We start from the raw sequence: 207,997 nt of genomic DNA, 5'->3' as shown, positions 1-207,997 counted from the left end.
CTCGGCTCCTTGTGGGTTAAAGCTCACCAGCAGCAGAAATGTGAACTCGAGCGTTCAGAGGGCCGTTAATAAAGAGCAGCAGCGAGGCTGGCCCAAGCCTGGAATGACATAATCTTTGAGCTGGAAAAGACCTATAAGGCAATGCAGTCGGCATCCTAGCCAGCAGAAGATTGCTTCTTAAAGGGCATTGGGAAATTTCTTGTACAGCCCAGTCATAACAGACTCAAGGAATTGGGTTTCCCCCGCTGTCCCCAGGATATTCGGCCCCCCACTGGAGCTGGCAGCGGCGGCGCAGCCAAAGCAGAGAACAAAAAGCCTTCAATCACATTTTCAGGCCACTGGCTGTCTTCTGGGCTAGCAAAACCCCTTCGTTCTCCATTCTGAGCTCCCTCGGCGGGCTGTCTGCACGCCGAGGGGCCGCTCTCGGAGGTGAGCAGTTACTGATGCAGCAGCGCGGTGACACATGAGCTGCCAATCGCCTCCAGCGCGTGCGTGCCCCATTTCGGCACGAGGCGTGTGTGGGGTCAGGCCCCAGCCCCTGCCTTGGCAGCGGAGCGGCTCCTGCCCCCCCCACGAGCATTAGCCCCAGTCGTGAGCGGTTCTGTCTTAGTATTATCTGGCCTTTGGCTGTTCCCTCTGGTGGCACGGGACTGCTCTCACCTGTCACTCCAATGGCTAAGCTGGCCTTGGAGACTCAACTCTTCCTTTCTCGCCCCTCACTGCCCCGAAATTGAGCGTTTGGTGCTGTTGTAGGGGCTGGGGGGTGAATACTGACCCAGCCTGCAGTGCCCTGGGTTGGGACCGGCGCCACCAGGAGCTCCCGTCACCTGAACTCATTAACCCTCAAAGAATTTTTAAAAGAGATTTTGGATCTGGCATGAGCCTGGTTTGGGTGCAGGTGTCCTTCTGCTTCTGAGGGTTCCTTGTAGCCGTTAGAAATCGAGTTGCTGGTGACTCAAATGGGTCAGCAGAAGGTTTTAGCACGGATAGCTTTGTGTTTACTGAAAAATCGGGATTCAGCTTTCCTGTGCAAAATGCTTTAAGCACCGTGTAGTGCTGGGTGCGTTTACTACCCTCAAGGTGCTCAGTAGCATGACTTAGCAAGAGGGAGCCTGGGGGGTGGCGTGGTCTCTGCGACCTGTTCGCAAAGCTGCGACAAGCGTTTTCCAAAACGTGTCACCCTTCAGCCTCACCCGTGTCAGCTCAGCACCTCTGGAGTGGCCAGCTCAGCCTGCACAGGTCCTGCCGCTTCACCTGACGCTGGAGTCACCTCCGCTGCAGGCGCATGGTGCTTGGCAAACCCTCAGTGGCTGGGAGCGCTGCTGCTCCCCTTCCCCTGGAGCGTGCGGTCTCTGATCAGCGCGCCGGAGTGCCATTTGGGCTGACAGCGTTGTGTAAGCCGTGCGGAGCCGAGGCAGCTCAGAGACACTCGCTGCTTTTCCCCGAACTGCCTCTTTTCCGTGCACTGATTTGTTTCTTGTTTCCAGCTGGGGCCTAAATAACGAAATTCCCACAGCAGGTGAGACAGAGCCAGGATCTGCTTTCACTTGACGTGCGCGTTCTCCTTTGTACCTTTTATCAGATGTTTGCCTGCAGAATTTCTCTGTGGTCACATTGAATTTTCCTGCGACAAAAAGGTAATTGTCCTAAAATGTCCCTGTGCCAAATGAGAGCCTCAGCTCAGAGAGGCAGCCTTGCATAGCTGAACGGGGCAAGAGTGACGGGGCAGGACCGCACCAAGTCCTTGCCACCCCGGTATGGGCACCGTGCACCAGTGCTCCTGGGGGAGAGCCAGAGCAGGTGCTGCCCTCGCCAACCCCTCTCTCTCCAGACCCCGGTCTCCCAACAGGGAAAGGCGCTGGCGCAGCCAAGCGGCGTCTTCCTGGGCATGAAGTGAGTGGAGCAGAAAGTGCCCGCTGCTCGGGGCGTGGGTGCAGGTAGGGCTGCAGCTCGTGGTGGGCGGTGGGGCATGGCCAGAGGGCTTCTGGCAGGGAAGGGGCAGATGGGCAGAAGACGTGGCTTCAGTGTGAGCGTGCTTCTCAGCCGTCAGAGGGCTTCCTGGCTGGAAAACGCATGTCCTGGTTTATGGTCAGAGTTCAGCTCTGTGCCTCCAGTTATTTGCTGTATCTGCATGGAAACGAGGACATGGATTTTGAGCTGTGTTGCAGTGTGTGAAGCCAATATTTGGCGTATTGCTTGCTTTCGCCTTTTGATTTATCCCCCAACAAAAACTCCCTTCAGGGTGACATTTCTCTGTTTCGTTTCACACAGCAGCATTGGCTCCTGACCCTCTGACATCTCCCTCTGCTCTCTGAAGCTGACCAAAACATCTCAACTTTCTTACGGGTACAAAAGCTGAAAAATCATAGCCTCCTGCTTGTGCAAGCTGCTGCTCACATGGCTCCATGCCATGCTGTGGCCTCTGCTGCAACCATCTTCCCGAGGAGTCCATGAGGATTTTCTTCCTTGTGTGTACCCTAAAAGCAAGGTCTGCCTCATTAGATTATAGCTGAAAAGTCACAGCCAGATGGTCAACCATCAGTGTCTGCAACCAAGGAGCAGAGAGATTGATTTTTAGGTTCAAGGGTTCCCCATTATGTAATGGCACAGACACAGAGGAGGCTGCAGAAGACTTGGTTTCTTATTTCTTTGGTTTTACTAATTATAAGAGGATTTTATTTATTATTTTTTTTGCCCCCAGCATGGACTTCGTGATTGGCAGGATCCACCCTTAAGAGGCTCATTGCTGTTTTCAGTGAAAAGACAGGGAAATAACTTTGATTTTAGCCCTGTAAGCAACAGCTGCTGTGACAAACACACCCTCCGTGCATACCCAAGCTGTTACTCCCTGCAGGCTGTCAGGTGTGCTGTGTTACAGGACGCATCGCACCGGGATCAGGGAGAGGGCTCTGCAAGTGACCTCCGAGGGACTGGAAAGCCAGCTCTGGCCGCACAGCAAGGACTGCCTTTGTCGGAGGACTGTTGTGTTGGACATGGTGCCAGTGAGCCCAGAGCTTGGTGACAGCATCTCGGCACACGGCACAGGCGTGGAAGTCTGTGGCTTCTCCCCGGCATACGCTTAACTTTTAGTAAGTGTTGCTGAAGTGTCCTCTGGCTGGGGATGCTGAGAAGTCTGGCTCAGAGCTGCCTGTGAGGCCTGGGCTTTAGCCTAAAGCCGGTGAGTTAAAAGTAGGAGAAAGCGCTTGAGAAGGACAGGCAGCAATGGGGCAGCGTGCAGCTGGTCTGTGCACTGCGACGGCACGCTCTGGGGCAGTCCCTGTTCAAGGCAAAGGAAGGGGGGTGCTGTGGTGGAGGAAGCTAAAACAGAGCTGGAGAAGCTCATGGGGCAGAGGATCTGCAGCCTGGTGCATTGAGTACACCTGGGCGCTGGACCCTGCTGGCTCTCACAGATTTTATTGTGCTGGGGAGCAACTCCCTTGCGCCACACACATCCTGCAGCATCCTCCCCGTGAGCCCCGGCTAGGAGCCTGCTCTAAGCACGCTGCCGAAGCTGGGGTGACTTTAAGCCATTTTTTTTGGTCATCCTGACCCTGAGGGCCCTCTGTAACTCAACATTCAAAAAAAACCCCGTGGGTTATTTCTGATGCACGTGTCACAGTGGTATCCAGACACCAGCCCGACATTGCAGGGGGACACCGAGGAAGATTCTCCCACCACTGTCAGGGCCAAGGGGACTGTGGCTGCCTCCCCCTGCTGTCACCTCGAGCCTGTCTTTGTGCCCACATTGGAGGGGGTGTTACTGCTGTGCTGTTGCGAAGGAGGAGCTGGGGTCTGGGCACTTTGGCCTCCCAGCAGAGGGCTGCTGGGGCTGGCCATGCTTCTCTCAGCCGTCCAGTGTGGGGCTGGCTGGCAGCAGTGATAAACATGTCCCCTGTCCTAGCCATATGGCTGAAGGACACCAAATGGCAGTAGCATGCTGCAGCCCTAGCCCTGCTCTGTGCCTTCGTCCTCTGCCTCCATCCTCCCAGGGCTGAGGCCCACAGAGCGCGCGTGGCCCAGCAGCGTGTCGGGGACGCCAGCGCATCCCTTGTGCCGTCCAGTCCAGGCGTGCAGATGCTCATGGACTGGACTGGGGGAGCCCTCTCGTGGCCAAAGTGCCGAGGAATATGGCTGGAATGAGGAGTCCGGCTGGAATGAAGAGTCCAGCTGGGCCGAGGAGTCCGGCAGGGCCGAGCTTTGCATGGCGGCACCAGAAGCCACGTCCAGGCCTCGCCACGACCCCGGGCCCAGCAGCTCTCCCTGCTCCCAGGGCTGGGCAGGATGCTGCTGCCTCCTTGGTGCTGCTCTGCCGGGGGCTACCCCAGCCCCTTCCCCAGGGTGCAGGTTGCAGCTTCCCCGGGAGGCCAGCTGGGGATGGGGACTCAGACAGTGCCTCCCACTGCCCGGTGAGCGTCCCCGAGCCTGGGCCCATACCCTGGGCTGGTCCCGTGGAGGCTGCTCCAGCCCCATGAGTCCCCTGGGAGCACTGGCAGGACCCCGCACGGAACTGACCCAGCCCTGGGGTGTCCCCGGGGGGGACAGGGACCTGCCCGTGTGTCCTTGCAGTGGGATGGGGGACAAGGTGTGGTGTCCCCTCAAGGGGACAGGGACCTGCCCATGCGTCCCCGTGATGGGATGGCTGCTCTTGCATCCCAGAGGTGGGCAAGGCTCTGGGCCCCATGGGAGGCAGTTGCTAGTGCACAAGTCCCCGTCATGGCACGGGGACTGAGCCACGTCCTTGTCACAGGGCAGGCACTGGGCTGCGCAGCGCTGTGCCGGGACAGGGAGCAGCCACGTCCCCACTGTGGGGCAGGGTCCCCAGACAGTCAAGGGGACAGAGCGTTGTGGCTCTTACCGCCGGCTGTTGTCTCCGTGCAGTGGGACCAGCTGCTCTGCTGCCCCTCAGTCAGACCTGATGGTTGGGGTGTCCCCAACCCACAAAGCCCACCTGGGGTGGGCACATGGGGTGCAGAGAAGGAGGGCGGGGGGGAACATGTGGGACCAGAACATCACCATGGCCATGACATCTCAGAAGAGGTGCAATGTGGGGGCAGTGCATGTTGCACCACCCTGCACAGCCGTTCCCACGCCACCATTCCCCAGAGGAAGGAAGAGACCCCGCTGATTTTCCAAGTCTTTATTGTAAATAAAGTCTGCGACATTGCAGGAGGCGTCCCGGGGGCCGGGTGACGCGCACCCAGCGGGTCCCACCAGCTCCCTGGCGCGTGCGAAGCGGGAGCGCGGGCACGAGGCGAGGTGCGGCCGGCGGGGGGGGGCCAGGCCGAGCGCAGGGAGGGCCGGGTAGCGCGAGCGAGGCGGTGCGGGGTGGCTGGCGGGCAGCAGCGGGCCGGGGGCTTGCTGCCGGCCCCAGGGCTTCTCCTGGCATCAGCTGGGCCGGGGCTGTTCGACTGGGCCTGCTGGGGGTCGGGGGGGGGGGGGGGCTCGGGAAGCACCGGGTGCCACCCCCCCCACTTTTTCTCCCCTAGTCTGGCCCTCCCCGGCGCATGAGCGGCACTGCTTGACTGTACGGCATTAAAATCATTGAGAAAAAAAATATTTATATATATTTATATATTAATGTCCCCCAAACCAGTGACGAATGTGGCTTCTTGCTGTGAAAGTGGCAGCAGAGGAGGGCCATGGCCCCCCCCCCCCCACCCCCCAGGGCCTGGGGAGGGGGTGTCCCCTCACAGCGGGGATCACCCCACCACTGCAGCCATGACAGCTTTGGGGACAGTGTGGTGACAGAGATGGTGATGGGGGAGGACGGAGGGGACAGGGAGGGGTCCAGATCCAAATACCCCTGCCCTTCACCCCCATGCCCCTCAGCCCCAGCCCCAGGGCACCCACCTGCGCTCACACCCGGAGGCTAAGGCACGTGAGGGGCCACCACCGCAGCTGAGGCCATGGAAGTCTGGTCACCCCCCGTCATGTCCTGCGGTACCCCCACACTGGCCCACCCCATAGGGCTGGGGACGTGGGGACAGCAGGCACGCTGCTGGCCCTGGGTGGGGGACCACAGCCGGCGATGCTTGAGCCAGCACAGCTGAGGCACCCTTGCGTGCTGTGGGCTCTCACAGCACACCAGGGGACTCCAGCCCTAGGTCACCCCCCCAGGCACCCACCCTCCCCTGCCTCCAGGGGATGACAGCGGGGACCTCCCCCTAGTACCGAGTGTCACCAGTGCTCTGAGGGGCCCGTGGAGGCCCCGAGTGCTCTGTGGGGTTGTGGTTTGGGGGGGACACCTCATGCAGGGCACCTTGGGGACAGGAGGTGGGTGACACGTCCCCCCCCCGCCAGCCACGACAGTGACATGTGGCACATGCGCTGTGCCTGACATGGGGACCGCTGACAGGGGTGGGGTGACACTGCCCTGGGCTCACCCTGTACCTCAGCACCTGAGTGTGGCCCCTTGCCCTCCCCCGTGCCCCCATTTTGGGGTTCACCTGTCAGGGCTGGCGAGGTGGGGGGAGGGCACATGACACAGGGAGAGCCTGGCACCCATGGGTGCTGGACCCCAGTGCTGGGGACAGGAGGCAGGAGGGTGCAGCCATGAAATGGGGTAAGAAGCGGACGAAACTGGGGGGGGGGGGGGGGGGACAGAGGGGGGGTTGCACACCTACTGCACATCCAGGGGGCTGCTTTTTGGGTCCCACAGCTGGGGGTGCAGACCCAGCCCCTGGGTTGCAGGGGTGGTGGGGGACAGGCCCTGCTCTGGGGCGGGGAAGGGGGGGGAAAGACAAACGGGCCTGATAGTGGGAGATACTGGCCTGGAACTGGGGGATTCGGCCCCCAAAGCTGGAAGATGCTGATGTGGGTTTGGGGGGGAGGAGTCCCAGCCCCACCCCCCCAGAGCCATGCGGGTTTGGGGGCTCCTGGCACGGCCCCCCCCAGGTACATTCATCGCGGTGCCATGAGTGAGTCCAGCCCCGGGGGGCCTGGACATTCGTGGTGGTGCGGCAGAGGTCGAGGAGAGGGGTTCCCGCAATCAGGCCCCCCCCTGTGCTCTCCTCCCTCCTCAGGCGGACTCCTGGCAGCTGCGCCCCCTTTAATTGCTGTTAATTAGGCGCTGGAGGGGGGGCGCGAGGCACGGAGGCCCCGCTCAGGTCCCCCCGGACCTGCAACACAGAAGTGAGGAGCGCTTTAGTGTGGGGGTGCGACACAGGGGGCGGCGGGGGGTGGGGGACACAAGGGACACTGAGCCCAAAAGAGCCAGCACCGGGGGGGGGCCGCTGCCAGGGCCCCGCTCGCCTGCTGCGGGCACCCGGCGAGTTTATTCCCAGGGCTGGTCCCCCCCCCCCTTGGCTGGCTCTTTGAAGCTATGGGGGGGGCCACAGAGATGGAGACAGCACAGGGGCAGCCGGACACACAGCGACACGGACAGACGGGCCCATGGCAGCAGTCCCGGCCCGGGGACGGAGGTCCCGTGCCGCTGGGCCGCCGGTGCCTGACGGTGACGAGGAGACGACGGGGGGACAGGCGGCGGGGGCTACACTCCCTGCTGTGCTGGGTCGTACCTTCCTCGACGGATGTTCCTGGGGGCGGCGGGGGGAGAGGACAGGAGCGTCAGTGTCCCCCCCATGTCTCCCCTCCTTCATTTTGTGTCCCCTCCTCCGCCACTGCCCCCTGACCCATGACACCCCCTGGTTCCATGGGCAGCAGCCATAGCCCCGAGCACGTAGGGGTGCTGGTGCCCGAGCACACAGCGGGACAGGGCTGGGGGGAGCCCCCCCGGGACCCCGCACCTGGGGACAGACGGGCAGGACACAGCTGGGGTCGGGGTGACAGCGAGGTCCTGGTGCCGCATGCAGGCAGGGCCAGGGGGCAAAGGGGACACAGGGACAGGGGCACCAGGCATCCTCGCATCCCCAAGGGATGGCACCAGGGCCACCTTTCCCACTGCCATGCTGGGAGATGAGGAGGAGCATGCGGCATCTGCTTACTTAAATCCCCAGCCAGTCCCTCCTAGGACAATGGCAGCCACCAGCACGGCCCCAGCGATGGAGCCAATAATGATATTGGTGCCACTGGGACCTGGGTCAGGGAGAAGAGGACAGGGACACAGGTCAGCGGGGACAGGGCCACGGGGCACCCTGGGGACCCAGCTGTGCCCAGCTGAGGCGCAGTCCTGGGATGGAGGGGGGAGGGAGCTGGGGACACGGTGGGAGCCCCCGTGCAGCGCGCACTGACCCTTGTATCGCTCCGTCTCGCCTGTGGGCTTTGGCTCGGGGATGGGGTCATAGACACTGCAGTCCTTCCCCGTCCACTCGGGCTGGCAGATGCACTTGCCCTCATTGCTGCAGACCTGTGAGGGGACAGCGTCAGCACCCTGCAAAGACCCCGCGCACCCCTGGGAGCCCCCCCTCCTCACCCCATGGTCAAAACAGATCTTCCCGTCCCAGCTGCCGGGACAGGAGCTGAAGTTAAAGGCTGTCACTGGAAGGCATTTATGGTCAAGACACAGCATGCTGGGCCCGCAGGGCGTCCCGTCCTCCACGTAGCTCAGGTCCGAGCCGTCCACCAGCTGCACGTGGCCGCCCCTGTGGGAGGGCAGTGAGTGGGTGACGCAGGGACCCCCAGGCCCCACGGTGGCCCCAGCCCCGTGCCCGCAGTGGCACCCACCTGCAGTCCACGTAGCGGTTTTGATGGAAGAAGGTCATGGTGGCAATCTCGCCGCTGAGCTCGCCCAGCCGGGGAGCACCCGAGATGTTGGCGCAGAGGAGGAAGCCGCAGAGCACATCCCTGCAAGGCACGGGGGGCGATGGCACCAAGGGGGACGCGTGGCAGGTGGGGGGGCATGGGTGGGGGGCTCGCTCACTGCTTGTTGCACTGCATCCAGCCCGAGTCCTCGCGCCCGCAGTTGCCCCTCTCGGTCCCCTCCACGTTGAGCTTCTCATAGCAGAAACGCTCTGCTGAGCCTGGAAGAAAGCAGGCGTCACCCATTTGCCCCCGGTTTCTCACCCCCAGCAACTCCCCCGCTGCAGGGGATGGGGCACGGGGCGCTCCTCTGAGCACCCTGGTGCTTTCTGCAAAGACATCGCCACCCCGCGCTCCCTGATGGGCACAGGGTATGGTGCGGGCAGGGCACTTACTGCGACCCCACAGCGCGTTGCACTGCCGGTCTCGGGTTTTGCAGCGCCCACCGTAGCATCGGCCCTGGGGAGCAGGGAGCGGTGTCATGGCATGACTGGCACCCACGGGTGAGCACCCAAGGAGGTGGCTTGGGCAGTGCAGGGTGACAACCCTGGGTGCATGTGCTTGGGGCACACGGCCCCGGAAACACAGCCTCAATTGCACGAGCACAGGGATGGCTTGCACGGCACAAGGACCCGTGCACACAGAAGGTTTGCAGCGCACGGGGACCATGCCTGCAGGCACACATGCACAAGGAAGACTTGCGCGACATAAGGGCCATCTCTGCTGATGCACACACATGGGAAAACCTGCGGGGTACGGGGACCACGACTGCATGCACAGGGAAGGTGCGCGGCACAGGGACCATGGCTGCAGGTGCGCACACACAGCTGTACAGGCACGGATGACCCCATGCACTGGGGGGGCTCGCACAGCCCAGGGACCAGAGCTGCAGTGGGGTCCTGCTCTCCCCAGTGCATGCACCCCATGCACTGCAGCTGCCAGCACCGATGCCGGAGCCCACGGGATGTGCCCGAGCCCCCGGCCACGTCCCACGGGGCAGACTCACCTGCTCGTTTTCGCAGAAGTAGCCATCCAGCTTGTGGAGGTTAGGGGGACACTGGGGGTGGGCAAAGAAGAGGGGTAAGGCCGTGAGCCCCCTTGAGGCCCCACAGCCCCGCTCCGTCCACGCCAGCCTGAGTCCTCACCTGGCTCGAGTCCCCAGTGCAGGTCTCGGGGATGTCGCACTCGTTCACGGCCTCCCGGCAGGACACGCCACGCGGCTCATACTGTGCAGGGGAAGGCACACGCGTCGGCACAGAAACCCCCGCGGCCCCCAGCGACTTCGTGCGCCGCAGGACACAGCCCCCGCCGCCTGCCCCGCACCTTGCAGCCCTTGCAGCACAGCCCGTCGCTGCACATGGCGTCGTGGGTCAGCGTGCACTTCTTGCAGCAGTTGCCTCCGCTCTTGGCGCATTCCTGCCGGGGCCGGTGGCGAGCGTGTGAGCCCGCTGCCGGCCCTGCTGCTCGCCGCCGGCCCCCGGCCCCGCTCACCGCCAGCGAGCCGCAGTCGCACTCCTCGCCCGCCTCCACGAAGCCGTTGCCGCACTCCGGAGGGTCCAGGAGCTGCCAGGGAGAGTGACTGCTGCAGCCGGGGGCATGCGGCGGGTGCTGGGCACAGCACTCCCACCCCCAGCGTCCCCAGGGGGGTGTGAGCCCCCCGGCACCCCAAAAGGGCTCTGCATCCCCAGGAACGGCAGGACCTGCCGACCTCTCACATTTTGCAGGCAATTTTGCAGCTCAATCGGTCAATTAAGAACCAGAGCTGGAGCCAGCACCATTACCTCGCGCGTCACAGGGCTGGGGCAGCCCACAAGCCCCAGGGGACCCCCTGACCCTCCCCAGCATTGCTCACCCCCATTTTGCACCCACCCCCGTGCCAGGCCCGCTACCTTCAGGGGCTTGTTGAAGAGGCAGCTGCCGCCGCCGTCCTGCAGGAACTGGTTGTACTCGTCGATGCTGCAGCGGGAAAACTTCCGTGGGAGGTAGTACCTGCGGCAGGGGGAGGCGGTGAGCCCGGGGGACGCCAACCCCAGGCAGCATCTCCCCGCAGGGTGCCGTGGAGCGGGCTGCCCAAAGCCAACGGGTCCATGCAGGGACGCAGCCCCCTGACGGGCACTCACCCTGTGTCCTCCATGATACAGCCCAGCCACGCGTCGGGACACCGGCAGTCCCCTGTGAGGAGAGAGGAGAGGAGCTGCATCCCCTGGCAGCCCCCGGGGCTGGCACCCCGTGCCTCCCGCCCGGCGGGTACCTGCCGAGGTGCGGTGCTTGTTCCACATCATGCCCACGTTCTGCCCCAGCGTCTGTGCCAGCGTCACAGCCATGGCCGCCACGTTGCCGTACTGCGCGGGAGGGACAGCGGGGTCACGGGGGGGGGACCCCTCGACCAGCCTACCCGCCTGCTTTCCTCACCCACCTCATTGACCCCCCCGCCGCGGCCGGGAGAGCAGATGCCCCCCACGAAGGCGGTGCCGCTGCGGCTGCTCTGAAACGTCCGTCCCCTGCAAGGGTGAGGGAGGAGGTGATGGGCAAAGCGGCCGCCGGCTCCCGGCCCCAGGGGAGGCGGTGTGGCTGCAGTGCTCACGAGAAGAGGTGGACGGTGTCGCTCTGCTCCGGCATCGCCTCGCGCCGGTACTTCATGAACTCGTTCAGTGTCTCCAGCGAGTCCTCCTCCATGCGGATCCGGTCCTCGGAGGCCCACGTCTCCATGGCCACCAGCACGATGCGGGTGTTGAGCTGCTCCTTGTAGATCTGCGCGGGCGAGAGGACGGCGCTGGGGACAAACCCATGGGGGGCCAGGGACGAACCCACCAGGGACAACCCCGCTCTCACCATGTCGGCCAGGTTGACCACGGACTTGGCGAAGTTGCTGGTGAGGACCACAGACTTGCGGAGCTGCAGGAACTGGGGGGAGTGGAGGTGAGGAGGGCTGGGGCCGGCCCACGCTGCCCGCTCTGCTCGGCTCCTCTCGGCCCGGTGCTTACCAGCTGATGGTCGTTCACCACCGCCAGCTCGATGTACTTGGTCTCGCTGTGAACCGTGTGCTGCGCTCGTCGCACCTGCAAGCAGGAGCCAGGAGCTGAGCCACTCCCCACACCCCGTGGGGATGCATGGGGCAGGACTGGCCCCGTGGAGCCTCTCGCTTTCAGGGAGAGTGCAGTGAATGGGATTTTTGAGCCCTGTTTTGCGGCTCAAGGTACATTTGGGAAGCACTGGCATCATCCTACTGACAGCTGGCAGGATGGACCTGGGGACTGACACCCCATCGCGCCCCAGCTGCAGCCTCTCTGGTGGCTCCCAAGGGGGCTCCTGTGCAGGAGCAGCATCCCACAAACACGTCTCCAGCACCCACAAACCAGCTCTGGCTGTGCCACGAGCGAGCAGCCACCTCAGAGATGCTGAGCGGGCAGCCGGAGCCTGGCTGGGGCTGAGCATCCCCATCCCCTGCCCGGTGTCCTCCACCCTGTGCCCACAGCCCTGCCACCCTCGCTTGCCTGCCGCCGCCGCCGCAGCTTGGGTAAACTGTCGGAGATGTAGTGGTCCAGTGCAGCGAAGAGGCAGCCTGGAGGGAAGGCAGAGAGCTGGCGGTGTGCGGGATGAGGGCACTGCCCTGCGTGCTCGGGAACAGCAGGGGGCACAGGCGCAGTGGCACGGATGCCAGCCCTCAGGAGCGAGCGTGGTGCTCACCTGGCTGGGCGCAGCTCGGAGTGCGCTGGATGACGTGTGGCCGAAGGCCCTGCGGTGGGGAGAGGAGTGTCACCAACACCCAACGGCCCCCGCTCTCCAGCTCCCTGTGTCCCCTGACACCCCTGACCCACAGCCGGACCCTACAATGGGGAAACTGAGGCAGGGGCGAGCTCACCTGCCCGTGCTCAGCGCCCGCCTGGGGTTCGATCAGGTACGTGTCCCTGCCATCCGAGAAGACACCGCTGCAAAGGAAGCCCAGAGGTGTAAGAGGGTGCTGGCGGGGTGTAGCAACCCCTCGAAACATCCGTTTTGACCCAAATCACGGACGCGGGATACTCACTGCAGGCCCTGGCAGCTGGAGAGCGCCGCGAAGGAACGGGGCCGGCCGCGCACCCGGCCCTGGTAATAACAGTGCTCCCCGGCACCCTGCGAGAGCCAGGAGAGGCCGCTGAGCCCATGGGGCCTGTGCTGCCTCTGCGGCACGGGGAGCTCCGTGCGACGGGCAGGGCCAGCACCAGTCGCCCGAGGAGCTATTTCTGGAAATCCCATTTGTCTTTTTCACACCGCCTCTGCTGGAGCCGTGCTGCTCCCTGCAGCCACCGGCCCCGCTCGGACCCCCCCACGGCAGCGATGGCACTGCTGGGCCCCATCCTGCCCATCGCAGGTGGTTGCACCCATCGCTGGTGTCCCCTGGGGTTCGCTGCCTTCCCGGCCCAACGCCCGAGCAGGCACCACCACGGTCCCAGAGCAGGGCTGTGAGCGTGGCAATGCGCTGAACCGTGCCAGGGGCAAGCGGGGAGCCCATTGCGGCAGTGCCCACAGGATGCGTGTCCCTGCGTCATCTGCTGGGGCAGTGCCCGGACACCCGGTGCTGGGCACAGAGGCACCATGAGGCTGCCCAGGTGGAGCCACCCATGGCCATCATCCATGAACCGAGGGCTGCATCGGGCAGATCGGCGCTCACAGCCCGGCATGGAACCGTGGGCGCTGTGGTGCTGCTTGGCACGGCGCGGCACGGTGCTTACTGTGCTGTGGCTGCTGTTCTTGCCCGTGCCAACGTGCCGCTCCACGTAGTGTGAGGCAAGGAGGTGGCTGCGGGGAAAAGCAGAGGGGTGAGAGGCCGCAGGGCAGCAGGCAGGAGGAGGACGGGGATGGCTGTGCCCCTGCCCCATGCACCCTCATCCTCTGGCACGCACCCACGTGCCACCCCGTGCACCCGGCATCGCCTTGGTGCAGGAACCCCGCAGTTTGGGAAACCCAAGGCCTGCGGCCCCCTAGCTATGGCGCTGGCTCCTCTTACATCCCCTCTCCCTCTGGAGCGCAGCTCTGCCCATGGCCAAGCAGGCTCAGGGCTCCGTTACTGGAGCTGGGACAGCTCCGAGCGACTCCATCAAATATTAAGGACGCCTGTGCCAGCACGCCGAGCGGCACACGCTGTGCCAGGCACACGCTCCCAGCAGACACGGTGAGGACATTCACCTGTCCCCTTTCCCCGAGTGCCAGGGGGCACCAAGATGCCACTGCTTCTGCACCCCGTCCCTCTCGTGGGGGCAGTGGCGGCCCCACAGCGGTCCGTTCCCCCCCCCCAGGACACTTACTGGTTGAGCTCGAGGTCGAGGGTGAAGGCTGAGCCGAAGGCACGCACCACGAAGCTCACCTGTGCCAGGTGCACCCCCTGCAAGAGAGTGGCAGCAGTGAGGCATGGATGGCCCCGTGTGCCCGGTGCCGGGAGAAATCCCATTGGAATCGTGAAAAATCACAGCCGGGTCTGAGCAGAGCAGAGAGTGTTTGCATGGCAGTGTGGGAATGAGGAGCAGCTGATGTGCCTGCTGCCACCCCAAGCCAGGATCTGGCCTTAAACCCGTCACAGATCTGGTGTCACACCAAGGAGCGCAGCGGCCGTTTTGGCGCCTTGGTCCCACGGCAGCTGGGCTGGCACAGGGACGCCTCCGGCCGACGTCGCCGTCACGTGTTGCGCACCGCAAGCCCCGCCGTGAGATCACCAGCAGCCCCCGGCCCCCCCATGCCAGGCAAGGACCACACGCCACAACGCAGCACGGCATCGCTCCGACAGCCCCGCTCGCGGTGCCCCAAGAGCCTGCGCCCACGAGTGCCCGGCACCGAGCCCTGCCCTGATGAAGGGTGCAGGCACCAAAAGCAGCCGAGGCTCCCACCTGGAGCTGATGAAGACTTTTCTGATTTTTACCTAAAGAAAAAAATAATAATCCCTAGACCTCAATCATGTGGTCTCTGAAGGTGTTCTTTCAATTAAAAAAAAAAAAAAGTAAAGGAAATCATCATTTTTTCACCCAAAACTTCACTAGCTGTGACCCAAGCTGCCCATGGTCTGAGTGCTGGGAGCGCAGCATCTCGGAGCAGCAGCGCTGGGGACCAGCGTGTCACCGAGCAGCATTTTGGCGGAAGCCACTGCTGCTCCCGCAGCCCGGCCGGACATCGCCAAACCCACCCCAGGATGCCAAGGTGCCAAACTCCTCCGAGCTGGTAACTGGACACCGGTGGCTGGGGGGGAGCCGCCTTCGCCCTGCCCGGGGCTGCCAGAGCTCAGCCCCCAGCCCTGCCTGGGCTGCAGCAGCCCGGGCTCAGCGTGCGGAGCTGGTGCTTCACCCGCCCTGCGGCGCCCGCCGCTCGTGACCTAATTCCTGCGAGCGGCAGCGTGCCGGAGGCGGGAGCCGCGCTCTGCAGCGCCCGGCTGAGACCTGGCAAACTCCTCGCGTGGGTGAGGGGCCGCCCGGTGGCTCCTCACCTCCGGCCCCCACCATGCCCCAAAGCACCCTCGCCTCCGACACGCGGCTGTCACTCGCTGTCCCCGTGTGTCCCACGGGAGCCAACGCTCGCCCCCGCTGCCATGGCCCTGAGCCACCTGCCAGCCCCTGGGCTTTGCCCCCCAGGGGAAGCTACAGCAAGGAGAAGCCGAATCGTCAGGATGTGCTTCTCCCGTGGTTTTTGGGGTGAAAGCCCCCGTTATCTGCTTTGCTGAACCAAAAAGCTGTGACTGCAGCATGGGTCAGGGGCACAGTGCCAAAACCAGCAGGGACAGCTGCTCCTTGGCCACCAGTGGGTGTCCCTGCACCGCCGGGCGCATGGGCAGCAGCATTGGCACCGTGTCCTGCCCAGGGTGCGGGAGAGAAGCAGCCGGAGGTTAAGCTGGAAGCCAAAATCGAAGTGCTGGGTGATGGCCCCGGCACCTCCAGCTCCGCAGAGGGAAGGTGATGCCCCCTTTGGGGCTGGCAGACCCGGTGCGGGGTCCCCCTGTTGTCTCCCACCCCTTCCCCACCGAGGGGGTCTCTGGGCTGCAGGGGCCGTGCCCAGGGCGCCCCAACCCCAGGCTGCCAGCAGAGCTGCTGCCCTGCCAGGTGCTGCACCAAGGGCACCCGGAGCAGGAGCCACCAGGTGCCAGCCATCCATGGGCACAGCTCGGCACGGGGTGACAGGGACATGGGATGGCCCCACTGGCCCCTTTGCCACCACAGAGCAGCCACGCAGCGTCCCCAGAGCTGATCCCGGGAGGGGACGTCCCGGCCACGGATGACATTGAACCGAGACCGTGTCCTTCAGCGGGCCAAGCAGTGCAGATGGAAGCAGCGTGCAGGGGCTCTGCCGGTGCTGGGACCCATGGCAGCACCCAACCCTGTCTCCTGGGGCCTGTGGCCACGCTGCCCGCCCCACGGCCGCGCTTCCTCACGCCTCTGCTTAATGCCTCCCAAAAAACCACCAGCGCCGGCGGTGCTGCAGCCGTCCCCTGGTGATTCTTCCCCCCCTCCGTGACATCCTCACCGTTAGGAGGTTTTACTTAATGCCAAGCTTAAATCACCTTCGCTGCAATTTAAGCCCATTATTTCTCCTTTTATCCAGCAAGGATGTGGGGAATCGATTATTGCTGGTCTCTGCGGCGGCCGCCTCTTTGAAAGCTTCCCCCTGTGCAATGGGCTCTCACCGGCTCCCCGAAATGCAGCTGCCCCCTGGCTCCAGGCAAAGCGGCCGTGTCCGAGCGTGACCGCCTGCCTGGCATGGTTTGGGGCTGGCAGGATGAGGGTCGATGGCCGGCATGGTCATGCCGTGGGGCCACGGCTCCAATTTGGGGCCACGGCTCCTGTTTGGGGCCACGGCTCCGGCTCCGAGCAGCGAGCCCATCCATTATGCATGAGCCCTGCCAGCGTGCTGCCCTTCAATCTCTCCTAACGCCCGCACGCGCACCTCCGGTACCGAGGTTTAATGGAAGCCATCAGGGCCTCGCCAGCCGGGGGGAAGGCGGCGGTGGCACGGCCACGGGGCCGCTCGTGGCCGCGTGCGGCTGTGCCTGACCGCGAGGGCAGCGGGAGCCGCCACGGGCGCCGGTACCACGGGAGCAGCCCTCGTGCCCGCGGGGCCCCCAGCCCCAGCCTGAAAGAGAGCGGAGGGGGGATGCGGTTCACTTACAGGGCCTCCTCCTCCTCCTCTAGGCTCATTCCTGACCCTGGTGTCCAGCTGATGCTTCTGGACTTCTCCTCCTGAGCTCTGCCCCACTAACCTGCTGGGGTGGGTGATTTCGGAAACAACCCGCCCGTCCTGCCATCCGGCCCGCGGGAGCCTCCGCTGCGGAGCGCCGGCGTGCGCGGCGGGACCTGCGGGCGAGGAGAGGGTCGGTGGCGGGGGGACGCGGGTGGGCTGCCGTGGGGACACGTCCTGGGGGGGGACCCGAGGCCGGGCTGCGTCCCAGCGGGGACATGTCCCCAAGGGGGGGACACGGAGGGCTGGCGTGGGGACGTGTCCCGGGGTGGGGGGCACAGGGGGGACCCGAGCATGGCGCTGTGCCCGGGAGGGGACACCCGGGGCGCCAGGTACACGGCGGGGGACGCGGAGGGGACGCTCCGGAGGCCCTGGGGAGGACGGTCCGTGCTGGCGGGGACACCCAGGGGACACGGGGCTGGGAGAGCGACGGGTCCCGGAGGGGACAGGGAGGGGGACACCGGGAACGGCTCCGCAGCCGGAGCAACGCGGCCGGGGGCCACCTCCTGGGGGGTCACCGGGGGAATAGGGGGGGGGACACGAGCGGGGCCGGTCCCGGGGCCCCCCCGCGAGCAACCGGGCCCGGGGGGGGGTCGGGGCCCGCCGGGGGCAGCGGGGGCCGGGGGGGGGTCGGGGCCCGCCGGGGGCAGCGGGGGCCGGGGGCGGCGGGCCCGGGGCCCCTCCCGCGCGGCTGCGGGGCGGCGCTGCGGAGAAATGTGTCGATGCAGCAAAAAAGCCCGCAGCGGCGGCGGGGCCGGGACCGGGAGCGGGGCCGGGAGCGGGAGCGGGGCCGGCACCTACCTGCCCGCGGCGTGAGCGAGAGGAGCGCGGCCAGCAGCCAGCTCCGCAGCGGGCTCATGGCTCCCTCATAATCCGCCCGCGGCGCTCCGGGCTCTGCCGCGCCGGGCGGCCCCGCGGCACCGGGCTCCCTCCGGCCCCTCCTCCGCCCGGGCCGGGCATGGGCGGCGGCGGCGGCGGGGCCGAGCGGGGCCGAGCGGGGCCGAGGGAGCGGCCGCGGCCCCGTGCGCGCCGCCCCCGCCACCTGCACGCGCACTGCACCGGGCCCCGCCGCTCCCGCCCCCGCCGGCACCGGCGCCGGCACCGGCACCGGCAGGGCCCGCCCCGGGCCCGCCCCGCCGCGCCCCGCCCCCGCCCCCCGCCTGCCGCAGCGCCGCGGCCCCCCCCCGGCATTGCAGCGCGGGACCGGGCGGCACCGGAGCCCCCCCGGCAGCACCGGGCCCCGAGCCCCCGCCGGTAGCAAATGGGAGCCGCGACCGGAGCCACGGCAGCGCTTACGGCCCCCCCGCAGCCCGTACCGAAGCCCCCAATCGGTACCAACCCCCCCCCCCCGTCGGTACCGGAGCCTCCAGCCAGTAAGGGAGCCCCCAGCCGGTACCAGGTGCCCCCCAGCCACTACCGGAGCCCCCACCGGTATCAAATCAGAGCTGGTACCAGAGCCCCGCCAGCCCTTACGCACCCCCCCGAAGCCTGTACCAAAGCCCCCAGTCGGTATCACCCCCCCCAGCCTGTATCAGTCCCCCCCCTCCAGCCGGTACAGGAGTCCCCAGCCAGTACCGGAGTCCCCAGCGGGTACCAGAGTCCCCAGCCAGTACCGTAGCCCCCCACCAGTATCAAAACCAAGCTGGTACCAGAGCCCTGCCAGCCCTTACACCCCCCCAAAACCAGTACTGAAGCCCCCAGTCGGTACTGGCCCCCCGTTGGTACCGGAGCCCCCACCAGTATCAAATCCCAGCCCTGAGCCAGAGGACCCGGGGCAGGATGGAGGTGCCTGGGCAACTGGGTCAACCCCGGGCTGCCGCTGGTGGGTGCTGACACCCGGGGGGGCCGTGGGGTCCCCACCCACACCCCGGCTGGCCCCGATCCCCCCGCACCAGCTGGGGACACCCGGGGGAAAGTAACAGCACAGCCGGGGTGCTCCCGTGCTGCCCTGGTTCTGGGGGGTGCTGCAAGGCTGCATTTGCAACCTGGAGAAAAAAAAAACAATTGTTTTTGGGGAAAAACGATGAATTCCCTTTCATTCCACAGCAGGACAGAGCCGTGGGATTGAGGGTGCAGAAGAGCACGGGAAGGTGACACAGCCTGGGGGGGGGCAGCAGAGCCACAGGAGGGACACGGCACAGACACCGGCGGCGCGGGGGTCCCGGGAGGAGCAGGAGGGATGGAGAGCTGCACAAGTGGGTCAGCGCGAAGCTTCCCGGGGAGCAGCCGCCTCCTCCTCTCCCTGGAGCATAGCAGAAAGCTCGGCTGCGGCTGGACCGAGGCAGAGGCTCATTTATAATAGAGCTGCTGCCTCCCCCCGCTCTGGCTGGCGGGGAAGGCCCTGGGGACCCCCACGGCAGCGCCAAACCCAGGGAAACGTTTCCCTGCACGTGCTGGTGCTCAGCGCGTCCACGGGGCTGGCGGAGGTTGAAGTTTGTCAAGGATTTTGAGCAGGGACTCGCGTTAATGCACCCAACACCCTCCCCACAAAGATGGGGTGACAGCGCTGTGAAGAGCAGCTGCTTTGGAGCTCCAGCTACCGTGCAAAAAGGGGACAGGAGCTTTTAGCAGGGGAAGTGAAGGCAGGGACATGCCAAAGGTCATGGAGCAGGGTTGGGAGAGGTGAATTAGCCCCGGCCCTCCCCATTTCCTCTCCCTGATGCTTCACAGGGCCTTAACAAAGCGGGAAGGGTTGCCCACGAGGCTGGGAGCAGGCTCTGGGGACTTCCCATCACCTCTGATGCCACCAGGCCGAGTGCACTGCCACATCCCACAAAGCCTTCCCTGTGCCCAAAGAGCAGGGTGGCAGTGGTGTAGGTGCAGTGACAAGGGGTACCAGAGCTTCACAGGAGGGGTCCAGGCCAGCTGATGCCAGCCAAGCACCTGCTGGACGGCTCAGACGGTCCTCGAGGGTGCACAGAGCAGCTCGGCTGCCCTCAAGAAGTGCCAGAATTTGGCTGTTACACAGGGGAGGGTTTGGCTTCAGAAGGACAGCTGAAGTCCCCAGCTGTCCCACCCTCCTGAGCAGGGAGCTTTTCCTTTCCCAACCTGCTCCCAACCTCAGAAGCCCCACTGGGCCACCTGGCACACTGAAAGAAGAGAGTGGCTCCGTTACACCCGTAACTGCCCTTCCCCAAGTCACAGCTTTTCGACACCCCTCAGCAACACCAGCCCACCCCAGGCCCGTTCCCTGGCCAGCTCAGCAGCCTCCAGCGCCAGCTCTCCAGTTTCTCCACATCCCTCTCCACCTGGGGCCATCCCACACGTGGCTGTCCCTGTGCTAAGCAGAGGCACAACGCCTTCCCCCAACCTGCTGGCCACAACGTTCCTAAGGCAAGCCCCGTCCCGGGGGTCGTTCTGGGACTGCTGGCTCCTACTCAACCTGGTGCCCCCCTGCAGCTCCTTCTCAGCTCAGTCACCGCCCAGCCCAAAGCCAGGGAAGATTCACACTCCCTGGAAGCAGCTGTGAGAAACAAGGCAGACAAATTTTACCCAGCATACAGCAGAATAGTATCTCTTCCACTTTATTTCAAAGTTTAAAAATTCACAAAAAAAAAATCAACTTATTACCAGCTATAAACATCCGTAAACACTCAAGACATCCGACGCAGCCCCAAACCACAAGAACACAGATCTCACCACCACAGCCCTCCTCCTCCCCATCACTGCAACCCCAAAGACAGGGTGGAAGGGGGAACAGGCCATGCCCTGAATCTTGCTGGGCAACGAGCCTATTCCCACTGAAGATTTACCACCAGAGACAGACCACCTTGTCAGCAGCCTGGTGAGGAGTTAAGGAAGGAAGCTACCAGCTACAAGTAAGAGGAGGGAAGATCCCAGCCCCTGAGGACAGTGAAATCACTGCAGCACCCAGCAGATCCCAACAGTTTCAGATCCCGAATGCCTGCACAAGGAGGACGCATGTGTCACCCAACCCTACCCAGGCCGGGATGAGGAGCTGCCTGTGGTGCTTCCTCACACATCCAGTGAAACGCAGCCATGAGGAGCTGGGCTGTGACTCGCAGCCGCTGGCGTCTTTCCTCCAGGGAATCAGGCAAGATGTCAGAGCCTAGGGAAGGCAGTGCTGGACAGAGATGCATCGCACCAGAGAGGTGTCGGCACATCTCAATCCCTCAGGCTGTCTGGAAGAGGCTGTGCAGGCACCGTCCTCACTCCAGCTCCCAGCTGGCCCTAACAGCGAGGGTGCCTTGTTAAATCCCTCTCCAGCCACTCTGCAGCTCCCATTAAGGGATCAGAGAACTGCCAGGAGGTGGTTTTAACTTGTCCAGCTGCCAAAACAGGTCTCAAATATAGGGAGGGAGGCTTCTTTGGTCTCCGTGCAGCAGTTCCGGCAGCTCTTGTCACCTTTGGCTGCCCACTCAAACTCCGAGTTCTGCTTCAGGACTGAGCAGAGCTGAGACTCGTACCCACTGTCCCTCACATTGACGTGCGTCCTTTGGAGCAAGTCCCTGTCCACAGCCCGAATCCTGCTGTCTTGGACACCCGTTAGTGTGGAGAGCAGCTGGACATCCCAGTCTGACTCAGAAGAACTCTTCCTGAAGTCATCATCAGCCTGTGTGTTACACGGAAGACGCTGAAGGAGCCCAGGGCACGGAGTCTGCTCCTTGCTGTGGCTGGGGAGGCTGGGTAGTTCAGGGGCTATTTTTTCTCCTGTTTTGACACAGAGGGAGCAACAACATCTGGCTTCAGCCACAGGCAGTTTTGGAGAGGGCGACTGGCCAGCAGGACAGCTGCTCTTGCTCATTGTGGACTCCAGAGCAGGACTGTGCACATTCCTGGGTGTATTTCCATTCTCCCCTCCAAGCTTCCCATGGGAACTCATGTTCCCTCTGCTCCAGCCATGCTTGCTGACAGTGCTCGCTGCAGCAGTCTCTGTGGGATCAAACCCCACAGACAGAGCTTCCAGGGAACCCGGCTGTGACGCAGGGTCCCCCCCAGGGTTCCCACGAAGGCACAGGTCCAACACAGGAGGGCGATGAGGCCTGGTGGAGAGCTTTGTGCTTAGGGGCCAGCTGCCAGCCTCCACACCAGGCAAGCCTGGCTCAGGCGTCCATCCTGCACCCTGCACACCCATCCCGCCACCCACTGGGCTTGCCTGCTTACACAGGGAGCGGCCACCACCCAGCTCCAGCCTGGGCTTCTTTCCCACCTGGGTGCTCTGACTGGAGGAGAGCTGGCGTTTCCTGGAGACAGGCAGCGCCTGTGGAAGATGGCTGACAGACCCGAGCACCTGCTGTTTATGAGGTTCAGAGGAAGAAGCGACTGCCCCTCCGACATGACTGGCTGCTACACAAGAGCCCCAGCCCAGCTCAGGAGCCGAGTCTGAATCCGTATCCTCCACCACAGCAAAGTCCTCGGCTGTGCCACGTGCAGCGCAGACCCCTGCGGTGAGTCCTGCTCCGACAGACAGCCCCAAGGAGCAGTTCTCAGACAATCCCCCTGCTTCTCCGGGGTTACTGACCCTGTCGTCCCTGGGCAGGCCAGAGGAGCATTCCTTGGTCTTCAGGCCAGGATCAGGCTCTGCATCAACAAACAGACCCACAGCACCCTGCTCAGGCTGCTGGCTTTCCTTTCCCAGCTCTGCTGTCAGCTTCTCAATTCCTCCAGTAACCTGTGCTCGAGGCATTAAGTGTTCATCTGTCAGGCAGGACGGCGGCACCCTGAAAAGAACCATCCGTTAATGCTCGTTCTCCCTAGGCCTGGCGACACCCTCCCCCCAGCAAGATGAAGCATTTTCTGCAGAGGCAGTAAGAAATTTTAGACAGGTAAGGCTCAGCAAACAGCGATGCTGCTGCTGGCAGAGGAGACGGGCAGCACCAAGGATCTCAGCCTGCTCAACAGCCCACAGTCTGGGCACAGGAGTGTAACAGAGCAGCAGGGTTGTGCCAGATGTGGAACAGAGGAGACAGGTCTGTTCTTTCGAGTTTAAGCTGTTCTTTCCAATTTAAGAGGCACTAGAAGCCCACAGGGAGTTCCTTGAAGCAAAGAACCCACAGAAACTGAAAAAAGATCGTTTCCCACAGCTTGCCTAAGCCTTGTTGGCCAGGCCAGCAACACCGGGTTGGTTGTGCAGTCAATCCCAGCCCTCAGCTCCGTGCTGGCAGATTCTCTGGCACAGGGCATGAACTAGGATCTAGTACCACAGTGGCACGGTGATTCAGGCCTGTTCCCGTGAGCACACCACACAGCATGGTGCTGCTGTTCTGCTCCAGGAGTTACCACACACACAGAGACTTACTTGGCTGGCTGCTCCACAAAGTCATTGGTGAGCTGCGAAATGACATGATCCACAGGGGCGTACCGCGAGTCGTCCAGCGCAAACCGCTTGTGCTGGGGGCTCTGGAGATGCTGGAAGGTGGCAAAAGCCCTTTTAGCAACACTCATCCTTTCACAGAATTTGTAGTAACAGCCGCTTCCCAGAGCCTAGAGTGCACACAGTCTTTTCACCAGATAGAGCCATTGTTCGGAAGCAGATTTGGGAAACGTAGGTGATGCTGTTACCCCCAGTTGCTTACAGTGAGTATGCTGTTCCCATAGACACCTGATGATGAGGAGGCTGTGTCTATATCTAACAGCAGCCTACAGCTTTCCCCAGCAGCTACTAAAAAGGCAGATTCCAAGTATGTACTGTCTATCACTAGAGGCTGGGCTCTGAAAGCCACATTGTTCAGCATCTTGCAGGAGATAAAAACCTCTTCTCACCTTTTTCCATCAGCCTATCCCTCCCAGCTGCCACGGAATCGGGTTCTCATCTTACACTTCAGGTAACAGGACGATCCCTGAGGCTCTCCTAGCCCCAGAAATGAGCATGCCATGCTCTGATCTTCATAACCAGTTTACGCAGACCAAGAAGTCTGGGTAGACATTCCATGGCTTTTGCCTACAATGCAGATCCTACTACGTACCACAAAGGCTGTACAAACCTGCCTTCCTTCCAGAAGGGGTTTGTATTGATAACAGGCACATCGTGATCAGCTAAGCCACTGAGTGGTCTCCGTAACTTCTGCAAGGACCCAGGTCCCAGGGGAGCCTTTACCTTTTGCAGCTCTTCAAATGTCTCTCGGCAGCACTCACAAAATCCCCTCTTCTTCTTTTGCACAGTGACAGGCGTGGACCGGGGGCTCTTCTCCCCATTGCTGTGCATCAGACAGCCCTCCGCACCCCTGCAAGGTAACAGCAAACATCTTCCCTGCCCTCACATCACAGCAGCAGCAGGCACCCAGCTGCCTGCACAAGGCCAGGGACGTGGTGCTGCCTTTGAGCTACAGCTGTTTAACCCAGAGCAGTGCTCCTTTCACCCATGCTCAAAAGTGCTTCTCCAAGCCCTGGTAGCCAGCAGGTCAGCAGGATTAAAAACTTGCACAGAAGTACCTACAACCTACCTGGCTCTGCAAGAATTCGAGAGGCTTTTCAGAGGCTCGAACGGGCTGGAACTTTTGGGTGCCAGGAAGTTCAGGTCAGGAAAGCTTTTAAACTGGTGGTGGAAGGGCCGGAATTGCCTGAAAGAAGCACATCAGGACATCTGGCAGTGATAGCAAGGTTAGAGAGCTGTCCTTCCCTCAGAGGGGCTCAAGGCACTGTCTCGCTTATGACGGGATACTGGCCATTGTTTGTCCTTATGTTTGGCTGTTCCAGAGACCCCTGCTCCAATGAGAAGTGGGAGAAGTACTAAACTGGATCCCCAGTAAGCAGCACTGAGGGGGGATGTTTTAGACAGCAGCAGCTAGCGTAGTACTTTCAGCTACGCTGCAGCGTAGGAAGGTTTCAATTCCCAGACCACATTTCTCTTCTTCACACTTTATTGCAGGCAGCATGTAAAACCTAATATTTGACCCTGTAGCTGCCTTAAATGTTGTCTTCAGAATAATTAGTTGGTGCTGTGGATACTGTTAGAGTTACAGAGTTGTTAGAAACACCATAGAGATCAGATCCCCTTGTGCTGGATGCTGTAATCAAATTACAGGCCTTGACCTTATGTGCTTCAATCTCTTTCCCCATTTCAGAGGGCTCAAACATATTAAGTGACCTGCAAGGATCACATATAGAATCTGAGCAAGGAAGTAAACTCTGTTGTCAAGTCTCATTTAGCACCCTATTTTCACCCTGACACACAAGCCGCCTAGATTATTTCTCTAAACTCCATTTGCCTCCTCTAGGAGAGTGTCACCTTTCTGGTGCATAACAGGGTCTTCAAAGAAGCCTTGGGAACAGGATATTCATTGCCACACAAGTAAGGAAAAGCAGAAAAGGATTCCCTCCCTGAGAGCCCTGAAGTTTTAATACAGTTTGGCTGTGATATTTGGAAAGGCCTGATTTACCTGCTCTGGTCTTCAACCTTCAGAAAAGGGGGCTTCAGTTTTCCTGCTAGAAAGACAGCTGGTTAGAAGTTACCCTGGCCAAATTCCCTACTTATTCATTCATTCCTCAACAGAAATGGGCTACAGAGCCAAGCTCATCAGTACTTCTGACACCCATGTGTGCCAAGTGCTGGCTAAGTGCAGCTAAGACAGGATCCAGCAAACAGCTCTTTGGGAAATCTGCAACAGCCCCCACCTCCAGAGCATTCACTAGGGTGAACAAACCCTACAGGCAGTCCACTAGTGGACTCTTTCCTCCTTTGAAAGAACATCCAGCCCCAGAGGTTTGCATCTCAAACATCTCCTCAGCCTTAGCAGTCAGTGGCCTAACTCCAAGCCTCCAGTTTGGACTTGAATCTTAAGAACTGTCACGCATCCTCAGTGCAACATGCCACCAAGCATGAGAAACAAGTCTGGAAGAAACAAAGCGCAGCTACAGTCACATAAACACAGTGCTCTGCCTCAGCCTTTCCAGTGCTGGTTTCTCCCCTGACTTTTATACAACAGCCCAGAGTTCAGAATGGCTCAGGCCAGGAGAGTTGAGTCTAATAGCTAAGAGCTGCTGGAGACACACCAACGCGATGCAGAGCCAAGCCTGCCACGAGAACTCTGCTAGAGAGCAGTGCCTGGCCTTAGCTTGGTCCCTTAGGAGGTCAAACAGCAGCTATGTTTTGTACAGAGGCATATATTAAGGAAGCAGAAAAAAGCCTCACCAGTGCATTCAGAGAAAAGGTTTTCAGAGGCAGGCAAATGACCAAGATAGGAAAAAACTACTTGGTCCCTCCTGCCTTGCAGGTCTGTTCAACTCACGAGTGATAACACTATGCTTAGCACACATATCTGAGTACAGACCTGGTTAAGAAACAGAAGGACACCAGGGTATTCCCGCTGAGCATCTGCCTGAACCTGAACCCAACCCTCTCCTCTCTCTCTCCTTGCCTCTGAAGGGCGAGGTGTTTTGTTGCCTTGTGATCCTGGAGCTCAGTGCCATTTTCTCTGAAGAAATTTTAACCTCATTCTCCAGAAAGGCAGAGTCCACCTGTTAGTTTCTCAAGTCTCATCCGGAGCTTGTACCAAATGTGCCGTTATGTCGCTAAAGTAGCTATTTAAGTACAGGATCAATGTTTCCACATAAATGCTGCCAAATGCTTAGCACTTCTGAGAGCAAGGCCACATTTAGGGGCCTAGATAAAACCAAGGCTGGTGGGCAGACCCTAAGCTCTTGCGGCAGAGTGCTGAATGGTGACAAACCGTTCAGCTGTCACCACAAGTCCCCAGGCAGAGTTCGAAGTGTGCCACAACTATGAGCTCTGAGCTTGCAGCAGACAATCTGGCTTACTCAACAGCTTTTCATGCTGTTTTTCACAACCTTTCCCCCAAAACTGGAAAATAGTCTAAGCAGCACACGAAGAATCCAGGTTGGAGTCTGCTTTAAGATGTTCTCTAACGAGCAAAATCTAAAAGTCACAAATAGACTTTTATCACTGGTGCCAATCCCAGTGGCATAAGTGGCTCTTGTCTAATTGCAGATGAGAACCTGGGCTTCCCCCCCTCCTTTGGAAGCGTTAGCCCTAGATTGTGTCTCAGCAGCGCATTTCAGCCTAACAGCAGTGAGTGGGTTGTGAGGAACACGCTCTCCTCCGTAGGATGCATTATTCTTCAAAACTTAGTTTGAGCCAGCGGATTCAACACAGTGCCAGCAGCACAGTTCTTAAGTGCCTTGGGATTCTGGGAGTTGAGCTGCAAACTGTTCATGGGATTTTAAAAACGCTGCCTGAAATCAAAGGCATAACATTCTCATCTGCATTAGGAGGCTGCAGCTAGACTCAGACAAGGAGTTACAAAAACTGTTCAAGAGAAACTGCCTTAAACAGTTGCGGTATCTTGCTTTGCTGAAGTTTCAGATAGATGTTCGATTTCTAAATGAGGCTTCTTCAAGCAGCTCCACATTTGAATGTGAAGGGGAACACAACTTCCAGGCCTACCTTTGCGAATTTTTGATCCAGACGCAAGGCATTTTGCCTAAAGGAAAAAGTGACATATTTAATATGGGAGCCAGTGCAAGCAGAACCGTAATTACTGATCCTCAACAAACTGAGATTACAGCAGTCTCACCCACCACTTCAGGGCTCTTGCATTGCAGACTATATCACCTCCCCCTGATTATTTTGTCTCCCAAGTTACCTAAAGGTACTTTAAATATGATATGCAGGCTGCCATTCTCTAATCTTCTGCCTTACCTTCTCACTGACCTCTCCAATACATTAAAGGATAGTTCAGAAAGCCAGTACCCTAGCCACATACAATTTTATTTTTTTAACCCTTAGTCTCCTACAAATCAAAATCAGCACTAGCTGTGCTACAGATGAGGTTGATAACTACCAGCTGTCTTGTTCTCATCTGCTTTTATCCCCACTTTAAAAATTCTTTGACTGTTGCGATCCCCATCAATGAACAGAAGCACCAATGCTGAATGAAAACCTAGGTCACCCTGCTTACTAACCCACTGGCATTAGATGAGCTAGGAGGAATGCTCAAGAGCTACCAAGGGATCCCAAGCACTTCCAACTGGGCTGGAGTTAGGTCAGTTACCTCTGTCTTCTGGCTCTGCTTCCTCGATCCTGAGATGGCACGCAGCAGCTGTTGTGCATACAACAACATTTCTGTAGAGGAGGGCTGTCAAAGAGCCATAGCTCAGCAAGAGAAGGTGGGCTGTTCCCCCTGCACCGAGTGCAGGGCAAGTACAACTGCCTGCATGCACTGAGGAGAGCATGCAGTGCCTGAGCCTGCCATCACCTAGCACAGTATCACTACTACACAGGTAATTCACCCAAGAGCAAGACAAGAGTATTTTGAGGGAAGACACCCAACGTTGCTCTTTGGCAGAGCTGGAGGCTGGCTTTGAGTCTCCACAGAAATGAGACACTGTCAGGGATTGTTCAGCACACAGACCAGACCCTGGAATTTGAAAGCCTTGACAGACTTGTAACTCTGCTGCAGTTCAGCAGCGCTGGCTGCTCGGGAAGGGGTACTAGCAGTAGCAGCCTCCATCACGCATCCAGACAAGTGCAGCCAAGGCTGTATGTCACTGTCATTGGACACTCAGGAACCTTTTACTCCAGACGTATTCTTAGAATCAGTTTCACCATCTGTCTTTCCTATCACCCCCTCCCCATTCATCACCAAGGCAGGAAGCGCCTTCCAGCACAGGTCCTCAAACAGCAGCACTTGCTAATTAAAAACAACCAAGTCCTGCCATTATTGTGATCTGTACTTCCAGGTCAATTAGTAAAAATGGTCTCCTTGGAAGAAATTCAGGCACCGACTGAGCTATTAACATTTCCTAATGTCACAGTCTCAGTATTTTACAACATACTCTGTGTTTGCTATCATAAATGTGACGCTAGCATGTTCTATGCATACAAAGTTAATCTCATTTTTGAAGCGCAAACCTAACCAGTGCAGCATAGCTCAAGAACCAGGTATTCCTCACAATTTTTTCCTTCTCTCATACCACACTCACTGTATCACTTCTGCCCATCCTCCTTCAAAACCACTGATTACCAGAAGCTAAATTCCAGCATACAGAGAAGGATACCATCCACGTGCAAGATCTGGACTCCCCACAATCGAGCATTGGCGAGGATACTGCTGCCACTGCAGGTGTCCTGTTCAAACAGAGAGGTTTGGCAAGGTACAGCTCAAAGCAGACAGCACATGCAGCAATAGATCTAGTTTATTGTTAACCCTGCTGTCTGATTAACAGACCAATACATAGGTATTATTAAAACGTGAGCTTCGGGGCACAGAAGGAAAGGCTCATACTCATGGCTTTACCTACCCCAAATCAACACTAGCATCTAGTTCAGATTTTTATCCCTGCTATAGTTTGAGCTTCTTAAGTGGGCACTGAGATTCTTTTGGCCACTGTGATAGTGAACAGACTCCAGAGGAGCCCTTTGCCCCAGCCATATGGCTTTAGTTCTTTCTAGGCTAAGAATTCATCTGTTAAGAATTCATCTGTTGGTTTTACGTTAATAATTCTCTTATGCGGAGCAACCAAATCACTAGGACAGGCCTTCGAAGCAGCTAACATGGAAGGATGACGTGGCTCCTTGAAGAACAGTGTCCAGGAGCACTGCATAGCTTTCCGCAGAGCCACAAGCAATAGCTTCATACCTTTATTAGCCCCAGAGTCTGCTCCCGTCAGCAGGGAGGGGCTCTGGAGAAGTGGCTGGCACTGTTTCTGCACGGCTCAGCAGTACTGTGAACATACCCAGCTACAGGAAAGCCCATCCACATGCTGCTCACCTGATTCTTCATGGCCTTCTGCAGCAGCTCCTTTCCCCTGGTGATCAGGGCCTGCAGAGAAAGAAGCCAAGTACTGTGCTAAAGCAGAGAGCTGCCAGGCAGCACCAAGCTGAGAACAACGTGGCTACCCAGTAACAACGATTTCTAGTGATACCTGCTCTCTGCTGGGGAGAGGAATCCAGCCAAGACTTCATCTCAAAGACAGCAGGACTTAGCTTTTCCAGGGAATACAAACCGCAGACACCCTTTATATCCACAGTAAGCAGCAATTCAGCCAAGGCTTGGCTTTTATTGAACAGCAGAGAATGCTCCAGAGGGAGCCAAGACGAAGCAGAGACTTAGTTCTGAAACTCCACGTGCCAACAGGCTGGCAGGGGTTAGAACCGTCCTTGCTAGCCCTTCCTGGGAAGCAAGTCTCATTTGATAGCCTATGATTTCGGCAAACAGGTTAAGCTTATTGTAAGACAAGTGGATAGGGCTGCAAGCAAGGGTGGGGAACAAACACACCATGAGTGAACCTCCTGACACCAGCCCAGGCTTCTCCAAGAGATGCTATGCTGCAAGTGGTCCAGATCCAGCTGGCAGAGATGCCTATGGCCTGGACTCGGGTAGCAGGCTCTGCCAGCATTGCTGCTGCCCACGGCCACAGCTTCCAGCAGGCCCCAGCACTCAAGGACACTGGAGCTTTGGCCACAAGCACTGCTGATCAGAAAGCCCAGCTCCAGCAGAGTGAATAGGACCTAGAGAAAACCCTTTTTGCAAGCTGCCCTTGCAGATCTCCTCCCACACGGCAACTGCTGTGCCCAACCCGTGTCTGTCCGCATGCAACCACAGCCTGCCATACTTCTGATGCAGATTTATCTCGCCTACGTTTCTGCACTTTCTAAATACACCTCTGTGTCCAGATGGACTACCTGCTCTGTTGGGAAGCCAAACAAGCCCTCTATTTCCTCTGCCATTTGAGTAGGTATCCTTTGCTTACTAGCTCAGTCGAAGCTGTGACATGCACATTAGAGGGGACAATGATGCAAAAGCACAAAGAACATTGGTATAAATATGAATGATTAGACTGATGGGGAAAAAAACACAACACGGTTGCTCAGAGCAGAAACAACTACCTTGAACACTGGTCTCAGGTTCTACTCTATAGATCCCTTGGGACAAACTTTGGGGTGGCCTAAACCTCGGTAGCTCTTACCGTGTCTGGTGGCTTCTGCTGAAGTTTGGTATGATTCCCCTTGGAGGTAGAAGGCGTTGGGCTCCTGGCTTTTGCATCCTCTGACGTTGTGTTGCTCCTCTTTTCAGTCCGAGACCTGGCTTTGTCTCGTTTGGCTTCTTTGTTACTGGACACCACGTAGTTGACTTCTTTGCTTAGGAAGCTTTCGGTGACCTGCAGCAAAAGCGAGAACAGAGCAGCTCTAAAATTGTCCAGCATCTGAGTCAGAAGAATCCTGCTAAGCAAGAACTATTGCCTTTAGCTTAACCTCTCTGCAGCTAAGGGGCTACTGAACATACTCATCTTCCCAAGTACATCTTCCTTCTATTGCTTGCTGCGGTCTCCCAGAGGGAGGAAAACCCATGATATGGGGACAGTGTGTGTCCTAGAGATAAACCGCAAATAGCCACCAGAATTTTCAAACTGAGATTTATCTGGCACGATGCTATCATCTACTCCTCTAGCAGTGGTTTCAGAAGAAAGCAATGGCAAGTTTTCAAGGCAGCGAAAGCCAACAGGTGAAAAAAAAACAGACCTGGACATCATGCAACACTGGAAGACCTCAGTTCTGAGGAGAATAGAGCACATTTTGGCAACAGAAAGCAGAAAGAAAACAGCTGGGACAAGTAGCTTAGTGCAGAACAGAATGCCAGGGAACCAGAAAGCTGAAACACAAACACCTTTGTGCAGAAGGTAGAAGACTAAGAGGTGGAAAACAACATGCTTCGTTTGGGGTACTAACTGTAGGCTTATCAGAAACTCAGCAGAAGGCAGAGTCACGGGGCACTAGCACACAGGTATGGGGCACACAGGAAGACACACAACCGAACAAGGTGAAGTCACGGCTGCTGAACAAGCCAGGCCTGCTGCCCTACAGAATCCCTGTGGACCAGGATCCCAGACTCACACACGTGAAGTGCCACAAACGACATTACAGGCTGCCCTACGGCAGCGACCTACGCTGCAGGACATCGAGAAAGCTGAAGGTATTAAAGACAAACTCAAAATATCCCAGTCCAAATAACGCTTCAGTGTGTAATCACCCCTATATCGAGGTGAAATTTAAGGCCCCACATTCAAGTCAGAGTTAATTGCTCTTAACCTGGTCCTCGAAGGACACACAGGTTTCAGATGCTACCACTGAAGGGACACCATGTACTTGAATTCACCACGTACTTGAATTCAGTATCTCCACAGCAGCAGAGGAATGAGAACTCCACCATGGGTGGGCTGCCCTCCAGAGAGAGAAGTGACATGAGACAATGCCTGATAAGAAGCCAGAGGGACAGCCAAAAGGCTAAAATCAGATCCAGCTACTGTGGCAGCTACGTAGAGCACTAACCACTGGGAGCAAGCATTTCTCAGGCTTGAAAACACGCAGCTAAGTAAGGGGGAGGCTTTGAGGAGAGCCCTTGGAAGTTGATGGCAGAAAGAAACCAGCAAGTTAAACATGAACAGATGATTAAAAAAAAAGAGGGGAAAAAAATCACACATCAGCCTCCCCAGGACCTGATCCTGAGGCAAGCACTAAGCAGGGATTTTACACCCGGGTGTAGCACTGAGGGACTTAGGAAGCTTTGGGGCGCGCGTGAGAAGATCTGCCTCAAGCAGAGAGAGGAGACAGCCTGAACGCAAGCAGCAACACCTCAGGACCGCTGCATGGTTGGGAGGGGAAGGCAGCACCGGGTCCCCCTGCTCCAGGCCCTGCTCCAGCCCAGAGAGGGGTGCCCAGGGCCAGGTCCTGGCGGCTTCTGGAGGTCTCCCAGGAGGAGCCCCCACAGCCTCTCCTGTGCCAGCTCCGCCACCGCCAGGGCACAGAAGCGCTTCCCGGCGGTCAGAGGGCACCTCCCGGGCCCCGCTTCGTGCCCGGTGCCCCTGGGCCCGGCTCCGTCCTCCCCGCGGGGATTTACGGGCACGGCCGGGCCCCCCCAGCTCCCCCCTCACCAGGGGGCTCCGGGCCCGCCACCGCCTCGGTGCCCCCGCCGGGCCCCCCCCAACCCCCCTCCTACCGAGGAGGACCCCGCACGGAGGCACCGGCAGCCCCCGGGGGGGGGATCCCAGCGAGCACCGGCAGCAAGAGGGGGTGCGCCGGGGCAGGTCCCGGTGCCGCTCACCCCGCCCAGGTGCCGGATGGCCGCCGCCAGGTCCCGCGCCGCCCGCCCGCTCGGCACGTCCAGGTAGAAGGACTTCCCGCGGAGCGGCCGGCCGGCGGCGGGGCCCGCCATGGCGGGGGAGGCTCCGCTCGGTCCCGAGGCCCCAGCACGGCCCCGCTTCCCCCGCCGCCGCCGTTTAAATTTCCGCCCGCCCCGCCCCTAACGGCGCCGCGGAGGGCCGCGGGCTGCCCGGGGAGCCGGGAGCGGCGGCGGCAGCGGCGGCGGCGGGGCTCGGTGCTGGGAAAGGGGGCGCGGGCCGGGATCCCGTGCTGCAAGGCTCAGCCCAGCCCGGTGCCGGTCCCGGTGCGGTCCCGGTGCGGTCCCGGTGCCGGTCCCGGTGCAGCCCCGCGTGGCCCCTCGCGCACGCGCAGCCGGTAGCGGCGGCGCTGCGAAATGGCGGCGCCCAGCGCGGCGGCGGCGGCGGGGGGCGGCGGCGGCGGGTTCGAGCCGTGGCTGGCGGCGCGGCTGGAGGCGCTGGGGCTCGACCGCGCCGTGTACGGCGCCTACATCGCGGGGCTGCTCCGCGAGGAGGAGGGCGACGAGGAGCGGCTGGAGGCGCTGCGCGGGGTGCTGGCCGCCTGCCTGGTGAGGGCCGGGGACCGAGGGGAGGGCCCGGGGCACCCCCCCACCAGGTTGGGGAGCCCGGGCCGGGCTCCGTGGGCGGCGGGCGGCCGGGGCGGGCCGAGCGCGGGGCCGAGCGCGGCTCCGGTGCCGCAGCGGGAGGCCGGCGGTCTGCGGCGCGGGGAAGGGTCCCGAGGGCGAAACGTGAGGGGAGGGTTGGGGGGGTTCCGGGCTTGGGGAGGCCTCGTGGCGGCTTTCAGCCTCCTCACGCGGGGAGCGGAGGGGCAGGCGCTGAGCTCTGCCGGGGGACAGCGACGGGACCCGAGGGGACGGCACGGAGCTGGGACAGGGGAAGGTCGGGGTGGTGCTAGGGAAAGGTTCTGCACCCAGAGGTGGTCGGGCGCTGGGACAGGCTCCCATGGGACGTGGTCACGGCACCGAGCCTGCCGGAGGTCAGGTGTTTGGACAAGGGTCTCAGATGTGCAGTCTGATTTTTAGGTAGCGCTGTGCGGAGCCAGGAGTTGGGCTTCATGATCCTGGTGGCACCTGGCAGATAGCTAGCGATGGGACTAGAGGGAGCAGCCTCAAGTTGCACCAGGGGAGGTTTAGGTTGGAAATGAGAAGACATTTCTTCTCAGAGCAATCAGGCACTGGGACGGGTTGCCCATGGAGGTGGTGGAGTCACCGTCCCGTGGGGTGTTCAAGGAAATGTTGGACGTGGTGCTTGGGGACATGGGTTAGTGGGTGACATTGGTGGTAGGGGCATGGTTGGACCAGATGGTCTTGGAGGCATTTTCCAACCTAATGCTTTTGTGATTCTATGGCCCTTCCAACTCAGATATTCCGTACCTCCTTCACACCGTGGTGCCAGCTCCAAGGCTGGCCAGGAGCTGCAGCTCCTGCGGGGCCCGGCAGCTTGCCGGGGAGCAGAGGGTGCGAGGCTCGGGCTGCGAGCTGGCGGCTCCCAGGGGCGCAGGGCATGGCTTTGGAGGTGGTGTTCAACAGCAGACCCTCTCGGCAGCTATGCAACAGCTGTGCTAAGCGGTTATCGTTCCTTAAACAGGTCTCGTTTCTCCCAGTACAGCACGGTCGTACAGGAATCAGTCCCTGGGATCCAACTGGAGCTGGAGTTAGTGACTGGGAGAGACTGAAGGTGCTGCCAGCCTCACCTGGCCGGAGCCTGGAGCCTCCAGTGATGGGCAGTGCCTGCCTGCTCTGCCAGGAAAGCGTTAGGAGAGTTCACAAGAGTTTCTTCCCAATGGTCAGCTCTTTTGGGGGCTGCAAGACTTTTATATCAGCTGTGTTTCAGGACTTTGCATAAATGGATATTCAGTAGTATAAAGTGTTCAGTAGTAAGTGCATGCTTGTATTAAGTACCGGTCTGCTCAGGTGCTGTCACTGGTTTCCTCCCAGACTGTCTGTGTAAGAGCATAAAACCCAAAGGGGTTAGCTCTTTTTGTTAACATGGGTAACCTTAATTCCCGCTGTTAGCTGGCTGCATGCTATTTTAAATCAGTTTTCCTAAAATCCAGTGTGGCTCTTTACTATGTTCTGTTATCACTTCCCCACCCTGGTGGGGCACCAGCCATGAGTTTCTAAAAGAAGTTTAACAATGTCAGCGTAGCCATGTGCCTAGACTAATAGGAGGAGCAAACACTAACTCCTCTGGAGCTAGGGGCAGAGTGAAATGTCTTTGGAAATGCTGTTCTAAAGCCTTGTCTGTAGCTGAGGTTAATTGCCTTGCCTGTAATCACCAGACTGCTTCTTCTCATCGCCAAAGGCAGAGCCTGTGTCTGAAGCCTGACCGTGCTGGTTGCAGACTTGCAGCTGGGGTGGGCCTTGTGTTTCGGTCTGCGTGCTCTTTCTGAACCTCGGAGGTACATAGTTCGTTGCCCTTCCTTTGCCCTGCAGCTGGCTGCAGTATGCTCTGATATTTCCTGTTTTCTCTTTATTGCTGAGGTACCCTTCTCTTGCACCGTCACCAGTGCGGTTTTTGAAGACTAGTGTGCGGTTTTCATGTGCATCTAGTTCTAGGCTGCCTTTCATTCATGACAATCCCATTTCTTCTGTTTTCTCTGTTGAGTCAGGGTTGACTCTCTTGCAATTGACTTATGCTTCATGTGCAAGTTCCAGGTCAGTTTGATTATCTACTTCTCTTGTAAAATGTATTTTTGCCTCTTGAACCCTGTGACATTCTTTTTATTTCTTCTAGTCAGTGCGTCTTTTCTTTATTTGTTAGAATCCATGCTTATTTCTTTATTGATTTTTGAGACACTCTTTCATTTGGTTAATTTGGGGCCTTTCTTTACAATTGTTTTCTCTCTGTTCTGTGTACAAATTCCAGGTTGTCTCTTCATTTGTTTTTGACAGTCATCACTAAAATACATCTCGAGCAGCCTCTGCACCTCATGTTCGGGTTCCTCGGTCTCTCATACATTAGTTCTCTGAGTTTATTCAAACTTGCTCGTTTCAGATCAATTTCTGTTTCTGTTCTGTTCTCCTCCTTATGCCAAACAGACTCTGGATCACTCAGTCCATGTATATCTTCCATAGTTATTTTTTCCTCTGTATTTACTGACCTCTAAGATAACATAATTTCTTGTTTAGAGAATATTAGATGAAATATGTTATGTCCACAGCTATCTGAGCTCCACCAGTACCAGTAGCATTTGTTCTTCAGCTGTATACATGGGAGGTGAGTCTCCCACAGACCCAGAAATCGGTGCTGGTAGAGGTCTTTATCCAGACTGCAGTAAGACAGAAGGGTTATAATAGCAAACGCCCTGCACTATGTGGCAGAACTTCTCTCTGCTTCCTTCTGTAAAGGTTTCAGCTGGGCTGTCCCATCATGTTTCTTTTCTGTTGCTCCATTCATGTCCATTTGCACGCTGTCATCTTGGTCTTTCATTTCTTCCTTTTGGAATATGAAGATGCTCCAGCTCTGAGGCTGAGTTATTTCTTCATCATGTTTCAGGGATATCTGAAATGGCTCATCTTTGTGTTCTTCTCCCCATGTAGGCTATGCTGGTATACAAATAGTTGGGTTGCTCTTATTGCTCAAATCCTCTTTAGAAGGCACAGGTATCTGCCATCATTATTAGTCTTCTGCACTTCGTTTTCCTTCCTACTTACTGCTATTCCTTTGTCATCACTTACCTGATTTTCATCTTCCTGCACACTGAAAGCAGGCAGATGGGGAATATATCTTTCCCATCCTTCTTTCCTGCTTTAATATAAAGCTGCTGTCCATTTTGCCAGCCTTGATTTCAGTGGACTCGTGTTCCCAGTGCTTGGGGTAGCCCATCCATCACGGAGGATCCTCTTACTGTGAATGTTTCTAGCGCTTCAAATCCTTCATGTCTTTGAACCTTGTTGATGCTTGTTATCTTTTCACGACTCTGTTTTTTTCTCTGAGGACTGGAGACTGTCACATTGTGTTTCTACGCACATCATCCTTGGTGCGGTCTGCTCATCTGGCATGTGTGCCTGTGAGGATCTCAGAGCAGAATCTCCCAATGTGAATGGGGTCTGTAGGTTCTTACGCTTGATCTTAGCAGATTGGGCATCATCCCATCCTCTGGATTTACTCAAGGCAAGTTGTCTACTTAAAATGTTGGTGTGAATCACAAACCCTTCATCCTTCTGCTATTTCTGTGTTTGCACATCACCTCAGCCTCACAGCCCCAAGTATCCTGCATACTTCTTGTAGCATCTCCTCCCTAAGCCAGGGTCTTTGTTCCTTGTTCCTGTGCTGTGCTCGTGATCTCGGTGCTCAGCAGATTTGTGTAACGGTATTACTGCGTGGTGCTCTCCTGCCATCTCTGTTACGTGCAGAATTTTTTGCTTAGCTGTTGTAGACCAAGGGTGGGAGGACTTCACTCTGAGTTACTCTTTATTAGTATTGCAGCAAAAGGTAAAGAGATTTATGTGTTTCTGTAGATTGTCTGTCCCATGGCTGTGGAAAACTCAGCTTCTTTGCTGTCCCCCACGCAGGTGAGCTTTGCTCTGCTGGATGAGTAATGTTTTCAGCGACTGTCCTGGAACTTGGAGGTGTTTTTTAGGTACCTGTTGCCCAAGTTTTCGAGATGAGAACTGTGAACTTGTTACCTGTTTGGCGGGAAGCCTGTGTGCAGGGGTTTCGTGTGTTGGCTTTCAAATGCCAGTTACTGCATGCCAAGCTGGGGAAGATGGGGAAAGGGACAGCTGAGGCCAGGTTATTATGCACCTTTATAAGATATTCTTTTCTAGGCAGAGGTTATCAAGCTTTCTGCAAGTATTTAGAACTAGCTTTTGGCATAGGCAGGGTAAGCAGTGGTCATGGGTGGTAGAAGTAGTCTAGGAAGAAGCCACCACTGCTTTGGTGCCTAATTTGACCCTGTCTAAATGTAGCGCTGCTTCCGAAGGAGGGTAGGAAGACTGCAAGAAGCTGCAGGCCTGGACTTAGCTGGACGTTAACGCCTGCGATGTGCTCAGCAGCCCTGCCAAGGTACCAGGGAGGGAATGGCTCAGTCCCAGCTGCCTGTGTCCTGGCCAGCTAGTTTCCGTTTGGTATTAACCCTTCTCAAGCCCCTCAAACCCTCAGCAGCTGTTTTTTCCTAAGCTGTGGGCAGATTTGCTGTTGGGTGATTTAGTGTTAATTAGCAAAAGAAAAAAAAAAAAAAAAAAACCAAAACCTTGAAACCTTCCGCCTGCTGTACAGGTACATGTTCCCAGTCAAGCTCTCCTGGCTGGAGCTGGAGCGGTGTGTCTGCTGCTGGTGCTTGTGTTACGCTGCTGGCGAGACCCCTGAGAAGCCACAGGTGGACAGTGGGGAGAGCGTCAGTGGTGGCGGAGCAGCGTGTGAAGGACCTGGTGGTGGGAATAGCTCCCTGCTGCTGCTCGGGCGTGCTTCCTTTCTCCCCACGGCTTCAGGTTTTCCTTTGCAATGACCAAGTGCATTCCACTGTCGCCTCTCTGTCATGTTTAATGCTCCAGGCAGGTCAAGGGACTGCCAATATCAGTCCTTTAGTTGCTGGTGGGAGGATATTGTCTATCAATACCACCAGAGTGGGTTCCGTTCCAACCCATCTTGTCTCCAGTCTCGTTCATTAGTGTCGGTGAGGAGGTGGTCTTTGACTAGCTTCTCTGCAGCCTGGCTCAGGAGGAGATACGATGCTGCTCAGTAGCTGGCTAGAGTTACGGCAGCCTGCTCGCCTTTCTTCGGTGATGGTAGGGCTGTTGTGCCTAGTGAGCCTGCAGCTGTGAGACCAGCGTTTGTGAGGGCCGTACCTGGTGGAAAAGCAACGCGCGGTGATGGTGCGGCATCTCCCGGCGTGGTGCTTGTGCTTGGGTAGCCGTGCGTAGCTCTCGCCCTGAGCTGTGTCAACAAGTGAGTGCATCTCGTGACTTGCCTTGTCCTGCTGCCCTGGGTTAACAGAAGTCCTACGCGTGCGTTTATTGAGTAGGGTCCATGTGAAAAGCTGTATCACTTGAGCTTATTGCCGGGTGTTCAGGTTCTTTGCAGCTGGTACTACTTATATCTGATTCGTGCTTGTTTAAAGCAGACCAACTTTGCTCCAAGACTGAGTCTCTTTTCCCCTCACTAGGAAGAAGATCTCTTAAACGATGTATGCAGGGAAGTAGTCGAGAAGTGGTCTGAATCTCAGATTGTTGACGCCAAAGAGAAAAAAGAAGGTAGTGTCGCTGCTCCGTGTGTCTTTCCACGTGGTATGAGTACTTTGCAGGGCTTTACTAAGATGAGAACTGTGTGTCTGTCCTGTTAGGAGCTAAAACCAGTGCTGCTAATATGTGTGCAGATCTGGCTCACTTCTCATTGCCATGGCTGCTTATTTACTGTTTTGTCTTGAAACACAAAATGAGGTTGAGCAGTTTCACTTCTGGCTGTCACTAGCATTCTGCTGCTCTTTGGGCTCAGAATCCTGCAGAGGAAAAAGTTGTTTGTTTTTCTGCAGGATTTTTTAAATTTCCTTTTGCAAAAAAAACAAGGGCTTAATCTCCGTTAAATGCGAATGATGTAGTGATGGCAGCTAGGGCTCTGACGGTAGGTGCAGTTATGGTATAAAATGCATATGCTGCTTCAGTTTGTGCTCATTTGGGAAGTGAGTAGTTTTACACTACTACAGCTGCACCTGTGGAGAGCTGTGCAGCCCCTTGTGCTGCTGCTCACCCCAGCAGGCATCAGGAAAGCATCCTTATTTTCCTCTTTCAAAATCTTCTCTTAAAACTGTCCTTTTTTTTTTTCCCTGAACGCTTGCAGGGGGGAAGCTCTGTCGGGCTGCTGCTGTACTAATGCTGCTACTTTCCCAATAATGCGTATAGTCCCGCTGCTCCTTTCTGCCCTCTCTGAGTCCATCCCTTGTCTTCAGCTGCTGGCTCTGGAGTGAAGACCTCTTGTTCTTGTTGGCTGGGGGAGGCATATTCTGGTCACTGAGCAGAGCTCTGGAGCACAAGGAAGTCACACTGAAAGGTTTTGCAGGTTTAAGCACACTGCATGGTTCAGTTAGGGGTCTTCCAACTGCACGGACCTACCTGCCGGCCTGCGTAGGTGACAGTGTAACATCCCTTTGGGCTAAATCTGTTTTTTTGGTTGCTTTGCATTTTTTTTTTGTCAGTTCTGGTGCAGACGGAACATTATCTCTGATGTTGTTCTAGAAATAGCTCTCCCCAGTGAGCCCTTGTCATGAGGGCTGCGTTTAAGCAGCGCTTCTCTCCTCTAAATCTTGGGGTTTCACTTAACTGCTGAAGCACACCGCAGTCAAGTGTCTTTCCCTGAAAATTCATGGAAGTACTCTGTCCTTGGCCTATCCTTTGCAGAGGACAGGAAAATATTCTGTTATTTTTTGTATTAGAAAAACAAATCCCTCTTTTGTGGACAAGTGAGTGGAATTACTGAAGTTGCTGCTGGACTCCTGCAGCTCGTACCATTGGTTCCTCACAGTAAACCAGGGATTTTCTTACCTGTCACAAAAAGAAGGTAGCAAAATACATATGAGGTGTTAGCTCTTGTGGAAGAATGAAGTGTGTGAAATTAAAAACCTGGAGTGTATCTTCCAGCTTTTAAATTGAGCACAAAAGCTAACCCGTATGGAAGCCTGGCCTTGTGAAGCTGGCAGTGTGTAGCAGCCTTTCTACATCGGAAATAAAATTGTAAGTTATTAACAAACAAACAAATGCCAAAAATAAATACCATTTTAAATAATGGACACCGTGATATTAAAAAGTTAATCAACCGTTCATTTTCCTAGGTGAAAAAAGAGTATTGAACTGATTAGTAACTTTTTTTTTCAGAATTTCTATATAACATGATTTTAACTACATAGCTAAATAAACATACTTAGCCTCTTTTCACCAGAAGAGAATGCAGTTTGGGGTGAAATGGATTTTCACCAGCTAATGGTTTTATTGATTTAAGAGTTGAATCGTGAAGCTTCCCTTACTCCGGGGAGAACAGCGCCTGGGCAGTGCTGCGTGCTCAGGTGAGCTCCTCCTTGCCACGAGGAGCCGCTGCTCCCATCGCCTCGGCCAGGTGGCTTTGCCTTTAGGTCAGCAGCAGGAGGGCGGCGTGCTTGGCCCCGGTGGCAGGACGAGGCCTTTGGGGGCCTGCGGAGGCACAGGCGGGAGGTGCAGGAGGGAGCAGCTGGGTCTTGGTGGCCTGCATCTGCAGGGACTGACTGATGCTCTGACTCTTCTTGCCAGATGAGATCCAAGCCATTGCCAGCATGATGGAGAAGCAGGCCAAGATTGTCGTGAAGCCAAAGGAGATCTCCCAGGAAGAGAAGCAAAGGAAAGCTGCCCTCCTGGCCCAGTATGCCAACGTGACGGATGAGGAGGAATATCCTTTTCCTGACCCAGTCAAGATGAAGTGCCTGGAAGGATGATGCTTATTTAAAAAAAAAAAAAAAAATCTCCTGAAATGCCTTTCTAGCTTTGCAGTGTCTAGTGGAAGAATTGGAGGAACTTGTCAGTCTTCTTTTTTCCTAGTGAAGTAGCTTCCAAGGGGAAAAGCATGGAATCTCTTAGTTTGTGGAGTGCCATGTGTACAGACACTTTGAGTGTGGTTCTCCACCATTTTCACACTCCCACCAACACGGCTTGGCTGGGTAAGGTTTGTCCACTCTAGGTGCGTTGCAGAAGATGGGTGAAGCTGCTCCCAGCATGTGCATGGTAGGTAATGTATTGAATTTCTCTCTGGCTTTCTGGCAAGAAATCTGCTGAAAAGATCCTCTTCAGAGAGAGTATAGGTAGAGTGGGAGAGCTTCAAGTTAGCTCTTTGTAGTGCTGAAGAACAAGTTCTTCCTTGAAGAGAAAGTTAAATAAGAGCGGATCTTACCTGGCATTTGAGCAGTGGAGGGGAGTTAAACGTCGGGCTTTATGCTTGTCTTGTCCTTGATCATCAACATTAGTTTTTAGCTTCTTCCTCCTGGCTTGGTAAAATTGCTATTTGATGTATTTTGACCTGAGTGTGACTGTATAGAGGCACAAGTTTGTTACTGATGTCCGTATTTCCTTAACTCTCTCACTGGCGACGATGAACAGGATGGATCTGTTGGGACAGCAGTAAATATTGGATCAGAGAAATGTATCCTTTGATTCTCAATGACTTGGGCTTTTTGGAAGGAAGGCAGCATCTGTGTGAGTTTCTTGTCCTTTTTTAATCAATGTTGATGCTCACTGTTTCTTTAGGCCACCATTTAAGCTGGTGATTATTTTTTTTCATGTGACCTCACCTCGCTCGTAATGAAGTTAAAGGTTATCTGCTTTTCTGCTCTCCCCCCACTGCCTTGTGTGCACAGCTAAGACTGATCCTGTCATTTTCTTTTCTCTCCTTTATCCCTTCCTTTTCTCTCCTGTCCTCTCTGAAGCTTCACAGAACGTGCTACTGATAAAGATAATTCTCCCAACATTAGTTTAATGCTAAGTGGTGTCCAGATAGGCAGATCATATCAGGAACTAATAAAAGTGAAATAGAAACAAGACTACTGAGAAATGCCTAAGGGCATGGTGCAGTTGAACTTCCTTGGTGAACAAGGGCCAAACTATCTCATATTTTTCTCAACGCAGTAATTTGGGACATTCCTTGAACTCACCAGCTGGTAAGTTTAAGGTGGAAGCAGGTTTTATCACAGCACAGAATTAAAATGTGAAATATTTAAATTATTCTTGTCCCTAAATTGCTGATAGTTAGGAGGAAGAGACAGAAAAGGAGACGCCCGCTTGCTCTTTCAAATGCTGTTCCCAAAGGGCTTACCATTAGTTCCTGCAGGAGAGAGGACCTGAGGCTGTGGCAGTCCTCGGCGTCTCATCTGTGCCCGTGTCTGCAGCCTTCCTCCATGGCGAGCAGGACGGGTAGAGCTGCGCTGCATGGGTCTGTCCGTGCGGTGCCATTTCCTTTGGCTTGACGGTTACAGAGCTAGCGGGATGTGTTGCACCTGCTGGCTGACAGCTCTGTGCCTGGGATGTCAGCTGTAATCACAGTGGACACAGCTATATGTGCACACATACATGTATAAACATACACATAAATACAGCTGTAGCGAAGCCACTCAAGGAAGCTTTATGAAATGCATTATTTTTCTACTTCTGGTTTGTAGAGGTTTCACTTTTTTTTTTTTTTTTTTCCAAATCAGTCTAAAGAACCTGCAGGCTTGGTTTTGAACTTGAATTTTCTAGGAAAGAACTTGATTTTTCCATTTTCTAGGAAGCACAGATTTAAGCTACGTGACTTTTCTGTTTGGAAAAACAAGCAGAGTTTCCTTTTCGTTTTTCCATTCCTCACTTTGCATTCCCAGATTCCTTACCTGCTTGGTGAGAAAGCAGAACTGGGAGTCAGAAATGTTCCTTTTCTTTGCACAGCACTTTCTGTAGAGTTGCTGGCTGCTGGCGTGCAGGGTTTCTTTTCTCTGCAGAGCCCTTGGGTGAGAAATGAGCAGCTGAGATCTGCCTTAGGTGAATCAAGGCTGAGCTTACCAAGGCAGAACTCTGCCCTGCTCCCAACAAGGCAGGGATTCTGCAAGGTGCAGCCATCAGCAAGAAGCAGGAGAGCACAGGAACTGGGGGCGAAGCAGAACAGAGCTGATGCAGCCGCTGCCTTTTCCTGTGCCGCGGGGCTGCGCTGTGACAGCAGGCACCCCTCGGCCCTGACCGCCGTCCCTCGGGATGGGAGGTGCGGCTCTAGGTGAAGGGGGAGGTAAAACAAAGCAACCCATGTGCTAAAAACGGTGTCTGGTTTACAGCCCCAAAATACCGCTGAAAAGACGAACTGTGCATGTTCAGACAGAGCATGTTGTTTGCCCTTAACTCGCTACCAGCGCTGTTCCGAAACACCAACGTGGAGGATGTCTTGAATGCCCGCAAGCTGGAACGGGAGCTGCTGCGAGATGAGTTCCAGAAGAAAAAAGAGCAAGATAAACTCCAGCGAGAGAAGGATAAGCTAGCCAAGCAGGAGCGGAAGGAAAAGGAGAAGAAAAGGACACAAAAAGGAGAGCGGAAGCGATAGCTGGGGTTTTCTAGTTGGACTCTCAAGGGATAAAATCAATTAAGAATATGGTGTGTGTTTAAAAAGCTGCAGAAATTCTGGGCACGTGGCTGGTGACTGGTTCTCTGGAAGCATTTCCTCTTTTTTTTTTTTTTTTAACCTAGCAAAAAAGAAATTTCAAGCACCTCTTAAACTCAAATTGTGCCATGTGCTTGTGGTGTCAAGTGTCCCAGTCGGTTATTGTGGCCAATGTCTGTACCAAAGAACGGTGAAGTGATTGTCTGTGTTTCAAATTGATCAATTTTACTTCTAACTACTTAAAGCAAAGCAAAATGAGATGTAGGAAAGGGCTTCCAAACTGGCTGCATCCTCGTGCTGGCCTAGGATTTGCAGCATCAGCATTGTATGACTTGAGAACAGAGCAAAGCCCCTTTCTGACATGTAATTAAGGACATGCTGCTACAGGGTGAATGTGAATTTACACTAGCCTGAAAAATGTATTTGCAAATACGTTTATTTATGCTGCCAAGAACAATGCTATGTCTTCATTCTGGCTGAGGGAGCAGGGTTTGGATCTGACCTCAGCAAGGGCAAGTGCTGTTCTGCAGCAAGAGAAAGGAAATCGTATGAAATATATATGAGTTCCAGCTATGAGACTGCTTCACCCACAGGCTCTTGGTAAGGGAAATGCCACAGTGATCTGAGTATCAGCTAGAGCAGTAGCTAATGGGTCAAGTCCTTGTGCTGTTCTGAGATTTAATGCTGGTAGCTGGAAAATGGTGCTCCCCGATGTTTCATGTGGGTGAACATCGACTGTTATTTCTACAATAGCTGCCAGGGCAAATGCTTTAATGCAGGCACAGCGCTGAGCAGCTGCGGCTGTAAGCGATTTGGATGCGCTGGCTTTACCAGCAGGTCACACTCCCCGGGTCCAGCTTCGCTCAGGAGCTGTGTGTAGGGGTTGAAGGCTTCTCTTGCCCCATAAGGGCTCGTTACCTGCCATTTCCAGCCGCCTTCGTGACAGGGTCACCTGCCTCTGGTAAGGAGGACACCACCTCCTGTACACTCATTGGTGTGTGCAGGAAGACCTGCAGTGCTTCCAGGGGCGCGGAAGCGGCGTGCCTCACCCCTGTGCTGCTTCGTGTTCTGGCCACTGCGTTCACTTGCAAGGTTTGCTTTTGGCAACAGGCAGCTCCTGACCTGTCGGTGGTAACTGTCCCTATCTCCTGCTTTCAGCACCAGTCTGATTAAAGGGTAATGCATCCTATTTAACTATTTTGCAAGTGTGAGTATCTAACTGCTTTATCTTTGGACTTGAATAATAAAGCCGGCTGGCCAAGAAGCTGAGCTCGTCTCTGCGTCTTTGTGAGCGCCGGGGTCAGCGACTGGGGCGACCAGGGGTGCGGTGCAGTGGCGTGGGGCCTGCTCTCTGGCGGGTTTATGCCAGGTCCTGCAACCTCTCTTCCTCTTGCCCAACAGCAGTGTTTCAGAGGGCTGATCTGTTGCTGTCACGGTGCTGTTCTTCTCATTCGCAGCTCTCTGCCCACGGCTGTAGTGCCTCCCTTCTCCTCTCCTGCAGCCTGGCTGGGTTGTACAGGAGCAGCGCTGCCTCAGGGCCGGGTTCTCCCAGCCTCAAGCGCTGCAGTGGAGCCCCGCTGCAGGGTCATCGTTTTCCTGCAGCTGCCACCAGTGTGCAGCGCTGCAGTGGGATGGGGGGGGGGTTAGTGGGGGAATGGGGTGCTCTGACCCCAGCATTGCTGGCTGGTTCTCGCTTTTTCCTTGGTCCTGGAGCTCTTCCCACAGGAAGGTTTTGGGCAGCTGTCGGTTCAGTGTGTGTGTTAATGCTTCCACTTGCACCTCAGCTGGTCTGGCAGCAGCCTGCAGGTGGTACAAGTCCCTTTTCTCATGTTCCAAAACCGGGCAAGACAAACTCTGCAACTTGCTACTGAACCTTTACTTAGATGTGGACAGAAAGCTGAGGCCTGGAGCTGCCCATCTGTATAGCTGCTGGTACACCAGAGCCTGCTACGTCTTTTTTTTTTTTTTTTTTGGAGACCTTTGCTTAGAAAGGTCAAGCGAAAACAGCCCATGTTACCCTACTTGTCACTGGCTTAGTCCGGCCTTTCAAAGAACAAAAAACTGAGCGGCACGTCACCCATCAAAACACATGCACATGAAATCATACGCATGAAATAGCCGGTTGTATGGCTTTCGGAGGAGACTGCTCCCAAGCACACCACAGCAGCAACCTCTCGCAGATGGGTGGCTCACCTCTGCTGGCATCGTTTGCACTGCAGCCACAGGGTATTGGTGTAAACGTGCGATGTCTGGCTGGGGGGTCAGGACAGTACTCCTGGCAGCACGCCCAGGAGCACCTACAGTTAAAGCCCCTCCTGTGCCCACAGCGAAGGGCCTAGATTTAAGCAAGGCACCTTTTGCTGTCAGGGAAGCAGCACCAAGGGAGGCGCCCAGCCTCACACACCCAGCAGGAACTCCAGGGCCACAGCGCCAGAGCCCCCCGCCAGCCAGCGGCACCTCACCACGGCAGCTGACCAGCATTCGGAGCTGGAAAACCAAGAGCACGGTGAAGTCGTGTGCGCACACAGACGTGTCAGCCGACGGGACGTGAGGAACTGAAGTTCTGCCTTGGCCATTAGCCCATTTCAGCAGTTAATGCTTCCCAGCTTGTGATGTTACAGGTCATCCTTTAAGCCGCAAAGCTATTACCAAATGTCAATAAATTTTGGTGTTGATTCAGACAGCTGATCACTGATGTTAGGCTAATATTCAGAAGTGCATTACTGCAGACCCATGGGTCCCTGTTTAGGAAGTTCCTAATCTAAAAAATTGTTACTTTACTTTCCTTGTCCTGGCATCGAAACCCAGAAATTTAGAATAGGAGAACTCCAGACACACTCCTGAGATTTCTATTGCGGATACTGAAATTATTGCACAAGCTTTGTCTGACAGTACAGAGCTTGCAACTAAGAAAATACAGGAAAAAAATATATATACACCACTTTGGATTCACTGCACTAATTTTGCCTTAGTTTGTCTGAAGTTGCAGTCATTTCCTCTATTAGCATCAAGAGAGTAATTTCAGTATTACCACTGCTTGGTAACTCTTATTTCAATAACTAACTGAAAATTACAATCGCCATTAATGGAGAATGTTTTAGGAACTGACGCTATGAAGAAAAACATAGCACAAATGCTCTTCAACAAAAGCTAATTTATTTCCTACCAGACAGACTACATTCAGTACAGTACTGTTTTTAACATCAACATGTCCTATGTTAAACTTAACAAATCTTAACGCAGTGACTTGTGGTATCAAGATGTACTTTGTCCTCCTGCCCAATAAAATCACTCTGGCAGTGCTTTTGGTCATATCAGTGATCAAAACGGTTACTCTACTTTCTCCTGCATTCTCATTCAGTTTCTTTCTCACATCATCTAATGACAATTTATGTGGTGTCATTACACCTGTTACGTATCAGGATTTCTGGAAGTAGGAAGAGCACAGACATTTCAAATATCTGGGTATCTAGGCAAGCATAGCTGAATAAATTTAATCCAGACATTATAAACGCGATGCTATAAGTGTTAAAACCCCTTATCTCCTGAGCCACATAATAACAACACTTTGTATCAATGAATAAGTTATTTATATTCCATACAAAGAGATTGAGATAAGATGCATAAACACCAAGTATTAATAGCTGTCAAAAATACAGATGTAAACTAAGATACCTAAAATATGACAATCAAATCACAAACCAAACTAGTGAAAGAGTAACTTTAAAAAAAAAACAGATTTCAGAACATTGTGATACCCTCTTTTCAAAGTTTAAAGCGAAGGTATTAAAAACAACACTCATTATTTCAGCTGTCGGACAGCTTTCTAGAGGTTAATACTGTGTGCATGTCATATTTTGATTATGTTTAAATACTTTAAAACAGAGGTTCTTTTTTTTTTTTTCCCCAAGAGCATGCCCAAATGATTTGAACACATTCACTAAATTGCATGGTTTCACAACAGCAATTTTATCATCATTAATTTAGTAGAACCTGGTGCATTTCCATTCACAAACTTAGATTCTAAAATCTCAAATTCATAAATATTAATATTTTAAATATTTAATTTTACATGAATATTGGGTACTTTTAGCGTTTTTCCTCCTGTTTCCAGGTATTAGTTTGATAAGGAAAACATTTTTACATCACAATCTTATCTGATACTGGCTGGACACCACAGTAGACTACAGTCTTTAAGACTCATTATTTTAAAACCTACTTACTAAAGCAAAACTAAATGAACTTAATGGAAGAGTTTCACACCAGGACTCACCTGTAAAAGTTAAATAATATCTTAGCTGTTAGTTGTTTAGTGAATCTGATTATTTTAAATTAACACTCATCAGTTTTTACATTCATCAGGCTTTACAACATCCTGACGCTGCCTGTAATGTTGACAGTTTAAGTAGAACTTGAGAGCCCTTAAGAAAATTCAACTTCTCATCAAGGTAGAGATTTAAATATGAATATTAGTTATTTGAACTTTAGAAATAATTAGGAAGATTTAATGTATCATCTCTTCATACATACACACTGCAAAGTTTACTTTTGTATGCAACTGATACTTCATTAGTGCTTGCTTATTTCAGCCCTCTGATTTAGGATGCCACAGCCGTTCAGATTTTCATGCACTTTTTCTTCAGGTTGTACCATCTCCCGCAGAGCTTTCTCCGTAACTAGTTGTCCAGCTGAAGGTTTCGGTAGGGTCATCTGGAGCGCGCACCAGAGAGTTGTACGTGCTTTACGTGTTGCTACACTCATCTCTTTAATTGCCAGAGCAAGAGCAAAAACATCTGTGAGGGTGAAAGGTATTTTAATCTTTATTACAGAGTTAATCAGCAAGCATTATTGGAATTAATTCACCCTGGTGCTGATAAAAAGAGCAATACCTTTTAGGCCCTTTTTTAGTCTCATTTTGTGTCTTTTCCTTTAGGCCCCAATAGAAGGTATATGGAATTTAGGTACTTATTTTGTCGAAATTCCTACTTAGCTCTCATCTATTATTAAGAGCACCTAAAGCCTTGCAGTCACCTCAGTGTTTGAAAGTATTCCATGTACACACGCATACTGAAGGCTTCCTCCCCGAGCTCATTGCTGATTACTCACAGTGACCTCTTCAGATTAACGCACTGGATCCTTTGCCCATCTTGCCTAATAAATCAGGCAAGACAACTGAAGGGATAGCTCATTTACAGCATTTTATTAGAGCATACAGATCATGTTCGGCAAAAATGTGACAAAACCCACCACTTTAAGATAAAACGAAGCAGAGGTGGTGCAGTGGTCCGTCTATTTAACAGCTCATCGCTTACAACCATCACTTAATGTGTAGATAATGCTTTGATTTCAATTCCAGCCTCTGTGAGGAAACAAATTTAATACCCTCTTCTAGGCACCGTAATTTTCAGTCAGAACTTGCATGTTATTTTGAGATAGGGGCACGCTCCTGTCAGAGCTGGTTAACACCCCACTGCAGATTGGACTGCACAGAAAGCACGTGAGTACTTGCCCTCCCTTGTCGAACACTTCCATGGGGTTTGGAAGAAGTGGAAGACTAAGATTTAAGATCTGCTCCTCCAAGCGCTGATGCTCAGTAAGCGTGACTGCAGTTTCATGCTACTGCAAAAAGCTGGCACCTACCTTCAACTAATATTCTTGGATTCACTGTTCTAGCTGAAAGCATCTCTCTCCTGGAGGTATTAAGGGTACCTCAGAAAAGGACAGAATAAAAAGGCCTAACTTCATCTCCTCACCAGCTCATCTGGCTCTCACTCAATGGGCTGATTTCTGTGAAACCCATTCTGAGACATCTTCTGCACAGTGACCACTGATTCCTATATAGTTAACACTGTAAGTAGCTGGAAGGAGTGATACAAGAAAGTTGATGTAGGTAACTATGAAGAATCACAGATGAAATACACTTGTCCAACACAAATGTCAGCCACCCAAAGAACTCTGAAAGGCAATATTGGAAGGATAGCTCTGGAGAAATTAAGGACAGAATACAGAGTGGGAGGATTTTATTATTGACTCTTGAATTTTCAAAATTCCAACTTTTCACACCAAACTTCGTGAAATCAGGAACAGACCACAGCAATGGTATCATCTGGACTGCCTAGAAGAAGCTAAGAAACAAGTGACACTCAGATAAACGTGTATCTCAAAGCAGTAAGATAGGGTTGGTATTTGGTCACTACCAGGTAAGAAGGGAAAATCCCAGAGGAATACGGAAGAGTTGTTTTAAAGTCTTTGGCTGAATGCAGTGTCAGAGTTACAGATATTAAAAGGTCTTTTTCCCCCCAAACAAACAAACAAACAAAAACAAAACAACCCCCCAAAAACCTGTAACATCTAGATTCTTCTGAGAAATCTTTAACATTGCATCTAGGGCAATCTCAAAACAGAGGTATGGTCACAGACGGCTCTGAATGCTGCACTGAAACGTTTGATGGCTGTTCTGGGTGACAGATGGCACTCAGTATAAACCCTTTTCTCATCACCACTTCTTCCAGAACTTCATTTGTTAAGTGGTCACGAACATTTACAAACAACTGCCAGATACCTTGTACAGTTCTGCAACTCTAGTGTGTAAAAGCATTATTTTTCAGACTCATGTTGTGCATGAAGGGGCAGATAAGAAGCAGCTCAGCTCCACCTGCTTCCCACTGAAGTAAATCTGTGTTGCAACAAAAGCGAAGTAGCTGGGAGAAGAAAATATTATTGTTTGTCCTAGAATACTGGACACAATAGATAGGATATGAAGTATCTTACAAGGCAGAACCTATCAGATGGAATAGAAAGGCGCACTGGAAACAAGGCTGAGCTGGGGGAGACCTTTTCTCAAGCAAAACAAACCTCATATAACAAGAAAGCTCTGCCAAAGAGAGGAGAAACACAGCTTCAAGTGTTTTCCTCAAGGCTTTCCCAGACACGCAACAAACGCAGTTACTAGATTGAATATTCTACTGTCTGAAAGTCTCCCCAGTTGCCATAACATGCTAACATGTTAGAGACAGCCAGCAGGGAGGAGAGGCAGGCACAGAAATTGTGACCCATCTAGTTCAGTCATCAGATCCCGTTGTACAAACCCCACTTCTTCCTCTGCCGGGGAACTGATCCTGAGGACATCTTGTCTTTGCCAGTCTACCCGGTTCCAAAGAGGTCACTGATCTGCTTAAGGAGCCAACACCAACAATTTGAATGGGCTTAAAGAAAAAAGTGACATGACCTTCAAGGTAAAGAGAGACGAGAATGATTGTGAAGAGGTGGAAAGGAAAACTGCTGTAGCGTGTCTTCTGAAGTAATCCTGAGAATTGCAGAACTGCATGATGGGACACACAAAAGGCATAAAGTAATCCAGATAATTCAGTTTGGAAAGCGAGGCAGGAAATGAACAGAGCAGTCACAGAAATGTAGCAAAGCTCCAATACAAGGCCATAAAGCAGAGCATCACAGGTGGCAGGACTTTAATCTGACACACCTCAGGAACGAGAGAAGAGAACCTGCCATTCTGCCTGTGTACTCGTGGAAGATTAAGCTGAATATTCTGCGTATTTTGGATGCCATTAAGAATAAGAACATTCTGACCAATGTGTCATTGTATATTCATCCAAAATATTACTTGCATTTTATGTCAATCTACGACAGAAATATTTAAAGAGGGAATCCATTCATAACTCAAGGCCATCTTCGTCTCTTTTCACAGATTCAACATTCAGATACCAAGGAAGTTGTACGCAGAAACACAGACAGGACTAGAAGGAGGGTGATGGTAACGGGGCTATGAGGGACTGGAAGAAGAAAGAGGCAACAGCTTAGTATCGTCTCCAATGCCAAGCTGCATTACATAAAAAACCCACTGCCTTTTATTAGTTGCTAGTTTATTAATTGAATAAATGCAATCAAAACTGATTTAAACCATTTGCCTCTAAACCGCAATGTTTTACCGTGTCCTCTCTAAACCATCATTTAGAAACCATAGTCTGCCTCTCTCAAAGCTGAAAAATAATTTAAGATTGTAATTTATTTTAAAATGAAATAAAACTGTAATATAAAAACCTTTACAAATTTTAATACAGACTTGCAATACTTGTGGAATGTTTCAGTTGCCTTATCGATGTAAGCATAGTTATACCTCTGTCATCTTGGCATCTGGGAGCTCCTTGCCTCTGTCGATTCGAAGCATTTACAATTTCATCTTTTCTACGTGACTGCACTACATGAATTACCTCCAGATGTTTATCAAGAGCAGTAGAAATGTTAGCATGAAGAGGAGAACTGCGAAGGCGCTCCATTTTTCCCAGCAAAGTCACAACCTAATGAACATTTCACACGTTACAAGAGTTCATGCTGTACTCACCAAGACTTACATGAAAATTAACCAGAGTAGGAAGAAAAGGTTAACAATAACCATTATTTTCCTTTGAGAACAGTTCATAAAGTTATAATTGAAGTAGTTAAACTCTTACCTGGGATTTTTTCTTCTCCAAAAACAAACCTGTAACATACATGGGTGTGCACACTGTAACAGCAAAACCTACAATAACCAAGTGTTAGGACACCTGCTTACTTGTTAATAATGGATATATCCAACTTTGAGACAACTCTGTAATGGGAGGTGGTTCCATGACAACATGCCCTCTTCTAAAACAAGATCACCATGGCCCTACTTTCTCTCAGCAATGCTGCAGCTACCTGGGTGAACAGCAGCCCCACCAAGACTGGCCAGTTTTCACCCAGATGATCTCCTTGTGCCAGTGCAAAGCAAACGGCAACAAGGCAGAGCAGCAGTCCCAATTCCGACCGGCTAAAGCCAGTTGTGGAACCACTGACTGAGGATGGGTCCTCAACACTAAAGGAGTTCTCTCAGAGAATACCAAGCACAAGCATCAAAAAATCATTGTTTTTTCAGTCAGTTGAAAACCTGCGTCTTTGCTGTCTTGTTTACCTTACAACAGTCACATTACTATGAATTTCCCCTGGGTGAGTGGTTCACAGACCTCTGGAGAACCTGGTTTGCAGAAACAGAACACAGAATTCCAAAACTGTAATGCTTACAGGACAATGGCTACACCTGATGATCTATAGAGATCTGATGACTAATGGTCATCCACAGATTAAAAAATACCAGGGGCAAAACCAAGTTCTTGATGTTTCCTTGCAACAGGACTGTAGGCTTTCCTAAGAAAAGGACAAGCCCTGAGTTTGTAAGATGTAACAGTGGGAAACAAAAGCATTTGAACCAGGACAATTCGTCCAATTTGCCCCAAGTACCGTCAGAACAGACTGCTGGCAAGACAATTATTTTGACAACAGCATCCACAATAGCAGCACAGGGCAGCCTCTTCTTTGCCACCAGGCTCAGGAGTGAGCATTTGGGAAGTAGCAAGGTCCCACTGCCAGAACAGTCCTGCTCTCTCTTAGGTCATGTGAAAGCCTTGAAAAAATGTAGGCAGGAATAAATTTTGTGAGTTACTGTGACAGCAGCAGCAGCAACCAGTAAACTCCAAAAGTGACAATCTACGTTTAAAAAAAAAAGAAAAAGCGAAGGAAGCAGGGAGAACTTCACATAAACAGCCGAGGAATCAGCCACTATGAAAGGAAACAAAAGTCAGTAAGATTGTTTGAAAATCACTAGAATTGTTTCTGAAGAAAAAGACAAATTTTAAGGAGTGGCGTAGCAGGAAAGCAAGTAAGCAAGTGAAACGACGTAAGATGACGCTGACAGTCATTTCCCAGTCTCACTTAGGTATCTGATGGTTGGATTTGATGATCTTGAAGGTCTTCCAACCTAAATGATTCCATGTGCTACTCTTAAGTCCAGATCCACGGGAGGAGTTAGGTTCTGCAAGACCCATTTTTCAGGTACCACAACCTAGTCTAATGGATCACAGTGGTGAGTGAAATGTCTCCATTCTTTACACTGTGCCTGTGTGCCAGGTGTCTAAAATCAAAGTCCGTGAAGTCATCAAAACTGGGCTTCCCCAGCAACCCAAGGGGAACCACTGAAGGCTCAAATGCTCTAATTCCCACCCCCTCACGATTTTCAGAAGTTCCTTCTGAACTCCAAAGAGAAATTTGCTCCCACTTGCGACTCAGAGGCATTACTTAAGCCTGCCCTCCCTTGTAAAGCACAACCCTTTGACTGTCACAGGGCTTGCTGAGTAATTCAATCAAATCCTCCAGTGGGAACAGCAGAAAGCCAGCAGCAATGTTGAGGCTGACCACTGGAGTGGCACACTCATAGGGAAACAGCCAGCACCGTACTGTCCCTCCATTTCAGAGGTGAGAACATACCACGGAGTAAGGACTGAAGTTTCAGGCCCAGCTTTGATGCCTGTTTGTCACAAAACGTCTGTGGATCAGGGACCATGATGCTTTACCAAGCCCATACAGATAACCTCACGACTAGAAATAAGCTCATATTTACTGCCTCTGGCAAAAATCATTGTTAGTCCAGAACAGAGAGGCTTCACCAGGACAGACTGAAGGTCCAGGCTCCAGGTATCCCCCAGCGGGATGGCTATGGCATTCTACAGTTACAAAAGAGCTGCAGATTCACATTTCCCCAGGCACAAAGGAGATGAGAGTCTGCAGAGAGTTGATTCTGGTTTGAAGTGTTTTTAATAGCTACTGATGGCACAGTGAATGAAGCTATTGTCACTTCTCCTACCGCTATTTTTCTGAAACTGAGCACAACTGCAAGTGGAAATCTCAAATGAGAAATGCAAAGTCTGTGACCACCAAGAGGATTTAACTGGATGCTCCACACTCTGAAGAGCTAATCCCAGATCCAGCCAACTCAGCTTCCACTTGAACCTTTGTGCCAATGTTTCTCTTTGGCTGTCACTCAGCTTTTTGATGTTAGAATCCAGGTTAAACAGCCCTACTGTGCTTTCGAGCATCCTTGAAACTACTTTTCAGCTGCCATCTACCAAGCATTTGCTTGGTAGATTTGCTTCACCATGAAGTTCGGTTCCTCAAATGGCTGAACAAGATTAAGTCCTATTTTAGACAAAGTCTTAAAGTAGTAGGACAGGGACAGACAAGCCTTCTCAAATTAAGGAGGTAACTTCCTAACACTGCTCTTTTGGGGTTCACAAAACACTAGTTTAAAAAGTGTCCACTACGACTTCAGCCTATCAACATATCTTGTACTATTCTCTCTACTCAGACGTATGAACAAAACCAGGCGGTTGCAGAAGACTGATTTCAGCAGGCTGTGAGCAAACACAGCTCCGTGGCTCATTTTTACCAGTGCAAGACTGGTGAGACTGCGCCTTAGCACCGCTGCCTCGGCAGCAGCTGAGCTCAGTCGCACTGCTTCCTCCAAAAAACAGCATTTTTCAGAACAACAGCCACCGCCTTTAATCTCATGTCCCTTAGCAGGGACAAGCTGCAGTGTCTCTGCTTTCAGCCCACATTTCTCTTCCTTCTGCAGCACCGGCAGCCTGGCTCCGGCCTCTCTGCCTCAGACCAGCCGGATCAGGCCGTCGCTGTTCTGTTGGCAGCGTGCAGATAGGCGCTGTGTGTGTTTGTCTCCTCCCTCTGGTCTCCCTGGCAGAATTCTGTACAGGCTGCAGCCTCTCAAAGCAGCACGACGCTGCACACTGGCACCATCGTTTGGCCACAGAGCCACACGCAGCCCAAACACCAGCCTCGTTTACAGGTCTTGGCTGTTTGGCTTAAAAAGTAAATTAATGGTGTAGAAATTCAGTCTAAAGCCGCATCAGATAAACATTCTGCACTAACACATATACAAGACTCTTAAGCAAATATGTCAATGTCTTATAAACGTTAATAAACACCTGCTTTTTCACAAGTGCTTCCTCTTAATAGAGTGTGTACAAATCCACAACAAACATTTTTCTGCTGAGCAGGGGCAAAAGAGGTGTTCAAAACAGAAAAGCTCAAAATGCAGGCACATCTCAGAGCCGTGCAAGCAGTTTGGCTAGATTAGATTGATTTCTGGCATGGCATGCACGCTTTTGAACTAGAAAACATACCTCACATGTACATAGGTAAACGTGAGCCTCAGCTACTCAGTGGGTTCTCTGCTAACAGAGCATTGAACCTGGAGCTGTAAAAATTCTAGCTGTACCTGCTGAAGTATTATTCCCTGCACAGCCTTTAAGAACAAAGCTATTTGGAGAAAAGCTGCTCTGATAAATTTACATATCTTACTCTGTAGTCTAAGATCCACGTGATAAGTACAACAGGTTTTTTTAATCTTTCTACAACTCACTCTGGCTTGTTCACGTAGCTGATCCACAATTAAGCGATCAACTCTTGATGGGTTTGATGTCAGCCTTGGAATTGGGGTGTTGTTAGTACTGGAAACTTTTTTCCCTGGGTAATTCTTAGCAAGAGCTGATTCAGTCTGCAGGAAAACAAAAGATAACTTCCTAAGAATGTAAGTTGCGAGGTGTGCTTTATTATAGAAGCAAGAAGTGTAAGAAGCACAATATTTTTTCCCTGGGGTTTTGGATTTTCTGAAGTAGATAATGCAGATTCAGACACTTGGGATTTAACCATTTGGTATGACAATCACCTGCGTTAAATGAACACCCAGCTAACTCAAAGCAGTTCAAATAGAGTAATTATGGCAAGATAACGTGTGGTGTATATGTGGCACGCAGAAGTGCCACACCTCACTCCGATCACAGACTGTATAATTTTTTTTTCTATAAATAATATGGAGGCAAGCTAGAACTACAAGGCAAAAAAGAATGGGCAAACGGGTATACCCCTCATCCAAAAAAATTGCCTAAGTCAGCAATTAACCTAGATTTTGTACAGTTTTGCCAAATCGCACAAAGTGTAGGCTTTTTTGTTGTTGTTGCTTTATGCCAAATCAAGTTTTATTTACCTGTAAGAAAATTACTTTGAAAACTGACTGCAAAATTTCAAATTTCCATCTCGTTCAGTCCAGTACTATGTCACTCTGGGACACCTGTAACAACAGAGACCTAACTAAATCTGTTTTAAAGTTGCCTTTCTTAAGATAGTTTGGTGGTGGTCCAGGCAAGGTTGCAGCCTCATTTTCTCCAGTCCCCATGTACTTCTCAGCATGCACCTTTCAACTCTTTCTCTTTTGCATTTTCCATGCAGACACCAACCGCATTTCCCTCTAACCACTCTATTCGAAGCAACAACTGGCTTTTGCCATGAACTGCTTTGCAAAAATCTACATTACATCCCCATTAAATTTATTCTGTTGGACTGGGACAACAGTCCCGGTAGTTCCACAGAGAAGCTAACAACCAAATGGCCAGCCCCCACTACTCCCTGGTTACATTTGGTCACAATTCCCTCAGAGAAAATGATGGTTCCAGATTGATTCTGAATTTCCGTATCACCTAAGCTGGAGAAATTAAGACAGCTTTTACATTTAACAATGGGAGCCTGAGACACTTAAGCTGATCACCAAAAAGGGTAACTGCTGTAAGTAAGGAAACTGCTTCCTACAGAATTGTCTGAAGCTTTTAAGTGTTTTAATGTTACTGTTTCTTCAGTTTCTGGAGAAAAACAAAAAACACTTCCCACAATATATGTTAGGTTTTAAACATCAGGGAAGCAGGAAGTGAGAAGAACCCCTTGAAAGAACTACAGTTCTTGAAAGGATTGATGTTTAGTCCTAATTCAAAATATAATTAATGTATCTGCCTTGCAAGTTTCCAAATGCATTATTTCTTGTGCTAGAGTGTATTTCTTTTTTCCGTCATACAACAAACCTTTCCCTGATCCCCAAAGAGAAACTGAAAACGCCACCAAATTCCTGCTCTAGGTGTAACATGCAGTACAACATTGGGTATGCTCCAAAGCAGGCTATAAAACTTCAAAAATTCTGTATTCAATCTCAAATATATATGGAAGCAAAATCTTTAAGTGTTTTAACTCATAACAGTGAGAACTATCCATGTTCTCTAATGGGTCTGACCTTTGAGTATGATGAGATCTAAATTAAATCTGTGCTATGGCATATTAATATACATACTTTTTTTTCCTTTACCTTTTTTCTTTCTTTTTCCAAAGCTCTCCACTGTTCATAACACTCTTCTAGTCTAAGATGGAGCTCGCTGGCAGGCCCACAACGGGTTTTAACTTGCCTTTGAAATCCAAATGCTGGTACAAAACCCGAAAAAGAGCTGTCACCATACGTCATATCATTAAAGTAAGGATAGAAGCGATTTAAATCATCACCGGAGAACAAGTCGTAAGACTCCATCAGAGGGACAACTGAATGGCCAAATGGACGAGCTGATCTCAAGGGGAATGCGCTTGAACCAAGCTGCGGATTACGTCTCAAGTCACCCATCATGCAGTTGTTGGGAAAGCTGGAGGCCTGCAGGCGAGTCAGATGGTTGATAGCATTACTGTCTCCGCTTCCCTGCCTGAGACTAAACTGCCCCTGAGACTCCACTGAACCTTGGTACATGTTCTGCAACAAACTGCCTGCATGTTTTTGTCCTTCCAGATCGTAATGTCCACTCTGTGGCTTCAACTGAAAACAGTGTTTGTTCAGATTTTCAATGATCCCAAACTGCTGAGCTGAGTAATTTTCACAGAATCCATTTGGCTGCTTTAATTTCTTGTCACTCAGATAGTCAATGAGATTCTCTTCTCCAGACTTTACCAGTGCTTCCACATAAGAAGCAGACTGAGCTCGTTCTGAAGCGTTATAACCAAAATCAAGACTTGAAAAAAAGGAAGGATTATCTTGACAGTACTTATGAAATAAATTACTATTTAAAGGGAAGTTTGAAGATGACAACGGAAAAGAATCATGAGGATGACTGAATTTTTTTGGAAAAGCAGATAAATGATTATTCAGTTTCACCGAAGGACTTGGGCTCTGAAATGGGACAGAAGCAGTGGTTCTACTTCGAACATTCATCCAAGTTGGCCTTATATTAGTACCTGCTGAAGTGTTTGCTGAGTTTGGTAGTAAAGGAATTGATTTACAGTATTCAGAATTCTGAAGATCAGACCTGGAAAACTGCTGCTTATCTACACCATTTGCACAGTCACTATTTCCTGGACAAGCTGCAAGAGATTTTAGTCCATAGTCAAATTTTTGTCCCAGATCAGTGCAGAATGAAGGCTCATTGGAAAATTGTTTTTCTGATAGAAGTCCTGCAGCCTTGGGAAATGTAAAGTTCTGCTGATCTGGAATTGTATCTTCTATTTTTTTCTGAGTACCTGATTTAACTTGAAATAATTTGGTATAGGGTTCTGTGTCCAGAAATGATGCCTCAGTTGTTCCATTTACTAACTTCTTATTTTCTTGGAGGCTACAATTGGTGCTCTTGTTAGGCTTTGCTTTACTAGAATGACAATACTCAGTGTATCTACTATAATCCATACTTTCGTTGTATCTGTGAAACTGTGGAAGAAATGTTTCTGCCCGCTTTTGGTGCAACTGCATATCTGCTCCTTTGGGACAGACCTTCTCTCTTCCGTATGAGTAAGCATCAGCTCCTGAGTCTTTAATTACTTCTAAGTACCCAACCTGAGGTGTAAAGGTGTTCTTTATATATGGATAGTTCTGATATATGGGTGTTGTCTTAATATTCTCGTTAGTCTGCATGTTGCAACAGTTGACATGCTCATTTTTAGGAGAGTATAACCATTGCTCTTCAAGGTCTATACCAGTAAACCCGTCATAACATTCATCTACTTTTTGTTGTGATGCAAGATTACCACTTTGCAAGTACTGTTTTTCAGCAGCAGATGTGGATTCACTACTATAAAAACCCTGTTGCGAGACAGCTGCAACAACTGGTCTTTTAGTTTCTGACAAGTCATGGTGGTCTGCGATTCTGGTTGCATTCATGGGCCATACTGACTTTAAGCTGGAAGAGCAACTCCTTGAAAAACAAATACATGGTTAGATTCTGTCCGTGGTGCTCCTCTTCCATTCCCAAATGCAGGAAAAGGTTTAAGCATCCAATTCTCCCCCAACCATTTCTCTTAATTGATTAAAGGATCTCTTTCTCCAACTTCTATCTACTACTGTAACCTGCTCAGCTTCCCGTACCTGGACTAGACAGCTAATTCTGGCTTGCCTAAACCAACCCATACAGCTTGGGAGCCATGTACAATGCCTGCAAGCCTCAAGTGATGCATGCACACCAAATACGTTCAACCAATTCTTTCCAAGTATTTACTATGCATTATCGCCAACATATTCCTGGTGGAGAAACAGGTTAAGATTATCATACTGCTCAAACTACCCACAAGCCTTCAAAGCCATGACTGAGTTCTCCAGACAAAATGCTTCTGTGTATCATCTTGCTTCCTGCTTCTGAATCGCCTGTGTTTCACACTGGCTTACATTGCTTCCTACAGGTAAATCAACTCACTAAAAATAGGTTTCTCAGCAAATTTCCTTTCATTCCACTAATCACCATGGATTAACACAGGAACAAACACTATGTGTCAAGGAAAGCTGTAAACCGGCTAAGTGAAAAATGGAACCGTAGCTGGTTCCAGCCAAATTTGGCAGTACTGAGAACAGAAATCCAGTCAAAACTGGCTAAAGCAAAGGAATTACTAGGTACATATTTTGATCGAGACTGACTCTCTCTAAAGTCTTCCTTCACTTCAGCCACATAACTCAGCAAACAGAGAGAAACCAGTAGAGCTGTTTGGGGAAGACGGGAAGGAAGAATGGTGCCTGACTTGGGAACCTTGAGAAATGGGTTTCCTTTCTTATCCTTTAAATCTAGAATGCTCAGATTCAGAAAAAAAATGGGATCTGAATTGCTCTGTGTCAAGTTATTGCAACTATCTAATGGTTTCTTACAGCATTAGAACATCGGCATAATCAATATAACATTTAGATATATAAATATTGCTTAAGGGGCACATACATAAAGAAATACTCTTCCCTCCTGCCAATTCAAGAGTGTGAAAGAGTACTATTTCTATTTTTGTGTATTCTTTCTGTGACTTGAAATTTATTAATAAAGAACCTAAAGCCTGAACCCAATCTTGATCTAAAAAAATAACCCAAGGCATACACTCAAGGAGATTTGCTTTAATACAGCATTTCCAGAAGGCTCATTAAGAACTTATTTAAAAACGTCTATTAAAAGAGTTCCATAAATACCAGAAAGCCAAAAGGTACTAAGCTACTCTCACAAGTAAAATACTTAGAAGATTAGGGTGAAAGAAGGGTGAAGAATATGAGGAATATGAGGGCTTGCTTGCTAACAGCTGACATGAAGATGACAAATAGAAAGCAGACGCAGATCAGTGAGGGTAGTTTTTGTCAGAGAAAGAGAATGACAATAGCGCTCGCACGGCAACCTACTCACCCCTCAGCACAATATGGCTGCGATTTATCTTGTTCTTCCAAGATGTTAGACACTAGACCATATAAATCTGTTTCACTGCCATAATCATTCCTTTCAGTCTGAATTCTGCGAACAAATTGCATATCAAATAAAATAATTACTTTGTTTTAAATACTTCATTAGATTTAAATCACACAAAACAACAACAACAAAAAAATCTATTCCTTCAACACAGATGATCTCTGTTAAAACTGACTACCTGGACTTCATATTAATCTGGGAAGTGGCAGACTGCTTATTGTCATCTCCATACACAGACCACGGTGCATATAAAAGGGAAGGGTCCGCAGGTGCAGAGTACTCTGATGTTGAAAGGGAAGAACTGTAGGTCTGAGGTAGGTCTACATTTTCTTCATTCTGCATTTTATATACAATAAAAGCATTGATTTTAATATGAAACACTTATTATAAATTGTAATATTAAATCAAATTGTCATCTCATCATCCTACCAGGTTGTAAATGAGTTTACCCCTGGAGTACCCGGATCACGAGAAAAAAGCAAACCACATGGTTGTAGCATTATGTCAAAAAGTAACTCCTGCTACTGGCTACTGCCCGGTGCAGATAAGCATAGAAGTACAAATTCCAGGCCATGTCAGCCATAAACTTTACGGCTATGAAATGCAAAATGAAAAGAAATCTAGTATACGTAACTATCACGGCGCTTCCTACTGGCCAGACTAATCCTCCTGCTCAACAGGCTGGTTTATGTGAACGCTTGGACTCTATGGCATGCCACTCAAATACCTGTTGCAAGATCTAAGCTGCTGCTTCTTCCCAGTTTTCTTTAGAATAGTCATTTGTTCCTCACTTTGTTACAAATGTTTATGCTAACAGCAGAACAAAGCATATATTGAAACATTATCTTCCTCAACACTATTCCTTCATCTCTCACACTGAGATAATATACTTCATAATATCTCAATCTTTTTTTTAATGCTTCATTAGACACCCTCTAACCAAGTCCTAATCCCCTCCCTTCATCCTTACATTTTGTTGTTTTTGACTTTAACTCTCCTTTCAGTCACAATTTCTTGATTTTGCTCCCGTGACTTTTAATTTTTTTAATCCAGGTGAGCTCAATACAAGCAACTTCAACAACTACTTTTTAGCTCCAGATGTCCCTTTACTCTAAACCCATTTCCCTCTGCTGGCCCTAAACACTCCACATTTCAGCATGCCAGTGGTTAACTCTTCCATGACTTATTCAGCTACATTTAGCACATCTGCAGCTGAAGTCCTAATTTCTCCTCCCACACTGCTTTTTGCTCCACAGTCTCTCTTGTTGGTTAATGCTGCCTCTCACATATTTATCAGCTTTCTACATAAATGCCTGTGTCTTCTGCCACTCTGCCTCTAAAACCATGAAATGTTCAAACGGAACCCATCTGTTGTCCTTTCCCTCTCTTTCCAGTACTGTCAGCCCCATTTCTGAGATGTTTGGGATGAAACAGAGGGACAAAGTGCAAAATAAACAAAGCAGGTTTATGGGAAGTTCATGAACTATGAGAGGGAGAGAAGGGGTAGAACGCCCTGTGCTATTCTGCAGTTATTCTGTTATTCTCAAATTGAAGTCTCTCTTAGGGGGAGTTTTCTTGGAATTCTGGGTGCAGCGGGGATGACAGGGAAGCTTTCAAAATCTATCCCAGCACAGCAGGTGGTATCGGGCAAAAGCTGACAACAGAAGTGAGGCAGGAAAAGATGGGATACACAAGCGAACAGCCTTTATCGTGACTGTACTAAAAAAGTCACTGTCCTTTCTGGTGGGCATCACTACCGCAGACACTTAGTATGAACAAACCAAACACTGTAATTGGTGTTCTCCAGTATAAGAAACTATATTAGAAGTATTTTTGACTGTTTTGCTTACAAACAACCAAAACTCTTACAAAGATATAAAAAAAATGATTTATAATCAACTGAACCTGTGATTTGTAGCAACCATACAGTGAGCCAGAGCCCGTCATTACGCTACTGAATGCATCAGTCAGCCTCCCGCCAGCTTCCGTGCTACTCCAGCAGCAACTGCCACCTCTGCACGCAACTTTAGACTATGCAAGACAAGGGGGAAAAAACAAAGAGGACATAATTACACATAGACCTGAGAGTTGTAGATCTTATACCAACTTTAACTTCTCTTAACATTTTCACTTACCTGTGGATTCTGCTCATCTGAGCCCTCGAGTTAGCTCTACATAACGTCATTTTAACACTTTCAGATTTACTCTCAGATCCAAGTTTGATCCAACAACCACAAGAAATTCACAAGGTGCTTAAAGACAGAGGAGGTGCAGGTAAAGAGGAAACCTGTGTTCTCCGCTAGGCTTCTGAACAGCAAGAGCAGACAGGTTGTTTGGCTATCTATGCACCACATGACACCTCTTGTCTTTAGTGATCCTTTCATTGCTGCTCTTATTGGATATGCTGTGCTACATAACCGCACATACATGCATTTTCAGATTTCAGGAGCTATAATTTCACTGTAATGCACACACAGTGAGATACTGGGGAAATGTGCCCCGTTCTCTAACTCGGGGAAACAACCTCCACCTAGGAAACCCCTGCCCCACCGCCAAACTGGATGTGCTCAGAAAGAGGCAGCCAGTGGGAAAAGGCAATGAAAACAGAATGAAAACTTCAGCTTTTCTTCCCTTTTTCAGAACACTGAGGTACACAACAAAATTAAAATTAAAATCCAACTGGCTTGCTAAAAAAACACCCTTAGTTCAGAAATACAGAAATGAAGTTATTTGCATAATGTTTAAAATATTACTGGAGCACCTAGAATCATAGGCTCGTTTAGGTTGGAAAAGACCTTCATGATCACCCAGCCCAACCCCCAGCCTGCCCTGCTGAGCCCCATCACTACAATGTGTCCGTAAGCGCCACATCCACACATTTAAGAGATGTGTGAGACACATTTAAGAGATGGGTTTAAATACCCCCAGGAACAGGGACCCCACCAATCCCTAGGCAGCCTGCTCAATGCCTCACCACCACTTCTGTGAAGAAATTTGTCCTGACATCCAATTTAATCCTCCTCTGGCACAACTTGAGGCTGCTGCCTCACATCCTAGCACTTGTCACCCGAGAAAAGAGATCGGCAGCCACCTCACTGCCACCTCCTGTGAGGAGCTACAGACTGCGAGGAGGCCTCCCCCCAGCCTCCTGTTCCAGACCAAGCAGCCCCAGCTCCCTCAGCTGCTCCTCACAACTCATTTTCCAGTCCCTTCACCAGCTTCGTTGCTCTTCCCTCCATTTGTAATGCTTACTACATTCAGAAAACGTACAAGTTTGACAGTGCTAACATTCCGAAATTACTTGGAATTAGCCCTCCTCTCTAAAATGTTTTATCTATAGGTCCATGACAGAAAAACGCGGTCTGCAGCACGAGCTTCCTTCTAGTTTACATAGCAATTACACTGACGTATTTTAACACATTGGTTTCTTCAGACTTTACAACTGTGTGAACACACAAAGCCAGAACCAGTGTGAAAAACTGTGACTTTTTAATCCAAATTACGCCATGTTTTCTCCTCAGTAATCTCCTCGTCCAGGAGGGTCACCTAGCACTTACTGTGTACTTGCATGGTGTGTGATCTCAGAGAACAAGGGGGCACAGGGACACACAGGGGCAAGGGAAGCTCCTGCAGACGGGTTACACCTCCCCACCCCCAACCCCCAATTTTCCCAAATAAATTTTTACATGGCTGTTTGGAGCTCAGCTCTGCAGCGCCTCCTGCCAGTACCGGCAGCCCGCACCCCTCACAGGCAGTGCCCGCGGCCAAGCCCCAGCACTGAGGGGGCTGAGGGAAGCGGGTTGGTGACAGGAGCCCCACCGGGGCACAGAGTAGCGCCTCGCCCGCCCCCGGCCCCGCTCCGTTACCGGCACCCCAATTCCCTCGCTGCCTGCTGGGGTTCTGACAGGAGAAGTGCGGCGGCCCGGCCTCCCGGGCCCCGCGGCCGGGTCCTCGGGCTCTCCTGGCCACCCTGCCGCCCGCCTCACCTCCATGGGTGCCCAGGACGGCGCCTCCCGGCCCCCAGCACTACCGACCCCCGGCGCGGCCGCCCCTGCCCCGCACCGCCATGGCGGCTCCTGAGTCCTGAGGCGGCCGTTAGCCTCCGCCGGGGCAACCGCCGGCCCCGCCCCGCGCGCCCGACGCGATTGGCCGGCTCCTGAGGGAGCGGGCCAATGAGGAGCCGTTCTGGCTCCTCGCGCCTCCCCGCGCCGCGTGACCGCCCCTCTTCTCCACGCGGCTGCTCGGGCGTCGAGAGCAGGCGGCGAGCTGCGGGGAAACGGGGCTGTATTTCGATTGGCTCCTGCCTGACGAGGAATAGCCAGTGAGAAATGAGCTCGCTCCGTCCTCCCGCCCGTATCGGCTGCCGGCCGGCCTATGAGGGCCCGCGAAGGAAATTTTTACCCGGAGACAGCGGCAGCGGTGTTTGGGCGGCCTCGCGCTGCCCCCCCCCTCAGGCGCTGCCCCCCCTCAGGCGCTGCCCCCCCCCCCCAGGCGCTGCCCCCCCCCCTCAGGCGCTGCCCCCCCCCCCCCTCAGGCGCTGCCCCCGGTGGCTGCTGTGTTACGGGCACTGGCAGCAGAGCATTCCCGGGGCCCCCTGCCCACCCTTGGGGGCCCTGCCCCGGGTGGTCGGGTCGGTGGGCACCCCCCCAGCGCCCGCTGCACCGTGCCTAAAAAAAAGCAACCACACACCTAAAAGCCCTGAAACCAAACCCAGCTTGGTTTTCACTGCTCCAGCTATTTCTGTGCAATCTAGGGATGCCGTTTTTGCTGCCATAACCGCACGATGACTCTTTTTGGATAGAGGCCCGAATGTTTTCTTATGACTTGCGAGCGCTTGTTTGGATGCATCTCTCTCGTTCCCTGCCCAGCTCGCCTCCAGCACTCCAGCTCCCCTCAGCGCACCGCAGCCTGGCCCTGTGCAGGTTCACGGGCAGGTCACTGGGACGAGCCCGGCTGCTGCAAAACGCTCTGTGGTGGGCCTGATCCTGCCCCTTGTGCCTCCCCAAGCTCACCAGGGCCAGGAGCCATCCTGCCTGCCCTGGGATTCAGGACGCAGGTGTGTTTGCCTGACCGAGAGGTTTCGCCTGGGGAGACCGCAGGGTGAGTGGGGAAGGTCTTGGTTCTGTCACATTCACGGCTCTCCAGCATCAGCCCTCACTCCCTGCCCCACGGAAAGGCCGGCTGTGGGGCAGAGCTCTGGGGCATGCCTTGGCGAAGGCTCTTGAGTGATTTCCACTACCCTGCTCCGAGCAGGCTCAGCTCTATGTTCAGAGCTCCCCAGGGTGCAGTCCTGGTAACTTGGGAGGCAACTTGTGGCTGGAGCACTGGGCCAAACGGGGGGCCGGGAACATCTTTGGTCTTGGACCTGAAGAGAAACTTGTGCAGCCATAGTGTTTGGTTTGGGAAGATTTGCCTTTTTTTTTTTTCCTTAAAAAAAAAAAAGGCGAAATATGGGGAAACAGAGGCCAAGTGACAAACCTGGCACCCTACCCTTGCCATTCCCTTATGTGCCCTCTTGTTCCCCAGATCCCATCCTAAAGCCCAAGCAGCCACTGCCCTCCAGCAGCCTCCAGGCCTCCTTCCCAGGCCTCTGCATGGAGATTGGAGCTCGAACTGGAGAAGGATCCTTCCTCCCTTGCCACAGGACTACACAGACAGAGGCCAGGTAGAGCCCCAGGAGCTGCAGGCCCTGCTGGGGAGGAGCAGGAGGGTGATGGAGGGAAGGGCTCCTGGTGCTGTCCCTAATGCACCAAGAACGATCATGGTGATTCCTGCCTCCCTGTGCACTCATCCACCTCCAGCCCTCTCTCCCTTTCTCCTCAGTTCAACCCCTCCACCTATTCCCCTCCCTCTACCCTTCTCTCCTCATCTCCATCTACCTCCACCTTCCATTCACCCATTGCTCCATCCCCTCTTCTATCCATCCAGAGCAGTAACAATCAGTGAACCAGGCTGGCATTGGCTTTCCAAGGCTTAACCCACAGGTCCCAGTGCCATGAGCACTCTTCTACCATTTGCTGGAGCTGGGGGCACTGTAGTAGTGCCCAGGCCTGATTCTGGAGGAGCTGGGCCAGAAAGGCTGCCCTGGTGGATTAGTTAGTGGCTGTGTAAGGGCAGAGCAGGGACTCAACAGGTATTACCTGCCAGCAGCCAGATTTTACATGACTTAACCAGCGTTTTCTGTCTTGGAGACTCCAAATTCCCTACTAAGTTAGTGCAATAGTGCATTAAAATGGGCTGCACACACTGCAAAATCATTTATCAGGAGCCATAAGCACATTCAGTTTAGGTAGGAAGAGTTGCTGCAAATTGAAGTCTGCCCAGCAGCCTGGACTTCAGCTGGGGTCTTACATGTTACGAGACCGTGCTATAGGCTGGCTGTGAGGTGTTGAGCGGTCCATAGCAGGACTATCTCCCTGCAGATGCAGAGGTCATATTTCCTGTGCTTTTTTCTGTAAAAGACTTTTCAAGGCCATAGGGCAGAGAGCTTTGGGAAGCTCAGAGTGCTGAGCAAATCCCCCCCGTTACGCTGTTTAGCCAGAGTTCATGGCTGGGGGTGCAGCAGCATGGTACCTGACTCCTGCAAGGATGACTCTTCAGACCAGGCAGCTTTGCCAACTGCAGAGGAAAATGCTGTTTCATCTGACTGGTGTTTTTTACATGTCGGCCTCACAGCTGGTTTCACATTTAACTGAGGCCACGAAGCAAACCCCCACCAACAAGAACTGCCCAGCAGATACCTCCCCTAAGCTGACAGGCTATTTGCACTACTGCAGGTGTTTGCAATACAGCTACTGCAAAATGTTTTTAGTTGCTGCTTTTATCTCCATAGTCTTGATGTTCCTTGTAAAGCATCTAACTCGGCAGAGCTCATGTCCACCGACAATACACAGCAAATTGCAGCCATACCTGTCAGTTCTTAGTTGGAGATTCTTAGAGCACCAGCTTGCAGTTGCCTGCTGAAGGGACCCCCGCTCTCCCCATGCATGAAGTCTGCATTCCCCACTCTGTTACCACTGACATTACTACCTGTTCAAGGCAGCTAACTGGCAGTTAAATCAATATTAATATTTTATTATGTTGTCGAAGCCCTCCACAGGAAGTTGATGTAACAGGTTGCTAATGCACTAGAACTCGTGCCCAGAATTGATTTCCGGGCCATTGAGGTCAGCTTTGGAGACAGTATTGAACCTTGCTTTGGAGTCCAACTGTTTGCTGCCTTCCTACTTCAAAGCAAAGTCAAGACAAAAGACCATAATTGGAATTTCATTCTCCCGCGGAACATTACACTGGGGGATGCAGCTCTCTTCATCTCTCAGTGTGAGACAGTTTACCCGATATGATTTGTTCTTAAGAGTGAAGCACTGTTTCAGCCAAATCCCAGGATGGGGGGCCCCCATGCAGATCCATATCCAGAAGTCTGGTTGCCAAGATTCAGCGAGTACTCAAATTGGACCAGACTACGCCAGCTGCCTGTAGAAGCAAGACTTGCACGGGCAGAAGACAGCCATGTCAGGAGTGAAGGCCAAGCAACTGGCTTTACAAGCCCCTGGCGCTCCCTACCAAAGAATGGGCTTGACTCCAGGCTCCAGCACACGGTACGAGACTGGAGTAGCAGCGCTAAACTCCTCTTATCTGGCTTTCTGATTGCACCCACCTGTAATTTTTAGCACAAACTAAAGCATGGCAAGATGCCATTAGTATAAGCCATATGCAGTTGAATGGAAAGGCAGTTCAAGAAAAGGTAAGTAATTGGATTTACCAATTATTGGAGAATGCCACAGCATCCCGTTTAAAGTACTATCTGCTGCTAAATGATGCACTGCCTACTAGCAGCAATTTGAAAGATTAAAGTCCCTCTTATTCCACAAAGAACTGTGAAACTGCTCATTGAAAGCTCTTTAAAACTCCTTGTCCAGGGGCCTGGAGATGTGAAAGGTCTCTGAGCCCTGCGTGTCCCCTGCTACAGCCAGCTGACCTCCTGCTGCACCCTGCCAGCCCCCAGTGCTGCTCTCTCACTCCCCCTCCTCAAAGGAAGAGAGGGGGAAAATATGATGTAAAGGGCTCACGGGTTGAGATAAGGTCTGGGAGATTCCTTACCAATTATTGTCACAGGCAAAACAGACTCAGCTGAGGGAGATTAATATGATTTATTGCTTAGTACTAGCAGTAGAGCAGTGAGAAACAAAAAGCAAACTTAAAAATCACCTTTGTCCCCCATCCACCTTCCTCTCTACCTCTTTCCCCTGGGCAGCCCAGGGAATGGGGGCTGCAGTCAGCCCAGCACACTTCCTCATCCGCTGTTCCTTCATGGTCACTCCCTTCCCCTGCTCAAGCGTGGGGTCTCTCCCACGGGGCTGGAACTCCATACTGATCCTATGTGGGCTTCTCACAGGCTGCAGCTCTTCAAGAACTCCTCCAATACATGTCTGTACCACGGAGTCACAGAATGACTTGGGTTGGAAGGGACCTCAAAGATCATCTAGTTCCACCCCGCCTGCCATAGGCAGGGATGCCACACAGTAGATGAGGTTGTTCATGGCCTCATCCAACCTGCTCGAACACCTCCAGGGATGGGGCATCCAAAACCTCTCTGGGCAACCTGTTCCAGTGCCTCACCACCCTCTGAGTGAAGAATTTCCTCCTAACCTCTAATCTAAATCTCCCCTCTTTTAGTTTAAAACCATTCCCCCTTGTCCTGTCATTATCTGATTGAGCAAAGAGTCGCTCTCCATCTTTTTTATAAGTCCCCTTTAAGTATTGAAAGGCCGCAGTGAGGTCACCCCGGAGCCTTCTCTTCTTTAGGCTGAACATCCCCAGCTCTCTCAGCCTTTCTTCATAGGAGAGCTGCTCCAGTCCTTTGAGCATCTTTGTGGCCTCCTCTGCACCCGTTCTAACAGATCCAAACCCTTCTTGTGCTGGTGGCCGCAGACCTGGACACAGTGCTCCAAGTGGGGCCTCACAAAGGCAGAGTGGAGGGGTCCAGCTGCGTCAACACGGGTCCCCCACGGGCAGCGGCTCCCCCCAAGCCCCCTGCTCCTTTGTGGGCTCCTCTCCACGGGCTGCATCTCCCGTGGGAGCTCTCCATGGACCACAGCGCCCTCCAGACCACATCCACCTGCTCCGCCGGGGACCCACGGGCTGCAGGGGGACAGCCTGCTCCACCAGGGGCCTCTCCAGAGGCCGCAGGGAAACTTGTGCGGCGTGCCTGGAGCACCTCCTGCCCTCCTGCTGCACCGCCCTGTGTGTCTGTGGGCTTGTTTCTCTCTACATTTCCTCACTTCCCTGCTGTTGCCTAGTGGTTTTTACCCTACTTCGGAGCCGTGGGCCGATTCTCTAGCCCATGGGGACGGAAAACGCATGGGCCCGGCGGTGGGCCAGGGGCTGCGGGCACCCTCCGGGTGCCCGCAGCCCCTGGCCCACCGCCGGGCCCCGGCTCCTTGCCCGGCGCCTGCGCTGCGCCGCCCCATGGCGGCTCCGGGGCGGGCCCGGCGCTGCGGAGCGGCTGAGAGGCGGCGCTGCGGGCTGAGCGCAGCGACAAGATGGCGGGGCGGGTGAGTGAGGGGAGGAGAAGGCGGGGGGGGGGACGCGGCTCCTTCCCGCCTTCGGTGCGGCCCCTTCGGGTCGCTTTTCTCCTCTACGAGCGGCTTTTGAGGGGGTGCTTTCTCGCAGGGCAGTCGCTGAGCGGGGTGGGGGTGCTGTGAGGACGTGGTGATCCCTCTCCTCGTATATTGGGGTTTTGGGGCGCCCTGAGGGTGCGGTGTGGCTGTGGGGGGGCTCTCTGGCTGTGGGGTAGGGCCGTGGGGTCCTCCAGGGGTGCTTTGAGGTCCTCCAGGGGTGCTGTGAGGCCGTGGCGACCCCTTGACGAGGGGGTTCCCTCAGGGGTGCTGTGAAGTCTGGTGACCCCTCTCCCTTTGGGATGTGGGATAGGATTTAGGATCCCTCAGGGGTGCCGTGGGGTTCCTGTGGGGGAGCAGGGGGGCGTCTTAGGGTCTCCTGAGGGTGCTGTGAAGCTCTGGTGATCCCTCGGTGCTGTGGGTGAGGTTCTAGGGCTCCTTTAGGAGCACTGTGAGGCTGGGATGTGCCCGCACCATATGGGGTGTGGGGCAGGATCATTGGGTCCCCTAAGAGTTCTGGGAAGCCACAGTGGTACTTTGGTGTTTGGAAGGGGCTTTAGGGTTCCCTAAGGATGCTGTGAGGTTATAATGGCCCTCTAGCACTGTGGGGAGCAGGGAAAGGTTTTTGGGGTGCCCCAGGTGATCCTTTTCCTGGTTGTGGGGTGGGATTGTTGGGTCCCCCCAGAGTGCTCTGAGGCCCTGGTGGGATATGGGGCGGGTTTTCTGTGACCCTACTGACTCCTCTGGCCTGTGGACACTGGCCAAGCACCATCCCGTGACGTGGGTCCAAGCTGTGTTGTGTTAAAACACCCCTTAAGGTTTGTGCAGGGTTTTACTGCGCGCTTGTTAAAAATAATAATAATAAAAAATTGTTGGTGACTGCTTAGGTAAAATTAGCAAGCGGTCAAAAAGGCCTTAAAACGTAAAAGGACAGTCGTGTCTGTTAAATCACTCTCGTATTGCCTGGTATATCCCCTCTGTTTTCAGGTCCAAGCTCCAAGAGCTGCAAGCCGCAGTTAAGGTTGCTCAGCTCTGTGCCGTGAGCTCAGTCATCCTCTGCTGGACGCCAGCTCGTGAAAGTCACATTTCTCGTTACTGCCTGCTTCAGGCTGAAATCTTCTGTCTTGACCCAACAATCTCATTGATTGAGATCTTGGGGAATAGGTTTTCTGGTAGTTTTTTTTCTATGGTGTTTTTGTCTGGTGGAAGCAACAGCAGATGGTGCAGTGGTGTGGTGTAGAGCAGTGGGGAAAAATTTGGCCCAGTGATAAGCTATGCGTCACAGGTGAGCAGATTTGCTGGAGTGCCACCTCAAAAATGCTGCTGTTAATTGAGAAAAAAAAAATCGTGTTATGCAGTCTTTCTATTATGAAGAGCTTTTCTTCTGTCCTTGCTCCAGATCTGTGGTCGCACTTTCTTCCTTCCATCTTTCTTCGTCACCCCAATATTTGCTGCAGTGATCCCACCAGCTAATCCAGGAGGAATCTGTGTTTTGTTTGACTAGCGTTTTTCAGTTTTCTTGTCTTGCCAAAATCAGGAGCCCAGTGCTTTCATCTGTTGTAAGATCATTTTAGCCATAACAAACGATACTGTTGTGATACTCCTTGTAGCCTAAACTAATCTGCCTGCTGCCGTCTTGTCTTGTCCCTGCTCGCTGGGTACCCTGGCATGCTGAGTTCACAGAGAACCATTCACATAGTTCACTGAGTTAGTTTTCAGTTGCCCTGGTGTGCTGGAAAGGCTTCATGAATGGTCTGAGTGCTGGTGACTGAGGTTGTGGGGAGTAAGGAGAGGGATCGGCCCCAATTTTTCCTGCTGCTGTGAGCTATTTCTGTGCTTTTGTGCCCGCAAGAACCTGAAAAAATCTACCTTTATTAGGCTAACTTGGATGCCTTGTGGAGAAAAGGGGGGATTTATGCAAATTTAGGAGAAAGGTTGGAGCTTCATTGTCATGTAATCTGGCAGTTCAAGAGGGTGATACTTCCTTTGGGTTACCAGGAAGCCTCTTGCTATTCCGTATTTTCATGAATTATCTATAAATATAATTGTTGCCGAATTATCAGATTATTTAATGCCGTGAAGAGTGTTCTTAAGCAAAGTGTTTCATAGCATTTTCTGAGCCTGGTCCAATCATGCACTATGGTGAATGCTGTTAATGTAAATTAATAAACAAGCTGTCTGCTCCCTCCAGCTTGCATGTGGGATAGCAGCAGCTCGGAAAATGATGCAGAGGTCAGATGAGCAAGCAACAGCATACGTTTCGGATGTGACATTGGACCTGTTGTGATCCTTGTCTATGTAAGTAAGGAACAGTGGGTAGGAGGATGGAGGTGTGTGATATCTCTAGATACAGCAGGTGAGTCTGATGCTGGAACACTGATGCTGTTCTGTTGTCAACATTTTTAAAAAGTGCTTAAACCTGGAGAACGCATAAAGAAAGCTTCAGTGAGTACTTGTGGCCTGAAAAAATGTCCTGCAACGCAACCTAGAGCTTAGTCTATTTTATTAGACTCACGTGATTTGACTTGTGTATGCATACTTTTATAGAGAGAAATGAATGGCTTTCCGGAGGTAGAAGAGAGACAAAATCGTCTGTTAACATTTTAAATAATGGATACAAATGATAGGCCAAATATTATTAATGCCCAGTGCTGTTTCAGGTATATTCCTCTACTCCCTTAATTGCACTGCCTTTCCTCAGTTGCAAGGCGGATACAGTGGTTAATGGTGATGGAAGCTTACAGGAAAAATAGTTTATGCTGATTAGAAATAATGGCTGCTTCTGTTCCAATTTGTCCTCTATCTCTGCATGCAGTCACGAGGTACGCAGGCAGCCCCTTGAGCTTGCGAGGACGTCGGTCAGTGTCTGTGAGAGAGGAGGGAACGCATAAAGCTGTCTGGCTCCATCCGTGGTCAGTTCCGCTTCCCTTGCACTGAGACTGGGCCTCTGGAAGATGGCTGGTGCTGTAGGTCGTTGACGTGCACCTCGTTAGGAATTACTTCTCAAAGGAAAGTAGAAAGGCCAGATGATTTCTTAGCATGTGGCGCGTTTAGAGACTTCTCAGCCTTATTCCAGCCAGTGTCAAGCTGCTGATCCAGAACGAGCTGTGTTTCTGCTCGTATCTGCACCACATTGAGGAGCTACGTAGACGAGTGGTGTAGGGGATGAAGCAGGGTTACATGGCTGCAGTTCTACCCTTACAAGCTGGCAAGAGGTCTTCCTTCAGAGTCATGCATGCTGAATGTCGACTTGGTAGAGTGGAAGTTGGTGATGATCCCCACCAGAGACTGGTGTGTGTTTTGTGAAGGATTATTACAGTTCTGTGATAGCTGCAACTTGTGTAACCCAATCTTCGTTTTTTTTTATTTGCTGTTTGGGACTCATATATGTGAATTAAGCATCACATGGTATTCCCGTTGGCACAGTGGTAGGAGACGCTAGCCTGTTTGCCTCTCAGAAGAAATTTCTATCTGTATTTAGTTGGAGATGATTTTGGTTTCATTCAGTTAATCGTAGCCTTTAGTTTATCTTGCAGAACTGTATCATAACCTCTCTAGACGAGCGTGTGATTTGAGCAGAAGATGCATTGCAGATATCTGTTGAAATCGACTGTCAAATTGAGAAAATACAGCAGTTGTGGGAATGGCAGCGAGGGACAGGCTGTACCCCTCAGTGTAACGTGACGCTGGAGACATTGCTGGACTAACGCGTGCTCTCTTGTACTCCTTGCACTCAAAGGACAGTTTTAGGTTGGGTAGTTTCGTAGAAGCTTTGAAATAATGAAGGTAGGTTTCATGTTTATTAAAGCTATAAATTCTGATTTCTTACCTCTTCTGCTAACATATGGAACCTCACTTCATAGGTGCAGGTGTCATTAGGCAACATAAGAAACATTTGTGAATCAGCTTGGTTCTTTCTTAGTGTGGTACTCGTTCTTCTGTCATCACTTACACTTTTGGAAATACTAAAAAGCATAATGTAAAGAACTTTTTTTTTTTAGCAGTGTTTTAGGGGAATGGAAGAAAACTAAATCTGAATGGTTTAGACCTCTTCTGCAGCTATGTACTTGTCTTGTGAACTCATCGCAAATACACTTGTGTGCTTCTTACAGGACTGCTGGTTTATGAAAACCCATGCTAGATTATTTGGAATAAAAATCTGCCAGCTGTGAGACCACACAAATGATTGCGGCCATGGGATATCTGACCTTGTCATCTCTGATTACCTTTAATCTGTTGCGTGGCTTAGTGTTGTAGAAACTGTGTCCCCAAGCTTATACTGAGTAAGACAATGCAACAGGGAGATGTCAGTGTGGCCTCTCATCCTCAGCTTTTGGAGATGTTGTTATGCTACTTCTTTTCTTGCTAAGGCAGGCCAGAACTTGCCATCTGTAGCCAAGGAGTTGAAAAAAATCTGGAAAAAATCAAAAAATCGTTTTGTGGTTCCCTTTAAGCGTGAATTTCTTAAATGTTGCTCTCTTCCATAACAAGATCTTCTCTCTGCCTATCCTTGGTTCTTAGTGCACAGGGGTTGTTCAGGAGAGGACCCTGTGGTCTGGGAGATGCCCTAGCTGTAAATTTGGAGAAAGCTCGTAACTGTCATAACATCGGCTCTGCTTAAGTCCCCAGAAAAGCATTCCTTGGAAAACAGTCGTGGTTACATTCTGCTAAATCGCCTGCCAGGCAGGACATGGTTTTCAGTGGAATAAATTTTTTGTTGATTCATTTTTTATGTGAAAATGTACTAGAAGTCTGAAAACTAAAATATAGCTTTTTATGGTAGGTCTTCGTCTTTTTCTGATGGGAGTTGGTGGCTACTGGCCAAAGGCACTCTGAGGGGACAAGCTTTAGGAAGAGCTGATGCAGTGACTGTTAGCTGACCCCTGAACGCTGTGACAGATAGTGACAAGGTAGTAACTGAAATATTTTGGAGAGACCGGGGCCAGAGCGTGGTCTCTATGTGATGCAGCCATTTGCCAGGCATAGCCGTCAGGACGTTGTCTCAAATCCAGGCTGTTCTCTGGCAGAGACCTGATTTTGTGACTAGTTTTCCTTACTGGCCGTTTCCACAAGTTTCTTGACTTTCAGGAGTTGGAGAGTTGTGTTGGAGGAGATCTGTGAACAGAGAAATTCAAGCAAGGAACACTGCCGCTACGGTTAATAGAAAAGCCTTCAGCACAGGATCCTGTTACTGGGGGTTGGAGCCAACTGGTACGACTGCTTGTTAAATCAAGGCTGAATAAATCGCTCTTCTTGCACTCTCGTGCCCTGTTCCAGTGCTGGCGTGCTCTTCCGTATGTATGTAGGGCAGGTAGTTCAGAAGGGTTAAGTATTTGCAGCAGAAAAAGATAGAACCCGTTTCTGGCGTCTCCTGGGCCGCAATAAGGCAGAGACCTTCTGTCAGAAAAAATCTGGAGTAAGTTATGCCCTGAAGTTGTGTGAAGTTGCTTGCTTTTTCTGTAGAAATGAGCTGCCTGTAATTGGGGAGCACTTGGTACAGTTGTCAGTGCCGGATACAGCCCGTCACTGATGGGCTGAGTTGGAAATAAGCAAGGGATGGCAGCATCTCAGGCTGTCACAGGGCAAATTCCAAGTTCAAGAGAATATTTTTAGTCTTGTCTTTGTTGCCATTGAGTAATTTTTCTAAATAAATGGAAGGAATTTGCATCCAGTAGGTGTCTTCCCAGCTAGCCTATCAGAGTCCTCTGACTTGCATCCCAGGCTAATATCTTGTGGGTGCGCAAAGTTTCATTCTTTTAAGGATTTTTCAAAGAGGTTTAGATGAAACACGACAAGTAGCAATTCCCTGTAATTAAATAGTTGATTGCTTGGCTCTTGGAAGAAATGTGAGGCAACATCAACTCCAAAAATGGAGGTGTTAATTACAAATGCAGGTATTCTGGGTCATTATTTCTTAATTGGAAAGTGGAGCTGGTGTTTTCACGCTCAGGGAACAGCTTTCTGATTATATGGCAGAGCAGCAGGGGTACAGATACATTTTCTGATAACACTTTTCTGATAATACTGTGAAGAACTGATACGGAGAAGGACATCTTTGCTGGGCGAACAACCTATTTAATTAGATTATAGACACTATACTGGTAGCTTGTAGTTCTCCTTTAGCACACTTGTTTCTCATGTGCCTTTTGACCAGGCAAGCCTTTTAGTCCTGGAAGTATAATTTCTGTTTTTGATAACGTTGCAAAGTACTGGCAGTAGTACAGCCAGATCCCCAAAGCTACATGCAGGTTCTTAACTGCACCCAATGAAATAGCACCGAAGTAACGAAACTCCCTGCAGAACTGACCTCACCTGGCTGTAAACTTTGCAAACAAAAAGTAAGCAGAAGTCACCACCCTAGGAAAAAAAAAATCCCCGAATTGCTAAGATAGGTGCCTCTGTGCTAATAAAGTGGCTTTCGCGTGTTAAGATGGAAGTAATTTCTGTATTGCCGCTCAGGCCTGTGAGGGAAGCAGGTGTCTGCTGTTAGATGAAGCAAATGGAAATGTGTGTGTCATGTATACAGCGGAGGCTTGTTGGCGTCTGTATTGCTGCCCCCCTAATGCAATCATTCCTCTTTTAATAGGAGAAGATCGGTGTTTATGAGCTTGTCGCAGAGAGAGAATACAGCTCCTTCCAGATCAGAACAAAAGCTTCCAGCCAACTAACCTAGCGGTCACAAGGAGCAGATGGGAAGGACGGTGCTGAGCAGCCTCAGGGCTGCTTGTCCTGGGGGACCCCATGCGTAACCTGCCGGGCGCTGCAGGGCTCTTTGTGCGGCTGTAGATCAGAAAAGGAAACTGGCTTGCCAGGGTGACTCTTTCCAAACGGTCATTTGTAGGTGTTTGATCTCTCCTTGTGCAAGCAGGGCTGCAGAACTCTGGGAGCTTTGTCAGAGGATTTTTTCAGATGTCCAGAAAAAACCTTCAACTTGTTATTAGCTCCTTCAGATTTTTTTTTTTATTTTTAATTTTAGAAACGCAGCATTTACGGCATCCGTTGCTGAGTGTATTCCCTGTTGTAGGCATCGCATTGCCATCCCTTTCATAATTTTCACATAATTTTAGTTTCGTCTGTACTGCTTCCCACTATAGGCTATTACAGTGCTGCCTTCCTCTGCTGGTTAGGAACCCTTTCTTAACTGCTAGTTGTTAGCAGTGATAGCGTTGGTATCAGCTTATACCTATTTCTTCTGTCCTTTAGGGTAGAGTCATTTTTCCTCTGTTATTTAGCTCTATGATACGTGTGTGTTTAGAGAGAAAGTAGTTATAATCCTCTTCAGGCCTTCTGTGCTGGAAGAGCTTAATTTGGCTCCTTCTCCCAGGCTGTTGCTGACCCAGCTCTGCCTCAGCTCATCTTTCTGCGTGCTAGTGCTGGTGCTCGTCATCTGCGTGCAGCAGGCTCCTGCTGTTTGCAATTTTAATGTTCATTGCTTTGTTGTTTTCTTTCCTTGGATTCCATTGCCACTTGATGCGTTGGATCTTTTGATACAAACTGCACTGGGTGATGCTTCATGCACACCTGCTTTCCCTCAGGAACGGAGTCTTGAATATTGCTGTAGGTTTTTACGTTGCAGCATCTCGGTTCTCTTGTTTTTCTTCAGAGCTCCTTTAGTATCATAAGTCTCCCTTTCGATATTCAACAAAGAGATTTTATTTGCAGTGGTGAGTGAGCGTTTCGCTTCCAGCCCCTCTGCCTGAGTCAGCTGTGGTCCCACGCAGCCAGCAGGCAGGAGTGCACCTGCTTCTGCCCTGGTAAGCGGGCGCTCGGCTTTCTTCGTCCATGCCTCTGCTCTAGACTGGAGGCCTGAAGGTACTTTGGCACCTAAGAGCTGGCACAGGAGAGCTTTTTGGAACGGGCAACCCCCATTGGTACACAGATGAAGAGGAAACTTCAGTTTCTATTACTCAGAGCCGTTTGACATTGCCTAGCACTTGTTTGCCAACATCTGCGTGGCGGATACGATGTGTATGTACACAGATATACGTGCAGACCTCGCCGTGCATACATTTTCCACAAAAGATTTTAAACATACAGTGCTTTAACGATATTTGTTGTATAAACAAATAGTGCAGAAGCAGTGCAGAGAGCAGAACCTGCCTCAGCTTCAGAAGCTGTTTCATAATCCCCTGGTTAGGATTAGAACATTAAATGAGTTAAGCTGTTTCAAGTGAAGAGCATCCTTGCCTTAGCATTTAACGTTTTCGCTCTTTTATTCGGTAGCAACTGACAGGTAGTGGTGAGCTGCCATTATGTACCGCCCACTTACCTCCTGTGGGGTCTGAGTAATGGGACACATGTTTTTCTTTAGCTTCCTCTATCAGCCTTAACAATTCACAAATATTAACCGTATTTTTTGTACTCTGTGCTCACCCATGCTACTCTTCTGTAATATTCCAGAGATCTTATTCATTCTCTTTCCCAGTGAGTGCAGTGCTTTGTTTTTGCTTAGGATGCTAGTCTTGCAATTCAGGATGAGAAGAGGCATTTTTATCTGTGTATGAAAATACCCAAATAACTTCGCGTTGCTTTCTGGGCTGAGCTCTCCCAAAACACAAGGACAGCTCAGTGTCATGTTTTACTTGAGGAACACTGCAATCCGTGCAGCTTTGAAGACTAGTCTCTGAAAGATCAGACATTGTGATATTTGCTTCGGTTAGGAAGCTATTTGTTCTTTGGGAGTAAGTTTTACTCTGTAAAAGTAAAATGTGTCAGGTCATTGAGCCTCCTGGTGCTGTATCTTTGTGGTTAGCATCAGCTCAGTGGCAGAGGAATAGAGGCAACATTGCTGCTGTGTCATAAATCCAAGGGTGAGGTCCTTCGTGTCTGTCTTTCAGCATAAGATTTATCAACACATCTTGCAGTCACATTTTTCTCTTGGCAAACAAGAGGGTTATTGGAGTAGAGCTCTGCGTAGGCACGGTTTGGTGACCGGTACCGCAGTACTGTAGGGGGTGATGGATGCCTCCTGCTGAGGATGCTTCAGGAAGGAGGCACCGCCTCGAGCTGGAGTCACCTCCACAGAGCTTCCCTGTCCTTGGAGTCCTCTCCCGGGATAAATCAGAGCAGCAGCTGGAGGCGGAGAAGACTTCTCTTGCTCCTTTAAGCCTGATAAGTGTCTGTTGTGGGCACGGGACCTGGGAAGATGTATGTGGGTCACCTTCAAGCCAGAGGTGACAGCCACGGAGTGCAGCAGGTGCCATTTGCTGTCAGCTGCAAGATCAGCTCTGGTGCCTTGCTGCAACTGGGATTCGTGTTGTCTTGACTAGTTCCTAGCAGTAACCTACTAACTAGCTTACAAAGAGCTTGTGTAAATATACCTGATGGTTTTTTAAATATACTTGCAGGGATTTTGCTCCCTGTGTTTGCTGCTGGGCGGTGCTGGGGAAAGGCACGGTCTTCAGTTTGTGCTGGGGGCACCCAAACTGCGAGAGCTCCAAGTGTTCCCTGACAGCACTGTCACTGTAGCACAGGGCAGCCCGCTGGGCTCCAGCAGCTCCTGTAACGCCCTGGACTTGTGCCTTGATGCCTTAAAACATATGCAGGAGCTGCCTGTGCCTGCATCTTTGCTCAATTGCCGGACAGACAGACAAGAGCCCCTGTAACAGTGGTGCTGGGGATGTGAGTGGGGAGATAAGAGGAGGCCTCTGGAACTGTTTGTTCCTCCGTCCTCTCTAGGTGTTTTTCGGTTTAGTTGTCTTCTATGTGGCCGGATTTCCTCAAATTGTCTCTTGGACATTCAGGAAAACCTGCTTCGGTTGAGCGACATCCTTTTCTTGCGCGAGCTGCGTGGTGCTGAAAACGCTTGCGTGTCGATAACATATTGAAGTTTTCTGAAATCGTTTTGTAGCTTGTGGAGGGTACGGACTGCGGAGCTGGGGGCACAGCGAAGCTGCTAGGTACAGCGGGAGGTGTTGGTCAGTGTTAAGGGAGAAACGGGCTTGTGCCGAGCGCAGGAGGAGGCGCTGAACGGGGCAGGCGCTGGGATGGCTGGCATGGGCTGTGCTGGTACTGCTGCAGAAGAAAGTAGGGTTTGCCACACATCTATCATGTTGTAGAGCCGGGGAAAGGAACGCTTGGTGCTGAATTTGAAATGCATTCCTTTATATTTATGCAGGTCCTTAAAGCAAAGCTTGCACGTTCCCAGAGGCGGACAGAAATAACGCAGAGGAGTGGCAGCTCTGCCAGGCGCTCGCGGTTCGTGTAGGAAGCAGTTTGTCAGCGAGGATTAAAAACGCGTTTGAGGACTAGTGCTGTAAAAAGGCTTAATCCAGGAGCTCTCTGGATGGTTTTCGCCAGAAATATCCTACCTAATGCATTTATCAGGGCATGCTCTTCAGAAAATAGTCCCCTCACAAATGAAAGGTGAACTGATAAAGCGGTGAATGCTTTTTCAGGTGACGAGCCTTAACAGGCAGGGTGTCTATTTCAGAAGTCCGCCGATATCCACGATTTTTTATTACAAGAGTATTTAATTAAAATGTCTTACTACACTTCACATTCTGGTAGATAAAATGATTTCAAGGCTGGAAACAGATTTATTTTCTGTTGTCACATATGTCAAGGGCAACTAGGCATTACTCAGTAAAATAATGAATTAATTCATATCTAAATAGCAAATACTCTAGAAGAGTTGCATTGTTACATAAAAAGCTGATCTGTTACAGGGTACGCTTGCTCCAATACACGTGGAGAAGAATTTTCTGTGATTTGGTTCTCAAATGGCTCAGAGGGCTGCGGGGGTGAAGGCTGAGCAGGATGGCAATGCGTGGGGAATCATCGAGGCACGTGTGTGTGGATTTAAGGGTGTCTCGAGAGAAAACCCGTTTCAGATTGCCCTTAGCAGTAAACTGTCACAGGCAAATGGTTTCTGTTGCCCTGGCTGCAAATTTCTGTTTGACAAATAGTTGGGCTTTGACTCTAATTAAAAAAAAAAAAAAAAAAGACATCCTGGGCAGTCAAATTTAGATTTGCTCTGAATTAAAAATTTCAGTCTGTAGCTAGCAATAGAGACCTCACCCTTTCCATTGTTTCCTCTATTTCTAGAAGCATTTTGAGCCCAATTTTGATCTTTCAGCTATTGTTCTCTGGGATAATTCTGTGGAAGCAAATGGGGCTGGGGATGTAGGAAGGGAGTGATGTTTCTCTTTGGTGCTCCTCAGCCACCCTGCCGAGGTGCTTTCTTGGGATGGGGCAGCAAAGTATTGGCATCAGGTTATTTTAGCTGCCGATCCCCTTGTAAAAGTAGAGGAAAAAGCTGAACATAGTCTCTTGAAATAGGATTGCTCCTTTGACTTAAACAAAAAAGGCTGGGGGGAAGACACCCCCACAAAATTGGTTGCAATGATATTTAAGTAGCGATAGGCTGGAGCTGGCAGCCTAACTTAATTTTCTTCTATTTATTACTGATCTGTAATGTTTCTTATAGAGTAGGAAATATCATTTGCATCTTCATGCATTTGTAGAGGAGTTTTATGGAGATTCAGTGGAGCTGGGGAGCAGCTGGCTGAGAACGAAACCTTCCTGCAGTCTTTTGGCGATGCCCTGTGCTGCACTGAGTGCGTATATCCAGCGTGGAGGTCTCAGATTTTAGTTTCCTGAGTAACGTGAGGGAAGCAGAAAAGTAGCATCTTCATTCTGCCCTCTTTTCCCCACGTCGTGCACCTCTAACCCAGCACAGCAGCGTGAGATGGGGTTACCCAGGCTTGTAGGGCTCTGCCAGCAGCTGCTGTGCCGTACCAGCTTTCAGAAAGCCCCAGGGTGGTGGTACCTGGCAAGAAACATCTGCCAGGGAGCACTTTGCTACCTTCTGGCAGGCTGCAGGGTTCAGGGAAGCTCCATGAACACCAGGGTTCATTAGCAAGTTAACATCATTTGCCTTGCAGGCTTTCTCCTAGGTATTTCTTAGGTATTTTTCCTGAAATATTGGGTATACTAGACTGTAATGCAGAGGTCTTGGTTACAACCCTCTTTGTTGATCAGAAGAATTTGGAGAAATCATGAAGAGAAAGAGGAACTTGTCAGTGCCCTCACAGTACGTTAGTACTCGTGAGACGAGTTTGTGTTTTATGGGTTTACAGAAGCTTTGACGCTTGCCTTAGTAAAGGAGAAAAGTACAGTGTTGATATTTACTTTTTTTTTTTTTTTTCCCCCTTCCCTCTCTTTCTCGTAGTCTATGCAAGCAGCGAGGTGTCCCACCGATGAGCTGTCATTAACAAACTGTGCTGTGGTGAATGAGAAGGACTTCCCATCCGGACAGTAAGTGTGCAGTGTTGCTCTTTCAACTTTTAATCAAAAAGGGATCGTTTTCATAATTTGGGTGGAGGTGGAATGGAATTTCACATTTGGGAACGTAAATACAGTGGGTTAGTTAACAAAAGTTCTGTACCTTTAGAAAACAAAACTTTGGATGTGCCTCATCAGCAACGGAGATATTCAAAAACGTTATTTTCTGTGAAGTGTTCCCAGCTTGGGAACTGGAGCTGCTTAAGTAACTATAAACACTTCTTAGTGAAGGAATTCAGACCTTTTTTGAACTTTTTTTCTTTTTTTTTTTTCCTGTTGTTGCTGTTACATAGAATATTTGAGCTAATGGGTAATTTTCAAATAGATTTTTATCGTTTAATTGTGTTACTAGGGGCATCTTCCCACTCCTCATCATACTGGGGTACTGAAGAGTAGCGTCAGCAGAAACCATCTCTTATTCTAGGGGTTTGCATGCACAAGAACAACAGGGCAAGGCAACCAGAGCGTGAGCACAGCAATTTGGATACTTTAATTACAAGTCTCTGTGAGTGATAGAAGCTGAGTCTGGGCTTTACTTTTCTGAGAAAGACAGAAAACACATTAATTTTTCAGCATGGAATGTACAGAAGGGCTTTGCATTGAAGGAAGCCAATTCAAATACTCAGTTCCCTTGCTTTGCTGCAGCAGCGAGGTGGCTCTCTAAAGGACTTCCGTATGCAGATTGCAGACAAGTAATTAGTATCAGCTGAAAGAGAGAGCATCACACATAGCAGGAGGCTAAAGGGCTTGGATTTTTAAAATGGGAAACAATGTTTAACAAATGGTAATGATATACTTTGGGCTTTAGCGTAAAATACCTGGCCCAGATAAATTCTGCTAAGGGTGGAAAATGAGCGGCTGTGAACTGCAGGGAGCACGGGGGCCCTGCGTTTGCAGCCGTGCTCTTTCTGTGCTGTCGGTCGGCTGTGCTGCTACCCTGGAGAGCTCCTGCATTGCACCGAGCTGGCCTGGCCTCCTGCTGCTCAGCAGAACTGTGGTTGCACAACCCTGCCTGTAGTGTCAAATGAACAAACACCAAAACCCAAACCACCTCGCTCCCAAAACAGCAAAACTTTTAGTCGGAAGCAGGCAAAAGTGTCTGGTTGAAGGTAGGGGTGTCCTGCTCTCTTCAAATGATGTTTTTCCCCAAGTAGATTTTTTTTTTTTCCCAAAGTAATGGACTTACAAAAATACTCGAACTGAGCATTGTACCTCATACATTATAAAAAAGTTAATTTCCTGAAATGTGGATGTCCTAGAAGGACCCAGCTTCCAGACCTACAGCAGCCAGCTGTTTTCTTTTCAGTCTGAGAATCCTCCCTCATTATCCAAGTGTGCAGGCAGCGGTATCCTGAGACTTGCTTGGTAAGCAGGCTGGCCGTGGTTCCGGCTGAGCTGATTCTCCCCAGGAGAGCTGCCTATTTCTAGAAATTGGGGCTTATGAAGAAAGCAGCATATGTTTGGTTGTGAACAGATGCTATAAATTGTTTGGAAAAGTATAAGACTAGAGTACAGAGAAACATCCCAGCATTCAGCTACTACCGAAAGATGTAGTCATTCTGCTGCATTGCAGATATACTGGGCAAGACCATCCTTACGATCTGCTGCAGTACTGTGCGTGCTGTCAGCAGTTTGGGTTTGTATTGCCCTAACCATGACTGGCTGCAGAGATTTTTTTTTTTTTTTTTTTGTGCTAACAGCTACACGAAGGGCTTTGTTTTAACACTTAGGTTTGGTGCTCATGGTGTAGAGATCTTGACCTTAGATCAGTGAGACGGTTTATCCCCGAGATGCCACTGTAGATCTTTTCACGCTTCATTTTCCACACCCTGTGTGTTGGGGCAGTATGAATCATAATTTTGTGACGCAGGAGTTCATGGGATGCAATGCTTTGCTGTGGTTGCATTGCTGGTTTGGTAAGTGGCGCTGTCTGACGTTCCTGTGACATACTCCTCTCCTGAGGGCTCCAGAAGTATTTTGGAGAGAGAAGCAGACATTGAAAGCAACCGGACGGTGAATGGGGCAGCAGTCTGGGAGGAAGCCAGGGCATTTTATATGAATGTCATTTTTTTTCCATTGACAACTGACTAATTATTCTTACCTCTATTCCTGTCTTTTATATGGGGAAACCATCCCTATTATCTCATGCCAGTTTAGTTATCTGGGTTGAAAAACCTTGCTGGATAATGTGCATGGGTTTCCAGCATCCACCAGAGGAGGATTCCTGTAACAACATGGGCAGATACTTACCGAATTCTTAAGATGCTCATTGGGTTCTTTACAAAGATGTGCAAGGTATCCTCTCCTGTACAAGAGACACGTTCTTTCTTCACCAACGTAATATTAACCCGCATGTCCATTAGTTGTTACCTGTTACGGTTTCTGTTGGCTTGCTCAGCCTGGCCAGCAGGCTTACTGACTGGTGGTATTCCCTGGGAGCCCTTAAGAACCTGCATTACAGTCGTACTTTGGTGCTGATGGTTTCAGGCAAGGCTTTGCCCGTGAATTAGAGCAGCAATTTCATCCATTAGAGCTCTTGGGAAATAGCTGGCCCTGGTGACTCATTACTCCTTTTATTAGGTTATAAGCAGAAGCTGTTAAAGAGGTGGAGATTTTCCCCATGAGTCTCCATAAGCTCTCCAAGCTTCTTCCTGGTGAACATGAATGTTGGAAAGTGCATTTTCATTTTCCTGCTGTTGCCATATTTTGAATGTTCTTAATACTTCGGTTTCTTGCAGTCTGTGGGAAACTCTCTGCTTCTGCTGTCACTGAGATGTGGCTGTTCTTGAAGAGTCTGTCAGGATTTGACCTTTTCTAATCTTATTATTTGGCTGTAGTGTTTTTTTTTTTTTTCAGAAAGCTGATTTATTTCTTCTTTTCTCTCTCTTTTTTTCCCCTTTTCTGGACATTTATTTGACCTCTGTCAGGCTGCGCTGTCCGGTGTGCTGGGAGAGGTTTTTGTGAGGGCCAGGGCCTCACCGCCCTCATAGGAAATAAGTTCTTCCTTATATCTAATCTAAATCTCCTCTCTTTCAGTTTAAAGCCGTTCCCCCTTGTTCTATCACCACACTCCCTGACGAAGGGTCCCTCCCCAGCCCCCTTTAGGTACAGGAAGGCTGCCATAAGCTCTGCCTGGAGCCTTCCCTTCTGCAGGCTGCACACCCCCAATGCCCTCAGCCTGTCTCTGCAGCAAAGGTGCTCAGCCCTTTGCTCATCTTCATGGCCCTCCTCTGGACTCGTTCTAGTAGGTCCATGTCCTCCTTGTGCTGGAGGCCCCAGGGCTGAACATAGTATCTATTCCCTATTACAGATTTAAAACAAAACAGCCCTTGGAGCAACGTACAGTCTGGAAGGACGGTCGCCCTTGGCTCTTCCTACAGCATCCCAACCTGATGTCGGTCATCGGTGCTGCAAGGGCACGGTGCTGGCTTGTGCTCAGCCCGTCTGCCAGGATCCCAGCCCCTTGCCCGCAAAGCTGCTTCCTGGCCAGTTGGCCCCAACCCGTGCTGCTGCAGGACTTTGCGTTTCCTTTGGTTGAACTCCGTGCTGTTTGTGTCAGCCCACGTCTCCAGACCAAGCCCTGCTGAATGGGAGCGCAGCCATCAGACGGGTCAGCCTGTCCTCCTGGTTTTGTGCCATCTGCAGACCTGCCAGGGGGATGCTCTGTGCTGTCACCCAGGTTTAAGGTAGTGTTGAGATGGTGTTGGCCCTGCTATGGGCACCTAGGGTACTCGGCCGGTGCCTGGTCTGAAGCTGGGCTTGGTGAGGACAGATTTCCTCTTTGTGAATTCATGGTGACTGCTCCCAGTTGCTTTCTTGCCCTTCAGTGTGTTTGGTTTCCAGTGTGTTTTGGTTCCCAGGTGTAAGGTGAGGCTGACCAGCCTTGTAGTGCCTTGAATCCTCCTCCTTGCCCTTCTTGAGGATAGGAGTAACATCTGCTTTCTTCCAGTCCTCAGAAGGCTTCCATGATCACCACGAAGCCACCTTAAATGCCTTTTTCTCCCTTGCTAAGACTTGAAAGGAACCAAACTACCTAACAGGTTTCTGGGTTTAAGCTTGGGGCAGGAGGAAATGGGGAAGGAAGGGCGCACATCCCTGCCGCTGGGGTTGGGGCACCAGTGGGTGACTTAGGGCCAGAACCAGTAAAGAACCAAATCACTTGTCCGCCTGATGGAGCAGGCACATACGTACCGCTCCGCTGCATTTCAAATGCTTTCTTGACCTGCTGTGCCACCAGTGCAGAAATTCCCGCAAGGTTTTGCGAGCTGCCCTGTGTGCGCACTGAAGCTAGTGATGGCTGTTCATCTTGGTCTGCAGGCCACACGTTTCCTCTAGTCTCAGAGGACCGCGTGCTCTCTCCACGTGGCTGAAGCTGTCGTGCATGTGCAGCGTAGCCAACGTATGTATGTGCAGATCTGCTTTTGGATGGTGCTGGAGTCACTGTGTGTGAGCAAACGAAGATATGTGTGTGTGTAGCACGTTCACTGGCTGGGGGGAGGATGGCTGGGAATGCAGGCTTTGGCTGTTAGCGTGACTTGTCTAGCCCTCAATTTCTAACCATGGATAAGAGGCTCAGGAAGAGGGGACACCACAGGTCGCAGCAGTCGGTGGCCTTGTGCCTCCTGCGGGTCATGGAACTGCACGTGGCTGCAAGGAACAAACCTGATTCGGCCATCGCCCCTGCTGCCAGCGCGCACAAATCCCATCTGCCTTTTGTTTTGCTTTCGTATGCCAAAAAGAAGTCTGCCTATCGTATGGTATGAGCTGTCAGGCATAGGTTTTGGGTATTTCCCTTCCTGATGGCTTCGCTTTTGAGGGTGACAGACAGGCACGTGCAGTTGCTGCCTCTGTCTGCTTCTGGTGGTTTGTATTGTTTTGTTTTAATAGTAGTGTTTCTGGTCTTCAGGTCCCGTGCAAGGAGCTGTAGGTCCTAGCAAATGGGAGGGACAGCCTCAGTGCCTATTGGATTTTACTTTTGTACAGGACTTGCTTCTATTTTTTCAGTAATCAAACCTCTAACCAATGTACTAAGATCCTTTTATAGGCTTTGCATCTATTTCATATGAAAATCTCAGTTGGGATATATATTACTTGTGTTGGGGTAAAATCTTACCATTTTGGTGTTATATGCTTGAGAGGTGAACCTGGTGTTGGTTTTAAATATAGCAGCCTTTGTCTTTGTGGTTATAGTCTGATTCTATCACGTTTGTACAGAGCAATTCCTGAAGTAAAAGGCTATTGGGGGGGGGGAACTTAAATAGTAATTATTAGCCTTTATTTTTTTTCCTGTTACAGGACCAGGTATAAGCTGGCTCATCTCTTTTGAATTCTCCTAGCACTGGGAGCAATGCACAGGGATATATATTGGAGTAAAATACTGTTCTCTCTTCTAGACATGTTATTGTGAAGACTTCTCCCAACCACAAATACATTTTCACGCTGAGAACCCATTCCTCTGTTGTTCCTGGCAGCATCGCGTTCAGCTTGCCCCAGGTACTGCCTGGTTTGACTTACTGTTTTCCTGTAGAATAAGCAAAATGTCTTTTGAGATTTGGATTGAAGATAGCTAGACTAATTGGAGGGAGACGCCTCCATGAACGTGAGCTGCAAATTTGATTTCTGAAAGCAAAAGTTCAAAGAGGCATTTACTGTAGCTGAAGCGAGCTTGATTATATTCCTTTGTACGTTTAGCATATTCTGGAAAATACTAGGAAAGGTATAATTTAATCTTTTTAAAACCCGCCAGAAACACACTTTCAAAAAGAAAAGCATAAGCAATGTCTGCTATTGGTTTTGAATTTGTATTGTTCTCTGGTTTTCCTTTGTTTTAGAGGGTTTTCTTTGCTGTGTTTCTCTTTCAAAGACCTGCAGGAAGTTTTCTTGACTATATTGAGTGTTAGGATTTCTAGAGGAGATGTGCAATTAAATGCATAAAATAGATTTAACTAGTCACCTCTTTCTTAATTAAGTCAAGTTACTGCATGCTAAATGATGCTTAGAATAAATAATTGATACAATTAACTTCTAAGTAGAAAAATTAATCTTGTAGCCATCAACTGACTTACACAGTGAGTTGCATAATACACAACAGCAACAAACATGGTCACTGGCTTAATGCTTCTGTATTTGTCTGCTAGTAACTAGTCTAGAAGCTGAGTCTCTGCTGAGTGTCTGTGCTGCAAACAGATTTTTTTCCTCAACAGATGACTTGGCATAGGCCCCAAAACCACTTTTTGCTTTTTGACGTGTTGTTCAAATTCAAATTTGTCCGGATGAGTGGGTGCAGAGAATGTTAAGTTACCATATGTCCAGTTAAGATTTATGGTGCCAAAACTGAAAACCAGCTATCAGTAGAAGTTATTTGTATCACAGAGTTGAAATAAATGTATTTGTGGTCTAGAATTGATTTTTCTTTTCTTAGATTCCGGTAGTTATTGTTGATCTGAGAAAGTTCTGCTAAGGTATGAGGTAGTTTGCTTGCCCCTAAAAAGCGCATCTGGTAGTAGGCGTTACAGCTGCTGGTAAATGAATGTTCTGTTTGAGTGTTCCTAGTGCTGGGGTTTAACTTCCAGTATTTGTTAAAGCTTTGGATAACTGCAGCCAGTGTTACACAAAATACAAATTCACCTCAAGTCCCATCTCATGTATTTGTGGAGGGTCACGTAATGGACGCTGAGGCTCTGAGAACTCCAAGGAAGTCTGGTCTGCATTTGTTACGTACATCAAGTTCTTGACCACCTTCAGATTGTAATAATCTGAACTCTCAAGCTTAAATAGTAAGAACCATGGAAAGTTTTGTATACTGGAGAGAAGAGCAAAAGACGAAGGGCAGTGTGATGATGACAAACTTCCTAGCAGAAAGTACCCAGATGAACACGGGGATTGAGCTGTACCTCTTGCCACAGAGGACGTCCAAAACAGTCATTCTAGCTGAACTTAGCTTTCCTTCCTGTTCCAAAAGCTGGTGGTAGCCTTAACTTGGAGGGTTCAAGCGAAGCCCAAGAATCCTGGGAGTACTCGTATGCTGACCCACCGTTCTTGCACTGGTGGTCCCTGGTGCTTGATATTTCAGGCGGAGGTGAGTTTAGGATATCTTTTGCTGAAGAACTGGAGTGTCAAGAGGAAGGGAGGAATTCTTACTGGCCATGCAGTTAAACAGCTGTAAAGAATGAGATTAAGTATGGAAAAATAGTTTGTTTTTACTTTCTCAGGAATACCAGTAAGTGCACATAAGACTTCCTGTTCTGGGCTTTGATTCTAACAGGTGGATCCCTGTTAGCCAAGGGAATTCTTTCCTTAAGCCTAACTCCAGTTTTGAACTGTGAACATATTGGAGAGGAAGCATGGGGGAAATTTTCATTTTTTTTTTTTAAAAGGTCATTGTATGCCTTCTACCAGACTTGTTCCTTCTAGGATAAGAAGCCAAACATAAATAACCATGAAGAACAACATTTCAAATGCAATTTTAGCGGAGCCTTGTGTAATGATACTTACATACTTTTGTGATTCGTGCCTCTCAAAGGTTGTGATATTTAAGAGATGGTGAATACTGCATCACTTGGAATGTGGACTGTAAATACACACTAGCCAGTCTGTATCACAAGAACCATTGGAAAAATACCATTTTTGCAATTATTGAACAATAACTTCCGGCATTGTAAAGGTCATGGATTTTCACGTCACATAGTTATTGAACCATTTCCTACTTCTCATGTGGTTCTGTGCTGCACAAATTTTTTTAAAGGAGTTTGAAGGAAGCTAATGGTTTTGAAAAGCTCCATTCTTACTAGTTCTCTGAACAAATTTTATTTTTTTAAGTTATAACTTCACATTGTAACAATTTCCTGCAACTACTCTTTACACGTAAGCCTTTAAAATAATTCACAAGTAGACTTTCTTGCCTGTTGTGCTACCTCTTCTGTGATTGATCATCAACGGAGCTCTAGTAGGAAAGAAGCAGAATGTCAAAAAAAAAAAAAAAAAGAAAGAAAGAAAAAAAGAACACCAATCAACCAAACAAAAAAGCCCCCAACAACAACAAAAACAACCCACAAAAAACTCTAAAACGTCCTGTATGATAACTTTAACATCCAAGACAGTGGGGTGAGTAATAATATGAAGGAAATGGGGCAGGATCACCTCCGAAGGTCAGAAAATAGGATTATTAATAGAAATGATTCCTTTATTTTGACTTGTTTCCTGTTAATTTGAGGGTCTTTATAAGATCTGGTTCTGTCCTTTTTTCTTCTTAGGGTTCTCATGGTGGGGAGGTGGGAGCTGTTTTGCTAAGTAAGGATGCTGGCTTTGAGTAGATGTGTTCTATTGAAAGATGAGATTTCTGAAGTTTCTGCCTTGTTCTTACAGAGAAAATGGGCTGGACTTTCCATTGGACAAGAGATAGACGGTAAGTCAGACCGCGGCGTGATCATGATGGATTCCGTGCTTCCATACTGAAGTGAAACTGAGTTGGAAAATCCCAGACTTTCAACCCTTCTTCAAGTAATGTGGGGCCCTCCTTGGTTAGAGGGAGTTGCCCCTGTGTCTGCAGGCTTCTTGTCTCTTAAAATTTGCAAAACCTAGACAAGTATTTTGACTTATCTTCAGACATCTGCCAGTTTACCTCTGTATGGAACGTCAGTGTCCCCACAGATGTGAACGTTGAACATGGATGCTGGGTGGTCTGTCCTTGTAGCTTTGGAGAACACTTACCAGCTAGCAGAAAGACGATGTTGTAGTTGAGGATATTCTTTGCACCTAAACTTTGAGAATGGGGAAGTTTTAAGAGCTGTCAAAGGCCGGCAGCCTGCTCTGGATTTGCTGGCATGGTGAGATTTGTGAATAGCACTGATGTTTTCACTGATACTGACAGGAATATTGCTTAAGGGAGAGCCTCCAGATCATCAACATATGAATATAATCTCAAAAGATAATGCTGGTTTTCTTAATGTCAATGTCAAGCATGCTGGAGTGCAGGAAATCATGACCCTGTGCAGGAAAACACCACGGTGTGCCTCTCAGGTGACTCTGGCAAGAGCAGTGTATTTCTCATGCAAAGAGTCATTTGAATGTTGGTGTTTGTACATACTCATTTATAGAGTTTCTTGCCCTCCTGTTTAACCTGAGCTCTTGCAGGAACGTGGGAGGCATGAGTGTTTTCTGCCAGTCAGTGATGAGGCTGGCATTTACACTTCTGTGTTCTCTTCAGTGTTTCTTGATTGGGAGGCTGCAAAATTGAGACCAGTGTGCATAGTTCCTGTATGTTTAGGCGCTTTATTAAACAAATGCCTTTCGGGTCAAAGGTACTTCACTGTACCAGAAACATAAACGACTCTGTGAGAATACATATGCAAATTCAGCTGCAGAGTGTAGTTTCTTTTTTAAAAATAAAATAAAAAGAGGATGTCTCGTCATGCAAGTTACGCTTAAGGTATGCCACCCACAGGCCAGTGCTGCAGAACAGTGCTTTTGAGAGCCCCGAGTCTTTTTATTGATGTTTTGTGTTTGCTTGGTGCCTGATTGGTATTGTTTGTGTGTCTCACTGTGTTTGGTGCTCAGCTCGTGGACAGACCGTCCACAGGAAGGCTGAAATCTATAGCTTCTTGCTGTCACTCCCCTTTTTAACATGTTAAGCAGTAAATGCCTTTCTGCTCAAGGGCACTATGATGCCAATTTTGACAAGTGAAGGATTCTGCATTGTGATGAAGGGAAAGGGCTGCATCTTGAGTTCATGCAAACTGAAGATTTGTATTCCACTGCTCAAATTCAATGGAGCCTGATGAATCTTTGCTAATGTTCAAAGAGGCTGATTTGCATCTCTCAGCTTGCATGCTCTGTCCTTCACTTGCACACAGTTACCTCTGCTAAAGCTGTGGATGTGAAGCAGTTAGGGAGGCTCACCCTTGTCTGGTGATTTTCCCAGCTCCTTTGGTCTCAACGGGGTCATGGGGATGGATCATTACTTGGGTGAGCAGTATGAACTCTGTCGATCCCTTTCTGTAGTGACAAGCTGGAGTGGGTCTGTTTGCCTCTGTGCACAAGATGCCTCATAGGTATTGCTTTGAAGCTGTGTCTTTTTGGTAGCTGAGTTATTTTTTTTTTTAAACTGAAGAATCACCCCCCCCCTTTTATTTTCCCGAGGTTGGGGGCAAATGAACACTAATATTTAGCACGATCAGTTGTTAGAACAGATTTGTGATTGTACTTCTACAAGACCCTGCTAGAAACTTACAAACTCTGTGGGAATGTGTTTTGTTTTTTTAAAAAAGTGAAGTAATTTCAAGCAGGGTGACTAAATGTCATACGACTGCCTGCTGAGTATAAAGGATCTGTAAAGCTATTCTATGGGTAGGGAGACATGTTCAGAAAATGAGTGACTCACCAGGGCTCCCTTTCTGTCTTGTTCCCCCGATAATGTGAGAGCTGTGGTTTAAGGGCAGTTTAAAGGTGCAGTCCTGTGCTTAGCGGGACAGTGCTGCTGAGCCCCTGGGCTTCCCAGGTGAGCGGATCTCGAAACCGCACCTCTGGGGAAAGGGGACTTGGTGCTGAGCCCCTGAGGTGGGTGCTGGCGTCTGGCTTTAGTGCAGCTCGGCTTTGCCGGCTCCTGTGTTGTGCTGGAGGTGCTGGCTCTGTCTCAGCATGGTGGTGTCTCTCTTCTCAGCCTGCCTCTCTGGTGTGAGGACTTGGCAGGGTTTCGAAGCTGCTGCTGCATGTTGCTGACAGGGCCGCAGTGGGGTTCTCTGTCCCAGGCCTCCCCAGTGCTCAGTCCTCGCTGTGAGGACTGCCCCTGGCCTGCTGACACCTCGGTTCTGGGGTGTTCTGTCCAGAAGCTTTTGTCTGACAAGGCTGTGAGGTGAGGCCGGCAAAGGGAAGTCACCGCCCTGCAGCAACCCGAAGGTAATGCTCCCGGTGCTCCTTCACAGGACCCGTGTCTCTCCCTCATTAGCAGCGGCTTATGTGATTGCCCTGCTGCCATATCCCTTACCAAGCTATTAAAGATACCTCAGTTCAGGAGGGGGTTTAGTGTTTCTTCTTCACCCTATTTCCCAGAAGGTCTTTCTTTGGTAGCTCATTTCGAGGTGGCCTTGTGTGCCAGGGAAGGCTGTTAAACGTGCGTGCTGTGATGACCTACGTGTCTTCTGGTTTCATCTTAAGCAAGAGGCAGGTTCTTTTCCTTCCCTATATGTGAGCGTGTCCTGTCTCATAGCATGCTGGATACGGGTATTAACCTGACGTCTTCCTAGAAGTCTGCGGGATTTGACTGGAACCATTCTGTTGCTGAGAGGCGTGATGGGATACAGCGAGCCGTGCGAGAGGTGCATTTCCCTTATTCGCCTCCTACTGCTTTACTTTAGCTGTGACTTCTGTATCAGACAGGACTTTCTTCTCCAGATTCAAAGCAAGCCTGTAATGTACTTCAGTGTTCTGGAGAAACTGCTTCCGTCCTTTGTGAGTTATTAGGAGTGCCTGCTTTGTGAGATCCTACCTTTCTAATCGCCTCTGTTGAGGCAGTAGCCCTGATGTGAGCCGTGCTCTTCTTTCCTTTTTATCCTCCTTCCTCCAGCAGCAACGGTCCCAAGCGTCCTCCTGGTTTTGACCTGATGTAACTTGAGAGCTGCAGGGACTGGAGGCAGTTGGCAATGGCAGCGAAGTAACTTTGTCACTTTGCTTTCTGCCCACTTCCAAGGGCCGTTCAGTTGGTTCTGGGTTGCTGGAGGTGTCCTGGGGAAGGCTGGAATGGGCCCAAATGTGCCTCCGGGGCAGGGGCTGTTCCCTGTGTCAGAGAGGAAGGGTGGATGGTGCCTCACTCTGGGCTGTAGAAGCCTGGTAGTATATCTGCATCTTCAAGTGCAGTAATGTAATTTAACTTTCTGCCACCTAGTCTACAGACAAGCTAGTCAATCTCTTGCTACTGGAAAACAATTATGACCTCTGGTTGTTGCTTTTTTTAGGTAAGACATGCTTCCTTTGGGCTTTCTGAAGATATCTTCCGAAGTCTTAGATGCTGAGGGAAGCTATTGAGGTTCTACAGTGTGTGTGAACTTGCTTTCACAGTCCTTATCCCCAAGGCTTGTGTTTGAGCTGCTTTAAAGGACATTATTAGAGACTTTAAAGAAATGCAGGGATTCTCAATAGAGATAAAGTTGCTGTGGTTTTTCTCTTGTAGTAGAAGGATGCAAGAGAAATGAGGTTTTCTATCTGAAACGGGATATTCAATTTTATAAAATAATCATTCAGAATGGAAGAACATGCACTGCTAAATGTACAGCATGTTTAATAGATTGTGAGGGACCTTTATGAAATGTGTTGTTTTTTAAATATTTTTATATATTTTGATTTTTACAGTTTCCTTATATACTTTCGACAAGGCTAAGCAGTGTATTGGCACAATGACGATTGAGATAGATTTTCTGCAGAAGAAGAACATTGACTCCAACCCCTATGACACAGACAAGATGGCTGCAGAATTCATCCAGCAGTTCAACAGCCAAGCCTTCTCAATAGGCCAGCAGGTGTGATTTTGTTTTGGTTTTGTTCTTTCTTTTAAAGGCTAAAAAGATCTTAAGTAACACGTAAGTGCTTGTATAAGCAATGATACTTAGATACTCTTCAGTATTTTATAATTAGACTTTAGCTGCAGAGGTCAGCTAAGAAGCAGAAATTGTTTATTGTGTGATTGGTATTTTCATAAATTTTGAACCAATGTGACTTTCACTGAAAGCAGAAGCAGATTGGTTTAAAATCTGCCTTTTCCTTAGCCGAGGAAATGTATCTTTGTGAGGAAAATTGGGAGGCTTGAGAAACCTGTGTTCTCTCTGCACCTTGGCCTGGTTGGCTATAAACATGGCAGCTCCTGGAATCTTTTCAGAAGTGACTTTTGTCTTCCTTATATACAAAATCAGAAATGAATGCCAGCTTTAATTAATTCTCCATAGCATCTTTGGTGTGCAGTGTATTTCGTTGTAACATTCATTACTGCTCTACAGCTTCCAGTGGTAAGACAGGTGTGAAACATTTGACTTAGGGATTTCTGAAAACTGATGTTCCTATAATAGAGCCTCTCAGCTCTGTAACAGATGGGTTTCTGCCCCTAAGAACTTCTGCGGTAGCCTCTGGTTTGTCACATTCTCAGGACAGATTGAGGGCTTTCTGTGAGGGTAGTTTGCAACATGCAGGGCCTGAATCTTAAATCAGTTGCAAATGTAATCTTGGAGGAAAGGAGACAGCCTGCTCTTTTCTGTGCGATGGGACCCCACTTCTCTTAATGTTCATTCTGTTACTTGTCTTAAAGTTCATTCTGTCTAGTGCCACTCTAGCACTGTTTTTGAGGTATCCATGTCAAACTGAAAAATGAAACATCAAAAAGATTTGAGCTGATTTGTTCTTGCAACAAAGAAAGGAAGTTTTTTCTTGGAGGAACGCAGTTCTTTGTATTTTTCCACTTGACTTCATGGTGTGCTTTTTTTGTTCTGTAATCCTTAATTATGGGACATGAAAAGGACATGTTCAGTATGCACAACCTTTACAGAATAGAAAGAAGTAGAATTTGTGGGGTGGTAAGCTTTGTCCTCAGGCCTCTTTCTCTTCAAATCTTAGCAGCTTTGTCAAAATCTTATTAGCATTTTAATGACTTAAAATCAACTTCTGTTTCTTCTTTCCACAGCTTGTGTTCAGTTTTAATGACAAACTTTTTGGCCTGTTGGTAAAGGACATGGAAGGTATGGATCCCAGCATCCTCAAAGGAGAGTCTGGAGCAAGTAAAAAACAGAAGGTAGGGACACAGGAATTCGTGTTCATTCCCTAGGGTTTGCAGAGGCTCAAGTACGGAGCAGGTGTTGGTACAAAGAGGAACTGAGGTTACTCGCATTTGGAGAAGTTAATTTGGTTCCATCTGGCTGCTTCTTTTTCCTTGGAGAAGATAAGTGTCTTCAGTTTCATGCAGTCGCCTGTGCTTGTGTAGTTGGGAGCTTAGAGCTGCACCCACTAAAGTGCAGAGCTGGATGAGATACAAGGAGTATCTTTTGGACTTTATATGATAATTCATGGAAACCTTCTCTCTTGAGCCTTTTTGTCGAGTTTTGATTTTTCTTTTGTACACTGCATGTATTTTTTTTCTCTTGCTAGACCTTGCTGAAATAAAACAGTTGGTTATGAACTAAACAAACAACTTAAAAAAGCCAGCTTATTATACCCAATGAACTACTGCATTCAGAGTTAAATAGTTGTTAATAAAATTGGTTTCAGAGGGTGTGTTGGTATTTCACATTCCTTCCAAAAACTTCTGTACTAGAGCTCTTTCAGCTGTTTCTTTCCTGCTGAGATCTGCTTGGAGATACTGAAGAAGAATCTGAAGTTGAGTCTAATAGCTTAAATGTAACTATTTGGTTCTTTCCCTTTTTCAGATTGAGGTTGGTTTGGTTCTTGGAAACAGTCAAGTGGCCTTTGAAAAAGCTGAGAACTCCTCTCTCAATTTGATCGGTAAGTGCATCTTTATCCAAAGAGACAAATACTGCTTGTACTGCTTGAAGTTTGCTGCTTTTCAGGCCTCAAGGACTTGTATACCAAAAGTTTGTTTCTTCCTATTATATAAATTGACATAATGTATGGAAAAGTACATCTTAAAATGTCTCCTGGGTATCAGTTCAAACTAGCAGACGATTGTACTTGATCCCCTAGGAACCTTTCACAGATCCTTTAGAATGCAGTTAGTACGTGGCCAGGTGTCTGTGGGAACCCACTGCGCTGAGAAGGTGCTATCCCTCCTACAGACCCCTGCTTCTAGCAGGGGCTGGATGGAAGCCGCTGTCAGCCCGCTGTGTAGCTCCACAGCTGGCTGAGGGGCTAGGGCAGTTCTGTGGGCCTCTTGCCATGCTTATTGCCATGGCGTATCTGAAATACACAGTGATGCAAGGAGAAGGGTGTCCATTGTTGAGAGACAGACGATAACAAATTGTGTCAGAAGAGGGAGGGTTAGTCTGACTGCTCTGGACTCATAGGGCTGGATTAGAGAGGCACCATGGACCAGGAGTTCCAGTGAAATACAGCAGCTAGTTGAAATGTTTTAACTCTTTAAACATCAGAGAATTACATTTTTAGGAACACTAACAAGCCAACACCTGTTTAACTTTAAACAGTAGAGAAAAGGGAAAGTGAGAACTTTTTTGAACGAGAAGCAAACATTTCAGAATGAGTGCAAACCTTCTGACAGTCCCATCTCTAATGAGATCTCTTCTCCAAGGAGAACCTTAAAAAGATGCTAGAAGGTAGCTTCAGAAGAGCACTTCATTTTTCTTGACTTCTGAAAATCTTGCTCTTCAGAAATCGATGACAGCTGCAAAATAAAGCACAGCGTTTTTATTATGTGAGATTTATATTAACTGCTTACACGTTAACAAAGCATAGATTAATGTAAGTATATTAACCAAAACTATGAACTTTTTGCTTTAAGAAGCATGTTCTAAAGTCTCAGGAAAACAAATCTTTATGTACAATTCCAGATTTTACTGGCAAACAAATAGGGAATAATTGATGCATCCTCCTTACATTCATTTAGAATTAAACTCATGTAGAGCTAGAGAGGAGTCTGGTGTTTTCCTACAGACCCACCAGCTTGAATGTTAGGGGACCTGGACCACAGAGTGGGCAGTGAGGGCATCTTCCCTGCAGGTGGCTGTGTGCGCTCCCTGGGGTCATGTTGGCTGCCCTGCGGAACAGGTAGACACTATCAGTCTGGCTGTTCCTTTTCCTGTCTGTATTATGAAGTGGACAATACTTAGTAAGCCTGTAGTTACAAATGCCTCCCTTGGTGGTAAGATGGCTCTAGGCATTCCTTGCTGAGTATGATAAGTATGCCTGCTCAGTACAGGAATTTAATTTTTCTTTTTTATTTTCTTTTCCTCTTTATTTCCTTTTACTGGAGCCCGTGAACTAAGAAATCTATTGTTTTTGCTGCTGCTCTTCCACAGATAAGTGGCAGGGCCCTTGCAGCAGATGAAGGGTGCTGTGAGTGAAGACTCGGTGAGCCTGGGCAGCTCAGCTCAGCGACTTGTCCAACAGTTAGGGTTTTTGTAGTAGGTTTGTGTTCAAAGAACAGCTCTGCTTGACTGTGAGTACTCAGTATTTTGAGTATTTGGTACAGAAATAAAACGTGAGGCTAATAGCCACTTAGGACAAGAGAATTTAACTCATTCAGCATTGCAGGAGCCGTGGCAGAGGCAGTTTTGACCCTGCACTGAAGTATTAACTTTTCTCAAGTGCGAGGCTGTGACTTCGTGCTCTGTAGTTGTCTGCTTAACAAGCTACAGTTGTTGCAGAAGGGGGGAGACATGGAGCTGTTCTGTAACCTCACATCTTGCGTCTTACGTGGACGTTTTTATCTGAAAGTACAGCCAGTTATCTGTACTGGGGAAAATAAAACAAGCACCGGAGACCTGTGGGATGGGGTTGTAAATGACTAATTAAGCATAGTAACAAGGATACAAGTTCTAAGAGCACTGAATGAAGTTTGCGTGAACACCTATTTCATGCCTGCAATTACATGGTTACAGCCCATTTAGTTTTTACCATGTTTTGATTGGACAGCTGGAGGTGAATATTAACATAATCCAATTTATTACATCAGAGCAAGCAATGGTATTTTATTTGGTCAATATTCCAAGCCATAAAATGACCTGCGATCTTCTTTCTAGCCTGGATAGGTGTGAAGAGCGCTCCCGTGGGAGCGTTAATTGATTGGAAATAGGAATCCTTCACTGCGATTTTATTTCATTGCCTGCAGACAAGACAAAAGAGTTGCTTATGCCTCAATTTACTTCCTTCTGATTGCTACTTTATGTAATCTCCTCATTGATCTGAGGCAGAGCTACTTAATGTGCTTTGTTAGTCTCTGGAGAATTGTAAAGTTGTGAATAATTAAATTCTGGGAGAGGAGATAAAAATAAAATAAGTGTCATTGAGGACTGCTTTCATTAATGGCCTTTATTTTCTTCAGCAGAAAAGAATTGTGATTGTTTAAAAAAAAAAAAGCTAATTCAGTTTCCTGTATGTAGTATGAAATTGTGCTGTAAAGCCAACAGATGATGATGTTTTAGTTCAATCTATGAGAACTTTATTGTGATCAGATGCAGCCAGAAGGGGGGAGTGTAGGCCAAGTTCTGGAGGAAAAGTAACATGCCTGGCTGAGGGGTCTGCTCTGAAGACTGCAGTGGAGCAGTGAGATGGTAAATATATAGCCATCAGTGAACCAAACGATCGCTGCTGTCCTGCGTGGTTCTGTGTGTTACTGCTGGATGTTAGAGCTGGTCAAATGTTGTCCCTACTGTGTTAGAGGCATGCTCTTCTTTATTTTGTTGAACTAAGAATTAAAGTGTTTCTTCTGGGTGTATTTAAACCAAGATTATTAGTGGTCTAGTTCAGCTAACATGGAACTTCTGTTTAGTGTGCTTACTGCACTTCTAGATGTGTAAAATTAGGGGGTGTTTGTTCCCAGGGCCAATCCTGTAAAGGATTGACACTGTGCATGTCCCAGAAAATACATGACATTCAATTTCAGCAAGAATTAAGATTATTTTGAGAATCTTTGATTCTTCCCTGGGCTTTTAATATTGCTGTTAGTTTCTCTGGTAGCTAAACAAAGTGATGTTGCTAAAAGCCATTCAGACATGTTGATCTAACTCATGTGAGTATCAGTGCTTGCTTATAAATTCCCCTCACACAAATTTAAGGCAAGTCTATGTGGATCTGTCTGTTAGCATCTCAGCTGTACTCTTATTGTAGTATTTGTGCTTATTGTCTACATCCTAAATGTACTAATTACTTTTAAGCTTCTGTGAAAAGGGAGCAGGGAGCTCTGTAAGACTAAAACTTATGCGGATTTTGTCAGCAAAAGGGAAAGGAAGGCTGTTAGAATATTGCACAGAGACTGCTAAACCTCTGCTTAGGGAATCTGGCTCAACTTGAAGCATCTCTAGCAGAGGTAATCAAACAAATGGGGTAAATGAGTAGTGGTAGTTTGCCAGGACTGGCTTTTATTCTCCTGAGTTGTAAAGGAACTCAAAGGTGAAATAGCTGAACTTGTAATGGTTTTGTGTAACCTTGCTTAAAATTGCTCTGGTGTCTGAGGACTGGAAGATGGCAAGTGTGCTGTCAGTCACAGAATCCTAGAAAGGTTTGGGTTGGAAGGAGCCTTAAAGACCATCTAATTCCAACCCCTGCCATGGGCAGGACCCCTCCCGCCAGCCCAGGCTGCCCCCAGCCCCATCCAGCCCGGCCTTGGGCATCTCCAGGGATGGGGCACCCACAGCTCCTCTGGGCAGCCTGGGCCAGGGCCTCACCACCCTCATAGTAAAGAATTTCTTCCTAATAGCTAGCCTAAATCTGCCCTCTTTTAGCTTGAAACCATTCCCGCTTGTCCTGTCACCCCACAGAAAGCAGAAAGTCCCTCTTCCACAGCTTTCCTGTAAACCCTCTTCAGGCACTGGAGGGCCCCTGTAAGCTTTCCCCAGAGCCTTTTCCTCTCCAGGGTGAACAACCCCAACGCCCTCAGCCTGGCTCCACCGTGGAGCTGCTCCAGCCACTGAGCGTCCTCATGGTGTCCTCTGCACCCACTCGAACAGCTCCACGTCTTTCTGGGGGCCCCAGAGCTGAACACTCTGCTCCTGGTGGGGTCTCCTGGGAGCGGAGCAGAGGAGAATTCAGAAGGATTCCACAAAAGGTCTGGAAAGCTACAGATCTTTGAACCTGAAACCCGCACAGGAAAAAAAAAATCAACCCAAACTGTAATAAAGAATTAAATTCACTGATATCTATGTAAAGGTGATAACGCTGGGAACGGTCAGCGTGTCTTCCTGTAAGGGAAGTCCTACCTCATGATCCCACCGGAATTTGTTACAGGAATCAAAAGACACGGGGATAAGGGCTGACATAGGTTGCTTATTTTTCAAAAGTCTTTCAGCGATTCCTCATTGAAGTTTCTTTAAAAAGAAACTAAACAGAAATGGATGAACAATGAAAGGCTAGAGGTAAATAGCCAGTGCCGGTGGAGTTCAGCATGAATCTCTGCTGGGGCCTTTGCTTTTCATTATAATTATTAAATAAGCTGGAATAAAGGCTGAGTAATGAGGTGACAAAGCTTGGTCCTGTGGGGATGAGTGACTAAGAAATAAAATGGCAGAGGAAATTCAATATAAATAAACATAAAGTGTTGCGTGGGAGGAAAAACATTCCTAACTTCAGTCAAATATAATTGCTACTTAAGGCCAAGATCCCAGGTATGAGAGACTTAAGGAAATGCTGGGCCCGTGCTCGGAAGCTGCCTGGCTCTTGTTAAGAATTATTAAGCATAGACGTTAAGAAGTATTACCTCTTAATAAAGAAATATGAACAAAGCGTAGCAAAATTTTGCACCTGTATTTAAAATGCAGACAAACCTCGGTGTGCACAGTTTGGGTCTGCCTGTTTCTCAAAGGGTGTAGCAGAAATAGAGAAGACTGGGAGGAGAGCAACACGGATGCTCAAGTGTGGAGCAGCAACTGTGTAAGGACTGAAGAGCGAGTCAGGACTGTTGTGTCTGGAAAAGGTACAACCGAGGAGAACGCAGGCCAAGTCTGATGCTACCTGAGGTGGCCTGAAAGAGGGTGAACCAAATGCTGCAGGGTGTTCTAAGTTTACATAAGTTCAAGGGGGCCTAGATAAACTTGTGGCAGAGAAATCCATTGAGAATTATTAAATGAGTAAGAGCAATTTCTGGCTTGAAGTCCCTGAACAGGAACAGGTAAAGGCTGGGGAAATAGTGCACGAAGCAAGCTGAGGAGCTGGTTCGGCATCCTTGTTACAATGAGTCCTCCAAACTAATGTCTGCAAGTGAACATTGATTTACCTGGACATGGGTCTGACCTGGTGGAGCCTTTCTGGTGTTTGTACTTTTATTTACTGTAATTCTGCTGTGCCACATGTTTAAAATGGTTTCTTTTTTCTTTTTTCTTTTTTTTTTTTTTACAGGTAAATCAAAGACCAAGGAGAACCGCCAGTCGATCATCAACCCAGACTGGAATTTTGAGAAAATGGGCATTGGTGGCCTTGACAAAGAATTCTCAGATATTTTCCGACGAGCTTTTGCTTCACGAGTGTTTCCACCTGAAATTGTAGAGCAAATGGGTAAGTATGATAGGGAGAAATATGTCTGGGGTACAGGATGCAGACCCATTTCTGGCTTGGAAAGACGAAATCAACTAACAACCTTATGCTATAACATGGCAGTTACTTAGAGATCTAAAAGGCTAACAAAGCCTTTTCTTCCACTGTTGCTCCCGAATGTCTTTCATACTCCTGTTACTTGGCTAGAGAAGGGGGACAAAGAAGCAACTTGAATGCTCAACACTGTACACGAAATGTCTGAGCAAATGAAATATATGGTTTAACTGAATACTTTTCTGTTGGAACCCAAACACTGCCTATTCTTCTGCATGCTTCATTTATTCATAGCAATGAGATTGAATGCTCCCATTTCTGACTTACTGGCAATGGGCTTTCTGTACAAATCAAAGGAAATTCTGTCCTTAATGATCCTGCCTTATGTGTAGTATCTATTGTCCTGGCAATTGCACTATGAACTTATGTCCTTCTCACAGTGTTAGCCCAATAAACAGAGTGTCTTGTGTGATCTTGGGTTGGTCTGATTTGAAATTCTGCAGAGGATGCACAGGCCATGGCACGTCTTGGATTTTGTGAAATAAAAGCACAGATTCTTAAATATAGCCGTTTTGGGTCTAGGGTAGGAAAGGCAGTCCCATTACTTTGTAAACATGTGCTGGCAGGCAGATAAATGGTACTGATTTTAAAAGTAATTTTATTAAGCAATATGCAGCTGCAAGTATCTTATTTTGTCCCATAAAGCGGCTAGGGATGTTATAGCTAGTCTTCATTCTCTGAAAATAATCTCTGTGGGATCATATTTAAACTTGGAATTTGGAGCTACATAATTTCTAACTGTGTTTATATTTCTTGATCCACCTTCTCTCTCCCCACAAATGAAGCAATCAAGATTTTGATTACAAAACAGATTTTGATCAGAAGATATGTCCTGTTTGTGTGTGGCTGTATGAAGTGTGTCCGTTTCCAGTGTTTGTGGAATTAATGTTAAAGTAAACTTCTCTGTGAGGTGTGTTAGGTCTTTTTGTAGTGATTGAAACACTTAAGGAGAAACATCGAAGAACCCCTGTAGGCTAAATCCAGTTAGTGCATGATTCTCTCTACTGCTTTTTTTACTTCATATTGATCTGTTAGTTAAGGCCTTCTGGGGGCTGATCGTGCTTCTCTTTTTTTTTTTTTTGTGGCTGTGATCAAATCATGATGTCTCTGCCTCAGCTTGAAGACAGGAACAGCTTGAATTTGTTGGTATTTAGCCATTCTGCAGAGGGAAGTGATGTTAGCTATAGAAAGAAAAGCCCTTTTACTGGGACACTCTGTGTCCTGTTCAGAAATGTTGCTGCCAGCTGGCCTTTGGATGGACCAGCATCCCCCACTTGAAATATTTTGACCTTCTGAAGCAGCTACATGTATGTTCCTAGCAGCAGTGCAGGATCTTTGACTCTACGTGGAGGTAAAAGACTTGGAGTTCTCATTGGTGTCATTTGACTGTAATGAGAAATGCACTAGTGGATTAGAGATAATGAGAGCTTGTTTTCGTTTCGTTATAACGTCCATTATTCAACTTCCACAGCTGCGTGCAATCTGGCAGCATGCTAAGCAGGGATATGTCAGGGTTTGATCGCATTTTCTTGGTATTATTGATGGCTGAATCGACCTGACAGCTGGGCACTGTTCGGTAATAGCACGCAGCAGCTAGCTTTGCCATGGAGGACCTGCATCTCTAACAGGTACCTCTTGCAAAGGTCAGAAACCTTGCTGGCTGCATGAGGTTGTGGAGCAGCTTTGCAGGATATGCTGCTCAGATGGTTCCTCTCGTTAATTGGGGTTGCTTAATACAGGAAGAAGAAGGCTCTCTGACGGACAACTAGTATTTTGATTACCCTGGGCAATGAATTAAAGGTGTGCCATATTATTTATATAAATACATATACCCTTACTTGTGCGTGTTTACACACATACTATGCAAAGAAACATTTTTCTGGTAAGAAGTTAGACTCCAAACAGAGCTCTCTAGCTCTCCGATTAACCCTAGGGCTAAAGAGCTTATCTGAAATTTGAAATAACAGAACTTTCTGACATTCATTTTCTTTGCCTTAGTTATAACTTGCTCTTAACTATATTTCAGATCTGAAATGTCAGTGTGACAGCTGTTCACCTTTGTATATAATTTATTGGGAAAGGAAAAGAAAGAATTTGCCTGCTCTCTGGTGCTCTGGTGCTCACCCACTTCTGTTTTTTGCCCAGTGCTTACAGACTGCAACTTCCATGCCAAACGCAATAAATATTTCTGTCCTGTAACTACATAGAGGCAGTATAGACCCTTCAAAAATTGCTTGCAATTTGTGTGTGGTTTATCTAACTTCCAAGGAATGTTCTGGGTTTGGAGCATATAAATCAATGTTAGTTAACCATATCATCCGAGGGTGTAAATGCTACTCTGATGCTACAATCTCTGGTTTATCCAAGCAAAGGAATCCAAGATCAACCTCAGCTGGTCATTAAACATTTCCATAGCTCCCTGCTGCCCTGGAAAGGGGCAATTTCCTTTTCACTACCCACGCCTTTCCCATGTTCATATCCATCACCTCTGCTGTGGCGGGCTTGTATGCCTCTGTAAAGAGCTAATACATTTGAAAGCAAGAAAAAAAGCGTGTGTGTGTGAGCAGTTAGCAGTCGGTTCCCTGGTTGGCTTGCTGGGACACAGCCACACGGGTGGCAGCAGGAGGGGTAAGGCCTCTCATCAGCACAGTGGGACTTCCATCAGTTTAAGCTGAGTGCTTTTTTAAGGCTACAGTCGTTTTGCTGGAGATTCTTTAGTATTACGAACATAGTTGGTGTAGTTATCTTTATACCTAGTACTAGGCTCTTAATAATCTTGTGACTGCCAAATGGAAATAAATTCTTACCTGGATGAGAACTGAGAAAGTACCTTCAAACAAAAGGGATGCTCCTTTTCAGTGCTATCCTCGAGGCTTCACTATTGTAGGGGTGATGCTTTTAAGGCAGGAAACTAATATTTGCAGGGGGCTGATAGAGGTAAGATAGAAGTCTTTGCAACAAAGGTAACAATGTATGAATTACTTGTGTGCTCACTTCACCCATCTTGAAGGGCTTTCTGTTGTGCTTATGTGTAACTGCACAAAGGATAACAAAGTTATTCAAGTCAAAACAGTATACTGGTAGGAGAGGGGAAAAGGACAGCCCTAAAAAGCAGTATCTGTGGGGAACTGCCCCTGTTTCTCAAGCCCTTTCTGGTTCTCTATGATGTTTAACTCAAAGTAAAGCCACGCAACTGCGTTGTGAACAGCAGCCTTACAATTGATTGATCCCCATTTAGTTGCCTTAAGACTGATTTTGGTTTTTCTTTTATTGCTATTAAAAGCATCCTCTCATTCAAACTAGAGCTCCTCCTTTTTATTTGATAACTATTATATTGCTGAATACATGTTGTAATCATTCTTGTCTTTTTTAAACTGGAACAGACTTTTTTTTTCCTTCCTTCAACTTCAGCCATTTAGATAAAATTTTTGAAATGTATATCTCCAGGCACTGAATATCAAAGTTTTCTCAGACCTGAAAGAAAATGCCAGTGCTGAACTCTGTTTTCCTTTCTAAAGAACGCTCCAGTGTCTCCGTGTATTTGAAACATAGTCTTGAGTTTTAGCAGGGGAGTGGTTTTTATGACTTACATGGCACATTAGTTGTTCCAGTGGCCATTGAAAAAGTAGATTTCAGCTGCGCAGGTTGTTACAGTTTAGTAACAGGTACAGAAATGTTTGGTGTTACAGATCGCATTCTTGATGAGAAATTGAAATGGAACCCAAATTCTCTGTGCTCTCCTGTTACCACCAATAAGTAGGTTCAATCAGACTTTTCAGAGGTGATTTCTATTTCCTGGTAACCAGCTTGTGCTCTGACTCCTTAGGATCGGTCAGTCTCAGTGCTCCGTGTGAAGTACAGCTCGCTATGGTAAAGTAAGGTATTAATGAAGCACTGTGACTTGGAGATGTGTCTTTTAAGGTATCTTTAAAATTAGTGCACTAACGTTCTTGAAGTACTCAGATGCTATAAGAGAAAAATAGCATTGGGAAGGATCTCATCCAGTCTATTTTTAAAATAGGATATTTGTTACGAAAAATCACAGTCAGACATGTCTAACCTGTCACTGTGGTGGTAAAAATACCCGAACTTCCTAATGTAGCCTATTCCACTACTTAGAGTATCCTCACTGTCAAAACTTTCCAATTGCTTATACTCAGCCTTGCAGCTGTTTATTATATATGGTAGATATGAAATGTTTTTGTTAGGTTTTTGGAGGGGACTTTTACATACTTGCCTGTGTTTCTCTTCAGTATTCTGAAGGCTAGCACCTAGATTTTGAAACCCTTTCTCATAGTCACAATCTCTAGGTCACTGATCGTTGTTATTTCTCTTCCCTGGGTCATTCTTCACTGCTTGGCCGTGTGATGACCCAAGCAGGGCTCAGTAACTGTCAGAGGTGCTCATGAATTCTGGGTGGATTGGCAGGTTTTCTCTGTGCCTTGGTGTACGTTCTTGTGTATAATCCTCAGAATGATGACTTGTTTCGTTTTGCAACATGCAGGTCATTATTCCTACCCAAATGTAGAAACTTGTGCATTGAGTTACATTTAAAAAGAGGAAAAAAAAATTTAATCCCACCTTTCAGTGTAATAAAAACATTGTATAGTAGTAAATCCAGGAGGGATCCTTTCTCTTTGTGCTTCAAAGTTGTTGTTCTGGTTTTTTTCATCCACTTTTCATCTACCTTTAACTTCATTCAGACAGTGTCTTTCATACAAGCTTATGAGGATGTGTAAGACCTTCTTATAGCTTTATAAAGGTCTAGATCTCCCCTCATTTTGCTCTTTTATTTCCCCCTCAAACCCTCCGCGTGTGACTTCATACGCTTTACTAGAGGGAAGTTGTCTTTAGACTGATCTAATAAATTCCTTTTTGGCTATTGCTCATATCCTTGTTTTCTTCTACGTACTTAGAAGGACATCATGCCAGAATTCTCCAGGAATTAAGGTAGTGATAGGTCTATACAACAAAATCAGAAAATATTTGAAGTTGGAAGGGATCTCTCAAAATTGTTTAGTCCAGCCCCACTGCGCCTTTTCTTCTGCCAGCTCTTCTTTCCCTTTGTAGCATTAAGGATGACATTTACTTCCCCCCCCTCCCAGCATCTCATCCATGCTGTACAAGTTCTCAGCGACTTTGAGATGATTTCACTTGTTGAGAGTACTCCTGGGTGAAGTCCTTGTCCAGGTATAACCTGTGAGTATCAAGTGCTCCTGTGGGCGCGCTCCGGTTCCCTGCCTATTCGGTGCTTAGACCTTGCCGGACTGTCACTGATACTAGTGTTGGCTGCCATGCGACATGAAGTCGGCACTCAAGTAGAAAGTGTCTTGCAGTTTGAACTGAGCACTGTCTGTTGTTGGCTTTTCGTCTCATTTGGGAGTTGGGCCAGCACCTCGATGCGTGTTCACCTCCTGGTGTGATTATATGATGAAGTGCTCCCATAGTGGCTGAATCTGGTTAGTGGAGCTCCAAAAATAATTGCTCTAAGCTCAGTAGAACCCTCTAATCCTAGAACCCTCAATCAAATCCTAGCTGAATTCAGGAATTATTAAGATCAATTTAAAAAAAATCCACAACAATATAATTGTCACAGTATAAATCCGTAATTTGTTCACATTTTGAATTGCTGGATGCAGTTCTTGTCTGGGTCTCAGAATGGATGCAGTAGAACTGGAAAAATGCTGGAGCCAGGGCATCGGGATGCCTTTGCATCTCGGGGTCCTGCATCTGGGCTGGGGCAATCCCAAGTACAGCCACAGGCTGGGTGGAGAACGGATTGAGAGCAGGCGTGCAGAGCAGGGCCTGGGCGTGCTGGTGGATGAGAAGCTCAACATAAGCCAGCAATGTGCGCGCTCAGCCCAGAAAGCCACCCGTACCCTGGGCTGCACCAAAAGCAGCGTGGGCAGCAGGGCGAGGGAGGCGATTGTGCCCCTCTGCTCTGCTCTCGTGAGACCCCCCCTGGAGCCCTGCGTTCAGCTCTGGGCCCCCAGCACCAGCAGGACACGGAGCTGTTGGAGAGGGTCTGGGGGAGGCTGCGAGGATGCTCGGAGGCTGGGGCAGCTCCGCTGCGGGGCCGGGCTGAGAGCTGGGGGGGTTCGGCCTGGGGAAGGGAAGGCCCCAGGGAGAGCTCACAGGGGCCTGCCAGGGCCTGAAGGGGGCTGCAGGAAAGCTGGGGAGGGACAACTTGTCAGGGAGTGTGGTGATAAAACAAGGAGTAATGGCTTTAAACTAAAAAAGGGTAGATTTAGGTTAGATATAAGGAAGGAATTCTTCCCTCTGAGGGTGGTGAGGCCCTGGCCCAGGCTGCCCCGAGGAGCTGTGGGTGCCCCATCCCTGGAGATGCCTAAGGCCAGGCTGGATGGGGCTGGGGGCAGCCTGGGTTGGTGGGAGGGGTCCTTCCCATGGTCGGGACTTGGAACTGGATGAGCTCTAAGGTCCCTTCCGATACAAACCATTCTGTGATTTTGTGATTCTGTGATAATGGGCTCAGAAAAGCTCATAAACATGGAATCAGTTGGTCTGAAGATCTTCAGCCTTGCAAAGAGACCAGTGGGTGTTTGCTCTTCCAACCCAGGGATTTGGAAATGTGAAATGAGGCTCACAGATGGCAGGCTTGGAACAAAGGGAAGGGGATGCTTCACTGAAACTGCCACAAAGAATTTATGCTATTTTGTATTGATGGCCATGGTCATCCCCAGACGCTGAGCTGTAAGGACTATTGCAGTTATTTTGTATGGCTGCAGTTGGGGCGTCCCTTAGCATGTGTCACTGCAGCTTGGCAAGTGCAGTTTTGTTCTGGCTGGAAAACCGGGCCTCGGGACATCCCAGTGACCCTGTTACGTTGCTACTTGTTTACTTGGAGGTGCTCTGTGGGCAAGTATTCCAAAAGGTATTTGCAAATTCCTTCATGTCGACTTTAAGTAGACAGAAATGATCCAGCTTTTTTCCAAAAAGAGAAAATGCCGATGAGATTTATGGCTATTAACATCCAGGTGGGATCTGACTGTAAACATTAGCTGTTGTGTTCAGCAATCTATCTAAGGACTCTGCATAATCTTTGTCTTCAATTGACATCGTTTTTGCAACTCCCCAGAGAGGCAGAGGCATTTGCTTTTATTTTTTTTGGTTGCAGATATGACTTCTTTTTAAGATGGGTTTGTTTTGTACATATTCTTATCAAAACCCCTTTTTCATGATTTTGTTTGTGTAGCCAAAGGCATTCCGTTGGAAGCTTCTCTAAAGCTGATTTATTTTCTTTTTTTATCACATTCCATCAGAAATTGATAAATGGCCTGCCGTTGTTGTAAATCTAGTTATTGCCTCCTTATACATGTACGTATTAAACTTCTCACAGCCAAGCAAGACATGATGAGAAAGGTGAGGGGCTCCTTTCAAAGATCTAGGAAGAACTTACTGGCTTTGTTGTCCACTCTTTACAGTGGCAAATGATTTGTTACGTCAAGCAACTGGCTATTGAGAGTCCACTTAAAATAGAAGCTTCTATTTCAGGTGTAGCCCCTTGCCTGTCCCGTCTTTGAAATGAAAGCAGAAACAAGTTACTTCAGTCTTGCTGCTTGTCAGTAGCACGTAAATCCTACAGGAAGATTAACTGTAGGCAATGATGTAGGCTGAAATAATGCTGGGCTTACAGGTTGAGAGGAGGGGGAAATTCCACCCAAGAGTTGGAAAATCTTGTCCATGTGGCAGGTGAAGTCTGGGGACCATGATCTTACTCTAACCTGCCTGAAGATTAATGTACAAAGATAAGCATCTCTCCCTGATGCATTCAGGATCAGTACTTTGCTGTCGATGTAGGTTTCTGATAGGTGCATCTGAATGATACAATCACACCAGAATGCTTTGATTTTAATTAAAAGGGGAATTACAGTCCCAGGTAGAAAATCCCTGTTATACTTAAACATTTCTTCTGATCTTTCAAAAGAGTGAGTAGTGAGAGTCGAACAAATAAACTTCATCCTGTCTCTGGGTAAATGACGTTCTGGTTCAAAATAGTGTTTAATTTCTCTAGGTAATGCTCTTACCAGTTTTTATGATTTTTCCCTTATATTTTCTGTGGAAGACATCTCATATTGGTACAGTTTAGTTCCCCTTAACCTGTTTATTCAGCCTCTAACCTTATGACATTCAATTGCATAATTAAGTATCCCATTACAGGAATGACCTTTGATTTTAAGTCCGAATGGTAAGCTTAATGAGTTAGAGATGTCTGCACTGCTAATAATTTGTGTTTATAAGATACTCATAATAGTATTGACATTTGGCTGCATTGGTGAGATCAGCAGAGTGGAGATAAACTTAATCAAAATTCCTGTGTGGGGCATAGGATCCCGCTGTGATTTGAGACGTAACATTTGTAGTTTGTCATCACCTGTCTATTTTAATAAAGTCCTGCTTGTGTTTAAAGCTTTAATTTTAGCCAGGTGAACGTAGCTATACAGGAGCATCTCTACTGGAGTAGCTTGTGGCAGTTTCATTTGAAGAGGAACTAATTACTTTGGTTTCAGGAACGCTCTTCCACCTGAGCAAGATCCAGCTCTCAGAGGCCCCCAGCAGCATGTGCCCGGTGTGAACCAAGCCTTAGGCAGATGGTTAGTGGTATCGTCCACGTTCCGATGTGGGGAATCACCCATGTGTGGTGTTACTTGCTAAAAAGTGAGCGTGGAGGGACCAACACGGGCTGGGCTTGTCTTTGTCAGGTAACTCTCACATTGTCCCTGGGATCTTGCTGGGTGCCAGGGCTGCTCTTTTTGCTCAGGTGGGATGAGTGGCTAATGACCAAGCACAGCCCGAGGATTTAAGTGGCTGCTGAAGCTGTGGCCTAACTTTGAGAAGCCTTCTTTCTTTATTGTTCCTGCAACAGCTTCCGTCCTTTCAGCAGCTCATTTTTAAAATATTTTAACTTATCAAGTAAGAGTTGACACTTCCTCAGGATAAGTAAGTTGGAATAAGAGGGGAATATCCAAGGAGGCTTTCCAAGCAAACTTGTCCAAAGGCTGTCTGGTTTCCCCAGAGTCATCCAGCTAGAGCCCTTTGCTAAGACTGTATTAGTTCATGCAGACAAAGAGAATATTTGGGCTCTACAGGAAGTTCTTTCTTAGAAGAAGAAAGTAAAACCAAAGATGTAGAAGAGACGCTTCTCGGAGGTTGTACCTCTTTCTAGGAGAGAGTTTCTTAACTGTGGGAGAACTAGAAAAAAATTCAGAGCAGTCTGTTCTCTGTAGCAGTGTTTTTGTTCTTTGGAGCTATACTAGACAAAAATGAGATTGTACAGTACAATTTTTCTACCTTGAGTAAGGGTGCTCCCAGGGCTGTTCGTGTGCATGTGCCCCGACTTGTCGGTAGCCTTTTGATGGCCTCTCCTCTTTGAGCACATCGGAGCTTTCTGAGCACCAGTGACTTTCTTTGCTTGGGATTTCCTTTAAAAGCTTCACTCATCATCAAAATCCCGCTTTGTGCTATTTGGCTACATAGGTGATCATGTTCCTCCACAAAACACGTTAACAATACCTTTCATGACATTGATTTGACAGGAATAGCTTTTAATTTATCTATGCCTCATTCATTCCTGTGTGAAATTGGTCTTTACTGACAGTATGTGGTGTTTGTAGTTTTTGACTTCAGGATTCCCTGAAATTTGACTGAATTCTTCTTAACCAGATCTCTTGTTGTTTTTTTTTCTGCTTTTTTTCTCTGCAGAGAAACACAGAAATCTTTTAGCTTTATTATTGTGCTTATCTGGTGCAGCAGGGTCTCTTTTGGAGGTTTTGGTAGGGATCAGAAGCTCTTCGTAGCGATGTTCTCTTGGGGCTTTATTTTCCTGTATGAACAACCTGAAAGAGTGAGCAGCGCATGCAGATAATAGAAAACATTTTGTGTTGAGCAGTTATTCAGATTGAAATTAATTCTTTATCACTCTAAGATTCGGTAGTTAATGCAATTAAATCACGCTTGAGCATTGGTAAGTTAATGAAGGAGAAAAGCACTCATTCTTTAAATGGAGGATATTGCCGTGAGGTCTGAGCAGCAGTGAGGACTTTGCTAGTGAGGTATGCAGCAAGGGGGGAACTTAGCATGTAATTAAGATAAGTTGGAAAGCAGGAGGGAGTAGCTGTTCTGTGTGAGTGACAACTTGATGGGCCCAAGCTCGTTACGTTTTTGATGATGCTAGAAACTGCACTCAGGTCCCCTAAGTCTGAGCTCTGGGCCATCAGTTTGCTTCATTTTTTATTTTTTATTTTTTTGCTGTTAATGTGTATCTTAAGCACTGCAGGGCACTTGTTGCATGTTTTACATGCTTTAAAAAGTCAAATGGCAAGAATGCAATCTAAAAATTAATGTCTTATGAGTGTTGTCTACAGTATGGAACTGTTTTCACCAATAAACGTGTTTTTTCCACAAACAATTACTACTTGAGGATTTCTAAGTTTTAGATAAATCTGATCTTCTTGAAAGGAAACATAGTTTTTTGTCTTCAAATATACTGATACCTTGTATTCCTCACTTGTTGTCCAGAACACAGGTGTAGGGTTTTTGCGTGGAAATTGGATGGAGCAAGAGCAAAGGAGAAGGTGCTACTGGATTCCTTGCCCTGTAATTAAACACTTGTGTTCAAAGTGGGGATTTCTTGCTGATGAAAGCTGCTCTGGTTAGATTCCAGCCATAGGTGACAGTGGATACAGCTTCCTCCAGGTCTTTTTCCTTGGGATGTCCTGTGGGTCCAGCACGTGAGGATGACTCTGGAGAAGGGCTCTGCCAGCGTGTTGGTGCTGTGTCTGGCTAGGGATCTAAAACACGAGAGGGAGGTTTGCGGTCAGAATATCCAGGTATCCATGAAGAATCCAGAAGTATCCCAGAATATCAGGTATCCATGCAGGCTGTTTCACTCTCTGCACACACACCTTTATCTCTTCTTCGCCCATGGGAAAGACAGTGAGGACCTAACACTTCTTCCTGTGCTTGGAATCGAGTAGGAAGAAATAAATCACTAAAACACCCACTGCGTCCTGAAAGTTGAAAATACTTGTAGTTTTGGGTAAAAATAATAAGAAAGTAGAAACATAGAGGTCTATTGGAAATACTAGGATCTAGACAAAATAAGTTACATATATCTCTCTTCTACTTCCTTACCACTCTCTGACCAGAGAACATCCAAACTTGCTCTTCTACTAAATCAGTCTTCTACATGCCTTTTAATTTGGGCGATGTATAGCTCCTGTGTCTTTATTTCTGTAGATAACTTCTGTTTTCCTGTTCTGTTTCTGTAGTTAGATGCCTTTGCTATAAAGCTGTGGCTTTCTGTTTCTTAGAGGCTTTCCCTGGGTCTGGTGCTCAGTATTTAAAATATGGTGCTTATACATCATCATTGCTCTCCTGTTTCAGGATTTTCCAACACTAGTCCCTTTGGATTGCTTCCAGGAGAAAAAAAAAAAAATTGTTTTGATGCATTTGTTTTTTTTCTGTCTGCCTAGATCTTGTCTAAATGCTGGAAGTCCCATTAAATGACTAAAACCAGTTTCATAGCCGACGTGTTGATACCATGACCTTTCTTAACATAGTATAAGGCAGAGCATAAAATATTCAAGTGTAAGAGTAGTGTAAGAATACTGGAGTCTTTCAGGTCTTCTAGTTACATGTCAAGTTCTTTTTTTTGGCCTCTGATGGTTCTAATGGTTCCTAGCAGCCTTTTCAGCCTGGAACCAGAACTAGACTCTTTTAAGCCCAATGCAGGGGTGAAAAGTTAGGCATTATTACATGATATCCCATGTTTTTGTGATTCATGAATCAGATTAATCTGCTTTACTTACATCAACATTGAGAGCTCAGCTTCAGTTGAGTAACTTTGATAATCTGATGCTTCATTTTCCTTACATATCTGAAAATTAAACAGCTGAATCTCTTCTGTAAAGGAATGCTGCTCATATGCATTGTGTGCTCCTGTAGGAGAAGAGAGAAATGAATCAGATGCAGTGTGTGCTTGTCCTAAATTGTTAATGCGTCTTTGCATGGTGTTCATGGTATATGGGTGATGTTGTTGTTTTTTTTTTTTTTAAAAAAAAAAAGAAGGTTTCTGCAGCCCCTCACTGTCTGGGGATGATCAGCATCCTAGAACCTACTCTGGGGTTTTGTTGAACTGAGAAGTATGTTATTCACCTGTTTACCGGACACCTGTTTACTGAGCGTACTGCTGACCAGAAGTTATAATTCGGGCTCTCAGTCCTTAGCTCTTAATTTAGCATGCTTAATATATAGGGTGAGCATTTGTGCTGTTATGAGCTTTGGGTTATTTTTTGTTGGCCGTTGCTGGATTGGTGGAATGACTTTGATCCAGTCTGTCAATTCTGTGTTTGTATTTCACTGCTAAAGGCGTGATGCGGAGCTCAGGCTAATGCACATCTCTGCAAGGTCACTGTAAAAGCATCCCTGTTGTAAGCAGCAGTTCCCTCTTTACTGTATTGCTCTTTCCTTTGTAAGCCTGCTTTCTAAACTTCTTCCCTCTTGTTCTAGGCTGCAAGCATGTGAAAGGCATTCTGTTGTATGGACCTCCAGGCTGTGGTAAAACACTTATGGCGAGACAGATTGGCAAGATGCTGAATGCCAGAGAACCAAAGGTGGTCAATGGTCCAGAAATCCTCAATAAATACGTGGGCGAGTCTGAGGCCAACATCCGCAAGCTGTTTGCTGATGCAGAAGAAGAACAAAGAAGGGTAATGCAAACATAGATAAATAGCATGGTCAGGATGAATGTGCCTTAAGAATGACTGGAAAGGAAGTTTATAATCAGAAAATTGCTGCTTGCATTAAAAGATTGAGTCACTGCTTCACTTGTGATTATAGTTACTCCTTGCAAGTCACTGAATATTAGTATTCTACAGATTCATATGATTTCAGTTGGAAGAAAAATAAAACCAAAACCATTCTTAGCACCTGAAGAGGTAGCTGGTCTTCCTATTAGCTATGCTGAAGATGGACAGTTTGTTTAACTTTCATGCAGAGTTATTTTAAGGTAATACAGTAGGGCCCATCCTGCTATGTTTTGTATTATGCAATGTGTCAGCTGCTCAGAAAGTGCTTAGAAATAGGATCATAAACATTTTGCTCCATTTTTTGCTTTTCTTCTGTGGTGGTTTGTTTGTTTGTTTGTTTTTTGAAACAGTCCATTTGGAGTTTTGCTACTAGGTTCAGGTGGCACATAAACTAGGACAAATTTCAAATAAGTTCTCATGTCTTCAAGTTTTTGGGTTACAGGATTATAGAGTACGTACATTATAAGAATATTAAGTGTACATTTTAATATTATAATAAGAATTATAATCAATACACCCTTAATTTTTCTTAGCAGAAAACTAACGGATAAGAATATTGTCTCAAAACCAGAGAGTATGGATCTTTGAAAGTGGAACTGGAGGCAAAGATTCAGTTTTTTTCCAAACTTGTTTTTTTATCAATCACTTGAGCTGGCTATGAAAATCCTAGTCTTTGAAGGTGTAAAATTTTTTTTTCCTTTGTGCTATAGTAATTTTTCCTGTTGCTTAATTGTGATTAAGATTTTATGGTAAAGAAGCTGTATTTTCAGGTAAATTGCTATTAAATAGTGAGGTCTTTTCAGAAGACATTAGCAAAGGAGACTGTATACCTTAATTTTATTTGTCAGACAGTGCTGCAGATTCTGAAACTATTTAATTTTCTTCTGCAAAAGATTTATTAATCTAACTGAGCTTTACATGGGAACACATACAGATGTAAACAATCTCCTTTTCTCTGGTTGTTGCAATATAACTGAAAGCTGTGAGCTTCTTTTCCTTTGCAATAGCACACCTGTTAAAATAGACTTCATATTGGCTGGAGGGGGTGGTCTTGATGACAAGTTGTGAGATTAAAAAGGTCTCAAAAAGGTTGGTATTGTAATGACTTGTGTCTGGGGCAGATTGCCAGTGACAGCACGTTTACCCAGTATTAACATGGTCTCCACCATCCACAACAGCTGTTTTAGAGGTAGAATTTGAAGGGGAAAAGCTTCATAATATGGTCACAAAAAGTATCCTGTTCTTTTACCAGCTGCAGCTGCTTCACCTTTGAGTGAACCTGGGAAGAAGCAGTTCTATTCCTGATTGGCACTGAACAAATAGACTCCTTGAAAATACTAAGAACACAGTTACCATGGCAAGCTGTGTATTTCCTAACTTTATTGTGACCTGGGCTATTTCCAACATCGGGTTCATCCTTCCACAGATGTGTTTTGTTCTTCATTTCTCTTTCAGATGGCTTTCACAGATACCAAGTACTGTTACCCTTTGAGCTGTGTCTTCTGCATTTGGGCTTGTGCATTTCTTGTTTATTCTACTCCTGTCCATTGAAACACTGCTTCTCTTAGGACTGTCAGCGGTGAAATCCTGTGTTAGGACAAAGCCCACCAACAAGACAGCAAGATGATATTCTGAAAAGGGGTCTGATGCATAGCATGTGATACTAACACTACTTGCAGATATCAGTGTTTTGTATCTCTCTGGCTGATCTTGTTGAGAATTTACTGTTTTGTTTGGATTGCTTTCAATGGTGACATGTGGCATTCCTGACATGTTTTTCTCTCCAATAGCTTGGAGCAAACAGCGGTGTTCATATCATCATTTTTGATGAAATTGATGCAATCTGCAAGCAGAGAGGAAGCATGGCGGGTAGCACTGGAGTCCACGATACTGTTGTAAACCAGCTGCTGTCTAAAATTGATGGAGTAGAACAACTCAATAACATCCTAGTGATTGGTATGATAGTGCTGTCTTTTTTATTATGGGGTCAGGTTGAAAAATGCTATTTTGCTCACTGCAAGTCAGCTAACTTATTGCTGGTATTGGATGTGTTTGGACTCATCTGAATGACTGCTATTTGACAAGCAACAGTGGCATATTTAAAGGGAGATGTAATTGGCTGATATTGCTGTTTTAAAGAATTTTCTCATTTCACTTTTAATAACAAGTGTTTGATTAAGAAAACTTGCAAGGAGTAATATGCACTGGTATATTGACATATGAAGGACTGGGGCTTCTTTAGCTATTTTTTTGAGTTGTTGTGGTGCCAGGACTCAGGCAGGTTTGATCCCTATTGCCCTGACTCTACTTTATGGCATGGCTTTTTCCGATATTTCTCAAAATGTCTGTCCTGTCTGTTTTCCTGAGACTTTATGGACTATATTCAGGAGCTAGAGGCCAACTTAGCTGAGCTAATGCTTATTTTGGTTTTAATTTTGCACTTAGGAATGACCAACAGACCTGACCTGATTGATGAAGCTCTGCTGAGACCAGGGAGACTTGAGGTGAAAATGGAGATTGGTAAGCAAGCTAGTATATGTCAATACATAAGCTCACATTAACTTAGTCAACAAATTAAAATACCATTTTAGATTTACCAATTGATAAGCCATTGACCTGATCATAGAATCATTTAGGTTGGAAAAGACCTCTAAGATCATCAAGGCCAACAGTTAACCTAGCAATAACAAGTCTACCACTAAACCATGGCCCTCAGAAACACATCTGTGAGTCTTTTAAATACCTCCAGGGATGGTGATTCAACTACATCCCTGGGTAGCCTGTTCCAATGCTTTACAACCCCTTCAGTGAAGAATTTTTTCCTAATATCCAACCTAAACCTCCCCAGGTGGAACTTCAGACTATTTCCTCTTGTCCTAGCATTGGGAGAAGAGACCAACCCCCAACATGTGGCAGCTTCCTTTGAGGTAGTTGTAAGAGAGCAATGAGCCTCTGCTTCTCCAGGCTAAACAACCCCAGCTCCCTCAGCCACTCCTCATACGACTTGTTCTCTAGACCGTTCACCAGCTTCATTGCCCTTCTTTGGACATACTCCAGCACCTCGATGTCCTTCTTCTAGTGAGGGGTCCAAAACTGAACACAGTATTTGAGGTGCAGCCTCACCAGAGCCATGTACGAGGGGATGATCACCTCCCTGGTCCTGCGGGCTGTACTAGTTCTGATACAAGCCGGGATGCTGTTGGCCTTGGCCACCTGAGTACACTGCTGAGTTGTATTCAGCTTGCTGTTGACCAATATCAGATTCTATCCAGCAGAATTGGGTAGGGGTGAGCAGGCAGGACCCTGACTCTCTTGCACTAATGAAAGGAACAAAGAAAGCACCAGACCACTCCTAGGTGGAAACTGCAGAACTGTTGATCTTGTAATGGGTGTGAGCAGTTATTGACTTGGAGAAACATCCTTCTATTTGTATAAAATGATAATGGTGAATTTAACCTTAGTAACTGCAAACGTTAAATAGCATTGGCTAAATATTTCAGACTTGCTCATTCCAGAAGGTCTAGATTGCTTGCAACAACAGAAATAAAAGCATGCGAAAGAGCACACTTAGCCATTTATTTTAGTGATCTGGAAAAGGTTAATACCTGTTAGTAATTTAGAAGGGACTTCTGTAATTGTACACATTTACTTGATACAAACTCCAAATTAATATTTATTATAACCTACTTTTTTTTTAAGAAATTAAGCCCACATCAGCTTAGATTCAGGAACTTAACTTCTGATCTTACATGCAAAGTCTCATTAGTAAAGATTATGGTGGAGTCTGAAGGGTGTTTAACAGTTGGAAGCATGGTTTTAGATTCGTTATTTGAAAGAGTCCATAAAACATTTTCCCGTGAACTTCACAGACACAAATGTCAAAATATTTTCTGTACGCTGAGCTATGCACTGAATAGTCTAAAGGTAAAAATAAATAAAAATCTCAAAACGTAGTGAGCCATATGAGAAGGGCAGACAAAGAAGGCCATTAACATTACTAAGGTGTGTTTCCTTTCAGTTACGGAAAATTAGATGAAAATGTCCATATAACCCTAAAAATCATGATACACTACATGCGAAGATAAGAGTTTGTAATTGTTGGTCTAAAATGTGGGGAAACTCTTGAAATCGGAACTTTCAATGTAATGTTAAGAGTTTGCTAGGGATTTTTTTTCTTATCCTTAAAGGGTAACATCACTCTTTCAAAGGTCCAGAAACACAAAGATTTTGTGATAGCTGAAAAGGGAAGATTTTAGGCAAAAGAAGAGAAGCTGATGACTACGGAGGCAGCCACAGAAGTAACCCAGGCAGTGAGCTGATGCTGATGCTCCAGAGTTAATGCTAATTACTCTGAAGTTGATCACTGTAGGAAATAGTTTGTATCAGGCAGTATTGTGCGTATACCTCATAGGAGATATGAGGACTAGAGAAGCAGCTGGAGCACTAGCTAAGACTTAAAATCTTGTGGAGCACAGGCAGCACAGGTGGTTTCTAAAATTTAGAAGGCTTATGAGACTAAGGTATTCAGTTGGATGCAGGAGAAAAATATTAAGAGACTTGTGCCTATTCCTGGCATAGTATGCAAAAAAGGAAAGTTGGACAAAGAAGTGTAGAGCAGTGCATGGAGTTAGTGGCCAGGCTGACGAATAATAATGAGAACGAACTAGCACTAGCAAAAATTGTCATTTACAGTCTTTAGAAAATAACACAGCTACAAGGAATTGAAGGAAAGACTCGGCAAAGAAAGTCTGTTTTAGGGATGAAGATATAATATATACATACAATAACGGTTGCCTTTGTGCAATCTCATACTTGAAAACAAATGCATAGTAGTAACTGTTTTTACTAAACCCAGGTAAGAGTTGTTTTTTTTGTGTTGCAGTTGTATTACCTGCATCTTTAGCTGACAAAGTTAAATAAATTGCAGTCTGAGCAAGACTTCCCTAGAACATCAGATCCTTGTAATAAAGGCTCTGAAGGAAAATGAACTGAAGTAAAGCGTGGTTTTACCAAGAGAATGTTGTGCCAGCTGGACTTATCTTTCTTTAAAGAAAAAGATTTTTTGTCTTACATTATGTTGGTAAGGTATAATCTGGGAAATAATCACTTATATCTGAGAAAATTAAGATTTTATGAAAATTACAAGGTGGAACTGTGTTTAAGGATGCTAGGACTGACCAGATTGCTCTTGTGTAAGGTGAATTCCTGGTATGGAAGCCTGAGAGCAATGAACTTGGAGGAAATTAAACTGATGCTGTTTCTCTGTGTAGTGTGGGGGTGATGCTAATGAATTTGCCAACGGCAAACTGCATGTTTTCAAACAAAATTTTTTAAAATATCCTACTTATGAATGAATTGCTTATATTGAGAAAGAGCCTTTGGAAGCAGGACCGTCGAGGAGAGGGGAAGGTGTTGCTGCAGCTGCTGTGCTGAGACACTGACTGGCATGCCCTCTGTTTAAAATCTCAGGTTTGCCGGACGAGAAGGGTAGATTTCAAATTCTCCATATCCACACAGTACGGATGCGGGAACATCAGCTGCTGGCTGAAGATGTGGACATTGCAGAGCTGGCAGTTGAGACTAAAAACTTCAGTGGTGCTGAATTAGAAGGCTTAGTTCGAGCTGCTCAGTCTACTGCTATGAACAGACACATCAAGGTCAGTCCTATCATCTCTTGTTGAGGGAAAGGAAAAAGAGAAAATATGTGGAGTCTTTTCTTGTATGTTTACTTCCAAATGGATAATGTCATCTCAGCTCCCTCCATTCTAGAGGAAGATTGCCTTGCTTTTTCCATCGTTTGCTGATTATGGGAGGTCAGTGTATCTTTAACTAGAAAGAAGTTGTAAGGACCATGAAATGTCAGGTTATATTAATCCAGATGAAGAACACAGTATTCGATTGTGTTGAAATATGAGATGATTAGTTCATGAAGAAAGAGGCTGAAGGATGTAACCTCGCTAGCGGCCAAGAATTGGTGTGAATTACTGCAGAAGAGAGCCTTTGACATCAGTTGCCCAGCACTGATTATTTTTTCTAATAAAAAGTCTGTTCAGCCTAAAATATGAAGAAAACAAATCATACTTTCATTTCAGCAACAAAAATAATTTGGTTGCTTTGACGTTTATAGCTATTGGGAGCTCTGGTTCTTTCTGCTTATATGTTTTATATAGCCAAGAAAAGTTGTTTGTTTCCTATAACCAAAAGCACAAACATGAACAGTTTCTCATTTTCTTGGGTTCTGTCTCAAAAAAGAAATCAGCACCTCTGGAGGTATTTTCATCCCTTTACAAGCAAAGCATTTTCCTTTTAATAATTAATTTAACTTAGAATTGATGCATTTTCTTTGCTTGAATTTTGGGTGAATTTGTGGACTATTAGCATTTTGATATGATCCCTGCTGTGCCAAAATTTTGCTGTGGGAGAGGAGACAAGGGCAATACATGAATATAAAAGAGCTGCCTCCTCCTTTAGGTGTGTATGTGATTGACATCTTAGTAATATATGTATTGCTATGTGTACTGTGTGTACTATTACTATGTATTAATATGTGTATTCCAAATGTCAAGCAACCACACTTCTGTTTTTCTTCTCAAACACTTTGACACAGTATTTTTGGATAATCTTACTGTTTATTCTGAAGACGTCTTCAGCCAAATGATGCACTAAGGTGTTTTATTATCTCCTATGAGTACTGCGAAACTTAAAATATACATCACATGCCTGACCTAGATTTCAGAAGCACCTGTGTGGAAGCCACAAAACAAATAGCATTTGAAAATCAAATGGAATTATCCTTCTGAATCATTTAAGTTCTTCTGATAACCTTTCAAAGTACTTCTATGTTAAAAATTAAAATGTACAATCCATTAAAGGTTAGGAAAGAAAGGAAGCTTCCTATTTGTAAGTGTACCACTTGAGGAATATATTAATAGCGTTTTGAGTACCTTTGCTTCCCTCTGCAAAACAGAAGAGTGATTAACCTGCACTAAAGATCCTCTATATGCTTGGCATCCTGTATTTCTGCTGGGTGAGTGTTTTTGTGAGAAGGTACTCTGTCGTTTCAGCTGTCCTCAGGTTACAAATATTTGTTTGGCCAGTCTGAGTTACCGAGGTTGCTGTTGAGAAGCTGCTTTTGTTACTCTACAAGATAAGCATAATGTGTTTCCTTCCCATGCTCAAGTGCAGTCCCTGTTCTTGTAGATCATGCTAGTCAGAAGATGATGTCTTTTAGATATGCGTTTGAGAGGGAATATTATTTGACTTATCCATCGCCTTGGTCTTAGGAAAAGGCGATAGAGGCTTCTCTGCCTTCTGAGAAATGCCTTGAAATCCCAAGTTTTTACCTCCTGAACAGAGAGATCATGTAGGGCCATCACACTCTCAGGTAAAAGCATGTAGTGTTGCAAGATGCAGGTAAGTTTCAATGAAAGTTGCTTTGGAATCTAGAGGAATTTCTTATGGTAGAGTTTGAAGTACAGAAATTATGAAAGGCCTTTCAAGACTGCACTACGTCAAGTATAGGAGAATTTAGATCCTTTGCCTCATCTCCAATTTACTTTATATATATAAAAAGAAGTTTCTGCTTTGCCACTTAGCAGTTAGATGAATTGCTTTTCTCAGATCAACTTCTGCCCCATTTTGTAACTAATCCTCTTCCTGATATCTGTAACTCCACTCAGGATTCTCAGCAGACTGCACAGATAGGATTAGTCTGTGATAGCCAGTGTTTGTACGACACTTAGTGGAAAAGTTGCTTCAAATCTATGTAATTCCTGATTGTTGCCCAAGGCAATCAATATACTTGCAGATCTAGAAATAATCCTGGTAAATGGAGCTGCTCCATATTGTAGAGCTGCAGCCATAGTCAGTAATACATCTGAGTGAAGCCTACAGCTTTAAAGGCTACTCTCAATATGTTTTCAAGAATTAAAAACCTCTTCTAGCTCCAGCGTGAGCAGCTTTGAGCCATCTCCTCAGTCACAACTAGAGGTACTAGAAATGATTTACAAGAAAAGATCGCAGTACTGCTTTGTCTGCTGTATGTTTGCTTCCAGTCACTAGGTTTTAAATGTTGCTGCTGTTCCCAAACTGCCCAGAAATGAGAGCAATGTGAGCTGAGCTAACTGTAGCTTGTTTATTCCAAGTAATGCTGCTGATAGTGCTGCCTTGGGGACATTCACAGCTTTGGTTGAACTGAAGCAAATAAAGACAAACTAGTAAGAAATCTAATATTTACCAGTCCCCTTAAAGACTTTCATGTAGGGAGAGGAAAGTGAATCGTTTGAAGTTGTCAAAGATGGAGTGAGGAAATTTAGAATTGGGTTAAACCAAACCTGAATTTGTCTTTCTGAAAAAAATCACAAAATGGAAGAGGCTTCACCACCTTCCTAGCTAGCACCTGGACTGTGCAATAAAGAAGTATTTCTACAGCCTCTAAAGGGGGAGAGTGGTTCCTTACTCCAAAGGGAGCCTACATAACTCCACTACATTCTAGAAATCTAAATTTAAGTGAGATTAGTCCCATATCGGGCACTAGTGTTTGCTTCACTGACAGATGGTTTATATAGGTAAGGCAGCAGCAAGGCTGATGCAGAGCTTCTGTCCTGTTCATATCTGGGGTCGCTTCTCTGAGCAGTGGGATCATGGCCATACTCTTCATTTTTCACCCAGTGGGATGGAACCATTGTTACTCAATGACTTTTGGGGGCTGGCAGATGGCTGTGGATCTGAAGATGATGATCGCTCCAGTGGTACTCAGCAGATGTTCAACAACTGTCATTTTGAAAAAGCATTTTCATTGTTGCAGACCATTTATGGGGTTGAATCCTTGGATGGAAGCTGCTAAGGGGTCAGGTGCAGTAGTGCTGTACTTCACTGTGTTTTGTTGCCCTCTTCAGGCCAGCAACAAAGTGGAAGTGGATATGGAGAAGGCAGAAAGCTTGCGTGTGACAAGAGGAGACTTCTTTGCGTCTTTGGAGAATGATATCAAACCAGTGAGTAGGCAGCATGCGACTTAGGTGATAGAGTCATGCAGTACAGTTAATGATGCAAGAGAGCAACTTCCTTCTGGGATCAGATGTACCATAATGCACCGTGGTCTGAGGTATTGTATCCTGTGTTGTAGGAAGGAAAGCAGAGAGCTGCTCTCTGCCTGCAACAGTAAGGCTGTATTTAATACCTTTTCTTCCGTGGAAGAATCATAAAAAGCAATAGAACAAGTAAAGCAATGCAGTTTCTTCTCCTTGTTGTATGTACACTCTCCCTTTTATGCTAGTTCAGTCAATTGATGACAGCTTTCATGCAGCCTGTAACAGGAGACTTAAGCCCCATTTTTGAGAATTGTCTTTAAATGACATAGATTCAAAACCCATTGGCAACTTGCACGGATTAGAATTTGTGCTGAGGATACGTGTAAAATAAATGCTCCCTCTCTTAATACAGGCGTTTGGAACCAACCAGGAAGACTATGCAAGTTATATCATGAATGGTATTATTAAATGGGGTGATCCAGTAACAAGGGTATTGGATGACGGGGAGCTGCTTGTTCAACAGACCAAGAACAGTGACCGTACTCCACTTGTTAGCGTTCTTCTAGAAGGTAAACTTAAGAAAAATATGTATTTAAAAAAAAGAAAAGAAACTTCTGTAAACGATTCTTATGTGTTGCCCGCATGGTGGCCTGTTATATCCTGCAACTGCATGTAGAAGTAACATATGGGAGGAAAAATAGAATTAGTTTCCCTCTCTAGATTGGATGAAGTTGGTTTAGATATTAATACTGGCTTCTCAGCATGAAATTTGAGGGGATGATCTAAATCCTGGTCTTGGAACAATAGAAAAGTGAACGTATGCGGTTAATCTAAATGTGGATGTTTTACAGTTCAAACATCTTTAGCTGAGTTAGTTGTCACGATTCTATTTCAAGTTGTTGGAGATCTCAACAGTGTTATTAACTGAGTTCAAACAACGGTTCATCTGGCCACATTTAGGTGTGTACTGTTAGAGGAGGATTGCCCTCCATCAAGACTGTTGTTGACTGTGAAGAGTCTAGGAAGCTAGTTCAGTGTCTCTGTTGCAGATATTAGAGCGTAAGTTGTTTACCACTTCCCTCTTTTCCTGAAGTCTGGAAGTGTGGATTGCTCCTATTGTTTAGTGGTTTGTTGCTTTGAAATTAAACCCTGAATAGCTCCCCCTGAATAATTCTGTGTTTGTGGTCAGCATATTTCAACATATTGCTTGTATGCAATGCCTCATTATATTCCAGATTGATCTGTACTGGGTGTACAGATTCAGATGTATTTTGGTCTTTGAATTATCCTGGTGTGAATTCAGGCAAATTATAAATTGTCAATATTTACTTGGCATTCATGCTGTTCACTTGTTTACCATGGTACCTGCAGAAAACATATCTTTAAGGGGCATGAACGTGATTCGAAAAGATTCTGCAAAATACAAACACATACTAATTTTGCTGCTGTGCCCTCTTCTATAAAACATGCCTCATCCTCTTTTGTGTTTGTTTCATGGCGAATCAGACTGCATGTGCTCAAATAGTTGCATTAATTTCCTTCATCTGGAGGACTGGGTTGCAGAAAGAGATAGCGTTCCCTCTGCAAGTAGAAGAAAAGGGCACTTCACACTGCAAATACCTGTGAAAGAAATCATAACCATATTTAAAATATCATCCATGCTGAGCCTTACCAGAACTGTTTTCTCCCTTGATTTTTTTAATTGTGTTTCTCCTTCGGATCAGGTCCCCCCCACAGTGGGAAGACTGCTTTAGCAGCAAAAATAGCTGAGGAATCCAACTTCCCCTTTATCAAGATCTGTTCTCCTGATAAGATGATTGGATTTTCTGAAACAGCCAAGTGCCAGGCTATGAAGAAGGTACTTCTGCACCCTCCTCTTTTGTTTGATGACAATTCAATTCTGTGTGCTGTAGTAGATTGAGAAGTGAATATCCCTTGAGATTGTGCTTTCTTTTCTCTGTAGGTCCTAAATTCCTATACGCATTTGTTTATAAAACTAAATGAATGTTTTTGGGGCACTGGCACTCAGTGACTCATCCCATGACACTTAGTTTCTTTAGGAACCTTTTTGGGAAACCCAGTAAACACTGACCAGTGATCGTTAAACAAAATTACAGTAGTTCAGTAAGCTCTGTGTATCACCAAACAGATCTTGTGAAAAAATGTAAATGGCTATATTGGTTTGTGTAAAACAGTATCGTGTTAAAGCAGTGCTATCCCCCATCTTCTGAAAGCCTTCTGTAATAATGCACTAGGCCACCCAAATACCCAGCAAGAATCCTGGAAGAGTAAAGTCAGTTGTTGTGTGTAATGTCCTAATGCTTTAGATTCTGCACTGGTCTTCTCTTTATATTTAATTCAATAAAAGTCTCTTCAGTTGAAGCTCTGTGGCAGAATCGCTAGTATTATAGATTATTCTAGCTGCAGGAAAGCTTCTTTTTTGGTATTGCCTGTGGTCAGTTGTAATTCCATATCTTGTCACAAAGAAATGTTCATTGTGTGTGTTTGGAAATTATTTTCCTAATTAATAATCTGCTAATAAATGAATGCAGAGGGTTCTGGTTAAACTCCTGCTGCTGAACAGAAAGCAAAGAGGTGGCACCTGTTTGTCTTGAAGATGCTACCTGTGCATGTTGCCTTGGAGTTAATTAGCTGCTTTGATAATTGTGTTCCAGGCACTGAAAGATCAAAGGGAGCTCTTTAGATAGAAAGAACCACATTTGTTCTGGGTGTTTTCAGGGTGCCTGACAGGGTAGACCTGAAAGAAGGCAAGGATCTTGCTGAAGGTAGTGTGTATAAATTTATAGCTCACAGGCCTTTTGCTCATCTGTCTTCAAAAAATGTTTGTTTGCTTTGTCCCAGCTGAGGAGATTTCATGTGAACGCTCTGAATAAAGTCTCAGGGTGGTCTGTGCATGGATTATGTGGTTCTGGAAGGGAAAATATCAAGGTTCTGGCCCAGTTGGGTCTGATATATAATCATAACTAAAAATGGAACAAAACACCTGAGCAGTGATGAGCAAGCCTGGAGCTCTGTCTCCAAAGATGAGGATAGGAAAGGCTCAGGGTTGCACTTGGAAGGAGCAGATCCTGCCCGAATTAAACTAGGAACAGTTTTGAGGTGACGAAGTTTGGTTAAATGAGAGTTTTAACAACTTGGGGAGCAGGGGAAACGCAGACAAGTTGAGCAATTTAGATTGTTTTAAGTAATCAGATGGAAGAGAAGAGATATCATTTACAGAGGCAATTTACTCTTCTTCTGGCTGAATTATACTGGATTAGGCATGTAAATGAGATATTTTACTCTAAGAACAGAGAAATAGTTCATTGCAAGATTGCCTTGTTTGTAAGAGAAGCAGTGGGCTCAAGGCTGGAAGCCCAGTTTGTAATTTAGATTCTGAAAGGATCATTTTGGATTTCACTTGAATCCAGGGTATGCTGGAGGTAGGCCTGCAATACCACTGAAGTCCTTAGTGCTACTCGTAGTTAAAATCCAAGCTTTGCAGTTGCTGCTCTATAAAGGGTGATATGGAGGCTTAATCAGTAGGTCTTGTTATAACCAATATCCAGCCTGCATATAAATACTTCATAATTGCATTATGATTGTGGTGGTGTTTCTTTTTTTTTGCCTGTGTGTGTATATTGTTATATTCTCAGTATTGCCCCAGCTCCAAAAACCCAAGGAATGGTGCTCTGTTTTGTCTGTTCTTTACAACTAAATGCAGCCAGCAGCTGGCTTTTTTGCAACATGTATTGGGTAAATAAACAAAGCTCATCTCTGAATTTGTTGAGATGTCAGTGCTTTATTAAATGCAGGTAGAGTCTAGTCTTGTGGTACTTATGTTCTTTATTCTCTGTTTATTCTTCTAAATGCTGCTGTGCTTCGTTAAAAACAAATCAACAGTTCCAGTCGTGACTGTTGTAGTTTTGCTGCTGAGATTTAACAGTGAGTCATTTTGCTGTTTTTATTAGATCTTTGATGATGCGTACAAGTCCCAGCTCAGCTGTGTTGTTGTGGACGACATTGAGAGACTCCTAGGTGAGTTAGGACAGTGGGGGGTGTGTTGTCTGTTGTGCAGAAATATCGAAATATTTGCAGTATTGAAATACCGCAAACCAGAAGTGGTTTGGAACCATTTACTTTAGGAGCTTTGAACTGCTTTTTGTTACAGTGAAGTGGTTTATATGTGCAACTGCTTAATGGGCATTAAAATGCATTTTTCATTTCAGATTATGTTCCAATTGGACCACGGTTCTCTAATCTGGTATTGCAAGCCCTTCTCGTACTGCTAAAGAAGGCCCCCCCTCAGGTAAGAAAGTAATCGAGGAGGGAGATGACTTATTCCTGTAATAATTTTGACAGTGGAGGGCTTTGTGTCTTGCTGATAACTGCTGTGCTGCCAGTGGTATTAGTGCTATTGTCTCTTGATTCAGTCAAGTTAATCCTAGCCTGCTGCTGTTCATTCAGTTAGACATTTCTAGGATAACCACAAAGGATTCATCGTTAATTATCTAATTATTTAAGGATGAATCTTATGGAGTCAGCCCTAGAAATACTAACAAAGGAAACAGGTTAAACCTTTACCATGTAAACTTCAAACACGCAAGCAGTCTGCTTTCTGATTTAACTGAGGAGCAGTTCACTCCAAATTGATCCCTGGCTCAAGCATGTGCTCCCTTCTTATTTAGAATTGATTTCTGAGTAATGCATGATTGTGGATGCTAGGGTTTTAATTTGTTCTTAACTTGAAATTATCAGGTGTTAATTAAAAAAGGTGAGTAAAGCTCAAGATTTTACATCTCTTTCTGGCCGTGTCAATTTGTACTTTCTGACTTGATGAGATTTAAGAACATCAGAAGCAATAATGTTTCTGAAGCTTGCACTGAAGGAGACAAGCATGGAGGGACGCTTCTTTTTTGTTTGCCATTTTTCCTGTCATTCACTAGAATTCTGCGCTGTGTTGTGAAAGTATCTGCATGAATAAGTAACATGCTAACAGGAAAACCTTGAAAGTTGGTGTCAGGTAAAAGTAGAGAAACACAGCCTGGCTGAACTGTTTTTTTTTTTGTCATTTTTAATATCCTGGAAACAGTTACGTATGCATGAGTATTGTTTTCATTAGATAGTTTGGTGAAAAGACCTTTCAAATCTAGAACTTTGAACTAAATTGTAATGCCACAGGCCCTGAAGTTCCCCTTGTGGCTGTCAACCTGGGAGAACAAAGATTTCTCCCAGTGAGCTGTCTGTGCCATGTGAAGCCTCTGATATCAAACTTGGATTCTGTTATCATGTAAGTTGGAACAGAAAGGCTGGCTGTATGCAGCTGCACAACCCCGTTTTTGATTGCTGTAATCTCATGTAATCATTGACCTATTGCTAGGTATTGCCATAGGACTAGGAAATGATTGTTCCCATAGATCAGCAGGAATAAATAGAACGTGATTTGGCTCAGTAGTCCAAGGAACTTATACCATTAGGCTTTCCATTTTATCACTGTCCTCTGAATGTATTTTGCTGCTTAGTTGCACTTTTGTTGGCACCCAAGTCTCCCTGAAAGCAGGATGCCGGGCTTGAAGCTCTCAGATATTTGCCAAGTTTATGCATGTTGCTAGAGATTTGTACTTTGCAATGTTTGAAATGCCCTCGAGGCTGGAAGACTTTGGGTTGACAGCCAATATTATGGTGACTTAAGCCATAAATTGTTGGAGGGTAGAGAGTTTTCTGAGGAAATGTCAGTGTTTGATTGATGCTTTTTTTTTCTTTTCTTTTAAGTGTCCACTATTGGCTACTGTAGAAATTCAGACATGAGGTTAGAAGGGCCTTTTGTGCTGACCTAGTTTTGCCGTTCTGATCATAAGGCTCTTTCTAGCATGTTTGTTTCTTGTGAGCTCTCTGTGATAATCATGTCATCTGGGGATTATTTTTTTCATTTTAAAAAAACAAAACAAAACACGACTGTGTATAAGACGTGGATTCATGCAGGAAAAGGCCAACAGTTTTCTGCTGTGAACCTTTATTGTGAAAAAGATTGAATGTGGGCAAGGAGACTCTTAAGGCTTTTAGGCTCAAATGAGAAACCCACAAGGGAGATAATACTGCTGGTTAATCATTGTCCTTCTAAGTTCCCTCTGAGATCACTAGTTCCCTTGGGGAGCAATTTATTTGGAAGTAATGGCTGGTTTCAAGGGTTTTGGTTGTAATTTGAGATGCAGATACATGCTTTAAATGTACATGAGTAGCATCAGTGGTACTAACCTGCTCCACGAGGTCAAACCGACGCAAATCTCTGTGGGACTGGGGTCATGGTTTAGGTTCATTCCTCATTCCTTGTAAAAACAGTGTCCTGGCTCATACCATACACCATACGTGTCCCAGTGCTGGGGGAAATTGTACTGCCTTCCCAGCACGTTGCCAACCTGGCCTCCTTTTCTGTCAGTAGTCGGAGGGGCCCAAAATACGAACGCAGGTGATTTGAAAAGCTTAAGAATGGGAACGACAAAGCGGTTGAAAGTGCAAGCAAGGAATGAGTGGGAAGCAGAGAGCGTTCCGGCAGTGCAGCTTTGCTGCTCCCATCTTTGTGGCCCAGATTATGTATTCACACAGTGTTGTCACATCACTTGCAGAGTATACTTAATGTGCAAGCAGCTTCCTACAATTACTGTAGGCTATGTGTGTAAGAAGAGCATTTCTGGGATGATATCTTATTAATTATGCATTGAGGTATATGTCTCTGTTAAATTGGTTTATGAAAGCTGCTTCCCAGATTCCCCTCTTCTTATTGCAACTATATTATTTTAACGTGGTGTGTGAAGGGCACATACTCAAACCTTCTGTTTTTCTAGCTTGTTTGTACTTTGCAGAAGTTTTGGGAGTAAACACGTTAGACTTTAAAAAAAATAAATTAGAAACGTTTGTCATTTTGCTTTAAATTCCCAGTCACTGCTCATGACTGCTAGTTCCTCTGAGCAATGCTTAAATAGTGGTATCTATTACTCGTTCAAGAAGACTGAAAAACATTGCATTTTGTTTAGCATCTTTTTTTAAACCAATTAAAAAGCTTTTCTAAAATGGACTGAAGAGCAGAAAATAAACCATGTTCTCTTGGGTCTTTATTTCAATCAAGTTTCACTGTGTTGTGCAGGAGAAGAGACTGGGGGGGATAGAAAAACTGAAAAGGACTGTCGCAGCGGGGAGCCAAGCGGGAGAAAAGGACTTCTCTGAGAACTAAGCAGCAGCAGCTCCGAAAGCCGAAGCTGCTTCATCTACATGCAGAGTCACACAAGGCATGGAGACGCTCACCAGCCCCACAGAGGTTTCACATGTGCTTCCCTGCTGGTTCCTGTGAAAAGCTAACAATTGGCTCAAAGGGTGAAAGACCATTGCAGCATCCCCACGCTAAGCTGGACGTACAATTTGTGCAGTGTTATGAAATGTCTGGCTTAGCGAGATGCTCTCGAACACTCTTGTGGATGCCCTTCCACTGCTCCCAGAGGCCCCCAGCCCCTTTCCTCTCCAGGACACAGGAGGCTTTTGCAGATTTATGAAAGTTGACGGGGGGAAAAGGGGAAAATAATCTCCTTGTTTGATATAATCCCACATACATTCCCGATTCCACATCACTTGGTGTGAATTGGAAGCAACTCCAATCAATAGAGATGTTACGCTTACACCTGTAAACCTGGGGAACTGCGTTTTCTGCCATTACGTGTGAAGAATCTCAAAACATGTGCTTAAAAATATAGAAGGGGCTAAAGTTGAGTGAGCAGCCAATGAGTATCCAACAGAGGCACTTCAGTATCCACCAGCATTTGGCTGTAGAGTATTTTAAGCTCCCTTTGCCTGGGGCTGGTGAGATGTGCTGAAATGATGTAATCTGAGACTCCGCTGACATGCTGAGACTTCATTTGCTTGTAGCAGTCTATGAAATTCGTTTATGATCTAGTTTGTCTTAGGTAGTCAATACAATAATCTGGTGCCTGTTAGGAGGTGAGTACTAAGTTAGAAGAATCAATCTCATAATGCTTGAAAATGTAGTCATTGAAAACTACTCCCTTTTTTGAACTTTGAACGACATAGTTGTCTGGTTATCTCCTTTAGTCAGATAAAATCCGTGTAGCAGAGAGAGGTGAAATCTGGGGTTACCCCACTTCTGGAATGCAGCGGGGGCAAGTTGCACATCTACGTGCTGGGGATCTCCTTAGCAGTATGGAGGGAGCCTGGGCTTCCAACTGAGGCACCTCTATTGCCTAAAAACAGGTAGCAGGAATCCAGACTTAGGTGGCGTGCTTGTATCTAATCTCCATTAATGGAGAAATTAGTCCTAAAACTGCCCTGATAATGAGTCTGAAATCAAATGATCTTAAGCTGTTGAAAAACCAAGTTCCTTCTTACTTGGTAGTTACGTCTAATTTTTGGAGGTTCACCTTGAATCCTGATCTTTTACAGGCCAAATGTGGCACATGGCCTTTGCGATGGCTGCTGTAGAAATTAAGGATCAAAAAAGTTAAGATTTCTGAAAACAGGGGCAATTTAGCAGTGCATCTTAATAGCAAGAATAAATCCACTGATATGTGGTGGTGTGTTGTCACTGCAGAGTAATTGGCTGAGGTCAGCTTTTGACAATTTGGCCTTATGGCTTTGCATGCTTTCGTGGTAATGCCTGGGGCAAAACATTTCTGACTTGTAGGTTTTCCAGTTGTTTGCTGAGCAAGTTGCCTGAAACTTTGGAAAGTACAAGGGACTTCTGACACTTAATTTTCTTTTAGTAATTGGTACAGCAGAGATTACGCTTGTTTTACAGTAACTGGTTTTCCAGTGGTTGAAGTTCAGAGGTAGCAAGTTGAAGTGCGTGTCTTTTGAAGAAAGCAGGGAAAACGAATGCTTTATGTGGAGCAGTTAAAGATTTGAAGTATGGTTTTGCAGTTTAGCCCTCTGTTCTAATGACTTTTCTACCGTTCAGTTACCTGTGGGTCTTGAGCGTGGATACTAACAGTCATGTGAAACCTGCTGAGGGATCAGCCCTCTCTTAACTTGTCCTATTACTTTTGAACCTTGTTACGCTTTTACATTCTTGGTGTTGGTATTGTTTGCGTTGAGCGGACCTGTATGGTGAAAGTGAGCATCCTTTTGTTCGCTTTAAAACAGATGCATGCTGATTTCGCGTAGTGCTGTGTAGTTTTTATGATGAGAAGCAGCAGTTTTACCCCCTCATCTCCTCTACTGCAGCACCGCTGATTTTACGGACCTCTCTGTTTACCCTTTTCCCCCTGTCAATTTACCAAGAGTCTATTTATGGAAGTTATTCCATATTTCTGCATATCCTTATTGCTTTCCTCTGATTTCTCCAGCGCAGTGCTGCATTTGAAGCGACAAGGATTGCATACTGTCTCTGCAGTAAGAGCACTGTGGATTCACACAGTAGAATAATGACTTCTGTTTTTCTCTTTTCCCATTCTAACAGTTTTTAAGTGTTTGCACTTTGAGTAAAGCTTAGCATTGAGCTGACGCTTCCACAGAACTTGCCACAATGACTGATTCCAGTGGCTTTCCTAAACTGTAATAAGTCGCTCAGAGTCATTTTTGTGTGTCCAGTAATTGTCTGCTGGCCTGATTTACAGCAAGTTTGGGATTCATCTGAATAAATGTGGCCATAGCAAGTTTGGTTTTCTACAGCTGAACTAGTTGTTTAGAAAACAGATTGCTGTGTGAGCCCAGAGCTGCTCTGGGAGGAGGTAAGTGTCATCTGGGCTTCGTTAACGAAAAAGAAGTATAGAGAACGAAATCATATGTAAAAACCTGAAGTTAGAGTAGGTAGAATTTGCCTCACTGATTACATTTAGTACTGAAATGTCTTCTGTTTTCTAAATGTTTACGTCGTCTTCTGGTGAGACATTTTAGTCTCTAGTGAAACTTCTACTGAGACTCCATTTTTGGTGTTATCAAGTATGTATTTCATCGATGTAGAAGCTGCTCAGGTAGCATCCTTCACGTAGTTAATGTGCAAGCTTGTTACTCCCTTGACCAATGTCTTATCTGCTGTGCCATGAACAGTGCATGTGCTATTAGCTGTACTTTGGGAACAGAAACTGCCTTGCTGGGAGCAGCTGAGCATTTGTTGTGGTGTTTGTTTTTCTTTTTTTTTGTAAATACAGTGCTCATAGTCCATGTGAAACTTATTAACACGTCCCTTCTCCAAGCTGTTCTGGATTGTAAGAGTTGTGTAGGTTTCACATGCAGTAAAAAACCTTTTTTTTTTTTTTTAAAACAACTGCTGTAGTTTGTAAAGCAGATCAGTCTTGGTGGTATAGCTTTGCAAGAGGGGGCTGGTGCATCTTCTGGAGGTCCTGGTTCTGTTCTAGAGTCCATCTTTGACTTCCTTTGTATCTTGGTACCTTATCTGTATAATGAGAAATCTGTTTGAAGGTGCCTAACAGCATACATGTGTCTTGTTGCATTTTATTTATTTTTTAATAAGATAGCAAGATTTAGGCAGAAATTGTTTACTGTGAGGGTGGTGAGGCCCAGGCTGCCCAGAGGAGCTGTGGGTGCCCCATCCCTGGAGGTGCCCAAGGCCAGGCTGGATGGGGCTGGGGACAGCCTGGGCTGGGGGTGGGAGTCCCTGCCCATGGCAGGGTTTGGAATTAGATGGGCTTTAGGGTCCTTTCCAACCCAACCCACTCTAGGATTCTATGATTTCTCCTAATGGGGCTTATAATTTTTACTGACACGTACATCAGATAGGTCAGTATTACTTATGAATTGAATAAAAACACGGAGGGCAGTGTGCTATAGAAGAGCCGTGAAGGCAAAGTAAATCAGAATTGAGATGAAAATGTCTCCATCAGATCTGCTGATAAGCTCTCTTTCTGCATTCCTCCCATGGAAGATTTTAAACATGCATCAGTTCTGCTGTCACATGTGCTGTTATCCCAAGTATATCTCAGCAAGTGGAAGGCACCTTTTAACCTTTTCCTTGGGTGGTAACTTCAGAGCAAATGTCAGAGGCACTCCGTAGTGTTTGTTATCACACTTCTATGGTGCACGATCAGACGAGGATTTTAGTGTCCTTGGAGAACTCATTTTACACAGCTTCCAAGCCTGCATTTAAAGTCTGTTTTACCAACCCCTTCCAAAGATGAAGACCACCGAAATTTTCAGTGTGTGTAGGTGAAAAGCTTGTCTGTTGCTGAGCATCATTTATTCTTCTCAGTCTGACTTCTTCAGCTGAAAATAAGAACCTGGTGGGGGTCTTGTAATTCCTGAGTTTATGCTCCTTGTAGCAGCGTAGGTTCAAATCCCATTTGCGTACTCTCCACTGAGGGCACAGTTTTGCCTCCTTTCACGCATGATCTTACTGAACTGCTCAGACCTGGCTCCAGTTTGTAAAAGTGATAAAATATTTTTCTTTAAAAATGTTTCCCTGGCTATAGAATGTCCATAAAAAAGGAAACAGAACATGCAGTTTTAAAGCTTTAGACCTGCAGAACAGAGGAGAAGCAGCAGCCTGCTGAACTGTTGTACTTTGCCACGCTTTCTGTGGATGTCATATGCTCAGGGCACCCTACAGGTATTTTTGAACACTCAGACCTTATTCTGCTTGCTCTGCTCCCCAGTTTTAAACCTGATACTTCTCTCGTCAGCTCACAAATTGGCTGCTTTTCCGCCATTAGGCTTTTCAGGTTGTTCCCATCTGAAGAGGTGACCGAATCCTTAGTGCGGTACCTCCTGAGGTGTAGGCAGTGATTCCTGCACAGAAGTGTTAGCGCAGTGTTTCCCTGACTGTGCCTTTGTGCAAAGCTTGTGACCTGGGGCATGCTCTGGTTTCAACCTGCCGGACATTTCTTCCTTGTGCTGTCTTGAGCTAAAAACAAACTTGAAGTGAGCGCTTGAGTTAGTTACTGGTTCTGGGGCTGGCTTATTGTCCATCACCCAAAGCAGGAGCGTAATCTGCCCAAACACAAAAGGTCAGTGACATACAGTGGCGGTCAGGGAAAAAGCATTTGTCTGGCTGTGAAGATGCCTGGTCTTCATCAAAGATGTATTAAGTTTAAATAGGTTTTCATCCTTTGTCAAAGGAATGCAAAGCACTTTGACTGCTCTGTAGGGATAGTTTTTGTTAGTGGTTTTTTGTCTTTTTTTTTTCTTTAACAACCACTGAACAGATGTTTTGTGTCCCAAAGTCAAATCTAGGACTTTGCTCTTTGGGTCTGAGCACCAGCTGAACTTCTGTACAGCAAATGAGAAGGATACTGGGCCAGCCAGGCATCTTCTTAGCCTGTGGGCTTTTTGTGTGCTGAGTTGGACTGATCACAGCTGATACACTCACGAGAGCCTTCCATCAGCCATCACCAGTCAGTGTCTGAGCACTGTGTGGTAACGTTCACGTGGCATACGCAGGATGGACCAGCAGAAGTTGATTTCTATTGGCAGTTGATGTTTTCTGTTCTTTGCTCCCTGATTCTGTTATTTATAAACCCTGTTATTGCACAGGCCAGCTTGGAATTGGTGTGTGCTCTCTTGGTTTGAACTCGGAGGCAGCCAGACATAGTACTGTCCTTTTATGCAACCACACTGGCAATGAGAAGTCTTCTGAACTTATGGCAAGCTTTGCTATTAAAGTGTGAGTTGTAAAACCGTTGGAACTGTCAGTACAGTGGCAGAGAATGTCACTAAACCCACAAGATTTCTTTAAAAATAAAAATGAAAGGGAGAAAAAAGAGAGGATGATCCTCTGAGAAGTCATCTGTAATTGAGCTTTTGGGAATGGAGCTTTAATCATGCTTTTAAATTTAATGAGGATTCAGCTATTTATAATGACAAATTCGGCAGAAAAGGTAAGATAGGAAAGCTGTGAGTATTGGTGAGTTCCGTGTACCTTAATTTTTGGACTCCAATGGTGCAATTACCCCAGACTTCTGGAATTTGATCATAGTCTTGTATGATGGATGTTGACAACTTTCACTTACTGAGAGGTGTAATGCTATTAATTTTATTTTAAGTGGTGTTTTTAAATGGCCATTTTCTATTTTTCATTTGTTGTTAGCTGAAGCTTCCCAAGGTTGGTTCCTCTCTTCTTTTGTTTCTCCTTTTGTGAGACTTATTCTGTTGTGTGGACAGGGTCGCAAGCTTCTCATCATTGGAACCACCAGTCGCAAAGATGTCCTGCAGGAAATGGAAATGTTGAATGCTTTCAGCACCACAATCCATGTGCCCAACATTGCAACAGGGGAACAGCTGATGGAGGCTTTGGAGGTGAGAAAAGTTAATGGATGACAAACAATCTCAAAACTTGCTGGAAATGAATGATTTTCCGGTAGATCTGCATTTTGGAACGCTGTCCCACTTAACTGTGTCATAACAAGTATCAAGTTTCCCTGAATTACTTTTTCATATGATAAATGAAGGCAAAATGAGAGAACAGTAGATCTAGAAAAAAAGTTTGTGGAGTGGATTGAAAGATTTGAAGGACATGGAAGTGGTTAGCGAATATGATTGGGATACTTTTGGGAAAGCTAAGCTTTCATGAACTGGAAAGTCAAATGAAGGTGATTGGTGCTGAAGATACAGATTCTTTGTAAATCTGCACTCTAAATGGCTTATTCTATGCCATAGTGGAAATTGTAGTGAAAATTGAAGGCTATTAAAATAAATTTAACAGGCAAATCTTTTGTGCAACATGTTACCACCATGATAATATCACCAAAGCCTGAAAGATAAAGCCACTCTTGCAACAGGTTTGAAAACTTACTGTGACTTGAGCCACTGTGTTCCTTCTAGACTCTAATCTGGAGAAATCCTGGAATGAGTCATAAAAGCAAATAAGTAACTGGCTGATAAGAGATGCTATGAAAAGAACAATTGTGGAATAAAAGAATTTAAGTGTTTTGTCTTGTCTTCAGACAAGGCAGAAAATTGTCCTTCTAAGCTAGAAAATGCACCCTAGCTTCTTGTTTGCTTTGTCCTGAGTTAGGTAGCATTATTCCTAATGACGGTATCCTGATCTATTTATTTTTCCAGCTCCTGGGTAACTTCAAAGACAAGGAACGCAGCACCATTGCACAGAACGTCAAAGGAAAGTCTGTTTGGATTGGTATCAAGAAGCTGCTGATGCTGATAGAAATGTCATTACAAGTAAGATTTTTTCAGGTTCAGGAAGGAGTGGGGTAAATATAGCAGTCTCAGGGGTTCCCGCTTGTCTGCAGACTCCTACTTCAGCTGTGTGGTGGGAACCTTTGGATAGGTTGAGAAAAGAGCTTCGGTGAGAAGAAATTTTCAGAACAAAGAAATCTCCAGGTCTTGGTCCATGGAGAGATCTTTAAAAACCACAGTGCCTATAGGCTGTTTAGAGCTGCATTTCAGAGGAGAGCATCTGGCAACTAGAGGGATTGGATTAACTTACCTTTCATGAAATTTCTTCTCTACACCCAGCATGCTAAGCTTGCAGATAGCAATCACTTAGTGTTGCGGGTTTTTTTTTTTAAAGAAAAAGGTGCCTGTGCAGGTGTATGTGCTCTTTCCCTGAAGAAGATAAATCTGTCAGGCTGTTCAGCTGCTCTTCTCTTTATTTTCCAGTTTCAGCACTTTAAAGAAAATAATTGCAGAGGGTAGAAATATGTAGCTCTTAACCCTCCCCCGCACCCATCATCTATGCCTGCAAGCCAGCCATCAAGCTTGTGCTCGACAGTATATGCATGCTAAAAATGAGAGGGTGTAGCATGCAGCCCTAATCCTCTGTGGCTGACATTTCAGCGCCCTTCTGAGTCCTCCCCCCCCCTCACACGCTCTCTTTTCACATCAAATGGATTTAGTGCAGCTGAGTGAACTGTCCTTAGATCTTCCTAGGAGAGGCTGAGCATAAGCTAAGAGGCATGTAGTTTAGCAGCATATAAGTCATGTATCCCTCTGTTCACTATTCACAATTCTGTTAAAACTTGCACAGCACTAAGGATATGCTCTGACTAGATGTCACCTCAGGGAATAAAGTCATTTATCTAGATTACTTTTTCCTCTTCTTCCTTGGCTTTTAATTCCATACCTACAGGCAAGTCAGTAAGTCATTGCTCACATGTATTAAATGTATTTAAGGGGTGCAGGCCTCAGGGACTGCCTGGCTGTCTTGCAGTCCATTTCACTTAGCCTTGACAATGGATTCCTTCTTTTGATGCAGGACGTTTTCTTTTGCTGTTCTGACCTTAAGTGTTGTTTTTTGTCAAAAGTGAAGGTGAAGGTTATGTAAACTGTGGGCAGTTGTGTATCTGGTGTGTGGGTGGAGATGCTTACCCCAGACTTGTTCACAGCATCGCCCTGTGGCTGCACACCTAGGACGCTGTAGACAGGGAGTCTTCAGGCTCTGGGCAGTGCAGACAGGTAAACTGGTGTTGTGCATTTTTTTTAACCAGGTAACAATTTTGTAGATGAGCCCATGATCAGTCAGGCTGGGAGGAGATGGGCAGAACCCCCATGTTCGTGCCACTCCTGAAATGTGGAAGAAGTAGAAAAGGAAGGGCTGTTACAGCCAGCATAGATGGTTGGTAACCCACCTATGTTACTATACATGGGTGGCTGGTAGTGACGTGACTTATGTTACTACATTCAATTTGGGTGAATAGTATAGGGAAGTTAGATACAAAGATGTTCTGTTGTGAAAGATCTGAGCTGTTTACATGTCTCCATCTTCAGAACTGCTATTAATACAGGAAAGCAATACAGGCTGTCACTAAATAGAAGAGTATTACCACGGTAATACCCAATTTGAGTTGCTTTTCCAGGAAATTTTATTAAATGAGATGCTTAATTTTTCACTGAGCTAGAACACAGCTTTTTAGAAAGAGATTATTAGATCAGAAACCTGAGATCCTTAAAAATTCCAAGTGTTGGACAATGTTTCTCAAAATGCAAGTGATTAGGTCCCACGGTGAACGAATTCTTTGCAAAAATAGTCTCCTTTCCTTCCTTCCTTCTCTGTGGTCACTGAATCTGTGTTTTTGTTTAACTAGACTAGTGAACCTAACGTGTTCTATATGTAGATATTCTTACACTGTTTAAATGACTTCCAGTTTGTTTAAAAGTCAAATCTTGCTCAACTTCTCTCTGTATCAATATCTTTTCTTGGAGTATCATGAACCACTGCATTGCTTTGATGCCTTGGGTTGCTTTGTTACCTTGTTTACAAACCTTGTAAACCCACACTTTTTGGCAGCTTAATTTCCTTCAAACTGTGCTAATGTTTTACTTTGCTGTTTACTTTAATGTTGAACGGTTTGCATTTAGTGTCATATAGTTTGGTCATCTTGTTTACGCTGTGAGTCCTGGAATGATGTTAAGTTCTTGTTCAAAAGAAGTGTTTGATGAATGGATACACTCATGGTCTGCCATGCGAATCCAGAAAAGTTTAGTTTAAAAGTGTCCTTGGCTGCTGTACATGGACCTCTTCATAGTGCTATCGGGTGCCGCTTTAGCTTCACTCTGGCCTAACCCTGCAACCTTACCCTGGGGTGCTGCTGCATACATGAGCCTTCTTTTTCCACAGCTAGGGGACTGGTTCCTTCTGCTTATTTTGCCTGCCCATCTTGTTGCTCTTGGATTTAATTGTCAGGTCTTGCTCCTTCTCGGAGTAGGAACCTGACTGAGCCAGGCAGCTCCGCAGAAAGCCCCTTTTTGAACCTCGAATGTTTTCTGATTTGGTAACTTCTGTTTAGCATAAATAAAACTTGCATTACAGACCAGCAGCTTAAATTATTTTAACATAGGTGGGAATTTATTTTGAAAATCATCATAAAATTCAGTGTATGTTATACTAAACAACATACTGAGACCTATAAAGAGTTTGGATCTTGTGATAGCTTTACAGGAGTACTGTGCTGGAGTATCTCTTCTTCTCATGACTGAAGATTTATGAAGTCTCTCCAGTTTCCTTTTCCTCTAAGGACTCCCAGGCATGTCTTGAGAACACTGCTTTACCTAGAAGCAGCAGCCATTTTCTTGCCACCTCTATGGATTGTGTCACAGAGCTGCTCTCCACTCTGTTCTTCTAGAAAACCTTTCACCCTGTTTGATAGGAGCATTTCTCCTTTCACAGGTCACTAGAGGCTCTACTCAAGAGTCCTGAACCTGCATCCCCTTTGCACTCTGTTGACACCATCTTCTGCTCCTCTCAGGACAGATAAACCTTTTGCTTTCATGTCTGTGTTTTTTCAGTTAGCTGTTTGATCAAGTTTGTCTTTGTTGCCTTTCAGATCCATGCTTTAGTCTTTTGGACAAGACACTGTGTAGGCAGATGGATGCTGTTCTTCCCAAAAGATTCTGTAGAAGCTCTGTTAGTACAGATGATGGACAAAGTGTTTTACCATAGCCACTTTCTTGTGTCTGAGTGAAATGAGTTGAGGGGGCAGCATCTTTGACTAGGAAGATGGAACGGTGGCATTGGCAAATCTGAAGCTGATGGCCTTAGCACATGTTTTCTAGTAATAAAAAGATTCATTTGTGTAGACCCATCTCAGATTATGTTGTTGTATTTTTTGTTGTTACGTGGTGCAGCCCTCTGCTTAAGCAGGGCCAGCTACTTGGTCAGGCCAGAGTCGTTTGGATGGAGCAGATCTGAGGCCATTTGCCAGGCCTCAGTCACAGGCTCAGTCTTATAGTCTGGGATTATTTGTGTGGATTCCTTCCGGAGAAGGGGGATTTTGCAGGTAGCCCATGTTCAGGATGTGTGGCTTACGTGGCTCACACTTCAGTTGTCCTCAGTCGTTGCGATAGAAATGAGAGAACAGAAATAGTGACGGGTGTGCTTTCCCTTCGTGGCCAAGTGTCAGCTGGGAGAGATGGCAGAGAAGAGTTAGGCCAGAAGGGATGCTACAGACACCATCTTTCTGGTTATGTGGCACAACGGTACCATTCTTAATGCCCGTGTATCAGACATTTCAAACACTGCTTTAGGTAGTAGGGCAGCCTTTCATTTCTTCTAGAATGCTGAACATTGCATGTTAAAAACCCGACTTAGTAGCTCAGTGATCCTCAGTAAGTTCCATTAAATCAACTCGTTTCAGTGAATTTATTTTTCTGACCTAAAAATAATTCATAGTTGGTATTGACCTTGCTGAGATATTTCAAAGCGATAGAAAGTTACAGATTTTTAGCTTTTCTTAGCACAAAGCAGAAATTCTCCTTAGCTGTTTCTTTCCTGCCCGCATCACTGGTAATACTGCTGTTGTTTTAGGATTTATTTTCTTCCAGGTTGTTTTTAAAGATATTTGTATTGCCCTCAGTTGCAGTGGTCATGGCTTTAAATAGATGGCTTATGCACATCTGGAATTGGTGGAAATTTTCCTTTAGGGATATAACATGTGATATAGGAGTTAAATTCCCCTATTCTGCATCTTTTGTGGGATGCCAGGGTACACACTCAGTGTTTGCATGTTGTATTTTTTTCCTTTTTGTTTGTTTATTTATTTTTTTTCCCCAGGATAAGTCCCGCATTTACTTTCTAGTAGAGCACTTGCTCGTTTATTGCCAAGTGGTAGAGTTGGAAAAGGTTACAGCAAGTCAACTTGATAGTACCATTCACTGACTGTTTTAAGAATGAACCCACTTTATTTTTGGCAGTGTAATAAAGATGCAAGGGGTTGCTGAAGATAGAATATACAAATATAAGCGGAACTTGGAGCTTCTAGGCCAAACGAACTGCTGCAATACAATACTGTTGTCCCTCAGGGGTCTGTCTTGAGACTGGTGCTATTTAATATCAGTGACATAAACAGTGGAAACGAGTGCATCCTCATCAAGTTTGCTGTTGACGCCAGGCTGAGCCGTGCAGTTGATACAGCAGAAGGAAGGGATGCCATCCAGAGGGAGCTGGGCAAGCTTGAGATGTGGGCCCTTGTGAGCCTCATGAGGTTCAACGAGTCCAAGTGCAAGGTGCTGCACCTGGGTCGGGGCAATCCCAGATGTGAGCACAGACTGGGTGAGGAACTCATTGAGAGCAGCCCTGCAGAGATGGACTTGGGGGTTCTGCTGGACGAAAAGCTCGACATGAGCCAGCCTTGTGCTCTGGCAGAACAGAAGGCCAACTGCATCTTGGGCTGTGTCAACAGAAAAGAGGCCAGCAGGTGGAGGGGGGGGATTGTCCCCCCTCTGTGCTGCTCTTTGTGAGACCTTCAGGGAGGCTGGAACTAGGTGATCTTTAAGGTCCTTCCAACCCAAGGCATTCTGTGATTCTGTGAACACAAAGATACTCTGAGTCCCAAGTTTACAACTTCCAAATGTTTATAGTGCTAACCCATGGTAACCTGACGTCGACAAAGGAGGGATTTCAGAGTGAAGTCTTCAGTACAATTTCTGTAATCTTCAAAAATAAAAAGAGGATTCTGTGATTCCTCAGGTTTGTCCCATGTTTTTCATTTTTGTATCTTGGGGCAGTCAGTGATGGCAATTTGCCTGGAGCCTTTCACTGCAGAGAGGATCATCAAGCTCATGCGTCCGCACAAAGGACTGGTGCAGTCACAAACTGTCTTCTGATGGCAGCCTAGATCTCTGCCTCCTTTGCAGCCTTTTTTCCCACTTCCCCAGCATGGAGACAGAAACAACAGGGGAAAGGCAGGATTGATCTTTAGGGTGTTGTGGTTTAACCCGGCCGGCATCTAAGCACCACGCAGCCCTTCGCTCATCCTCCCTCCTCCCTCTCTGGGATGGGGGGGGAGTCAAGAAAGTGAAGCCTGTGGGTTGAGATAGAGACAGTTTATTAGGACAGAAAAGAAAATAATAATAATAATGATAATAGTACTACTACTACTGTGTACAAACAAGTGGTGCACAATGCAATTGCTCACCACCCGCTGACCGATGCCCAGCCTATCCCCGAGAAGCCGGCCCCCCCACCCCGGCCAGCCACCCCTATATATTGTTTAGCATGACATCAGATGGTATGGAATACCCCTTTGGCCAGTTTGGGTCAGCTGTCCTGGGTTTGTCCCCTCCCAGCTCCTGCTGCACCCACAGGCTGCCCACTGGCAGGACAGAGCAAGAAGCTGAAAAGTCCTCGGCTTGGTGTAAGCACTGCTCTGCAACAATTACAACATCAGTGTTATCAACGTTATTTTCATCCTAAATCCAGAACATAGCACCCTACCAGCTACTGGGAGGAAAATTAACTCTATCCTAGCTGAAACAAGGACGGGGCGTTCCTGGATGATGCAGCTACAGCACAAAATTGGTACTGCAAGTTCTGATAGCCTCGTGCTGTTTTTCAGCTTCCCTAACATGCTAACCCACCATGTACAGCTCCTCTCTGGTGCTTTGCTGCTGGAGCTGTAAGGAGGAAGGAAGGCAGAGGAAAAGTGGGTGCATCTTCAGTCTCTTCTGCTTCTGACTTTAATTTATGCTGCCCCATCTCTGGCAAAGGGCAGATAGAAGCAGACTTAGTGTGTGCCTGGCTTGTGCTGAGCCAGGCTAGAATCTTCTGTGAGGAATCACAGAGTCATTAAGGTTGGAAAAGACCTCCAAGATCATCTGGTCCAACCATCGCCCTACCACCAATGTCACCCAATAACCATGTCCCTAAGCACCACGTCCAACCTTTCTTTTAACACCCCCAGGGACGGTGACTCCACCACTTCCCTGGGCAACCCGTCCCAATGCCTGACTGCTCTTTCTGAGAAGAAATGTCTCCTGATCTCCAGCCTGAACCTCCCCTGGCACAACTTGAGGCCATTCCCTCTAGTCCTATCACTAGTTATCTGCTAGAAGAGGCTGACCCCTGGTTCCCCACACCTTCATTTCAGGTAGTTGCAGAGAGCAATAAGGTCTCCCCCGAGCGTCCTCTTCTCCAGACTAAACACCCCCAGTTCTCTCAGCTGCTCCTCACAGGACTTGTGTTCCAGGCCCTTCACCAGCTTCGTAGCCCTTCTCTGGGCGTGCTCCATGTCCTCGAAGTCTTTCCTGTACTGAGGGGCCCAAAACTGAGCACAGTACTTGAGGTGCGGCCTCACCAGAGCAGAGCACAGGGGGCCGATCACCTCCCTGGCCCTGCTGGCTGCACTATTCCTGTTACAAGCCAGGATGCCATCGGCCTTCTTGGCCGCCTGGGCACACTGTTGGCTCATGTTCAGGCGAGCATCAGTCAGCACCCCATGATCCTTTTCTTCTGCACAGCGTGCAGCTAGGATGAAGCTACTGTGAAGATTGCCGTTAAAACAGAAATACTTAATAGAAATGGTTGTGTATGTTTCCAGCATGAGCATGCTACGCTTGTGCTGATCAACTTTGTCTCTTGATATAGTGTTCTGTCTTGACCGCTTACGTGCAGAACTTCTGGACAAGCAGGCTTATCTCTGGCCCGGTTAAAGCACGGGCAAACAAACTCATGCATGTTTCTAGTTGTCTTTGTGGCTACCTGGGGTAGCTTTCTTCAAACACTAATGAAGATCTGTTTTGTTTGGTATGTAGATGGATCCTGAGTACCGGGTGACAAAGTTCTTGGCTCTTTTGAGAGAAGAAGGAACGTAAGTACTTTATGTTAAAGCATTGATTAAAATTCTGTTCTCCATGCAGAAACAAGGCTGCTGCTCCCTGTTAAGGGTAAACTGCACGACGGTATATCTGATATCAGTGTTGGCCCCTCCTGTATTTACAGAACTATATATAAGTTCTTCTTACTATCATCTATCTTAGCAGCTATATGCCAGTTTTTATGGGAGAGGGAGGTTCTGAAGACTTTTTGAGAACCTGCATGCCCAAATTCTTCGCTTTTCTTAATTTACCTGTGACTGCTAAAGTTTCAATGAGAGATTGGACTACAATTTAAGTTAAATCAAAAGAGATTCTGCTAGACTTGAAATCCATCTGTTTATCTCAAATCTGGAACTTTGTCTTCTAATGCACGTAGGGCAGTATCTGCTGGGGAAACTCACAACAGTATCTGTCTTGGCTACATGTGAGTGAGTGGTGCTTTTATACATGTGTGTGCTTTCTTGATGGATTTGGTTTCTTTTGCTAGAGTTCCCTAAACTGAAGATGGACCAAGTGCAAGATCAACAGCTGGAAAAGTGACCAACCTGGAGAATATACACTGGGATCTTTACTCTTCTGTGTTCAACACACTGGACAAAGTGAAATACTCCCCTGTTTACAAGAACCCAATGTGGAATTTGCATGTTTAGTGCAATACAGTATCTTTATTCTTTGTCTTTAATATACAGATGTCATGTGGAAGTGTCTTCTAGAACACTGTGCTTCTGTCTCTGTGCAGGCAAGGCTGCATTCTCATTTGATTTTAGCATGGGGGAAATGTTCTGTAAGTTTTGAAGCTAATGCTCACTTGTGTCCATCATCCACTTACTAAGATAGGGAAAGAAAATGTGACTTCTAGTAAAACCCAGTAGTCTGCGGTGAAGGCTTATTAAAGTACTACTCTGTTGTTCTGATTTGATGAACACTCTCTTCAGCGTTTTTCTTTGTCATCGTATGCCTCACTGAACACTGAGGTTGCTAACCCAAAGTCAATGACCACAATAATTCAGCTCTAGAATTTCCTACATGCTAATATCCATTTTTACCCGTTTTCAGGCCCAGGTATTTTGTGGCCTGATGAGAGAGAGACTGGCTACTTATATTAGGGACTGGAAGAAGGCAGGAAAGTATGTTGATCAGAGTAGAGGAAACTTTCAAATCCAGTATTTTAAGGCATTAAAACATGTTAATTCAAAAACAGTTTTAGAGATGCTGATTATAACCTGAAAGCTCATTTGTGCAGTGTAGATGGCAGTTTGGGCATTTGCAGGCCTCCTTATTATCCCACTTTTCTGCCATGTTACCAAAGGATGAAATTCCTCCTTAGAGATGAAGAGGAAGCCAAACTCTGTGGATGCACGAGATGTGTATTGCCATGTTTTTTGCACTGAAACAAAGGAATGTATCAGACTTTGCTGTGTGGTCTTTCCCCAATAGTCATCTTGCATCAATGAGGTGCTGGTGCTGACGACTGCGTGAGGATACTCCCTTCTGGTTCTTTGGCTCCACACGTTTAATAAGGTTCATGGAACATACCTCAATTTGGTGGGGCATGAAATCAAAGCCATTTATGAGATCTTAGTCAGTGTAGCTTCCTTAACTTGACTAGACATGCTGCTCAGGACTAGCAGCTTGTACCCAAAGAGGTGTTCCCAGGGAAGGAGGGTACTTTACATTCTTTCAGGCCCAAAGGTGAAGGTACTCAAGTCCTTATTGCATACTTATGGCAATCGGAGTATTTTAGTCACTCCACTCTAGTTTCTTTTCCTTTGGCAGTGCTGTTGTATTGTGATGACATTGTGAGTCCCAGTGATTATTATTCCTCTCATTTTGTGTACGATCTTGTGACTTTTTGTTCCTTTCTTTCTTCTGCTAGTCCTAGCAGAACACATTAACTTATATTTCAGAGTAAATGATGTAAACCTTATTGTGTCTATGTCCAGAACTATATTGATGAATAAATATCTTGTTCAATTGCACATTAATGGATTCAATAAAAAAGCACAACTATTTGTGATGGTCTGGGGGACATCTGTGTCTTTGGTGTTAGTCAGACAGGTGTATATGTAGAGTGCTGATGAAGATAGGAAAGTGATTCCTGGGCTGCTGCTGCCAGAGGGATGCTACAGTTTGTACCTGAGCATCGATGGACTGAATAGATTGCAAAGTTTGGATAGCTTGACCACAGGTAGTCCTAAAGCAGTTGGCCAAGAAGACCATTTTAAACCAATCAGTTCATTCTAGTTTTCTGAACCTTGCACTGCTGAGGAAATCCCTAAGATGCATGTATGTGTACATGTGTGATTTATCACTTGAAGAAGGCCACGTTGGAAAACCAGGAAGAACTGATGGGCACAACCTGTTGTGTGGGTCTCCATCTAAGGAGTTTCCTGCAGGTGGCGAAAGAGAACGAGTCCTGTCACATTTTGTTTAAGATGCTGTGCCTGGGCAAGAGTGGCTTTACGGTGAGAACTACATTGCTTTGAACAGTATTGGCCAAATTCTTCATCGCCTACCTTATCCTGTTGCTGTGGCTTTTTTTTTCTTTTTTTTTTTTTCCATGAACCTTGCAGAAATGTAACTGTCTCACAAACTGAGCTGGTAGGCAAAGGCAAAGATGTTTGAAAGTGTTGGGGTGTCTTTTTGAGAGAGAGAGTCATGTGGGGAAAGGGATGGGATGATGTACAAAGCTTCCACTCATAAAGCTGTTAAGCGTAAAAAGCCTGACGAGGGCAGACTTCTCAGTTGTGTGGACTGTAACCATGCCTCGCTGATGCTTGTGTAACTCTGAAGGCATCACTGCTGCCGTGCCAGAGGAGGTGGTCCTCACAGAAGTGTGCTGTGTCCAGCGTGGTGCAATGAAACAGAGCTAGGAATTGGTAATGCACAAGCAGCGTAATACAAGAAGCAAACAGCACACTGCAAGGAGGTGAATGCGTTTGGTTTGTTTATAAATTGGGGATCAGTATAGAAATACAGATTTATTATTATCTTTTTAAAGCCTTAAAATAAGGAATTTAGGACCACTGTTTTGGAAAATTGCATGCACTTAAAGCATTGATTTGGTGTGGGAGATGTTGCAGAAACACCCACACAATTATTCACGCACAGGAAATGTTTGAAGTGACAAACTGTGGGTATCAGTCTGTCCAAAAGGTGATTCAGTGACAGCTTGCAAGTGCTTTAGTGGGGGGACAATTTGAAGGCTAAAGGCTATTTTAATCTAGCAATCTAGTGGTGTATGCACGTTACGGGATGCCCCTCTGTAAATAAACACGTTAGCAGTCAGCTCTAAGATCTCATCACTGGCTGCATTTTGCCATCATTGTCTTGCATTCATGTGACTGTCCCTGTGTGTAAGTAACAGGGTGAGGAGCCACCACTCCTGTGGATGTCATTGGGCAGAACTTAAAGCACCTTAAGAGGCAAACCATACAAGCTGGCAAGTGCATGTTTTTGTTTTTTTTACCTTTTGTTTAATGATGTGCCACAAAAAAATGCAAGTTGAAATATATTTTTCTCCAAATATATATATTTATATAATATATAATCTTAGTTAACTCAAGTATATACATTGTATAATAAATAATGCTTATAAAAAGAGAAATTTTCTGAATATAAAATAAAAAAAAATCAACCTCTACAACTTTATACAAAACTTTGGATACAGCAGATTGATGGAAGAAGATCTTCCATTCAGTGCTAGAATACCTGGCTACAGTAAAATAATTACAAGGCAATAAATGTTCTATTTAATATTAAATACCTTTTCTCGATTAAAAACAAAAACAACAACAACAAAAAACAACACAAAAGGAGTTTTGTTTAAAGTCAGGTACTTGGAGTCTTTCCAGACACAGAATTTAATATATACGTTAAATAGAATGCACGTCGAAGATGGCTGATTTCAGGAACGTGGAGGTTTCTTAGAGCTCTGCTGTGATCTTTAATTTTAGAAAACTAATGCTTATCAGGGTGTTCAAACCCAGTAGCTCTTCATCATGCTCTGCAGAGGAGGGACTGAGGATTTTGGTCCAATCACAGGTGTGAGTGTCAGGGCCATGTACTGTGCTCTTTGTATGAGGGGTCTTCCATCATTTTATTGCTCTTTGCAGGACAATCGACCACTCCTTCCTGTGGACAAAGAAATGAGTGGAGTAGAAGACACAGCTATAGAGTTTTAGACATTTTTTGCAACTTCTATGTTAAACCACTGACACATGAGAATTGGCATTGGAACATGGGTATGTCGGTCCCCTTATGTTGGAGGAGCCTGCCAGGAAAAAGAGAATGTGGGTTTTTTTTGTTTGTTATAATTTCAGTGTCAATACACCATGAAGACATGAGCCCAAAGCGAGGGGCAATGGGGTCAAGGAGCGCTGGTGAGTGGGAAGAGGGACAAACGCTGGTTCTTCTGCACTGGGATGGGTTATGGGATGCATGTGGCCACACCTGGGGCCCAAATCCCTGCTAAAGGCACGGGGCCTCTGTGCTTGACGTGGTCCCCTCATGAGCGAGTTGCTGATAACTTAAATCCCAAGGGAAGGAGAGGCTCTGCCTGGGACTGTGACTATTCCATGCCGATGGATAAAACTCTCCCTTCCTCATCTGCCCTTGCCTCTCTCATGCTGGATGAAGTGGTTTGAACAAGTCTGTCAGATGGGAGAAGGCAAGAAGGCTTGGGCAGGCATTTCTTCTTGCTACAGCTTCTGTCTCCTCATCCGTTGTTGATGCTAAAAGCTGGTGTAGCAGCTAGCCTGGCGGACACCCCGTTATCAGAGAGATGCTCTGAGCTCGCCCTGGAACATAAAAAGTCATGCTAGGGAATGCCTGGTAAACGGGTGCATCAGCGGTGTGCACCTGCCCAGATCACATCTTGGGCTGCCCTGGAAAGATGGCAGCAAAACCTTAAAAATCTTCTCAGCAGCTGCACGGCAAAGAGCACGCCGGAGCAGTGGTGTGATCCCACACGAGAGGTTGCAGCGTCACCACACGGGCCCTGCTCTTCCCTGGGACTTGGGCCAAATGCTGAAGGAGCAGCTCTGGATTCTGGTTTCCTGCTGTGCTCCTCAGGGGAATTTGGGGAGGTGGCTTTGGAGCATGGGGAGCAGAGCGAGTGAAGGGGAGACGGGCTGTAAGGCTGTGTGTGTACTCAGGCTTGTTTCTCCAGCGTAACTTGGAGCTGGAAAGAAGGGGCCTGGCTGCTGGGGGCTGGCTCCTTCCCTGCTCCTCACCACAGCTGCTGAGGCCAGGCCAGCCCATGCCAGCAGGTGGGGGAACCTGGAGTTGTTCTGCTTTCACCGTGTTAAATTCATTTCCACTTGAAACCCCGTATGAACGTCTGGGTGGGCCAGACCTGCAGAGGAGGTCAGAACCGAAAGCTGTGCGTGCTGCGTTACAGCACACCGATGGCCGTGGCTGTGCGGGCCTGTGCTGTCCCTGCGCTGTCCCTGCTTCTCCCCAGACAGCCTGTCATGCCAAGCAGCACGAGAAAAGTCAGCAGATAATTGATCTCATGTGTCTGCGGTGTCGGGTCTAGCCTCGGACTGTCTTGTGTGGGTGAGGCTGGGTGATGCTGTGAGTCCTCTTGGCAGCGCTGCGGCTGGCGGTAGGAGGGTGTCTGCTCCAACCAAATTGGCCAAGAGCACTAGGATTTTTTTTTGTGCCATCCTCTGAAGTGTGAGGCCACCGTGTAGAGGCTGATCCCAGGGCTGGTGACCCTCTGGCCCTGCTCTGTAGCAACCTCCCATCAGTTGGAAACCTGCCTATGTTTACTTGCAGGTGTGGACGTCGTAGACACGTATGCACTCCTGGCAACTCACATAGCAGCACCAGTGGAAGATGCAGTGACACTTCTCCTTCCGTTTCTCAGTTCTGGTGTTATGGCCACGACCGCAGCACAGCAGGTCACAGCCGTCAATCCCATGTGAGGTGACGTTGCATGTTCTGTCCCTTGTCCCAAAGGATCCTGTCTCTGGGTTGGGCTCACAAAAATTGGGGGAGTTCTCATAGTAGACCAGATCCCGCTCTGTCGGTGGCTTGAAAAGAGCATACTTGGCCCTAAGAGTTTCTACCCATCCCCGAGATTCCCGGTGCTTTTCAACCACCATCTCAGAAGCGCTGTCATATTTATCCTTCAGGTAGTCACCAATGGCCCGAAAGTCAGGCTGGGCCCACCAGCAGGTCTTGACCTCGCAGCTTCCCGAGAGACCGTGGCACTTGCACTTGAGGTGCATGTGGTCCAGAATGGTCTGTCCAGGGGAGAAAAAACAGGCAGTCAGCAGTGGATTACAGTGCCGTGAGCTGGTTTTGAATCACTCCCCTCTGCTACCTGGATTCAAACATCTGATCTGAGCTTGGTCTGGAAGGCGTAGGGTAGCAGTTAATGCATGGGGGCTTTGGCATGTGGCAGAAATATCTCTAGCTGGATATGTAGCACTGGAAAAAACACTTTTAAGGTGGGCAGCTGCTTTAATCCTCTATCTAATCCAATCTAATGCCAAGGTCTGATCCTTTCAAGGGAAGTGTTGGGATCTTCCCTGTCCTGTGTGTTGGACAATGAGAGCCCAGAGCAGTTGAGGGCTGGAGGATGTCTCTGACACCCAGATGTGGACTGACCCACTTGTCACGGCTTTGCTAATAACCCTTCATTTTATGCCCTGAGTGTACTGGTTTGCACTAGAAAAGGAACGAAATTGTGAATCTAGGGACATTATACTCTCTCTTCCCCAGAAATCTTATCCATGTGGTGCAACATAATCATTGATTTTTATTAAAATTGTTAGACTTGCTTTTTTAAACAGGAAACTGGAATCATTTAACACAAGTTAGAGATTTGAGCTGCTGCCCTTCCACTTCTGTCTACTGTACTACGGAAAAGTGATCTTGAGAGTTTGCTCTAAGCAAGGTCTCACACTAACGTGGTTAAAACACGCTCAGTTTGCAAACAGCCCTCAGCAGAGAGCAGCACAGGTGCCTGCTTACAGCCAGAGTCACCAGGCTGGGGCCGGTTGTGCTGGACACTAGGCATGCTTTAGCTCTTCTTAACCTCCACCTGCAGGTTAAGAAACCTGCACCTGCAGAGAGTGGAAATGCTGTGCCCTGGAAACACCCCTAGAAAGCTCCTGCTTGGGCACCGTTGCGGTCCAGTTCTGGAGCCAGGCTGGGCCATCCTTGCAGGCATGGATGGCCACCGCTGGGCCCGCCGAGCACTCACCGTCCTGCCGGCCTCGTTATTGTGTCTGTTCATGGCCGAGCGGGCGTCCGGCCGGTTCTCTCGAGCATCTGCGAATTCCCGGGACACCAGTACACCAAAGTCGGCGTCCTCGCTGCATCCCCCCCATTTCCAGCCGTCTCCTGGAGGCCCTTTGTGGTGGGAATCACAGCCGCAGATTGTGGACGTGCCCTCGGCACAGGAGCGGGTCACAGCGAAGGCCACGCCGGCCGACGCGATGGCGTGGACAAAGGCAGACTCTCGTGTGGCTGGGAATAAAGAGAGCCCATGGGATTATCTGTCATGGTAGCATTTTTTTTTTTCCTTCCCAACATTCTTCAGCGTCTTCTACATCTCATTAAATCACTAAACATTATTTTACTCATTTTGCAATGAGCATTTTTGAATACAGTGCTGCTGGCTGGCATTGCCCTTTGAAACATGTAGGCAGGAGCAGCAGGTAGGAGAGAAGCGTGGCTCCAGCTCTGTGTTTCACAAGTGAGGTATGTGATCCAGCACAGGGGACCCTGCTTAAACCAAATGACGGCAAGAGCTTAAAGGGCCTTGGGAAAGAGTTACTGGAGTAATTAATAAATACCCTGGTCTAGTGGGAGGTCTCCCTGCCCGTGGCAGTGGGTGGGAACTTGAGCTTTAGGGTCCCTTCCAACCCAAAGCGTTCTGTGATTCCATTCTGTGATCGTTTCTGGTCTGGAAACCCAGAGAGGACTAAGGGACTCAGTGCCTGGAATTAGCCCAAGGGGAGACGAGGTAACTTCTCTACATGCTGAAATGGAGAAAAGGCTTCAGATGATACAGAATAGATGATGGCAGAACAAAGCCTAAGAGCTAGTGATTAAAGTTAAATGCATTTAGACTAAACTAAGTGACTTTATAGCAGCAGATGCTATTAGCCACCAAAAAACCTTCCTGTCACCACTGAACTCTGTGCACGATGGCACCAACGTTGTCCCAGAGATGCCGCACACCAGCCTGAAGAGCTGTGAGCAAAGACAGACCGGGGGCTGCAGGCTGGGGCCCTCCCCACACACTGTGGCTTGGAGACACTGTTCCCATTTGAAATTATATTTCAGAATTAAGCTTGGACTTCCTCACCCAGAAAATGAGTTCCTGGACGAGGTCCCTTCTGACCTTTTGCAGGCAGCAAGAGACTGTCGAGGTGTCCAGCCTGCCGTGCCAGTGACAGCAGGCTTTTCACCCCCTGGTGGGGGACAGACAACAGGATGAGACAGGCTGAGAGCTCAAGATGGGATGCTGGGCCTGGCTGAGTCACTTCTGCTTCAGCTTCATGTGTCGGAGTATCTTTCCAGGCTGAAATGCCCTTGCAGAGTGGCTGAGCTGTTCACCTACGCACATTTAACCCACCTGGCTTTGTAGTAGACTAAAACCAGCTGAGGGTGTGAAGGAAACCTTGCAGTTGCTCATTAATTAGTGAACAATCCTGGAGGAAATCAAAGCAGATGAAACTCAAGTGTGATGAAGCAGGTGAAATTCTGAGTCTGTAACTATTGGCATTCTCCATGTACACAGCCGCAGTGAATACATTTTGACAGGGACAAAGCTAGAGAACTCCTGAAAGCACTGAATGCTGAATAAAAGGTTAAATAAAATGTCCAGGATGCCCGAGTGGGCTGGGAGCTAGGAAGGGGAGCATGTGTGGATTTTCTGTGCTAATGAGAGGAAATGTTTCAGAAGAACAAAGATATACCCAGAATCCACATGAAGATGAAGGTGCAGGGGGTTTAATGAACTGCAGCATCTCTGTCCATCACCTCTTCCACCCATGGCCATGGGAGGGGGACTTTCAAGACCTCCCCTTCTCTGGTTGTTCTGTGGGGCCTTAATCCAGAAAGAACGTGGACTTCGGATGACAGCAGCCAAAATGCACATGGGTATGGGAAAGCCGCCAAAAGCCATAAAAATGGTTACATCGACTTGATGTTTCAGCTTGTTGGCTCAGTGGACGGTGAGACTGAACGTACCCTCAGCAAGTTTGCCAATGCGAAGCTGTGTGGTGCGGCTGACACAGTGGAGGGAAGGGATGGATGCCATGCAGAGGGACCTGGACAAGCCTGAGAGATGCGGCTGTGCGAACCCATGACCCTGCATCTGGGCCGGGGCAATCCCAAGCACAACCACAGGCTGGGTGGAGAATGGATTGAGAGCAGCCCTGAGGACAAGGACCTGGGGTGTGTTGGTGGACAAGAAGCTCGATGTGAGCCAGCAATGTGCGCTTGCAGCTCAGAAAGCCACCCGTACCCTGGCTGCACCAAAAGCAGCGTGGGCAGCAGGGCGAGGGAGGGGATTGTGCCCCTCTGCTCTGCTCTCGTGAGACCCCCCCTGGAGCCCTGCGTTCAGCTCTGGGCCCCCAGCACCAAAGCTGCCTGCTCTGTGCCTAAAGCCTGCAAGCTCACATCAAGTGCCTGAAGCCAAGGAGCTGCTGCTTTTCCCTGTGCCGTGAAACCCCTCCAGCAGCCCTGCATGCTGCACTGCGCTCTGTCTGAGCAGCACAGCCATTCCTTCCTCACCCAGTGATGGGTTCCAGAAACATGAGGACCATCTGATTACGATGAGTTGTTCGGGGCAGAAATGAGAAAAGCCCAGTATTGAAGTGCACCCCTTAGATGGCAGTGTGGGTGACTCTCCTGAATAGCACACCCAAAGCAGTAGCTGGAACGAAGCCATCAAGACAGATTCTCCTAGCTTCCTGCTACCAGACAAAACTTACGAGATGTTAGAAGCACCAAAGAAACAATACTATAAATGAATATAGCCCTGTTGAGGTTCTCTTTGGCTGTTCTTGGTCCAAATTGCAGAGCATTTTTTGGAAAAGAGAAGATCTCACAGCTATTCAATCCATCAAGACCTAGTCATGGAGAACTAAATGCAGGACTGACTTCCCTGCATCCCTCATGCAGCTGTGCTGCTGAGGCAAAGTAGAGTGGGTTGTCTGAAGAACGAATGAAGAGAACAGGGAGAGGCCACCAAAAATGATTGAAGACCTAGATCTAGCTTTAGATGATGGAAAAGGGGATGGCCTTGTCTGCTCCTAAGTGTACAAATAAATGGTGGCATTTTCCTACCATGTGTTCTTAGAGTTTAATGCCACCTCATGCTGGTGCTCTGACTGATGGCCCTTTGAAAGCAAGCAAAGGTCTAACTTCTTTGAATTTTCAACCTGAACCATTTTTTTTAAAGCCCAATCAATTTAGACCCTTTGTTCCTGAGCTCACATTGGTTTTTGCTTTTATGGTTCTTGCATTTATTTCATGGTAATTTTTTTCAGAGCAAACCTGCCATTTTACTATGTTTCAATATTTGTTTAGTTTTTCCATAAGATGTTGTCTGCTCACTCATCAGCCTGGCTACCCATCTCTGCATTTATTCTTGGGTTTCATTCCTCTCTCCGGAATAGTGAGGAGAAGCAAATGGTTGTGCCCAGCTGAGGACTGTGACATGAAGCTTTGCTCCCTGGACTTGGGAGTCTGGGGTCTTGCTTTAGTGAGACCTGGATGCTCAGCTACAGGGCTCTGCTCAAGATGCTTTTAAAGCTTTTTTTTTTTTTTTTTTTTTAAATCAGATCAGATAGTATTGTACTATTTCTACGTATTTGGAAATCAACAGGAGTTTGACCATTGACTTCAGTAAGGCTGTACTAAATACAGGCTTTTCCAAGCATTTTGAAAGTAATATCTCAGTCTCAATTTTTTCCTTAGGGACATTTTTTGGTCACACTGGTTCAAAGCATCTGTGGTTGAACCATACTTCCTGGTGGGTCAAAGTCTGCATAGGTACAGCACCCTGGTGAATGACACTGGCGTGCTTTAACCCCCCACGGCATCTCATAAAGATGAGAGCTTCTCCCTCTGGGATAGGGTTGTCTCAAAACATCTCCAATGGATATAGTGGAAGTGCCTTTCTCTCCCTGAGTGCTGGAATGGCCCAAGGCAAAATTGGGCTGCCCTTGATGGCCGTTTTCTCTGCCTGCACTCTCTACACAAGGCCTTTGTCTGTCTTCTTCCTCTGTGAATTTATGCAGCTAATTTAGCACCTTTTCATGAATTCTTTTAATCTTCTTCAAAGTGTCTTTCCTTCTGCTCATTTACATTTCATCTTGGCCTTAAACATGGCTTCCAGCCCTATCTTCTGCAATGCGTGGGGTAGGAGAGGGAAGCAATGGGGATGTTTGGATGCTATCTAAGCAGCTTGGAGACCAACTGGCCCAATGTGCAGGAGAGCGGAGTTGTGCTCAAGGTGGATGGTCAGTGGCTGGGATGTTCTGAGTACCACTGCTGGTGGATGGTGCCTCGGGTACACTGCAGGAGACATTTCCAGGTGCCCCATGGGTGTAGCTCGCCTGAGTAATCAGGGCAGTATTCAGTGGATGCGGGATGAAACCAGAATTTTTCCCTAACTCAGACCTTGGAGACTGTCCCGTCTTCCCAGAGCAGGGGTCATGCTCTCACCTCCTGCCCTGGGGAGGTCTTGGTTGTGCCAGTTTTTGCTCCTTGGCCCGTGGTTTTCACTGCTGAGGTGCGATCTAGCTCCTGGAGCATCCAAAAATCAAGCCTCTCAAGCTGATCTAATTTCACCTCTTGTAGGCACTAGAAAGAGGCAACTCATGGGTATGTGCCAGCCAAAGAAACACGTCTCTGATGTGATGTTGGGAGCTCAGATCTATGATGCCAAACATAGTCCTAAATCAGGGCTGCTCAATCCTGTCTTTGCTGGTGGGATTGTGCCATAGTTTTCACTTTCTATAATTCAAATTCTTCTCTCCTTGCCATCCCTGTGTCCAATATGCCAGCAGAGATCCAGCCTCTGTCTGCCAAGGCAAAGCCTGTTTCCCTTAGTTATTTTTTACTGCTGCTCATAGGGGGACCACTGGGGGCTGTGGGCCACAGGTTGAAAATCACTGATCTAACTCAAGTTTTTCAGCCTGACAAAGGCTATTTGGGTGGCCTGTGATCTAAAGCAGATCAGATTAGATGAGCTCGTGAGCCCTTCTGGCCTCAAACCAGGACAGCTTGGGGGCAGAGGGGGAGGACACCAACCACTCTGCTTTCCGACATGCCTTTGCTTTGTACCCTGAGGGTAGGGAAAAGCAATGGGCACAGGCCGAAGAGCCACTGCGTGTTTCGAAGGTCTCTCTTTAAAGAGCGTGGCACTGGGACAGCGGGCTGTGTGACAGTGGCTGTGTCGGCGCTGCGCTGCGGACAGTCCCCATGAGCTCAGCTGGGCCGCACCGTGCTCACCGGGCAGTGGCACAGCGTGCACCGGGGGCCACTCGATGGCTGCCGGACCCCAACGCCTCCAAGCCAGCCCCTGCAAGTGGCATTGGGGCAGGGAGGGGGTGGCGGGGAGCGAGCTGCGAACACAAATGCGTCGCCTTGAAATTCTCCCCTGGGTCTGGGCGAGGAGCCGGGAGAATTTCCCAGAGATGAAATGAGGGAGCAGAGTTCCCAGAACCAGGGGAGGGGCTCGCGAGGGAGGATTAGAGCGATCTTGACAGTGCACCACTGCGACTGTCTCCCAGCCAGGCCCGTTACCTGCTGGGACACTCAATTTGCCATTGTTCCCGCGGTGTCACACTGTATTACCAGCATAATGCAGAATGTTTCCGCCGGCCAGCGTACCCACGGCACAGAGCACTGGCATTCCCCAGGAGCACCTCGTAGCAACGGGGCAATGTTCCCCTGTCCTGCCGTCACCCTCCAATCCCGCCAGCCGGGCTGGGAAATCCCTATTGATGGCTCTCCCCAGCCCCCCGCCACCGGATCAGAATGGCTAAAGGGCGTGTGAATGGTGCAGCAATTTGAAACGACTGCAGTGCTGGGATGGTATCGCTCGCCCTGCCTCACAGTAGGGGAGGAAGCTTAGCTCTTTCTCATCAGTATAAGCTTATTTTTCTCTCTCCCTCTCTCCTTTCCCTCCCCCTCCCTTTAAGCTGTTGAGTTTATATCAAGACGGCCCCTGATCCCACACACCCCTGTTTAGATGCAAATGACTGCAAGTGTCATGGCTGAGAAAAGCCATGGGTTATCTTGGTGCGGTCTGCCTGCCTTTTCACAGCTCGTGTCAGGGGCTTAGCCAAACGCACAAGGACCCCGAAGGCAGCCTGGGCCCAGCTGCCTTTCTGCACCTGGCCCGGCCACCGTCACGCTCCTCACGGCCACGCACGGCAAGCGAAGGACCGGTGGAACCTGCAGCGGGCTCGAGCCTGCCTCAGGGCTGAGGAGCACCCTCTGGAGAGCCGTCAACATCCTCCTGGAGAGCGAGCAAAGGGCGGCTGCTTCACGAGGAGATGGGGGAAGAGCGGATCCCCTGGTGCGCAAGAGGTGGAGAAGCAGGCAAGGCCGCTGAGGCTCCTGCTGAGCTTGGTCCTGCAGGCCCAGCCCTGCCCGTGGCCTCTCCTCCGTCCTGGAGATGGTCACCAGGTGCCTGCGGTGCCATCCCGCCCCTTGCACTCACAAGAGGCTGCTTTCGGGCCCTGTGCTTCAGCCAAAATCCCAGATTTCATCGCTAACACAGGGAATTGTTGCTCGCTGTCCCAGCGTGGCAGTGAGTCACGTGGCTGTTGGCTCAGCCTTGGCTTTGGTGTAGGACTTGGCTGGAACAGACATTGTCTTTTAATAAAAAATGACCTTATTTTAAGAAAAAAAGAGAGGGAGAAGAGAGAGAGAGAGAGGGAAGCAGGTTTTTCTTCCCTCTTTGTCCTAAAGCTGCCCCAGACTGCACACCTGCAGTATAAATCATGCCGGAGAATTTGCTTGTAAAAACATGATCTTACCATCTTACCCCAGATTCTGGGGTTTTCTTTTCTTTTCTTTTCTTTTCTTTTCTTTTCTTTTCTTTTCTTTTCTTTTCTTTTCTTTTCTTTTCTTTTCTTTTCTTTTCTTTTCTTTTCTTTTCTTTTCTTTTCTTTTCTTTTCTTTTCTTTTCTTTTCTTTTCTTTTCTTTTCTTTTCTTTTCTTTTCTTTTCTTTTTTTCTTTTTTTTTCTTTTTTTTTCTTTTTTTTCTTTTTTTTTCTTTTTTTCTTTTTCTTTTTTCTTTTCTTTTTTCTTGCCTTGCTTTTTTTTTTTTTTGTAGCCCAGGTTAGAAAAAAAAGACATGCAAAAAAGATAACTCTAAGGAAGATAATCAGTGGCTTGAGGAAATCTAAGGCTTGCCAGCTACTGCTGCCCCTGTAAGCTGGAATTTTGGGTAGGGCAGTGGCACATGGGTGGAAACCAGGTTGTTCAAGGCAGAGCCCTCAGCAGATGTTGGTGCTCAGCAGCCCATGAACAGGAGCATTTCAGCCCCCAGGGGTTCTGCTGTGCTGTAATGCCAATGAGTTTGAAGCCACACAAGAGACTGCAGAAGGAGATTAGAGTCCTATGGTGCAGCTGGAACGAGAAGCGAAATGGGGATGCGATGGGAGGCTGTGAGAAGACCCAGGGGCAGGAATCCCTCCGACTGTTTCAAGGATGGATGCCAGTGCTTGAGTGATGTGCCCAGAGGGAGGCAAAGCCCAGAGCAACCAAGAAGAGGCCTTGTGGCACAACCTGTGTGCCATGCGAGGGGTCCGTGCAGCTGAGCTGCAGCACATGGCTCCCTTGTTTTCCTGCACTGTTCTGCTCTTTAGACTAAGCTTTGCTCGAATGGAAGCGACTGTAATTAATATTTTCATAGTTCCTTTAAAATGGAATTATCCCCAATTTCTTTTCAACCTGTATTAGAACTGATTTTCTGTGCTACTATAGTGAGAAATACACCTTTGAAGTTTTTTTTTCTATAATACCAATTTTTTTTTCAATCTACCAAAGGGAGAAATAAATGACATTAACCTAAATGTCACTCTGATACTTAGAAGTGATTTCATCCAGGTAGTTATCATAGCTTAAATATGGGCTATTTTGGGCTTCTTATTTGATGTCTATTGGTCTAGTGTGCAGTGCAAACTGCAATAATGATTGTGATCTTAGTTTGAGCTTTACTATTAATTAATGGTTCTTAATTTGTGGGGTTACACCCCCCTGTGTGTCCTGGCTAGGACTGTGGTTACCTGAAAGCCAACAAGTTGAATGCGGCAATAATCACTACAGGTGCTCAGGGTCTGGCTGGGTGTAAAACACACAGGTGGGGGTTGTAGATCTTGATTCTGTGTTATGGGCTTACAACTCTTGATTTTGTTGTTGCTGCAGCTAGGGAAGGTGGGACTACAGCCCAGGAGACAGTGATGTTATGAACAAAACAGATGTGTCCGTCAACCTCTTCCACGGCCCCCTCAGCAGGGACAAGCAGTGTTGGTCCCCAGGTTCATCACAGCCAATGTGTTCTATTGGCAGGACAAAAATATTTTTATTGCCAACGTTAGCTCTTAATTCAGCTGAGAAAAATGGCTGAAAACACTGCATTTTTCCCTGCAGCTACTCATGCTGCAAACCTTGGGAACTGCTAAGTACTACCTAAGGTTACTCATTGGTACCTAGATGAAATTAATCCAAACCCTTCTCTGCTCATTAATTATCAAGACAGCAGTGAAAAGACATTAGCACATTTTAAAAATGTAAATAATAACCACAATCAAGTGGCTTGGACTTGGATGTATCATGATTTCTGGATGATATAGTTTATTTTTAACTGTTCTACTTACATGTTAGTAAGATGTGAGAATTAATATGTTTTTCAAGCTAATTCCTGGCAATACAATCTAGAAGACTATTGATACATCATGGGTTGATCAGGAAAGCTGTATAGCAAATATGCTCAATAATTTTTCTTCTGTCAGAAGAGTTTTGGAGCTATAGGTAATATTTTATTTTGTCAGCTTGGACTGCATGGAAATGTTGAGGCATGTTAGCATATGAGGTTTTGCTCTAGTCCCTGCAGCTGAAAGAATCTTAAAATATTCTTCATAAATTCAAAGTTCAGTTTGCTCATTAAAGGGAGAATGGTTCAAATCCAAATTTTTAGTGCTTTAATGATGACAGAAATGGTGGTGAGAGATTTTTCATTGCCTGAATGCTATAATAGTTCTTTCATAACATGCTTAAAATTTTTATGGTAGTTTTAAGGGTAGTTAAGAATTTCTGATCCTGTAAGTGCTGAAGTTTAGGACATGTATTTATTAGGCAGCAAGTTAGAGTGTGACAAGCCTTGGTGACAAATTGATTGTAAATATAGCAGTTATCCCAAAATCATCCTGGCAAAGCACAAAGAAGTTGAATCTCATGGTCCCTGTTAGCACTCTAATGTGACTTCACAATCCTCATTTCAATAAAGAATCTTATTTTAATCCAGATGAGTCGTTTCCTTTGGAATATGCTACTGATATTTCAGGAAACTGCACTGTTATTGGAAGGTTGAATCTTGAAAAAAAACATAAACCGTTTACATGCAGAACATTGTAAGTTTGTAGTAAAGATTCACAGTTATGTACACTGCAGGGGGCTCTTAGGAAGTAGTCTAAAGTCCTAGCTTTCAACCCTAATTTCTCCAGCTGTACCATGAGGTTCCCCTTTCCAAAGTAGCACTGTAAGAATAATTTCTTTGAATACATGAATTCTTTGAATACATGGACTTCACTGGATTGTAGTAATTCAGGGCATATTGACACCAATGACGCTAAGCTTTAGAAATGATTTTGGTTGTATTTACAAAGCTGTGAAACCAAGGTATTGTCTGCCGATGTCGCTTGTCCCTCAGCATGGTGTCAAGAGAAGGCATGAGATGGACATCCTGGCTTTCATACCTCTCCTCTTGCATTTGAGCAATCGCCTTCAGAAAGACATTTCTAGTTTGGTTCTCACAACAAAGTCTTCCAGCAGTCTCCCTTCAGACTGCATTTCTCTGCAGCTAGTGTTAGAGGTGCCTAGCTATCTTGGTGCCCAACATCTCACTTTTCTCAGTGTAACGCCCAGACCTCACTGGGATTTCCAACCTTATTGTGCCTCATCAACACGTTTCCAGTGTTCCCGGTCTGTGCATCAGGAAGGGTGGCCTTTCAGGAGGAAATGCTGAAGAGGAGCAAGCACTTGTGTTTGGAGAGAGGAGAGGGAAAATCATTTTGTTCTATGGAAGAAAGAAACTGGAGAAATTAGGGTTGAAAGCTAGGACATCAGAATCTTTCCCAACAGTCTCAGTGTGTTCCCAGCAGGATGTTCAGGGTGCGTTGTGGCTGAAAACCAAATGGAAACGAGACAGCTCTGTCTGCCATGGCAGCTGCATCCCCCCCAAGCCCCCGACTTCTCTGTTTACCTTTGTCCAGGACGGGCCCAAAGATTGCCAGGCTGTCATCAATGGTGGTGCAGTTCCAGCGGCGGCCTCGGAACTGGTGTTGGCACTCCTGGATGCCCAGCTTCACCCCCTCGGCCACGCTGGGCATGATTTCTATGTAGTTCCGGCAGAAGCGGAGCTGCTTGGGGACGAGGCCAGGGATGGAGCCGCAGAGGATGGGCTGGGACCCCAGGGAGCTGTACTGCTGGCCTAATGCGAGGGACCTGCAAAGGAGAGAGAACAATGTGAGGGGTGGGAAACCAGCTGGCATCATTCTTCCTGCCCCTGCATCCATCCCCAGGGAAATTCGATAAGTCAGGATGAACCAATAGTCCAGGGAGAGTGAGAGTCCTGAAAAAGAGGGATTTTGTAAGAAAACAAGAGACTTCCTACTGAATAGCACTGAAGGACTTTCACACCTGAAGATACCCTGGGCTGCAGAAGTGCATGCATTAATTCATCATCCTTTGTGGACACAGAGGGAGGGATTCAGCTCCCTACATGGAAGCACCTAGAGCCATTCACAGTGGTCCCAAGTATCTGAGACTTCCCCAAGGGGCTGATGGATCTGACAAATGCCCTGCAGGGAGCTGTACCAAGGGGAGGCTGGGCTGTCAGGAGACACTGACATGAGGGTTTCTAAAATTTGGCCAGTGTGGGAAGTGTCCTGTCTAATGCTGAGTTCATCACCACCTGCTGGAGAGGGGCTGGTCTGGAGTCAGGCATGTCAATGTCATGTGGTCGAGCCTCTCAATGGTCCCAGCAGATGTTGAACCACTATGGTTCCACCCTGATGGACATCAGCCTCTAGCTGCAGCTGTGAGCCAGAGAGGAGGCTGGAGATGCATGGTGAAGGTGCTGGAGCGCAGATTGGACCAGATATTTTCCTACTGGTCTAAGGAGCTGTCAGCTCCCAAGCAGGAAATAAGTGGATCAGATTGTTTATTTGTCCAGAAATGGTCAGTGCAAGGTGAAGACATATTTGCTGAAAAAGATACCTGCTATTACGCAAAAACGAGGATAGTCCTTCAGTTACTGCTGCTTAGCATCCAAGCCCCCTTCAGTCTATGTCCAGAACATGTGGTAAAACCTGTGAATGAGCAGGTGGCTCTGTAAAGGAGCAGACATGAAGCACTCAGTTGCTTCCAGTACAGAAATCTCAGTCCAGATGCTATCATGGGCAAATACCAAAGAGCTTTGACTTAATATGTCCATATCTCTCTTCTACTGGGGAGCTGAGAGTTGAATAGAGGATGCCAGATGAGGTATCTTTTTCTGCACACTGCTTTGTAGCTGGCCTGCCCTCAGCCTGCATTGCTGCATGGGGTTATTTCTCCCCAGGTTCCTTGGTTGAACCGCACAACATTCCTGTTACATGACATTCCTGTTCCATTGCCCAGTCTGTAGAGTTCCCTTTGAATGGCATCACAATCTGGGGCATGAACCATTCCTCCCAATATTTTTTTCTTTCCTAATCTGCCCACTCATACCTGAAGAATGCTTGTGAGCTAATCAATCATTTTATAGCCACAGATTAATTCAGGTTGGCAGGGACCTCAGGAGGTCTCCAGTCCAATCTTCTGCCCAAAGCAAGGCCAGTTTAAAGCTAGATTATGTTTCTCAGGGCCTTGTCCTTCTAGGATTTGAAAACCACCAAGGATAGAGATGCCATTGCCTTATGGGACCTGTGTTTGACTATGCTTGTCCTGAAATGCTCATGATAAAGCAGATGTGCTTGTTTCAATAACTGCTAAACATCACTTTTCAAAAGGTTGCAAATGACTCAACAGTTAGCCCCAAATTGGCCATGGCACCCAGAGAGGCTATTTGCACTAATATATCCTGATACCCAGCTCAAATGCTGAGATTGCACCTGAGCAATATGCTGTAGAAGTCTCAGCCAATTCCCAGGGTCATTACTTTGGACGTTAAACAAACAGATGGAAATGGCAGAGACCCCTGCCCCAATGAGCTGAGTGTCTTCTGCTGTTTTCCTCACCCCACGTCTCACTTTGCCCCGGAGGATGCCTAGGCCTGACGCATGTCCCATAGAAACATGGGGATCTTCACCAGAACTTGTTGTAGGATCAGCAAGTGCAGTAAGAAGTTGGTTTGCTGGGGATAGCACTGGACACTAAATGGCTCTGGGAGAGCCCTTGTTGCTGATTTGACACCCGTAAGTGGTTGAATTAATTGCACCCTAAAGATTGTAGGATGAAAAGGAAATCCCAGGGTACCAGCTATGGAGAGAAGTCACTTCAGCCCATTTCTCCTGCACCTCCCCTGCTCAGCAACCCCACAGCAGGACAGTTCTGCAGCTGCCAACACTTCAGGGCAGAGCACAGGATATAATTTTCTGACTCCATCTCCAACACCCGGCAGAAGGACACACAGCAGAGGGGTATGAAGATACCGTTGGGAGGCAGCACAGTGTAACAGGCAGCACACGAGGACTGGTTCCCAGAGCTGCTTTGTGCTTCCAACTCCCACCAAGTGAAATTTGATCAGGGAAGACTCAGCATTGCTGCGAAGACCTGTCAGCTCCAAGCAACAGTTGTGAGTAATCTTAACCTCATCATACATCCAGCAGGGCCAGCAGTAGTGGAAAGAAGCAGGGTGCTTGAGTTGCCTTCCCCCAGACATCTGCTCTTGCAGACGATTCATCTGTTCAGAGATTCTCTGCTCAGTTTTACTCAGTGTTGGAGGTGAAGTCTGTATTCAGTGTCAGAGGTCACAAGGCTGTGCCTGTGGCAGAAGTTTCTCGCAGCAGTGGTGGTGAGTTGGCCTGGTGTGCTGGCTGTGGGCTCCACCCCATGTCACGCATGCAGGCTAGTGGTGCTGCGGCTCACCAACAAAAATCTTGTCCTAATTTCTTATCTGGATGGTAAATTTGATCTCTGGGGTGCTTTGACACCAGTGGGCAGCTCAGCTCCACCACATCGCTCTCTCACTCTCTCTCCTCAAAAGAACAGGACAAGAAAATACAATGAAAAAAGGCTCATGGGTTGAGTTAAGGACAGGGAGATCACTCACCAATTATCGTCATGGGCAAAACAGACTCAGAATAGGGAGATTAATGAAATTTATTACCAACTAATGACAGATGAGAGTAGTGAGAAACAAAAGGCAAACTAAAAATACCTTTCCCCCATCCACCCTCTTCTACATCCTCCCCCTCTGTGGTGCAGGGGAACGGGGAATGTGGGTTGTGGCCAGTCTGTAATGCTTCAACTCTGCCATGCCTTCACGTCACTCTCTGCCCCTGCTCCAACGTTGGGTCCCTCCCACAAGCTTTCGACCTTCCTGAACTGATCCTGTGTGGGCTTCCCGCAGGCAGCAGCTCTTCAAGAACAGCTCCCACATGGCTCCGTACCATGGGGTCCATCCATCAGGAGCAAACTGCTCCAACCTGGGTCCCCCATGGGCAGCAGCTCCCCCCAGAACCCCTGCTCCTGCGTGGGCTCCTGTCCACGGGCTGCAGCTCTGGCCCAGGGCCTGCTCCACTGTGGTCCTCTCCATGGGCTGCAGCCTCCTTCAGGCCACATCCACCTGCTCCCCCGGGGGCTCCTCCACGGGCTGCACTGTGGAGATCTGCTCCATGTGGGACCCGTGGGCTGCAGGGGGACAGCCTGCTCCACCAGGGGCCTCTCCACACGCCACAGGGGATCTTCTGCTCTGTGCATGGAGCACCTCCTGGCCTCCTGCTGCACTCACCTTGGTGGCTGTAGGGCTGGTTCTCTCCACATTTTCTCACTCGTCTCTCCCAGCTGCTGCTGTGCAGCAGATTTTATTTTTTTTCTTTCTTTAAGTCTGCTCTCACAGAGGCACAGCCAAGACCACTCATTGGCTTGGCTCTGGCCAGCAGCAGGTCCCTTTGGAGCTGGCCCTTATCTAACATGGGGCAGCTACTGGACTCTTCTCACAGAGGCCGCCCCTGCAGCCCCCCTGCTACCAAACCCTTGCCACGTAAACCCAATGCAATCCTTCAGGGAAACAGGCCCCACACTTTCCTGTCTTTCTTTCCATGTTGGCATCCTTCCTTGCTATCAGAGCCTACATTTCTCTAGTTCCCATTGCGTCAAAGGGAAATAGCCATTTTGTATCCCTGCTCCACTGGTCCCAGCTTTACCCACAGGAGGCGACGTATTTTCCCAGCATCGACTCACAACCCAGGCATTTTGCATGCTCGAGGGCAGAAGCCATAAAAGCCAGACAGCTCTGCCTGTCTGGGGGACTCCCTTTCATCCCTGTGTGTACAAGTGTGAGTGGACAGATGTGCACATAAAGGTAGGCTTTTGTGCGTGTGCGTGTGAGCACAGTGCACAACACAAGGAGCATGAGTGCCTATGGCAAACACATGGGAAATCCCTTTTTTCTTTCTCTGCTTAATCCCTTAAATCTCTCAGGAGTCCCGACACTGTCTGTCAAGCCAGTGACTCCTTTTGTTCCCATCCAATAGCACTAGAGTGGGCAGAGCAGTGGATCCAGCAGCCTCGAGTTGACCCTCCATGACTCCCATTGGTCAGGGATGAACTTTTGAAGCCCTGGAAGGAGATGGGCTTGTGCAGACCCTTGTGGATAGGTGCGTCCTTGAAGAGGTGACTCATGTCTTCGCACTGCTTCAGTGTGGAAGATAATGTGCCCACATCTCAGCTTCATCCTTCCTACAGAGGTGACTGACACACTCATCTATTTGGGCCACTGGTTGGACAAACACATGGTAACAAGAAAAATTTAACCTAATGGTATTTGACAGGAGCAGGATTTGATCACATTAGAATTGCACCAAAACATATACAATTTTTATGTTTGCAATGTTTGGAATTTTTATGTTATGGAATTTTTAGAATGAACACTAAGAAAGGTTTTCTGCCAGCAAGAGCAAAAGCTGCTAGGACATTTCTTTTCTCCTTTTCTCTCTGCAAGAAAGTGGAAGCTGCATTGCCCAGGACCCTCAGGACAGCACAATGCTCCACAGGCTGCCTGTCAGAGCTGGGTTTTGCTGCTGCAATGTGCTGTAAAGGAGCTCTTTCCAGCTCCAAACTCAGCAGCTGAAAACAGCTGAATCTTCATAGCATTTTTTTCCATTTTTTCCCACCATATTGTGGACCTCACCAGCCCTCTGGCCAGCTGGGCAGGAAAGCTTTGGGCAGTAGAACTGCACGTCTCCAAGAGTGCGTCCTGTCCTAAGGAGCTGGACACTCCCAACATTGCAGCTCTTCCTTGTCTCCTCTGATGGATCTCCCATGGAAATGTAAACATACTCTGGGGATCCTGTACAACACTGTGACATTTCCCTTAACTAACTCAATAAAAGGAACTTGTGTTATCATCCTGGGAGCTCCCAGCAGACCTAAAGGGCCATGCAGAAATACATGGTTGTGAACATCGCAGATGATGCCGGTGGTGGTGATTCCAGTGCTGAAGTGAGGTCACAGCAATCACTGGGCCTATGGGACATACATACATTAGTAAGTGCTATGTGCTTGGAAGCTCAGACTTTCTTTGGCTGCCTCCTATCCTGGAGCCTGGGCTGACCTGCACAGAGAGCCAAGTTCATGGGTCTGCTGTGTGAGTGCTGGGGGACATGGCGTAGCCACCTTTTCTCTCTGTCTCAGAACTGATTAAATAACAAGTGCTTTTCCTAAACTCTTTGAGATCCATGGCTAGAAACAATCCTTGAGGGCACCAAGGACCTGGTAGAAAGGAGACTCTTTTAAACCACCCTCCCACAGCAACTAAAGTCACTGCAGCATAACATTACAAGGAAAATGTCAGTTCTTCTTGTGCCCTCTACCATCCTTTCAGTGCCCCCATATGGATCCCTGCAATATATATAACACACTGGGAAAACTAGGAATCAGCAGGACAAAAGCAGATCACAGTTCAGGTTTCTTGTTTGCCACCTGCTGTCTTAGAGAAAAACTTTCTCTGCCTGAAGGATTTTTCTTTGTACCATTTTTAGATGTATTTGGCATTTTCCAGTTCTGGGCCATGTTCTGCTTAAAATGGACAATTGTACAGGCTGGCATCCCACCATTTTACGGTGCTCAGTGGTGTAGAGCTGATACATTGAAAAGCACACTGGGAGACAGCAGTTTTCATTCTGTTTCTTTCATTTCATTCATTTCTGTTTCTTTTTAGTGCTGTGTGAGACCTTCCCAGCTACCAAAGAAGGTATTTTGCCCTTCCTAGCAGGAGCATCATCACACACTTGCTTTCCAGGTAAGAAAGGGCTGTACAAAATCTCTGCAAGCTGATGTCACAACACTGCATGTTAAACAAAAGTTTTTCAGCCAGACATCCAGACCTTGTTGGTTCCGTTATGGTACATTTTCAGCTGTCTGACTAGCTCAGCCTAGCTCATGGGTCTCAGCCCAGCAGATGACTTTGTCAGAGGTGCCCTTATATACAAAGTGCCTCCAGCTGCTAACTCTATTCTGCTGCCTGACCTTAGAGGGGGTATTATGTCGGGTATAATATTCAAATATTTTAATTCTTGCAGATTGCTGACTACAGCTCTTTGTGAATAGAGTAAAACACAAATTTTGGGGTTTCTCTAAAGATCAAGAGCAACATGAGGGATATTTTTGCAAGTAAAAACATGCAATATATATATGCACATATGAGTTTGAGAAATGCCAAGTCTTGACTGAATAGGCAGATCAGATGAAAAGGCAACAGAATTTGAATAAGGAACACTATATTTTACTAGAGAACTGGATATTATTAATGATCCCACGTCTTTGTTCACAAATCACCTGCTACTTAATCTGTGCTGAACATGCCTTGAGTTTTGAACTTTTCTGTGGAGTGGTCCCTTCTGTCCCTGGTATGAGATATCACAATTACCACAGACTCTCCACCAAACTTTGCAGTCATTGTTAAGCTCTAAAAAGCAGACAGAAAATTCATATGAGAGAGAGAGATTCAACTGCCTAAGCATTAGAAGCTGATCCCCCAGATGAGGGCAAGTCTCATGGGCATGAGCATAGATGTAGTTTTGCTGCATTACAGCCCTTGAAATGCTCTGTAGACATTACACGGCAGTGTGATGTGAACTCTAGAACAAGAGGGCTTTTTTCCACTTGGTGTGTTTGCAAATTGTCTCATTAACTAGCTTGTATGAACTGCATGATCTGCACAAAATCAAGCAGCCCACAAGGCCACTTTCTGCCCAATTAAGATTCTGCCTTAATTTAATCACACCTGAGGACCAGAAACATTTCTAAAACCTTTACAAAGGCAAATGTTCACCTAGAGTTTCTCCCAAAGCCATGGTTGCTTAGAAATAGGCTAAGTATCCATCTGGGAGCTCTCCCAAAGGAACATCTCGGGGTGTCTCAATCCCTCTAGGTCCCTCATACATGATTTTTTTTTATTGTCCATAAAACAAAGTGGTGCTCTGTGAGTTTATTGTCTACTATTTACAGCTACAGAGATCCCCTTCAAGGAGGGCTTAATCCTTCCTCCAAGCACTGCAGGACAGAAAGACTTTCCCAGTGCTGGGAAAGTCACCCATGGGAGGCTCAAGCAGAGGCCAGGGGTGGCCAGCCCATGTTGTTTAGGGGCACATGTTTCATAGCACCAGCTGGTTAGAAATTTGGCAACCTGCTTCGTTCACAGAGAAATGTTGATTATTTCCAGAAAAAGACAAGGGGAAAGCTCTTAATGATTATGATCCTCTGAGAGAGGTATCATTGATGCATGTGCTTGTATTTTGAGATATCAGAATGATGAATTCTCAGGTGCTACAGAGATGCAAAAAAGAAGGCTGCTTAGGGTTTGAGAAATTAGAAGGAAGGGCTAGTATTTTATTTTAGTTTGCTATCAACACTGATGTTGAAACTGAAACACATCACAGACTATATCTACACAAAGTCAAACAAAAAGCCTTATTCACGTTGGCCGAATACCAAATGGCCTGGTCATTCTGCAGTGATGGTCTAATTTCCCTGTGACCTATCACTCAAAAGTATTGCAAGTAACAAAGAAGCCAAGCTCAATAAAGCCATTCTTACAGTTGACTATCACATGACAATGGCATTAGTTTAGGGGCTTCTCAAAGTGGGGCAAAGTACCATGATTTCACTAAAGAAGGAATTGCAAGCCCTCTGGCTACTCTCCATGAATCTTGCAGCATGAAGCACATGAGCATGTTGTTGCTGAAGAGTACAGAGGTTGATGCACTCTGAATTCACACCTGGGCTTGCTGTGAGCATGTTTCCATCCTGCCTGTCATCTGTGTGTTTTCGAAACAATGTCCAAGATTGTGAAATATCTTTTGCAAGAGGCTAGCAGATCAGGTCCTGCTAAGTATGAAGAGCTGCCAGATCACAGAGGGACACTAGTGAACTGTCATCTGCTGATGTTATGCCTAACAGGAAACAAGCTGGGAAAGCCTAGGCTGTGGGACACTAACTCAATCCACTGGCATCAGCTGATATACACAGAAGAGGCCAAACTAACTGTTCTGCCTGCACTGTGAGCCTAGGAGCTACTGCCAGATCTTGGAAAGTCAAGCAGTACACAAGATGGAAGAATGTGGATGAAGAGTGAAGAAAAAAATTAAACGCCACTTATGTCACAAAACTTGCCTCAGGGTCACCGGAGGCTGGCTTCATACAGGAGAAGAATATACCTGGGCCAGCAGCAGCCTCTGAAGAGAGATGGAGAGTGTGATTCCTCTGAGCAGATGTGTGGGTCTGCCTGGCTGAAGCGGCTGAATACCAAGCCTGACTGCAGACATGTAAAATTTGGGGAGGAAGATCCCCCTGCACTCCCGAGCTGGTGGATTCGCAGCTGTTAGCAGCAGTCATGTTGCCATCTGGGGAGTACTCCAGTGACCCAGTGACCCAGGGGACAGCCTAGACTAGAGCATTGCTGGGCTGAACATGAACTGCTGCATTATGTTAAGGCTGATTGCTAAATTGTCTCATCCTCAAATCTGTCAGGAAAGGAAGGACCGAGGGAAGTGTCCTTCCAAAATCCTGCATTGGAAAGGTCTGGACCACTCAGAGTTGGACGGGTGAACTCAGTCCCAACATCAACATGTAAAGAAGACATTTTTTTCTGTTTTCTATGAGATGGGAGGTCCCCAGCCAGTTTCCTAAGGGCTCAACAAGCCTTGTGCCAGACTATTACCAACTGCATTGGAGTAGGGTGATGGGTCTGACAAAGGGTGGGTTGACAAAAACATTGCAGCAGGAAAAAAGTATATTCATGCACTAGGGAAAAGGGGCCAATTCAGGCAATATGGATGAAGTGCCAGTGAATGGATGGATGGCAGAGAAGGCAAGAGAAGGCTCGCCATGTAGGCAGACTGCAGAATTACTTTAACCTCTGAGTATTTAATCCCAGAGAGATAAGAATGGGAAGAATGGCAATGGATATTGTTATATGGCAAGAAGGGAAAGCCAGAGAAGGAAAAAGCTAGGATGAGACTCAAGGAAACACCAAGATGAGCATTGGAAGGAGGTAGCAGGGGAGGAGCTTGCTCTGCTCAGTTCAGGTAGACCTCTGTGAGTGTTCACATTCATGTTTACATTCAATATCAACCACCATTTTATGTAGTTCCCACTGTATGTTTTTAATCATTAGAAGAAATTGCCAAATGATGCCCTGTAACAATAAAGCGTCCCTCCTAAAAAGTGCTGTCCTATGTTGTTTGTTTTTTGTTTTTTGTTTTTTTTAATTTTCTTCCTCTACTCTAAAAAAAAAGTCACTGTTGTGAGTGGGATGTGGTTTCCCTCTTTCCCCTTATAAGTTGCATCCACACTCACAGGCTTAGCGAAGCTTACAGGCATATAGGGGTGCAAGGAAGATACTTCACTCAGAAGCCAGACATTCATTCAGGGTTTATATCATGAAATGGTTTCTTAGCTGAATGTAAAAGTTACACATTGATGGTGTGGTCAGTTATTTCAACACTTAATCTCCAAATGTATTTTCTTCAATAACCCACTAACCTACCAAATAATCTGCATAGTATTTACCACCTCAAATGCCTGCATTTTGCAGATAATGTCCCTTGCTAATCACAAGGTAGGAATGTGCTAATCCCCATCTTCTGTCTGCTGGACTATTTTACAGGCAGTCAGAGGATGTAAGAACCTGGACCTGGCTGAGCTCCCACGCATTGAGCAGCAACAATGCTCTCTTCCACTGACACATTTGGTTTGGGGTGAGTGTGTGGCATGTGAGAGAGGACTGAATCCCACCTCTGCCAAGGAGATGCAAATTTCGGTGTCTGAGGTCAATGTCCTGGTGATAGGACACTAATTCTAGGAGGGGACCATCTCCTTATAAAGTAGCTTCTCAGTATGCAAGCTTTGGGAATCAGGTGTTTTTCCACTGAAGACTGGTCTGCTCTAATTTTGAGGTTAGGGCTTTTGTTCACACTCATGTTCCCCCTCTCAGACAATGGAAATCTGTTGCACATCATGGACCATCTTTGGTAGAAAGGACTCACTAACAGTCACTCCACAGTCTTCATCTAGATCACCTCCAAATGTACGAGCCAACCCTTGGTGAGCACTGGGCTGTGTAGCTCCTGGATGCAAGGCAACCTGTCCCCCTGGGTCTGGCTTGAACAAAATGTACTAGAGGAAGCCTTGTGCTCTGAAACTGCTCATTGGCCAACATCATTTGGGCAAGATAAAAAATGCCACTGGGTGGTGTTTGGAGAGTTGTGTCTTCAAATGGAAATACCTGTGACCCATGGTGGTTGCTTTTTTTGGATGCTGCTAGCCTTGCTATAAGGACTTTCAGGACCGCTAAACAGTGTCACCAAGTAGCTGTGTGCTGGATGGTTCACACAGCTCCATGATGTAACAGCCCACGGTGGTCCCAACAATGCCAGATGTGAACCAAAATTATTGCACATTTGATACTTAACATGAACTGCTCCTGCCATCCCACATTGGCCATTGCAGTTGGCCATAATCTGAGGGGATGGTAAATAGCCAGGTGTTAGGGTGGTGCTGTCTGATGCCATAGGCATCACTCCTTCTTGGGCAGGGTATGGGCACATATTTCGTGACATCCTTGATACACAGCACTCCAAGGAGATCCACTCTGGTGGGCATGGGAGGAGGCAATGACTTGCAAGCAATTGGAGAAGATGCAAGGAGTGGCAGAGCTCTCACTCAAAGATTGTGAATTTTAGGGTTGAGGAGAAGAGCAAGTGCAGAAAAGAAGATGGAGACATCCAGCTGAAAAAAGTGTCTTCATCACCGTGGTGGTTCAGCCATTCGAGGGTTAAAATCCTTGCAGCACTAAATCATTTTTTAAACAGTTGATTAAAAGATGTAAAGATTGTGGGAGTCATTTGTTTCTGGTTCACTCATAGTTCCTACTGCTGAAATGGCTCAACATGTCTGGTTTGTACCCAAATCAGTGGTTGCTTGTGACACCAACAAGGCAAACCACTTACTGGGCTTTGTCAGTGTGGGTTTAGCACATCAAGGGAAATTATTATACTCTCTTGGTGTTGGTGACACCAGACTGGGAACTCTGCCTGCAGTTTTAGGTCCTTTTAGGTGAACTAGAGATGTAAAGAAAGTGGATGGTCTCCAACAGATAAGATCATGATGGTCAGGGGTTGAGAGCATGTTGTGCAGCGAGATAAGAAGGGAACTGAGCTGGTTTAGGATGGACAAGAGAAGGCTGAAGGGTGTCTAAAAAGGCCTACAACTGTATGTGGGGAAGTTGCAAATCTGATGGAGCCAAACTCTTCCCATGGTACTGGGTGATATGACAAGCTGGGTTTTGAAGTTCAGATTGGCATTAGGAAAAATTCCCCTTGCTGGAGGGTGCTGTTGCCCTGGGGGGATCTCCATCCTAAGGGGTTTGTAGGGTTCAGCTGGACAAGACCCCAGCTGCCTTGGGGTGATGCTGGGGATGGCCCTGCCCCACAGAAAATTGGACTGCGGACCCTGAGGGTCTCTTCCCACCAGCACTGCTATCCTTGGCCTGTAACAAGCTCAGATTTAAAGGCAGAAGGGAAAGTATCTATACCCTCAAAGGCACAGCTTTTATATCTGGGAGTGAGGCAGGAGTGTGCTGGCAGAGGCTGCATGAGAAGGAAACACAGTTTGGGACTGAGAAGGAGAAGGAAGGGAGAGCACAGCTCCTGGGACAATTGTGTAGGTTGCAAATCCCTATGCCTCAGCAGCTGTATGAGGACACAAGATGATGAATACCTCTAAAATAATTACAGCAGAATCTCACTTTTGGTCAGCATTTCAGTGGTACCTGCCCGTTCCCTGTGTTTGCTGCCAAGGCAAACTAGTAGACTGTATTTTGACAAGCAGAAAACAACCTCAGATTTAAACATGCATGAACTCTGTTGCTAGTTAGACACAGAATTCACACACTAGTCTATTTGCAGAGATTTATATCTCATGCCTTCTGACAGAATGGAGGTGGCAGCTCTCATCTGCGAGAAGCATCCTTCTTTAGACAGCCCTGTCAAAAATGAACACCCAGCTCTGCAATATACAGGAATTAACCTGAACATGGATGAAATTCAGTGCTACCATTTGTGCACTCCTTGGTCTGGTCTGGCAGAGACTGTCAGGACCGTGGGCCCTTACAGTGATTGCTACCAGGTTTCAGAAGAGTATAAGTTCTTGGATATGAAAGACTTTAGGGAAGTTCAAATAGTGTCAGTACAAACAGGTCTAGACTAAGACGAGAAATACTTTGGCATGTGAAGATTCATCAGGATGATGAGATGGGTGCAAGGACCAGGACATGCTGGGTGCTGTTACGCAGCGTCAAAGTTTCAGAACACATTGATTTATCTTTCTTCCTAACCTGGCTATCGCTCACACCAAACTGATGGGACCTCCTATTCTCTCTGTCACTGGGACCAGGTTCACTTCTTCACTTTAAACTCCAGGTGGCTGTACCCAGTCTTCCTGGGTGGAGAAAAGCAGGTACCAATGGGGCACAGTTAATCTGGTGATGTGGAGTTATTGTAGGGAAGATGAATCATACTCAGCCCCACTGACTACACAGAGAATTAGGGAGTGACTTTTCAAATTGGGTCAAATGAAGTTCTCCTTGAGGCCCAAACAATTCAATGCCCAAGGGTTTTTCTGAGTGACGACCAGCTACAGAGGAGAATCACCAAGGGCACACCTCCAAGGCCTGAACAAGGGCAGATCTTCAGTGAGATTTTTGCCACATGAGCTGAGTTCAATCTTGTTTTTATTCCATTTTGTTCCTAGATCCTTTTCTTCTGTGGGCATGGGATGAGCTGCAGTTGCATGTATGAACTTCCCACCTGACACCCACATCCCTGCATCCCCTCTGCCAATATGTCATGAAACTTTCACCGTAGAAGTTGTAGCTGAACTGCAATAAAATAAAATAGGATGACTTACCTGTCTTGCCTACCCAGGTGTTCCCTCTGCCAATGACTTTACTTTCAGTTGTGCTGAGTTCTGATGACTAGGAAGTCAAATTGTTTTTCTCTTTGATCAGAAGAGAGGAGAGACCCACCACAAGTGAAAGGGTGGGAGAATGGCTGGCAGGGAGGACCAGGTGTTGACAAAGGGGAAAGAGATGGAGCATTGGTTCTGCCCCCTTCTGAGAGGGGTAAATTGTTAGACTGACTTCGCTGTATCAGGTACTTTCTCTCTAGGTAGAAGCCAGCTGAAAGAGGCTGAAGAAATGCAAAACCTCTGGAGGAACCTCTGGGTTCTAATCTGAACTTCCATATTCATCTCTTAGGTAGTGTAATGATATTTGGAACATGGAAAGCTCAGAAATATCTATTGAAATGGTAGTGGAGGGTGCCAGATGTCAAGGTTCTTCAAGAATGACCCTAGCGACGGTCATCACCTGGCTGTGATTGCCCAGCTGCCTTCTGTGGCACTCTGCTTTCCCCTTGCCATGACAATACCCCTCTCTGCTACCAAGACAGGAGGTAGGATGAACTGAGATAGGAAGTGGCTGGCTCTAAGATGAGTAATGAGCCAGAAACAGGGTCTAAGGCATCATGACTTGCTGGCACTGACCAAACCTGTAGGCAGCAAACCAGGGACAGTGCAGATACAGCTGGTGCCTGATTTGCAGCTTTCACAAAAGGTCACTCTTTCTGCTACACCCATTGCTACAAGACCATCTACTCAAAATTGCAATGTAAATATACTATTGGGGCATATCAAATGTGATATCTAACAGCAGATGGCTTGTGTAGCAGTCAGTGCAGTACTTTGCTGAAGCTCTTGCAGACTGTAAGTCGTAGCCTGGTATAATGGTATCTCCATGAGAATGCAACCATCTCCTTTTACATTCAGTAAAGCTAAATAAGACATCCAAGGGGGAAGAAAACAGTGTCATGTTTATGAAATTGGATTACTCAGCTCCCAGGCTCTGAAGGTTGCCTACAGCTTCCCTCCTGGACATGCTAAGGAAGGTTTTGTACTTCTGTTGCCTTCATTGAGTTCCGGCCAAGTATATGCTCTCTTATCCAGTCAAGAGCACATGAAGCTGCAGCCATTGCTGTAGAAACCAGAGTGTTTTATGCCTCCTCCTTGTTCTAAATGGGACGTTAAACATGGATAGGGGACAAAAGAGCAAAAGCAGTGAGCTGAGGCAGTGGCTTATGTTGACAGTTTGATTGAATAATTGGAAAGACTTCTGAGAGATTATTTAGTTACAGTGAGAAGAACAGGAAGATTAAGACTTTCTGTCCAGCAGAAGAGGGCAAGACAATGCCTGGTGAGTAGGAATTCAGACCAGCAAAATGCAAAGGCACAAGTGTCAAAGCAAAAGACAAATGTCCAACACTTGTTGCAGATTCTCTAACTGGATGTCTTCAGATCCAGCCTGCCCTTTTCTGAAAAGAGCAGTTTGAGCCAATACAAATGAATCTCTCACCCTTGGGGTAAAAAGATCAAATTCAGTGGTTGCAGCACACAGGCCTGCCTGGTTTTGCAAAGAGGATATATTTTGTTTTATTATTTTTTTTTCTGTCTTATAATTTCTTCAAAAAGGAAAGCCCAGATGGTCTGTGTTTTGGTGGGATTTCTGCCATAATGGTCCTCTGTGCTGATCTATAGTGGCTGTGCTGTCAGAAGCAGCAAAAGAAAGAGAATGGGCTTGGGCAGCATTAGAGAATCTTGGATCCAGATGTAGTGTAAGGGGGACTTAACCCTTATTTCCTCTCTAAACTGAAGTTAATTCCTCCATCAGCTTTTGGTAAAATGCCATTAAGTTATTACACATGGAGGGACACAGGAAATAACATTATGACAACTACAGACCACACATGAATCCCAGAGTCCCTAGTGCAGGGGACAGAGGAAGATGTTGTGTTCCCCATAATAGCTATGCTGAACATCCTCCCAGTGCATGCTGATGACACGTGTTGCTGAAGTGTTTCCCTCAAAGAGCACTGAGGAATGTTCCTCTGTCCCCTGTGGATTTTTCTTTGTCCTACATCTTCTGCTGGATCTGTTTCATTCCTTTTTGATCCAAAAAAGCTTTGTAAAGCAGTTAGCTTTAAGCATTTTTCACGTGCTCTGCCTGGCATGTTGCAGAAGCATCCACAGTGAGCAAACACCCGTGGAGGCCTGGGATATGCTCCCACCACACTAGGAGACTGGCTAGTTCCCCGCCATGTCCTGCAGTGTTTGTCTTCTGAGCACCTTCTTCATAGACTCAGTTGGGTTTTGAGTTATGATAGCTCAAGAGCAGAGAGCCCTACTGCAGGGCCCAGAGCAGACCTGCATCTCAAGCTGGGCCCTGTGGCAACTTCAACACCTCTGAGAAGAGTGGCCCTGGACCAAACTTGGATCGGTTTACTGATCCAGTGCAGACTTTTTGCATAGCCTTTGCATCTTTTAGTTCCCCATCCTTACTGGGGATAATTTGTTTTGGAGAGCAAACGTGTGGAGAAAGCACACTTCTCAGGCATTTGCTATAGCTGTGCTACAAGTACGGCTCATGCCCTGCACACCAAGTTTGTAAAGCAGCTTCCACACTTTTCCCATGTAGGCAAAGCCCTTTTTGTCAGAGACTAAGATATTTCCTAGATCAGGACTTTGGTTGACTCCTCTTAGCGCATGTGAACAGTTGTGTAGCATGGAGCTAGGAGTGCATGGGTGGGAGTGAGTTGATGTGACTCTCATGAGAGCAGTCCAGACATCTGTATGTGCTGGAGCAACAGCTCATTGATGATGTTGGTATTGGTTGATCTGAGAAAGATCTATGCTTTTTATGGATTCCCTGTCAGACATTAGTTTCTGACAAGAAGATGAGGAACACAAGGCACTGTGACTGAGAAAGGACTGTTGCAAAATTATGCCCTCAGCAGGAAGACCTGCAGGTTCTGTTAAACTCCTACTGCTTTCTTTTATTTTTTTTTGAGTGAAAAGAGTCCTAAGTGAAAAAAAAATAATAATTTCAATTCCCCAGGACTGTTTCTTATTGTACATACACAAACACTGTCTCTAGTCACATGGAATTAATAAGAAGCCACCATCATTTCAAGCTAGCAAGTCTTCAAAAGCATTTATCTTCTTGCAGGGGCCTGGCACCAAGGTGCACCAGAGATAGTGTAGATGTGGTTGGAAATCTAGTGATTATAGTTAAAAAATCAATTAAATTCAGATGCTTGTGTCAAACAGAAGGAAGATAAAGATACTGGCTGTGTTTAAATGACATGCATATGAGTTTCAATCACACAGGGTAAGAAGAGCTCTTCACTGCCATCAGTTCTTTTTAGAGGAAGAAAAAAGTATGTTGCTGGATATTTCATTGCCAAAAGGACAGAGGAGAACGTGAAGCAAACTGGCTAAACACTAGGCCTCCAAGGGTGAAGCTTTCCCACCTCCATAGGCCCCTGCCCAATGGCTGCAGCATTTGTGCATTATCCCTGTAAGGGATAATGCACATAAGTCTATGGGGCCTGATGGGATTCATACTAGGGTACTGAAAGAGCTGGCTGATGTTGTTACGAGATCTCTCAGTTATTTTTCAACAGTCTTGGGAATCTGGAGAGGTCCCAGTCAACTGGAAGCTGGTAAATGTTGTTCCAATTTTCAAGAAGGGTAAGAAAGAAGACCCTGGAAATTACAGGCCTGTCAGTTTCACTTCAGTGCCTGGTAAAAATATGGAGAAAATTATTCTCGGAGTTATTGAAAAACACTTGGAAGACAACAGTCATTAGGCACAGCCAACATGAGTTCACAAGGGGCAAGTCCTTCTTAATGAACTGACTTTGCTTTTACAACAAGGCTACCCATTTAGTTGGCCATGAGAAGCCAGTAGATGTGGTGGTGGTTTTTTTTGGATTTTGGTAAGGCTTTTGATTCTGTCTCTCAAAGTTTCCTTCTGGACAAAATGTCCATGCATACAGCTAGACAAGTACATAATATGATGAGTGAACAATTGTCTACTGGGTCGAGCTCAAAGGGATAGAGTAAATTGAGTTACATCAGGCTGGTGGCTGGTCACTAGTGGGGTTCCCCAGGGCTCTATTTTGGGGCCAGTTTTCTTCAGTGTCATAAATTACCTAAATGCAAGACTTGAATGCATACTAAATAAGTTTGCAGGTGACACTAAATTAGCAGGAGCTGTTGACTCCCTCGAGAGTAGAGAGGTCTTGCACAGAAATTTTGACAGACTAGAGGTCTGGGCAGTCAGCAGCCATATGAAGTTTAACAAGAGAAAGGGCTGCATCCTGGATTCTGGATTGGGGAAGCCCTGGGTATATGTACAGACTAGGAGATGAGAGGCTAGAGAGCAGCCCTGTGAAAAGGAATATGGATGTTGTGGTCAACAACAAGTTGAAAATGAATCAACAGTTCTAAATGCACTTCAAGGGTTCAGCATATTTGATCAGGTCATAAACAGCCCCCTCCAAGATGTAGCTGACCCTAGGTCTTCCTGTTGGGTGATCCTAAATACAATTAGTATTACATCTTGCAAACTTGGAACAAAACTGGCATATCAATAGAATCACCTTCAGCAGTCACATGTGGGAAACTACAGCATAGGTTGCAGAAGATTACAGAGCAAATCTTCTTGGAATCCCTCTCCAGACACATCACAGACAAGAATATGATTGGGAACATCCAGCATGGATCTACCATAAGCAAATTGTGCCTCACCAATCTGACAGCTCTATGATGAGGTGACTGGCTCTGTGGTGAGGGAAGAGCAGTGAATAATATCTACTGAAGCTTTATTAAACCCTTTGAGATTATCTCCCATAGCATCTCTATTGCAAAAATGGTGAAATATGGACTAGAGAGAGAGACTGTAAGGTGGCTGTACCACTGGGTTCAAAGGCTAGTGGCTCAAAGTCTAACTGGTAGCTGGCTATGATATGCTGGAGGGCAGGGCTAGTCTTTGAAAGAATATTCTCAACAGGCTGAGAAATGTGCTGACAGGAACCTTATAGGGCTCAGAGAAAGCAGATGCAAAGCCCTGCTTCCAGGGTGGGATGGCCCCATGCAACAGGACAGGTTGGGTGTTGATTCACTATAATGCAGCTTTTCAGGAAAGGACTGGTGTATCCCGGTGGGCAGTAAGTAGAGCAGGCGTCAACAGTGTGTCCTCCCATGAAAAAAAGGTCACCCACATCCTGGGTCTGCATTAGCAAGAAAGCAACTAGGAAGTCAAGGGATGTGGTTATTTGCCTCTACTTAGCACTTGTGAGTGATATCTGGAGACAATTTTGGGCTCCCTAGAACAAGAAAGATATAGACATATAGGTGGGAGTCCAGTGGAGGCCACCATGATGGTCAGGGGGCTGCTTTGTGTAGCACCTCCAGGTAAGAGACCTACACATAATCATTTTAACCTAAATTATTCTATGATATGATTAGTCATTGAGCACTCCAAAAGGCAGATATGCTTGCTCGCTCAGAGTGTGGCTGTGAAGTTCTTAGTGACAGACACTTGTCTCTAAACTGTAGATATCTAAATGTTAGTTGTCAAAACTGCCGCTGGTTGTGCTAGTTCCTCCTCTGGTCAATAAAGAACAGGCACCTGTGGGAAGGTGCTTTTCATTGCACTCCAAAAAAAGTACCTGTGACTGGATGATACCTCACCTTCACTGATGCCTCATTGATCAGTTTAGACTGAATAGATGGCTGGCTTAGGGAGCTAACCCTTAGGTGTCCCCATTAGGAACATCTCCATCTAAGCTAGCCACTCAGGCTCCCTTTGTAACAAATGGAGAAAATTATGTGCTTTTAGAACATGATGCACTGACCTGTTTTACCTGTTTGCTTCTGGATGAAGTTCTCTGGACCACAGTCTAGACATGTAGTCTAGACACAGGGCTTTAAATTGTGCCTACACATCTGTCTTATATGGCTTTTACTGACTTTTGATTTCCACAAATGCTGTATGAGGGTGCAAGCACAAACCACGAAGGGTGGTTTTTTAAAAGGTAAGTAGGAAAAGCCCATACACTGTTTAAAAAGCCACAGAGATGTTTCTCACACAAGCTAGCACAGGAACACATACCTTACCCATAGCAGTGCCCTGCAAAAGCCAAAACCCTGCCCACTGTTTACAGAAAAACTCAGAAAAGCTGTTTTGGAATCCTTGAATGTCATGGACTGCTGTTCATTTCTCATTGCTCAGGGTGGGTTTGACTATAACAGAAATATGTGCATGCTCAATGCTCAGTGAACAGAGTCACCCATGCATGAGCTGCGTACCATTACCTGTATCACCACAGTTCCTCTATCTGCATGCACAAATGTTTTGCAGGTAAGTGAAGTGACGGTTGAGCTTCTGAGCAACAAAGGACTTTTCTATTAAGATGAGAGCAGATTCAGAGGGTGAGGCACGGAATGGATGGAGTTAAAGGCGTCCAGCCGGTAAATGCTTTGCTCTGCCTTACAATTCTAGACATTGTGTGGGCAGGTAAGAAGAATAAGGAGCATTTAAATTATCTCCTCATTAGTCTGTGTGGAACAATGAAACAACTGTGCAGCTGATGGAGGAGCAAAGATGTTTTGGGGCCACTATGCTGATTAATGGATGGGAGCACCTGACACATGAGGAGAGTCTGTGAGAGCTGGGACTGTGTAGCTAGGGTAGAGAAGGCCCTGGGGGGTTCTTGTCAATGTATAAATACCTGATGGCAGAGAGAAGATACAGCTGGGCTTCTCTGAGTGTATCTAGTAACAGGACAAGAGGCAATGAGAGCAAATTGAAACACATGAAATTCTGTCTGAACAGAAGAAAACTCTTTTACTGTATGGGTGGTTGAACACTGGGACAGGTTACCCAGGGAGATCATGGAGTGTCCCTCCTTGGGACACACTCATTGTGTCAGCTGGACACAACTCTGGGCAACCTGCTCTATTTAACCCTGCTTTGAGCAGGAGGGTTGGGCTACCTTGTCTCCAGAGGTCACTTACAATCTGAGCTGTTCTGTGATTTTGTGACTAAATATTTAGTCCAGCAGCAACACACCATGGATTTAATGCTGATGGATTGAAAGCATTGTCATGGGGCTGCTGGGACAAAACTGACTGAAACAGTCCTGGGATTTATTACATTGTGAGGGGAGGATGGAGAGACATATGACAAGGGAAGACAGGACAAGAAACAGGATGTACCAAGTGGTTTGAATGCCATTGCCACAATGGCAATGACTCTTGCAAACACTCCCACTCATTTGCCTGTTTGAATTTTCTTAGATTGCTGGAAGCAGGAACTGGCATCTGTTCTGTTTGTCCAGAGCCAGCATAACCCAACCTGCTAAGGCATTCTTTCTCACCCTCCTCTCCATCTCTCATTTCTCCTCTTTTCTCCCTGTGTCCTCCTCAGTCTGGCACTGTCAACACTGAGATGGGAACTGTGAAGGCAAAATTGCAAAGTTACAAAGTTACGTACGGCTGAACCAAAATTGAAATAAATCATGATTTTTTAACACCTGTCCTAGAAATCCTCTTGTTTCCAGTTGGGGTGTTATCACCTGACATGACCTGTTGAAAATCCAACCCTAAAATCCATTCTCTTTTTAATGGGAGAGCCTCTCATTCCACAGATGTCTTCCCTTTGCCCACAATTCACCCAGCCACACTCAGTCCTCCTACTCCTGGAGTTGCCTCCTTTCCTTTGATCTGTTACTCATTGCAGTCCTCTTGCCTCTTACTCTTGCCTTAACTATCCCTCCTCTTCTCACGTCACCTGCACCTTTGCTTTCCTGTTTCCAACCATCCTGTTCCCTCCATCTCTGCCTCCAAGCCCTATTCAAGGCACTGAAAGTTTTTTTTTTGTTTGTTTGTTTGTTTTTAACCTGCCTCCTGGTCTTCATGCAGCTCTTGTTTGTCACCTGAGTCATGTTGTCTCCCTTTAAAGCTCCCACTGTCTCCCCAGCTCTGTTTTTCTCTCCAGAAGTCAGTCGATGTACTTTATCCTCAGCTGTCCTGCCCATGTCCTTGAGAGAACAGCTTGGTCCAATGTCCTTTTCTACTGTCAAGCCTCTTTACAGTCTCCCAAGTTGTCTTTAGTCCCTTGAAGCCAGTCTCCTTCTGCATGAACCTGACCTCCACATCTCTCATCCTTGGTGCTGCTACACTAACACACTGCTGACCACTCTTTGTTTTTGTGGTCCTTTTTCCTTCTTATCAGGGGACTGCAGTTTTCTCCTGAGGTTTTCTGATGCTTTCTGAGCTGGTCAAGTCAGAGCCCTGGCAAAGGCCAATTTGAGTCCAGTTGGTGGGACACTCAGCTTTCCTCTGCCGCTTGATCATGGGGTGAGTGAGCAAACAGCAATAAGTAGTTATCTGCCAAAGCTTGTGCAACTCCAAGATGTATTTCCTCAACAGACCCACATCAGCCTACATGCACATTTGCAAATGTTTTTCATATTACCCCACTTACCAGGCTTTGGTGATGGTGCCAGCACTGCTGCCTGGCCCTGGAAACACCTTCTTTACTGCAGTGTGGGAACAAGGCAGTCCCTGGTTTGGAGCCAGAAGGAGGGTTTGCAGAAGGTCATTTCGGTAGCATTGGTGGCCACAGAGGTTGGTGGTGACATGAGTGATTGCTATGGAGGAACTGGGGGCAGGACCTGAGTGCTCCTCAGGCCAGTATGGGCACAATGTACAGCTGGAATGTCAGGGTCTCAAGTAGCCTTGTGGAGAAGTCCTCTCCCAGCCTGGACAGAGAAGGGGACTCTGGCAAACCACCACCTAAGTCAGCTCATGGGCTTGCCCAGCCAAGGTACAGGGAGCAAGGTCAGACCTGAGCCCTTCGCTTGTGCCAAGCCCAGTTCCCTCTAATGTCAGAGGCTCTTTGCTGGAAGAATCTCCACAACAAAGTGCTTCATAACAGGGCAAGCAGATCCCTCCAGATTACTATCATTTCCTCTTGTCTGAGCATGGCGTTAAGCAAATGAATCTGCTGTTGCATCCCTTGCATTATCTCTCTGCCTACTGGTGTGTGGATTAGTGTTGCTGCAGCAACAGCACTTTTGTAAGATGAGCCCATTTTGGGAGAGCTGCTCCAGTTTGGGTGACTCAGGGCTCTGTCATGGGCTTGAAAGTGATTTGGCATCTGCCTCCACCCCTTTGTCTTGGCATCTTACAAGGTTCAGCTCTGACTTATTTGCCAGCAAATGCTAGAAGGATTGGAGGAGGGGGGTAGGGCCTGGGAGTTAGAATCTGCTTCTCTTCCTAACAAATGCAGCCTGAATAAAGTTGCTGACAAGGGTGTGTGTCCAGGAACCGGGATCCTTTATGTTCTGTGTATCAGATATAAATGTTATGTTCAGTAATGCCTGGTCAAAGCAATGTCACTCTCAGTTTAGAAAACACAATCAAGTGATTCGCCATGGGAGAGAATGTATTCTGCAGGGGCTGTGATAATATCATTCACTCTGCAATTTACATAAATGCATATAATTTGCATATGTAAATCTTGGCTTCCAGGCTGTGCCTGCAATAAACACAGCAAGATTTTCAGCACTGCAGAACCTTTTCTCCAAAGAGTGAGATGCTGAAATTCATCTGGAGATCTACTCACTCCAAATTGCCAGGGCTGTGGCTCTGCATATGGACTGCCTGTGACCAAGACCACCTCATTTGTTGGTGCTGCTGCTGCCTCTCCAACATTCACACTGCTAGTCCTGCCTGCAAAGCATTTGCACCAACGGTAGAGAAACCACGACTCAGATTTGCCTTCCCTTCTGCCTCTTCTCCCAGAATGGTGCCATTGGAAGGCTGCGTTTCCTACCAGGGAAGAGGAGGTGGTGGGACAGTCATTCCCGAAGGGAGTCTCACAGAAATCAAGGGAAGGAAAAGAGACTTCTCAAGCTAGGCCAGCAGGGATGCTGGCTATCCCCTGTTGGTCAGCCAATCCCTCTCTGCATGCCTCCAATTGGGTTGTTGCTTTGGAGAGGCCTTGGCAGTGATTAACTTCATTAAGTGGTTAGTACCAACTCTCTGGAAATCACCCACTGTGAGGCACCAATGTCAGCATTAGAAAGCATTTGCCCAATGTTCAGATACTACAAGAACATCCCATTTAATACTGTGGATGGGAATTACCATATCCACCCAACTATCCCACAGTTTGGGGTGTGATCTAAGCTGTATGCTTGGGCTACTTCTTTTTGGAGAGTCCTTCACTGAGCCCTGAGACAGGAATTGAAGATAACAGGGGTGATTGTACTCTTATGAATGGCCTGAGGTTACCCCAAGAAGGATATGCCCTGACCTACGAGGAGACAGCAAGTTCTGTGGGCTCATCCAGTGCAGTACAGCTGGGACTAAGGCACCTTACTCTGTCACATCTGGATGAACTCAATCTTAAAGTGTTTTATGTCAGATGCAGCATGGGAAAGCCCAGCTGAATCTTTTGGAAGCCAGATCTACCATTAGTCCTTGTGGTTTGTTGTGATAAATGAAACCTCAGACACTCTCCTCCCAAGGAGAAGACAGCAGCACTCAGAGAAGAGGGGTGCTGTGTTCTAGAAAGATGCCCTAATATTGCAGAATATATTGAACCAGTTAACACACTGGGTCTACTTCAAAGGTCAAGCTACCAGTACCCTGTTTCCTTAGCAAGTTATCTTTGCTATGTAGGGCAACACCATGAGAAACAAGGCAGGTGTGAAAGATACCTTTGCCCAGGTATCTGAAGGTTCCAGCAGTCCTGTTTTTCTGGATTCAGGAAATCCTGGGATTTCCTGAGCTGAAGCTAATTTCTGGACTATCATGTTTAAGGGCTACCAGTGATGTGATTCTCAGTAATTTACTCTAAGTCATTTTTTACCCCATGATATATGTAGCCCTCACAGCACTTCCTGGGTACAAGTTCCACAATCTAACTACGCCCTCCTCCCTGAAGGTTTAAACCCAAGGGCTGATAATTTTTTTAGCAAACTTTGGTTCTTATATCCTGAGAAATAACCTTTTTTTCCTAGACACACAACTGTTGTCATTCAAGATCTGCAAGGCCTGTATTGTATTCACTCATAATTGTCTTCCCCCAAGCTAACAATCTAAGGTAAATATTGTCTCCTCATCTGAAGCAATTCAACCCTTTTGCTTGCTTGTTGCTGATGGCTTGTCTCTGTGATTTTCTCATTTCATAAACCATTTTTGGAAAATGCAATGATCAGACTGCAAACAGACCTCAGGATGCAATAATGGACTGAAATAATGACATGCTGATACTTTCTGTTTTGAGAAAAAATCCAGCAACAGCTCCTAACAGACCTGCTGTCAATTGAGGAACATGTTCATAGAAAGCTGAGCAAGGAACTGAGCATCAAGGTGCAAAGCTTGTAGATGGTTTACAGCTCTACACATCAATTATTGAGCACTGAACTAGCAATTGCAGAGAACTGTTCATTACATAATTGCATAACAATGGGCAAAATTTCCAAGATGGTTGTAATAGAAAGTTTAACCTATATCTGTGTTGTGCAGATTAGGGATCCCTATCCCAGTTTTCATTACTTCACAGTCATTGACAGTTAATCTGGTATTTTATCATCCACTGAGTGTCATCCATTCCTGTCTTCTGTGGTCACCTTTATGTTGGACCATCCTGAGTAATGTGTTACATTTGCAAACTTTGTCACATCACTGTTTACACCTTGCAATAATTTTATGGTCAGGAAACCAATGTGAAAGAATCAATCTGAAAAACGATATCTGTTCTTAAAAGTCTGATTCTTGCTGAGAAACTTCATCCAGAAATTTCTTCTTTTTAATCACTGGGGACCTGGCATTCTTTCTGGCCAATATCAGGTGTATTGTGCTTAACTGAGTTCAAAATACCCTGGGAAACTTGGTGGAAGATAGGAACTTCCTATTTTGTTATACAGTGCGTAATGTCAGGCAGAAATGGGCTGTTGACTTATTACTGAGAATCCTGAAGCCTGATATTACTCAAGAAATGGCTGAATGCATGCAGTAAGAGAGAAGCACAATTAGAACACAGGTAGGGTTGGACGCTAAAGACACAGAATCTGGAGGCCATAAGACAACAGATGCTGTACTGATCATTGTTAAGAATGTGTCCATAAGTCTCTGACCCAGGACATGTGGGTTAGACTAAATAAAAGTAATTATCGCAGTGCAGGTAAGTGCATTAGTACTAGTGGTATGGTGGAAGACACCACCATGGCAATGCCATGGTTCTGTAAACAACTGTGTTTAAAGGCAGCAAAGTTAAATGGAGCAATGTAATTTCTGAACATCTGGGAGGACTTGTTTGTGTCCTCCGGATGTGAAGGGTCGATTTTCAAGAACTTCAAGAACCAGAACTTCTAGTGTGTAGATTATAGCACTATCATCAACGTCTCTTCTTGTTGTCTAGTTATTCCTACTTTACCTTATAGTTCCTTAGTACAAGATGTCATGTATCTGATCAAAGGTTGAATAATGGCTGGCACCAAGGTATGAGATGACCATTCATGAACATACAGCAAAACATGGCCCCAGCAGACATTGGGAGAGACTCTTTCAGGTTTTTTGGTAGAACTTAAGTCATCAAAATTATGATCCTGAAGGTTTTTTTTGTAAGGTTTTATATCAGCTCTCAGACTCTGTCATCTTTTTCATTTAACCAACCAGAAGCAACAGGCCATATCCCACAAAAGCCACAAAGGAAATGTTAATTTCTGGGGATCGTATATTTAGGAGATTTATATGAAAAAAAAATCATCAAACTGATATCAAAAGTGAAGACATACAGGTAACCTTAACTCAGTATACTACATAATGACTTCACAAATATAAATCAGATGTATTTGATTAAAACCTACTAGAGGTGATCTGGTTGTTACCAAAGACAATGAGGTCATAGCACACACAATAAAATAATCAGTTGGATTTCAAAGATACAGTTGGAAATCTTTTGCAACAAAGATAACAAAAGAAACAACCAAACTATTGAAAGCATCAACAAGCAAGGGAAGCGCACATTAGGAAATCAAGAGAAAAACAGAGGTCAGTGCTAAGGGAATTGCACAGCTGAGGCGTGGGATATCTGAACTATTGACTGAAATCTGGACTGGAGGCTGAAACAATATCTCCTACAATAATGTAAATATTTGTGTGAGGTATGCAGGTAGGTCGGGACCCAGATGCATCGTACATGCAGATGATGGGAGTCATCTGAGGGACTTGCAGACATTTCAGCTGAGACCATTGTCCTGGTCTGCCACCATAGTCCAAGGAGGAAAACAAGCTCTCATCTCATTTTAGACCTCTGCAATTCAAAAACATGATATAAACGTGCCCTTGTCAGTAAGGCAGCTAAAAGGAAGCCACCTGTGCTGCAGATGTCTCCAGCAGCATGAGAGGGGTAAGAAGTGAGGAGTTCAGTGGCACCCTGGAGTTGTGAAACGCCCCCTGTGACAGTTTTCAAGGATCACTGCAAATTTGTTAAGTATTATTCTTCACAATTGCTGAAAGTATTTGCAAGAAAACCGGACGTTTACGAGACATAGAAATGGGATCAGAACAACAACAAAAAAAAATAAATCAAGAATTTATCAGCTAACACTAACCCCTTCTGTTTTAAACTTGAAGAATCTATTTGTTGAAAAGGAAGAGGAAGATCTCTGGTGTCTGAGCCAAAGCGATGCTACAGTGGCTCAGGAAAAGTATTTCTCTTTCAAAAATAAAAGGTCCAAGTACTGGGAAAGATGCCAGTTAAACATGATTACATTTGTAAGATTAATTAAAACCAGAAAGGTTCAGAGAACTGTGAAAAAGACAAATTAGCAAATCAGGAAACCTATCTTTAGAAAAGGAATTAGAAAGAGTTTCTCTCCTTTTCTATAGAAAATTTGCTTAGCAAATCATAGTTCTTTTACATTTTCAGAGATGGCAAAGCAACTGCACTAACAGTCCTGGAGAAGAACACTTTTGTTACAGGGTAAATATTCTGTTTTTCAAGCCTGTGCAGCTGAAGCCCTTTCAGCCAAGGATGGCTCACAGTTTTTTCTTTGGTGACAGTGGAGATAGATATGCATTATTATTATTATTAATAACAAATTTATCAACAAAAAAAGTTGTAAACTCATGTGCAGTCAGAGCACGTGTAGTGTTAAAGAGGCACATTAATCATAGCACAATTTTTCTTAGCCTTTGCCCCATGGTTGGTACTGGGATGTGATTTTCACCATGTTGCACTCTGGATGTAGCCTTTAGCCTGAAAATTCTGGGAAACAACCTTAAATAATATAGCCTGATACCCCCATATCAGAAGTGTTTCATTATATTCAGTATTACTCTAATATTAACCTCCAAACTTGAGTAATATTAAGCCACTTCCATTTGTAGATACAAAATGAATCTTAGGTCATCAAAAAATTAAATTGCATCTGCCAGCAGGAGGCTAAAATTAAATTTTGAGTAATTTAAGGGACATAAGCTATAACTGTGTGTATATGGGATATGTAAATTAAACATACAGCCAACTTCCTGACAAATACTTCCCATTTCAGATCCTTTAGGAAAATCACAGATAGATCCACTGAGTGATACTGGGAACTGATAATGAATGAGATTATGGACATGTGCAGCAGCTGATATACATCAGGTTTGTCTCATCCCAGCAATAGCCAGTGGAGAATAGGTATTTAGATTGCATAAATTGAGTGTCTCTGTCCATAGACAGAAAGCAGTAAGATGATTTCATCCTTTCCAAGATCAGATCTAAAGTAGGTTAATTTGAGGTCTACTTTATAGAGAGGCAGCATCTTTCCAACAGCAGCAAATTGTGCCTTGATGATTTGCATAGAGTAGGATCCTATCTTTGTGGAAGATAATTCCCATTGCACTTTTGCCACAGATAAGTATTTTCACAAGTGACTTATAACTCTTCAGAGCTATGCCACATTGGGCACAGTTTCCATTGCAAGCTCCATTTAGAGTCATTGCTTTTAGGAAACTGAGAGTAAGAGTGTGATTATAGAATCAATGCCAGCCTACAAGAGTCTTATTTCCCAAGTTTGACTGTATGTACAGAGACATGATGGTATCCATATGGACATAAATAAAATCAGCTCAGAATGCATCTTCAAAAGCCTTCAGTATGAGTTTCATAATGTAAAAATGATAGCAGCAGTATGAAAGTGTTTCTTGGATGCACAAGAAAAGGCCTTGACTTTCATCAAACACTTTGCTGCCTGGCTGAACTCTGAACACAGAATTCTTTCTATTTTAATTCTCAGAAGTGTGCACTGACACCCTGTCAGATACGAAAACCAGCCAAACATTTGAAGACAGCAACTTGTATGAAGACAGCAACTACCAGCTGCCAGCATCCTACCAGACTACCCTGGGATGCTTCATGAAGGCCTAGCAAAAATTTCAAAACATCCTCAGGTTGAGTCAAATTGCTATAAACTCTACCTTGGTTGTGCAAATCAGATCTATGATGCTAAGGGAGTTAGCAGCTGGACACAAATACCACTGCTAACCCAACTGACCGGAATTTATGTATATTAATTATGCGCTGATTAAGGCAGCTTCATTCTCACGATGCAAAAGGAGTACTGCACTCTTGTTCACATTGAGATTTCTGCTGGCAAATCGACTAACAACTTCTGCCTAAACATTAGATGAGGTGCATTTCTAGATGACTGGCCTGTCTGCTGGTGATCTCTAGAAATTGAGATATGTAGCACACATCAGATGAAGACATTTTTCAGTTGAATAAATTTTCCAGTTGAATACACAACAGAGATAATGGAAAGTGTTGTGCATTATTTCTACTTATTTTCATTACACATGGCAGTTCTTCATTCTTTAATATTTTATATTTAAGGTTTTCTTTGAAGTTCGTCTTAAGTTACTGCTTGGACCTTCTGCTGCCTTTTCCTACAAAATCCAAACACTGGTTTAAGTCAAACTGTTTGACTTGGCAGTGGAAGGGCCCAGCGAGCATCACTGAGACCCTATCACCAGTGTCAGATGGGAGATGGCTTTCTACCTGCTGGTTAGTGTCCCTGCTTTGTGGGTAGTGCTCAATGGACCTACATGACAGCAGTGGAAATCAAGCACCCTCAGAGCAATACCTGAATTATGAAAGCGTAATGTAAAAGTCAGAAGTGATTGAGTGACCTTAGAGTCAGATCCTTTGAGGGCTCTGTGTATTGTGCCTGCAGGAAGAAAGAAAGGGCTGAAGGCATTCTTGCATCTCTCCTGGTCTCACAGAGCCAGTAAAACAGTGACTGCAGTGCAGCAGCTTGAGATCTACGGGCCCAGAATCGAAGTAGTGAGAAAACATTAGCTAAAGACCTGTAATGACTCATACCTGGGCACAGAAGGTGTGTAGTGCATAGCGGGGGTGGCATGAGTGGCCATCAGGTTTCTCCTTGACACAGGTGTTGGGCTGTATGTTGCCATTGAAAGCCTTGAGCTGTAACATGGCTGAGAGTTTGCTTAATTGTGTCCAGGATCCCAGTGAAACCCCTCCCACCCACCACCATTAGACATACAGTGGGGACTCCATATTACAAGAACTAACACTGCATCTTTTGTAGCACTGCTCTTATCCCTGGCAAAGGGTGTATCATAGACTGAGAAATGATGGTTAGAAGAATCCCTGGAGGTCTCTAGTCATAGAATCATATAATCATAGATTGGTATGGATTGGAAGGGACCTTATATATCATCTAATTCCAACCCCTGCCGTGGGCAGGGACACCTTTCACTAGACCAGGTTTCTCAAAGCCCCATCCAACCTGGCCTTAAACACTTCCGGGGATGGGACATAAACAATTTCTCTGGGCAACCTGTTCCAGTGTCTCACCACCCTCATAGTAAATAATTTTTTGTTACATCTAATCTAAACCTACTCTCTTTTAGTTTAAAGCACCTGCTTTTAATCCAAGCATCTGCTCAGAGCAGGACCCTCCCCAGCACCAGCTCAGAGTGGTGGGGGCTTCCTGCAGCCAGGTTCTGCAAATGTCCAAGGATGGAGCCTCCTCACCTCCATGGTCAGCCAGCTCAGGGCTGCACCACCCTTCCGAGCAAGGAGGGTCTCCTCATGCCCAGCAATTGTCCCTTGCTATATTATCTGGCACTAGGGGGAAAAGACTGTCTCCATCATGTTTGTTACAGCCCTTCAAGAAACGATAGGCTGCTACTGAACAGCCCTCAGTATCCTCTTGGCCACAGTAAATGAGCCCATATCCCACCATCTTCCCTGGTGAGCCATGTGCCCTAGATCCTCATCATCCTGGAAGCATCCACTGATCAATCTTTAGTTTCTCTACATGCCTCTTGAACTGGGCGGCCAATTCTCTACACAGCATTACAGGTGCAGGCCCCTCAGGTGTCAGGCAGAGGCTAACAACTCCCCTCCACCTGCTGGCCACACTCTTCCTCCCAAAGTAGCTCATCACAGTTCATTTTGCTTGGGATAAGCAAAACTGTGAGTTCACCTTCCTGCTGGTGACTGCTGGTCTTTTTCAGCACTCCTCTTACTCATTTGGTTCCCTGCCTGCATGCATACAACTGTGTTGGAGAGGTGTGACATGTCTACCTGACCACATCAAGGTGAGTGGTCACATCAAGGTGAGAGCTGAGAAGGCAAGACAAGAACGTAGAATGGCTGCCATGTGAATTTGCAGCTTGGTGGCTGCCGGCATCTACAGCACCCCACAGGCAGCCCTGAGCTACCAGTACCAAGGAGCCAGAATTCACCCCTGAATTTCCAGTGCTTTTGCAGAGGTTCTCTTAGACAGTTGCTTAACTTTGTCATGTACTGCTTTTAATGAACGATTCAAATGAAAAGTAATCAGCTTGCAATTAAACTGCTTCTTAAATGTTATTTGTGACCATTTAAATTTACTTCTATATTTAGTTACAAGAATGTTAAGAGATCCCTGACTTAAGGGCAGAGACACTCTTTTAAGTCAATATATGTGAGTCAGAGCATTTCTCCATGTGTTGGAGCTATCTGGCTCCAAGCTCGTGTTGGCCCTGCAGGACAGAGTGGATCCCTGGGGCTGGGACACTCCAGGTGAATGGCTAGTTTTCAAGAGAATGAGACTTCTTGATGTTTAGGGAAATGCATACCTTTCTTATTGCTCCTTACTATTGTGTTCTAGTAGCATTTTGAAGCTGTTACTGTACTCAGGACTCCAGTGCACTGCACTCTATAATACAGGTGAGACAGAAAACTGACAAGAGATGCTGACCATGATAAAACTCTGCAAAGACTTGGAAAGTGTTGAAGTTCGCAAGGCTGTATATCCTCAGAATCTCTCCTCTGGCAACGTTTGGGATTGCCCAAGTGTGCTGGCAGTACAGCACAGCTGGTAAGCCTGAATTTCTGCTTAAGTGTTTGGACAAAACTCAGATATATTGTCTGATTTTTGGGTGGTCCTGCGCAGACCCAGGAGTTGGACTAGTTGGACTTGATGGTCCTTGCAGATACCTTTGAACTCAGGATATTCTATGATTCTATGATTCTATGATCCTGGAAAAATCTCACTATGTATCATGGACTAACCATGCTGTTTGTCTGGGTGGTGATACGGATACCTCTGGGTCATGTCTGTTTGCAAAAAAATGCTGAGGAAAACCTTTAAAACCATAAGATCTTTGTCACTTGTGTCCACTTAGTTATTTACAGCTGTTTTCATGAGCAGCCACGCATCACCCCAGCATCTCTCCTATTATCTCTGGCCTCACTGCAGTCCTGGGGTAGCTTCACCTACAGCTCTGGCAGTCAAGCTTTGACACACCTAGGGGAAGCAGTCTGCGGTGTTACACACCAGCTGCCTGCCTCTCCCTGCTGGGGAGTGTTAACACAGCAGAAGGTGGCACATGGTTATGCCTCAACTCTTCCAGTTCTGAGCTTTGTGTGCTTGTGTAAGCTGCTGGTGGAGGGACTTTGGCTTCAGGTGCCAGAACAGGAGTGGGAGCAGCACTGCTGGGCTTGCAGGATAAATGCGGTTAGCTCTGTCACTGACACTTTCCATTATTACCTTAGTCATTTTCCCTCAGAACTGGATGCATTTTAAGCCATGGGAAGATTATATGTGGGGGTCTTCTATTTCCTTTGTAGTACTGCAGCAGCTGGATTTGCATCAGGAAATCCACTCTTGTAGTGGATTCTGCAATGCAATTTTAAGTATTCCTTTTGAACAAAGCTTTAAGGGCCGCATGCATATAACCCACAGGCTACAGGATATAAATGTTTGAACCTTCAGAGACTGTCAAGAGAATGAAGTCTCCCGTTCATTCCACAAAGGTAAGACACTGAAAGCTAAAGAAGACAAGCTACATGTCACCTCAAACTGCATCTACATGCAAATGCTTTTCACATATGTCTTTTTCCTAATGAGGAGCTACTGTGGGACTGGTGAGAACATGATTTGAAGTTTCTGTCTGCCTCTTTCTAGGGACCCAAGGCCACTGGAATCCTCAGAGAGCTGCCAAAGCCTCCAGACTCTCTTGGAAACATGTCTAAGGGATGGAAACAAAATTTAATAACATATCATGGACAAAGTGATTCTGCCAATTGCCAAATCATCTACTTAGAGGCAAAAAAATACTGGATGGGAATATGTAGGTATATGTAGGTGAGAGCCACAGCTATGGGCAGTGACCTACTGATTTTGTGTCCTCAGGAGCCCTGAGAGGACTGGGGCTGATTTCTTTACCTCCTGTTTTCACCACTGGCTCCAAATCTGGCTCCTTTCCCCAGGCTAGTCACATGCCGAATGTTTTGAGAATTCTTGCCCCATTCAAAGGTGAATGATGCTGATGGAAGAGGAGAGCATTTGGTGTTTTTTTCTCAGTTCATGGGTGGAGTTGTCTCCCTGATTGTCTTCTTCAGCCCCTGCACACATATTAGCATTCTGGCAGCACTTTCTGGCTGTTTCCTGGGCCTCAACATCTCTGTCAGACCGCACTGACACAGCTCCGGGCAGGGGACATATTTTCCCCTTCATCTAAATTTTTCAGGGCATTACCAGAAAGCTCCTGGTACAGCTGTCATTCTGTCTATGTGCTTCATTGACAAGTCTGTCATACCTTGATCCTCCCCATCTCACACACATGCTGTTATCCCTGCTGTTAGAAGAGCATTTGGGATTAAAAAACTGACTGCAGGTGTGATTGGTGTCACCATCTTCCCTTCAGCTGGCGCCTAAGCGGTCTGTTGGCGTGACCCAAGGCTGCTGGCTGCGGAGCTCATGTGCCAGCCCTGGCCTCGCTGCTCACTTTTCTTCCATCTGTGCCATCTCTGCATGGCCAGGAAGAACAGCAGTCCTGGCTCTCCATGGCCTCACCACATCTCTCCATCTTTGTCTCCCTTATAGCAGCAGTAACCCAGACAGCGTAAGCATTGGACACATATCTGAGGAAGCTTTTACTGGCTTCAGTTCCTCATGTCAGCATTCTCAAAGGTAGCACATAGACAACCTTTTCCCATCTGTGCCCCATTTGTTCCTTTTCACTGCTGTAGTAGGGTGAAGGCATGTGAAAAGTTGGCCCTATGGCAAAATAGCAGCCCCTGCTCACTGAAAACTACTTCTACAGTCTGTGCTACCCCTGGATCTTGCTCAGGCATAGTTAGGAAGAATTCTAGTTGTTAAGGGACAGGATGATGTCAGGGAATTGCTAGCAACTGAACACCATGGGCTGCGAACCCCAGGCCCTGTCCCTGTTGGCTTTACAGCCCAGCAGTTCCAACATCCCGCTGCCACCAGCAGGTCTGGGCACTGCAGACCTGTGCATGCACCGCAAAGTCATTTCATTCGCATAACACCTTTTCAGACTTCATCCACACGCTCCCCATGCCAAGTCTCTCTGCCTGGCGGGTAACATTTCACCACTGAGGCCGGGGGCAGGATCCACTCTCCGACATGATGGCATGCGAGCTGAAAGGTTGCTGTTGAACTGTGCACTCTCTAGATAATATGACCAGAGGGGAAGGATCCTTTCCTGAGCACTCAGTGAAAATAAAACTCCCTACAAATCCTCTGCAGATTCATCTTTTTGCTTTTACCCCTTCTACCGCACTGTCACTGCCCTCCTGCTTGCCTGCATTGTCTGACTGCACTGTGGAGCAGTGGGATTATTACAGCCAGCCCTGAGCCCGTTTAGGAGGTGCCGCGACCCTGTTCTTATTGCACTTCTTCTCCTTTAGCATGTTCAGACACTTCCTCCTCACTACAGGAATATTTTTTTCCCCATTTATGCCCCAAAGCAGAAATTATCCATTTTGATTTTGCTGCAGAAATATTTCCCATAGAGGAGAAATATACCCAGAAACGTTGCCCCAGCATGACCGGGCACTGTCAGCAGTTTCGGGGTCCTGCAAGCAGCACAGCATTCCTGAACATCTCGGATTAAACAGAAATGGATTTATACAAGGATAAGAAAGCACTAATGATGTCCTGTCCAGCCTGGCTTGGACAGCTGTGGGAACCCAGTGCAGGGGACTGGGCTGATCTGTGCCCCATCTTTGCTTCCCTCCCCGTGTCTTGGGGCATGTTGAACCCCGCAAATGGTATTCATCCCCCAAAGGCTGCTCTATGCCTGCCTAAAGATCAGTGGATTGGGAAGACAACCTGAAAAGCACGTGTTTTTTAAGACTATATATCACATTATGCTAGAGCACACAGTACATAAAAACTCGTCTCCGCAGGGCAGATATTTAAACCTTTGGTGGGACCGAAAGAGACTTTTAATTTTGCATGCTGTAAGAAGCATTGTCTCTGCCTGAGCAATGAGGAAACCATGGCCCACAGTATTTCTGTCCTGCTCCTTCAGCCTTCAAGAAGCCTTGAAAACCCTTTGCCATTTCTGATAGCCTCTCCCTTGCCCTTCAGCCCTATATGGGGCATCTCACCACACCATTTTAGTGCGGTAAAAATGCTTCGGCACTTTGGATATTGCCAGAATTGCCCCAGATATGCCAGATGCAGATTTATTGTACAAAATTCTGTGGGTAGCTTGTTTGACTCCTGCTTTTCCCATGGACACTGCTTGCCATGCCCTCGGTATTTCCATCCATGACCAGCAATCTTACATGTCCTCTGTATTGTTCATTTTGGGTGAACTTCAGGGGTTTGGGGGAAGGCACATGGTACAGACACCTGTCTGCAGTGTCTTCTCCTGAAAACAGGGAAGGGCATTTTGGTGATGGGGACATTTTCACTTCACAGGGAAAATCAGACCTTTTTGTCAAAGAGATTTGGGTTCCTCTCTCTGAGAGTCAAATTCCTCCCAATTCAGGTGTTAAATCCTAATTTATATCTGAGCCTGAGGCAGGTCAGGAACCAGTAAAACCCTGGAGGGCTGATGCCAGTGCCAGGAACCATTGCCCCATGCTGTTTCCAGTGGCAGGTTGTTGCCTTTAGATCCAGCCACGCAATTTTGACCCATGCTACAACCCACCGCGCACCCCCACTCAGACACGCTGGTCCCCAGATTAAGGAGAAAAGAGATACCGGGAATCAAAGTGATGTGGTCTTTATTTCAGTAGGCTCCCCTGCCCCAGCCTTAGGCCTTGAAGTTAAGCAGCTACGCTCAGGGCGAGGAAATCATTTAATTCTTTGGGAAAACATGCTGTGATTTAGCCATTTCATGAACCTGCATAGCTTTTAAACGCTTCCTGAGCGAAGACTTCTCATTGTATGCTTAGTCTTTCTCTTCTGGAACTGCACATTTTCATTCTCAAAGTCCACAGTAATAAGCAGATTATTTTAAAAATCAGCTTTCCATTCACATTTCTAAATATTCCCAGACATGGCAGTCCATTTCCAAGTTCACTCCCGCCTACTTCTTGCCATCTCCATGTTGGCACTGAAAGGATCTAATTCAGTAATAAAAAAAAAAGACTTTTCTGGAAAGGCAAAAATAACCGAAGAATCTCAGTAGTGCGAATTCCAACATCTCCCTCTTCGCCCTACGGATCTTTAGGCTTAAAGCCCCTACCTGCCATACACAAAACTTAATGAGATATATTCCAATGAGAAATCCTACATGATAAAGACAGAAATTATCTGAAATACTCTGTTATGCAACTTGCTGTCTGCTGTGTTTAAATGACCTCAAATGTTGTATTCCCTATTTCTTTCGTTTTAAACTGCTCCCAATTACCTTTTGTTAATATATTTATTTATATTGTTATATTTATTTTTAAAATAAGTAACTCAGATTATTTAACAGCCGCATTATAAGATATAACCAATTGTTTTATTATTGTTATTTTTATTGTTAGTGCAAGAAAATAAGTGACATTTCCATAATTAGAAAGAACAAAACCCATCTTTGAGGAATTTTGCTAATGAATATTTTCTCAGGTGCCATTTGTGTTCTCAGCTTATTTGCTGGACTAAATTCACATAACAGAATACAACAAAAGAAGAGAAAGAAGTCCAAAAACTGCAGCAGCCGAAAAGAAAATAGAATTATTTTTTTTTTTAAAACATCGATCACAGTTTAATGGAAAAGAGGAAAACACCTGCTAAACAGTCATGCAACAGACAAAATTTATATTGCACAAGAAAATAAAAACACATCCCTTAACATCTAAAACAAATGCCTATTTCTACAGTGACGAAAATGGAGAAATTAAGAGTGGTGGGGAAGACTCCATTTGAGCAAAAGGAAACGTAGACATTACCCTTTAAAAATAATCCCCAAACTTTTCATTAATTACCAGTCAAATCTGAAGAAATTATGCTTAGAATCAAACATGCAATCATGGCCAGCTCAGCAGTGTTAAGGTTGAAAAGGAAGAAACACACAGATCCCATAGCTAATAATTAATTAATTCATTAATCAATCATAGAAAGAGGGAAGGAGGGAAGAAATCTTACCACCAAATTGGGTAACCGGCTAAGACCTTTGTGCCACTGAAGAGAAAAGATAAAATTAATCCAAGCAGGTGGTAATCCATTAGTCCAGGCTGGTGCAAGGGGAAAATCTCAGCGAAGTTTTCAGAAAAACATTAAGTGCGAAAATGAAGAACAGCCCCCCTTCCAGGAAAAAAAAAAAAGAAAAAGAAAAAAAGAAAAAAAAAGAGTTAAACAAAGTCCCTTGAAGTGCGGATGACTTTCTGGCTTGTCAGAAACACACCTCTCCAAGCCTTTTCCCTGTAGATCATCCAAAAGCGTCTATTAAAAAGTGCAGGGCTTGGGGATGTCAGCAGGCAGCCAATCAGACCGCATGGCCCAAGGTAAGGGATGAGTCTCAGCTCAGGGCTGTCAATCATGTTCTCCTCCCCCTCCACCCCACAACTTTGTTCCTAGCCCTCGCTTCCACAGACAAACCATCTTCGCAAGAGACCTTACTGAGGCAGTGAGATTGTTGGTGGGTGTTTTCCTTTTTTTATTTTTTTTAATATATTTTTTTAAGTTCATTTAGCAACTCAGGATGCACAGACTCTGCTTCTGGCTTGGCATGCCAAGACTTTGCAAGGTAAGGATGAAGGGTGATTGTGATTGCGCTTAATTTCACGGTGGGGGTGAGATAGGCAACTTATTCTTTAGATGGAGAGGGATGTGAACATTAACCCTTGCAGGAGCACCAAAAAAGCAAAATAACCCTCTGATGGCATGTCAATGTGTTGATCTGAGTAGCATGGACAAAACTGGTTGTAAACTTTAAATGAAATCTGCATTGCCCAGGTTTTTCAAAGTGTGTGGGTGGGATGGATGGAGGAGGGAGGCAGTGGCAGCCCAGATTTCTTTTGAGAAAAAAATGCCATGTCATGGTGAGAGCGGAGGAGACAGAAGGGAAGATGTCCCATTATTCAGTTTCTTGTGAAGTGCATCCCTGGATGCAGAAAGATGAAAATATTAACCATAAAAAATACATGCATGCGATAAAAGTAAAAATAAATAAAAAATAACCACAAGCAATGTCAGTTCTTTAAAGATGTTGCATGTTGTAAATAGATTCAGCAAAGATTTTCGTTGAACAACCTTGTTATTATGTAGGGAGGCTGTTTTTACAGGAGCTATTGTTTCAGGGTAGCAGATCTAGGGCTTAACTCAACAGAAACAAGGGAGAAGTCAAAAAAAGGTGTTTTTGCTCACCAAGCATCCTCAGCAGGCATATTGCAGGCAATGAAGCTGCCCAGTTTATAACCACATGGAGATTAGCTGCTTTAGGAGTCTCTGCAAATCAGTTTTGTGCAGAGCAATGGCTGTAACAGAGGTCCAAGATCTTGGGCAGCCCAACGCATCTCATGGTTTTGAATGTTATAGAGCTTCTCCTGCTATTAAGACTCTGAGTGCAAATGCATTCTTTGTTGCTATTTGATTACTGGGATGCACCTGCCTCATCCTACCGTGTTTCTTGATTCCCACTTAGAGATTTTAGTATATTTGGACACCGAGGTAGTGCCAAGCTGTTCTCCTAAGTGGTAATCAGTTTCTTGACCATCATTCATACAAGAAAGGATAGCTGTCTTCACTCTGCTCACCTCTTTGTCAGTCCCTGCATCTGCAGGGACTATCAGGCCAAGCTTCTCCAGGCTCAGTACAATAGCTTTACCAGCCATCTCTGACCACCTATATATATAGATGTCAAACTAGGCTCGCTCCTCTTGTGAAATTTCAAATCCCAAATGATTTATTAGGTGTAGTCTGTCCTGGAAAATCTCTTACCTGACACCCAGCTCTGTTTTATTGAATGCAATCACTTGTATTTAATTAAACAATGATTTTCAAACAGGCATTTGGAAATAGACAGATTTAATCTACTGTCCACGTTTTTAGATCTGAAGCATTGGCCCTGGCATGGGCCTGACCTGGCCTACTAGTACTGTCCTGAACAAATTTTTGTCACAGCTTTGGGGATCGGGAACTTTTCCCAGCAGATACTTAAGATGTAGCCCACATTTTCTGGGCTTCAAGTGAGTTCAGCGTGATGGGTGAAGGTGGTCCTGTGTCCCTGTCCCTCTGGTCCCAGTGCCAGAGAACCATCACAGACACTTCTAATTTACTATAACTGATACAGCCATGGAGTAGGTGAATTACCACTAACGAGCCTATAAAGATTTATCTGACAACAACAGACCTCAAAATTGCAGCACAAATTTGCCCCTCTATTGGTGAATGTTTTGGAGCTCCACAAACAGAATAATGATTGAAAGTACTGAATAAAAGCACTTCAGTCATTAAAATGTCAAATTGGTGAAGAGGTGGAAAAAGGAGAGACTGAAGTGATATCTCAGAGATATCTCAGGTGATATTACAGGTAATTGGCATCCCATGGGGGAAAAAATCCCAAATACTGCAGGCATGCAACTGGAGAAATCTTTTGAAATCTGAATGGAGTGACTGGTTGGAGCATGTGTGGACACTTGGCCAGACAACAGAGAAAGAGGATTTCCCTACCAACGAGGTCTTGGTGGCTGGGAAACTTCTGTCCATCAGACACTGGGGAAAAAGAAAAAGGGTTCTTTATTCAGTTCCTGACACTACAGTTTATAAATCAAGCAAATAACAAACCATGAAGTGATTCTTCTGCAGACAACCAAGCGTAGGAAGTGATTTGTGACCCCAAACCTGGAGACTTTATTTGCTGTTTACTCAGAAAAGTTGTGCATTGGGCAGAGATGTCAGTGTTGCCTCAGGAAGTGCTGTATTACAACAACAGCAGAGATAGCACCCACCCACATCCCAGTAACTGCCCAGCATCACATCAATGTGGCCACAGGCTGTTTTTGAAAGGTGAATAGCATATTGGTTAAGATTTGATTCCAAGTGCACTGAAGTCAAGGGAAAGCTCTCTTTAGACTCTGACAGGTATCTGATGAAGATTCATGTGAGTTGCTGGTCCTCCCTGCCTTTTGACTTCTCCTTCCACTGCTCTCTCTCTCTCTCTCTTTTTTTTTTTCTTCTCTCTGAACATCTTGGACTGTTAGCTCAGCCTCAGGAGGAAATCATGATGTCCTCCCAAAAGGGAGTATGTGTTTTGAGTGTGCTTTGGGTTGGAGATCCTGTGGGATTCTGAGAGTTGAAGGTCCATGTTGGCCCCGTACCTTTACACGAGTCCTATTTGCTCCTATTTCACCTGCTGAAATGAGTAGAAAAATGAGGAAAAAAAAGTGTCTACAGTTGTATTAGCTTAGATCCATGAAACATTAAAATGGCAGTCATTTCTCACCAAGGAGTATGATCCATCTCACAGGGGTGAAGAATATGTTGTCTGTGAAGCGAACAGACTTACTTTCAGTCTTCTCTGCTGTGAAGTGAAAATCCAATATGAACATGCTAAAATTATCCTGGGGATTTTTCATACTAACCTGAACAAATACTTCCAACTTCTACATCAAACATTAATTTGAAATGTATTTTCTAAGAGTAAATGGCAGTTATCCCAAAGGGTACAATTTCAAACTTTTACTCACAGGTATCTCCATGTGCTGCTGAGTGACAGTTTTATTTTTATTGAGGTCTCTTCAATCACATTGGTCTGTCTGGTTTGGCAATATTGATTCTTTCAGACCAGTTTCAGTATGCTCAAAAAGAAGAAAATAAAAAAAAAAAAAAGGAGGCATCCAGAGGTTTGTCTACTGGCATTTCTTGAGGCACTCCTCAAGAAAATTCCTGTTGCCTTTATAACGTCAATATGAATGGCCTTCTGTATTGCGCTAATTCTGTGGTACAACCCACTGCAAATTTGCCTGCTGTAGGTACCGAGGCATTGAAGGGGATCCTCTGGTTTCTTCTAATAACAGTCCAGAAAAGGAGCATTCTAATGGCATTCAAAATACACTTGTCTTTCCCCTTGGCATAACCCAGAATGGTGCTCTAACTTTTGTAACTTTTCCTTCTCTTAGCTTCTCTTCTTTTCTCTGTCAGAATCTATCAGCAGAAAGAAACGAAGAGCCTTGGGAAGGTGACGGGACCGTGGAGCCTCCTGGATTTGTTCTCACTATGTGTTTCAAGATACCGAGCCACTGATGAGTGTGAGACCCAGGAACTAAAACCTTTCCTGCTGTGGTGCAGCTGCCCCTGGTGGAATTACCCCATGGTCAATGTGATGTGAAGAGGCTGACTCAAACCACACGTCAAGAGATGGATGACCTGTGCTTGATGCTGATGGATGGGATTCAGATGCCTAATTCAGTGCGTTGGGGAAGGCAGAGAACATACGAGACCTGTGATCCATGGTGCAGCACTAAGCAATGGCACTGGACTGCTTGATTTGCATATCAGCTCTGTTTCAGTGCTGGAGGGTGCCTTACCTGGATGCTAGATGTTGGATTGCACATTTGGGCAGTTCTGGGCATAGCCAGAAACAGAAACTGAGAAGGAGTGTTCCTCAGTACCATGGACCTTTGGGGGTTTCAAGTCCCAGAAACCTCTGAATTCATTGTTTTGAAGACCTATATTTTGGTCTTAGTATCTAAAATGTAGGTAAAATAGCAAATTAGTTTTTTGATGGGTCTAGCCCTCAGTCCTAAAGTAAATCCTTACTGGAAAGTATGTAAAGAGCTGAAGAAATCCTTCCCCAAACCATGAATGAACCATCTGAGTCCCTTCCATTTTAAACTGCTCAAATCCTATGTGTTTCTGAGGGCAGTGTTTACTGCTGACAGGTAATATTAACTTTTTTCTCAGTTTTCATGGCCACATTGCTTCTCTTCTAGATCCTTATGTTTCCTCTGGCTCTAACAAACTGTCCTCCTCTGCTGCTTCCAGTTGTTCATATTCACATTTAATGTTAGCTGGACACACCAAGGCAGTGTGTCCTTTCCTCACCAAGAAACAGCATCCTGTGCAGATTTGCCTAAAGAAGGACCTCCGCAGATATTACATCACTTCTGGTCTTTGGACAGGAATATCTTCGCCTAATTCCATGTATCTTCTCAACATATTCCATCACCAGTGATATGGGGAACATGCTCCAGGATGCCGACACTTCATGGACCCACCTAGCATGCCACTATATCCTGTTAGGTGCCTCATCTCTATGTTTACTCTGACAAAGTTTAATTCTACCTCCAAGTAAGCCTGAGGTTTATGCAGAACTGCAGGAAGCCTGCCTTTCATGTTTGCCTGTCTGCTATGTCCAATGGAGCCCTGCCTGCAGGTGATGTATAAAGCTGTTAGGTGCCTACAAGAAAGGTAACAACAGGGTACTTGCATCCACTGAAATAGGAAGACGGATCTTTACCTGTTCAGGTGAGCAGCACAATGTCATTGCTGCTTGATGTTTTTCTGGAAAGTTCTCTTTGCTGAAGACACAGGTATAAAGCAGGGAAAAACCAGACTTTAGCTGAAGGTCTGATGGCTGCTGAAAGGATGGTGATGGAAAGCTCTTAGTTTAGCAAAACAATTTACCGTTGTTTTTAGTGCTTTAGCAATAATTTATGACTATTATTTCTGAAAATGCTCTTACCTTACTCCATTCATTTTTTCATACTCTTCATAACCCATGTTACAGAAATCCTGCATTACTTGATTAATATTTTCTGTATCTCAGAGATGCTAGAAGCTCTTTTGTACCAAACTTTCACTGAGATATCCCTCAAGGTCTCATGGCCCAGAGACTGAGACTTCTGTGTTGGGTTTTGTTTTGCTTTGCTTTGTTTGTTTAGAAACAAGCGATCACATATTCAAAACACTGGTGGAGTGACCTGCTGTAGTACCTGTTGTCATATCCAAACTCAAGACACTTGGGTTGTGCTCTTGGCTTTGCCAGTTACTCCTTGTATGATTTTAACTGCACAGGTTCCTTATTTGTGCCTGTATTTATTACCTGGAAAACTTGGCAAATAATTGGTCCTATGTTTCCTATTAATTCCTTCAGGAAGGAACTGTCTCACCCTCTGTTTGTGCAGACCTGAGCTAGAACATCAAGGAAGAGCTATGAATCACAGACTTAATAATTTTTTTTATTTTTTTTTATTATTAATAGTACTGCTGTCATTAAACATATGAGCAAAACTGGAATCCCAATCCTTGTATTTGAAGGGCAGAGGGAATGACAAATGGTGCTCCTTGTGGTTAAGTTTTTCTCTTTCTTTTTATTCACATATATCTTGTTCTATGCCTATAACTTGTTTTATATCTTGTTCTATGCCTATAACTTGTTCTATATCTTGTTCTATGTATGTTCACATA

The 207,997-nt window shown here is 46.9% G+C and overlaps 6 protein-coding genes across 18 annotated transcripts; 2 read left to right on the top strand and 4 right to left on the bottom strand.

Annotated features, from left to right (window-relative positions):
• Positions 1–5,122: 5,122 nt before the first annotated feature.
• Positions 5,123–17,911, bottom strand: ADAM11 (ADAM metallopeptidase domain 11). 5 transcript variants are annotated; one of them, XM_083808865.1, is made up of 27 exons: positions 17,692–17,910; positions 16,822–17,006; positions 13,983–14,059; positions 13,410–13,476; positions 12,725–12,810; positions 12,560–12,626; positions 12,385–12,433; positions 12,192–12,259; positions 11,682–11,756; positions 11,530–11,601; positions 11,282–11,448; positions 11,114–11,198; positions 10,949–11,039; positions 10,818–10,869; positions 10,587–10,686; positions 10,189–10,260; positions 10,021–10,113; positions 9,843–9,923; positions 9,704–9,754; positions 9,093–9,156; positions 8,819–8,918; positions 8,623–8,742; positions 8,372–8,540; positions 8,191–8,305; positions 7,944–8,034; positions 7,518–7,535; positions 5,123–7,118 (listed from the first exon to the last, which is right to left on the bottom strand). In XM_083808865.1, exons 1-27 carry the CDS (start codon positions 17,747–17,749, stop codon positions 7,103–7,105), a joined length of 2,289 nt encoding a protein of 762 aa, XP_083664991.1. In that variant the 5' UTR covers positions 17,750–17,910; the 3' UTR covers positions 5,123–7,102. The 5 variants fall into 5 exon arrangements, with proteins under 5 accessions (XP_083664991.1, XP_083664992.1, XP_083664988.1 ...); XM_083808866.1 differs by lacking the exon at positions 7,944–8,034; XM_083808864.1 differs by lacking the exon at positions 5,123–7,118 and having other exon boundaries at positions 7,346–7,535; positions 17,692–17,909.
• Positions 17,912–20,401: 2,490 nt separating this feature from the next.
• On the bottom strand, positions 20,402–33,043 carry DBF4B (DBF4B-CDC7 kinase regulatory subunit). Of its 4 annotated transcripts, none has more exons than XM_083808769.1 (11): positions 32,910–33,043; positions 30,778–30,969; positions 29,580–29,630; positions 28,867–28,936; positions 27,861–27,931; positions 27,254–27,290; positions 25,230–25,275; positions 24,294–24,410; positions 23,948–24,074; positions 23,150–23,259; positions 20,402–22,571 (listed from the first exon to the last, which is right to left on the bottom strand). In XM_083808769.1, the coding sequence occupies exons 1-11, from the start codon at positions 33,018–33,020 to the stop codon at positions 21,167–21,169; spliced, it is 2,337 nt and encodes a 778-aa protein (XP_083664895.1). In that variant the 5' UTR covers positions 33,021–33,043; the 3' UTR covers positions 20,402–21,166. The 4 variants fall into 4 exon arrangements, with proteins under 4 accessions (XP_083664895.1, XP_083664896.1, XP_083664893.1 ...); XM_083808770.1 differs by having other exon boundaries at positions 25,230–25,272; XM_083808767.1 differs by having other exon boundaries at positions 32,805–33,021.
• Positions 33,044–33,210: 167 nt separating this feature from the next.
• On the top strand, positions 33,211–45,325 carry CCDC43 (coiled-coil domain containing 43). Its single transcript, XM_083808771.1, has 5 exons — positions 33,211–33,533; positions 39,095–39,182; positions 41,205–41,340; positions 42,029–42,087; positions 43,817–45,325. The coding sequence occupies exons 1-5, from the start codon at positions 33,342–33,344 to the stop codon at positions 44,002–44,004; spliced, it is 663 nt and encodes a 220-aa protein (XP_083664897.1). The 5' UTR covers positions 33,211–33,341; the 3' UTR covers positions 44,005–45,325.
• A 2,133-nt stretch (positions 45,326–47,458) lies between these two features.
• On the bottom strand, positions 47,459–65,583 carry MEIOC (meiosis specific with coiled-coil domain). 4 transcript variants are annotated; one of them, XM_083809682.1, is made up of 8 exons: positions 65,429–65,583; positions 63,348–63,473; positions 61,621–61,778; positions 61,383–61,487; positions 58,073–59,930; positions 56,306–56,440; positions 52,196–52,376; positions 47,459–48,854 (listed from the first exon to the last, which is right to left on the bottom strand). In XM_083809682.1, exons 1-8 carry the CDS (start codon positions 65,432–65,434, stop codon positions 48,631–48,633), a joined length of 2,793 nt encoding a protein of 930 aa, XP_083665808.1. In that variant the 5' UTR covers positions 65,435–65,583; the 3' UTR covers positions 47,459–48,630. The 4 variants fall into 4 exon arrangements, with proteins under 4 accessions (XP_083665808.1, XP_083665810.1, XP_083665809.1 ...); XM_083809684.1 differs by having other exon boundaries at positions 65,309–65,550; XM_083809683.1 differs by lacking the exon at positions 56,306–56,440 and having other exon boundaries at positions 65,309–65,437.
• A 5,286-nt stretch (positions 65,584–70,869) lies between these two features.
• Positions 70,870–148,957, top strand: NSF (N-ethylmaleimide sensitive factor, vesicle fusing ATPase). 3 transcript variants are annotated; one of them, XM_083808952.1, is made up of 21 exons: positions 70,870–70,996; positions 83,232–83,317; positions 88,738–88,837; positions 91,709–91,748; positions 95,687–95,853; positions 97,005–97,112; positions 97,744–97,819; positions 103,340–103,495; positions 116,117–116,316; positions 118,206–118,371; positions 118,861–118,935; positions 121,885–122,072; positions 125,313–125,408; positions 125,857–126,013; positions 127,169–127,302; positions 129,416–129,482; positions 129,674–129,753; positions 138,561–138,695; positions 139,461–139,574; positions 146,883–146,938; positions 147,433–148,957. In XM_083808952.1, exons 1-21 carry the CDS (start codon positions 70,985–70,987, stop codon positions 147,440–147,442), a joined length of 2,223 nt encoding a protein of 740 aa, XP_083665078.1. In that variant the 5' UTR covers positions 70,870–70,984; the 3' UTR covers positions 147,443–148,957. The 3 variants fall into 3 exon arrangements, with proteins under 3 accessions (XP_083665078.1, XP_083665079.1, XP_083665077.1); XM_083808953.1 differs by lacking the exon at positions 70,870–70,996 and adding an exon at positions 73,251–73,357; XM_083808951.1 differs by lacking the exon at positions 70,870–70,996 and adding an exon at positions 82,934–83,093.
• A 1,441-nt stretch (positions 148,958–150,398) lies between these two features.
• On the bottom strand, positions 150,399–201,964 carry WNT3 (Wnt family member 3). The gene is made up of 4 exons (XM_083808954.1): positions 201,734–201,964; positions 164,416–164,657; positions 154,162–154,427; positions 150,399–153,196 (listed from the first exon to the last, which is right to left on the bottom strand). The coding sequence occupies exons 1-4, from the start codon at positions 201,811–201,813 to the stop codon at positions 152,717–152,719; spliced, it is 1,068 nt and encodes a 355-aa protein (XP_083665080.1). The 5' UTR covers positions 201,814–201,964; the 3' UTR covers positions 150,399–152,716.
• Between the last annotated feature and the right edge of the window lie 6,033 nt (positions 201,965–207,997).

This window comes from Anser anser, assembly GCF_964211835.1.
Source record: "Anser anser genome assembly, chromosome: 23".
Lineage (NCBI taxonomy): Eukaryota > Metazoa > Chordata > Aves > Anseriformes > Anatidae > Anser > Anser anser.
The sequence above is the reverse complement of the archived record's forward strand: the minus strand, read 5'-3'. Positions and strand labels throughout refer to the sequence as shown.

Bases quoted from the DNA above. Each gene is read 5' to 3' on its own strand.
- ADAM11 (XM_083808862.1), bottom strand. From the start codon at position 17,749: ATGAGCCCGCTGCGGAGCTGGCTGCTGGCCGCGCTCCTCTCGCTCACG. The intron at 11,757-12,191 runs GCAAGCGAGGGT...TCCTGCTTGCAG, and splicing joins AGCTGCGGCGGCGGCGGCAG to GTGCGACGAGCGCAGCACAC. The intron at 7,536-8,190 runs GTCAGTGCGCGC...CGCCGCCCCCAG, and splicing joins CGAGACGGAGCGATACAAGG to GAACATCCGTCGAGGAAGGT.
- DBF4B (XM_083808767.1), bottom strand. From the start codon at position 33,020: ATGGCGGGCCCCGCCGCCGGCCGGCCGCTCCGCGGGAAGTCCTTCTAC. The intron at 27,291-27,860 runs GTAACTGACCTA...TTTTTCCTTTAG, and splicing joins AGCAGAGCCAGAAGACAGAG to GCAAAATGCCTTGCGTCTGG. The intron at 24,411-25,229 runs GTAAATCAGGCC...TGCTTCTTTCAG, and splicing joins AAGGTTGAAGACCAGAGCAG to GCAATTCCGGCCCTTCCACC.
- CCDC43 (XM_083808771.1), top strand. From the start codon at position 33,342: ATGGCGGCGCCCAGCGCGGCGGCGGCGGCGGGGGGCGGCGGCGGCGGG. The intron at 41,341-42,028 runs ATATCCTTTTCC...TAACTCTCTCAC, and splicing joins AACGTGACGGATGAGGAGGA to TGGCGACGATGAACAGGATG. The intron at 42,088-43,816 runs GTATCCTTTGAT...ACTCGCTACCAG, and splicing joins AAATATTGGATCAGAGAAAT to CGCTGTTCCGAAACACCAAC.
- MEIOC (XM_083809684.1), bottom strand. From the start codon at position 65,434: ATGGAGGTGAGGCGGGCGGCAGGGTGGCCAGGAGAGCCCGAGGACCCG. The intron at 61,488-61,620 runs GTAGTCAGTTTT...ATTTGTTCGCAG, and splicing joins CAGATTAATATGAAGTCCAG to AATTCAGACTGAAAGGAATG. The intron at 48,855-52,195 runs GTATAACTATGC...TCACCCTCACAG, and splicing joins CAGATGCCAAGATGACAGAG to ATGTTTTTGCTCTTGCTCTG.
- NSF (XM_083808951.1), top strand. From the start codon at position 83,004: ATGCAGAGGTCTTGGTTACAACCCTCTTTGTTGATCAGAAGAATTTGG. The intron at 103,496-116,116 runs GTAAGTATGATA...CTCTTGTTCTAG, and splicing joins TGAAATTGTAGAGCAAATGG to GCTGCAAGCATGTGAAAGGC. The intron at 122,073-125,312 runs GTCAGTCCTATC...TGCCCTCTTCAG, and splicing joins CTATGAACAGACACATCAAG to GCCAGCAACAAAGTGGAAGT.
- WNT3 (XM_083808954.1), bottom strand. From the start codon at position 201,813: ATGGATTACCACCTGCTTGGATTAATTTTATCTTTTCTCTTCAGTGGC. The intron at 164,658-201,733 runs GTAAGATTTCTT...TCTCCTTTGCAG, and splicing joins GCCGGTTACCCAATTTGGTG to GTCCCTCGCATTAGGCCAGC. The intron at 154,428-164,415 runs GTAAACAGAGAA...CTTTATTCCCAG, and splicing joins TGGGCCCGTCCTGGACAAAG to CCACACGAGAGTCTGCCTTT.